Raw genomic sequence first — 288,358 nt, forward strand, 5'->3', positions numbered from 1 at the left:
TGACACAGAATGCCCTTTCAAGACAGGAAATGTTGGAGGAATAGCAGAAAATGTTTTATTAGCACTTGATTATTTGCAAGTGGTTCCTCATTAAATCCTCAAACTTGTCTGCTGCCCTCTGAAACTGGATCTCCGGCAGTCTTTTAGACAAAAGGCCAAGAAAGCAAATCTGTGCATGCTCAGAGCATTATTATAACTACAGAGCATTACAGGAGATTTGTGAATGGATCTTCCCAGCATTATTAAAGACTAGCAACAGATCCTGTTGTAAAAATGAGTACAGCAGTCTCTTCCAAAGTCCTGCAGCCATTGCTTAGGTGGTAGAAAGGCTGCACAGTGGGGGCATGGCTGCCCTGCACTTTGCCTCCCCACCGGCTCTGCAGGCAGGCCTCTGAGAGGCTGCAGAGCTGGTGGGGAGGCACAGCACAGCTCCGCAGTTGCCGCCAAGGTGGCAGGAAGGCCGCACATGGGGAGCTTCCCCACGCCTTGCCTCCCTGCTGGCTGCGCAGGCAGGCCTCTGAGGAGCTGCAGAGCTAGTGGGGAGGTGCAGTGGGGCTCCACAGCTGCTGCCAAAATGACGGGAAGGCCACACAGGGGAAACTCCCCTGCGCTGCGCCTCCCCACTGGCTCCATGGCCCCTCAGAGGCCTGCCTCCACCAACTCACATAGCAAGACCCTCAGTGCACCTGCGCCAGGATAAAAAGTGAGTTGTTGGCAACATGGCTCCGCTTTTATGTTTAAGAATAATTTCCAGTTTCGTGTAACTCCAATTCAAGTCATGGTTATGGATGGAGAGAGAGATGAGGTCACTCACAGAGGGTGCAATGGTTGAATTCTAGGGGCCTGAGTCATCTTGGGGCCTCGTAGAGCCATGCAAGTACTATTTATTTTGATATACTGTTTGGGTTTGATCTAAGTAGGGTGATGGGGACTAGAGGGGGAATCACAGTTTGTGTTTTATGGTGAATCTAGAGTGTCCTGGGTAGAGGAGGTTTTATCCTTCCCACCTGCATGATTTTGCCCATCAGAACTTCTGTCCTCGTAATGCTCTTAGCCCTGGAAGAGGCACAAGGCCAACACTTAGCTTTGAAGTGTTTTTTTCTCATTGCAAAGCTAACAGCAGTGCAGGGAGTGTAGATTCAATAGGCAAAACTGGGCAGGGGGGGGAGGGAGATTTAAGCCCCTCCCAACACCATTGTGATTTAAATCACATCCATATTCATAGCTGCTATTTTTTAAAACAAATGCCAGAAAGGTTCTGTCACACATCTTCTAGTATCTAATCTAGTATCTAAAAACCCTGTTTCCTCCAACCAGCCCCTGCCCCCTGCAATATTCACTCAACTTCAAGATACAGGAAATCTAACACTGCCAGCTATGACACAGATTCCTGAACACATTAAGCTGTCAAGGCAGGTTAACGACAAAAGTGAATTGACAGTATGAATCCATCTGAGAAGTATTATTCTACTCCTCACTTCTTTGAGCAGTGGAAGTATCAGGTATAGAGTTACGCTGGCTTCACTTTCCTTGGAGCATGAAAGCTCTGGAGATTTATAGCATCTTTGAATGCTTCATTTAACTCTCTCTCTCTCACACACACACACACACACATACACACACACACACACACACACCCTACCACAAATTTTGTTAGTCTTATAGGTCCTCCTGATCTCTTGTTCTTTTGTACTGCAAAAAATATTGAGTCATTCACAAAACTATATTCATTGGTTTTCGGGGCCACAAGGGTATGACTAGAAAAATCAAATAATACTTTGGAAAGTTATGGGAAGTTAAAACAATCTACATAAAAACTCTTGTATGAATATACGGCACAGGGCTATTCACACACTTTTTATTACACATTACGTCTAATGAACATTAATTAACTCGCAAGTCTAGTGGGCAGCATTGATGTTACAAGTTCAGCATACTGTTCTGGATAGGGTTGCCAGGTCCCTCTATCCTCCTGCCAGGAGATTTGGGACCAGGCACTTACCTTCCCAGGGCTGGTTCAACTTTTTGCGTGCACGCGCACTCTGGTGGCGACGTCACCACACTGTCTGCGTAGCAACATCACTTCTGTAAGTGATGTCGTTGTGCCGGCCATGCACGTGCTTCCGCGCTTCGCACAGAGCTGATTCTGATGGTTTGGGGCCCAAATCCACTCCAAAAAAGCACTGAAACAGAAGTTACAGAAGTTTTCTTTCAAGCTAGAACTTAATGTAAATTTAAGACCCTTCAACCACATATTTTCCCATTGTTCAAATAGTTTTTTATATCCAAAGATTTTTAGCCATTTTATCATACATTCTTTCACATGTTCTTCCTCTGTCTCCAATCTAAACTAAAGTTTGTACATTTTAGCAATAAAATGTTCAGCATTCGTGTACTTTTCAAATACTGTTGTAGATTGATCAAATCCATACATCTCCTTATCAACTTTAAACCTCTCTAATAGTTGTGCATAGAAAAACTATTGACAATGATATCCTTGTGTAATGAAATCTTCTCTTGGTTTCATTTTACATTCACCTTAAAAAAAGTCGACTACATCTCGATATGTTAACCACTTGCTTTTGGTTATCATTTCTTGTCTCAAAAAATCTTGTAACGAGATCCACAAAGGCATTTTTTAGCACAACCCAAGTTTATATTTATTCCATACTCTCAGAATGGCCGTTTTCACATGTGCCCCGGGAGATCATGCAAACTCACAGCATGAAGCATCTTCCTAGCAAGATCCCCTTTAATGGCCCAATGACGTCATAAAAAGCGCCATTAAACAGGATCATGCAGGGAAATTGCGCTAGGAAGACGCTTTTTTGCCATGAGTTTCACGCAATCTTCCAGGCGTGTGACCGTGTGAAAACGGCCAATGGCATATCTAATATAGTGATTTTTAAAATCAACATTAACTTTAACTTTATCATACCATAAGTAGGCATGCAATCCGAATGTTAGCTTGTGATCTTCCAACTCCAATATTCTTTTTTTTCTCAGTATTATCCATTCTTTCGACCATATCAGACAATAAGCAGCAAAATATATTTTCAAATCAACTCCGCCCCCCCCCACACACACGCACAAGTGCATTTTTCTACTATCTCTAGATGTGCCTGAGTTCTTCAGGGAGAAAACAGAGGCAAAAAAGTCATTAAGCCTGTCTGCTTTTTCTCTGTCCTGCATCAGAGTTTCTCCATCTACTCCCAACAGTGGTAAAAGAGGCAATTGGACCACTGTTGGGAGTAGATGGAGAAACTCTGATGCAGAGGGAATTGGGAGGGGTAGCAAACACCCAAGAAGATAGAATTAAAATTCAACAAGACCTGAATACTCTGGAGAAGTGGGCAGCTGTGAATAGGATGCAATTCAACAAAGACAAGTGCACAGTATTACATCTGGGCCACAAAAATGAGAAGCACAAATACTGGATGGGGGATACACTTCTGGGCAGTAGTATATGTGAAAGGGATCTTGGGGTAAGAGTGGACTGTAAACTGAATATGAGCAGTCAGTGTGATGCGGTGGCAAAAAAGGCTAATTCAATCCTGGATTGTATCAAAGGGGCCATAGCATCGAAATCGCAGGAGGTCATACCCCCTTTCTATACTGCCTTGGTCAGGCCACACCTGGAGTATTGTGTGCAGTTCTGGAGGCCTCACTTCAAAAAGGATGTGGACAAAATCGAGAGGGTGCAGAGGAGAGCGACGAGGATGATCAGGGGTCTGGAGACTGAGCCCTACGAGGAAAGGCTGAGGGCCTTGGGAATGTTTAGTTTGGAGAAGAGGAGGTTGAGGGGGGACATGATTGCTCTCTTTAAATATTTGAAAGGCTGTCATTTGGAGGAGGGCAAAGAGCTGTTCCAGTTGGCAGCAGAGGGTAGGACGCGAAGCAATGGGCTAAAACTACATGCACAAAGGTACCGACTGGATATTAGGAAAAACTTTTTCACCGTCAGAGTAGTTCAAAAGTGGAATCAGCTGCCTAGGGAGGTGGTGAGCTTCCCCTCACTGGCAGTTTTCAAGATGAGGCTGGATGAATACTTGTCAGAGATGCTTTAGGCTGATCCTGCACTGGGCAGGGGGTTGGACTAGATGGCCCCTTCCAACTCTATGATTCTATGATTCTAAGTAACCCCAAGCCACCTCTTTCTTTTGCATCTGGTAATATTTTATACTTTACACATGGTTTCATCCCTTGCCACACAAATTTTGATATATTCTTCTGCCATTGTTTAAATGGTAAACAAGGAAGGTGCAAGCACAAAAGTAGGCATAAGCAATGAATAAGTTACAAAGTATCAAATGTGTTCTATTGGAGTACCAACACTCTCAAGTATATCAAGAAACAACATTCAACAGTCTATTTTGATTTCTTTCCATGTCTTATCATAATTATTATGAAATAGCATACAGTTAATATCTGACAACGTAATTCCCAAATATTTTACTTTCTTTTCAACCTTAAAAGTTCTTTTTTCCCATCAAATTGGCTTGTTCTTGAAGTTGCATATTTTTCTTTAAATCTTTGTTTTCTGTTTGTTAATTTCAAAAAACCTGCTAGAGCTCAAAATTCTTGTAATTTTCACTTTAAAAAATCTACTTTTAATGGATCTCTAAAATTAAAGCTAAATCAACTGCAAATGCTCTCAATTTATAATTCTCTTTTTTGATCATTACACCCCCAATCTTTCCTTCTTGTTTTATATCTCTATTCAAAATTTCAAGAACCAAAATAAACCAGAGAGGGGACAAAGGGTATCTTTGTCTCATTCCTTTTTTAATTTAACATGGTTTTGTTAAATTACCATTAATTATTTTTGCTGACTTGTAAGGTATAAATCGATTTTACCCATTTTATAAGTTTTTTTCCAAAACTTATATTCTCTAAAACCTTAAACATAAAAGTCCAGTTCAAGTTGTCAAATGCTTTTTCTGCATCTAAAAAGTGATAAACAAAAGCTACAAACTGACCTCCAGACCTCTATTGAAATGCAGTATATGAAATCTGAATGATGAAATAGTGATTACAAAGATCTGAAAAGGATTAAAATTAGTTTATGATACCTTACTGTTGTGGGTGCTTTTAATAAAAAAGAGCACTTGCTCTTTTTGACCTCTAATTCAATCTGTGGTCATCCTATTGATATTCAACACATTTTCTTATGATTCCTCAAGAAAAAGTTCTACTGAAAAGTGTGCTTAACCAAATAACACATCTATGTAGGAAAAAAATTTGTTTGGGGATCTTATTTTGCATTTTAGTAGCTGTAGTGATGGCCACTATCAAAAGTGTTTGAATTGAAGAGGCTATTACGGACTGGCTCTAAATGGATGTATTGATAAGTTCCAGGAAGAAAGAGTGCCAGCAGAACATTTCAAATGCATATAAGCATCCAGGCTTTTTGCATTATGACTAAAAAAAATCCTCACTTACCCTTTTCTTCTGATCATTCTCTCTGTCTGGCTGTTACAAGTCAAACTAAATAGGAGAACTTTAGAAGTGCCTTATGTATAGATCCTCAAAAACATAATGTTTATAAATCCAGGCAATCAGCACTAGCATTTTCATCCTGGACAGAAATAGTGCCACTCCATGAGAACTGAGAAAGGCCGTATATTAGACAGTTGAAACATCTAACTTAGATAGGGACTTTGAGGAGGCGGCATGGCACCATGGAAGCATGCTCTGCAGTTGCCTAACAGCTAGATTCATTTTCAGGTCAAGTCCTGGTTTATAAAAATGGCCACCTGGATGATGAAAGAGGCTGCAGTACTACCCACAGACTTTGGGATGTGAACTGAAGGTGAGTGTTACTAGCTAAAGCTGATGGAGCTACCCCTACTACATCCAAGACAGATGAGAACATGAAATTAGGAAAATGGAGAATCTGCATCAAAGCATGCCCTGCTCTGGCACTCCAATAAGCTAAAAGTCTTTGGTCATCAGAGAAAATACTTTTTAACATCACTTTAAGATGAACCAGCAGAGGGAATTTGGGGTGGAGCCAAGCCGGGAAATACCTTTACAACACGCTGAAAGGAACAGCTACCAACCTTTTTAAAACGCCAAGCCTTTTTTACTTCAGGCTGTGAGTTCAGGTGGATCCTAGATTAGGCTTGTTTTTGAAAGACTCCCCTCCCCACTTTGTGCCTGCTAATTAGACACAGCTGTGGGCTCTCTTGCTTGGGAGTTGGCTTTGAGAAGCCTGATATTAGGAGCTGAAGCTAATTGTAATCAGCACCCCTTTTAGCATTATATGCTGGTAATTCTATCTAAAGATTAGAATTTTGATCAGTTTCTGGCAGGGCTTTTTTCTGGGAAAAGAGGTGGTGGAACTCAGTGGGTTGCCCTCAGAGAAAATGGTCACATGGCCAGTGGCCCCGCCCCCTGATCTCCAGACAGAGGGGAGTTTAGATTGCCCTATGCGCTGCTGCACATAGGGCAATCTCAACTCCCCTCTGTCTGGAGATCAGGGGGCGGGGCCACTGGCCATGTGACCATTTTCAAGAGGTTCCGGAACTCCGTTCCACTGTGTTCCTGCTTGGAAAAAAGCCTTGGTTTCTGGGGGTTGAAGAGGGCTGCTTCTTCCTTCTATTGGCAAGTGGGGGTGGACCTTTTGAAGGACAGAGGAACTCCTTGCCTGGCAAGAGATACCTGTTTTCTTTTTCTGTCTATCTCTCAGTTGGAAACTCTGGCCTGAACTAGCAATAATGGACTTTTGATGGAACTTTGGTGAGAGCTGTTAATTTGGAGTTGATTCAGTGGGTGCTAGAGAGGTAGTTTACAGTATTTTATTCAGTTAGGTTTTAGTTTCAGCAATAAAGCCTTGTTTGGGGCCTTGCAAGAATGTTTATTTTGGTTTTGATATTTTTTAAATAAATTATATTTATTCATTGTTTTTTTAATTAGGTGTGCACATACTTGTTATCTGAATTGGTCTCCTTGTGAGTAATAGAGAGTGGGGGAATTAGCAGCAAGGAAGATGGCTATGTGGGAGGCAGTACCTATGGGATCTTTTTCATCAATGTCTATGGGGTCCCTTCCAAAATAGCAAATGAGGCTAGTGCTTAAATTTCAAAGAACAATATTTTATTGAAAGAGGAAAATGCACACACGTACACAGGGTAAATAATAAAAATGGTTACACATACACAGAGTCCTAGAAAGCTAGTCAGAAGTTGGAATAGAATGAGGGAGGGGAACAAGTATATCTACCTATCCTGAAGAGTAGTCCAGTCCATAGGAGAAGAGAGTAGCTTCAAACATTCAGCATCCTTGGCCAAGAGAGCAAGAGGCTTAGGATAACCTCCAGGAAGCAGCACTTCAGATCCAATAAGTGTGCATGGAGAGAGAGAGGCTTAGGGAAGAGACCCTAAGGGAACTGCCTGGAAGCGTGCACCATTTGAATGGGGGCCAGGGCACTACTCTTATAGGGTAAAACATGCCCTGAGGTGGGCTAACCCACCTAGCCATTGGAACAAAGACTCCAACCATCATTTTCTGGGAGTAACAAAAGGTTTGATTACCTTGATTGCTAGCTGCCGGGGCGTGTGAAAGAGAATGCAAAATTTGTCCTGGCACTGCACAAAGGGGCAGTTTGTTAATGAAGTTCACGAGAGCTGAGTTGATTAATTTAGTTGGAGAACGTACCTTCCCAGGGATGAATTATAAATACTTATAATACCAATTGATTTCCTCCTCAATCATGGGCAGAAGGTCTCATCATGTAAGGAGGGAATGTGTTGTGTGCAGTGACTCTGTAAGACCTATGTTGCTCTGGATTCCTTTTGGAGCTGGGGAGATTGTAAACTAATCACCACTGGTCACTGCATTTTCATGTGGCCATTCCATTCATGCCTGGGTCTCCCGGGCAGGACTCAGCAACTGCTGGCTGGAATTTTCCCTGGCTGCAATCCAAACTGCCATTTTAATCCAGGGGCCTTGTGATTTTATATCACAGGTAGCTATGTTAAATGGCTATTAAAGATGTTGGAGGCCGGGCTGAATGCTTACGTACTCAGCATGGACATAAGGGCCAGTTGGCTTCTTATGATATGGACTAGACACCCCCCCCCCAGTACTCTTGGAGGTCTTGAGCTGGCTGGTTTCAGCAGTCAGGCTGGAGTGGGAGGCTTCTAGCTCTATATACAAGCATACACATACTCCAGCCCACCAGCCACGTATTGCAGCTTGCTACTTGCTAGAGAGGGAAGCAGGAAAAAAAGTCCTTTGTGGACTATCATACATGGCTGGTAGAAGAGTACAGCATGATTAATTTATGATAAACCAAAGTATGAAGTTAAGATAAGGTCTGATGGATGCAGTTCTTTGGGTCCTGTGCTGCCAAATTTTCATGGGAACCAGCTCCAGATGTATTGTTCCATGAACTACTTCTAGCTAATAAAATATTGTCAGTGTCTGGCTGCATTTGCCTCTCACAGCTCTAGCTTCCATTGTTTCTGTAAATTAAATGTTCCAGAGTGACTAAACCACATATCAGTGTTAGTATTCTGAAATACTAGTTGTGGGCACAATGTTTCAGACTACCTCAAATTGCAATACACAGAAAACCTGGCTGCCTTATTTGTGGTCCTGGGTGTTGGCAAAATAAAAGAAAGAAATCTGCTGCTGATGCCAACACTCAATCAATCACTTTCCCAGAAGCCCTTTTATTATGACTTTCCCTGCTGAACCCTTTTTATCAGCTGCACAGCTGCTATTTCACTTCCAGGAGACTGAAAGCAAATTATGCTCATTTGCCTTTGGAAGCTCTGGCTGTTACAAACCCACATGAAGCTAATGAAGGGATCCGGAAGAACTTGAACAGTCAAAATTGTAGAGCATGCCTGGATCACACCTCTGTTTGTAATGAAATTTGTATCAATAATCCTTGAATCAATACTTCTATTTCATGGGTAAAGAAAACTAAATAGAATTCAAAGACTGTATGACCACCAAGGAAACAAAATCACATAGCCCAGCAGTAGCACGCTCCACATCTGGCAATATCTTTGACAAAACCAAACGAACAATCAGGCTTTGATTTCTGCACTGACTTTCCAAAAAGCCTTCAGCACTGGCTTTTGACAAAGGAGAATAGATTACACTAATATAAATTCTTAAAGAGCTAGTTGGAACTCTGGGAACTGTGCTTTATTTTACACAGCTGCAAACTGAAACCATTATATGACTATAAAGGGAATGGGAAAGCATACAGAGGAGTAGGCCCCACCTCTCTGGAGAGCTACATTTGCATAAAAGTGATGGAAGTTTTTGGAGCTCGAAGAAATCAAAGGAATTGTTTGGCCTCTGGTGATTGCTGCTTGATTCTAGTTTAATTATTGGTTTCAGTGGTGTTTCAAAAGCTTATATTTAGTGCAGTGCTCTAGTGATATAAGCCAACATTTCCCAAAGGGAAAAGATTGGCTGTAGCCTAGTAAATAAACCATGAAATAATTCTCTTACACATCTGTCCCCTTTTCCCCATGTGCCAATGATCTTTCTGTTAGGCTGACACATTGTTTCAGAGTGTTGATGAAAGCATTCAAACGGAAGCATCCACTGCAAAACAGAATAGGACACCATTTAACCCTTTATGTGTTTATTCAAATTTCAGGGAGACTGAATCCAATTTTAGCATTTTTGTCCTAGTTAGATTTATAGTATTTCTAGAGATCCTGAAGGACATAATAGCCAGCCGAGGATATCAGCCTGCTCCATTTGGGGGGGGGGGGGTTGCCAGTCCTGCCAAAATCAGATAAACATTAGTTAATGGAATCAGTTAACTGGACCTTATTCTAATAAATGACTTGCAGCACAGGTTTTTCAAATCTCCTCAGAGACTAATGAAAATCTGCACAATTTCAAAATCTGAATCTAGTGCTAAGTCGTCACTCAGTTCATTTAAGATTATATGCAAAGGAAAACAGGGCTCCTGTACTTTTCATGGCTCAGTCCATGGGGGCAGTTCTCTCACATGAAGACGTGTAACGCTGCCGTGTATTGAACCAGGCCAACAAGCAGGAGGTCTCCAGGGGTTCCGGTGGAAGGCATTCACTCCACCAACCACCTGGTCCTTTCAACTGGAGGTGCCAGGAATTGAACCTGGGACCTCCTGCATGCCAAGGAGATACTTTACCACTGAGCCACAGCCTCTCATGCCAAAGTTGAAGGCTCTGGGAATTACTCCAGCTACCCCTCCCCCATGCACATTGAACTGCACACACACACATGCATCTCAGTGTCACTGAGAGATCTGAGAGATCTCGGTCTTTTGGTGCTACACCTCTGAAGATGCCAGCCACAGCTGCTGGCGAAACGTCAGGAACTACAATGCCAAGACCATGGCAATACAGCCCGGAAAACCCACAACAACCATCGTTCTCCGGCCGTGAAAGCCTTCGACAATAAGCTGTAGAAATAACAGCTTCTGTTAGCGGCTGGTAGGAAATATGTTTATCTCTGTAGAAGAAAATACACTTCAACTATGTTTTATTTTTTAAGAACTATCTTCTTGTGCATATTTTGTGTGTACTATATCTCTTCCACATTGTACATATAGCTTAATGTCTCCACCTCCCCCACCAAACCAATGCTAGGAAGCTCACTTCTTCAGTGGCTCACAAAAGCTCATACCCTAGCACAAATTTTGTTAGTCTTATAGGTGCTACAGGACTCTTGCCCTTTCTATTGAAAATTAGGGGTTAGACTGGTGGCACGTTGTGACTGCCCTTAACTGCCTATGAAACCCCAAACCTGTATAGAGTAGTATATGGTGGGTTGCAGTGTGAAAAGGGGGGTCATTCCTACCTTTGAAAGAACACACACTGTCTATAAAAAGATGTGCTAATATTTCTGTAAGAGGCATTAGTAGAGATTTATGGGCTAATGCAAAGAAAAACTAGAGTAACCATGGTGAGAACCAAAGCAGTAGAAAAGAATCAGTTTGCCCACTCAACGGACTACCAGTTTCAAATGAATTTCAAGTATTGCCAAAGTTGACTTATATAGAACACATTAAAATTGAATGAATTTCTTTTAGACAATTACAATATGGACATGGAATAATATAGCATTACTGTATCAAATACCAGACATCTGTTCCAAGCTGTAGTTGATTTATAAATATAAATACTCCAAGGAAATGTTCTGCCCTGGGCTGACATCTGTTTTAATAATACTCTGCAAATTCATCTATATTCCACAGCAGCAGATAAGATTTTAAAGGTCTTCTCCATTATGCCTTTCCATCTGGGCATATATCAAATGATAAAATAGCATACTGTGGCCATTTTACTTTAACGCAGTATCTATGGGGATTGTTCCTCCTTCAATAACACAAGAACTGCAGTTTGCTACTATTCATCTTTAACTAATTCAAAAACAACATCAGATATTCTTAAGTCTTTTTTAATGAAGTGCCTGTTACATGGGAGATTAATTCATCTCAACATACCCTTTAACCTTCAAAAGCATGGTGAGGGTGGGGTTGGATTGGTGCTATAGCATTGGAAAAGAGGTTTAACCATTTCCCCATTTTCTCAACAAAAATCTCCTCACCAAGCTACTATTAGTCCTGGTGGGGGAGCAGGTTCCCATATTGTGTTTCCCCTTCTTCCTCCCAGGGTTAGTAGCAGCAAGCGGACTGGCTATAACTCCCCACAGCTTCTTTTAAGTTTATTAAAAAAAACACTAAGAGATTTTATGATGGATCTCCCAAGTAATGTGTAGTTTGGCCAGGACAACTTTCCAATGCACTAACAGCTCATAGACAGGGACAATTCATGTGGAAGCATTCATTGGACACTACCAAAAAAAAGCAGTCCCAACAGCAGCCTCATAGTGAGGACAGTTTAGCAGACCATGCTACAATGTTTCTTCACAAATTAAAGCAATGAAAATGAAAATCCTAGTATAGTATAATTTCCTTAATTGTTTGAGCTAAATGGAAGAATTGAATTTTTTTTTTTTAAAAAAAACATTCTCTTGCCGTAAATGTACAATTCCAGGGATGTTGTGCTATGTTCATTTTCTGAATAGATAGTTAAGTTCTAAGAAATATCTGGGTAAAAATTCAATCCACGAGCAATGGCCTCCATGGCAGATTACAAATGCTTTTAAAACCTGAAGCAATTTAGAGACAAGAAAGAAAAGGGCTCAGATACAAAAAACGGGATTGAACTCATGAGAAAGAGTGTAGATTTTACCAGCCTTGGAGCAATCCCAAATGCTTATTTATCAACTGCCAAATTGTACAAGAACAATCTATCTATTTGACACAGGTATTGGCAACCTTGAAAGTTCTATACTGCAGCATCAAAGTTTCTAAGCTGTTGACCTGTGCAGTAAATCTTGGCATTACTGCTGCCATCTCTATACAAAAGTGTCAAAATGTTAGTCTTTTTTTAAACTTTCACCATGACTTGGACATAAGGCTCTACCTATTATTAACCTTTGTGTAGAAACGACATTCAATACACAGTGATAACCATCACCCAGAACTATTTATTTACTTTATACCCCCACCTTTCTCCCCAGTGGGGACCCAAAGCAGCTTACATCATTCTCTTTTCCTCCATTTTATTCTCACAACAATCCTGTGAGGTAGGTTAGGCTAAGAGTGTATGACTGACCAAGGTCATCCAGCACGCTTACAGGGGAGATTTGAACCTGGGTGTCTCAGATCCTAGACACTCTAGCTGCTATAGCACATTGGCTCTGAGCCAAAATAAATCATTGCAATTTCTATCAATTCAATAAACAGCCAATAAGCTATACAAATAGACAGGAACTTCTCAGCGGCAGGTTGTTTCTGCTAATACTTTCAAAACTCTTCAGTTTGACTTTGTATTCCTATCATGTTGTAAAATGGTGACGCCTTCCCCCACAAGAGGGGAGTGGGGAGTGGGGGAGGGCTCAGGCTGCTGCTGGGTGAAGCTTCCTACGAGAGAGACTTCGAATATAGAGAATGAAAGTATGCCAACAGGCCTTAATTAAGGTTATAAAACTGCATAGAAGGTGGTGAGACAAATTCAGGAAGCCAAGAAATTACACAGCACTGAAATTTATTGCCAGTAGACAGTTCTGAGCTAAATGGCCTCGTGGTTTAACACAGCATTATATTACTTTGAATATTGACTGAACAAACATAATCACCTGACAAGTAGGGGTATATACAAAAAACTACAAAAAATTGGTGTTATTTGGAATACCATATATATTTATTATTCCCAATATTCAGTTCCAAACATACCGGTATGCAACTTACAACCTAGTTTCTGTAAATAAATCTTTGGTTGTTCTGGTACATCGGTGTGTTGTCTGTCAGTCAAAATAGCTGTGGGAACAGGGTTTCTAATCACCGCACTATCAAGTGCCACCTTGTTAGCAACACAAATCAAAGCACTTTAAGGAACACAAAGCTACACATTACCATTCAGTTAATAGAAGCTTGTGCCCCCCCCCCTTTATAGATATTGTGGTGGCTAGGGTTTAAGCAGAAGGCAAGTAGAGGCCAGAAAGCAGAGAGAATAGGGCAGCATTCAATCCAGAGAGCCTTTTACTTTAGAGGCCTCCCCCCCCCACGAGCTTACCCTTCTTTTCCTTCTCCCCATCGTATCAGGGCTGTCCCTCAAAATCAGTGGCAACCCAACCCGTGCAGTCACAATATATGGAAAAAGTGGTGACAACTGGGCACGAAGCATCACAATGCTCTGACAGATTCAGTGCAAAGTCTCCTCCAGATACTTTACATCACCTAACTCCATGGTAAACCACAAGGGTGGTTTCCACTACAGGGGCAGAAGAGGTTGACAAGGAACAATTTTGTCAACAGCTTTCAAAGGTTAAAGCCAGCACCTTGAACTGTGCCTGATGCAAATTAGCAATTAGTGCACATAATCTGCAGAGTACTAGTACGCCATCCAATAACAGAGTAGCAGTACACCATCCAATAGTACACCCAAATGGAGACCTGCTTTCAGTTAGACGTTTCAGAGTTTTGTCTTGACAAAAGTAGATAATTTCGATGGTTGTTGTGGGTTTTCCGGGCTGTATTGCCGTGGTCTTGGCATTGTAGGGCCTGACGTTTCGCCAGCAGCTGTGGCTGGCATCTTCAGAGGTGTAGCACCAAAAGTCTTTTGGTGCTACACCTCTGAAGATGCCAGCCACAGCTGCTGGCGAAACATCAGGACCTACAATGCCAAGGCCACGGCAATACAGCCCGGAAAACCCACAACAACCATCATTCTCCAGCCGTGAAAGCCTTCGACAATACGTAGATAATTTCCTTTGGAATCTGCAAGTAGTAGATATTTGCAAAAACGCTATTCACAGGTTTCTGTCCTTTTATTTTTTAAGAGACATCCATGACAGCAGCGTCATTGTCTTTACTCAGCAGAGCTGCTAGTAAGTTGCACATTCAGTGTTACCACATCATGCACTGATACAGGCTCAAGGCTTACAGACCGCTACTGATACATAATCACCTACTTCTCATTTCCTTACCAGGTTTCTGTCCAAACATACTTTATTAATTTGTATTGCAAAGGCATGCTGACTTGTACTTGCTTCTTTTTAAAATCCTTCTTTTATAAGTGAGTGATCTCAACTGCACAAAAAAAATCATTTAAATGAACACGGATTTTGTATTATTCGCTACATAGAATCTAGGTCAATGCACAATACTGGAGCATGTGGAGTAGACCTTTTAAAATAGACCATGAAAAAGTCACACACCAAACTATAGACATCATGTAACTATCTACCGACTTGAAGTGATATTAAACCACAGGTGACATTGATTTCCATAGAGCCCTAGCTCTAGCCAGCTACTGTGAAAGTGTCCTCAGTTTCAATTAGGGTAGCTTGTTTTAATAGTGTCCAGTGTTTGCCTTTAAGACTCATTTGATGTGAAGATGTTAACATCACTACCAATCCCTTACCTTGATATTTTCATATGCCCTTAAGAGTAATCCTGCAAGAAAAATTATTTAAATTGTAGCTTTTCAAAATAAATCTGTGGAGAACAGGGAACAGTGAGACAATTGACGATATGGAATGATTATTCTTTATTGTTTTACATTTGAAGACAATAAATACATAAAGGCAGCACATATCAGCTATATTTAGAATATTTTCTTAATACAGAAAGATACCGGAAAGCAATCTGGTCTCTAGACACCATGCTTGACTCCAGGCAATAGTGGAAGAACTGTTGGGAAGAAAGCTACACGACAGCAGAACAGGTTGTGAGGACTGCAACCACATCATTTTCTCACTTGTATTTCAAGGTAGCTTCACAGTTACTGCAGTACATCCAGCGAAGGAGAGAGTTCAGCAAGTAGACGGAAAGGTTTAGCTCCGTGCCGTGGCAGTTTGAGGTTGTTCTGACTGTAGTTGCTTCCCAAGATATTCCCTGAAAGAGACCGGAGGAAGGAAAATAAGTGTCAAAGAATATTTCAGGAGATTTCAAAAACAAGCAGTCACATAAATCCTAGACTTGTTCCTCAAATGATAGGAAAAGGCATTCCCAGGTGGCAGCATGGGTTTGTAAAAAAGGAAACAGAATGTGGGAAAGAACCTGAGAGGCAGAAGAGAGTTAATAAATGGGCCTCTCTCCTTCCTTAACAAATGTAATGGTTAGTCACAACAAAGCAAACGTATTCAGAATTATTGAGCAAAGCTCTCTGCTCATGGCATCAAAATTTCCTGTATCCCTCTCCTCTCCTCTTCCACAGCACCCACTATGAAGCTGGGGATCCAAGATACACATGAACTTAACTGCGCATGATTTGGGAGCCTACAATAGGAGGGGGAAAGCAGCAAAAAACTGCCCTCTCCTTTGCAGCACAAACAGAAGAAAACTGATCCCCCAGCTGATGCATCTTAGATAAAGATTAAGTTCATGATACAAAATTAGCAAGGGAAACACAGGCCTAGGTAATGCTTCACAGTTCCCTGCGTTTTTGTACACTTGGAGATATTGTTTGAAAAACAGGTTGTATAACATGGCCAATAGTCATGATCTAGTTCAAGGTGGAATTATGGGAGGCCAATAAGAAATAAGAAAGAACTAATAGCTTCTAAATTTTACAACCCATACATTAAGGCTATTCAACCTCAATTGCCCATAGAAACTAGTGTTTGAATTATATAAAGCTGCATCCATTTAGGTAAAACAAAATGGTCTTGATTCCAGCCAGTCACCATGCAAAAGTCAAATGCATCTGTGCAAGAAGTCCACAATTAGCTGATCTTTTCTCTGTTCAAGTAGAAAGCTGCCACAGTGCATCCTACATTGTTTCCAAAGGTCTACTGATTCTCAGTAACTACTTTGTAAAGGGTGCAGCTAACTACAACAGGAAGAGATGGTGGGAAATAGACATTCTGAAAGTGGAGGTTGGTTCACAATCCCCAGAATTCATCCCAGCACATATAAGGGAACCCTCCTAATAAGAGAAAGCACTTTTATGGCTTATGGATGTCACTTGGAGAGAAAACATGTATTTTAAGTCCCCCTGATAGCAATAAAAAAGTTAAAAGTATTAGATTTTGGCTCAGTGATGCCCCAAGTTAATTTTTACTAGAGATGTTCAAAATGTTCCCTTTCTATTCAATAGCAAAATAATGTTAAGATGTTGGGCTAAAAACCATGAGATTGACTGAACCTTAATGAGACTCCATGTCACCAAAGTTTAAAGCACCATTTGCTTTAAAGAAAATCAGAGAACAAATTACTGTCCTCCACAAACAAATGCCACTTCAGTTATCAGGCACAATATGCTGAAATGCTAACTGAAAAAAACAAAAGAAAAATAAATTGAGAAGACATACAGATCAGGATTGCAAAGTGAAACCCTGGAGCCACCCAAGTACAAACTGCATATTTCAGCAGGGTAGATAACCATGTTCCATTAAGCTCACTAGTAGAGACATAAACAGAATACTAATACCTGACGTAAAATATATTTATGTAGCTCTGCATGATCGCAGTGCTATTTGTTAGCAGCAAAGCAGACATCTACAAGCTTGTTAATGTGCACCAATAGTGCAATCCTAAGCAGAGTTAAACCCTTCTAAGACCATTTAAGTCAATCAGCTTAGAAGGGTGCAGATCTGCTTAGAATGGCACTGTAAATTTCTTGATCACCAGGGATGCTCATTCATTACTTAATTGTTACTAAGACAGTTCTTTAATGACTTTTTAAAACCAGCTAAATGTATAGTTCTCTTTAAAAAGCATTTTCCTTTTCAGAGTTCAAAACAAAAGCTGTGCAAAGCCTGGCTGAATCAATATTTAACACCACCAGATGGGCTGCATTATATGAGGCAGAATCATATAATGTGACTCTGTCACATAAATATAAGTTAGGAAGGGAAAGGTGACTTGATGATGCTGCCAACCACCACAGAACCAAGGCAAGCCACTCTGGTGGGAGATTTATTGACCGAGGGTTAATCAGCACTCTGGGTCTCCGATGTCCAGATTTCCGTGATAAAACAGAATGAAATAGGCATCCACCAAGGAGGGCTTGAGAAGCAAAGTGTGAGATAAGATAACATAAAAAAACCCTAAAGGATTAGGAAGTTCTACTGAATAATAAAGGCTCACTGTATAAAATGCAATTTTTCAGGCCACCGTTCATTTTTCAGGAGAAAAATGTGCTGATGTGCAAGGAGCATGGACTGACAAGAGAAGCATGGCTACTGCAGACAAGCCCCAAAGATTGAAATATCCTACAGGGTCTGTAAGGGGAAAGGTTTGAAGCCACGGGTAGGATAGTTAGCTGCATTTCCCACCATTTATAGGTCTCACAAAGCCTAATTATACATGGAGGGAGTGCATGAAAGGAGTAGGCTACTAATGATTTTGTATTAAATGGAGAAACATTTCAGAATGCTCTGTCTGAACTACTATTGATTAAACTGCTAAAGATGAAAAGCCTAATACTCCATCATTAACCTGGAAGGTGTGCGTCATTCGCCTTATCCAAAAGCCGTGCTGCAGCCAATGTATTAAAATTCCTAGCTGCCAGTCTCAAAGAAAAATAGACACAAGCATATGATAAAAGGCAGAAAAAACATGTCCTCCTAGAATCAGGATGAAGAATATGCCTTAGGACTAGATGCAGCAGAGATATGTACTGATCTCATTATATTTTTTAAAAAATTACTGAACAAGTTCTCTCTAGACCAGAGTACAAAGCCTTGCAAGACATTGCCCTCCAGTTCTAATATATCGATTTACTTCTTATAAGCAAGTCAAACAATCCTACCGGCACATGAACAGAGCTTGTGCATGAATGAAGAGAAGGAAGGGAATGGGTTTTAAATTTTCCTGCCATCAAATATTTCATGAGAGTTTTAGACCAAATGCAAACTTTGTGGCAGCCTGCACTTTTCCCGTGTGCTATATTAGGTGCTCTGTGCAAACTCACACACTTCTTTCCCTACCTTAATGCATCACTGTTCTTACCCTAGAAAACACAAATCATTTAACAAGTCTCTTGCTTTATCTGCTGCATCACTGCAGCCTTTTAAAATGAAAATTCTATTCAGAGTTATTGAACTAACAAATGACTAAATAAGGGGCGGGGGGATGACAGCATTCATAACCCCATGCTCTTTTCCAAATAACTTTTGGGCTTCTGAATTAGAAACAAAGGTTTGTTTTATATTCTTCAAGGCCATTTATGGAGGGGAGGATGAGATGCTGTCAGACATGCCAAAGCTACCTAACACTCAAAGGGTTGGGAGCCCAATGGCTTTCTACACTGAGTCACACAGGTCTGTCTTGGAATACAAACTGCAGTACCGATGAAGTCTTCCTTTAGTTTGTTGTCTTTTAATCTACTTTTTTGAGAGGCAGAAGGATATTCTTTATCCTACACAATACGGTATGAGAAAAAAGTCATACCCAAATACATATTAACACTTGCAGACCCAAAATGCCAATAATCCCTTACAATGGGAGTCTACTAAACAGCTAGTATACACGTGATGTAGTGGTTAGAATTTTAAGATTAGGATCTGGGAGACCCAAGTTTGAATCCCTGCTCTTCCATGGATGTTCAATGGGTGGCTCTGGGCTGGTTACTATCACAGCTTAATCTACTTCTACCTCTATCTTGCTGTTTAAAGGATAAAATAAGAGGGCAGAAGGGTGCTATAAGATTCTCTGAGTCCCCATTGAGAAGTAAAGCAGGGTATAAATAAACAAATTTAAAATGGTACATGGAGAATTGGATAGGTTCACAGATATGCTGGACTAATTGAACTGCTACAAAATAAGTCATTTAGGGAAGTCATTCACCTGGGACTGGCTTTCTACATACCTACAGAACTTTATTGGGGGGAGGAGGATGTGAAAATGCCACTGGACCAGTTATCATGGGATGTACATTCCAGATGTTTCTGCAAAATGGAAGTTATTTTTTGCAAAACCCGCATTACAGCAGCAACACCTGATCAACCCATGCTTATTTCTAGTCTCGTTACCATCTGTAAAATGTGGATAATATAACATACCTTACTAAACATACGTAGCATTACACTGTTAACTGACTGCCATTAGCCAACCTATTTTCTATTGATTAATGGATATTAATCAATTTCTCCTTGGTTCAGATAAGACCTGCTTTTGTGTATTTATTTTGGCTTAGTATTGCAAGTGCAAGAATAAAGCCAGATAAATGAGGAAGAAATTTCTCCAGTTCATAATACTACAAAGGCAACCGGGTAGCAAGTGCATGATCAGAACAACAGAGGAAAATAAAAGTCTAAGACAAATGCATCAATCAGGCTCCATGCTTTGAAACAATAAATGAGCTCACTTTCAAGAACTGCAGCACATCAGTTTGAAAAGAATCTTGTCAGAGTACTCTGTGCTCCAAACAGCTGGAACTAAGGAATTTAAATACAAAATCAGAATAAAAGTACTTATTCCAGAGAACCAGCCATGGCAGTCTGCAGCCAAAGTACTTCTGTGCTATTATACTATTGGAGCAAAAATACCAACAATTTACTTTAATCATCTATCATTTGAGAAAACTGTCCTTTTGACTCCACCTGGAAACAGCTCAGAGGCATCACCAGGTGTGAGCTATGCAAATTCTCTGGTCAGGAAAACCAAATGGGAGAAGTCTCAGATCCCCCTGCTGTTAGTTACTTGGGTTCAACAATGAAGGAATTCGGCTGTTTGTTCTGCCATTAACTCATCCTAACCTAAGGGAGGAAAATGTGGCTCCATCACCTGAGAACTAACTGGAGAATTTTTTCCCCTCTCCATCCAATTCTTCCTTCTCCCCAGCTCATACAACTGACGTTTTCTGCCCTCCTGGAATATTCTCCTGCCTTCAAAAAGCAATGGATTAAAAGGTGCTGGCAGTGGCAGTTTGGAGGAGTGGGGAGGATGAGTTCACATCCTCCAGATCCCTCCTGGATTCTTTACATCACTCATGTTATATCAGGTAGAATCCTAAAGGTGCCAGTTTTTCTTTAAATGAAATATAGGTAACTGTTTAGGTCACATGCATGCCGATAGAAAATAAGATCCCAATGCTTATTTTGCACTCATTACCCCTGGGAAACCTCATACTATAATTAAGGAATATATTGGATATATTTAAAAAAATAATTATATATGGACAATTTAAAAGGAGCTCTTATTGGGCATCTTTTTCAACTGTTATGATTTATTTGTTTACAATTTCCTTCTGAGAACCATTTTGAATGGGCACTTGTGCCACATGGGAGAGAGATGGCTGGACAATTTTTACCAGTTCTCACTGTAGACTCTCAGCACTATTCTTGGGGAGTTATGTGGGGATCCAAGGGTCTTCAGCGAGTGAGAGAGCCAAGAAAAGTTCTATTCCTCTTGCTGCATTCTGCTTGTGCTACTCTGGATCCAAGCCAAAACATCAACCGATGGTAGTCAGATTTCTAGCATGCTTATGGAAACAATACTTATGTTATACTAATACACTGTCAAGACAATAATACATAGGATAGCCACAGCACTCCTGCTTATGATCTACTTCCAACATGATACACAGTAGTCTATTAAAAAGCAAAAAAGAGCAGTGAACATGACTCAGGTTTCCTAACTCTCAAAAGCCCTTGTTCCATAAAAGTGCATTGGAAATCAAATCACTTCAGCAGAGATGTAAAAAAAGAGTAGCACTAAGACAGTACCTAATATATGCTTGCTTGCCTAGCACAAGCAGCAATCGCTCCTATGTAAGAAAGTATCTCTTCCTAATCACTGCAATAACAACCCCTAAAAAGAATGAAATGCTGGTTGTTTGAGACTGAGAAAGGTGCAGCACTATGACAGCCGCATGAGCTGCCTATTCTGACCATTTAAAACTGGAAAATGCAGCTACAAAAGTGCTGCAGTACTCAGTTTAGTTCAGGCTCCATACAGCTGAAGTAATGAATTCTACTTCAGCGGCTTCTTCAGGCTCTAGAGGCTGCAAAACAGTGCCTACTTTTCTTATAATGGCAGCATGGAGTAACACTTCACAGGGTGTTTTTGTTGTGGGGATAATAATGACATACTTTGTAAACGGCTCTGAGTGGGCATTAGGTTGTCCTGAAGGGCAGTATATAAATCAAATGTTGTTATTATTATTATATTATAAGAAAGTGGAAGAAGCAGGGAAGGGAAATAGTGGGTAACAGCCTGGAAGATGAATGGACAAGGGGCACAAAAATTTGCTTGGAAATTTGCAAGGGTGCAGAACCTATATCTCCTAATTTTTAAAAAGAAAAATACTTTTAAGAGTTCTATAATCTATCATTCTATAATTTTACATGAAGACATTTTTCTGTTAAACATCTGATAAACGTCCACAGTATAGATGAATACAAAGATGTTATATTTTTATTCACTGAAAGTTTGCTGGCCATGTTATTGGATTTTGCCGTGAGCTATTCCAGCGGAAACACATCTAAAATCAACAAACGGGGGCATTCTAAGAGCCAAAGGAGGAGTGAGGGCAATCAAAATAAGTTTAAAGCCCAATTCAACACCATTCACTTAAATTTTAATTCTAAAAAGAAAAGAAAAACCATCAAGAGAGCCTGATAATTTTAGTCAGTAGCAACACTGCTGCCATTTGCTGAGCCTACTCTGAAAATTAAAGCCCATTACAGCTCCCAATTCAGTGGGGGAAGGTACAAAGCCATATTTTACTTCACAATGGCACACATCGTACTTAAGTACTGGCACTTTATGCATCACAAACAGTTCATGTTAGCAATGCAGACCCAGAACAGAGTCTTTACATACCAGTTGTGGACCATCAGCTTCTGCACAGCAAGCAAGGCATTATAGCGAACCTGCTGATCTTCATGATGCATATGGTTCATTACAAGCTGTTTTCCACCAAGCTGTTCAATCACTCTGTTAAAAAAGGGAGGTGGGGTGGAAAATTATGGAGAAAAGAAAGATAACACATTATTTCAGGGGTAACGTTTCCTTCTGTTTTGATTAACAGGCAGAAACCTCCACATCACTTGATTGTCCTCCAATCCCAGTATGAAGAACATGTGAATGTCTCATTGGTCCATTTAGTTTTTGAACTCTCTCCCTTAGGGGGCTGCATCTGGAATTTTGTGCCCAGGTTCACATAGCTTTGGTTCTGCTGGCCCAAGACCCACTGGCAGAGCATTCTTCCTTTTCTTGCTTTGATTATATGCTGGAAGCAACAAGCTATATTTAAGGAAGCCACCCAGGATGCATTTGAAAATCCTGCTCTTTTAAAACCATATCAGCCCAACTAGAAGCTCAAGAATGGCTTTTGACGCCAGGGCAAGGTGAATGTTTTTAAATATTATTATTATTTGTCTGGAAGCAATACTGAATATTCTCACTTTCACAGCAGGAACATTAAAAAGACATTCTTGCCAGAGGCTCCATCCAGCATTCTTGAAGGAAAATTAAATCCGGAGTATGCAAAATGAAATACTCCAAACTTATGGTACTAGTTCATACAAGATACCATATGGCATTCAATAGAGATAGAAGACAAGAGAGTTTCTTCCAGGAAGCAAGGAAGGAAATTGAAGTGCCTGATTCTTAATGCCATACTAGGGCTAGCCACAAAAAGTAGTGAGGTTAAACTTGCTTCAAGAGATTTGTTTTGCTTGGAGTTCAAGGGGGTTGCCAGAAGAATTTTACAATTTTAGCAGACAAATGATCAACTAACCGAGATGGTGAATTTGACCATAGGGAGCAGAAGAAGGGGGGAAAGGGCTTGGAGAGAGAAAGACACTGCTGTGCTCTGTTTAAAGGTAAAGGTAGTCCCCTGTGCAAGCACTGAGTCATTACTGACCCATGGGGGGACATCCCATCACGATGTTTTCTTACAAAGTTTTTATTTATCTTAATTATTACTATCTCTATTTTTTCTCTCTTTTTGGCTTTCTTTGCTGGCAGCTTATCTTTTTAGTCTTTTATTTTAACTGGGTTTTTAGACATGGAAGGGAAGGGAAGACAAAGGGACGTGCAGAGTGTTTTGCTATTTTACCTAACTATTGAGTATTTATTTTAACCTATCAGTTCCCTATTAGTCCCTGGAGTATAAGAGCTCATAAGCAGTAGTGAGCATTTATACCATCGGGATTTACACTCCTTGGGACTTTATCGTATTATGTAGATAAGGCTAATGCTGAATTTGCAGTTAATTGCTTCATCTCTTCAGCATTATGTCTGAGTGAGGAGGAATAGTTAGTAACTGAATGATTGATTGGTTTTGGTAGGAGGTTGCAGGGTTTGATGAGATGGTTCTACTACTGGTTCCTACTCTTTATATTTTATATAAATTAGTAAGAATGTAAATAAGCTTGGTACTGAATTGTGTGACTTGGGAAATTGGGAATGGAGAATTGTGACAAAGAAGTTATTTACTCCTCGTATGGCTATGAGATTTGTTTTTGATTCTTCCAAGGGATAGGTTTCATTAAATTAACAATTTTTAATTGCAGTTTGAACCTATGTGTTATAATAGACTGAACTGACGAGACTGATAGAGACCTCTTATATTTTATTATGAGTTGATACCATATTATGTTTCTACCTGCTGATATTATATTTTGATTCTTGATTTCCCCAGTATTCAATAATGATATTGACACAAATACTGATATTGTAAATTTGGGAAAGATTATTAGTAGGAACACAGAAAAACTAAAACGCACAAAAAAATCATTCAGGAAATTTAATTCTATTGGCCAGTCAGACTCTACTATTTGCTGACACCTAATTGGACGAACTTTCTTCCCAAATAAAATTTATGATCTATAACAGAGAGGATGGGATTCACAAGGGTGACTCAAAGAAGAATCTATTAACTGAGGGCAATGAGCTGGTAGACATATGTAAGGAACCTCAATTTTCCCACCTCTCTTTTTATCTCTAGGAGGATTTGATGGTTTCTGAGGTCATTAGCAAAAAAAATTGGAGCTTTTTGCTCAATTTACATTATAACTCAGTTGATCTGAAATTATTGATAAATTTCCAAATCCTCACGGTAATGATCACAATTTACTTCAATTTTATTCATCAAGATTTCCTCAGTGGATTATGTCACATTCTATTTGAATAGTTATGGAATATTTTGTGTTAGACCTACAAACAAACCAAGAGTCTGCCTCTGTTGCATCTGAAGAAGTCTGCTCAGCAGGAAAGCACCTCAAATACCAGATTTAGACTAAAGAAATTATCAAGAGGGGACAAAAGAATTAATTCCCCCCCCCCCACTGCCAAAATGTAAAATGGAACACAAGAGAAACAGATCAATTAATCTCTATGAGGGAAGATAAAATAAAGGGTTTTCCTGAAAGTCATCAGCAAGTATAGAACAAATTATTGACATCATTTAGACATCTTCCGTGGTCTGAGCAAGAACATCTTATTAACCGGCTACAGGGACTGAGTGACACCCTCGAGTGTAATACTGATCCATCCTTTCTGATGAGAAACAGCGCTACTGGCCACACTACTGGCACTTCTAGGAGGGGTTCTCTCATAATATTAAAGTTCCACCATTGACAATGCCAGTCAAAGGATTAAATATCAAACCTCTGACTGCGAGACCAGTAGATCTTTTAGATTCAGATATGCCACCCCAGGCATTATATCCCCTACTGACTGACAGGAGAGGGGAGACAAGGTTAGGCACTCAACTGGAACCAAATAAGATGAAGTTTGAGGAATGGGCGCAACCAAAAAATCACTCAGATAATATTACTGACTTATTCTTGCATCCAGAATGACTCAATACTACCTAAAAAAAGATTATTTTAAAATATTATCATGGAATGCGGCAGGATGGATTAACAAGAGCAAGGAGTTTCGATATAATATTATTACAAGAGACCTGGTAGACCTCTGAATTTTTTCTTTCAGGCTTTAGTGACTATTTCAAACAGGTGGTTAGAATTAATAAGATAGGTTGTCCATCTGCAGGCTTGGCTACAGCGATTTCTTCATTACAGCAGGTCAGAGTTGTCAAAATACTTTCTAAATCTATTTATGGTCCTTCTTTTGGAGTTTGCTGTACAGAAAATTGTTTTAGTTAATCTTTATCAGGACAATTTAAACAGGAATTGGCAGAAACTGGACTCACTAATACTACAACTAGTTCACCAGTATCCTGAAGCATCAATTATGATTGTAGGTGATTGTAATGCTCTACCAGGGACTATTTTAGACTAACCATAAAAGATGGGAATTCCTTTGGTACCCCTTGTGTGAGTGTGTATAGACACTTATCTACATGTTCTATTTGATATTAAAGGCCAATGACATGCTATTGCAAGTCTAAACTAACAGCAGCAGCATTCGATTTATATACTGCCCTTCAGGACAACTTAATGCCCACTCAGAGCAGTTTACGAAGTACATTATTATTATCCCCACAACAAAACACCTGATGAGGTGGGTGGGGCTGAGAGAGCGCCTAGAAGCTGTGACTGACCCAAGGTCACCCAGCCGACTTCACGTGGAGGAATGAGGAATCAAACCTGGTTCTCCAGAATAGAATCCCACGTTCTTAACCACTATGCCAAACTGGCTCTCACTCAGTAGCTCACTTTCCAAATAAGGTTTATATACCATGAAGCTGGAACTTCTCCCAAGTCTACATGTGTACTGACAAAGCTTGACTTTTTATCTACAAGTATAAAACAAGATAATATTCCTAAACCTAGTTCTTCAGCTAGTTAAAAGGTTTTCTACTACATCTTTGAGTTAATTTGCAAATATGCTGTTCAGCTGGTATTTCTGGACTTCTTGCTTCTATTTCTTTTCTGACTTTTCCATTGAACTCTGCAAAAAAGATTCTTTAAAAAGAAATCTGAATTAAATGTTATTCACATTTAGGCAACTGAACACCAACACAGCCTGCTACATATAGAAATTATCAGCTTGTTTTCTGCAACCTCAAAATGCAATTTTAATAGGTAATCTGAAAAGCTGTATCACACAATCATAACACAAATGTTCTCTGGGAAGAAGTCCTTTTAATAAACTAAGCAAGATCATCAATAGCATAGGACTATTTGCTTCTCCTTGTGTCTGCCTTCAATAAGGAAGAAACCTTGTAGTTGAAGACCAGGAGGCCTAAAGGACCCAAGTATATGTTTACAGAGACCATTAGCGGCTAGTCTCATTTCAACAAGGTACAAGAAAAGGTGACAAAGCTCAACCTGAGAAATAATGGATTATGTAGTCTGACAGAAACAGCATATTTGGATTGCTACATCTAAATGGAACAGCAGATTTGGAGAGGTTTGAGAGCAGCCAGAAAACATTTGAAGTGAGAGAATACTACAGTAAAATTCAAGCACTGACAAAGTGTCAACAACTTCAGGTGGAAGAAATAGTCCACCTGCTACAGAGGTCTAAATTATTCTTAACCAAACCTGCCCGCCCCGGCCCCCCCACAGGGATTTTTCCCTATCGGGAAGGCAGGAAACCCCTGAATTGAATGGGAGCATCCACATGACACTGTGCTCAGTTTCAGCATAACTCATAGGCCTCATGGGGTTCTCCCACTTCAATCAGTTCATTTTTTAAAAAAAATTTATTGGATGGGTTTACAAACAAACATAAAAATCGTTATCAATTTCTACCCCATTGCATTTTCCCCATCCTCCCCCCCCCCCTTTTTCTGGTGACTCCCAGCAGTTTTCCATAACCAACTTAAGCTAAAGAATATATCATATAAATTCTTAAAGTCTATAATATATATCTATGTTATACATACTAATCTAACATCTTTACTTATCTTAACTATCTACGCTTAATATACTACTTATCTTAATTAAAAGTATAAAAATTATATAAGTATATAGTAAGTACATATACTAACTAAAAAAAATACATATATATGTGTAATATACTATTCCTTAGATACCTATTATCTATATTATAGATCTAATCTTTCCATTACATCACTAAAATATCATATATACTCGCTATAACCTATTCAACCTTATTATTCAATCTTATACTTTTCCCTATGAATATACTAACTCTTACCCTTTTAATACTATAGTACTATAACTCTATACTAATCCAATAGGATACAGTAAAATATACCCCCTTTTGACCTTAAGTAAGTTTCTATCTCCCCTTTAATTTTCCAAAGACCACAATTTCCCCTTCATGTCCCACTTTTTCTCCACATATTTCTTGAATTTTTCCCAGCTTGATGTATAGTCCAATTCTTCTTGTTCTTTCAATTTTCTTGTTAACTTGTCCATTTCTGCCATATTCAGAACTTTCAGAATCCAATCTTCCATAGATGGTATCTCCTGAGTCTTCCACAACTGTGCATAATACATTCTGGCTGCCGTGATCATATAAAACACCATAACTCTGTCCATTTTATCAAGATCTTCTAGGTTCATGCATAATAACAGCAATTCTGGGGTTTTATTTATATTCCTTTGTAAAATATCCGACATAACTTTTACTATATCCCCCCAGAACTGCCTTGCCTTATCACAAGTCCACCACATATGATAGAATGAACCTTCATGCTGTTTACATTTCCAACATTTATCAGACATCTGACTATTACCATTGGCCAACTTCTTCGGTGTTAAATACCATCTATACATCATTTTATAAACATTTTCTCGCACCGAGGTACATGCTGAAATTTTAACTGTATTTTTCCATACCTTTTCCCAAGCTTCCATTGGAATTTCCCTATTACAATTTATTGCCCATTTAACCATCTGAACTTTAACGACCTCCTCCTCTGTAAACCATTTCAATAATATCTTATATATTTTAGAAATTATTTTCTTCCCCCCCTGAAGCAAACAATTCTCAATCTCAGAGTTTTGTAAACTTAAACCATTTTTCCCTTTGTCTTTCTCATACAGGTCTTTTATCTGCATATATTGAAACCATCCATATTGGAATGGCAATTCATCATTGCCTTTGAGCAAATAGTTGTTCTGCTTTATCTCAAGAATCGCTTTATATATCAACCAGTCTTCCCCTGCATATTCTGTTCTTGGGTTTACTACTTCTACAGGGATAATCCACATTGGTATAGTCTCTTCCATATATTTCTTGTATTTAGTCCATACAACAAACAAGCTTCTTCTTATATAATGATGTAGAAACATAGAATCTGCTTTTACTTTATCATACCATAGATATACATGCCATCCAAATAATTTATTGTATCCTTCCAATGCTAATAACTTCAAATGCTTCAGTGACAACCATTCCCTTAACCAGTCTAAACATACCGCATCATGGTATAGTTTAAAATTTGGTAATTGTAAACCTCCTCTTTCTTTTGCATCATAAAGTACTTTCGTTTTAACTCTGGGTTTCTTTCCGGCCCAAACAAAGTTTAACATCATTCTCTGCCACTTTTCAAATTGTTTACTATCCTTAACAACAGGTATTGTCATTTCAATACGTTTCAATCAGTTCAAAGGAAAACCTCCTTTGATTCAATTCCCAGAAGTATTGTGAGGTGGAGCTGGTACACTCAACTCAACTCAAACCAATATGGGAAGGAGGGAAGAGCTAAGCTAAAATAAGCTCAACCTTCAAAATGGTAGAGCTAAGCTACAAGTGACACCAGACACATTTTTTAATGTGCTGGGAATGCAATGTTACCTTGGAAATGTAGTTGAAAATAGCACTATGTCCCTAGCGTGGGGAGGTAGGGGAGGGAAGAGCGTAATATATAAATACACACATCTGTCAAGAAGTCAAATAAACCCAATCAGGCAAGCATGTGGTCTAACCATTAACTGTGATATGAGACTAAGGCTTCCATACCGTTTCCCTCGAGGATAGTGTCGGACATATTCTCCCACATCATGAGCAGCTACAGCCAGGACTTGGGGGTCATCCGATACCTCCAGAATCTTTGTCAGAATTCTACAGGAAGATTTTAAACAGATAGTAAGATGCCCATTCTCTAAAAAGTGCTAGTTTTTTAAAAACTCTCAAATCAGCACCAGTATAAGTAGCATAGAAGTGATCTATTTCAATGAGTATCTTTTTGGACTTTCTTACTGATCACTGACCAGCATTTTTTATTCATGAAACACATACAAAGCTAAAGTGCCCAAAAGACACAAAACCTGTAGTAAATAAACAGAAAAGAAGAAGAGAACGGCAAGCCTGTGTGGTAGATTGCTTAGAGAGTGAAATTAGAACTGGGGAATCAAAGACTACAAATCCTTACTCTGCCATGAAGCTCCCTAGATGATCCTGGGCCAGCCACACATATTCTCATCCTAACCACAGGGTAGTTGAGAAGCAAAATTGGGAAGAAAAAAACCCATGTAGGCTGCCCTGAACTTTTAGAAGCAAATGTAAAATGAAAACAAAACAAAATAGCAAAATGTAAGAGTTTTGCTGATGCCACTCCCAAGAGGACAATATGAACGCATCTAATAGGATGATGAACTTTGTTTCCAAAGAAATTCTTAATTCTGTTAGTAACCAAAGAATCTGTTTGTATACAACACAACGATACAAAACAAACCTATTGAATGTTATTTAAGCTCTTTAAATGAATCTAATACTCAGCTTTCCTAAACAGTCACATATTTTGAAACAGAAGCTAAGTAATTAGCAGTGATAACAAGTCACAGGACCTCAGTGTCAGCGTCATCAGTGTTCAGAACACAATAATGATTTTTTTTGGCTAGGCAGAGTTCAAAGCAGCTAAGTTTTACATGCAAAAATCCGGATACACTCAGGACCAGGGAAAGATAATTGCTTTGTTTGTCATATCTCTTTTCATCATATGTACCTGGATGGATATAGAGTTGGTCCTTTTCTTATTAAGCTAGTTCATGTTTGAACGAGGGCAAATCAACGTTATCTAGAATAAGTCATTTACTTCATTCTCAGCAAAGCCCTTTGATCTTTAAGGCAATTTATATATCTCCACAGTCACTTTATTTCAAAGCAGAGTTACTAATGCACCGATTAAAACATTATGGATAGCGGAATGAGTGTCTTCTTTTGAAAAGACAATATTTGACTTTCCGAGGAGATCTATTAAACTTCACTAAACACACAGGCTACATTCAAAAGTTTTGAGAGTGATATGGTTACTGATGAAAATCACATTTGCATGGAAGCTCCGTGCTAAGCCATTACCTTAGACAAATGTTGCTCAGAATTCAAGCATTCTTGAAAGACACAAAAATGCTAAACAGAGACTCTTCAATTGTTTCCAGCAGGTTCCTGAATGTACATATTCTTATATGCATTTCAAATTCTAGCATCACAAACTTTTGGTTTAAGTATGTAAGTATGATTCTTACATGACTTCTTCCGACTCATGCTCCAAAATGCTGTGGAGTGGCATAGACTGAGATTGACAGATCTTGGGGTTGTAGTGCATAGCTTGAAGGAAAATATCAACTCAGTGTGTGGCTCAGTGTTGGGTATTATTAAATAATATAACAGCCACTATTGTAATGCCCTCCTATAGAACTATGTTGCAACCCAGTTCTGGTCTTTCTACCCTCAAAGACATGGCAGAACTTTAAAAAGGGTGTGAGAGAGCAACCAAGTGGCTGGAGCACCTTCCTATGAGGGAAGGCTGAAAAGTATGAGACTTCGCTGTTTCAAAAAAGATGTCAAAGGGGAGACATGACAAGAGGTTTATAAAAATTATGCAAGGGATTAAGAAAGTAGATGGAGAGAAATTTCCTCCCTCTTCCATAATACAAGAAATGGGGCAGCGGGGAGGGTGGGGGGGATATAGTTGATGGGCAATAGATTCAGGAGGGACATAAAGAAATAATTATTTACTTAATGAGTAATTAACTGTTGAGTTCACTGCCAGCAGCCACGGTGAGCATAAATGGCTCTAAAATGAGGACAGACAGATTGATGGAGGATAGATCCATCAGTGTCTACTAGCAATAGTGACTAAAAGGAAAATCCAGATGCAAAGGCAGTAAAGCTCTAAATACTACTGCTAAGAGGTAACAGATTCTGTGCCTTGTTTGTCAGCTACTGAGAAACTGGATGCTGGAGTAGATGGGTCCCAGTCAGATCCGGCAGGGCTCTTACATTCTAGTAAGAAGTTCCATATGGAAGGGGGGAGATGGTGGAAATGCACAACACAAAGAAGTCACACTGGGAGTCAGTAAAGAACTTAGAGCAACTCTTGGTCTCATCATGAACCAATGTACAGGTCATCCAGGAAAAAAAGGAGTGAGTGAATTCAACATTTATGAATGAATGTAAATGAAATTGAGTTTTACACAGGATGGCTGTGATGGGTTATAACTAAATCTTTAGAACTAGATCCAGATATTCTGATGTCTGAAAAAACTACTTTGCTTAAGATAAATTTCTGGCAACCTGCATAGGATGTAGCTCCGCAGATTAAGACAAATTTGCAAGAGACTTGTCAGATTTAAAATTTTTGAATTTACGTCTTATTAAACATTGATGCATTAGTTACTCTGGTTTCATTTTTGCTCCTAACACACATGGGAAGAAGACTGGTGCTTCAAGAACATGCGGGAGCATTCAGCATAACTTGGAAGGAAGGACAATATGTCAGACAGGAATATTCTTTTGCTGCTTACATGGAGTATAAGGTAACAGAGCAGGTGCAGCTTATACATGGACTTGGGACAAAAGTTTCTCTTTGAGTTAGCAGAAGACCCCACCATTCGAAGAACAGAAACATCTGATCCAACCCCAGGATGTCTTATTGCACCATCAAGTAGCAACAGGCTAGGGCATTTTACATACAAAACTCAGACGCATGACAGCATGTGGTTTAAAGGAAAGCAATCAAGTGTTTCACTAGGCATGAATAAAGCCTTGGAGTCATTTTTTGGCTCTGAAAGTAAAACTGCAGGTCCTCTACCTAGTGATGTACCTGTTAGTACCCAACTGCACTTTTGTTATTATGAACAATACAGCCATTCCAAATGATTTTTTTTTAATTGGGCAAAAAAAAACCCCACAAAAGTTTTTGAAATCCAGAAGATCTTACTTCAACAGTTCATAGTTCTTTTCATTTAATCTTACAGCATTCTCTCGCCAGAATTTTTCAGATTTGTGCACAGGACTCCACTCTAGTCTTCCTGACTTTAGTTCTGAACTGTACTCATCAAATGAGCTGCAAGACAATGAGAACACAAAAGACAAAGAAATAAATCTGATGCTCATAAATTCAACAATAAAATATGTTAGGATGTGAAATATGTTAGGTGACCCAGAGTTCTAGAACTTTTTGCTCTGAGAGGATTGTTTTCCTCCATCTATACACTGTTCTACCAACGAAGAAAACCTGATCAACAGGGTTTCTAAGTGAATTTGATATGTCAGATGTGTTCGTTGACCTTGCCTGTCAACTGTCATCTGACTAACTGAACTCTTAATTATTATTGTGTGTCCGGGGCCGATAATGGAGCACAGGCCAGATTAAGCACCTTTGGGCAAGGACTCCCCCAACCCAAAGAATCTTGCCATGACAACAGCATCAGGGCCTGGGAGCTGCATTTACCCAATCTGGCAACCAGCAGCAGCATCAATGCCTCTAGGAGTGCTGGCAGCAGCAAAGAGGCATGGGAGGTGGCAAACAGCAAATTCTGGCTGACTCAGAGATGCAGCTAGGCCCGAAACGCTAGATGATAATGTCAGCAACAGGCATCCTGAGGCAGCTGACATCAACAGCCTCAGGATGGAGGCTGACAAGGCAGCCAGGCCCTCCAACAGTTTCTGCCCCACAATCAACATTAAGGACGAGACTGCCTTGAGGAGGTGGACACAAACCAGGTAGAGCCAGTACTGAAGGAGCAGAGGAAGGGCTGGTGCAAGGCAATCCTGCAGCCCTAGGCTAGTTGCTCAGCCTCACCATCAGGGCAGGATCATGGAGAGTGGGGTGGTTGGCATCACATGTGGGGTGTAAAAGGGAAGATAAATGAAGGCCCTACCAGGGCAGAGTGGAAACTTGTAGGTGACGCAATCCTGTCACTCTCCCTCTCCCACAGCTGAGGTTGAGGGGGCCCTCAAGCACAGATGCCACCATGGTGGGTAGCTGGGAGGCAGCCCCACATCGGGAGGAACCTCACATTGTAACTTTAACATTGGTACATTGGTTTAATGGTGTTACAATTGCTACATATTTGTTATATGCCATGTTGAAGTTTTTGAAAAGCAACTAAGAAATCTAATTTTAAAAAATGAATTTGCGTACAGATTGTTACAAGACACCACAGATAAATTTACCTGAGGTCCTGGACACTCTCTCCAAGTTTCTCCAGTAGAAACTTGATATCCTCACTTATATCTTCATCGTCATATTTCTGTTGCTCCAAGTTCTCCAGCTGCTTTAGAACTTTGCACTGGATCATGGCAAGGGCATGCTCTTGCCGGGTTTCTCTTTCAGTGGACTTCTCTAGAAGATTCTGGAAAGAAGACAATAAATTTCTTCATCAAAACCCTGACTACCATCATTGAAGAAGCCTTGTTAATTTCTCTGCATTAACACAATCAAAAGGATTATATATGTGAGTTTTTCCAACCACTACCTACTAGTGTATTTCAAAATGCTCTATCAAAAGATGATGTGCAAACAGATGGAAGGAGCTGAGACAGAGTGGTAGACTGCAATTCAAGAAGGGGAGACCACTCTTCAAGGCATTATCTGTAACACTGATATATATGTGTGTATGTATGTATGTATATTTTACAATTTCAGTGAATGAGCTCAAGAAGATATTAGGGCAATGGTACTCACTCCACAGGTCACAGACAGCCACATTAGCAGGTACTTCCATCCCTGGCTTGAGGCCTACACCTTGGGGAGGCCAGTTCTTCTGGTGGCGGCTGATTAAAAGTGGGAACCACTCATCAAGGACAAGCCTATTGGCCAAGGGCCTTGCTTGCTTTTCTGAAAGATGGGGTATGTGCCAAACTGGGGGACAGTGCTCAAAAGATCCACAAGTGGCATGCCAAAGAGCCACATGGGGCCCTGAACCATTCAGTCTCATTAGTATTGTCCAGATAAAAACCAGTTCTGTTGTTTGGCATCTGAATGAAATCATTTCAAAACACGAAAGCATGAAGGTACATTATAATGAATGACACTATAGGTTCACCCAGTCAGTATTGTCTATTCTGACTGACAGCAGCTCTCAACAGTCTCGAGAAATGTCCATTCCCACACCTGCTATCTGAGATCTTTTAACTGGAGGTGTTAGGAATTGAACTTGGGACTTTCTGAATACAAAACATATGTTCTACCACTGAGCTATAGCCCTTTTACAGCAAGAATGACTTTTTGTTTAAAGGCTTTCTAGTTTGCACCTGGAACTCACCCGAAATGCTGCAAGAATGATCCTGGTTACTTTCTCCTTCACAGATTCCTGAAGAATGTCTGACAGGACTGGGACAATATTATAACGTCGCAAATATTCACACATTTGAGGACTAAATGCCAATAGCCAGATACAGAAAATCATCTGATACTGAAGCTGGAAACCACATTTGTTGCTCAACACACCCATGATACTGGAGGGAGGAAAAAGGTCACATGAAAATATATCACTTTTTAGAAAAAAACACCCTTCATTTGTGACCTTGACCTTAAGGGTCCATGTTTCCAGCACACAAAGCCACTTACCACAAAAATCCCTGAAAAACTAAAATATCACAAAGGGTAATGCTATTCTTATTTCTAAGCCCATTTGGAAGCACTTCAGTCATAAGTACCAGTTTATTCAGCATTGAAATGTCCACATCCAGACTCAGTGCCCTTGTGAAAAAACTCCCTTATGATTCAGCAGACAGACTATAAACAGAGCCAAATGGTAGACTATCATTCAGTCCAGAATGTCATGGGAAGTTTTCGAGGACTGCAGCTGTTCCAAGAGCTTTGAAATTTCAACAAGTGCAAATTAAGTAAGTTGCCTCTATTTCAGGGCTTCATGTTATTGCGCACTCAACATATAGCAAGTGGGGAAACAGAAGTTCTGAAACAGGCAACAAACTTCTACATTGCGTTCCACATACAGATTTTATTAGATTTTATAGGAACAATAGATTTCCTATGTAAACTATAATTTATCTGCTGTGCAAACCTAAGCATTTACACAAAAGTAAGTAAATTGAAACGGACATACCCTCTAATTAGTGCACAAGTATGTAAGAATTTGTTCCTATGACTGCAACTGAAGTGGTAGGTGCACTACAAACAGTTCCTAAAATTATCATGGCTTCCAGTAATGGGATCTGTGAATTGTTTAGAAAGGCTATTGGAAATTCTGTTCAAGATGCCTAGTTCCTATACAGGCTATGAATATGGATCACTCTGATGCAAAAATAATACAAGCTCATTTGCCAGAATGGGTAAACCAGATCCTCAGTGGCAATAAAGGGGCAGAGTGGAAGTTTTAGGTGATACATGATTTGGGAAATCCCAGTCAGGCAATGGGGCATCCACTAATCTAAATAAAACACATAAATAAGCATCCCATAAGCTATCACTTTACTTCTGATGGAAAATCAGTCATCTGCCCCCAAAGTGACAAGCAAAAAATTGTCCCAAACACAGACTTGTGAAGTGGGTACGACAGAAAGCCTCTGATCTTAACAGGAAACATTTATTTTATCATATTTATATTCCGCCCTCCACGCAAGCAGGCTCAGGGCGGATTATTAGTGAGTTGGTTTGTGGGAGAACTAAAAAGTAAGCCCCACATTTTCATAGGTTGGACTCAGAACCAAGGAAAACTCTCCAGTCTTCAATCACAGAAAAAGAGGTGCACAGTGAGGTACCCCCTTGTCTATTCTTTGTCCTTTCCTGGAACTATGAGGGGATGAATGTCAGCAAGCTTATTCAGAGAGGGGCAGAGAGTGACCCATCCCTCAACCAAGGGAAATGGGAGGACATTCAGTAAAGTGCAAGTTAACTCTAGCTTGCTTGTTTTATGTTTGTTTTTCTCTAGTGAATCCTGCTATTTTAATTTAATTTATTTCATTTTTATTCCGCCCTCCCCACTTTCGCAGGCTCAGGGTGGATAACAAAATTACAAGTATCAAATACCATTAAAACTTTAAAACACTACATCTAATCGATTAAATTATAACTATACAAGCATATAAATGTATGCTTGTATGTATATTTTTTCTTCGTTGTAAAATATTTCCTAGCTATTTGTGCTTCCTGCTTAATTAGACCTTTAGGGGAAGAAAGCTTTTGGAAACTAAAATGTTTGAAGAGAGTAAGCTGGTTGTTAGGGAAGACTGAAATTATGACAACTATAGTACCCACAATTATCTGAGAAACTTGAGTTTTACATTGTTTTAGAATACACATGTAAACATGGTTCTGAAGCTGAACTCAACAGTCTGAAGCACCATCGATCAGAAAACAAGTGGTTCATATATCAGACATTTAACTCTATCTGGGCATCAAGTACTCACCAGTTCACTCCATCAGATTCTACCCATGCAAAACGGTATTCATTGACCCTCAGCATCAGCTGCAGACATCCAGCAACACACTGAACATATTGTGAACTCTAAATGAAAGATTGTAGAATACAGTAAGAAACCTTACCCTGCTACCCTGCTAAAAGAGAGAGAACAGTGTCTATGCCTCCCTCATGGTAATATAAAATGAGCCTATGATTGCTAGTGCCTGATGTTCTTCCCAAAGTTGGATCCAGCTGTTACTGCAAAAAGGATCCTCAGTCTTATTTACCAAATCATGCAACTGGGGCATTAACAAGCTTATTTATTAGTACTCTAGCCTTCAACAGCTGCAGCGATCTCAGTGCATCAGAATTAGCACAGACAAATGTATTTCAAAGGGTGGGATGCATCCTGAACACCTCAAAAAGCAGAGGGAGATCACTGCCACATCCAAGCTTGACTAATTTTACAGTATTTTTTCTGAGTGAGATTCTACTAGCTTTTAAACTGGAAACAAATTGAAGGTGGGCCCCTTCTGACAGCCAAAAAGGTTATGCCCAGAATTGTGGAGCCCGCTGGACAAAAGCCACAGGACAGGGGCTGCAGTGAGGAAGGAACTGGGTGAGATTGTGGGAAAGCTGGTAGGATCTAATCCTTTGATCTCTTCAGATTCCCCCTTTCCCAGGTCAGGCTGTTTTATAAAAAAATGATAAAAAACATACTACAGTTGATCAGTACGCTGGGCAACTTCTTGAAAGATAATTACTGGAGTAACAACATTTATTTGCAAAACATGTGTTGACTGAAATGTTAGTAAATGAAATGATAACAAATAAATTTAAGATACTATTGAAGGCAGTCTGGATCAGTCTCTCCTGCCCTTAAAGAAATAGCATAAAAACTAAAAAGTACAGCTATCAGGAATACTGCAGAAAAACATCGGTACTGCGTCCCGCATGACTAGCTTGCAAGTGTGAAACTCCAGCAAACACGGGAAGCAGAACAGGTACTGAAATGTTTTAAAATTCCAGTGCAAAAAGAGATGTCAGAGGGAAGACTAGATTGACTCCCTGCAGAAAGTTTTGCAACATTCTTGATTAATTAAGAAACACAAGCCAACAGCTTACAATCCTGCTTCCTTTTCCAAATTCAAGAAAAAAGAATACTAGAAGGATGCTCTGAATTATCCAATAATAATATTCATGAGCAATGAGCCCACCACCACCATTCCAAGAACATATTATGCTGCTTGTATTTGATTAAGTACTTTTACTTCTTGAAGACATCCAGTGACAACACTGAGTACTACAGCTTTAAGACAAATGACACATCTCTATCTGAAGGAGGCCTTAGCAGTTTTTAGGTTTTTACAACAGCTGATTCATATGCATTACAGTTAGCACGTACCTGGTAAATGACAACAATGCTAAAAGAGTAGTTTTTATGAAATGCAAGATTTGCACAAACGTAACTCTTACGTTCTTTGCAGAACATTTCCCCAAAATTAATTATAGGGATTAACTACAGAAATGTGTATGGATTTTTACTGTATTTTAATATGATGTTTTTATTGTGTTTTGTATTTTAATATGTTGTTATCCACCCTGAGCCCGCTCGCAGGGAGGGCGGAATAGAAATTTGAAAAAAAAAATTAAATAAATGGCTTTTTAAACATCAGTATTGTTTCTGCTATGCCCTTAAAGACAGAATAAGTGATCTGTGAAGCTCAGTGGTTTGTTCTCTAAAAGAAAGAATTAAGGTGCAAGAAAAACTTGTGCCTGGGCCAAAATCCTAAAAAAACCAAAACAAACAAACAAAAAAACCTGTTGCTCTCCATTTCATTCTCAGGTTCCTATGCAAACTGAAAAGGGAAGAAAAATATTCAGGCTATATCCCTAATCTATGGAAATGCATGCCAAATAAAATTAAGATTTTTCACAAAGAAAAAGCATTCTCCTGCTTTATTTTGTCTCCTGAAGTCCTTGAGGTACAGCAGCAAAAGGCTAGGTCCCAACATTGGCAGAGCCTCCACCCAGATCACCCGAGTCACCTTGAAAACAACTATGTGATTATTGCTCAGAAAGCTGGTCGCAAAGCTTTAAGAGACAGACATGTGGTTCACAGGAACCAAACCTCAGAGTAAAACTGGATTTGATTTGTGGAAAAGGTTATTTCAAATGCAAGAGCTCTGAATCTATACTTAAATATGGGTTTCTTAAGAGTATTCCTAGCATCAGTTTCCACTATTTGCAAAATGCCCACAAACATATTTCAAAAGAAACTTATCAAAATATATAAGATACTTACATCAGTTCCAGTTTCGTTAGCACTTCCGATACCACGTAGTTTCTAGCATATAAGGAAAAGGTTAGTTTCAGGTTGGGTAGCCGTGTTGGTCTGTAGTGGAAGAGCAAGATTAAAGTCTAGTAGCACCTTAGAGACCAACAAGTATCTGGTATCTAAAGACTCCATTTCTGCTTATACTTTGACTCCATTTTTGCTTACACTTTTGCTTATACTCTAGAAATATTGTTGGTCTCTAATGTCCTATTGCACTCAAATCTTGCTCAAGGAAAAGGTTAGAGTCTAAAGATTCTCAGTGAAGTACATTAGGAGATAATTCTGTATGTATACATGCATAGCCTAACAGACACACAAAAGATGGAGCATTTTTGCCTTTTCTCCCATCTATACTGACAGTAGCGCCACCTCAATACAGCTGAATTACACATCAGATGGTCTACATATTGCTTCCACATAGACTGACTTGGCATCGTGAGTGACTCCAAATGAGCCTGGATTTAGACTTGGTCTGCCAGGAGCAGAGCTCTAACCACACTCTCATAATGCATTATAAAGTGTTGGAAAATTTTCAGTAATTAAAGCTGTTACTGAGTATAAATCCTAGCAGTTGGTTATGTAGTACAAAAATACAATATCACTACAATATTGTCATCTACCTGTGAACTCAGTTGGGTTTTAATCCAATTGAAATAGTAATTTAAGTCACTGCCTTCCATCAGTTCTCTTCCCCAAGCTGCCAGTTTAGCAATAATTCTGGCTGCCTGAAAGAAAATGCAGAAAACAAGAACTTCAGACTCACACAACCACAGACATTGAGATAAAGAATCCTGATAGACATAAAGTCAAGGTTTGGTTTTTCAGATTTCTGAACCATAGGGTCTATGCATGAACCTGCATGGTCTAGGACAAAACCACGTGGCAAGCAGTCTCCAACTTCTCCCACTCAGTGTTCTGCACCGTCAGCAGAGAGGACAGAGAATTTTCTTGACACGTTCAACCATGACATGCTTTAAAGAATGCAACTAATAGTGAAATCCTACATAGAGTTACTCCAGTCTAAGCCCACTGAAATCAATAGGCTTAGGCAGGAGTTGCTCTGTTAAGGATTTCACTGTAAGTATCCTATCAGCCATGGCATCTCCTTTGCCAGTATAATCAAGAGTTGTTCACTTGTTTACATTATTTATAGTCTGCTCTCCTTAGAGAGACTCAAGACAGAGGGCATAAGAACTATTGTGTATTTCTGTTCCAAAGTTCTCAAACACCTCTCAACAACCTAAGTGCAACACTGTGAAAAAGAAGAGCAAAAGGGATAAGAATAAAAAAAGTGAAATGCTTTTACAGCTGGAAAGGGTCCAAATCATACAGTCAGGTCCTTCAAGAGGCTGTTCAACCAAGGTTACTCAAAAATTAATTGTTGGTTTAAAGCCAATGACTGTAAAAGTCTGTAAAGGCTTAGTTTGGGAAAAAATTATCACTCTCTTTTTCTATTAAAACTATCAAATGAGAATATAATGGTTTAACTCCAAACATCTCAAGCCAGACCAAACAACACTTCCAGAAGGGACTCAGGCTTAGACTTTAATCATTCTTCAGAGGCAGAGTTATAAATGGTGGGAAGCCATTAAAAAGGCTTCTCTTTCCTCAGAAACTATGTCTGAGGCTGTGTTATCATATGATTCTTTTAATATAACCCTTAGTTATATTCTCAAGGACTGACAAAACAAGCTTCACAGTTTTGCAGCACTGGCAGACCAGAGACTTCCTGCACTGCTTTAAAGCTCCACACGTATGAATCTTTCAGTAGCATAACCTTGAATGCTAAAAAATCATACTTTATAACATGTTATGCACTTGTATAGGAAGTTTAGGCCAAGAATATGGGGGGGGGGAATGGCAACACGCAATAGGACATGAGGTCAGAAAGAGTATGGAAATTTCTGATGTCGAGGTTTACCTTTTTCTATTAGCCTTAGTTTAAGAGAGAATACTACCAAAATGCTTCACTACTGTACTAGCACTGCTCTCCAGTTAGATTAGCAAGAATATATGGTGGCATTAGTAATTGCTGCTGGTCTTATATATGGATTTTATGCCCTGACCCGGAGAGCCAGGTGAGCCTGATCTCGTCAGATCTCAGAAGCTAAGAAGGGTTGGCCTTGGTTAGTAACTGGATGGGAGACCTCCAACAAAGACCAAGTCTGCAGAGGCAGGCAATGGCAAACCACCTCTCTTGGCATGAAAACCCCACCACGGGTCGCCAAAAGTCAACTCTGACTTGAGTGCACTCTCCACCACCACATGGATTTTATACACATGTGGTGGTAGTGTACCAGAGCAATAAAATATTTGAAAGTGGTAACTATAATGCTTTCAAAAGCAATTGAACATAATACAGAAAGTACATAAGACTTATTTTTGTTAAATTATATAACCACCATTCCAAAGAAGTTTTGTGTAATAAAATAGGGTTGCACTTACCTGTAACTGTTGTTCACTGAGGATCTTCTGTGCAGGCTCAGATAGGAACTGCACATACGCAGGCCAGCAATGGACGTTCTAAAGCTCCTAGAGATGCAAGATGCTTGCCTAGCCTTTTTGTGTGCTCCCCTGCCCCCGGGCACAGCTATAAAAGGCAGGGCGAGTAGCTCCCTCCCTCAGTTCTCTATGCAGAAGGAAGGTAAGAATAAGAGCTGACAGTGGGGAAGGAGGGAGGAATGTGTGCCTGGCACAGAAGACCACTCAATGAACAACAGTTACAAGTAAGTTCAACCCTGTTTTTATCATCATGTCTTGTGTGCATCCCACATGGGAGATTAGTGAGCTAATTTACCAAGGGGGAGGATGTGAAGGTCTTTAATGGAAAAGAGGCTTCATCAAGACCACCTTGCTAATAGCTGTGTCCCATCTGGAGTCCACGTCAATGGCATAACGTTTGATGAATGTAGATGGTGTTGACTAGGAGGCCACTTTGCACAAGTCAACTAGTGACAAATTTTCAGTTGACGAGGTGGACTGAGCCCTTGTGAAATGAGCCCTTATATGTAATGGGCATGGTTGCTTACACTGGTCTTAATGAGCCACACTATCCATTTTGAAATATTCTGTGCAGAGACTTTCTGGCCCTTTCGCTCCCTTTAAATGACACAAAGAGATTAGAAAAGGGCTGTCCTGTCTATATAGAAACAGCAGGCATATTTAACATCTAGAGTGTGCAAAAATCTCTCTGTGTCGTCCTGACGTATTGGAAAGAAGACATGTCGGACAATACCCTAGTTCATGAGAAAATCAACTCAGCTCAATAGAACCAGTGTCATTCACAGAAGCCAGGCACTTGGTCTAGCCAGTGGGGGAACAACACAGAATGGAACCAAGCAGTACCCAGCCACAAGCATAAAGGATTCCTTTGCTTCAGTTGGACTACGTTGCCACAGTGTCCCTTGCTTCAGTTTGGTTTGGTGGAATGGATGTGATTCTCTAACGTGATGTTGGTCTCCTTTGGTCCTGGGGGCATTCCATTCCCGTGCTTCAGTTTGGTTAGGCTGTCTCTGGAATGAGCTCAGTTTGCATTTGGGAGTGTGCCTTAGCCATGGCAGTCCTGCCCCAGTGTGTTCCTGCAGTGGAAGTCAGCTTTGACTTTTTCCCTATAGGAAACAATGAGGGGTTGGAGGCACCTTGGGGACTATAGAATTGGTCCTGAGGGTTCAATCTTCCTGAAACTGGGAGGTCCTTAGAGGACAGATAGGAGTAGGTCCCTTGAAAACCTGGTGGAGTTTGCCTGGAAAATGCAACTCCTGGCCTTCCCAGTTAGCCCCCAGATATTTTCCCTATAGGGAATAATGGAGAGTGGGTGGGGAGACCTTCTTTAGGGACCCATAAGATTGGCTCCCGGGGTCCAATATTCAGGAAACTTGGGGTGGCCTTTAGAGGACAGTTAGGAGTAGGTTCCCTCGAAATTTGGTGAAGTTTGGTTGAAAAATGACACCCCCACACCCCCACCCCCACCCCCACCAGATAGCTCCCAGAGTGATTTTCTCATAGGAAAAAATGGCTGAATATTATCAATTTTTTTCTGAAAATTCAGTAAAAATTGAGAATACTATTTTTTTTTAATTAGGAATACTTGGCTTTTACCAAAGCATCCAAAATTCAGTATTTTAATCCAAATTCCAAACCGAACTGCACAACCCTAGTCTGAATGGATTTGGGTAGAGAGGTGTGATACCGAGGATCTAACTGTGATCTTACTGTCTTTTATCTTCCTCAATACATCATCTGTAGTAGATGAGAACATGTCTGAGCCTTCAAAGGAAAGGTCTTCTTCTCTTATCCTATGGTGAGGGGTAGTGCTGTGGTTCTAAGCCATGCTATAGCAGAGGCTATAACTCTGGAAGAGCAATCACCAACATGCCCAGCTGTGCTGATTTGTTGTTTCAAAAACCTTAGGGCTTCTCCCTATGTCTTAGCTAGCTTTTGTTTGTCATCAGGGATTAGATTTAAGTATGGCTCTATCTTTTCCCATAAGAACAATTGGTAGTGGACCATAATAGCCTCATAATTCCCAATCCGAAAGGTTACTGCTACAAAGGCATACTTTTTTACCTGGTATGTTGAGCTTACTCCCTTCTTTATTAATCGAGTCTATTGGACCATACTTTTCTGTACACCTTTCTCTTGGAGGGACTCTGTAACAATGGAATTAGTTGATGGATTAATAGAAAGGAAACCTGACCCTTCTTGCTTGGTTTTATACATGTTATCCAGCTTTTTAGACAATGCTGGAGCCGAACCTGGTTTGGTCCGAGCATCTTTTGTCACAACAAGCATTTCCGGTATGATTGGAAACACTACAGGAAACACTGCCTCTGAGTGCAGCACCTTGAAGAACGGATCCGAGCAGGTTGGAGCAGAGCAGTTCACTTCAGTTTCCAAGGACCATCTGAACCAACTGTTGTATAGTCGAAGGTCTTCATCAGTAGAGTCCTCAGGAAGGAATTCTAGTGGGGATGGTTCCGATGCAACTGACATCGGAGTCATCATCCAACTGGGTGGAAGGGTTCAACACCAGTTCCAGTGGTGCATTATTTTCTGGAAGTGTATTGGGAACCAATAAAGATTTTGATTTTCGCTTTCGTTCCAAGTGGACAGGATATATGGATCTTCCTCGTGGAAGAAATAATGAGGAAATGGGTACATTCCCAGTGAACCTTCATACTCATAAGTATAATAATGATGGTAGTATGAACTATACAGTGAGTAATAGAACCGCTGGTGACTTCAGTAGTAAGCCAGTTCCAGTTGATGGTTATTGTCAGATGGACCGAAGAATCTCTACGGATCTTGGACGGACATATAAAAGATAGTGGTGGTGAGGAAACAGCTGTGGACAGTTCAATGAATTAAAGAATTTCCCCTTCAGAAAGAGATGGAACCATAGTGGGATGATGTCTCGGTGTCAGGGAAGGTGCTCTCAGAACCTTGGATGGACTCAGAGGATCTGAGATGGCTGAGTTAGACGATGATTTCTTCTCCTTGTGGCTGTTCAAAGTTGAAGGCTTGTCCACATGTTTGGGCTTAGGGTCTGCCTTCTTAGAAGGCAGTTCTGACTGGCATCTAAGTGGAAGTAACACTGATGCATCAGGGACCGACTGGTCCTTAACAGTGGAACCAGGAACTGAAGAGGCAGGCGGAACCAAGGAGGCCTGTCCTGGATGCTGCGGTTCTTTATCTGCGGCAGTGTGATCAGAGTCAATGCAGCCCTTCAGGCCCAACTCCCAAAGAGCTGCTTTCAGCCGCAACACCCTTTCATGGCGAGCTTTGGGCATAAATTGTTTGTGGACTGCACACCACAAGGGGTTGTATCCTTCTCTTAGACAGAAGAAGCATTTGTCATGCCCATCCAACTGGGCCAACTTCATCCCACAACGGGAACACTTCTTGAAGAGGACCTTCAGTGCTATGGAACCGAAGGTCCTGACTCGCACTCAACATGATGAATCCAAGAAGGAGAGAAAGAAGACGTACTTCTTCAGTGGTGGCAAAAGAAGAACTGAGGGAGGGAGCCACTCACCCTGCCTTTTATAGCTGCACCTGTGGAAAAAGTGCGTGAAAAGGCTAGACGAGCATCTCATGCCTCAATGAGCATTAGAACATCCATGGCTGGCCTGTGAATGTGCAGATCCCACTGGGGACTGCACAGAAGACACAACGATGAACACTGTATGCTGTAACAACTGCTACTTAACATTAGCCACACAGTGAAAGAGGAGTAAATACTAATGAGAAGAGCCTTCTTAGATAAGGTTAGAAATTTTTATTTACATGTAAAGCTTTTGACTCTTCAAAAAGGTGAGGGTATGGCTAAGATTGACTTGGTATAGCAGGAAGTTCTATTCCATGAAAGACTCAGCTTTTATTGCTTTTGTTAAATATAATAGTTCTGCATTGTATTATATTAATACTGAGCCTCCTCCAGCATGTGTGTATTTAAGTTTAGGAAGAGTATACGGACTTAAAGATTCTGATACAGATGCTTTTTTCTTTTCCATTTGTAGTTAACTTTCTCTTTGACTACTGTGTAAACAATTTGACTTGATGTGCTTTCTTATTTATATTCTGCCTGACTAACTGTGAATGCAATTACTTTGTTTTTCTTTGGAAAAGAAATTTGAAAAAAAAGAGTCTCCAGCCTCCTCTCACATTGACGGTGCTGATCAACTGAAAACTTACCATATGCACTGTGAAAAGATCTTGACGATTCAACATTGGCAGGAAGTAAGACCATGCAGTGTTCTTGCCTCGTTTTGCATAGTCAAAGAAAATACTAACACGTTGGTGATTTTCCTGTAAGAAGTATAAGACAAAGAAGTTTGTAGTTGTTGTTACTATACTATGTAGGACTGCCAAATACAGCAAAGGGCTTCACAACGATAAAGAAAATTGAGGAAAGCTGTATAAATAGAGGAATGCTTTCTGGATCTCATCAGTGAAGACAATATTCTTCTGTGCAATGGACTATGCTGCCAATTCATAGATAAACATGCTATTGAGTTACATTGATAGAAGAACTCAAATTAAATCAGAGATATGATTTGCCTGTTCTCCTCAGCATGGATTACTCCACTTCTGGAGTATTATGTCGCATCCTCACAGTTCAAGAAAAAGCGAGGAAAAAACCAAGTGGAGGGGGGAAAAGATCTGAGGTTTGGAGAAAATTACATATGATAAAAGACTAGAGGGGTTTGATTAACTTACTGGAAATTATACCAGGCAAGACTCGATAAAGGTTAATCCATATCAAGCTGTCTTATGAAAGATAATGCTTGGCTCCCCTTGTCAGTGATATGCAGCACCAAAACAATGGGTAGAACCTCCAGCTGATGAGAGGCATGAATGACTGGGCAAATGGCATGGAGCATTAGAATACATGCGTGGGACGTACAGGTATATTCAACCATGCCCATCCCATGACAGCACATGATACTTGCTGGGAAAGGTTACCACCTCCAATGCCCTAGTTGCAAGACTCCCAGAGGTATCTAACTGGATGCTAGCAAAACAGGATGATGGATTAAATGGACCTTGGTGTGATTCAGAAAGCTGTTTCCCACGTCCTAATTCATGGTAGGATTCCTGCTCTGGGCAAGAGACCCAAGAACTCAAATGAACCAAAATTTGCGTTGGTATTCTTGTCTAGAACAAACCCAAGATATTATGTAGTTATTTTGGTCTTAAGATTGGCCTTTAAGTGCTCTTATATCATCCCAGATTCTCCTGTTAATCACCATGATTTACGTCAAGAATTTAACAAGCACAATCCTAAGCATGTATACTCAGAAGTAGATGGTACTGAGTTCCATGGACCTCAGTAAGTTTGCTTAGGACTGCAGCCAATGTTATTTATGTGAAGAAACATGACAATACATGTACCATGTAGCTTACATCATAAACCGGGCTGCTAAATTCTGGACCAGGAAAAGTTTCTGAATAGTCTTTAAAGGCTGCCCCATATAAAGTATATTACAGTCATCAAAACTAAAGACGACAATAAGCATGGTACGATGGAAGGCAGGTCAAGGCAGTTGCTCTCATAAACTTGTACAACACTTTTAGAATTGGATTCCTGAGACAAATGGATACTTAGAAGATTATGGCTTAATTATTTGCATTCGACTATGATTACGTACTAGTGACCAAGCCCGTTAATTAAAAAAAAAAACGGGCTCTACAAACAGCTCCTGTGCTCCGCAGGGGGACGATTTTGGCCCATTTGGGGTTGAAATCAGGCCACTGTGGAGCACAGGATCACTGCCAGGGTGGCATGATGGACCCTGGACTGCTCCTGAGCTCCACAGTGGACTGATTTCGGCCCCAAACATGCCAAAATCAGGCCATTGTGGAGCATAGAAGCACTCCAGGGCCTGATGAGCCACCCCAGCCTGCTCAGGGCCACCACCATACCGGGCCTTCCCGCTGGAAGGGCTGCGCTGGCCTAGTGGGCCTCACTGCTGCCTCAGCAGCTGCATCAGCGCAAACCTCTGGAGTCCCTGAGTAGGCTGCCGCAGCAATGGAGAAGGCCAGCGCAGTGGTGCAGCCCTCCCTGCTGCCACACCGGGCCTTCGCAGGCCTCCGGAAGCCCCGAGGCAGCGGGAAGGCAAACCATGTTGCTGCCGACTCAATTCTTATCCCTGCAGAGTGCGCCTGTATGGGGATAAACAGTGAGTCAGCAGCAACATGGTTTGCCTTTTATGTCTTAGGACTATATTAAGACTATTATACTACTTTATATTACACATACTTAAGTTTAGTCTGTTCAGCAGGTTGTGACTTAAACATGTGAATAAATACACATCACTTTAAAAAAAATGAAAAAGGTTAACTAATTCATCTATTAACTATTCAAGCCACTCTCATTTGCAGCTGCCAGTTTAAACTTATTTCACCGAGCATACTGCTAGTACATTCTACAGATATTTTTGTACACAGTCCAATAGTAAAACGCAGATCTGCATACAACATACTGTGGAAGTAGAAACAAGCAGCTGTTGTCCAAAAAAGTTTATTCCACTGCTGCTATGCATCATTCAGAAACTTCAGAAGAGAAGGGAAAGAAGTTCCACACGAATCCCATTAAAATCAAATAAGGCTGCTTGCCAGGTAGCATCAAGCCTTTTAAAACAATATTAAGCAGAGAGCAAGTGAAAAGCCACCTACGTCAAAGTAAGACACCCACATATCAAGAGTTAAATGTTAAAAAGGTTAATTAACTTACCTGCAGCATATCATCAACCATAGTTAAGATGTACTGAACTGTCTGTTCCTTGGAAATATGAGTCATCAGGTTTATGAATGTTTTAGCACACTAGAAAAAACATTTCAAGAAATTAAAGTATTAGCAACTGTTTTCCTTCTCATTTTACCATATAATTTCAAAAATGCAGGTGGCATGGAAAACTCTTTTAAAAACCTCAGCTTGTTTGACTGCACTATGTATTTATTTACTGTGACTTATACCCCACTTTTCTATTGTAATACACCTGAGTAAGCTTACAAGCAAAATTATATAAACACTTCAAAGCATTAAAAATGTATAATCTCTAAAATAAAAACACACAATCTAAAGCAACAAGAAAACAGCAACAATATGCATTTCAAAACAGTAGCAGTAGGAAACCCCAGTAGTTCAAAATTCATTCCAGGAATTAGAATTTATGCAGAAAGGGTAACTCTAGCCATACTTCAGAGTTTTTCATGGTCCGGTGATAGCAGTGGAACACTGTCTCCCCCAGACCCCTGCTAGCTTCACATCCTGTTGTGAGTAGGTTTCTCAGCATGGAGCCATCATCTAAACTCAGGCCCTGGGAAGCTCATACAGAAAGATGTGATTCTTCAGTTATTGTGGACCCGTGTCATTCAAGTAATTACCTCAGTACAAGTATCGAATATATTGGGCATTTCCAAACAAGTGACTACTGCAGGCTCCATTAATTTGATTAGTTTTCCCAGTGGAATGTACACAGAGTAGTAATAATGGTTGCACAATTTATACATCAGTAGGAGGCGGGGGGGAGAGAAACAAAGAACATACTGTGTTGAATTCATGCCCTGCAGCCAAAAGATAACAGGTTTTACAGGACCAGATTCTGACTGGTGGAACAATGTGGACATTTTGTGAATGACACCATTTATATCTATTTTGATTTATAAAGGGGAAGCAGCTAGGAGACAATTCCCAAGGCAGCAAAACTAAACATGCTGAATTCCCAGGTTGCTTCTTAAATAAACTAATGTGAGAAATAAAGTCAGGGTCATTCCTAGCTCAACCTACAGTAAGTGTATTTAACATATAAGTGAGCTAGCATGGCTGTTTCTCCTCTGCTTTTCACAAGACTGGTTTCTAACAATGGACAGCGTAGTAGGAAGAGACAAGACAGCACATATTTGTGCAACAGGTAAGTGGAAGGAGTTTGTGGAAGTAGATTTTTTCTACCTTCCCACTACAGCCCCTCCCCTCCTTGAGGGTTGAGCAAAATTACCCTCTTTACTTTGGCCCAAACAGAGCAAGTCTCAAAGACAAGCTTGCTTCATTCCTGCAATGGGGTGACAGACATACATGCATGATTGTTTTATTAACTATGATTATTTTTACAGGGTAGCTAAGAGTTTTGGGGAAATCACAGTTGACATTTGAACATACTGTGTTCAGAATATCTTTTTGTCATGTCTTGCCTCTCTTTCAATCACCTTGAAAATTTGTTCACAGAAAGCAGTCTTGCATAGTATGCACAGTGGCAGCAGTTAGCAAGGCAGTTGGGAACTGTTGATTATGCATGCTAGTTTGTTATATCTCAGATCATTACGGGTGTCTCTTTTAAAATCAGCTCAGTTAGGCTGCACAGGCTGTTCTTACTACCTGCACATCTTGCAGGAGTTGTCCTGCTCTCCCTTCTCCCTTGCTTCCTAACCCTTTCATTTCCTTTCTTGTTTGTTTTATATATCCTGAAGATACATACCTCCATGGCTAAAAAGTTTTGGTCAATTTCATTTCATGGTTGTTGGGGGTTTTCCGGGCTGTATTGCCGTGGTCTTGGCATTGTAGTTCCTGACGTTTCGCCAGCAGTCAGGAACTACAATGCCAAGACCACGGCAATACAGCCCGGAAAACCCCCAACAACCATCGTTCTCCGGCCGTGAAAGCCTTCGACAATACAATTTCATTTCAGCTTCCTCAGACAGGAGCTGCACAGCTTCAAACTAATATTCTAGCTATGCAATCCTGTTCAGTGATTCCAGTCTAAACCATTGAAATCGCTTAGGCTGGAGTAAGTCTGCATAAGATAGCACTTTAAGAATTCTGACCCAGTGAATCAAAGATGAAACTGAAGGAGGCTTTCTTAGCCACACTTGGTCAGTGTCAAGAACCAGGCTTGCTTCTTGGCCAAACATATGCTAAGGTAAGCCTGCCTGGCTAGGCCCAAACGAGAATCCTGTGTAACTTGGTAAAACTCAGTGAACAGCAGTTCCGACCAGAGAGGTACACCTGGACATGTCTGCAGAACACAGGTGCATGTGAGATCATGCAAGCACTAAGGCTGAGCAGCCACAGTTTTCTCTCCTGCATTCCATCTCACTATCAGAGCCCAAGCTGGGAATAACTGCCCTGATATGTAATGTGACTCAGCTGCAGAGGGCCACATTAAGTAGTCTCGTAAGGTCCTGATAGATTCCTAGAGTCTGCCCATGTCTCTGGCAAATATGGGATAAAAATGAAGTTTTCAGTATGATTCTTTGTTTATGGACCAACAGACAGGTTGTTGGCCTTTGGCCACTGTGTTCTGTTTGGATCTTTGTTGGTAACTGTGGCTTACCCTTTGCAAGGCAACATCTTGTTTAGTGGGAACAGGATCCTGTCAGGTATGTTAGGTTTTTAGTTTAAGTAATCTATTGTTTCATTTAGCTGGTCTTGCACATTTTCTCTATATGTAATCTTCTAAACAACTCTTAATAAACATTTTTTTCTTTAATACTCTGTGCTGTTACTGGGTCTTGGGCTTCAATCTGATTCCACTACCTTGGCCCATTGGTCTGGGTACAGGTAACTGTTTTGCTGGTACTCAGCAGGCAAGTAGTTTACCTTGCAGGGCTGATTTCCAGGTAAGAACCCAGTACAGTTGAGTTGCCTTGGTCTCTGAGCTAAGGGTTAGCTAGAGGAAATGAGTGGCAGAGATCTTCCTTGGGGTGTAAAGATTTCTTGACCCCCAGAGCATGTTTGTTTTGATAACCACCATTTGGAACCTGGCCCAGGGGACATGGCATTGATAGTAAGACAGCTGTACGGGACAGAGCAAACCTCGTATCTGTCAGTCACTCTCTCACTGATGTAAATGGCTCATGTACTTAAAGAACTTGGTTCACTGCAGGTGTGAAGGGCAGGTGGCAATGGCAGACAGAGCAGGAAAGCAGTATCAGAATGTACGCATGCAATCAACTTTTATGCACCATCGCTAACTGCTCAGACACAAATGAAGAGTATTCAGCTCCGAAGAGCATTCAACTCAATATTCAACTTTGCTAATTGCAACTTGCAGACAATTTGTGAATCAAACCCTGTGGATAATGAAGCATTATCTTTACCCTGCTTTCATGCAAAAAATTGATGTCCAAAGCAGCTTATATAAGTTTAATACCAATGTTAATTAAAATATAATGAAACAGGTGCTTCAGAAAGGAGTCCCAGTGAGGCACAGGGAAGAGGTGCCCACCTGCTGTCTCTTCTCCCTCTGGCCTTGCTGATGGCAGTGGGGAGCTGGAAAAAAGGAGCTCTGAGCTGGAGCTCTACCCAAGTATGATGGAAGTGCACCTTGTTGCCTCTACTATATAAGCAGTCATTTCCAACAACCTAGTACAAAGCTAGAGTTAATTACATTTTTTGTATTTTTAAATAAATCATAATTATACAGATATTGGTGTTTACGCCAGTAGCCAACAATGCCTCTATGCCATGGTTCACTTGGCAGCTATGACCTGGCTCTGTGGTTAAACACTTCAATTCCAATGGGGCATATATCCTGTTCCCTGGATTTTACCCCTATTTCATGAAGAAGCACACACAAAAGTCTCTCTAAATGACTCTAACACATCACAAGACAGCTGCGACATATCATTAGAAGGACACATTTTTTTTGCAATCAGGATGCCAAAGACAAAACTTTAAAAATGCTGGACTTCTATAACAGGAATCTCCTTGCAAGGAATGTCAAATTACCTGGTGGCCTTCAGTTTGTAACAACTCTTGTTTCTCTTCTGGGCTTCTTTTCTTTTCAAACTTTTGAATAAACTCACAGTCATCGGCTGAAATCATCTGCCCCCTGGAAAAAAAATAAGCAGCTAAGAGAACTGCATTAAGTTTAAACAGTTAAGTTTAAACAACCAAGTACAGGCAAATTCAAAAGGAAGCAGAAAGCACAGCAGGAACATCTCTGTCTACCTGGACAGGCAACCCGTATGTGTAGACTCAGGGTAGACAGAAAAAAAGATTTTATTCAGATACAGATATCAGGAATTCCATAAATACTGAATATTCCTGATATTTTCTCAATTCAGATCTGGTTTATTTGGGAATTCCAACTGTATAGGGCCATTATTCCCTGTGGGGAAACTAGGAGGGGGCATTTTTCAAGTAAACTCCACAAAAATTGCAGGGAACCCAGACCTTCCTGTTCAGTAAAGATCCTTCAAATTTCAGGAAGAGAGGGAAAACTCACTCTGACCCTCCCCTGGGGTAAAAATGCCCAGAAATATTCCAGAAAGAAGAAAAAAGAGCTTGCAGAAGAAGCCAGTCAGCTTTAAAGCTGCTGGAGTACTGTTTCCAGATTGATGCTTATCTGGCATTAAATTATTTGATATTCCTGAATATACTGAGGATTATGGTTGTTGGGGGTTTTCCGGGCTGTATTGCCGTGGTCTTGGCATTGTAGTTCCTGACGTTTCGCCAGCAGCTGTGGCTGGCATCTTCAGAGGCGTAGCACCAAAAGACAGAGATCTCTCAGTTTTTTGACACTGAGAGATCTCTGTCTTTTGGTGCTACGCCTCTGAAGATGCCAGCCACAGCTGCTGGCGAAACGTCAGGAACTACAATGCCAAGACCACGGCAATACAGCCCGGAAAACCCCCAACAACCATCGTTCTCCGGCCGTGAAAGCCTTCGACAATACATCATACTGAGGATTCTCTAATGTTATTCGGTATACCTGCATAATGTTATTAAGGCATTATTTGGGTATATATTTAGTATACAAATACTGAATCGCACACCCCTAGAACAGCAGTAATTTGTTTACCACTCTGAGTGGGGCACTAATCTGTCTAGAAGAGCGTTATACAAGTGCAGTTATTCTTATAATTCTTATTCATAACAATTAAAATTTAAATAATTAAACAAGTTTTACACTTAACAAGAATTAAGCTTCCTCAAATCATAAGATCTGCTGATTAAGAACTTCCTCCTGAAGTATGGCAGGGTTTGGGGTTTTGTTTTTTAATTTGTAAACATTTGTTTTGATGTTAGTTAATGGATTTATTTCACTGCCTGGGTCTACTTCACCTGGGTGAATCAGATTTCCGCTTGTTTTCAAATTTCTGCAATCTATATCATAATGTATTGTTTACTGAATGTCCCTGTTGTTGACTGTATGAATTGCACTATGCAATCTGCCTTTCATGCCAAACAACCACTAAGCTGCACTAGAGGAAATACAATGAAATCAAATAAGATGTTCACATGGGCTCTCAAATATTTCAAGAGAGATACCTAAAAGCCTACCAAGATGAGCCAAGTCAAGCAAACCATACTACAGCAACCAAAAAACTGTAAGTGCTAGCCAACAGGGACCACCATCCTGAGCTATGTTCATTTGTCCAAGAAAGGAAAATGCTTTGCATATTTTCTTTGTAGACATAGGTCAGTTTGGATTTGTGGGTGCAGCTTATGGAACAGGGAGATGCTGTGCAGCAAATTCTGGACAGGGATCACAGCTTGGACTGGGAGAAGTACGGGACACCGCATGGCTGGGCCAAACAACATGCAGCTGGGAACACCTGATGCCAACCTTTGCTGCTGAATACCATAGCCATCCATATATTATATTCATTTGCTGACTTGGGTAAAAAGTCAAGCATCACTCCATGGTGCCAATCTGGATCAATGCCTGTAGTGCTTTCCAAATGTCCAGATCATTAGGTTGGAGCTGCTGTAGAGGGAACATTGCTCAGAGAAAATTCAGTGAAGACTCCAGACCTTTGGTTTTAGCCCATGATAGCAAAGCAATAGGGCAGCCAGACATTTCCCATGAAGAGAGCAGCCTCTACAGGTCAGAAGGCATGCACCTATCTGTAGAGAGCAAAGTCATGTTGGTTGACATGGGCAGAGAAGTTGCTGAGAAGCACCTAGCTGCACAGGAAGATTACAAATCCCCTGGGCCAAATGAGGTGTGCTGGAAAACACTTAAAGAACTTTCAGAAGAGCTTGCAGACTCTTAATCATCTTCCAGGCTTCTTGGAGGACAGGTGATGTGCCAGAAGACTGGAGAAGGGTAAATGTTATCCTGATTTAAAAGAAAGGGAAGAAGAACAATCCAGGGAGCTACAGGCCAGTCAGACCAACCTCTGTACCAGGGAAGATACTGGTGGAGATATTAAAGACATCAATCTGCAAGCATCTGCAGAGAACATGGTGATATGGGGAAGTCAGCATGGATTTATCCCCAGCAGGTCCTGCCAGACCAACCTCATCTCCTTCTATGACTGAGTGACAGGCTTACTAGATTGCAGGAATGCTGTTGATGTAGTTTATATGGAATTCAGTAAGGCTTTTGGCAAGGTTCCTCATGCTGTTTGGACAGGTAAACTGGAAGATTGTAGACTAGACTCTAGGGTGGTTAGATGGACAGAGAACTGGTTGGATAACAGCACCCAAAGAGTAATTGCCAACAGCATCTCGACTGATTGGAGGGAGGTGTCCAGTGGAGTGTCACAGGATTTATGGATTAATAAATCATTTAAAACATTTGAAGACAAGATGGCTCCCATGTTGTGAGAAACGGGTTACTAAAAAAACGGTTTCAAGACAGAAAAAGATTAAATCTGCCAATTTCACCACTGAAATCACTGATAGATGCCTATTATGATATCATTACAAGACATAAAATTGACTATGTTAATTATGAATATATGATAGACAAACAAGGAAAAATAAAAACATGGGAATAAATTCAAGCCCAAGGGAAAATATTCCATGGTTGATGTATTATCAAATAATGACTAAACTTAAAGAACAACTATCCAAAGAAGGAGGGCAATTAAGAAATAAAACAGTGTTTGAAAACTAATCTGTAGAGAGCCAAAGTGCCTGTTAGGAAAAATATATACAATTTTATTGTAATATGATGCAGAATTGCAACAGATCAAAAATTACATGATTAAATGGATGCAAAACTTTAGCAAAAATATTTCAATGAGTCAATGGAAAAAATTAAGGACTAAAGGATTCGGTTTCGTTTTCCCAGCCATGTCGGACGCTCCTCTCTGCAGGTCCGGGAGGAACCGTCTGAGCAGCCTGACCAGGCAGTTGACCCGCGAGGGTTAACTCCCAGGACTCCCAGTGAGGGAGGCAGGGTCCGGGGCACCGCGGGAAGAACCCCCTGGAAGCAATGCAGGGGGTAAATTGCCCGTTTGCTCCAACGGAGGCCGGCAGACTTGCGCAGCACTCCGTGTGCTGCCGGGCCATGGAGAACGGCAATAAGCAGATTTAAGGTGAAAACCTGTAAGTAAGCGAATCCCTTCTGATTTTCAAGCGTATGCGAAGGATTGGTGGGAGTTGAAGCTAAAAAGGTGCGGATTTCTTCCCCTGCACCGAGTTTTGGAACTTAGTTGGTGCCCCCCCCCCCAAGATGGCAACGAGAAAGCAGAGCCCAGCAATGAGTAAATCGGTGATGGTGATGTTACAGGGGAAGGGGGAAATTTTGAAGAGATGGTGAGACGAGCAGTTTTTGATGCTGTGCAGCCCTTTGTTGCGAAACTGAATGAAATGGGGCAAAAGGTTGATTCAGTGGAGAGCGAAGTGAAAGCCATTAAAGAAATAGCGACTGGAGCAGAGCAGTCTGCACACGAGAACGCAGTACTCATGAAAGCAACAAGTAAGGAAGAGAAGCTTTTGGAGAATCAAATAATAGGATTACAAGTGGACCATGCCCCAACGGTACTGCGTCTTCAAAATGTAAAAGAAAAGCAAAGTGAAAATTTAAAAGATTTGGTGTCTGGACTTTTGGCGCCATTCGCAAAGGCAACTAAAGAAGAGCTAAAAAGCGTTATTTTGGAAGTCCGGCGGACATCTTCAAAGTATGTAATGAAGCGTCAGCTGCCTCGCAAGATTATAATTGACTTTTCATCTAAGAAGATTCGGGACACCATCTTATATAATTCGTACAATGTGGACTTGGATTATTTGGGCAATAAGGTTAAAATATTGAAGGATGTTCCATTTTTGGTTCGTAAAAGAAGATTCAAGTATAAAGGACTTGCGGCTTTCTTGAGGAAATGTGATGTAAAATATAAATGGCTGTTTCCAGAAGGCGTCTGGTTCAGATATAAGGATCAAACCTACAAGATTACATCGGACGCGCAGCTGACAGACTTTTTGTTCAACCATCAGGAGTTTCAGCAAGAAGAAAGTTCGAAGTCTGAAGGGGAAAGTGGGGGGGAGGAAAGAGCGGGCGCAGCTGCTCCAGCTGCGCAGAGAGAACTGAGACTGAGACGCAAGGGGGGGGGGGGGGAGAAGTCCTGATCCTGAATATAGTCTGTATTGTATAAGATCTACCAACCTGATAGCATATTAGAAAGTTAACTTTTAAGAAAAATTGCAGCATGAAGGGAATACAAGACATGTAGTGTAGCGTTTGTTGTTTGTATGTTGTTTTTCCCTTTTCCCAGTCCTCCCCTCCCTTTTTTTTCCTCCCCATTATATTTTTGTAGTCTTTTGTAGTTTTTTATGTTAGACATTAAAAAATAAAAATAAAAATAAAAAATTAAGGACTAAAGAAATTAAATTTACAGACTGTCAAATGTTAAGATAAAATTGGTATAAAATGTTTTTAGATGCTATATTACTCCTAAGGATATTGCAAAAATCAGTAAGGATTATAGTGGAAAGTGTTGGAAATGTCAATGTATGAATGCAACTTTCTATCATATGTGGTGGACATCTAAGATGACAAGAAGGAACTTGTAAGCAATAAAACTTTGACCTGATTTTCCCGTCAAAAGTACCCATGTTGTTCTCTCTCCCTTTCAGGCTCCTCCCAATCCAAAGTCCAAACATAAGGACAAGATATAAATGTTAGGAAAGAAACGTAAGCCACCATGAAGCAACCCAGCTCTTCAGAACCCTGCCAGAGTTTGTGCCAGGGAAGCATGAGATAGCTAGCTCCTGGAACATCGTCTCCCACAACAGAAAATAAAAAGCAGGCCGATCAATGCACTGTGTATTCCCTAGAACACACAAGCTAGTATATAGCAGACAGAGGTATGTGAAAATGTAGGAAGTTTGAAAATAATAATGATATACAGATTAATACTGAGATCTTACTTTTCAAAGTTCCTTTTTCTGAATGTTTGTAGGATTAAAGAAAGTTCAACATATTTATACAGTAATTTCATACTGTATAAATATACTGTATAACACACACTTGTAGAATTCAGAGCGGCTTATCCAGACTCATCTAAGCTTAAGTTTTTGTGCAAATGGTGTTGGAAGCAAGTTACTGAAAAACAGGGGAAAATGTTTCAACAAATGAATAAGCGAGCAAGCGAAGTATGAAGCTGGAATGGGGTGAGCCTGATCAGTAGCCTGCATGCAGAAGTACCCCTGTTCTATCACTGGCACCTCCAGCCAAAGGATCTCAGGTTGAGAAAGACCTCTCTGCCTAGTCCTGAAAAGCTGCTTCCGATCAGAATAAATATTACTGACTGACTAGTATTTACTTGATATAAAACAGTTTGACTTTGATGAAAGAATAGACTGGATGTTCATTAAATCTGCAGACGATAATAAACTGGAAGGGGTAGCCAATACAGTAGAAGATAGAGTCAAGATTCAGGATGATCTTTACAAGCTGGAAAACTGTGCTAAAACTAACAAAGTGACAAAAGTCAGGTGGTAGCAAGTTGCTCAGTGGTTGCTAGAAGTCCTGGTCCCAATGAATCTTCCATCAAATACCCAAACAGCCCTGAAAAGGACTCTTTCACCTCTCCCTGTCTTTTACTAACAAAAATGAAACCTTAAAGCCTGGTGATATCCGTGCTGGCACCTAGCAACCGTCAAAATGGCAACTGAGAAGGCATTTTTTTAAAGCAGCAGGCACAGCTTCTCTTATGGGAGGTTAATGCCCACTGTTTTTGTTTTTTGTTTTTGTTTTAGATTTCAGATATTACTGCAAACCTTGGGCTATTTTCAGATATGTAGAAAAATCTGTCTTGTCTGTTCATGGCTCCAATGTCTGGATTTAAGAATCCACAGATTTGGCCATGCTGAGAATGAGATATATTAACAAGTGGGGAACCCACAAGGACTTGGGGGGAGGGATCTCAGTTTCCACTGTATCCCCTTTCTCATTACTTCTTCCCCCCCCCCCTCTTCCTGGCAGTTTGCATATCCACTCTCCTTTTGCTCCTCCTTTCTCTCTTTTCCAGCCACCAGCAGCCCACCTACTTAATATCTGGCCCCATCTTCAACTATATTTATTTATTTACTATATATATACCCTACTTTTCTCCCCAATAGGGACTCAAAGCAGCTTACACAGTTCCCCTGTCCTCCTTTTTATCTTCACAACAATCCTGTGAAGTTGGAAGTGTATGACCGGCCCAAAGTGAGCTTCCACGGCACAGTAGGGATTCAAACCCTGTGGCTCCCAGACTCTAGTCTGAAACTCTAACCACTACATCCCACTGGCTTTCATTGGGTGAATAGCAGCAAGCAGCCAGGCTTTCCAGAGGTTGTTGCAGGGCCTGGCCGCAATGTGTCCTCTCTCAAAAGCCAAGTAAGGCCTTGAAAAGGGCCCCTCCCTCCATCTTTCACTGCTGAAAGGCTTGAAGACTGGCAATACTGTTTTGGTTGCCTAGCAAACCCCACAACAGCCACTGCAGACAGCATTTGTTTCTTAAAGGTACAGGTGCTAGTTCTATCATTTTTGATGGTTTTAAACACACACACACACACACACACACACGAGTGTCCTTTTTTTAAAACATTTTTATGCAAACCTGGAGCTTTTCTCAGGTTTGTAGAAAGATCTGTCTTGTCTACTCATGGCTCCAGGAATTGGATTTAAGTATGCACAAATGGGGCCATGTTGAGAATTACCTATACTGACAGTACATGTTTACATAGTAACTAAGTCATAAATAATGCATTTTATGTTGTTTAAACAATAAAATAAATGTAAGCTTTACAAGAAAATAAGTATTGCATACATTTCAATTTCCACCAAAATGTCATTTTTTTCATGGACCAATTTTACATCTTTATCTGTAAGCCTATCACCCTGCAGTTCCAGCATCAAACAGAAGACAAGGAATCACCTCATTGTTTTGCCCAGTGGGATATGGAAGGATTGATGTTAGCAGCAAAATTCAGCAAATTTGCACAGTATCCCACTAACATGGGTGACAGCTTTCCTTCTAACTTCTTGGCAGGCCTGACTGACTACTCACTTTTCCATGATGGTTGCTCTGCTTCTTCCTTCTTCTCTGAGGAGGTTTTTTAAGCCTGTTCTGTTTAATCCTGCATCAGGACCTTGGCAATGCCATATTTATTTCCAACCAGGCCACAGTGATCCAGAAAGCCAAGAGCAGCACGGCACCCACCATAAACATTGCTGCTTCATTTGGTAAATGGCTACCACATATAATGTTGTCCCAGATGTCTCATGTAAAATAAAACTACTGGACATACTGCACACACACACACAAAACCCTGTAACAGTTTCATGATAAAAAACTGTGACCCATACTTTATAAGTTTTCATACTTTATACTTGGGATTACTTTTGGACTATCCAGAAGCTTCAGCTGACTCAAAAAGCATCAGCCAGGCTGCAGGCAAAAGCAAACTGCAGAGACCTATTTCACCAGTTCTACTGGCTGCCAGTTAAATTCTGAACCCAATTCAAAGGACTGGTTATTACCTATTAAGCCAGTCTGGGGCAGAATACCTTAAGAACCATCTCCTCCTGTATAAGCGTGTCCACCAGTTCTGCATGCCCCGACTGGCTGAGGAAAGGTAGGTAAGCACCAAAGACAAGGCCTTCTTTGTTATAGCACCAAGACTGTAGAACTCCATTCATACAAAGCCTCACCTGGGGCCCAATTTTCTGTCTTTTAGGTGTCAGGCAAAGATATTTTTATTCTTACAGGCTTGTGGCTCCACCCCAAACGCACACACAGTAATATATCTCTATTAATACATAACTACAACCATTTCAATTACACATGCACCACTGCACACATAGGGCTGGCTGTCTCCCCTCATCCCTGTTGATCCTTAGCTAGCCTTTGTGTATTTGAAGTGAGGGGAAGGGCTTCCCTCTTACCTTCTTGCTCTCTCCTCAGCATGAGTCACAGGAGCTTACAGAGTAAGACTGTCAAGATGCCCAGAGGAAGACCAGCTGGCTGTGGAGAAAGGGGAGTAAAACTGCCACCACTCCACTTTGGGCAGCCCGCTCTTTTCCTGAATGGCTGCCGTGGTATTAGTAGAAGTCACCCGCTTGCTTTCCTCCCAGCAGGCACCTGGGTGCTGGGATGAGAGTATAGAGAGCCAGTCTGGTGTAGTAGTTAAGAGTGGTGGGACTCTAATCCAGAGACTTGGGTTTGATTCCCCACTCCTCCACTTGAAGCCAGTAGGGCAACCTTGGGTCAGTCACAGCTCTTCCAGACCTCTCTCAGCCCTGCCCACCTCACAGGGTGATTGTTGTACAGATACTAATAACATACTTTGTAAACCACTCTGAGTGGGTGTTAAGTTGCTCTGAAAGGTGGTATATAAATCAAATGCTATATTATTGTATTATTGAAGCTGCAAAGAAGGGGTGCTGGCTGGAGAGGATGGGCCCTTGACTACCATTCCCCTGGAACAAGGCCTGCAGTTCAGAGATGCTTGCAGCATCCTTTATCCCCCATAGCAGTGGCTGTTTCAAGATGTAAACCAGTTTCCAATCAGAAGCCCTACCAGGCAATGGCCTTGCTCACTCTGGAACATGGGGTAGGTGTCACATTGGGAAACAGTGCTCAGAAGAGCCACAGGTGGCATGTCAAAGAATCACAAGTGGTCTTTGAGCCACTGAATGAATATCACTTTGAGCTACTGAATGAATATCTACACGATAGACCTGTTACAGGAAGATTTCTGTATTCATGCAATATATCAGTTCATTTTGAAAGGTTATCACATACATTTGGCATAACGAGGTGATGCTTCGCCGCTTCTGGGATCCACTTCAAGAATTCCTTAAAATTTTCATGTGACTTTTTAAGCCCATTGCAATTAGAATATTTGTCCCTGGGAACGAGGTTTTTGGTATCTTCCACTACTGAGTTGATTCCAAACTCTCTGAAAGAACAGGAAGTACCTAGCCACCTGTGACCATGATTCTCCTTAGAAGTGCTGAAGCTTTTGTAACTTCCTGCATAGAACTTGCAAGGATTTATGGTATGTGAAATCTCTAGAGCTCTGGGAAAAGTTTTTTTTCAATCAATCCTTCACCCTACATAATGCAATGACCAACAACACTCATTGGCAGGAATCATGTCATGACCTAGAATGTAGCAAGTATATAATTTAGATCAGGCCTGAGTGACAACATATTGTGCTGACAGTTTCAGGTAGGTAGCCATGTTTGCCTGTAGCAGAACAGCAGAATTGGGGTCCAGTGGCACCTTAGAGACCAACAAGATTTTCAGGGTATAAGCTTTCATCAGCCAGAGCTCCCTTTTTCAGATACCGTATCTCAAGAAGGGAGCTCTGACTTTCAAATGCTTATACCCTGAAAATCTTGTAGATCTCTAAGGTGCCACTGGACCCAAATTCTGCATATCGTGCTCTTAATCTTAGCTCTAAACAAAGTTTTTTAAAAACAAAAACTCCAAGATAACCTTTCATTCCATATTTCTTATCAGCACAGAGAGAAAGCTTTTTCAGAGTTAAATGAACCAGTCCCGCTCAGAAGTGGGAAAAAATTAAAAAATAATAATACTGTTGTCTAGGAATTGATGTGGTTATCTTTCCATCCACAGTAAGTCAGAGGCACAGAATTACAGCACTAGGACAGAAAGAAGCAGCCACTGATTACAGATGAAATACAGTTCTCAGAGCTGTTTATTTTTCAAGAACTCTTTCCCTAAGCAACACAGCACACAGCACCCAATGATTCAGTTTTCCTTTTGTTACACATTTCCTTACAGTAAGCATAGTTCCTCTTCTGTGCACACGGCATGGCAAGGGCTACTTTACTTCCCTGAAATGTTGCATTTTGTCAGAACTCATCTCATTGTTAGTCACTGTTGTTAGCAGCATTGCTCCCATTCTGTAATTCTAGGAAACAAGGGAGAGGCCTTGGAGGCCTGAACTTCTGGCCATCTAAACTATCTGAACTGGCTTTTTAATTTTATTTTCCTTGTCAATTAAAAACAGCTAGAGGAAATTTTTGGAAGGGCTATAAATAGATAAACTTTGGCTCTTGCAAGCTAGGGGAGATCCTCTGTGGAGTAAGTTACTGCTTATTGATTCTTTTGTTTACCTCTGGTGGACAACATACGCTTAGTGGCAAGGCAGGATTTTGCTCTGTAGCTCCTTAGACTCTGAAACAGAGTTTGATTCCTAGAATTCTATAACTGTCACAGAATAATCTCACAGGATTTTACAAATATAATTTTATTTCCACAATTCCTGTTAAAAGTGTTTTGCACTAACATTTATTCAAAATCACTGACTTCAAACACTCCATAGCTAAATGTGCTGCTTTATAAATTACTGATAAAATGTATATTTTCATTTTTCTGGAGAATAATAAAAACTAAGATCTTCTAAATGCAACTGAAGCATTTCCAAATTCTGGAAGGGAAAAAAGGATGATTAAAGTCCATGTGGAGTGATAGAAACCCTTTGGCGGGAATTTCCTACTAATAGAAAGGAAAACCACTATTGCTGTGTGATCGTTTAAAAAATTGTTCACACAACATCTGAAAGGGAAAGGTAGAAGGTTCCAATGGTCTCCCGTATATGGCTTTAATTGGAGAAGGCCGCTAAGGCATATAATGGAGGGAAAGTACATTGGGACTGGGAAGGAGAACTATGCCAGAGCCAAAAGGAAATCCTTAGAAGCGGGACTGCTTCTGTGAACCAATTATTGTGTACACCTATGCTATGTCCAAAGTTGGGCCTCAACCACTGTCTTGTTAATTGTCAGGTGCTGAAGTGTGGAAAGACCTGGGAATACTAAAATACTATGAACAGAAGAAAGAAAAGAATAGGAAGATTCTAACAGTGGTTGATAAACAAAAAATCTAGTTATCTAGGGTCTGCAAAATAGGTGTATTCTGATTGCATCAAGTCACCCTACTAAGGAACTTGTTCAGTGCACACACATAGTGCAATCTAACTTGTTTGCCCAGAATTAAGACTCACCAAGTTCAGTGACATTTACTTCTTATTCAGTATGCCGAAATAGCAATCATAATCTACTAAAATGACAGAATTACCAAACAAATTGGTACTTTGGATTCTGCCAGACTTTGAACAATTTTACTAACATTAAGTAAAATTTTCCAGTCTATACAAGTAAAACAAGTTACTTTTCTAAAAAGTTCCATATTGCCATAACAATCCATTTCCACTGACTCAGGATTTTTTCCAGTTCTCATATCGGTTAAAATCTGTAACAAGTCTCTCAGCCTACAGAAAAGCATCTCCTAACAATTTGATCAGTTCATTACTTACTGGAGATATGATTGCCAAATAACCTTGTTAGCTCGAACCTCAGCAGCTTTGGCAGCCACAATGTTGGTGGGGACAGCAGCATCCACAGCTCCACGGATGTCCATTTTGATCTTGAATCAGAGCCTGCAAATAAAAGAAAGGTAATCAATATCAGTTTTTTTAAACATTGGACACTGCTTCAGGCAGTTCACTTTCATTAAAATCCTAATTTGTTCCAGTGAAATCAACAAGCTTAGATAAATTTATGCAATTTGTGGTTCACACAGTTAAGCTCCAGAACTTCCCAACCTACCCAAAAGCAGCAACTTCCAGTAGGACTGGATGCAAAAATGTAAAAACCTGGGCATTTCTTTTTGAACATCACACCAAGTATCTCATTAACTGTATTCAAAATCCTACCATTATATGTAAAAGATTCAGCACAAAACACCAAAAGAGTGGGCCAAAGCAAGAGATGGAAAATTGCATCTCTCAGCCTTGAGTTGATCAAGCTCAATAGAAGCTCAGTTCAGAAGAAAATACCTTCAAACATATGTCTCTCAACACTTTCTCTTTATTTCAGTCCAGTAATGCATGGAGCAATATTCTCCATAATGCTATTCTGAGAACATCTCTCTCTCTCTCTCTCTCTCTCTCTCTCTGTGTCTGTGTGTGTGTGCGTGCGTGCGCTCACGTTAAAATCACTTCATAGAATCATAGAGTTGGAAGGGGCCATACAGACCATCTAGTCCAACCCCCTTCTCAGTGCAGGATCACCTTATTTAGGAAGGTGGTCCCAGTGGGAAAACTATTTAACAATTGTAGCTTTTCCACTGGTGAATGTTAGCAGAGTGATTAAAAACTTAAGTGCATTTATTGTTTTTATTTTATAATTTTATTTTGACTTTTTCATATAAGTAACTTAGAATAATTCATTTTAGAAAAACAACTAATAAGCAGTTATTACTGTGTAACGTGCCTTTAGTTTACTTCAGAGTAGCCATTGCTGTCCCACATGAAGCGCTGTTTGAAGAAAACTAAGTTCCTCTTTTCTTTTCCATTTGTATCAGACAAATTCTAGGCACATGACAACAGATCTTTAACTTCACACTTCAGAATGTGGATTAGTTGCCAAATAGTGTTGGAGCTGTTGCACAGAATTCAAACCCCCTTTGAGGAAAGGGTTTGCTGTGTATGTTGTTTCTGCGGCTCATACCGCAAATATAGTTCTGCTCAGGTACTACTGACGAGCTTCTACTTTCTATGGCCTTTGAACAAAGACTTCCCAATTTCAGGGGAAAAGGTTTTTTAAATTTAATCTGTCCTACACAGCAAGTAGTAGCAATTGGTTGTGCTTATTTACAAGGAAAACCAAAAACAAAGAACACAACTTACATACTGAAACCACTGACCTTGAGCATTTCTGCTTTCAGCTTCTTAAACATTACTTCTGGCCTATTCTGAATCTTTGATGCCAAAACAAGTTGTTTGTTTTTAAAACATCAAATCATGGTTGGGGCAGCAACTTCAGCCTTTTCTTCCTGTCCAAACCAGCAACTTCAGCCTTTTCTACCTGTCCAAACCAGCCCAAACTCCACCTCAACCATCCATCCACACACACAAACCAGCTGGATCCTTTACTTGCTCCCATTAATGTGATCCAATCATATCTGCCATTGAGGGACACAAGCACTCAACCCTCAAACAGCAGCAACAAGAACAGATTTCCCGTCAGCGAAAGACAGCTACGCGCCATTTAACATTCTGACAATGTACTTGAACAAGCTGACCAAGTTTATCCATATCTAACAAACTATTAGGGGTAATGAGATCTTAATTTTACAAAAAACAGCACGGCGTGGGCAAACCCAAACTAGAGAGTCAGATCCTTCCTACTATTTAATCAGATTGACCCAGTGGGGTGTTCTTACCTTGCACAGCAAAAAGCATCTTAGTTCACTTCCTTGAGATAGTTGTTACATTCAATACCTATTCTAACTTTAACAAAAAAAACCCCACTGCAGATTAATCAATTTATGGAAAGCAAGCTAAACAATAGCTGTTCCCCACGAGAAAGCACAAGGGTGATGCAAGTTGCCTGGTTTACTGTGGGGACAAGCAACAGGACAGCTACGTTTATCCTCCCTTGCTTGTGAGGCCTTCCCAGCCACTATCGGAGATAGGATACTGGATCAGATGCCCTGACCACGCCAGGTCATTCCCCTATGAGCGGACGGAATTCTGGGTCCTCTCCGGTTCTGCCATTCTGTGGCCCCACCAGTCTCCCCTCAAAATCGCCGCAGAGGACAAACGGGCACATCCACCCCCTTCTGTGACCCAGGCGCCTCCCTCTCGCTTCCCGGCGGCGACACAGGCCACTGAGGGGCTTGCCTTGTCTGCTTACCTCGCTGGCCCGCTCTCACCAGCAATGAGTGGGATCCGCAGCGGCAGGTGACCCAGCCTCAGGCGCTGCGGGTCGAAGCGGCGCCTCCGGATCACATGACACAGCGCGCAGCTGACTCGATGGTGCTACGGGGCCCGCAGCGGCTCAGATCGCCTCAGAAGGCGGAGGGAAAGTCGGGCGTGCGCGCGGTGCTAGCTAAGCCAGCCTTAGCAGATGAGGGATCTCCGTACACGTGCAGAGTGTAGTTCATTCCCTTGGTGCATCGTGTCGATTCGTTTATTTCCCAAACGCAATATTAAAGTTTGGGAAGGAAGACAGAGGAGATGGTGAATGCTGGCAAGTTATTTAAAAGAAATCAGCTACTGAGTATTGCACCAAGGATCCCGCCATCACTAACTGCACTTTCCCCCCTTGAAAATGCAACCGTTGGACAGAGTTGGGGGTACGGCAATTTTTTTTCTCCCCCCAAACAAAGTTTGCTCAAGTAGTTGTAGCCCTCTTGTATGATTCCCGTTTTCCCACGTTGCTGCTCCAGAAACAAGGAGGAAAGCCAACGAGGGTTCGTTGGTTTACTTTTTAAAGAAAATGAGACGGAACAACAATCCTAGGCACCTTTTTATTTCATCACGTTGTGTTGCCTAATTATCAGATTAAATGGAAAATGGGTACTGTAAAGCAATACACTGAAAACTTATAGAAATTATTCTTGCTGATAAAAGTTTTGGGGAAGTTGTAAAGAAAAAATGGTGTCTTTCCTTTTCTGTAACAAATATTAAAGACCTCTGTTTTAAATGTTCTGGAAACTACAGTTACTTCAGTCAGTCAACATTTATTTCAATACAAGATCAGCTCCAGAGAGTCAGGGAAAAGTAAAATAAAAAATAGGGAAGTTACATACAGTGTGACTAGTAAAGAACAGTGATTGTAAATTGTGAGGGAGACAGAAAGATGATACCTTCCCCTCAGACAAGGAAGTAAGGTTATTAAGGCTCAGTCAGCTGCTTGAGTATCCTGCCTGCCCAAAGGCAAAATTGAGCAACTTTATTCATTTTCTTGGAAAAATCTGCAAGAAGGAGGGAGACATAAAGTTGTTCAGATCTTCCTGGTAAAGTTGACAAGATTGGAGCTATATATTGAGATTGGATGTTGTTGTAGGATGTGCAGTGCAGCCTGTGCAGAGCTATTGAGGGAGTGGGACACAGTGGTATCTGCCTTCCAGGAGGGCTGAAGGTAGAACATTGAAGTGTGCAAGGGTAAAGATTCTCAGATATTTGGAGATCTTGAGGAATCTAAAATAATCTGGTTGAAAACATTTGGCATACACTGCAGTTACTTGCTTAATTGCTACCTGCTAACCTTTCAAATCCTTCGACCTAACTAAATTTTATTATTTTTCTTCTACAGTGTAATTCTCGTAAAAGACACAGAATGGAAGTCTTCTGAAAGTAAAGAATATGCAAAAGGTTAGGCTAATATAGAGTGCTCATATAATTCACATAATATACTTGACATTAAAAAAGAAATCAAACATGGGAAAGCTCATGTCCAGTTGCATACCAGACAGAATTTAAAGTCAGCACAAAATCAATTTAAGTCATTCCAAATTCAGTCTAGATTGTAAGAGCATTAGGAAAATGAAAAGATGGTGAGCTTTTCATAATCTAAACAGGTGATAGGGAGAAAGAAAATCACATACGCACCCGCCTACATGGGAGTGCTACCAAATTTTGGAATTGGGTTGGGGATTAACAAACACTCCACTTTGGAAATGGAATGCTTGTTATACACCACTGAAAATACTGGAATGTGTAGTTTTTAATTAAGTTGGGCTAGACAGTGCTCATAGGAAATAAAAACGATGTGTTCCAGTTTTCTTAATGATCAGAAATGAAAGCAGCAAGAACACCAACTAGGGGGAAAGTCTGTAACACCTCTAAGTTCTCTCTTAACAGCTAAGAGGTGAGCCAAGAGTCATGTTCCATCTTACCTGGTTGAGAAGCATCACTCATTATAGACAGTAAAACCGGATATCTCATTGGACTCATTGCAGCCGCTACAAGCACAGCAACAGGGATACAAAAGAGCTAGTCAAAGACTTGGATATTGTGTGCCCTCCATGTTTTCCTTAGCTGCTGTGCTACAAAGAGTGGAGCCAGGAATACCTGGACCTAGTCTATCCAAGATTTTGAGCATTCTCAGCAAAACATGATTGTGTTTCATCCATATCTACCTGGAAGGCTATCATTTTCCTTCATTTTTTGCTAACACTTTGTGCCAGTGCAAATTGGCCAACATCCAAAGCTGGAGTTACATTTCAGAGCTTTTGTTTCATCACTCAATACCACCAAAGTTCCTTGTCTTTTCAGCAGTAGTACCTCCTATGGCTATGCCTTAAATCTGCTAGAGAGTTGGAGGATTTGTTTTGTTCTACAGGAGTGGATATTTGCTTCCACTATGCTCTCCCCTCCAATATAAAATATACCCTGCAATGCCGCTTCTGAACTTCTCACTGCCTGGGGAAACAGAGAGTGCTCAGAAAGACCATCCTTTGTCTTTGCTGTGGGTTTAACTAGCCAGCAAAATACGAAGGACTCTAGCAGTCTGCATTTATGCTCTCATTCAAAAAGTAATGGATATACATTTTTACCATACAAACTTGAATATAAAAGGAATACGCCATGCTTGCAAATGACTCTACCACAGCTACAGCTCCTAACCTGGAGCTAAGAATTGGGACACAGTTACTGCACGGGTGAGGTGTTCCTTGGAGTACAGTCACTTCTGATTTAAACTAGTATTGTGCTTCTAGAAAGCCAAAGTCTTCCACCAAGAATTCAAAACTATTATGTTTTGCCATCAAATCACAGCTGATTTATGGTGACCTCCCCCCCCCCCGCCCCAGGGTTTTCAAGGCAAGAGATGTTCAGAGGAGATTTGCCAATGCCTGCCTCTGGCATAACAACCTGGACTTTGTTGGTGGTCTCCCAGCCAAGTTCTAATCAGGGATGACCCTGTTTTGTTTCCAAAATCTGATGTAGACCTGGCAAAAGGACTTGTCCACAGAAAATTCTTCTGAGTTAATATAAACTGGGTGGCAAGAATGGATTTGTTGAAATAGTATGCAGCCAGATAGCTGAAACAGCTACTGCTTGCTTATAGCCAACCTCCATGTTCCAAGGCAGTTTGCCTCTGAAGATCAGTTACTGGGAGAGCTACAACAGAGAAACTTTGGCCTCTATGCTGTTGCTTGTGGACCTTCTAGAGCATCTGGTTTCCAGTGACACAAACAGGATTGTCCGGTGATGCTAGCCTTCTGTCCACCTCCACCACCAGCCCTGCAGCAGCAGACATCATCTTCAGGCCCTGCAGCACAGCCTCTGGCAGTACCTCAGTTGCAGGAGCCTCTATAGGTCCCCAAGCCTCTCTCACCCTTAGGCCAGTTGCAGCCGACGCCCAGGCACAACTCTGGGAAACAGCCTGCAGCCACTCAGCAGACTCACCCTTCTGCAGTTGCCCAGATGGCTCCACCTCATCCAGGCCCACAGGAGATTGCCATCAGCACAGCCCAGACAGGCACAGGCCCCAAGATGCCAAGGGAGCCACTGGGGAGAGTTAAGAAGCAGCAGGGGCAAGCCAGGCAGAGAGCGGACCAAATGCCCCACCCTAGGCTGGGATGGAGTGGGAGGGGCCAGGAGACTGCAGAATCTACCCAGCCCTCCTATCAGATAGGGTGGGAGCAGGGTCAGTCAGGGAGACTTGGTGGTGATTGGGGGCAGAGCCAGGGAGGTGGGGCAAGGGGAGGCCTTTAAATTCAGGTTCCTGTGCTAGCTGAGGAGGATTTTGCAGGGAGAGACAGCTGGTGTGTGCTGCTGCTCCCAAGGCAGGAGAAGGAACAAGGTGGTACAACCCCCTTCCCTGCCCATCTGAGGTTGGAGGACATCTGCCTGGAGAGCTGCTAGGATGGCAGGCCATCAGGTGAGGGCACTAGTGAGGGAGGAGCCTCACGAAGCTCCTAGATTAAGGGCTACTCTGCTTCTTTTGCAAGTTCTCCATGGAGCCAACTCATGCTTTGCACAGACACACATCAGCTCCATGGATTGGTGTCTATAAAAAAAGAGAGTGCAAATGGGCTCAGAAAGCTGCCACCAGGACAGGGAATGCTCTTGCCTCTCTCTCAAGCTCCCCCCTCCCCCATGCAAACAATGCAGAAGGGAGACATTTCCCCATTTCTGCTGCTCCATGTGGAGGTATTGTGTTCACATGTGGCAGCAGAAAGAGGACAACCCCCCCCCTACCCGCCCATTTGCATTCTGTTTTTTATTGATGCCAATCCCCAGAGCTGATGTGTGTCTGTGCAGAGCACAGGTTGGCTCTGTGGAAAATTTGTAAAAGTAGTAACATGTAGAGTGACCATTAATGGTGATCTGATGCATGAGGACCCCTGTTTTCTTACAAGTGTTAAGGTACTGTTCAGCACATAGAAGTAATTTGTGCCCTGCCTGTAAAATTTATTTCCTGTATTAAATAGAATGGCAGGCACAGGGTCAGACACCAGCAAATGAGAAAGGAAGAGGGGTTGGGATGAGTTTGATGGCAGGAGAATCCAGATAAGATGGAAAGTGCTGCTAAGAAAGTGAGTATTGAGGAGAAAGTGGCAAAGAAGCAAATGACGGCCTAGCAGAAGAATTCTCTCAGGTCTAAACCTATTCAAATGCTGAGAGTTGCAGGATAGGGGCTCCCAGCTTTTTAAAATAAATGCAGTTATCAGGTATGTGGGGATTTGATTCTAATCAGGACCGCAGGAATAAGCTTTCTGCTCCATGTCGTTTTCCTGATCTGAGAACTGGGGAGCCAACATTGGGGAGGTTTTGAATGCATGGTTCCCCGAGAGAATGAATATTAGCTCCCGGGGGAAATGGCTCACAAGAGAAGAGCCTGAAACCTTGCTCTCTGTGGTCCTGAATTACCCATGGCCGTGCACCTCATAAGTGCATTTTTTTTTAAAGCTCAGTGCTCTGATCATAGAACTCCCAGCATCTCATATGCTTTATCCCTCACACAAGCTACTTATTATTCGGGGGGGGGGGGATCAAGTCTTCTAAAATTAGCTCACCCCATTGCAGGAGATTCCAGGCTTAACACCATGTGAGAAAGGTACATGTTTGTTCTGTAGCCAAATCCAAAGTGCTTCCAAGCCTCAGACTCCCTGAATACTTCTGCCTAAAACTCCAATATGCTGAAACTTTTGAGGCATCGTCCAAGAGGGCAAGTATCATATTGAAATTACAAGAAAATGAAAGACCATTTTGTTAATAATCAAAATTGCTAATTGCACAAAGCATGTTCACAAAATAACCATGGGAATGTGAACAAATGATGGAGTTAAAACTTTCAGCTGGAACGTCACATAAGCAGAATTGTTGGCCTTTGTAAAACAGCACTGGAATGTTGCATATGAATATAAGAGCCGTCTTATATTCAATATCTTATAAATGTAAGATCCCCTTTGTGGGAAACAAAAGAGGAACCATTGCCCCAATGTAATAGAATATGCACATGTATTAGTTAGTCTCAAAAGCTGATCTGAAAGTAATTGCACTCAACAAAATGTGAAATCTGTGAAATGTGAAATTCTCTACCGTAATTGGATTACAGCAAGTGTAGAACAGGGTGAAACCAAAGGGCAACAATTTGTCACAAATATAATTATGAAAGTATTGCTAGCAGTCTGAAGTGGCCATATTATTAACAGGATTTAATGAATGAATCAGTAACAACAATTTAGCCTCCAGTTTCACTCTGTATTCTTCAGCTCCCACCTTTATTTCAGGAGGCTGAATGAATGATGAATACATATAATCTAAATGGTGCTGTTTAACATAACCTGTTAATCAATTCTTATGAGAGAAACTGTGTTCTATTTAAGCAAAGATCAAAGGTCTATTAATAACCTACCTGAAGTCTCTGTGTGTCCATTGGTAATATGGAATTTTCATTTAGATTGGACGGATTAACTGAAGACCATCTGTTCAATTTCCTACTCTGATTGACAAATACCACCAGCCTAAGTTGGACTCATCAGTTCAGTGGTATGTGCCCAATGGAACTGTCGTCCTGCGCCTAATCTTTTCTGTACAAGGCAACATGTAAAACCAATTAACTGTATGCTGCTAATTTGCACTCTGTCTTATTGGAGACAGTTCCAAGGAGTTCAGGTATCCTCCTATGTGCTTCATCATAGATGCAAAATCAGAATGCACATTTTTTAAAAAAATAAAAACCTGTACCAACATATCAAGACATACAAGAGAGAACTAGCAAAAAATTAATATTGCGTGGACTGGAAAGGAATTGCTACTCAGTGAACGGATAATCCTGTTTGCCTTCCCAGCCATCAGCACTGCAGGAAAGATTTAACAAACTTCACTTGCCTTGATGCAAGAAGTTAATCTTATGCTGCTTTAATTTACTTCAGTATCTGAATTTTGGCCGTGTTTCTTAAAAAATGGGGTCATTTCCCCAAGAAAACTACATGTGGATTTGAATTCCAAAGCATGCCCTTCTGTGATCTGTTAAGGTGGGGGCAGTATTTATTTTCCTTTAGGAAACAGAGCTGTACTGTGAAAGAAGAAAATGAAGACACCTCAAAGAAAACTCAGCCATTTTTCAAGGTAAGGAAAAGTCCAGGATACACAAATAAGAAGAGGGATGGATTCAGGTATTATAGAATCATTCAGAAATCTCTAATCATTCATGCAGGGAGTGGGTGCAGAGCTCCAGAGTGATTTCTGTTGGCAAAGTAATAGCAATACAAGCCAAATTGAAGAACTGCTGTAAAATCACACTCTATGTCTAAATGTATTACTTGGTACTTTACAAACAATGCGTCTGCCTTCTTCAGTCGCTTAGGACTGTTTCATAAATACATTTTTTATGGGGGGGAATGTGTGCCTGATATTTGGTGATTGAATATTTTCTCTGATCTCAAATGGTCTTAGAAATACTTCTAAAATATTTTTTCAGGTAATCCCCAGGTAGGAAATGAAATGAGCTAATGTATCATAGTGGCTAAGGGACTATGAGCCAGCAAATACCTTACTGTTGCCACAGACTAATAAAATAGCTTTGGACAGGTCATCTACATACTGATCTACCTTACAGAGTTGCTAAGTGTTGTTACCAGGTGATTGATGGTGGTGACCTGCATCTCCCGGTAATCTCTAATAAGAATTTTACATGCAGAGTATGAAATTATTGATGGGAGACCATGGTTTACCTCATTCAGATGTCACAGAAAACTATGGTTTCCACAAACCAAGACACTGAGAGAATCAACCTGCCCAAAGGAGGGTGAAGGGAGCACAGGAATCCATTAGACTTTTACAGTGGCCACAGCCTTTACCTCATGAAATTTAAACACAGTAACTGGTCTAGAAACCGCTTCAGAAGGCCTGTAAGTTTTGAACATTTGTGTGGTTTGTGCCCTAATTGAACTGGAACACCTGCTAAGCTGGAACTGCTAAATGGTCAGGCAGTGAAAGCCTGATCACATGGTGTGTCATCATGAATTCATTCTACGCATTCAGGAAGTCTATGGCTGCATTTGATGGGAGTTTCCTTCAGACGTTCATCAGAACATCCATTGGATGTGCATAGAAGAGAGCCACAGGACCTACCACAGTGTCCCGTTTCAACCATTGGGCTGCACCTTTTCTTAAGACACTGCTGGCACTGTGCGAACACACTTGTATGTACATAGAATTCTTGATGTGATTGTGCCAGCTTGTGTGCACCCTTCATGATTGTGCGAAGGAGTTTACATCCCTATACTTGTGTGCACATAGGGGTTGCTGAAATTGTTTGGCTGAACATGTGGACATTGGAAAGTAGGGGAAGTATCTCATTCCCCTGTATGCTTTCAGTGAATATATGGATGAATGTCTGAACAGAGTGATAGTTCTGAACTTCATAGAGTCCCGGCCAACTGCTCATCATGCAGCGGCCAGTGACCTAGTTATCTGGATGGTTTCATCCATGCCTTGGACCATGATCACTGGCTTCCAGCCAAGAAAAGTTCCTGAGAATTTCAGTTTTTATTTTTAAACCACGTATCTCCAGCCTTCTTACGGAGAACAGCTTAAAAATTTAGAAGAAGTGTTGCTGAAGTGATATTGCTGGGGTTTCCAATTGCCAGAAGGCAGAACTAATGTTTCCCTAAGTTTATAAAAGCACTCCCTCCTTCACAGACTGCTCTGAAAGAAATCCCATCTTTTCTTCCCCTCTGCTAATATTTTCTAGGAAAAGGTACAACACATGAATGTTAATTTACTACTTTTGCATATTGTTTTGTTACATAGTTAGAGAAAAGCAGGTTACTAAGTACAGAATTTTTGTGCAACTTATTTACTTTCTTCTGGGCATTGCAAGCCAGTTTCAGCTCATGAATCCTGCATACGTGACTTTCATGAATCCGGCGGGGCCTTTGACTGCCTGTTGTCTTTCTACTTGGTTGCCTGGAGTTTAAGACCATGTCAAGACCTTGGATGTTTATTCTGAACATAGTTGCCTGAATCTGCTTTTGCTCCAACCTTTCATTTTTTTAATCCTCCTGATGTGATTTGTTTGTTTTCTGACACTGGCCTTACTCTGAGTTTATTGGTTTCTGGACTAATCCTCTCCAGCACTGAACCTTGGCCAGGTTCCTATGGGAAATTAATCCTTCCCCGGACTTGTATTTCTCCCTCTTAATACCCAGTTCATAGATATACCATAGCTGGATCCTTAGGCTTAAATCTATATATTTCTGGTCTTTTCATTAGGTAAAATTTATATAGTATCACCTGTGTGTCCACAAATCATTTTAATTACTAGGCAGCATTTAAAAACTGTTTAAAATATTCATCATGACACTCAGATTAGCCCTGTGAGCTGTTTATTTCTAGCTTCTTTTTTTTTTTTTTTTTTTTGCAAATGCCAGAAAGGTTGAAATAGGTCAGTTTAAGTGGTTCTGGCTGTATTGTTTAGTCTAATTCATCTTAAGTAGAGCTTATCGTCACAAGGGAGAATCCATGAAAGGTGAATTTTGAAAAGCTGGCAAGCAGACAAGCCGCTAATATTTGCTCCATTGAATATGAATAGGTAAGCTTGCTTTGTATTTGTTTTCTATTTATCATATAAGTCAGTGCATAATTCTGGGAATTCAGCTCAATAAGAACATTATGCCTGTTTTTAAGAGGCAAACTACACATGACTCTGGAACTTGGGTATGTAAAGCAGCCCTCAAAAGCAAATTTGGGACAGCCTGATTTGAAGTCTGTGTAATATCCCCCTTTGGCTGTGGGTTCCAGGTTAGAGTACTCAGGCGCTCATCCTCAGGTCTATTCAGCAGGGACAAGCTGGCTCAAAACATCAGCCTTTCAGTTGCAAGAAGACAACACCGACAACCAACAACTTCAGCTAACGCACAAAACTGGGAACTGAAAAAAGAACTCCACCAAGTAGGATGAAACTAAATCACACAGATATTAGGGGAGGAGCAGACTGTTCCATTACATACATACATACATACATACATACATACATACATACATACATACATACCACAGACAGCAACATTGTGATGTTTGGAGACCATGCCAGTAAAGACAAGGCATCCGTTTGATTTCTTTGTGTCACAGTTCACAAGGCCCCAGCCAGTAGTGTTCCTAGCCCCCTAGTCGGGCTGTCGGCTGATGGCCACCCCTACCTCCTATGTCCCTGCCCCCTCCCTGGTCTCCCACTGGTTGCCAGGCGTCCATCTTTGAAGAATCCCAAAGCCCTACCTCTCTGAGGAACATGCCTTGTCTGCCTTTCTAAAAGAAAAACAAACATAACCCCTGTTGACACTGAGGATATGAAGAATGGCTCTTCGCACAGTATTGTTTGCTAATTTAAAAGACACACACACACACACACACACCGCCATCACTGCTTGCATAGAAAAAAGGAAACTCGTGTACTGAACCAAGGAAAGAGATTTGCCTTGTTGGGTGTGGGGGTGCGTAATTTTCACTTCTGTTTTTAAGAGTGACCTACGAGGCAGAATAGCTCATTTATTAACATGGTAAAAAATACCCCAGGCAATGACACTCTGCAGGTGCCCTTCTGGTATCTCATGTTACTCATTTTTCAGTGAGGTTCTAGGTATGCTTTTAGAAAATGTATGATGGCTGTTTCCCCAAAGGTACAAAAGTGGGGAAACTTGTCTCATAAAACTGGAGTGGTCACTGAAAAAGACCGAGCTCAAACAAACACTTTTTACTAGCCTGAGTAATGGAACTGTTAATAATTATGCTGTGAGATAGCATTGCCAGGTCCATTCAGACCAGGCCAGCAGTGCTAAAGATGGGCATCAACACACTTGTTGTGGTAGCCAGGGGTGCCTTTCACCAACTTCCTTTTGTGAGCCAGTTGCAGTCTTTCCTGGGTGGGAGGGGGAGATCTTGCCACTGTGGTACATGCCCTGGAAGTATCTCTTAGTTAACTGCAATGTGGGGCTGCCTTTGAAGACTGCCCAGAAGCTACAGAATGCTGGGGCCAGAATGATGATTGGAGTGGGTCATTACTCCAGTCTTCTTCCCTCTATGCTGGCTCACAATTGGTTTCTGAGCCCTATACAAGGCACTGGTGTTGACCTGTAAAGGCCTATATAGTTTGGGACAAACATACCTTAAGGACCACCTTCTCAGATATGAACCTACCCATAGACTCTGGTCATCTTTGGAGGCTCTGCTTCAGGTGCCTCGATCATCTGAATGGATGTCAACCCAAGAAAGAGCCTTTTCAGTCATGGTGCCAAAACTCTGGAACTCTCTGCCAAAGGAGATTCATTTCTCTCTCTCTGTGTTGTTGTCTTCTGCTAGCAAGTGAAGACTTTTTAGTTTTTTTTGGCATACTCCAAGTAACTGTTATTGGCCATCTTCCCTGGTTTTGGTGTTATATATGTTTATATGTTGTTACTGAACTATACACACACACACTTTATTTTAAATGTTTTTAAAAGTTGAAATGTTTTGATGTTTGATATCTTGGGGAACCTATTTGGGCGGAAAGGTAGCATAGAAATGTTTTAAAATAAATAAGTCAATCATTGTAATGCACTCTATTGTGAGAGTGTCTTTGAAAAATGTTCAGAAACTTCAGTTGGTCAAGAATGTGGTAGCCAGGTTATTGTTGGGTTGCATACAGGAAATAAGTCATCCCTGTGTTGGAAGATCTACGCTGGCTGTCAATCTTTTTCTGGCAATGACACAAAGTGCTGGTTCTTAGCTTTAAGTCCCTAAATGGCTTGGTACAAGAATACTTGAAGTTCTGCCTCCCCCATATTGTCCAGTCTACCAGCTGAGATGCTATTTTCAAGGCTTGCTGTCTGTGCTCCCACCTTCAGAGGTGAGGCAAGGGTGACCAGAGACAGGGCTTTTTCGGTAGCAGCACTTTGCCTTTGAAATGCTGTCCACCCTGATTTTTGTTTGTTTCCTGATTTATTTTCCTTTAGGAACCAGGCCAAAACATTTCTCTTCGGATTCTAACTATGGGAGTTCCATCTTTTTTGTGTGTGTTATCAGTAACTCAGCTCAGTTCAAGGTACTGGCTATCACATATAAAGCTGTTCAGAGCTTTGGCCCAGCTTACCTATGGGACCGCCTCTCTCCCTATGTTCCTCCACAGTAACTTCGCTCATCTGAACAAAGCCTCCTGCAGATGCTACCCTGCACAGGGGCAAAATCAACAGCTGCCCGTACATGTGCTTTCTCTGTGGTCACAGCTACTTTATGGAACAGGCAACCAAAAAAGGTCAGGAAAGCCCCCACTCTCCTTGCTTTCCACAAATGATGCAAAACTTAATTATTCAAGAGGGCTTTCTTATTCAGATAGGAGGATATACTGTAAGGAAATGGTCTCAAAGAGATGCTTCACTAAGGATATAGGGACCACAGACTTCACCACTATGTGCTACTATTGCTATCTGTTGCTTAAAGTATGATCCTACTGGGTAGTTCTATGTTGTTTAATATGTCAGTCTTAGAATTGCTTGTGCTCTGTTTCAGCATTTCGTTAGCTCTGTATTGGATTTCTGCTGATGTTATGTCATTGCAAATTCACATTTATATACCCTAGTGCATTGTTTATTGAAATGTCCTTGAAACTGACTGTACTAATCTCACACTATGCAATCTGCCTTGAGTCTCAGTGAGAAAGGCCAACTATACATAAATAAATAGAAAAATAAGTAAATAGTCTGCTTCTAATCTGAGACTTGTTTAATCAATATCATTTTAGATTGCTCTGTTTGTTTTATGTACCTTGATTCTCAAGCATGTTTTTTTGGGGCTTGCCTTGTTTTTATTGAGTTTTTTACTGGTGTGATCTGTTTTTGTTGACTTGCTTTTATTGTCTGTGTTAGTTTTGTGTTATTGTTTTAGTCTGGTAAGGTGCATTTTCTAAATATATAAAAAAGCTTATTCTAGGAAAATTTCTAGGAAATTTCTAGGAAAATGTATTTGCCTCTCTTAGAATCCATTGGAAGGAAGAGATGGTGTAATTTGCTATTGGTAGAATTCAAAGATATCAATGATGATTTGGGGAATATTGGTTCTACGGTCCTGTAACTTTCTACCCTAGCTCAGAAGCAGAAGGACGCTTAACGCAGTGGTTCAGCACTGATGGCTGTACAACTGAGCACCTGCTTGAAAGGGTTTTTCTCAGCAGACAACTCCATGCAAGAAGGCTGCAAGGCAGCCTGGAAGAGCAGCGGCAGACTCCCATGTAGAATCTAATAACCCAGCAAGCAGATTAACAGTTGAGTCTCAAGGAACACTGCTGGCACGCGGGCACGTGACTGACTCACGAATTGATCTTCCTGCTGGGGAGCCTGCCGAGCTAATCCATTCCAAATCCCTGCAGGAGCTTTGATATCAACGAAGACAGATGTTTTTTGCCTCTTGCTCAGGGTCAAAGTGATAGGCTCAGGAAGCACAGCTGGCTAATTGGGCCCTTGAAATCATTAGCTATACTCTTTAATGCAGCGAGTTGACAGGAAACAAGTGTAACAGAAAAGGAAAAGGAAAAGCTTCATTAATGGTTTCCTTTAGGATATGTTCAAAATTCTTCATGCCCAATAAGCACAAAGTTTCATCTGTGCAGTTGCAACAGCTAGTTAGGTAAAAGTTCCACAGGCAGAACTAGTCAGTAGTTGGGAGCCTTTCTAGGCCAAAGTAGACATGATCCAGGATTTTGTGTGAGTAGGGTACCCTGGAGAAAAATGTCCTTACCCTTTAAAAAAAAGACTTAATCTGCAGAAAGGGACAGCTGAAGCTTCTCATGTCATGGAGGTAAATAATGGCACCTGGTAAACCTCATTAAGTCTTTGCTATTTTCTGCCAGTAATATGGAGGCATCTGTATTAGAGGTGGGCACAATCCAAAAAAAATTACCGATCAAGCTGATCGTGGATCGGTGCCGGCAACGATCCCGAACTAGAGATCCACACCGATCATCTCCCGTTTCCGATCCGTGGATCAGGGATCTGGAATCGTGGATTGGGGAGGCCAAAGCGGAGGGGCGCCCCACTGTTCCCAGCTATGCGGGAAGGTGGGTGGTGGTGGTGACCACCGGGCCTGGCGGGCACGGGGAGGCGGCGATGAGCCACCTCCCCTCAGGGGCGGGGGGTCTGGCTGCTCGACGGCGGCACCCCTCATCTGCCCGCCCGCCAGGCCAAAAAGGAGTATGCTGGCGAGAAATGAACGGTGGGTGAAGATGGTGGCTGCTGGGCCTGGCGGGCACGGGGAGACGGCGACGAGCCGCCTCCCCTCGGGGCGGGGGGTCTGGCCGCTTGTCTGTGTTTGGCCGTCAGAGCTGCCTCTCAGGGTTTGCAGGGATGAGATTGGAGTGCCCATGGCTACAGAACACCCCCTTCCCCCTCCCTCCCCTGGGTGTCTTCTCCCAACTGGTGAGTGCTTTGCTGCTCTGTGGGTGGAAGGAAGCCCTGCTGTTCAAGGCAAGTTGGGCTTCCATTCGGATTTCCAGGGCGACAGAAGGAGGGCAAACACAGCTCAGGCATTCCCCTGGCTCCGTTGCCAGGGGAATAGATTGCTGGCGCCTGTGTATCTGGCTTCCCAATCCGAGCCTGATCGCCCCGATCAAGCACCTCCCCGAACGCTGGATCGGTCACCGTGGACGACACCAGTCTGCCGGGTCCCGATCGCGCAATCGCCATTATCGTGGGTATTTTTCAATTGTAATGCCGATCGCCATTATCGTGGGTATTTTTTTATCGTAATGCCGATCGTGCCCATCTCTAATCTGTATATCTCAAATTGTTAATGTTCCTTCTGCCAATTTTTACTCTAGCTCCTTCTAAATCTAATCCCACTTTTCTTATGATATGCTCTGCATAGAGGTTGAACAGGTAAGGAGATAATATGCATCCTTGTCTGGCACCCTTGCCAATTGGAAACCATTCTGTTTTCCCATATTCTGTCCTAACAGTAGCTAATAGAAGTTTATCCAACAGGAGGCCTGGGTCCAGGAGTACTCCCAAGCTTCAAAGTGCTCCTTTCAGGGAGTGCAACCTCTTTCAGAACAGGAGATATCCCATTTCCCGGGTCAAGCCTTTTTCTCCCACTGGTAGCACCTCTGTTTTGTCAGCATTCAGTTTCAGTTTGTTAGCTGTCATCCATTCTAAAGCTGCCTCCAGGCAACTGTTCAGTTTCCACAGCCTTCCTGGAATCCGCTGGAAGAGTGAGATAGAGGTGAGTCCCATCCACATGTTACTGGCAACTCACCCCAAATCCCTTTGTGACCTCTCCCAGTGGCTTTACATAGATGTTGAAAAGCATGGGGGACAAGATGAAACTTTGCTGAACCCTGCAGATCAAAGACTAAGAGGCAGAGCCGCAATCCCCCAGCACCACACCTTTAAGGTAGGACTGAAAACACTGCAGAACGGTGCACCCAGTCCCAAAAGGCAGTTAGAAGGATACTATGATTGATGGTATCAAAAGCTGCCAAGAGGCCCAGGAGAATTAACAGTACAGGTCATCCACCAGGCACCCAAGGCCATTTCAGTAACATAGCCAGGTCTGAAACCACATTGAAATGGATCCAAACAATTTGCTTCATTCAAGAATCCCTGAAGTTACCCAGCCTCCACTCATTCAATCACCTTGCTCAATAATAGTGCATTTGAAGATGTATGGTAAGTCAGTTCTTCTGGATGCACCATTGCCCACTTCAAAGCTGGAGCAGTCACCCCCTCATAGACAGACATTTACTATCACCCAGACCCATTTACCAGGCTCCCTAGCAAATTTAAGCAGCAGGGAGGGCAGGGCAAAGGTTGTACAAGTCAGTGGCAGGTCTCAACATTTCCAAGAATCCTGTCTGCATCCTCAGACTGGACAAGCTGAACGGTATCCCACACCACTGGACAAATCAGCCCCCTGAGACCATCTGATCCTGTCACTACTAATGCAGAATGTACTTAACAACTTTTCAAACCATAAATGGAAATGATTGAAGGGATGCAGATTGGTACACAGTGCAAGCTTGAACAGAATTACATCCTTGCAAGCCCATTGGCTTCAATGGTCTTAGAAGGGTGTAGCTCTCTTCAGGATGCCATTGACAGTTCGCAAACAAGTGGAAACCCTGTTTCTGACTTGCTGAAACCTGTAGCTGACACCCCTTTGAAGCAATTATGTTAAAAGCTTTTTCTTTTGAGGGATGGGCTTTTTAATAACTCAAGACACTACTTTTCAATGGATTTTTAAGGAAGCTATGTCTCTCTCTAAGGACCAATGTTGTTTTAAAGGTCTACAACTGGAAATGCAGTTTTACTGCACTTTTTAAAATCAGTTTTGCAGGAGGAAAGGAAAGCTTTTGAGTTACACAGAATTCCTTTACATATAAAATGAATATCCAGCCAATTTCTGTCTCAACGTTTGTTTGCAGGAAATGAGGTCCTTTCACTTGTGTTTGAAGCAGAGATGATGTAGTCACACAGCATTCAGATGTGAAGAACGGTGATTCTATTCAGTTGAAATCAGTCAGATTTGGTTCTAAAGTAAATATGTTTACTATACAAGTGCTCAAAATGAGTGTCTTTATATAAGGTTTAAAGCAGTCCTTGCTTGAACGGGTTTTCGCAATGTGGATCTTAAACTCACATTGACCAGAATGATCATTTGCACTACAGATGGCAGACTTCTACTTTTTATTCTGCATTAAGAACTCTCTGAGGGCCACATAACATGAGAGAGACTCAAAGGCAAGTGCAGCCTCAAACAAAAAGGCTGCCTGTCATTCACCAAAACGATTTTATTTTAAGCCTGTAGCGACACCTGCTGGCAGGTTCTATTTAGTAATATGAAATTCCCGCCATTGCAAATTTAGATGTGCAATCAGAATTTTGATCTGAAGCAAAGATCTTGGTTACAGCATTTAATTTCAATATTCCCCCTGCATGAAACACTTCTGTAACAGAATAAGAGGTCTGGCAATGAACTTCAGGAATAATTGCTCTAGAACGCATAGCAGAAGCATACGTATATATATGGTGTTAACTGGACATTACAGGTGCTCTTTATTGCGATAATCATTAAAAAGATGGCCAGGGTCATGGTGCATGTCCTAGCACATATGCACATGCTCACTTAGAGGCATCCTTACTTTCTCCACTAGAGGATCAAGTTGGGGTGCAATGCTTAGGATTTAAGGGATGGCAAAATCTCACCTGCTTTTCAAAATGTACTGCTAATGAAATGTGCTGAGCTTGTATGCAGTGCACTGGAAAACAGGCATGAACCCCTGATTTAGCTGCCTGTGTTGGCATGTGAGTTGTTCCCTTAAATCAGTGTTTAACTTTTTGGCAAATGAGGGGACTATTTTCCCTTTACCAGAACAAGCCCCCCTGCCCCATCCCAACAGAGAGGCATCTGTGTAAATCGAGACATGAACCAGGAAGGAGCCCAAAGGGGTCCCTACTAAGAGGTTCTGTGTGTTGTTCCACCCCTTCTGGGACCTGTGGATGAATCTTGGGATGGAGAACTACTTGTACAGGTTCTGGTGGTGTGGATGGAACTCTCTGACAAACCAGTTTTGAAGGGGACGAAGCCTCAGCCTGGCGAATGGAACTATCAGAGTCAGAGAGGCCATAAAACCTATCAGTCTTTGAATTTGTTTTGCACTTTGGTGCCTGTATGAAAGGTTCTTGTTCAGAGTGAGGAGAAATTTCCCTATCCGTTCTGGGGTAGGGAAGGCAAGGGCTAGGGAGTCTTAAGACTGCACCCACAAATGTCACTTTTTGTTAGGGAACCAGGGATGACTTCTCCACATTGACCCTCAGGCCCAGCTGCTGGAGGATGGTAAGAACTAGATACATGTGCTGAGACAGGATTCTCTGGTGTGGCCCAGCAGAAGCTAATTTTTGAGATAGGGAAAAATAGCACACCCTTAATACTACTGCCATGATTTTCGTAAAGATATGAGGGGCAAAGGAGAGGCCGAAAGGAAGACACGTGTATTGGTAGTTCTTGGAGCCACATTGAAAGCAAAGGAACTTTCTGTAGTGAATGTTTATTGGAACATGAAAGTATGCATCTTTTAAATCGATAGTAACAAACCAAACTTGACTTTTTAACAGGGGGGAAACATCTTTTAACAACAGCATTCGCAACCCTTTGAAAACTATAAATTCATTTAGAGAATGGAGGTCTAAAATGGGGCAGGAACCCCCTGACTGCTTGTCCACAATAAAATACTGGGAAAAGACCCCATTGGTACAAATGGATGAAACCGGTCCTATGGCCTGTTTGTTCAGCATTGACTGCACTTCATCTAAGAGTAAGGCAGGAAAGAGTGGAGGGTTGGACAGAGGGGGAATGTTGGGTGGAGTTGTCTTGAACTCCAGGCAGTAGCCTTGGTTGACTATAGAGAACACCCAGGCCTCTTAGGTGATCTAGTCCCAAGCCTGTAGAGGAAGTGATTGGTTGACTGATACATCACAAGAGGATGTGGTGTCTAAAACCTTGCTTATTGGAACCGTCCTTTGATTTGGTTCACAAGTATCTCCTCTGAAGATGAACAGAGGCAGAAGAAGAAGGCTGTTGAGAACCTCCAGGCAATGTGTGCATCGGTTGGGGATGGAACCAATTGTATTTACTATTATAAATCACATATGAGCTTGGGGAAAATCTCTGTCTAAAAGGATTTGGGTAGAGTGGTGTGATACCCAATGACCTTGCTGTCACCTTAAGATCTTTAATCTTTTTGAGTGCCTTGTCTGTGGTGGATGAAAATAGATCTGTACCTTCAAGGGGAAGGTCTTCTACTCTCATTATAGGGTAAGGGACTAGTGCTGTGGTTCTGAGCCATGTGTACCTATGCATTACAGTTACAGGGGCCATAGCTCTTGAAGAGCAATTTCCAATGTCTGGCCATATTAATTTGTTGCTTGGAGAGCCTTAAAGCTTCTCCAAATGAAGGCATTTGTCGTGCCCATCCAATTGTACCATCTTCATCCCACAACAGAAATACTTCTGTTGGCCTTTGATGCCATGGATTTGAAGGCTCTGACCGGCATCTATAGTTATGGAACTGTGGAGAGAAGACACAGCTTTCTTCAGTGGCAGCGCAAGAAGGACTGAGGGAAGGAGCTGCTCACCCCGCCTCCTATAGCTGCACCTGGGGGGAAAGTACGCAAAAAGGCTAGGCAAGTGTCTTGCACCTCCAGGAGCTTTGGAATGTCTGCAGCTGGCCTGCGCATGTGAAGTTCCCATGTGTGCCTGTACAGAAGACACAACGATGAACAAAAACTATAGTCAAGTAGAAAGCTAAATAAGTAAGAAAGGAATAATAAGTAAGAAATACTATAAAATACTATATTATGCTTTGGCACATGAAAACTTGCGATCGATCTCTTTCTGAGTTGGTTACTACAAACAGAATGTAAAGCCAGCTCTTATCTGATTCAACGTCCCACCTCATATGCTTCAGGATTGGACTCTTCGCACAAATTATAATCTTAGTGACTATAGTTTGCAATTGATCAGAAAGCCCAGAAGCTCTGACCACCACCCTTTCCCCTAAGGAACACACCTTTATACCCTTATTGAAAAACACAGACAAGAGAGGAGACAGGTCAGGTCAGAAAGCTGTAAAACAAAACCAAAAAAATCATGAGCTTTTTGTTGTTATTACAGGCTATTTAGATAGGGAATTTATTTCATTTTCATAATTATTGTCAGGACTTTTTTTCTGGGAAAAGGGGGGGTGGAACTCAGTGGGTTGCCAGCACAGGGGGCAACTCCTGGCGGGAAGTGGTGCCCCAGTACCACATGTGCACATGCAAAGTGCATAGATGCTTCCGGGACCTTGCAATTATGTCACTTTGGGTCAGCTGGAACAAGGGAAGGGAGTTTTTAAAAGTTTAAATTGCCCTCTGTGAAAATGGTCACATGGCTGGTGGCCCCACCCCCTGACCTCCGTGGCGTGGAGGGTGATCTAAACTCTCCTCTGTCTGGAGATCAGGGGGCAGGGCCACCAGCCATGTGACCATTTTCAAGAGGTGCCGGAACTCCGTTCTAGCACGTTCCAGCTGAAAAAAAGCCCTGATTACTGTAGTTATGAAACACTTATTTTTATATGTATTGTAATTAATAATGAAATAAATGCACAAGTCTAGTTTGTGCATCAGCTGCATGTCCTCAAGAAGAAATATTTGGCCACAGTTATCCATGTTTTGATCATATCTAGATTGGATTACTGCAATAAACTCTATGGGAAAATGATTCAGAAGCTTCAGGCAGTACCAGTGCTAGTTACGGGATCACATTGCATTAGTTTTAAAAGACATTTATTGGTTGAATATTTGATTCAGTGTAACAATTCAAAGTGCTAGTTATGATCTTTAAGGTCCTACGTGGTTTGGGTACAGCATTTTAAAGTACTCCTGAAAGCTAAAGTCTTCATCAGAGTTCCTGCTCAAAGTGCCCCTCGATGAGACATAAGGTGGGCAGCTATTGAGACAGAGCTTTTTCAGTGGTAGGACCCCATTTTTAAATGTCCTCCACTGCTGTATACCTAATGTCGAATCTTTTTTCATGAGCCCTGCTAAGGCCTGGTTCATAAATGGGGGGGGGGCAGAAACCTAAGCTGGTAAAATGAACAAAAACACTGCAGACTGCAGGAGGAACATCACATTTTAGAAGCCTCCCCAATGTTCAAATTTCCTTGCAAAAAGAAAAACAGCACCATACAGAGAGGGGGCAAAAATTTCCTCTGTGCAGTACTAGTTGGATTTGTAGGATGTTTTGTATGCAAAGGAATATTTGAGTCTGTAATCAGTCACCTGCAAATCTGAAGTGATGCATTCCATTCTACCATGCCTCATTGTTTTTATCGTATTTTTATTTTGTTATTTATTTATTTACAAGATTTCTATGATGCCTCTTCAGAGTCCTGCTTGAGGTGTCTTACAATTAAAACAGTGTTATCAATATAAAAACAAGCCCTTTCTCCTCCATTTCAGCCAAAATTGGCTCCCAAGATGGATCTCATGGTTGAAAAAATTACTAGACAAATGGTAACACAGCTGCTCCTTGTGGAGAGGGGCTCTGGACTGAGCTCAATCCAATATGACGGAAGGGTGTCTGGCTGCTTCCTCCCTTCCCCATGCTGGAAGCTGAAGGGCAGAGGCTCTTGCTTGTGCTGGAACCCGATTCAATGAAGACTTAATGATATTAATAATAGTGACTTGAGTGGGCAAGTCACAATTTCACCCAGGGAGTTGTGAAAGAAAGGCATGAGCCAAATGTAATCATATAGGGGAGATGCAAATTCAGAACCATATAACCATGTAGTTTCAAGCGATATCCTCTGTTTATGGGGGATTGATACTTACTTTTACTTAAACATAACTCTTTATAATCGCCATAGTCCTGAGATCCTAAATGGCCACTTTCCTTCTTTGCATTTCATCACAATTTCTATAAAAAACAAGCAATATTCCTGGGGCGTCAAACCATCTAGATTTTCCTAGCTCTCCTTTTTTCAATGTGCCTCAAACCAAAATACTTTTGTAACGCAATTGTATGCACTCTTTCTTACGTGCTGAGTTCAGTGGAGCTTCTGAATTGGGTGGTCAGTTTGGTTTCTCCCTCAGTCTTTCCCATACTTGGAGAAATAAATCTGCTGCTAAGCAACTGCATACTGTCAGTAAGGCCACCAGCAGCTTCCTCAGCAGCTTCCAAATCTACAGCCAGCAGAACTTCGCAACACTACCAAGAACCTTGACAAACCTCATTAATCAATGTGCCTTTGCTATCCATTTTAATTTTCTTAAGACTGCAATCTTGCATGTGTTGACTCCACATCCTAGATAAGTTTGCTGCTGACTGCAACAGAATACAATTCCTTTGGAACTAGAGATGGTTATTTCACATGCTCCCTATTTAATTGACTTAAACCGTTTGGGTTGCAGCACCATTCAAACCATAGGGAGCTCAGGGAGAGGAGAAAACCACGCCCTTTTGTGATGCCCACTGTTATTTACTTCACTTTAAAAAAACCCTTTAATATCTGAATACTCAGAAGCTGAACAGATGCAATTTTCCCAATGCAAGGATGCAGTGGTGGAGAAGCTGCATCTTCTGGATTTCTCTTTGTTGGGCAGATGTTCAAAAGCTAGCAAGAAAAAATGTCCACTCTCCTTGAGTAGTGATCTCATTTAAATAGAACAGCCTGTAACCAGTTTGAGGCATGATGAATTAATAATAATAAAGTGCCATTGACTTATGGCAGTCGCTCAAGGGATTTTCAAGACAAGAATTGGTGGTTTGCCATTGCCTTCCTCTGCAGAGCAGCCCTGGTCAGCCTTGGTGGTCTCCCATCCATTGACCAGCATGAAATTAGAAAAAAAGTTCACTTCTTCTCATACACAATTGTCCTGCTATTAATAAGGCTGCAGATTTCCAACATTTATTACACTTCAGATTTTGTACAAATTCTTTTTTAGGCTGAAGTTTTGAGTGAGGTTATATTTGAGGTGAAATGAAACATGTCAACCTATCCATTTCCCAGGTGAGCTCAACTGTGATGTCAAGTAAAGTTTGATTGCCATTGGACATTTTCGAGACGTTTAAAATAACACATATTGGTTGGTAGCCATCAAACATCTGTATATAAAAGTTTTAAGCAGGGATAATGCAGAAGCCCTTCAGTGTTAGGTTTAAAGAAGAATTCAGCTGATTGGAAGAATAGACTTGTTCTCCTGACTTTCATTTTAGTGCTTCTTAAACAAAGAAGGGGGATTTATCTTCACTTTTTCAAGGATTTTGCCAGGAAATAGGAATTTGAACTTAAAAACAGGAAGACTATAGAGGGAAACTACACAAGACACCCTACACGTGAAGAACACGTGTCAGCTTCCCGCAAGTTTTCATGGGAAGTGTAGTGAGAAAGAATGGCCACTTGATGCAATTCTCTGCCAGGGAGAAGTGGGAGAGAATCCCTCCCACCACTTGATGGCACCCCAAGAAGCCAGCAGCCAGCCCCATGCATGCCTGCCTCGCCATGTGGCAGTGGTGCCCAGTGCTCCTTCCTCCTCCCACCCTAGCCAGGAGTGCTTACAGCAACCCCAGCCATCAGCTCCTGCTCAGGGACCGAGCAAACACTGCACATACTCCGCCACATCCCTAGGAGTGAGGGTTGGAGCATAGTATGCTCATCTCCCTCTGGCTCCTGCTGGTGCGCTCGGCTCCCTCTGTCCACTGCCAGCGTGCTCCCTCCTTGCAGAACACGGAGTGCAGTTAGGGGAGCAAGGGGAGTGTGCCAGCAGCAGAAATTAATGCATGAATAGTTCTTACAGATATAGCTTGATATCATCACATTTATTTATTTGTTTTTACTCTGCTGCAGGGACTCAAAATGGCTCATGCAGAGTCATTTCCAGCTATGTTTATGTCTTGTCCTTATCAATTAAACTAGCCTTTAGCTTGGGCCCCTTTTATGTTTCTGTGCTAATATCACCATAATTATTAATCTTAGCTTCTGCAAGGGAAAATATTTAGGAAGAAATTTCATGACCTTTTGATTCTTAAAGCTGATTGCATTCACATCATTGACCATCATTGATAAATTGAGTCCCATTTATGATTTGTCTTATGAACTCTCTCCTTTTCAAAGTTCTTATCTGTAAAAGAAATTTGGGGAATGGGAGGAATAAAATATATTCCTTTGAAGATCATGCCAAATATAGCTGAATATGATTTGTCAACTGAGTCTGCAATGAATTTCTCCAACAGCAGATGAGCAAAGTATCTCTTACACCAGGAAATCTTGCTGTTCATCACAGGTCCTTCCAAAATAACAGCAGAATTGGCCATGTGTCAAGACATCACCCTGTGGAATCAGTGCATTTTTCATTAAAATTTGAAAATAGAGACAGAGCTTCGAAGACATAGTGATATCAATTGCAAACCCTGTTATTAAACTTTGGATTGATAACATATTTCATTGGGCAATGTCTGCCCCTTCTGTGCATACACCACTGCATCAATTGGTGCTGCAATTTGAACGCATTCTGAATGCAATTTCAGTGCATCAGCAGCAGAGGTTTTCAGAGAATTCAGTCCTCCCAGTGCATATACATGGTCATATTGAGACTTCTTTTTCTAATGTGCATGACAGAGTACATGGGCCTCTACCATGCCCTAAAAATGGACAGAGAAGCCTCTGCATATTTTCACACTACCCAACCATACTGTTCCTGATTTTCAGGTAACTATTTCTCCCCCTGCTATGCTATTCTGCTTTCATGGGAGGAAGAGCCAGGTAGGCATTCTGGGCCCCACACTCAGTCCGTGTGTTACACAGCAAGCAGTTTGTCTGGAGCCCTGCTGTACTTAATTGTTGATCAGGCTGAGACGCTTCAGATCTCGAGCCGAGTCACTGAGCCTTTTGGTAATCTTTGTTTTGTGTTTCTCTTTCCTTCCACTCTTCCATACTCCTCTCCAGATCCCCCAGTTCCTCTCATACCGTCTGCCAACTTTCCCTCTTCTTTCCAAGCCATCCTTTCAGCCTTGCCCCCACCATCCTCTCCTTCTTCCTTCTTTTTCAGCTGTCCTCTTCTCTAACGTCTCGCCCTTCCAAAAAGGGACTCTGCTGTGGAGGGAAGCATCAGCTCTGGGTCCAGTCGACACCTGGCTAGGAGGGCTCTTGGTGGAGCTGGCCTTATGCAGCTGCATCTCCTTGGAGACACTAAGGTGCCCTAAATGTAAAGCAGCAGCAGCAGTCAGGAAACATGGGACTCTCCCCAAACGACCCAGTGATGTGAGTACCACTTCCTCAGACAAGCTGCTTTTGGGGGGAAATAGCAGCTGGTCATCCACATCTGATTATACTTTAGCAAGAATATTGGGTGTGGCAACTCATTTCTGAAAAGAAGGGTGCTTGAGAGCATAGGAAGAGTCCTGCTGGATCAGAGCCAAAGATCACAGCCTTGTGCCCCCTAGAATATCCAGGTAGAAGACAGGCAGGTAATGCCCCTCACCTGTCATACCAAGCACTTGGAATTCAGAGGTAGATATGGAAGTGCTACTGTTTTGTTTTCCACAAACAGACAGAGAGAGGCAGTTATGGTGCCTTCATGCTTACATCTGTATGTGATAGGTCCTTTTCATTTTTGTTAGATTTATTTGTTCTAGCTGACAGTGACTGAACCAAGGCAGGGATCTGAACAGGCTGGAGCCTAGCACTGAGAAGAGGCTCAGACTCAGCCAGGTGTTCTCCACCACGGGTAGAGAGCCACCATGAGCTAGGTAGCCTGGGATACTCAGCTCCAAAACTGGGGACTTTGCAGCTTTTGGGGGCTTTGCAGCTTAAGACTGGGAGGCAGATTTTGGAGCTGACTGAGCCTGGAAGGGGTTGGTGGTTATGGAGTGCAGGAGACAGGGGAGCCTGCAGCCGGAATCCTAAACCTCCTTGTCAAACCTCCTCGTCTGAGCCCGCTTGCGGGGAGGGCGGGCCAGAAATCGAATAAACAAACAAACCAAAGTCAGTAACTGGCCCGGGCAGCCTTTAGATCTGTTGAACCGTGGGACTGGCGGGCCGCTTCCGATGCAGGTGTGAGCAGGAAGAGCGCTTCGTCCACTGGGCTCCACCTGCGCTGGGCTGGGAGGGGGCGCTGGGGGCGGCGGCGGCGCTTCCTTCCCCGGCTCTGGGCTTTCTGCGCGCTCCAAACAGGAAGCGAGCCGTCATGACTCCCGCTGCTGCTTGTGAACGCCGCTGCCTGCTCGCTTGGTAACCGGGGAGTCCGGAGTCCGGCGCCTGCGAAGCGGGAGGAAATGACGCCAAGGTTATTTATCTCGGATTCATTCCCGTTTCGGGGGAACGGTAGTAAAAGCTGCTCGTCCGAAAACAGCCCGCGCCCGCGGGACTGGGCAGCAGGTTACGGCACTCTGGGGCCGCCTGGGCGAGAGGCTTGCTCGCCGCGCTCCGCAGACCCGTGTCCAGTACAGGAGTTGCCCGATGGAGGCCGTGCTTTGCCTAGAGTCACCACCAGCTCTGAGAGCGGACCTCTGTTTGCCCTCTGAGGGGAAGCTCTCCCGGTCAGTTCTGTGCTTCCCGCCACGCTGCGCTAGCGAAGGAAGAGGGCGCTCCGCGCGCCAGCCTACAGTCGTGGGAAAGCGAGCCTATAGACACGGTCCAAGCCTGAGGAAGGGGGCGGAGGACTTCGGGAGGCCCGCGGGAGCCCGGCCCGTCCCTCCGTGACCCTCCCCCCTTCCCCCCCCACGCGCTTGTTTCCCCCTCGCTTTCTCCTCCCGGGGGGCTCCGCAGAGGCAGGAGCCGCCCCTCGCCTCGCCTCTTCTCGCCCTGCCCCCCCCCCCCCCGCCCTCCTGCTTCCCCAGCCTGTTTGCGGCTCCAGATGTCGAGCGCCCGGCCGGCAGTGGCGCGCGCTGGTGCTCAGGCTTCTTTCCCGCCGGGAGTTGTCCGTGGTCCTGAAAGGGGGCCGCCGCCACGGCCTCCACGGCGCTTCGTTGCCCAGTCGCTCTCTTGCCTCCCCGGAGCCAGAGGCTGGGGGGCCCCGAGACAGACAGGGAGGAGGCCGAGCCGAACTCGCGGGGGAAGCTTCACCCACCCGAGCCGCCCAGCCCAGCCTGGGACGCATGCGCATGGCTGGCGAGCCGCCGTCTCCGACTGAGGAGCCCGCGGCTGCCAACGGATGTGAGCCGTGCAAAGATTGCCCCCCGGCGCCTGGGACCGAAGGGCAAACTGTAAGTACCCGTCAGCCCTGCCCGCTCTTCCTCTCTGCCGGCCGAAAGACGCCCGCTCTAGCGTCGCGCCAGCCGCCTCCCTCTCCGGGCAGCTGAGCGGAGTAAATGCATCGCGTGGCGGGCGGGGGCAGATGGCAGCTCCGGGAGATTGTCAGCCGGGACGAGCCGCGTGCCGTGGGGCTTTCGGGTTCTTCGGGGCCAGAAGCCTTAAAGGGGTGGCAGAAACGCAGGGCAGCTGGTCCTGATTCTGCAGCGAACCGTCGCGGGGGAGGGGGGGGGGAGAAGGTGTCAGCGGGACTTTCTAGGAGTAGAAGCGTGAACCGACTTGGCTTTCCTCTGTCGGGGTCCTAGGCTGGCACTCGAGCCGGCGCAGGGGCTTCGGTTGAGCTGGAAAGCGGCAGCGGGGGCGGAGGGAGTGCCAGGGCAGGACCTTGGCCACAGGCTTCCTGCGACCCCGCGCTCTGCCTTCTTGGGAAACCAGAAGCAGGGAGGGAAGAAGGTGACGGCCTCTAAGTTGGCTTCGGAAAAAGAAGAATGGAGGAGAGCGGTTGGAAGCCCGAGGAAGGGAGGTGACCGATAGACAGCAGGGCTGCCGGTGGAGAACGCAGCGGGGACCTCCGTCGCTTCCCTCGGCGTTCCCCACTCCCTCCAGCCCAAGTGCCTCGTGCTCTCCTGCGAAACGGACTCATCCAGTCCCGCTCCAGGGAGAGCTCTCCAGATAAGCCAGCAAAAATGCTGCTGGAAATCAGAGCAAGAATTAGCCGATCTCCCTGCCCACCCTCGGGGTGCCGAGATCCTCCGGTATTTGCGAGAGAAGCCAGCACGGTTGGGAATAAGGTCCGATTATAAAGTAGCCTTGTTCTTGTTCAGATTTTGGCATTTATTGAACCGGCTGTGGCTTGTGTTTGGCTCTCTTCGTACCCTCCGTATTGTCGTGCTCGCTTTCCTTCCGTAGCCGTTCCGGTCCTCGTGGGAATTTGGGGCGCCATGCAAGCGTCCCGCGCGCAGATTCTTATTGTGTAGAACACTACGTTCTAGTTTCATTTTCACGTGTTGTGTGAATGACATGCTCGTATAGTCTCGGTCCCCCTTTCCAAATTAATAAACAAAGGTAAACGACCACCGAATATTTAAGTACGGACCATGTTGGCCTCACTGTATATCTACCGATAGAGGGCGCCATTTAGAACTGACGGGAACGCGGGATCTCCTTTCAATTAGTTTATAGTATTCATAGAGGATTTTACCTGTAAACATACATAGGAACGCTCCCCTAGTGTCAATGAATAAACCACATCCATGGTCTATTCTGAACAAGAAACAGCATGCAGATGGCACAGGGACATACATATATGGAAACTTGATCCTCAAGAGCAGACGTTACCAAAGCTGCAAAAGAACTTTGGATCATGCCCACTATGGGCCCTGAGAACACCTCTTTACTACCCCCCCCCCCCAACAAATGAGTGCACCCCTAAGGGGAAAGTAAGGCTTTGTGACAGTGTTACGGCAGTAAGAAAAAACCCCAGGCCGCCTTCCATTTTGATGCTGCCTTATCAACAGAGAACCTAATTTGAAGGTCCAAAGAGTTACAGCTTCCCAGTCTACAAGCCTCCCTCCCTTACACACAGACACATGCCTAAATTTCAGTTGTTGCTTGAAAGTTACGGTGGCTGCTGGAACCCCCTAGCCTAGACATGAGGGAGATACTATCAAGAAGCAGCAGTGATTTTTTAAAAAACAATATTGAGCAGGTTTAAACTTTGTTTTAAAAAATCCCTGCTACTGATAGCTCTTCCTTATGGCAGCCCCCTAAGAAAAACATTCCAGCCCATTCTCAATTTTATTCCACTCTCTCACAGATCAGATCCCAAATATACTATTTGATTTTGACATAACTTTTCTTTTAACATGAATTGTTTCATTGCAAACTACAAGAAAACATTTCAAAGAAGGTAAGGATTTTCAGCGGAAGGAAGATGGCATGGCATCGCCCAATCTCATCAGAGTTCCATGCTTGGGTGTATGTGTGTGTGTGTGTGGGGGGGGAGACTGTGTAGAGGGCAGCAATGGCAAACAACCCCCTCTGCTTCCTTGAATGCCCTTTGCTGGGGTCGCTATAAGTTGGTTGCATTTTGACCACACATAACCTCTATGTCAGAATTTTCAAGTCTGATCTCCACATAAATTGAAAGTTAGTTTCCTTGTATTCATTTCCCCTTTTTCATCCTCCAGTTCCTATGCAAAGCTGTCTAATCTCTCTTTCGTGAATAAAGTTGACAACGGCAGTTACCACACAGTAGTTTCACTCCACTTTGGCTTCCTTACAGCAGCATCAAGAGCCGCCCAGGGAATCATCTTCATGTGGAAGCAGCCACTGAAAGGAAAGAAAATTAGTGACAGCTGCAAGAAGTAAAAGTTGAATTACTTTAAATGTACAAATTGAAATGGATGCAATTTAATCCAAAGGCAATTTCTTGTATATAATTTGTTCTTTTCGTTAGAAATATATATAAACTATAACACCATGGATATAATATAAAAAGCCGGATAACCTACCAGCAGTTTGTTTATTTTAAACATTTCTACACTCCCGTCCATGCAGAGTTGCCTGAGTGGCTTCCAATAGAAATTAAAATAATACCCCTTCCCAATCCCACAACAAGCTAGTAGGATAGAATCAAAACATTAGCACCATAAAAACCAGCTTAAATTTAAATGCAGGGGCAATATTTGTGTGTATAAAGTGCTGTCAAGTCTCAGCTGGCTTATGGTGACCCCAATTGAGGTTTTCAAGGCAAGAGACTAACAGAGGTGGTTTGCCATTGCCTGCCACTGCTGGCCCAGTACAAGATTACTTCATAATTTTAAATGCCAAATGAATTCTTAAAAAGCATGGTGTTTGGCTGCTAATGGAACAACTGGACTTCTCTTGGCAGGATGTGCTCATCATCAAAAAGGCATGTTGCTGGGAATGGATGTGCATTCAAATGCACACATTCACAGGAGAAATCACTCACTGGTGCCTTGTTTGCAGTCAAAACGGTTGAATTAGGAACTACTTACTGGCAGTGTACACTTCAGTTTGTTGTTGCTGTTGCTGCTCTTGTGTTCACCTAAAATGTAAAGCCTGTGATAGCAGACATATTATACAGCTTCATTCATCAGACATATGTTTTATTTATATATTTTAAATATTTTTATCCTGCCTTATCTCTTTAGATTCAAGAGAGCTAACAATACAGCAACAGGTTGCAAGGACATCAAACCAAAGTAAAATAAAAACAATGCACAACACACAGAGATTAAAAAGAGAGATTATTGACTGCTGCTTCTTACGGAGTGGGTACTTGGTACCAAACTTAAATTTGCTGTCATGTAATCGGTGGAATAGTCCTGTGTGAATAGGGTTATTTTAAATATCAACTGAAATACAAAAATGGTTGATTTCAGTGGGACTTTCATGTATTTAATTTTCTTGTGGCTGTACCCCCAGCATGATAAATTGATTGTTCACTAGAGCAAGTGTCAAATATAGTAAAATGGCCATAGTACACAACATCATTAATATGAAACAGGAAGACAGGACAAAATTTTAACCTAATGCTTTCACAAGAGAGAGCCCAGAACAGGAGTAAAAGAGCTGTGTGACTGCATTACATTTGGAGACAGAAGTCTTTGATTATATATTTATATGGGTAGAATATGGGATGGGTATCTCGACAAGTTCTGTCTGGCTACCCACTATAACTGAAAAAGCTGAAGAAGTGCTAATGTAACTATATATTTTGAAGTTGCGGCATTTTTCTGTTCTGTTACTTAGGAGATTGGGCTATCTTATAATTCATATCATGAATTTTGGGATAGCTGATCATGGCAAAAAAGTGGTACCTAGTGGATACAGAGAAGTCAGGTTGGCAGACTGGCTAGATGGCTGAAGTCCTGCCAATTAAGTTAGAGTATTTCTGTCAAATACCATTATGGATATAAGAGATTCCAGCTAATGATAGTGTACATTTTAATATTTTAAAAGATGGTTACATCTGAAACATAGTCATAAGTTAAGCACGTTCAAATCCTATAGATTTCAAAGGAGTTGAGCATGTTCCCAAATCACTGAGATTTAAAGAATTTAACTTTGGCTGGATTATATCCCTAATTTGCATCATTTTTATACCCTATCTGGAAAACATTATATACATCATTCTACTACTATTATTAATAGTGCAGTACACTTTCACACTCTCATTCCATCTAAACAGGATAGATTTATTTGTTTTAATTTTAATTAGCTATCTTTTTCATGTGGAAACTACTGATTTTACATATCTCAAATGAGGGCAGTTGGACTCTTCGAAGAAGTTTCCTTTTTAATGCCCGAGTCTTAAGAGTCTTCCTCTCAAGTTCTAAACTTACAGTTGACCAAATGTGAGAGCTCTGCAAAATAATTCTTTCTGCCTCGTAATACTTGCAGAAATGAAGAATAAAACAAATAACCTTTGATGTTATCTACACAAAGATTAGCAGAGAGTAGATCAGTACGCAGTACTAACCTCTTTGCAGAATTGCTTGTAACATCAGATTTGCTGTAGTAGGGTATAGGGTATAAAATTTGCTGTGGATATCACAGAAAATCTACACCAGCAGCTCCACTAGGTTTCGGAGAGTCACTTCTGCCTCTTTTCTTGCACATGTAGGTCTGGAAAGTAAGCAGGTTATACATTTCCCCATACAGCTATGGATGTGCCTGTAAAATTCTGATACAATTGTCAGGTTCTAAAACAGTAGCATGAGGTTCCTAACAATAACACTCAAAGGAAAAGGTGAATGAATCAGGGATTAATGCATTGCATGATGAATCACCCTGATGCAAACCAACATCCAGACCAATACAATGTCAGTTAGTTTGATTTGAGTCAGATCTCAACACTGAAGACAATACAATACAGCATGAGTCATTGTCTTATACAGTGCCACATGACTCCATCATCCAGTATGAGCTGTCAGAACTTCTTGGAGATATAAATCACCTCATACTACACAATCTGGCTTTTAGGAAGTCCATTCATACTAATGCTTGAGGTAGTAGGATGCTCACTAGATCCAGCTTTGAAGCGACTTGAGAGGCTCTAGCAGTTGCCTCCTGGATTCCACTGTCCCCTTATGTTGTGAAATGGCAAGATAAATATATTAACCTATTTAGTCTCCCCACCCCATTCTACTTTAAAAATCTGCAAAGCCATTGGAAGTAGGATATTTTATCCAAAGTCAATTATTGGCACAGAAGCCAATTTGACTGACAAGCAAAGGATTTTCTTGCGTTGTTTTTAGCTCCAGGTTGCATTTTAATTTTACACCATGACCTTGAAAACATTAAAATATGTATAGTGCCAGTGATATTCAAAGCCTGCAGGGTCACAGTGTCTACATTAGATAGCCTCACAAAGCAGCATACTTGGAACCAACGATTGTCCCCATATAAATCTCCTTCACTCTGTCAGATCATTTTGGTGTATATGCGGGCTTTAGATTATTAGTGAGAAGGGTTATGTACCGCTCCCTGTCACTGTGTGGGTGTGTGTTTCAGTTCTAAGCATTGCTTTTGAAATGTAAAGCAATGTTTTAATGTTCAGGGAGACTCCTTAGAGCCACTGCTCTTCTAAAAGAAAAACAAAACATATACGAGATCGACTGCCTAGTTTCTACTCATCGCTTAATTTTAAATGGTAAGATCTCCATACTTGAGTATCACTTAAAGGCTTTACTACCACAGACAATATTTTCAAATTGGTTGGCTGATCTACTACTTCGACAAAAATACTGCATAAAGTTTTTCATGTTGTAAATTGGTGCATGACTATGCATGGTTATCCATTGATTCAAAGCCTTACACAAATGCATTTAAGACTGGTTTTCACACAAGCCTTCTGAGAAACATTTTAAGTGGCATTGATGGATTGGGTGCCCTGTAGCATCAAGATCCATCCTTTATATTCTGAGGGTCTGTGCATAGTTTTGGGGGTGGGGGGATTCCATGCAGTAATCCTTTAGGTACCCTGCCTCTGCTGGGAACAGAAGGGGGAGCTGAATCCTGAACATTTAATAGTTCATTCTTTTTCACCCCCGTGTCCTAGATGTATTTAAGGAATTCCACCTGTTTGCATCTAACAAATAAGATGGACATTTTAATGGACCTTTTTTTTACTGAGGCAAAATTTAGAATGGAAGTCTGAAAATCAGGGAGCAGCTGAACAAGTAAAGAAGAGGATAAAATGAGCCTTCGTGTAAGAAGAATTAAAACTGTCATGCTTGGAGGTCAAACTGGATCACACTCTAAATCCATTCCAATCTTATGATTAAATGAATGAGAGCTACATGCACAGATCCTAATCCAGCAAAACCATTAAGCACATCCTTCATTTTAATCATCACGTAGTCTCAAATGGTGGCAATGCAATGCCACATTTTTTTTTGCTGATTTGTAGGGATAAGCATCTGGATATTATTAACCAACCATGGCAACTACAAGTTCCCCATTCTATAATATCATCATAAGTAATCCTGATTGGAAAATTAACAACATCTGGCAATACTGTAAAGGATTCAGATCTATTCAGAAACATTCAGATTTCAGTGCTATGCTGGCACTTGGCTATTCAGATTAGAATTCAGAAGAGTCAGAAAGAACGATTTTGCAGATAACAAACTTACAGGAACATTATTCAAGTTACACATGTAGATCTTGCCATCTAAGGTTACACTGAGAGGTCCCTGTCATTCCAAGCAGTGATGGTTTTCTGACATAGGGAGAAAGATGTATTTGAGTCTGTATAAGCAGCATAGGTCCTATTTGCTTGGTAGCAGCTGCCTTCTTTTACTGTGAATTGGTGGAGTATAAATATTTTAAAATAAAATCCTGTACTCTGTGGTGCAGTGCATGCTAGACAAACATTTTGCTTGAAGGTATATAAACTTGCAGATCTGTTTATGTGTGTGTGTAGGCAAATGCCCCTGCCAGACAGAGTCTATTTTATCATTTCAACAGATATGCAATAGACAGAGTCTATTTTATCATTTCAACAGATATGCAATCAGGTGAGGAAGACCACTAGACCCAGGTGGGAGGGTGGATAAAACAAGAGATAAGCAATTCCACTAGAGTAAATATCTCTTGACAGTAGCTGTATAAGGGACAATTGTGTGTGTGTGGGTAATCTTTTCCCAATATTCCCCCCTCCAGCTTCTGCTTCAGAAAAAAGGCATGCAGCCTTCTCAGCAGAGTTTTAGGAAAGCAGGGGTGGGTACTATTAAACAAAAGAGTGCCTGAGCAACAGGCTCTAACACAGGGGTGACCAAACTTGCTTAATGTAAGAGCCACACAGAATAAACGTCAGATGTTTGAGAGCCACAAGACATGATGCATTGAAGTGACTTCAGATGAAGAGGCAGGTTTGGGGGGAGTGTCCTGAAAGTGACAACACCGGAAGGGGTGAGGTTTTGGTGCAATATGCTGGAAGTGATATCATCAGAAGGGGTGGAGCTTGGGAAGAGCCATCACTTGACCTTTGACTTGGAAGTGAAATCACAAAAGTGATGTCACATTCTTGCTAGGCTTCACCTCCAAAGTCCCCAGGTAATTTTTGAGTCAGACCTGGCAACCCCAACATTTTTATTGAAAATATGAAAAAGATGGAAATAAAGGAAGGAAGGAAAAAAGGAAAGGGGGGGGAGACATGGAAAGAAAGAAGGAAAGGGAGGGAGGGAAAGACATGAAAAAGGAGGAAAGGGAAGGAAAGGAAAGGAAAGAGGGAAATAAACTAAAATAAAATGTACGGCCACAGTGATACTCAGAGACCACCAGGAGCCGCACAATATGTCTAGAAAAGCCACATGTGGCTCCTGAGCCACAGTTTGGCCACCCCTGCTCTAACACTTCCACACTTTATTTTGCTGTATTCCACTTCTTTCAGCATTTTTCACCCAGCCCGGCTCCCTTACAGTCAGTGCTGGGCTAGATCAGGAAAGCTTCCACTCCCCGGGCTTTCTGCAAACTATACAAAACCAAATGAGGACTTTTTAAAATAGGTCATATGGCTGTGCTGCAAGGCAATGGTTTGGGAAAGGGATATGGATTGCAGACTCTGCTACTGTATATTTTCTGTTGCTCTAAGTATGCTCCTACTGGTCCTTTCCGCATTATTTAATATGTTATGTCAAATTTCTTATGTTTTGTTTTAGCATTGTTTTCTGCTCTGTATTCAGATTTATGCTAGTTTTTTTCAAATGTCTGCAATTCCCCCCCCCAAAAATTATTGCATTATTTATTCAGTGTCCCAGCCATGGATTGCATTGATCTACACACCTTGAGTCTCAGTGAGACAGGCAAACTACAAATAACATATAAATAAATACATAAATTCACACATCAGAATGCTGGAAGAAAAAACATGGGAAAGGTTTAGTTTATCTTGCCCCAACCTCTGTTTTTGTTTTAAAATATACTTATCGACACTTTGCTTTTGACATGGACAGGGGGAGCTGTCTTAACCCTCCCCCTCCCATATATTCTTATATTTGTGCTAACTTGCATTTTACTTGCTCTGCAAATGAGAAATTTAATTCTCTATAAAATGAGAACATGTTCTCCTACCTGCCTGAAATTTGACCCCTTAGCTAAGCGGTCAAATCCTAAATGTATCAGCTTAAATCTCAACCATCAGATATCAGCCCAAATAAAAATCTCATGCTGAGACTTTACACATGTTGGGGCAGATCTTGAGATCTGTGGGCACAAGGATCCTAGATCTTGCATGTGTTCACCTCTGCCAAGAAGCTCTTTACAGCTTACTCTTGAGGTTGTGGGATCTTCAGAGGCTAATGCCTATGTGGGTTGGGAGGCTGCAGAAGGAAGAGAGCACAAAATCGCTTCCTTCTTCATCTTTCATGTGGAGCTTCCCCTTTCCCTTCCCTACTGCAGCCTCCCAACTCACATGAATCTGACCCTGGCACAGGACCCACGACTTCCCCTAGGTTGGAAAGGACTGGGTGGGGGGCGGGGGCGGAGATCCATGTTCACCAGTGCCTTCTGCTGAAAGATCACTGGATCTAACCTGTTGTGTTGTCCTCATACACATTCATGCTATATGCAGGTATTTGTGTGAATGCCTGAAAGGACATTCCACAGGTCAGTACCCCAAACAATTGGGGATCCATATTCTGCATATTGCTTTGCATGACATGGGCAGCTGTACAGTTGTGAGAGTGATCTTTACTCACATCTAGACATGTACAGTGAACATAGATTAAATGCATGCACAACGAATGACCAAAAAGGGCTATAGTCTCCAGCAAGCACTGGAGTCTAGTAGATACTGCCAGCAATGGCTGCTCACAACTAACAGGACAAAACCAAAGCCCTTGGGGGCGGGGGAGGATGCCATCATTCTTACTGAAGTGAGTTTATCCTTCTAGCCTGCTGTAGTTATAACTTGGGCATAATACATGCAGAAGACTTGCCTTTAAGCCATTTACATTTCTTAAGAGGTCACATCAAGAATTGGCAGACCTGTTCAGAAGTGATTCAGGAGTTGGTTTAAATGTTGCTTACAAACTGATGCAAGTGTCAGGATCGTCTGGCTCTAGAGTTTGACTGTGTGTGTAGGCTTCTAGTTTGAAGAGGAGAAGATGGGTAAACCTACCAATGCATCCACCCCAAAGCTGCTCCGCTGCATCATTCATTCTGGTTTCATTTGGATTTCTTCATCTCTTTGCTGCTCCACCTGTACTCTCTTCGTTTGTGCTTAGTTGTGTGTGCACACCTTTCACACAAAGATAAGTAAGGGACATATGGAGGAAGATGTGCACAGATTCAAGAGCAACTCTGGGCTGAATACAGACATTCATTCTGGCCTTAGAAGGTTGCGACACCTGCTTGCAATTAAATGTGGTGCAGAATGGCACATCTACTGATGAATAAGATGCGCTCATGGATGTTGCATACTCTGCTTTGCCATTTCAGAAAGGCAGAACTTAAAACTTGTGATTTCACTCAGGAAAGCTTGTCCATGCGGGGGGCAGGGGGGGTGTATTTCTTCTCACTCTGCAGCTGTTAAAAGCACAAAACCTTAGTTTTAAAAAGAGAAAATTTCATGCCAACAACAATAGCTAGGGAAGCATGTGAATTGTGATTCTCCATAACAAAAAAGGCGCTACATAATTAAAGCCAGCGCTTCCTCCTCCTTTCTCTTTCCCAATGTGTTCTCCTGGCCTGGCCCTTCAAGATCAAATTTGCTTAATTTCAGAACAAAAAGTAAGTCGGAATAATGCACAAGAAAACAATATGCCATCTGTTTTATTATAGCACTTGCTTGGCATGAGAGCCAAAGCAGCATTCAGTATAAAGACTGGGCCCAATCATCTTGTCAGCCCTTTTCAGCTTTGGCAGGCCTCATGTACACACCATTCAGAGATGGATCTCCAAACAAAAGGAAGCATCCATAACTAGGAAAAAGCCAACAGAGACATTCTGAGCTGCAATTCTTAACACAGTTTCTTTAGAAACTAACTTTTTGAAAAATCAGAAGGTGTCTGACGATGCAAATGCAACTTAAGCTAAGGAAAAGTACAGAGCATAAACTGAAACTGATCATATAGTCATTTCTTCTCCCCAGAGTATCTTGGGAATTATAGACATGAGAGGGGTTAGAGAGTGCTAAAATCATTTTTGGCACCTTCAGCAGGACCCATTTTCTATTATCACATTTTTAATTTTCTAATTTTTTTTACCCTATCAGCCTCAGAGTGTAGGAGAGTAGACATGACCCCCCCGCCCCCGCCCACTAGGGTTGCCAGGTCCAGGTTGGGAAATTCCTGGAGATTGGGGGGGGGGGTGGAGCCTGGAGATGGTGGGGTATGTGGAGGTGAGGGGCCTCAGAATAGTACGATGCCATAGAGCCCACCCTCCAAAGCAGCCATTTTCTCCAGGCGAACTGATCTCTTATCACCTGGAGATCAATTGTAATTCCGGGAGATCTCCAGCCACTACCTAGAGGCTGGCAACCCTACCCCCATTTAATTTTCACAACAGTCCTTTGAGAGTGTGACTGGCCTATCTCCAGACACCCAGTGAGCTTTATAGCTGAATATGAGGTTCCTAGATGTCTCCCCCCTCCCCTTCCAGGCACTCATCAGACCCAGAGAGGCTCAGGCAGGAAGAAGCATTGCAAACAGGTGCAGCAGTAGTTTTCAACTCTCCATTTCAATTCCAGTCTATTTATTTCCTTTATACCCTGCCTATTCCCCCAGTGGGGACCCACAGTGGTGTCCTTCATTGCCCTCGCCTCCATTTTAACCCCACAACAACTCGATGAGGTGGAGTGTGTTTCTGGCCCAAGGTCACCCTACATGGCAGGGTGGGGGTTCAAAAGTGGGTCTCCCAGGCCCTAGTTATGCAGTAATCTGTTTGAAGATTTCAGGAACAATAATATGATGTTTACTTGCAATGTAGCTATAAAATGAAGAGTAGCTATTTCACTTGATGAAAAAAAATATTTTTGAAAAAAAATAAATTGAATATTTCATTTTGTACACATAACAGACAGAGCAAGCAGCAGTTTCTACTCCACTGAAAAATCCCCAAAGTTCTTCCTATTTTTGATTTTTAAAAAGCTTATCTTACAAAGTACAAACAAAAGTGTAAAAAAGGGGGTGAAGGATGCATTAGCCTTATAAACTGAAAGTTTCAACAAATGTACCATGCCACATCTAGAACTGAGAAGACAGGGGGATATTCAGGAAGACATAATGCACTGAGATAAACATAATGCACTGGGATAAACATAATGCACTAGGATGAACTGGTGCCAGCATTGAACAACTGCACGATCAAAGTATTCATGTTGCAATAGTTTATTTAGATATGTATAACCTACTTCTCTTGCCAGTGGGGACCTAAAGCAACTTACGTTATTCTTCCCTTCTCCAATTCATCCCTATAACTACCCTGTTGGGCTGCGAGTGTCTGGCCCAAGGGTACCCAGTGAGCATCCATGGCAGAGCTGGGTTCTGCACTTGGGTCTCCCACATCTCAGATCAACACTTCAACTGCTACACTATGCCAGAAATCCATGTCATGCCATTTTAAGTGATCGATTTAAGTGCAAGTTCTACCACATCCTCCCTGATATTGCAAGGGATCCTGAGATATTCCAGCACAGTATAGTGGTTAGAGTGTTGAACTAGGAACCAAGAGAACCAGTTTCAGATCTTTACCCTGCCATGGAAGCTTGCTGGGTGACCTTGGGCCAGGCACACACATTCAGCCTAAGCTACCTCATAGGTTTGTTGTGGGGATAAAATGGGGGAGAGGAGAATGATACAAGCCAGATTGGGTCCCCATTGGGCAGAAAGGTGGGATAGAAAAAAAAAGTAAATAAATAAAATATAACAATTTTGGTATAATATTCAAAATATTGCTGTTCCCATGTGATCTCTTAGATGGCCTGCAAGGGGTGGTAACTCTGAACTTGTATGAAAATAAATCATAATTGTGTTGGGAAATGTCATATGAATCAGCACAAAGGACTGGGAGCCACGCTTTTTTAATAGGACTAGTCTGAAATGCAAGGGCCACATTTTCTGCTTGCAACAAAAAATTCTGCAAATAATTGCTTTATCCCCTTTTCCAGATGTCTGATTCAGCACACAGCCTCGGAAATGAAGGGAAGGTTTTTCTGCAGTTGCAAAATTCAGGATTTTTTGTTGTGAATGTCTCTGGAGTCACCGATATATCCCACAGAAATGTCCCTTTTGAGAAAAGTTATTCCTTATGTTGTCCTAGGTGACAAATTCATTTGTTCTGCCTCCTATGATTAGCTTTCCACTCCCTTTTTGCTTAAAACTCTGCATGGGAAGGAGGGAGCTGACAGCAGCAGGCTAATGGCTGCAGTGCTCAAAAAACTCTCTAGCAAGCAGGAAGTGCTTGCTGTTTGGTCCAAACATGCCCTGTCCACTTGCTTGGGGAGGAGGAGCATTGAGAAATGTGATAAATCATGAGCACCTTGGACATTTTTCATATTACCCCTGCTTTCAAGAGTCCTGTGGTAGAGCTTTATGAATATAAATAAACATAAAACACTTCATAAGGTAAGATCAGTGACAAATAGAGCCCTAGCCTTCCTCATCCAATTAGGAATGCAAATTAAGTGGTCAGCTGTTTGCTTGCTCAAAATTAGCTCCATCTAGAAAAGCTATTGAATGCCAAGATTGTGGATGAAGCTCAGCACATCTTATAGGAATCTGGAATCTTGCTTTCCCCCACAGACTGACTTCTTTCTAATTTTCTTTTTGCAGCCCATGGGATCAGAACGGATGGAGATGCGGAAACGGCAAACATCTGTGGCCCAGGAGACACCGAGCTCCGCACAGGAACAGCCTGGTGTAGGAAATCGAGGTTCCAATGCCTGCTGCTTCTGTTGGTGCTGCTGTTGCAGCTGCTCTTGGTATGCCTTCATGTCATCATCAGAGCTCCAGGGGGACACCACAACTAGTCACCATGGGAACATAAATATGTACTCTTTGGGCAACCAAGCAAGGCAGTTACAGTAGGAAGAGGCAGCCTTTGCATAGCTTTCCTTTGTAGATCTCAAGGTGAAAAAGAATAAGATATGAAAGGGAATTTAAATAGAACCAAGACGCAAATAGAAAAAGGAGCATTCAGACACCATGTCTCTCTCTGCTACAATGCACCCTTACAGCTTAGCCTATGCTTCAAGTGCCTTTATAAGTCTATTCATTTGGGGTAGCGTAGCAGCTGCTTTGCATGGAAAGTCCAGATTCAATCCCCAGCGTCTCCACTAAGATTTTTTGGGGAAGTAGAAAGACTTTGGGGGTTCCAAAGGAGTTGAAGATATTCTGCACCTGCCAGGTTAGAGTACTGGCTAGAGTACAGAGTTTGACTCTGTAAATAGCTCATAATTTCAGTAATGTGTGGAATACACCCTATAAGCAAGTATTTCAGCATTTCAAGCAAACATTAAGAGGTCCAAGTGACCAAGATAGTTTATAAGCTCATTCTGTGGTGGCTTCATCCATGGAAGGAGAGCCAGGGTTAACCAACCAGCCAGGCAAATACACAGAGGTGTTGGTTCCTCATGCAGAAACAGTAGCTTTGCCAACTTTCTGCACCTATTTTCTCTTGACAGTGGTTGACACAGCAGGCAAAGGGCCTAAGTGCATGCGTGTGCAACAGTACTCCCTTCCTCTTCCTGCCACCCCCGCCGGGTAGTTCAGGACCTGCCACTACCTAAGACTCAACCCTATCTTGTTTGGGGCTTGGGATATTGGGTGGGCTCTGTGTGAGAGACAGGAATGAGAATGTTCCTAGTTCACATCCCCCTCCCCATTTTTCTCCTATTTGTTATCCAACATGGCCTAGCCAGGAGATTGTAGCATATACATGGATGGAACGGTTAGAGGCACAGGTAAGGCACAGTCTGAGTTCTTAAAAGATAAAGAACTTTATTCACTACAACACGGCTTTACACTCTAGAGCACGGCACTAAGGGCTATTGCAGAGCTAAGAAAGAAAATAAAACTCTGGAGGCTAGTCTAAGCTTTGGAGACACAGACGTTACCTTGGCATCCCAAGGGGAGAGACAATGTGGTGTAGAGGCTAGAGTGACAGAGGAGGATTTGGGTGGTCCAAGTTCAATTCCCTGCTTTGCTTTGGAAGTTTGCTGGGTGACCTTGGGCCAGTCACACACACTCAGCCTAACCAACCTCACACAATGGAGAGAAGGATGAAAGCCATTGGGGAGAAAGGTGGGGTATAAATGAAGTAAAATATAAATAAATAAATAAATAAATAAATAAATAAATAAATAAATAAATAAATAAATAAATAAATAAATAAATAAATAGAAACCCCTCCTTGAGATGAACACAAGGCCGCTGGAACTTACAGAATAAGGAGGCAGATACCTCTCCCTGTCCAAGTAGCTGCATACTATTGATCAAGCCTCAAACCAGAAAAATTCTTCTTTTGCCCCAGTTGACTGAAAAGTTACTGTCTTACCTTAGCTGCAAACAGGCCTATCATACACATGTTTAAATCCTGAAGTTGTTGCAAATTCTTTCCAGCATACCATATGCATACTGAAGCAGCTGGACTTAAGACACCACTGTATCAGTCAGAGAGGAAATTGTTCATTTTCCAATGAGCTCCTGGTATAGCCAAAGTAACCTTTTCAGTGTGAGAGTATCACATTAGAAGAAATAAGAGCTTTGAAATACTGTTATGAAGCATGGGTTTTAAGATGCAGCTGGTTCCTCATGTTCATTTACCTCTCCTCTGACAAAAAGGAAAAACACACAATACATCCCCACATAATGGATACTTCATTTTCATAGTCTTTAGATCCAATATGAAATTCACAAGCTATTTTATCCCACTTTCTTTTTAGTGCTTCTTTTTAGATTCACAAGTATCATGAGACAAGAAAACAAGTGCTCAATTGGATGTTAAAATTGCTAGACATGCATGAGGCTTAAAATTACTGCTTCCGTTTAATAGCCTGGGCCCAGGCTTTGAGCAGAACAGTCGTTTGTTACCTCTAAATCACTTATTTCCTCAGAATAACTTTTCTACTAGTGAGAAATGTGAAACAAACTGCAATTTAATGCTCCATTTATAATCCCTATTTATAGAAAGCGTTTCCTCAAATAACCTGCATGATTTGCAAAGAAAAAAATTATGAATAAGAATAGAAATAGCATTGTAACTATAGAATTTTCAACATTCAAAGCTCTTTGAAATATTAACCATTTTAGGGAACTAGTGTGTGGGGGGGTGTCTCCAGCTGGGCTTTTGTTGGTTGAAGCCACAACTTCTGCCTTATCCTTCCATCTGCATTTTGGGTTGGAGGATGCTTTTCACTGTATAATTATAATGAATGGTTTTTCTTTGGGACTTCAAAATTAAGTGGGCACAGCTGCCATTTTGCAGAACATGACAAATACATTTTTAAAGGGGAGAAGGAACATGTATGCTTTGCATCACTTTGGATGGAATTTTGCTTAGTCCAGACAGTATAAATCTTGCAGCACAGATAAGGTCTACTCTACTGTAAAAGGGCAAGGTGTGTTGTCCATAGTCCAAATGTATAGACCTTATATATAGACCAAATGTATAGTTATTCAAGAGGGCTCCTGTGGCACAACAGGGGGCTTAGCAGGGGAAATCCAGGGGCAAATCCCTGCTATGAAACTCAACAGATGGCCTTGGGCAAGAAGTCACCAGTTCTCAGCCTATCCTCCCTTTATGATAGGAGCTACAACAGTAGCCTGAGCTTCCCAAATGAAGGACAGGAAAAAACACAATAAGCACACTGGGATTTAAATATAGGAGGGAAGTATCTGTACATTCATTGAGACTGCAGAAACAAAGCACACAGTTAAGTACTCTTGTCTTGAACTCTTATTGGCTTGACATGGTCACTCTGGTCCTGCACATCTCTTGTAGGATGAAAGACCTCCAATGTTGCAACCATTTTCTCTCCACATAAGCGCTTACTTGCCCATTTCATTGGTGCTAGCTAATACTTGGGAGAAAACTAAACATTAGAGTTTATGCTGCTGACATTTTACAGCTGAATTTGGCTAGTTTAAAATGATGTGAGGAGACAATGGGACCATGTGATTCCCCCCCCATGCCTTTTCAAGTGCTGAAACAGCTGTAAACCGTTTCAGGCATTTGAAAATGCATTATTGGGGGGGGGGAGATAAGAGTGCAAGATCCCACTGTGCTGTGAGCCCAATCAGGATCAGGCCCTTGTGGCATTTTTAAATAACTAAGTTCAGCTCTGAAATGCATTGGAATTCAAGGGTTGGACTCATAGCTACCATAATGTCTAGTTTGGCTGTTAGTATAAACATGGAGAGCTACCTAGTTCCCAGTAGAAAACAAAAACTCATTCATATAAAGGGTTCCATGTGCACCCCACTCTTCAATGAATAGGTTTCCAGGGCAACTCATAACGTATCAAAAACAAATCAATAAAACTTGTAAAATATTAATACAAAAGTTAGAATAAGGCATAAAGCATCTTAAAAAAGAACAAATTTAAGAGAGCATCAAAACAGTTTATTACAAGTGAGGGACCTGCAAGGACTTGAGGTGGGGAATCTTATTTTCCTCACTCCCACTATTTCCTCCCCCCTTTCCCTGAAAGCTGTAACAGCCTCTGCCTTTTTTCCGCTTCCTTCTCTTCTTCCCCCCACCAGCCAATCTACTTTTATTGCCACCCCTCCCCATCTCCGAACTTCTTTTCCTCCCCTGGCAAGATGCTGGCTGTCAGCATAGGCCAAGTCAAGTGGTGCTGGCTGCTGGGCCAGGCTGTTGTTCGGTGGGGAACCTACAAGGACTTGCGAGAGGCACCTCACTTTCTACTGTATCCCTCTTCCCACACTATTCCTCTTTCCCTCCTTCTGGCAATTCCCATGTCCTCAACTTTCCCTGCTTCCTTCTCTCCTTCCCACCTATCAACCAATGTACCTTTTATCTGCCCTCCATCTTCAGCTACATTTTTTATTTCATTTATACTCTGCTTTTCTTCACAATGAGGACCCAAAGCAGCTTACACTATTTATCTCTCCATTTTATTCTCACAAAACCCCTGTGATATATGATACGCTGAGATCCTAGTATGAAAAACTGTACCATAGTTGCTTTCATGGGGTGGCTGTTGAAGAGTAACAAGCAGTGGGCCTGGGTGAGTCATACAAGTCAGGTGCTAGAAGTTGCCCATTGGCTGTGGTCAAGCCTCAGTAAGTCCTTCCTCAGAGACCAAAACACAGCAGGAAAGGGCTTTGCGTCCCCCCACCCTTTTACTGACAGAAACCAAGCCCTGAAGGCTGTTGTAGTTGCCTAGCAATAACTACAGAGGGCATTTGTTTCTTAAAGCAACAGGTGCTTAAATTATTTGGGGGGGGGGTATAAACTCCCAGTGTTTTTTTTTTTTTAGATTTCAGATTTTTCTGCAAACCTATGTCTCTTTCAGGACATAGGTTTGCAGAAAAATCTGCAAATCATACCTTTGTAGAAAGGTATGATTTGTCTGTTTATGACGCCAATCTCCAGCTTTAAGTATCCACAGATTTGGCCACATCAAGAGTTAGATATATTGATGATTTCAATATGATCAGACTTGGTTTGTTACCTTGCAGTCTTACCGTTAGGAATCAAGATGAGAGAACAAGAGCAGCATCACATGAACTCAGAACAGATGCCATCCCAAATTGCGAAGAAAGGTAATAAACCAATACAGAGGGATTTTTTTAAAAAAAATAAAGCTTTAATATATTGGTTTAGCTCTAACAAATCACCTGCAGAAGGAAATTCTTGACACAGTTCTTCCTGCCTCATATTTTCCGCTAGCAACAGCTCCAATACCTCCAAAAAGCTTATGAGAGAGGGTGTGGGCAAAAGGTCATGCAGCCTGAAGGGCTGCAGTGAGGAATCATTCCTCCCTTACTCTTTCTGCACCAGAAGCTCCACTGGTAGGAGATTAAAGTGGTTCTCACAACCCGCTTGCCAAGCTGCATGTATTTCTGTGCACATGTATTCATCTGTGTCTAACCGCTCAACCTGTAAGCCTACCAAGTGATAATAATTGTATCACTTATCGGCAGGGAATTTCTGAACATGTATGGATGGTATGGCAAGAATCATCTTAAGTTGTTCCTTGGTGTTCCCTCAACATTGTCAGATTTTAACTTCATAATGCTAGCTATCTGCTTCTTTCTCCTACTCAAGCTCAACTCCTACTCTGGAAGATGTCAATGCCTGGGCCCAATCATTTGATAAATTAATGAGGACACCAGCTGGCAGAAATGCTTTCAGGGAGTTCCTCCGGACAGAATTCAGTGAAGAAAACATGCTTTTCTGGATGGCCTGTGAGGAACTAAAACAAGAATCCAACAAAAACCTAATTGAAGAGAAAGCAAGGCTAATATATGAAGACTATATTTCTATCCTTTCTCCAAAAGAGGTTTGTAACCCTCCTCAAAAGTGACTGAAATAAAATGTTGACCTAGTATATCACTAACAGAAACTTGAAAAAAAGATTATATAACCTACAAAGAGAAAATTTAGAGTAATGTGCTTTATAGTCCCACCCCCCAAGCAATAGTTCTGAGGACTTCATAGAAGAGGCAAAGTATCACTGGAGAATGAATATGGTATTTGATACTTAAGTGAAATTCAAAGCCTGATCTACACAGACAGAGGAAGAAAAACACTGAGGTGGTATCATTTCAGGCTGCAGGTGAGGGATCACACATTTCAAAGTTACCCCAAATTAATGACTGATCTCATTAGCAACCTTATTGCTATCAAAGTCCAGCCATATTATGTTTCAGTTCTTCCATTTTTTCCTAAACAACCTCCTTCATGTGAGTTTCATAAAGAACATCTCTGCTCTTCCACTTCTTGAAAAACTTGAGGTCCACTAAGCTACATGCAGATCCCCATCTCGTGTACTGTGATTTGCTAGGCACAAGACAACCTCCTGTTTGTGTATGCAAGTTGCCAGTAAAAACTGGAACCTGGAATCCAAAGTTTGCCCATGAGGTTTTGCTCATATTTGGGGTTGAGGAGCTCTCCCTTTTAGCAGAAACTCCTGTGCTCTCCAAAAGCCCATGTAAAGGTCAAAAAGTTCTTCAAAAAACCAACTATTGCCAAATGATAAAATCAACAACCTTCCCTGTTCATGTGCAGTACTTTGCAGCTGCTTTTCTGGTTCCCAGACAGAAGATATCTCTAGTTCCTGTGTGGCTACCTTAAAGTGCTCGTAGGCTACACTTGGTTTGGTTGATCACAGTCTATACAGGTCGGCTTTAAAACTATTCTGCCATATAGCCACAAAGAGGGAGTTTTTCCATTGTACTCTGAAAAAGCAATATATAGGTCAATGTATGGGTCATGGGAGAAACATATCATAATACATTTAGGTTTCTATGGTAGAGGCTCTGTATATAACCAGAACAGCCAAATGGGTCAACTAATGGAATGCAATCTGCCTATGTAGATGCATTCAGTTCCACCAATACTTTTGCAGTATGATAGAAACAGGTGTTATTGTATACTAACATTTTTTAAATTATTATTCACAGGTCAGCCTAGACTCCAGAGTAAGAGAAGTCATCAACCGCAATATGCTGGAGCCATCACAACATACTTTTGATGATGCTCAACTCCAGATTTACACTTTAATGCACAGAGACTCCTACCCACGGTTTATGAACTCTGCTGTTTATAAGGACTTAGTTCAGTCAATCTCTGAGAAGTCTACAGAAGCATAGAAATTAATGTATTTTACATACACATATACAGATAATACTCTGGACTATCATTCCCTACCACCGAATTTAGAATGGATGAGTTAATTACTTTAAAATAACTCAGACATATTGTCAGAAATGTTACAAATATGGAAGGTTTCCAGAGCCACTAGCTATTTGCAACTTCTTATCAAGGGTAAGAGAGACCTTGTGGTGGCGAATATGGAACACAAAGCAATGACATACACTTAAAACTTATTAAAACAGTTTTAAGATTAGTTAAAACTGTTCACAAAGAAAATAAGTTTGTTAGTGATGATGGAAGCTGTCTCCTCATCATTCAACATTCAAACCAAATGCTACACATCTACTGTGAGGATACATAACAGCTGGGATCAGGCTTACACCGTGCAGATATACCTTTAACTGGATTACTCCATATTTGAATCAGAAGAGAGTGCTCTGCATTTGAGTCAGAAAAAAACTTGGAAAAATGTCAGAACAAATGCATATAACTACAGCATGTTCAATGCTGTATTGGAATGTGTTCCTTAAACTAAACTTTATCCCCACTTCTGGTATCCATAACCAACTTTGGAGAATGAATCTTAGTGTTTACAGTCAATGGGAATTTGCATTCAACACAGAGTAAATCATACTCTTTCTTGGGACATGAGCTGAATGTTAAAAGTCAGCAAAGCAATGTAAGCAAGTTTTACAAATAAACAAATGAAAAACACTGGTTGGAACAGTATTGCCTGTAAAGTGTTACTTTATTACCAGAATGCATTTTAAAATTGCGCTGATATTTCTATACAAATTAAAATAACTTATTTTGATAAGGGTAGGGAGTTGGGAATTCTTTGCCTTCAATAAGGCACAACCTTCCCGCCTCTTCGCATTAGCTGTTTGCATTACACAACTTGAGTCGGAAATATTGTTCAAGGTTGGTGCTGCAGCTACCATTATTCTGTGCATGAAGATTTGAATAGCTTCATTTTAAGAGAGGAATTAAAATATTTCTCAACATATCAAATGTTTCTCAACAATATCAAATATTTCTCAACATATCAAATATTTCTCAACATATCAAGGCTGAGCACATTAACAGTAATATCCTAAGTAGAGTTATTCCAGTCTAAACCTATTAACTTCAATGGGCTTAGACTGGAGTAACTCTGCTTAGGATTTCACTGTAAGTACTGTCTTTTTTTCACTGAAGAACTATACAAAAGAGATGGAGGGATGACAGATACTTTTGACGAAGAATCTTTAGATGAAGAACCAAAAATCCTAGAAAGTGAAGTAAAAGCTGCACTCAAAGCAATTGGGAGAAACAAAGCACCTGGAGTAGATGGAATACCAATAGAGCTACTTCAAGCTACAGAAATTGAGTCCATCAGAACTTTAAAAAGAATCTGTCAAAAATATGGAAAACAAAACAATGGTCCATAGATTGGAAATGCTCAATCTACATTCCAATTCCCAGAAAAGAGGATGCCAAGGAATGCAGCAACTATCGGACTATTACTTTAATTTCCCATACAAGCAAAATGATGCTCAAAATTCTACAGCAAAGACTCTTACCATATATGGAACGAGAAATGCCAGATGTTCAAGATGAATTCAGAAAAAGAAGAGGCACTAGAGATCCCATTGCAAATTTACAATGGCTAATGGAACATACCAGGGAATTTCAGAAAAAAACCAGCCTGTGTTACAGCAGAAAGCTTTTTCTGCTGAAATGGGGGTGCCATTTCATCTGATAGTTTTGATGTGCAACCTGTACTGTGGACAAGAGGCTACTGTCAGGACAGAATATGGGGAAACAGAATGGTTTCCAGTTGGCAAGGCTGTCAGACACGGATGTGTATTATCTCTCTACCTGTTCAACCTCTATGCAGAGTATATTAATAAGGAAAGCTGGATTTTATCTAGAAGGTAGAGTCAAAATTGGTGAAAGGAACATGAACAGTTTGAGATATGCAGATGACACCATGTTACTGGCAGAAAATAGTGAAGACTTGAAATGGCTACAGATGAAGGTTAAAGGAGAAAGTGCCAAAGCAGGATTACATCTGAACATCAAGAAGGCAAAATTAATGAATATTGAGGAATTACACAGCTTTAAAGGTGACAATGAGGAAACTGAAATTGTTCAAGATTTTGTATTCCTTGGCTCAAATCATCAACCAACAGGGGGTCTGCAATGAAGAAATCAGAAGAAGATTGAGACTTGGAAGAGCAGCTGTGAGGGAGCTAGATAGGATCTTTAAAGATGGCATTGTCTTTCTGGGAATCAAGATCAAGATCATCCAAACCGTGGTTTTCCCCGTTACTATGTATGGATGTGAAAGTTGAACAGTGAGGGAAGCTGACAGGAAGAAAATTGATTCATTTGAAATGTGGCACTGGAGGAGAGTTTTGTGTATACCATGGACAGCCAAAAAGACAAATAAGTGAGTACTAGATCAAATCAAGCCTGAATTCTCTCTAGAAGCTAAAATGACAAAACTAAGCCTGTTGTACTTTGTTCATGAGAAGACAAGATTCTCTGGAAAAGTCCATAATGCTAGGAAAAGTGGAAGGCTGTAGGAAAAGAGGAAGGCCTAAAATGAGATGGCTTGACTCAATAAAGGAAGCCACATCCTCCATTTTGCAGGATCCAAGCATGTCTGTTAATGACAATGTTTTGGAGGTCTTTCATTCATAGGGTTGCCATAGGCCAGAGGCAACTTGACAGCACATAACACACTCTCTTTTAAGAGCAAATGGTAAATTTCCTAAAAAAACAGCCTAACTAAAAAAAAAATACCTGCATTGGTCTGTATCCAACCACATATTCCAAAGACCTGTTTGCGAGGGGGTTGCAATATTCAACAAGTCATTCCTCTCACTTTAGACCACCATGTTGCTGTTCCTGAAGTCCAATCACTTAAAAATTTTGGAACTGCATGGTTAGATACAGGTCACTGCAAAGACCCTTAATGGAGGACATTTTTAATCTACAAATTAACACATCATCCATTATTCCTTTCCAAGCAGTAGCTAAATTCTAACAAGATCAAAGATCTCAAGACTGTCTGGAAGGCAGACACACTAATATGGAAACCTTAGCCTCAGAAGGAGCTAAGGTTTCCCCTCCCTTAGAAGGGAAAGGTCAGGTGAAATCAGGGGTTGAAAATTTCTGAGGTAATTCAACATACATCTATCCCTGATGTAAAGTCAAGAACATGCACAGGCATTAGTTCTTATTTTCTTCACACATACTTAAAGGCTCCTGTTCTGAGGCTTGGCTTCCTTTGTATTTCCCCAAGCACTCTAGTATACTTTCTTTTAGTATTCTCTTTCTCTTCTGGAGTTAGGAATGCTGGTACCCACTTTCAAGTACCCCAGTCACCTTCTCTTCACACACCAGTGCTTTCCTTCAGTTGTTAACTGAATCTGAAGGTCTCCACAGGCAGTTTCCAAACATACCCAACCAGGGATCTCTTCATTTTAGACAGCTTCCTCCTTGTATTGTCGAAGGCTTTCACGGCCGGAGAACGATGGCTGTTGTGGGTTTTCCGGGCTGTATTGCCGTGGTCTTGGCATTGTAGTTCCTGACGTTTCGCCAGCAGCTGTGGCTGGCATCTTCAGAGGTGTAGCACCAAAAGACTTTTGGTGCTACACCTCTGAAGATGCCAGCCACAGCTGCTGGCGAAACGTCAGGAACTACAATGCCAAGACCACGGCAATACAGCCCGGAAAACCCACAACAGCCATAGCTTCCTCCTTGTTTGACTGGATAGGGTAAATCTCTTCTTAGAAGATCTCTCCCTTTTCTTTGGCCTGATTGGAAATCTGCAACCTACTTTCCAACCTTCCTTGCCAACTTTTCTCCATTCTCCTGACAGTGTTAACATTGGTCTCCTGTAGAACTCTGTTTCCCAACCCTTCACATTCCATTCCTCTCTGCTAGAACTGAAAAAAGACCCTCTTCTTTCAGATCCCTTTGAGTAGCCTGTCAGTCAGAGCTGTCTGATTCTGTGAGGGATTAACCCTTAATACTCCTGCAGCTGAGTGTACAGCACTTCTAGGCTAGAGGGCAACATGCTCCATGCATTCTTAAACACCCTTGTCTTTCACAAATTCCAGACAAAATCGACATTTAAGATCTCGTCTCAGATTAAGCCTTGTTTCTAAATTAATAGCATTACTTCAACAGATCCATAAAGCAAAGTGTCTTAAGTTGCAAGGGACAACCAGAAAGTCTAAAATAGATTCCAGGCTGGTAGCTACAAGTTGCTTTTCTTTTCTACCTTATTATTAATATTCCCATGTGGGAAGTACAAAACAAAAAACATTAACCAAGACTCATCCCCTCTGGGAAAAAATACATATACACACTAATTTAGTTGATTATTTAATGCATCACGCCAGAGATGTTTTCTTTTTTTTTTCCATGATAAACCATTAAAAAAAAATAATGAGCTCTGTCATCACACAGTAGCAAGGGAGATGACCTGGAACAAAGTGTATATATTGTCAGCAACATTACCTGTGACTAGAAGTTCCATCATCTTCCTTTAAAAATGATACCAATTATATCCTCTTGAACCAAACAAGAAAGATATATAAAGTCGAAGCATACCATTCTATTTCTGCAATTTGAGGCAAAATGCAACGTAGGGGAGTTGCAGTTGGTAGGTTATCTATGAACATTTATGATCACTATTCTGTAGAAGGGAATAATTGTGAGTAGCACTGTTAAGATTCTGGATTGGTTTAGGAAATAGTAAATGAATGATCATTCATAACTTTCAGTTAAAAAGTACTGTTGTTCAGTAACTGACAACTACTTCTAACCAAGTGAATATAGCTAAGATGTTTAAAATAATTGTTCAAGTAAAAAAGCAACTCCCCAACACTCAAGTTACTATAGAGTAAATCCCATTTGCTATGTTAGCATTAAACTTCAAGTGAGATTATGTTATCACCACAGTCATAACTAGAACCAAGAACAACATCCAAGAAGAGAAACATAATGCTAAGAGGAACCAAATATGCTTAAGGAACTCAGCTTATAGAGAATATTAATAGATAAAAGAGGGCATTTTCTTCCTAATGCAAAAGATTTAAGTAGGGCACAGTTAGCATGCCAGGTAAAACTGAACAATTCAAAGTTCCTGCTCCCAATATGGAGGATTCAGTGTCTTTCAAGTTCTTGTTTTAGGTTACTCCTTCAGTACAAATACATCAAGAGTAATTAAATCAACAGCTTTAAAGCCTGATTCTGTATACACAGTACTGTACATATATTAAAGGAATGCCAAACCATGGTTTAAGTTTCTTATTCCCTGTTTTTCATATCAGCATACTGAAGGATCTTTATGAAAATTCAATTACTGAGTTTGTCTTCATTCCATTACTATATTATACGGCACACACACAAAATAATTATTTGGATCAAAATTCAAATAGTGAAGGAACGAGTATGGATGAAAGCACAGGAATACAATTTGTTTGCTTTCTTGTTTTGATGAAACTGTTCATACTGCTGGAGATACATACTGTTTAAGTGGAATTGACAGAGGTAATAAATTAAAACAAAGAAAAAACACAAAACATGAAGGCTTTACAAAAATCATGAATACTTTACAAAGTACTTGATTATTAAGCTAGATATGAGATTCAATTTTTTTCAGAATAAGTAGCTTAGCAAGTATTTTAAACATTCCAGTTTTTGTCTGGATTCTTAAATATTAACACTACCTCCAGTCCAAATAGATAATTTAAATAAGCCCAGATTGCATATGCCCAGTGAGATGTTTGATTTTATTTTTTCATAGCAGTTTACCATGTCCCATTAAATTGCTTTTGGAACAAATTTTCAGAGAAGTGTTTTGCAATGTAGAACAGGGTGCTGTTGTTTAACTCTTCCTCTTTCCCCGCAGTTCATATGGATTTCAAAGAAGAACACAGTATGATACCAAACTCAGGATTCAACCCAGATACGCTTGTGCGAACTGGTGTTCAAGTTCTTTCTAAGTCAGAGATTCACTACACAATCTTAAGAAGTGCGTAATCTCAGCTTCCCAGCTGTATGCTAGGAAAAACCAGTTTCACTTCAGTGATAAAAGATTAACAATCAAAAGACTGCCAAATTATATGCAGCCATGTAAGAATTAAGTTATTCAACCTACTAATTTGAGCCCATTGCTGGGTTGCATTAATCTTGGAGATGGGTCTACATAATCCATTTGGGATAAGCAACTCATTGCAAGCTAACAGAAGCAGCTTTCAAGTGAAGAACACAAATCCTACTGTCAAGCATTTTAACAAGGTTGCTAATGTATTTGTTTCCTCTACATTGTGCAGGCAGATTTATATTTACCATCACAATAAGTCAAACCTACTATCATAGAATCAATGTACCTCAGATTAGAGGGGATAAAAGCTATCACTGCTTCAGGCTTGACATTTAGCAAGCAGCAGGGCACCCATTAGCAACTTGCAAACATTCTATTTCCCTGACATTATTAGAAGCATGCCCTTTATATACCAATAGATCCCACAGAATATTTGTATTATCCATGTATTCTCTCCATTAACCCATATTAAAATTGTATAGTCACTTCCAACTAGGGTGGCAAATGGATTCTAACCTCAAGTGCTTGGATTCAATACCCTTTAATTTTAGAATTCATCAGCAGAAGACAGAATATAGCTCACATCTACCTTAACACAAGAGCAAGAACATCACAAGGCACTATAAATTATATTACTGTAGCACAACAACCAAAAGCACTAGAAGAGAATTTAAAACAGTCCTTTTGGTTCTTTAAAATATTCTTTTCCCAACACTCCTACATGATCAAAACTGTAATTGGGGCTTGAGTTGTCCTAAAGTGGTCAATTATTATTCATGTGCTGAAACATGTTTCTTGAATCAAGCTCCAATCCCAAGAGTACTCGACTACAGAGACAGTGTACTGATTAAGTGTTGGATTAGGACCTGGAAGACCCAGGTTTGAGAATGCTACGGAAGCTTGACTGACCTTGAGCCAGTCACACACTTTCAGCCCAACCTACCACACCGGGTTGTGAGGATAAAATGGAAGAGAGGAAATGATATAAGCTGCTTTGGGTCCACACTGTGGAGGAAAACAGGGTTGTATCTACCTGTAACTGTTGTTCATTGAGGTCTTCTGTGCAGGCACACGTGGGACTATGTACGCACAGGCTTGCCAATCGGACTTTTTTGGTAGCTTATTAACCCCTAGAGGGTGCCCATCACTTCCCAGAGCGCAGGAACGGCTGTTTTCCCTGGGAAGAAAACAGGTAATATTATGTCCTGTGATGTGTGTGAACTTTGATGCCACTTCCAGTAAGAACTCAAACTTGGTCTCAGGACAACCTTTTCTGCATAAATTTTTAGAAAAGGTGGTTTATGCGCAAAGCTGCAAGTTCACGAACTCTCCTGGCAGAAGTTATTGCCATTAGTAAAGCCACTTTCATAGATAGTATTCTTAGGTGGCAAATGGCTAGGGGTTCAGATGGTTTATTAATTTAGCCAGCACTAGCTGTAATTACCATTGAGGTGCAAGACTTATGGACAATTATTCATTAAGCCTTTAATGAATAATTTTGAAGTGTAGTGAGAAAACACCGTCTTATTATCAATCGGGGTATGGAAAGCTGAAAGGCAGCCAGGTATACTTTCACCGAGGAGCTAGAAAGCCTATTTTTCTTCCATTCTAACAGAAACTTGAGGACCTGGACCTAAGGAAAATCAAACACATTAATATCTTTCCCTTTAGTCCAGTTTATGATTTTTCCCCATTTCAGCGTGTAAGATTGTCTTGTAGATAATCTTTTGGTATTTAGTATGACTTCTACCACTCCAGTAGAAAGGTGTCCTACAGATTCAGCAACCAGGCTGTCAGTTTGAGTTTGTCTGCATTGTGATGTTGGACCTCTTGCCATGTTATCAGATCCTATTTCCTGGGAAGTTGACGGAACATGTGGCTGGCCATCTGATATAGACGATGGAACCAGGGTTGCTTGGGCCAAAAGGAAGCCACTAGTATTGCTCTTGTACCTTCTCACTGCATCTTGCTTATTACTTTGGCTATCAGAGGGATGTGGGCGGGGGGTGGGTGGGGCAGAAGCTTAGAACAGGTGTCCTGACCAGCTTATCTGAAAGGCATCTCCTAGAGAGTTTGGTTCTCGGCCGCCTCTTGAACAAAATAGCAGAGCTCTCCAATTTGCTCTTGTGGCAAATAAGTCTATCTCTGGAAAACCCTGTTCTTGGAACACTGGTAGAATGGACCATTCGTATGTGTTTACACTGATCCTGCTTAGCCTGTCTGCGATAACGTTGATGCCAGGAGTGTGCAGCTTGTAAGTGCACTCTGTGCTCAACAGCTCAGTCCCACAGGGTTATTGCTTCTTGGCACAGGGACCTGGAAGCTGTTCCCCCTTGCTTGTTCAAATAAAACATTGCTGTGCAGTTGTCTGAGGGAACCTGCAAGTCTGCCTCCTACTACACCTGAGAAGGAAATTAACGCATAATGTATGGCAGTTCAAGTATATTAATATGGAAACCCCTTTCATTTTCTGCCCATGTCCCATGGGTAGTGAATTCCCCACAATGCACTCCCCAACCCATAGTGGAAGCATAGTGGAAGTGGTCACTTCAGTGTTAATTGATCTGAAGGGGACTCCCTTCATCAAATGAGTATCTATAAGCCACCAATTCAAGGATCTGAGTACCACTCTAGGGACATTAAATTTTCTTTCCTGAGAATCTGATTCATTACAATACACAGTGATAAACCACAATTGTAGTTCCCTCATACGCAGCCTCATCAAGGGAACTACGGCCATAGTGGATGCCACCAAACCCAATAAGGTTTGTATCTTCTGTGCTGATTGAAATTTGCACCTCATGAATGATTTAATCATACCCTTCAACTTTTGTAATCTTTCTCCAGGTAAGAAAGCCCTCTCCACTGAGGCATCGAGGACAGCACCTATAAATTGGATCCTTTTAGAAGGTAGTATTTTAGACTTTTAATAATTTTTTTAAAAGACCCAATTCTGAGCAGGTCCGTACTGTTAAATCCACCTGCCTTTGTAAGTCATCCTCAGATTGAGCTGAAATGAGCTAATTGTCTAGGTAAGGGTATGTAGAACAACCTTGTGTTCGCAAATGGGTGAAAACCAGGGGTGTGCACCTGGAAAATATTTGAGTTTCCCACTGCGTGTTTACTCAAAGCGTGAAAACAATTCAGAATAACCCAAATCTTGAAGTGGCAAGCTGCTTTGGGATTTGGATGTTTGAAATGCTTCAGTATGCTCTGTAAAGATTTGGCACACCCCAAAGCTCAAAGCCACCCTTTTCCTGCCATTTGCAAGTGGTATGGGAAGGGACTCATTCAAAGGCCTTACTGCTGGGCTTCACCTGATGCATCAGGTGAAGCAAGTGGCGGGGCATGTGAAACTGAGCCAATGGGAGGGGGAAGAGGGGAACCCTCCTCCCCCTCCCATCCAGGGAAAAAAGAAGTAGGGCATGAAGTTTGAAAGCAAGCAGCACTTTTCTAGCTGTTTGCATTACAAACAGCTAGAAAAGTGCTATGGGCGCGGCTGCTGCCGCTTTGCCCGAAGCTTCCCAAAGTGATAAAAATTGCTTTGGAAAGCTTTGATTTGATCATTCCGAATCGGGCCAGCAATGCTGGACCTGATTCAGGAATCCCGAATCTTTCCGAATCAGGCCCAATGGGGGGGGGGGGTTGTTCCCAAATTGGAATCCCGAATCCCACACCCCTAGTGATAACTACCGCCATACATTTAGTAAAAACCCTAGGAGCTGTGGACAAACCAAAGGGGAGAACCTGATGTTGATAGATATCCCCTCCTCTTGTGAATTTCAAATATATCCTATTTGAGATATGGAAGAGAGCATCCTTTAAATCTATCACTGCAAACCATGAATTAGGCAGTAGCAAGGTCAGCACTTTGTTTAATGTGGTTATTCTGAACTTGTGTACCTTAATGAATTTGTTGAGGTTTCTCAAATCCAGAATGGGTCTAGACCCTCCGTCTTTCTTTTGTACCAAAATCTAGAGTAGAAACCTTGTCATGGTTCATGTTATGGTAGCTCCTTTGTCAGTAAGAGCCTTTAGATCCGCCACCACCAACTCAGGTAGGTAAAAACTATCTGACTTGGTAGGAAAATTCAGACACGGTAAACAGTCAAATTCAACTTTATAACCATTTTACTGTATTCAGAACCAATACATCAGATGTGATTGAACATCAGACTGTGTAGAATGAATACAGCCTGTCACCAAACAAAAACCCTTGATTCTGTGCTAGTCAGAACTGCTTAGAGCTTTGAGTTTGCTCCTTGCTAGAGTGAGCCTGAGATCCTTGTCTGGATCTGTGTGTCTGCTTCCTTCTTGGGAAATTCCACTGGTTACTATGATAAGGGTGATTCTGAGGATAAGAGTAACTCTGGAATGGTGGGTACCAATAAGATCTGTTCTTGTAACATTGTTGTTGCCTGAACTGAGTTTTGCTCAGTTGTTGTTGGCCCGATGGTAAGATTCCATAGCAACATGCGGTCTTCCTATTTTTCCTCTTTTGTGACAAATATTCATTTTTTCCCCAGAAAACAGTGAATGACCCTCAAATGGAAGATCTTCTGCTGTGTTATGGGTTTCCAATGGTACTGCCATGGATCTCAATCATGCATGCCTTCTGAGTACAATGGCCGATGTCAGAGTTCTGGTTGAGGAATCCGCCACAGTCCTACCAGCACTGATTTGCTGTTTTGTCAATCTTAGTGCTTCCTATCGTATGACCTTGATTTTTCTTTTTTTTATTACATTAAAATACAGTAAAACATAATAAAAAATTATTAAAAACATATTATAATTTTAAACATCCAGGGTTTTCAAAAATGTAGGAAACTTTTGTACATAGTTCTAGGAGGGATTATATTGTTTTCTGAGAGATGCTGCAAAATTGGGTACCAGGTGGTATGAATTTTAGTGCTGTAGTCAGCATTGTTGTGTCATGCTGTCCGCTAACTTAGCCATCACAAAGTGATCCCAAACTTTTTAATACTACTGCTCTATGCCTTGATCAAGGGCTTCTCATCATCTGGTAATTGGTCATAGAGAGCTGCAGCCTTATTTCACAGAAATATTTGATAGGTGCCCATAATGGCGGCATAATTGACTATTTTGATGTTGAGTGCTGTCAATGAATCTTTCTTCGAATGACATCCAACTTTTCTCCTTCGTTGTTTGATGATGTAGAGTGTGGTCCCTGCCACTGTTTGGTTTGCATCTCCTTGGTAGCTAATGAAGAGGGAGGTGGGGGCCCAGAAAGGAAGGAGCAAGAGTCATCCTGGGTCTTATATAAGCCTTCAGCTCCTCCAGCCACTGGTGCATTGGAAGCTTGTTTCCTGCGGAGTTTTATCAAATTTATGAATCCTTCTATGATTGGGAACACTATATTGGAAGTGATTCTAGAATCAAGATGCTGCAAAATCTTGTCCTTGGGTTTCGGTTCCGAGGATGCAATATAAATTACAAGGGCTCTCGCCATCCTTAACAGTTGTTCAGAATATGAGCTGAAATCTTCAGTGGGAGAAGTCTCACCAGTGTCTTCCACTGCCTTGTCAGGGGATAGATCTGAAGGAACATTAGAACTGCCATCTTAACGGTAGCTATTGGGCTCAAGTTCTGGGAGCTGAAAAGCCATCACAGAACTGGAATGGAATGTTGGCACCTTGAAGGTCTAGCCTGTAGATTCCTGTTAGAAACCACTTATTCAGTGTGATAAGCTTCTCTCAGATCCACCCCATACTAAAGGGGCATTTCTTGATGGCACCATGGGGAGTATCTGTATGTTTGTCTCCCTTAGAATTTCTCCTTCCTCCTCCTCAGATTATATAGAAGGGGTCTTGGAACGGATTGATGGTGCGTGAGAGGGCTCTATGATCTCCACATTGGAGATAGGCCAGTATTTGTAGATCTTGGTCTTAGTAGCATCGGATCTGACCAGCATGTGGAATCGTTAGTCGCGGATGATTTGGTAGTCTTTGTAGTGGGGCTCGATACCACCAGGTCCTGATCCCACAAGGACTCCTTCAGTCGGGTAGCCCTCTCTGAATGAGTTTTTGGTGTAAAGCTTAGACAGGATTTGCAAGTCTGGGTATTGTGTCCTTTGCCCAGACAAAATGAAGAGAATGATAATCAGTTTTGGTCACCTTCATATTGCATTGAGTGCAACATTTGAATAGCGCCTTTTCAGCCATGATGTACTCACAATGTCCTCCTTGACCTATCCTTATTTGCAGAAGAGAACTTGCTAGAAAAGGACAACAAATGCTGATCTCTAGCAAGAACAGATGCTACAGTACCTCTCTTACCTGTGGCAAAAGAGGAACTAAGGGCAAAGGGCACTGTGTCTCCCAGAAGGCTGTTTTGGCAGGAAAACAGCTGCGCCTGCGCTCTTGGAGGTAATGGGTGCCCTCTAGGGGTTAAAAAGTTACAAAAAACCCCTCCAATTGGCAGGCCTGCACATGCACAGCCCTGATAATGAATAAATAGATACAAATAAAGACTTTCAAGTATTAACATTTCAGTTTGTTTATATTTCTACTCTGGTACTTAGATATTTGGGTTAGAGTCACAGAACTGGAAGGGATCCCAAGGGTCATCTAGTCCAACTCCCTATATAATGCAGGAAAATCACAGCTTTCTCCCCTCCCCCCCCTCCCCCAGTGATCCCTGCTCTATGCCCAGAGGAAGACAAAAAAACCTCCAGGATCCTCAGCCAATATGGCCTGGAGGAAAATTCCTTAACTACAAAGTAGAGATTGGCATTACCCCAGGCATGTAAGAAAGGGCCACAAGAGCCTAGCATGGTTCATCCCTTCATGCTCTCCCTCTCCCAACATTCATATTGACTCATAGAATCATCATAGCTGTCAGGTGGCCATTTAGCCTCTTCTGAAATACCTCTAAGGATGAAGAGCCCACTACCTCCCGAGGAAACTTGTTCGTCTGAGGAACTGCTCCATCAGGAAATTATTTCTAACGTTTAGCTGAAAACTCTTTTTCTTACATTTTAACCCGTTGTTTCTGGTCTGATCCTCTGGGGCAACAGAAAACAACTCTGGTCCATCCTCTGTGACAGCTCTTCAAATATCTGAAGAGGGCTATCATATCACCTTTCAGTCAGCTGCTATCCAGGCTAAGCATACCCAGTTTCTTCAACCTTTCCTCATAGGACTTGGTCTCCAGATCCCTCACTATCTTTGTAACCTTCCTGTCAACATCCTTCTTAAACTGTGGTGCCCAAAACTGAACACAGTACTCCATGTGAGGTTTAACCAGAGCAGAGTAAAGCAATCTTCTCTAGACATACCCTGACTGTTGTTATTCTTGGGTAGACTTTTTATTCTTACAGTTATCAGTCATCTTTCTGACTATTTCAAATTATATGGCAAGAATGTCTTCTTGTAGATCTTTTAAAATGGTGTTAATTCTATTTAAATATGCTTAGTTATAGCCCTGTTTTTTTCATTATTTAAAATGGAAAAAATTAGTTGCAAATGTAATTCTGCTTTTTCAGTAATTTTCATGTTTTAAAGATGGAATTTGAGAAAGATTCTAAGAAAACTTCACCAAAACAGATGGCGAACTGCCAAACTTTTATTTCTGACTGTGGTCTGATAGTCAGTGATCTACATGTAAAAAGTGGTAACAGTTCACAGGAACCAATACCTATATGAATGGAAAATATTAATTTTAAATCCCATAGGCAGTATGCCACTGAGCATCTTTGTTCATTTACGAAGTCTAAAATAATGATGGCAGAAATAGTATAAAGAAAACAAAGCTATGAGGTCAAACTAACCATGTAGGAATTTCTTCAGAACTAAGGACAAGGAAATAACATACAGGCTTTAGAGCTGCACAATAAATTGGACAGATCAATGCAAGTTACATAGTCAAACTTTTTAAGGTCTTGAAATAGAAGGATTGTGTTACAAAACGTCAGGTTTCATTATTAACATTCAAGGGCCAGTGCAGAAATAGTTTATATAACCAGACCACCCACACCAATTGCCATTTAGATATTACATTATACATAGTATAAAGCAAAACTATTTGCCCTAACACACCAAAATGGTTCAATAGGAATACGCTATTATGAACATTGTATAAGAAAACATTTCAGCTAGATATGCTGAGTGCAAAGACATTCAACCCTTTGTTCACAAAGTTAAAAAAGCAGTTACCCAAATGTCATTGATAAAATTTTAATGTAGACTTGCTTATAAAAATGAAAAAAAAAATTACACCATACAATTGAGCATCCTGGCTCTGCTGACTATTCACTACAGGGATGGCAGTGTCAAAAACAAAATCTAACTTTAAAGATGTCTGCTTAAAAGAAGACAGGGGGAGCCTTTTGCAGGAAACTAGATGCTTGACCTAGTTCTTAAAGCTAATTATAAAATCGTCTTTTCATACTGGTCCAGATGTCAACAATTTCTTCTTCTAGCAGAACTGTCAAAAGAAAAGAAATATTTATGAAATGTACATACAGCAGAGTTCTTCTAACTCTTTAATGATTGAAAGCAAATGAAAATATACTTCTTGTTACATCACGCTTCTTGTTACATCCATATCAGTTCTTGTTCAAGAGCCATGGTAAACATTTTTCTCATTATATTTTCATTATAAATTGAAAATATATGAAATAGATGGATTGCAAGATGATTTTTTTTAAAAATCCTACAAGTTGGACTAAAGTCTGCCTTTAAAGGTGATAGATAACAGTTTTACAGTTAATTTCAGATTTGGAAGCATCTAGAAAAATGTACTGAAGTAACGGCAGCAGTGTAAAAACCATGGTTTATTAGCTGTTTTAAAGACTTCCTATATAATATATACGAGTATGGTGTCATTTTTGAGGTCAAAGAACCTCAACCTAAACAGTCTCACAAATTACTTTGTCAACATGAATTAAGACAAGAACAAGCTTGGGGAATAGGAAGAACGAATGGCAATAGTTCTTATTTCTGTGTAGTACCAGCTTTAAATGACAGCTGCTCAGTCCCATAATTTATCTCACAAGATTCTGTGCCTCTCAATCAGATTTGGCTACCCATGGTCTATCCAGTCCAGCATCTTGTTACACAATGAGGCCAACAAGATGTAGCCAGAAGATCTATAAGCAGGACATGAAAATAAATGCCTCCCCTCTTTGTTGCCCTCTCCTAGCACTAAGGAGGTTCTATTTAGTCATCAAAGCTCATAACCACTGATGGACTTATCCTCTGTGAATCTGCCTAGCCTCCATTTAAAGTTTAAGTTAGAGGCCTGCACTACATTTTGTGGTGGTGAATTTCTTGTTAAATACTTTTCAGTCTGAGAACTGACCTAACAAGGGGGATCTTCCTGCCATTTCTCCCTTCTTCTCACACAGCAATAAAATCTCATCTTTGTGATAAGGAAACATAATTGGAGAGGGCTCAGTAAATACAAGAAAGGGACACTTGTTTGCTTAATGAGCTGTTAGTTATTCCACTACTCTCTTAAAGGTAAAGTTTAGTTGTGAGGGATGGGGGCAGGGGACAGGAGATGTGGTATCGAAGGTACTAGGTGTGGGAATGAGACAGACAGACAGACATACTGACCCCCCCTCCCCTCAGGGTTCTTGCTTGGCAAGGAAGTTCGCAAAATGCAATCTGTTAGGTTAAGTCTGGAGTGTGTGAGGAAAAAAAATCTATCATAGCTTCATTTAGTATAGACATGTAGAGGTATGCTTAGCAACAGCATAAACTAGCTCTTCTTTTACAAAAAAAGAATCAACAGATAATTTTCATAAGAGGTCTTAAGTTATTGCAATGTTTATAATTGTTGTATTGGAGTTAAATTTTGAGATAAATAATCTGAGAAATTGAACTGGAGGAATTAGAATTAAGATGAAGAACACTGCTATTCTAAACTAAATTTAAGATATCACAAATTATGAGCTAACCTGCTATTCATTTTTCTTCCTAAAAAGGCATCTCACTGTCACCAATCTTCATTCTCACACTGGTAAATATGGTTGGCCATGGATCAGAAAAACTGTTCTTTTTAATTAGCAAAAAAATCTATTTTAAACTTCTATTTCTTTATAACAATTAGATACTTGTTACCTTCCTGTAACTGGGCAAACTGACTTCTTCCTTCTCACAACAGTTACAAAGTATTCAGTTGCAGACCTGGGCACTTTTGACTGTTGCTCTTGTGATAATTGCTTACTTGCTTCTTCTTGAAACTTATGATCATATTCTAAGATGTCTATATTTATTTAAATTATTTAAAACATCTCTGTGCCCCTTTCTACCCAAAAGGGTCCCTAAGGTGATGAGCATTTAAAGCAGATGCCTGCAGGGAAAACAAGGGCATGCAGGTTAATGATGATTGAAGAAAGCAGAAGCTCTCTGGAAAGAACTGCATGCAGGAGGGTGCCTTGTATCTAATAAAGGTGCACGCCCTCTTGCTGCAGGACTGGGAAGTATGAAACTATAACAAAATCCCTGTGAAGTATTCAGAAAAGATGGCTGCTATCTGTACAACAGCACTCTTTGTAGAATTTTTGTAAGCATCCAACTATGATGAACATCTTGCTTAGTTAACTGCTTGGCATCTCAACTTTATTTCTTTTTATATCTAGCTGTAACAGATAACATATCAGAAGTTGTATTTCAAAAGAGGAAAGTTTCTACATACACTATTCCAGCCGGGGTGGGGGGAGGGGAGGCCTTCTTATTCACTTTGTTCCCTATCACCACCAAATGTTTATAGGTTCCAGTCCTCACCAGCTGTTTGGACACGGGTGAACCTCTGAACACGTGCAAAGTACTAACAAATGGCTGAGCAGTAGGCCACTGAGTAAGGACACCTTTTGACACAGCTTGTCCTTAATTAAAGAAATATCTCTACCATATACAGTAGAATATAAAATACAAAGAACACACAATATGTAAGAAGGTATGTCTCACTAGGCTGGAAGTTAAATAAGGAAAAAAAGTTATTAAGTCCAGCTACAGTACTTGAGAGTTACAAAAGCATCCCTTCAGGATGGGTGCACATATTGTTGTAGACTCCGGGAGCAGGGTCAAGCTTCCCCTATCTCGTCCCTTTCTCCATTGCAGATGAACCACATAGCACAAAAGGCTACAGTCCTTTTTAAACACTCTTGTGAGAGGGAGGGGATCCCCCTTTCTTCCTTGAGTTAGGACCAGACCTCCCAAGCTCCATAGCAGGCTGACCCCTAGGCACACCACCCAGGGAGAACTGGTTTTATGATTAATCAAAAGGCTAGAAAAAACATCAATTTCTCCACCACAGAGTGACAGTTACAGCAAACATCACAGGGTGACAGTTACAGCAAATGGCTATATCCAGGCCTCTTTATGGTTTCTCCTTCCTGAGAGATCAGCTTTCCCAGAGCCGTAGGTGAATTAAAGGCTAGCTTGATATCTAAAGGCCTGTCTGATATCAGGCCTTTCATTAGCATGACATACACTATAGATAAAATTAATTGCTTTTACCTTCCATCTGTTTCCACATTCATTACATACAACAAATGTTGTCATTGGTTCATCAGCACTTCGGGTTTGAACCTACAGAAAACAGGATAACAGCTGCTAACTTTCCACGAACATTTTATATTACTTGTCTACACAAAACCACCATCCCATTTACTACATGTAACATTTTAATGCAATATTAAAGTTTAAATGTTGATCCATGAGAAGTTCTATAAGATCATGGGCAGAGAAAGAAGCTTCGTGCTCTTCTTCTTTCTGCTCCTTCCCTCCCTTGCTTTCTCTTCTGTTTCCCTGTCTGCCCTCGATCTTACTTCTAGTCACTGATCTCCTCCTATGCTTTGGCACTGCCTGCTCTGTAGTCCCTTGACCCTTCCTTAAGGAGGGGTCATTTTTGGGTCTCCACTTTGGTTCTAACATGAGCTTAGGGCTAGAAAATGGAGCAAGTGTCCTGTTAAAGTTAAGCTAACAGCTGTGGCAGCGAACCATGCCAAAAACAAGGTAGTGAGGCGTTAAGCAGTAATGAAATGCAGACTTGCTCTTCCCTAAAGCCCACCTCAGCCTGATTAAATCAGAGGGCCATTCTCCCCAGACTTTGGAGCCTCCTCCCTGAATAATCTGACGCTAATGAATGACCCAGGTCTCCAAGAAAATGAGCAAATCATTTTGCAAATGAGAAAATGCCCCATCTAGTTCCTTCCCTTATCTTAGTGACTGTACAGGAAGTTTCCTGCTCTTTCCTTAATCTTGTTACTCACCAAGCCTTAGGTGTTTCTCCAAACCTCCTCTAGGAAGCATTTTTAACTTTTATGCAAACCAGGAAAACTTCCCTTTTCAATATCAGCTCCTTCTCCACTTTAAATTTGAGTGATTCTCTAGAACTAGGTTTTCTATAGCTTTAACAGCTCAACTGGCTGGATGAATTGCATCTAAGATGATATCGGTCTCTTGAAGAAAGTACTTTTAAAGATACCGTTTTAGAGTGAAACAATTCAGGAATCTTGGAGGCACAGTCCTAGCTATTTCTTTTGCCAGCACTGTACCCAAGCAGTGGTGCTTCCAAAGATGGCTTTTCAAGGGGGAGGGGGCAGACAGAAGAGGACTCTGAAAAGCCCCAGATTTTGGATCTTAGGATCCTGACCAATATCTATGGCTATGTGCTGTGAAGGCTGTGTTTTAAAGGACGTTAGGGTAGCGGTAGCATGATGAGAAGTTTGAACAATGTGGTCCCTACTCCAACCTCTTTCTGACAGATTGGCCTCAAGTGGCTTCTAAATGCAGTTATTTTGTATATTAGGGGGAAAAAACACTAACTTTTATTGACTTTTGTAGATAAGAGAATAAGGATGTTAAGCATAGAGGAAGAAACAATTTAAAAGTATCACACACATTTGCTAGGCTCAGTTATAATTAGGGGTGTGCACTTCAGGTTTCGGATTCGGGTAAAATACCTGAATCTGGCCCGATTTGGTAAGATTCGGTATTCTCAAATCAGGGCCAGCATGCTGGCCCCGTTTTGGGAATGCTGAAGCAGAGCAACCCAAAGCAATTCAGGTTGCTTCAGTTTACCGGGAGCACTTTGCAAACAGCCAGCAAACTTCTGCAAAATGCAAGCTTCCCGCTCTTTCTTAGCAGAGGGGAGGGGGAGAAGGAGTGAATGACTCACTGCAACCTCCTCCTTCCCCTTCCCATCTAGTAAAAATTGGTGGGAAGCTTGAAAGCAGAAGTTTTCTTGCTTTTTGCAAATTTGCAAACAGCAAGAAAAGTGCTGCTTGCAGAGATTCCTCCCAATTTCACAGGATGGGAGAGGGAAGAGGGATAAGTGACTAGACTAGGAGTACAACGGGGAGGAGGGAGGGGGATCAGAGAAGGGAGGGGGAGTTAGGAGTGTCCAATCCTGCAGCAGCATTCTCCTTCCAGCCAATGGGATTCTCTGGAAGGAGAGTGACTTTTTTAAAATGCTGCAGGAGGAGATTTAAATTGGAGGCTTGCCTTAGCAGGCTTCCATTCTTCCCTGGCCTGGAGAGAGATATTGAGAGTTGAGAATTCTGTTGGATTTTCTGACCTCTGTCTCTGTGTTTGCCTGGCTAGGACTTGGCTGGCCTTCTTCGGGATCTGGACTGTGACTGACTCACCACTGGACTTCAGGAGACTAGTAGGAGAGTCAAAGTGACTGACTCTCTGGGTTTTCTCTTTGGGGGGAGGGAGTTGCTTGCTTGTCTTGGTGGGTGGGGGGGGGTAAGGGAATTTTTTAAAAAGTTTTACTTTTAATCTTCAATTTTATGGAGGGGGTGTTTTTGCTGACGTGTGTGCGTGTGTGATGGCCTAGGCCTTTGCTTCAGTGACTGGCTGGGGTTGTGTTATAGTTCTGATTTTTCCCAGTTTTTTTCTTAGTTGTTGTTGGGGGTCTGGGTTTCCCCCCCAAGTTCTGGTAGTGGTGGGTCTGTTTTTTTCCCCAGTTGCTGTTGAGGGGGCAGTTTTAGAATTTGGTTTCTTTCCCTGGTTTTTCCCAGTTGCTGTTGGGGCGGGGGGTAGTTTTAGAATTGCCCTTGTGTTGTTTTCCCTGTTTTTTTCCAGTTGCTATGGGGGGGGGAGTTTTACAATTTGAGTTTCTTTCCCTGTTTTTTCCTAGTTGCTGTTGGGGGGGCAGTTTTAGATTTAGTTTCTTTACTTATTTTTTCCCAGTTGCTGTTGGGGGGGCAGTTTTAGAATTTGGGATTCTTTTCCTGTTTTTTCCAAGTTGCTGTTGGAGAGGGCAGTTTTAGAATTTGGGATTCCGTTTTTCCGTTGCTGTTGCGGGCGGGGGGGGGGGGGGTAGTTTTAGAATTTCGGTTTCTTTCTCTGTTTTACAGTTTGGGGTTGTTATTCATTGTTGTTTTGTTGGTTGGGGGTGGTGGTGTTTGTAGTTATAGCGGTGTTTGGGTGGTATACTTTGGGTTTCGCAGAGTCTAGAGTTCTTAGTTTTAAATAGTGTTTTGTAAGGTAGGCTAAGCCTTTGTCATTATTTGCCCTCTAAACTTAATTGTTAGGGAACATAGGGCCGTTTTCCACATTAAATAGGCTTTTGTAGGAAAGGAATTAGCGAGAATTAGGTTCTGAACAATTTTATATTCATATAAATAAGCTGCCCATTAGTACTCCCTTAACTAGGGTTGCCCTGACCACCTCGGGCACCCTTGGAGCCAGGCTGGGCACATTTTTTGTATTAGGCTTTCCTGTGTATTGGGGTTTAGGGCCAGCTTGATTCTTGAAGAAGAATTCAGCTGTTTGGTGATGTAGGTTTAGGTTGACAAAAATAAATAGGGCCGTGTATAAAGAGATTTCTGACCATCTACAGGAACAAAAACAAAGATCTAGAATAGGTAGATAGGTTTTGAAACTAAATCTTTTGGCTAGGTGCTTGGGGGGGGTGTTTTAAAAACTTAAGAGCTTGTAGTTAGTGTAGGTTCAAGGAGGGGAACAGAATGAGTGACAGGAAAGCTAAGAGAGGCCCCGGGAAATGCTAGGGCTAAGACTAGAGGGGTGGAGAGGAGGGGGAATGCTGCAGCTATCCCCCCATCTGAGCGGAGGAGGCCCTCCCCTGCACTATTGCTGTTCACCAGCCTGGCTTCTGGTGACAGCAAGAGGGTTCGCAAGGCCCTCATTCCAGCAGCTGCTGGAGGGCCACCCCCAATCCAGGTGTTTGAGGCAAGAGCTGGCACTGGGCAGGGGCCTGCTGCTGAGGCTCCCACTTCTCCAGCTGTTGAGACCGAGCAGCTGGAGGAGGGGCAGCATGAGGTGTCTCCTGCAGTGGACATGGGGCACGTGACTTTTCTGTCCTTCACGCTCACCCCAGGGACCTATAGGATGTTGGAGGAACTACAGGAGGAACCCCCCCTCTGGGCTGTCCTCCCCTGATTTTTCTGAGGCCAGCAGGAGGCCTCTCAAGGCTGTGCAGGAGGAGAGGGTGCTGAAGGAAGAGGAAGAGTGAGGTGGAAGAGCCTACATCTCTGCCCCTTCATCCTCATACATCTGTGACTCCCAGCCGAGACATGGTGAGTCTGCCCCGAGTACCTCACAGGAAGTGTCTCTTGGGGGGCCCATAAGCATATCCCCTGTGTGGTGTGGGTCCCCCATTACCTCTGATATCTGGGCACACTTCCAGAGAACAGAGGACCTCTGATTTGCCCAGTGCAAGCATTGTAGGCAACGGATCACTACCGGGAGGGATGTGAACCATCTCTCCACGTCTAGCATAAAGAACCATATGAAGAGGCAACACCAGGCAGTGCTTCTTGGGGGGGGGGAGTTCTAGTGGCACCACATGGATGCCAGCTAGCCAGAAGGAGGCAGGCTCCTCTGGTGCTCTCTCCCCATGGGTTCCTGTAGGGCAGGGATGCCAAGCATCTCTGACCGAGATGCTTGGTGCACAGGGAACTAGTGTGCCCAAAGGGGGGATCCAGGTGAGCAGGCACATCACGCACCATATTGTCAAGATGACTGCCTTTGATGGCCAGCCAATCTCCCTAGTGAATCACTTCGGCTTCCAGGAGCTGCTCCAGGATCTCGCTCCCTGGTACGTGATCTCTGCTTTCATGACGTTGAGCAGGACTGTGGTGCCCTCATTTTTCAGGGCTGCCAGGGACCACGAGAAGGCACCGTTGTCCCACGCTGCCGGGAGAACTGTGCGCTTCACGTCTGACATCTGGACCTGCTCTAGTGTGCAGCATGCATACCTGTCACTTACTGCTCACTGGAGGCAATCCAAGGACCTTCAGGGTGGGGGAGGGGTGCTCAGTGTTAGAGGCAAGGACGGATGTGAGACCACTGGGCCGGCTACTACAAGGCTTTGCCCCACGCTGAGGTTCTCAAACATCATGGCCACCTTGAGAAGAGAGCTGGAAGACTGGGTAGGCCAGGACAGCATCACCATGAGATGCATGGTGACGGATGGTGGCCAAAACATGAGGGCAGTGGCAGTGCTGGTGGGCCGGAAGCGCATTTACTGTGCGGCCCACAAACTTCACCTCACGGTGAAGTCTGCCCTTGGTTTGGGCTCCCCCAGGGAACCCCAGGACCCTGTAACTCATGAGCTCCAGCGTCTCTTGCAGAAATGTTGGAGACTCATGAGTCATGTCTCCGTTCTCTGGAAGTGTGAAGTCCACTCGAACTGCGCCAGAAGCAGGCCAGGGCAGGTGTGCCAGGGCATCGCCTGATCTCTGATGTTTGCACTCATAGCAACTCCACCTGTGCCATGCTGAAGCGCTTGGTAGAGCAGCAGGCTGCCCTTGAGGCATGGCTCTTGGAGAACGATGTTTGCAGGCAAGAGGGTGAGTTCAGCCGAGAGGACTGGCTCACCATCTCCCAGACAGTGGAGGTCCTGAAGCCCTTCAAGGACTTCACTGTGGCAGTCTCGTCTGACATGGCGACCCCGGGTCTGGTCATTCCTCTGGTGCACATGTTCCAGAGTTCAATGGCCTCCTTTGTGGACCCAGATGCACCACGTGCAGACTTGGTTTCAGGAGTGCGTGCGCTCATGAAAAAGCTGCAGCAGGGCATAGCTGCAAGGCTAAAGCCTCTCACAGAGAAGGAGTTGTACATGTTGGTGACCATGTGCGACCTGTGCATTAAGGGCACTTTCGCTGAATGGGATGGGAACCTCACAAACACCAGAGATTCCCTCTGTCTGCGGGTGAGGCGTAGGCAGGCCAAGAGGGGCTGCTTGTCATCAGAGGGGGCAGGCAAGGGACCCAGCCAGGCCCAGCCCTGTGGGTCCCTCTTGTGCCCCTTCTGAGCAGGCTCCCCCTGCAGCCACTGCCGGGAAGTCCATGAAGATGCTCCAGTGGGCTCTCGGACCCTTTGGGATCGTGAGTCATGTAAGAAAGAATTTGGCGGAGGCAATGGTCAGGGACTACCTTGCAGAGCCCTGTGAGTTGCTGTCCATGGATCTGCTGAGCTACTGGTCCAAGAAGGAGGTGGTCTGGCCAGACCTCTCCCTCGAGGCACAGCAGCTTCTCTCATGCCCTCTGACAAGCATGGAGAGTGAGCACGTCTTTTTTTATGTGGGCGACATTGTCAGCTCACATCGCACTCGCCTTCTCCCATGGAGAGTTGAGCAGTTGTTCTTCCTGAAGGTTAACATGCAGCTCTTTGATTTCTCAGGAGTGGATTTCCAGAGTGAATGTGAGCCCTCTTTGTGGCCTGCATCCTCTGCAAGTCTATGACCCCGTGACGGACAGGCCCTGTTTGAGTGACAGGTCCTGAATAGAATGTTGAGAGAGAGTGCCAGTGAAGAGCAGTTGAGACCATTTAGAATAGTTAGTTGGGAGTTTTGGCAGTTAAGGGAGACTCTGAAAAAGAGAGTGGAGGGCTAGCAACCAGAGAAGGCAGATGTGTTTAGAGAGTTCTCTGAGGAGGACTAGTTAATGAGGTATCTGGAACGTTTAACCATTTAAGGCTGTGCAGGAGGGAGATAAAATGTGCTTCAGTAAAGTTAATTTGTTCTGTTAACCATCTGAGTCCGGTTTGATGATTCCTGCCTATCTTATACGCCCTGAGGGGAACCAGCTCTCAGCCTGTCAGACTAAGTGGCAGAGTTTGAGGAGGTGCTGGTGCAACGAAGTGACATTCTAGTTCCAGTTTGTGTCTGTGAGAGCTGAGGAGGATTCCATTCTGTCCAGAGAGTGAACCCGCTTCCAGCCCGAGTTCTAGCCTCATGAGGAGAGGTCTACAACACACCTACTGAGCCGGAGTGTAAGTGGTCCCTATTTCTATTCCCTGTCAGAAGGGTCCCTCGACCAGTGAATACTTCACAAGTGGTGACAGGAGCTGTGAGATCCCAAATCAGAACCGTCCTAAGCTAGCAGAATCATTCACAAGGGGTGGCATCGAAGGGTGTCAGCCAGATAAGGCTGGGGGGATCCGTCACTCCCCCCCCACACACACACACAGAATGCAGCAGCAGTGGCCCAGTCCCTTTGGGCACAGATTTGTTCTGATAAATGTGAATAGAGGCCCCAGAAATGTTGACTGCCACTGGAATGGGAAGACAAGGAGAAAGAGGTCAGGTTAGGTAAACTCTAAACTGTAGAAGGACACAGAAACCCAGAGAAACAGCCCCAAACTAAGCTATGCATGTTGTTGTTGTTTACTGTTGTTAAATGTTTTAAAAATGCTGTTAGATTCTGTTAAATGTTTAATTCTTTTAAGTGTTGTTACATTCTGTTGTTGCTGTTAAATGTTATCATTGCTGTTAAATGTTGTTTTGAAGGGGTGGGTGGAGTGGGGAGGAATGGTATGGGCGGGTGCCAGCTGATGATGGAGGCTATGACACTGCCTCATAGGCAGTTTTCAGCTTGAACCTGGCATGGGGGGGAGGGGAATCCTTTGCAACTGAGTTCCGTGAATGCTGTTGTGTTGTGCTTGTGGCTTAGTACTGTCTGGTTCTGCTCTGTGATGTTTCCCCACTGGATGAACACAGAGCCTGGCTGCAGGAAATGACAACGGTTCTGCTGGACTAAGTTGCAAGAGTATCCCCCAGTTGAATTTGGTTTGGGTGGAATGGATGCTGTGATACTATGGTGAAAATCCAAGAAATCCATGAAATAAATCCAAGAAATACATTTTAAAGAAATTTTTGGGGGTGTGATTCTCTGATGTGATGTTAGGTTTTGGTTCAAACGGGACTGTTATGTTGTGATTTGAATGTGCCACTAATGCTGTTACATGCCCTCAGCCCACTTGTGAGGAGGGAGGGCAAGGAATCCAAGAAATACATTTTAAAAGATTTTTTGGTGTGTGATTCTCTGGTGTGATGTTAGGTTTTGGTTCAAACGGGACTGAATGTTGATTTGAATGTAATGTAATGTGATTTACTGCTGTAATGTAATGTAAATAAGGCTGTAATATGGGGAGGGAGGGCAAGAAATCCAAGAAATAAAATTTTAAATTTTTTTGTTGTGCGTGTGTGATTTTCTGGTGTGATGGTAGGGGTTGTTTTAGTCTAGGACTGTAAGCTGTGATTTAATAGTGATAATGTGAATTGTGATGTTTAATGCTGTTATTAAGAAATAAAAAATTTAAAAATTAATTTGTGTGTGTGTGTGATTCTCTGGTGCGAAGATAGGGAAGAATGGAGAGTGGCTGGCCGGCCAGCTCTGGGGGTGATGGAGCATTTTGGGGTGTATGTGTGTGTGTCTTTGTTTTTGCTTTGCTTTCCTAGGGATGAGCTTGCACCAAGGGTGCATGCCTGTTCTGTGTGGCACCTACCCTGTGCATAAGTGCCCCTGAGAACAAAGTCTAAAAAGTTAACTTCATAGGGAAGAATGGAGAGTGGCTGGCCAGCCAGCTCTGGTGGTGATGGAGGATTTTGGGGTCTTTGCTGCTGTTGGGGGGGGGTGGATTGTGAGTGGGACTGTGGCTGCGACCATTGGCTGCCACAAATCATGTGTTTCTGCTGTGTGGGAGTTTTCCCCATAGCAGAAATATGGGATGGGCAGGGAGCATAAAATAGCCCCCCAGAGAGCAATCTCCCTGAAACTAGGGGGTAGGGGGTGGGAGGAGAGGTAGGAACAGGTTCCCTGAAAATTGGGTGCATTTTGCTTGTAAAATGCCATCCCAAGCCACCTAGAAAGCTCCCTTGTTTTTCCCCATAGGGAGTAATGGAGAGTAGAGGAGGATGGAGGTATCTTCTTTGGGGGGCCATAACATGGCCCCCGAAGTCCAATCATTCTGAAACTTGGGGGGTTGTTAGAGGAGAGTTAGAAGGTCCCCACCAAGTTTGGTGTGATTTGGAAAGAAAATGGCCTCCCCCAGGCTCCTGGAAACCTGAGAGCATGGTCCCCATTGAAAATAACGGCCAAATAGTTTCTAATCATACCTGAAGCAACCTGAATCATGATTTCCGAATTGTGAATCAGAAAAACCAAATCTCCCTGGCACCTCACACCCCTAGTTATAATGTTTCAGTTGTCATTTCCGGGGTGCAGAGAACACCTATCAGTCAAGCTTTTAAAACTCTTGAAGTGAATCTTTGGCTTTTCTACAACCAAAACCACAGTATAATTGCAGAGCCCTTCCTAAAATTAAATTTCTTAGCCATAATTTAGGCCCTGAGTCCTATAAAGTCTCCTGAGAAAGGATCCCTCCACCCTCTGTCAAGGCTCAAACCCTATCTCCTAAACCATTCAACAGACGAGCCTTCTTTCCCTAAAAGCCAAGCTCTGATCTATGAAGCCTCCTGAAGCTGGACTCTCCAATCTTACTCTCTAGAGGTACAAACCCTAATGGACTCAAAATGACAATGTTAACACTTTTCTTCTAATTTCTCCCTCACAGTTGGCTCCTCCAGCATCCCAATTGGCTGTTAGTTGCTCTGAACACCCACCAAATAGGAATAAAGGGGATGGGAGATTAACAGAAAAGGTCAGTGGACCTTTGCTCCATTCATCTCAGGTACCTATCTAAGCCAAGGCCCCTTCCAGTTTTGCCTGAATCCTGCTCCCTCCAGCCTACTTAATGTCCTCCTATGTCTGCACTAATGGTCCAGGAAAGCGTCTATTAATATTCTATTTTAATATAAATGGCATACAGACAAAGAAACCTGTAGCTTAAGTGGAATCAAGAAATATAAAAGCCATTCAAGTATTTTTACAGCATCTTTTCAGAAGCACCATCAAAGGAAACACAGTATTTAAGACTGTGACTTGACATACCTGTGTGTAAGTGCAGTTCTTCTTTTTACATTTACCACATGTAAATAGATCAGTCTGTGTGCCTCCTGTTTTAGCCATCTGATGCTCTCTTATGGCTTCTTTTGTTAGATTTTTCCGCATCTCTTTTAGTTCATCACTTGCCATTTCCTGTGGTGCAAAGACACGGCCATATTGGCTTTAAGTATTTTCAAAATGCTTACAGCTTTCAAATACCAATTTATACAAAGTAAGAATATAAGCAGTTGAAGATACCTGCTACTCAACAGTTTCAGTATTCAGCACGTGAGCACAGAGCCAAATGAATGCAGCAGAGATGTCACATTAATTAGTAATGCTTACTAAATTAGGTTTTGTTCTATTGACCAAATTATTTCTTACTAGGATCATTTATTATTCCCCAGAGGCTTGTCAACAGAATATTTCCATATCACAAATCAAATTTGGGGAACAGGAAGAATGCATGGCAGCAATTCTTATTGCTGTTTGGTAGTACCAATATTAAGTGACAGCTGCTCAGCCCCTTAATTTATCTCACAAGGTTCTGTCTGTCTCTCAATCAGATTTTGCTACATTGCAACATCACTGAGAGCAAACAAAGCCAACTGAGAGGGAGGGTAATGCATTCTGGATGAGTTATATGGATTATCCCAGCCAATCAGATATCACTTAGTGATGGGACTGTTATTAAAGTGATCTACAGCTAGTATTTGGTTATATTCTGATGTCACTGAAAGGACACAAATTTTATTCAGAAAGCATTGTTTTTCACTGTGAATAGGTCAACCTTTTCACTGCCTTTCAATGCAATTATAAAAAAATTGTTTAAGAAGGGTAGAGCACTTTGATGCAGTCAAAAATGGTAACAGTGTTCACAAAATGCGACTCAACTTTATTTTAACTTTTTCTATATTTTTAAGACCATAAAAATTGCTGATTTTTAGAGAAACATATAAATAATATTACCTTGAGGTAACAAATATGTATAAAATGCCATTTTATATTAACCTATTGCAAAAAGATAAGCATACAATACTCTTATTTTATATTAGAGGCTGTGAACATTTTCTTACCCAATCCTTCTGAAATTTCATACAGTAAGGCTCAGATTTGAGTTCTGAGCTATCATTACTGCTGCAACCTGATTAGGTTTTAGTATATTACTAAAAATACTAATAAGTTATATTCATATCTTTGTTTTTAATGACGTTATAATATCATAGCCATAGAAAAAAATCAAGTATGTAATATACTTAAACAAATTACTTACCTCTGCAGTCATTTTTGCAAACCTGTCAGGAGGTATATTACCACATAAAACATTTTTCCTTAGATTAGGGTTCTTTGTATCTTTAAGATTTGCTATCCTGCTGCGCACTCTATTTTTGTATTTCATGTCAGTGTTTTTTAGCTCCTGAAATATAGGTACTTATGAGTTAAGGACAACAAAGTATGAATAGCTCACTATTGCTCTCTATTCTTTTACACACATTTGACCAAACAGAATATGTTTCACCAAGATGGACAAGGAAGAGTTTGCCACCAGTGGTGGTGGAGTGAGGAAAAATGGAATATTAGGGGGGGGGGAGAAACAGTTTAAATGACAATCAACTGGAGAGTTGGCTATGGAGTGGAATTTGAGGGGGAGGGGTTAAGAAATATCTTGATTTGGCTGGGAGTCCAGTAGGGACTATAGACAGGGTTTGGGTACTCAAAAACAGTAAAAAAGAAAAATGTGCCTACTGTGGTATTTGTAATTATAAGCCTCTCAAATATTGCAAACTGTAAATATGGACATACTTCAGACCCAGCTCACAGTTACTTGGTATGCTAACCAGTTACATAAACTTATTTTGTTTTATGTCTCCAGTGAACAAAATAAGCAGTAACAGACAAGGGTTAAAAGACAGATGAAGGATAAGCTGTCCTGGTCAACTACAAATTTGTCTTGCAAAGATGTGTCTACTCAAAGAATATACCTTCACCCCACAACTAAACATCCTGCCACTGGAGCAGGAAAGAGCGTGGATAGTGAAGCTAATACCCCAATTTGTTTTGAGGGATTTATTTATTAATCTCGATTTTTATTCCGCCCTCCCCGCGCAAGCAGGCCCAGGGCGGATTACATCAAATAAAAACATTTATAATAATTTACATCTTAAAAACAGTTAAAATCAACAAGCTGCACAAAAATACAAAAATAGAATATGTAGTTAAAATATACAGCAGCAATCAGCTAATTTGAGGGAGTCAATCTGCTACTTTAAAACTGGATGGTGACAGCTCTAATAGGGAGAGATCTGGTCTTCCCTTCTCCTCTATCCAGGCTGGTGGAGGCCTAGCCTACCCTCAACCATATACCTGGCGGAACATCTCTGTCTTACAGGCCCAGTGGAAGGATAGTAAATCCCGCCGGGCCCTGGTCTCACTAGACAGAGTTCCACTAGGTTGGAGCCAGGACCAAGAAAGCCCTGGCTCTGGTCAAGACCAGGCAGACCTTCCTGGGGCCAGGAATCATCAATTTTTGCTGATTTTTTTTGCCTTTTGCTGATTTTTAATAAACCTCTGCTGCCTGGATGACTATCACATGGGCAGGAAAGTTAGACTTTCCTAGTCCCACCCACATGACAGCCATTTTCAGTACTCCTGTGTCCATGGTTTCCTTTCGCCCCTTCTTCTTATTCATTGCTCTCGTGGCTACCAGATGGAAATGGAATGCTTTGTGAAACTTTGAAGTGGTTCAAGATTGCAGAGTCGCCCCCCACCCCCACCCCGAGGAAGCAGCTACTGCAAAACCTTTGAAGCTAGCCTTTGGTCATGTGGATTTACTACCACTGGGCGGATTTATTACTACTCTGTTTCAAGTGAGTGCTTTGAAATATACTTCTTTGAATAAGAAGCCCCTTTTCTGAACTGCTGTAAGAAACTCATTGGCACTTTGGTAACAATGACTATACTGTCCTATAGACTGGTGTACTGGGACATTTGGTCTTGTATTCGTTTCCAGATTTACTGGTTATGTAACTGTTTATTTAAGAATATGGATTCTGGTTGCCTTATATTTTTGACAAATTGGTACTAGTAACAATATCTGTGTGTTAACTCTAGAAAGGACTGACTCTGATATATGTAATTGGAATAATATTTTGTATATATGATTGCACCTTTGCACATTTACATTTTAGTAAATTGTTATATTTTTGAAATTTAAGAGGAGAGTTTTGTCATAAGCTTTTCAACAATAAAACAGCTTCTTCTAGCAGCAGAAAACATGTGTATTGATGAAAAGATCTTAACACAGTAGTTAGTAAAGCAGCAGGACATAACCCCATGTTCTTTAAGGCACAGCAAGTAGTGTACATACCAGTTTTAAAACAGCAATGGTAAGTTATACTAATATCCTACTAAACTTCTATATTAGTGTTTCCCAACCTGTGGGGCAGGACTAGAGATGGGCAAGAACTGAAAAAAACCCGAAATGGTTCGTCAAATTTCATGAACCTTGAACTTTCACGAACCTGCCCCCAGTTCATGAATCAGTTTGTTTGGTTCGTGAAAATGTCACATCCAGGTCAGAAAACCATCACTTCCGTGTCAGCAGGTCACCTCCGGGCCAGCAGAAGGTCTGCAGGAAGTTGCCTAGGAAACTGATTGATCGACACCAGGCTGTCTGCAGTGACGAACCAAAAAACGAACCAGCCTGTAGTTCATGGTGGTTCGTCAGAAATGGGATCTGATGAACCGCTGGTTCGTGAACCACGAACCAGCTTGGTTTATCATGAATTTTGGTTCGTGCTCATCTCTAGTCAGGACCCAAAAGTGAGTTGCAGGCCAGCCATCCCTAATTGCAGCTCCTGCCCTTTGTATCTTTCTCTTTCTCTTCTTCCTTGCCTGCTTCTCACATTCTCAGCTTGACCTTTGTGACAATAACGGGTGAAAGCTGACTGGCAACTAGTAACTTTACGTCCGTAGGTGGATGAAGGGGGGAAAAGGCTAGAGACTAGGTGAGAACTATTCTGTGCAAGGAAAAGTGAGAAGAGGAGAAAAACTGGGAATGTGTAAGTGAGGAATATGGATTTGAAGAAAGGGATTTTATATACCATTTCTGTGCCTTTCAGTATTATATATACCAGAATTATATATACCATTTCAGTATTATATGCCTTGCACCTTTTCTATGCTCAGGAGCCATTGTAGTATTTGTAATGCAACCTGCAATAATATGACACTTGAAATAAGAAGATCAAAGAAGAATGTATGTTAAAACATGTTAAAACTCTGTAAGAACTGACGGCTAAACAATATATTGCTTGTAGAGAGGCACCTGTAGAAATGTCACACAAATGCTTTTTGAAGAAACTGAGTAATGTAGCAAGCTAGGTCAGCCACCTGTGGCATTATCTCTCTCAAGGCTGCAAAAAGGGGAGTGCAGAAGTGGGGGAACATTCCTTTCTGTCCACGGACCTCAGTTATCTGAAGCCCCCCCCCCCAAGGCTGCCAAGATGAGACTTCACGGCGCCGTCGAAGGTAACATTAGCAAAAGGGAGGTGGGCAGGAGGAGGCAGGTGTCCTTCCAAGGGGAACAAGCACAAGGACAAGATAAGGAGCTGCAAATCTTGGAATTCCCCCAATTAAGTAGCTGACCTAAACTTGCTCTTCCAATCAAATTAACCCTAGACACCTGTGTCAAAGACTGCAAGCCAATAAGATAACAAATATTAGAATATTGTGATATTATTATAATTAACCTGAGGGTATAAATTGCTTTGCACTTCTATTGTAGCTTTGATGAGCTTTGGACACAAGGAGACCACCTACTCCTGTGTAAAAGGGCTCCTCCATTGTTTAAATTAAACAATCATATATTGCTTCATTCTACAGGACTCCGTGGTGTGTCTCTCTCTTATAGTGATTGGCGAGAGGGACACCTAAGGCACAAGTTTGTGCATAACATAAGCACAAGCTCTGTCTTGTAGCTGCTCCTTAGCTGCCCAGCCCCCTGCAGTGCCTCACTGCCCTCTCCTTCTGCTGCTGGAGATGTTTTGCACTGAGCCACTTATTACCCACCTCTTTGCCAACCTATGGCATCCTTCTGCATCTCCTCAACCTGGTCCCTCCCCCCCCCCCCAGTGACTTCTCAGCCTCTTGGGCCAGCCCTGGACAGGTCATGACACGAAGTAAATTTGGACTTGTGGGTCATCATACCAAAAATGTTGGGAACTACTGTCCTATATTATCTTCCTGCTTCCAAGGCAATTCAACCAACACAGTAAAAATACCACTTCAATATGCTGTTAATAATACTGACCTATCTGACATAACTATTTTAATGATTGTGAAGGGCTCTGCACACTTGAAATGCTAAATATTATTTGGGAAATAATTATAGTGGTGAAGTATAAAAGATAATAGCATTTCAAAAGGGAGCTAGAAATTAGCATCAGTCAATATTGTGATAAGCATCTTTGAGCACAAAAGGATATCTTCTTCAATTTGAGAACCTAGCTCCTCCTCATCAGCGCCAATTGCAATGTAATCATCTGAAATGGGAAATGGCAGCTGCATGACTATTAATGCATTAGAAAACAAAGAAGTTATACAAAACTTTTAGAACACCACAATGGTTGTGTTTAATAAATTACTATTTATAAGCAATATGAAAAAGTAGCACCTTTTTAAAAGACCTGAAATCTTATTCAACAGTATTTGAGAGTTGAGATTATCAGCTCTAAAAGATTAAATATTTGAGTTACAAGTCTCAATATACAGATCATAATCCACAGGAAATGCTTGCAGAGACAGGAACTAAGTATTCTAGCTAGAATCTTCTTGAGATCTATTATATTAAAATATTAAAGGAGGCTCATGTATACTTATTTCCTCATGTATACTTATTTCCTCTTAATGTTCAATATTACCAAAGAAGACTGTTAAGAAGGTTAAAAAAAAAACTTTCCAAAGCCATCTTAAATTAAAAGAAGTATATTAGATGCCCCCATTCAATAAGCAGAAGGACTATAAATTTTTCAAGATCTTGGCAGCACTTTCCCAATTATTCTAGCAGAATCATTGTCCCTAGTAATAAATGTTTGACACACAATCAAATGTTGGAACCCTGTAAGGATAGATGATTGCTAAAACGGAGATCCAGCATTTTTTAGTTCTATAACCATCACTCAATATTTCAAAATATGATTTAAATCTTGGTACAGAGAATGAACAGCTGTACAGATAAGAGTAAAATGGAGTAGGGGAAATGTTGAAAGCCACTTCACATCCCCATTGGAGAGAAAATGGGTATAAATATATTGAATAAACAAACAAGATTTTCGGTTAAGATCAAATTTTATGAAGCATGCATTTATTAATTTATATTCTACTTTTCTTGCCAGTGGGGATTCAAATGAAAGAGAGGGGTTCTGAACAATAAAACACAAAGAAGCAATTAAATTCGATCATGGTAATGCAAAACAGTATCTTATGAACATACCTCTTTATACATTTAATCTGCTGTTGGATAACAAAGATGACCATTTGATGTAGCATGTGCATGAGATGTTTGACAAGAGTTCAGTTTGGGTATGAATTAAAATTCATTATTTGTTTGAAATATTTGTTATTTAAATCAAAACACACATGAGAGACATTTACAGTACAATCCTAAACAGAATTACTTCAACCTAAGCCCATGGGCTTAGACTTCTTAGGACTGCACTGTTAGTTAGGACTGGAGTGAATGGTGTGTTACGTAGGAGACCAATACTGAAAGAGCAACTCAAAGGGATACCCACTCTCCTGATTATTTTGCTTTATATAGTGAATTGCTGATATTAGAAGGAGAAGCAAAGATAATATTAAGAGTGTTGTGTGTTAATTATGCTAACAAGATCTCACTGCACGCACAAGATCAACTGGCATCAATAACACATCCATCTATATCTTTGCCTGAATTTAAGGAATTATTAATCTGTGGTGTATCAAAGTACAAGGTTATTGAAAATAAAAAAGAGTGTCCCTTGTTGGCATTATCTTACTACATATTAACACAAAACAAGTGGCTATTTTTGTTCACCAAAATTTGTATTTATAAAAAATGGGACTTATGCAGAACTAAGGCTTCTAAGAGAGCCTTGTCACACAATCTCCACCTGTTCTGGGTCTTGTAAATCCCTTGGAAACTGGGTATCTGTGGCTGCCTTCTAGCAGCTGGATACATGACCCACGTCGAAAATCATCTTCCCATAGAGCAGCCAAATATGGTGACATAAGGAAACTTTTTAGTTCCTGTTGATGACATTCTGGAGAGATGTTTGTATATGCCTCTGTCTCAGAAGCGGTTTCTACCTGCAGCGGGTTATGTTGATTTCTCCAACATGATATCCTACTTAAACAGATGTTGCGCTTTGAAACAGTAACCATTCCCAGAATTCCTGCCAAAAAAACTAGTCATGCATGCTTCCTTATGGACTCTTGATATGGCGTAGCTCATTCTAAGGTATCACCTCCAATATGTCTATGCATTCCGCAGACAAATAAGAATTCACCATACTACAATGAAGAAATATACAACTATGCAGGTTAAGCAAACATTATGCCATTTTATGACAGCACACGTATTTCACCATTACAAAGACTTCTGGGTTGGTCTGCATGAACTTGCAAGTATGATAATTTTAAAGAATAGCAGCTCAGACAATCTTTTGCAAGTTAATGCTTCACTTTTTTTTTCAGAACCGCATTCAAAAATGTGAACGACTTGCCATACACCGCACTGATAGCTATGCTCTTTGAAAGCTGGCAAAAATAGTGCAGACTAGCACCCATCTATCATCTGCCATGCCACACTGAACACTTAGCAAGTAAGATTCATTTTCCAGTATCACCACTGTGGAGGCAGAAATGGAAGCACAATAGTGATTAGAAGGACAATGACACTTTAACACTTAAATGCAGGGCTTGTATTTAATTAGCACGGATCTTCAACCAAACATGGCTCCATTCAGGCAAGCAGATACTCTACCCTTGGTCTGTCGATAATTAGTTGCTTTCAAATAACAAAATGGTATATTACTCCTAAGGACTAAACTAATAAAGACTATAGTGGAAAGTGCTGGAAATGTCAATGTTGACATCACATGTGGTGGACATGCAAGAAGGTGAGAAGATATTGGATAAAATATGTGAAGAAATGCAAAAGTTATTAAAGTTCTGCTTCGTGATGGACCCCAAAATATGTTATTAATATTTTGCTAAGTAATATTACAAAAGAACACAGTGAACTTTTTAAATATATAGTGACGGCGGCGAGAGTAGTATATGCAACAAAATGGAAGGCTGAACTTTGTCCAGATGTGACTGAATAGATGAATAAATTGGTTTATGCATCAATGGCTAAATTAATCTTTTATACATAATAGGCCAATTTCAGAATTTCAGGACAAATGGAAAAGTTTTTTGGACTATGTGGCTGAAAGTAGGGGGATGGAAAGGAGAAATATTACGTAGTTTTAATATTCTGTTATATATTGTTTCTGATATTATGTATACTTTCTAATGTTACTTTCTGCTATATTATTATGTAGTTTTAATATTCTGTTACATATTCTGTTTTTGATATTATGTTTATTGTTTAATGTTACCATCTATATTCTGCTTTTGGTATTTTTTCAACAGTTCAATTCTATTTTCTGTTTTAATAACATACTTTTTAAAAAATTACAAAATTCATTAGTCAACATCTGGGAAGATCTCTGTGGTTAGTAGTGTGCAAGTCTCCATTGCCCAGAAGAGGTCCAAGTAGAATCTTCAATGGAATTGAAGGTGGAGTTTCTCAATCAAGGCTAAGTCAGCAGAGGGGATAGTTCAGTCTGCAGACAGGCCTCATTATTTAAGAGTACAGAGCTGCTCTGTGAAGGACAGGAAAGTGTTATTTTTCCATCTGAAGTGCTCTGCTATGGAAAACTTTTACAGAGTTCTCCATGAGGAGATTTAAAGCTACTTTACTTCAGCAGATCTTAGCACAATGAGAAATGTCCTGCACTCATACTTATCAATAATTGAAACTTCTTGTCCAATCTGAGCAACCACAAGTTAGTCATCTTTCTTGCATGATCATTCAGTGCAGTAGGAGCTAAAGAGGGATGGAACAAGTTGCCTTGGAGTATAACAATGACTACTATTAGCAGAGGGAAACATCTTAGAGGTAATGCTGTCTGCTGCTGGGTCAGCCATAGCACAGGAGGTACAGCATGGACTACATTGAGTATCCCTTATAAATATATTTCCTTTCTGACTCATATGACACAGGGGTGCAGTTGTGTACACAGGTAATGTTTATTCTGAGTGGTAACAGTTCTCTATAGTTTCAGATAGATGACTTTCGAGTCATGGGGTCTGATCACTTAAGCAGCAAGTTGATGCCAGAACTTACTGCATGCAAATGAATGGACAAAATTGTTGCTTCGTGGCATACCTACTGACATGTATGAGGCCATGTCATACTTGGTAAGTAATATTTACAGAAAGTTATAGATGTATCTAAATCCATAATATAAATAATGTACACCCACAGTTAAGTGGCTGAATATCCGCTGCATGTGTTAATGAGGGGTGGGGGAGAGGAGAAAAGAGTATGATGCTCCTATTACAGAATATGCATTGTTGTGGAATATCTGATCTTACAATGTGAGATACTTTCAACAGAGAAATGATAACATCATCAAAATAAGATATGCTGCAGCTTCTTACATGGAGAAATTCCTCTTATGCTATGCAATAGTTGTATGTAGTAAACACTCATGTTGTTATTCATATTTATGGTGAAAAACCAGTTTTACCATACAAAAAAGGATTTTATTTTACATAAATTTAATTCTTTGTTTGCTATTAGGTGGGTCTGCCCAGCAACAGAAAGGGAGAATTGTGGCTTCTTTGCTGCAACACTAGGTATACAATGTCAGTTTACTCTGTTGCAAAGACCCCTCTCTGTTATGAACCTAGAATTCTTAAGGTTTATCTAAACCTGGGCAAGAAATTACTGTTCTTGTTAACATAACCTCTTAGACAACAACCAAATAGAAGCAACCCTCAAGGGAATGAACATGGTACCAATTAAGAGGGCTCAAAGCAATGAAAAAATAGAAATGTATTTCAAGTCAAAACAATGTGAACAATTAAGGTGCAACTCTACCATAATATACTTTCAAATATACAGGAACAGCGACAGTCACAGTACACAGTTTGTAAGGACTACAATAAGACTATTATTAAGACACACCAGAAAGGAATGCATAATAAAATGAAACATAACAGAACCTACCTCCTGTTCGAAGAGCTGCTGCCAACATTTCTCTACATTTCATCCTTACAGAATCAGATGTACTTGGAGCCCGAGGAAAAGAAGAGATAAAAGTTTCTGAGGAAGCATTAGCTTCCTCTCTCTTGCTGCTTGAGTTGCTACTAGAACTGCTAAATAGGAAAAAAAGGTGTGTGTGATGCCTATTGCCCCGTTAATGGTGCTCAAGTTAAACTTCTGCTTTAGATTGGGTATTTCAGCTGCAAAACCAAAATGCCCGCGATGCCTTGAACAATATCTATTATTCTTCCACATTGCACATGGCAGAATTTCACATCAATGGAAACTAAATTTTTCACTGACAGAATGAAACTTTCCTGTACTCCACTGATCTCCATGAAATTCTCTGTCTGGAGAATAGGGCCCCTGAGGAACAACATGAGAAGGATTTGCAGCAGAAAGGGGGAATGGTGGAAACTACCAATTTATTCTGGATCTAATCCAATATCTAGAAAATCTTACTTTTCCAGCATCAGCCAATCTGTCCACTGTTAAGTAACAAATCAAACCAAAACACAGATCTGCCTTGGCTGAGGTATTTTAGGTGATGAAAAATCAGGGAAGCCACATAAACACAACTTATAGCTGAGCATTAAGCTCAAAACCAATGCGTGTAATTACTTTAAATTGTGATATGAAACAAAACCTGCATTAAACCTATTTCTAACATGAATTGTACAACTCTCACAGCCTATTATGACTACAGAATTAAAATATTAACTGAACAATTCTAAACTAAGAGGTAACAGACTATAGTTACATCAGTGATCAATTTGTACTATCCTTCTTTTAGAGCTTCCCAGTCTAAAGACACAGGTTTTCAGTCTTGCCAATGGAAATACTTCATTTATAATTTTTTTTCAACTATGGAAGTTCTAAAATTTATCCACCATATTACAATCCACCTTCCTCAATAAGACTCGAAGCAGATCACACAGTGTAAGTTGATATAATCAGTATATGAGACATCTGTTAAGCAATGTAGCCATGACTGACCCAAGGTCACCCAAGCTGGCTTCAAGTGGAGGAGTGGTGAATCAAACCCAGTTTTCTAGATTAGAGTCCTGCTGCTCTTAACCACTACACCAAACTGGCTTTCTAGAAAATAATGCAGTTACAACAGGATGGTATGTGCAGCAAACAGATAATATGTTCCACGCACAGTGGTATAGTCCACAGCCCCTTTGCCTTTAGAAAGCTCCCTCTTGAACCATTCTGTTATTGTACAGCCCAATTAATCTTGCAGATAACTGTTTCCCCCTCTTTATTACCTTAATTTCCAACAACTTGAAGTGATTGATTTAGCTCTTACATTATCAGCAGAAAAGATGAAATACCTTTCTTCTCTGGCTTCAGGGCTATTTTGTGATGAAGATGCTGTTTCCTTTTTCTTTTCTTCAGAATCTTTATCATTTGATGGTCCATCTGAAACATGCATTTACAAAATTTATGGATACACACTAACAGCTGCAAAATTTTGTACTTTTGGATATCTAAAATGTTTGAAGTACTAGACATTTTTTTCTCATAACATCTCTACAAAGTAGGTCATTATCATCATCATCCTGTTTCCTGAAAACAGGATAGCTAAAGCTGTGAAGCAGAATCTTGCCAAAGGCTATCTAATGAGTTATAGCTAAGATGACATTTGAACAGGAGAAATTTCAGCTCACGCTTTTTCAGTTGCTTCACATTATACAGCAGACATTCTGCTTCCCACTGAGTGTAAACTTGACAGGAAACTACAGCCAATATGGGCTTTTTGATGGGAAACATCTGCAGCATACAAGTCTCATTGCACTTCATATTTTGTGCACATTAAAATATTATGTAAAGTACCCCTTAGCCCCTATGATTTGACATGAAAAGATCTAACTTCTGTCTAAGCATTCCTATTTATCTGCTTTATTTATACCCCATTTTTCTCCCCATTGGGGACCCATAGGGGTGTACATAATTCTCTTCTCTTCCATTTTATCCTCAAAACGAACTTTTGAGGTAGACTGGGCTGAGGGTGCATGACTGGTTCAAGGTCACCCAGCAAGCATCCAGGGGGATTTTAACCTGGTTCTTCCAAATCTGTAGCAGAGTGGTTAAGTGGTTCGGCTGCGAATCAACATTCACAGAAGCAAGGTGGAACTTGGGGCCAATGGGGCAACACCACAGAACAGAACCAAGCACCCACATCATCACCCCCAAGCACAAGGAAATAGTAAGCAAAGACAGTTGTTTGACTTAGCATAATGGATCACTCTCTCAAGGATGGCCTCAGAAACTGAGGGAGGGGTAATTTTAAGAAATCCAAGTTCTCTTCTCTTGAATCTCTGCACTTTGCTCTGCAGCCTACACTGCCACTCTCAGTGGCTCAGAGATCCTCAAGACAGAGCAGATCCCCATCCACACCTATACATGCGTGCCTTAACATAAGCACAGTGTTTATAAATGTACAAATTGTATATACATATGCTGAATCATCTAGATTAGGAAAGCCATTTTCCCATTGACTGGGACAGAGACCACACACATGAGGTATACAGGTGCTGTGATCACACTAATGATGTAATACTAATGTAGTATAATATAAAATGTAATGAAAATTAAGTTTTAAAAAGATTGGTGAAAATTTACTTCTTGACCGGGTATGTTGAGCACTGGGGTTAGCAAGCACTGAAGTGGTGTTAACATGTAGCTTAAATACATGAGTTTTATCCAGCGCTTTATTGTATTTTACACAGTTTTTATTGTAAATTTCCATGAAAGCCTGAGTGCCTATCTGGGTGGAGTAGGTATTTTTAAAATTAAATAGGTTTCATATTGCTCTTCTTCCATCATTAATTTATTACAAACTGCCAAACATAAACTGTTAGGATTCTGGGAAACATTCTTGCTCAGGTCATCGCAAACCATATGCCCTGCTCATTACAGGCATTTTCAGTGACATCCTAAGCAGAATTTCTCCAGTCTAAGCTCACTGAAATCAACTGTTTGTCTCTTAGAACAGTGTTGTATGAGTAGAGAAGAACACTTCTTAGAGTTTATGTTGCTTGGCCCAAAGAGGAAGTATCTGTACTGCAGTCAAAAGGCAAATTAAAAATGAAGTATCAATGGTTACTGGTTCTCTAAGAAAGAAATAGATAACAGCTTCAAAGAAATAATTTGAGATTCAACTAAAGAAGGAAATTTTTTAAAAGTTGAGTGAAGCTATACCTAATAACTTCTTCCATGATTTAATAAGAGATTTTGCTAAAGATGTAACTTCTTCATCTGTGCTTTGCTTGCGTATTGCATTCACTGACATTCCAATTCTTGTAGACTGCAAAGACAGATATCAAAATGTATGAAATAGGTATTAACAGGTATAAAAAACAGCAGATGACAATACCAGAGAAATATTGCAGAGCACACAAAACTACATCCCTCTGAAGTTAGCAGACAGCAGCATAAAACTGCAATTAGATTTCCAGCACTTTTTGTTTAAAAGCACAGCTACACCAATCAAAACATGTTCATTCTTCTATGCAAAGAGCCAGTGTAGTGTAGGGATTAGAGTGTGAGACTAGGATCTGGGAGACCCGGGTTTGAATCCCCACTCTGCCATGGAATCTTGGACCAGTCACTCACATTCAGCCTAACCTACCTCACATACTTATGGCAAGGATAAAAGGGGAGAATATTGAAAGCCACCTTGGGTCTCCCAAGGGGAGAATATTGGGGAATAAGTAAATAAATTATGCATTCTCCCATGGGCATGAAGGCTCATATTAAGATTAGTGTTTGCAACACTGAGACCAAGAAATTCTACATCACACTTTGGTCTTGAGGCATTTGCCTTGGTTTGCTTTAAAAACCCCTTTAAAAAACTATACAGCTAATTACCAACCATGCCTTTAAGGGTACCAAGTGGTATGTTTTGCTCTTCTTTGAGAAAAAAAATGTTCATGGAAGAGAGGTGCTTGATTTAAGATTAATTTGATTTGTTATTATTTCAGTCTGAAGTTACTTTGGGAATGGACAGAAATACCAGTTACCAGTATTAATTTTGTACTGACTGCTGCTTTAGCCACATTTTAATAAATCTAGTGTTTCTAAGCAAATATTTTTAGCTATTGGGACTTGGGTTCAAACACTCATGAAATTTGACATTGCGATCAAAACAAATTTGTAACAAAATAAGTCGCCATTTTGCAATATATTTTGTGTAGCCTAGCAGACCTTTCAAAAGTTGGACTGTTTCAGTGGCTGCCCCCCGAGGCTATCCTCTGGATACTTTCCTTTTTAGCCTTTCAGAAAGCTTATTAAACCTGAATGTTATGCAGGATCTTCTGTTGCTAGATATGGAATTCTGAATACTATAAACTCTTATTATAGCTGTTAAAACTGTAATGTGGTAGACTGTAGAAGCTGTAAAGATGGAAAGTGTCTAGTTCTTTATTATGGTACACATTTTTAGTATTTTTATTTTTAAATTGCAGATATTGTTCTGTTTTTAATTTTTAACTACCCTGTTCCTATTGAAAGGGCAGGATATCATTATTATAAACATATATACATCTGGACCATTACTGACTCAATGACAAGCAAGTTGCAAATAATTTATCTCAATAATATGCAACTTCACGTTTTCATGATTGAATGTTACTCTTAGATCTGCTTATCTAATCTGATACTAGAGTACTTCTGGAAAGACATGACAACATACATTCATCATGGTGGCCCCAGTCCTATGGAATGGCCTGCCTGAGGAAGTCAGGAGAGCCCCCACTCTCCTAACCTTCCACAAATGATGCAAAAACTGAATTATTCAAAAGGATTTTTACACAGATAGGAGGGCTGTATTGTAGGGAGATGATCTCAAAGAGATGCTTCACTAATGAATTAGGGACCACAGACTTCACCACTATGTTGCCTTATGTACTATCTGTTGCTTTAAGTATGTGCTCCTATGTAGTACCTGTAACTTTAAGTATAACCTTACTGGGTAGTTCTGTGTTGTCTAATGTCAGTCCTAGAATTACTTATGCTCTGTTTCAGCATTTCTTCAACTCTGTATTGGATTTTTGATAATGTTATGTCTTAGTAAACTTGCATTTATTTATCCTATGGCACAGTTAATTGACTGTGCTAATCTCACACTATGTAATCTACTTTGAGTCTCAGTGAGAAAGGTGCACTATAAATGACATAAATAAATAAATAGACCTGACTACAAAGACTTTTAGAAATAGATTATCTTTTACTAAGTTATATTAAATGGATTGGTGTAAGCTTTAGAAGCAACCTTTCAGCTGAGTATTAAAACACAATCTACTACTGCCACCTACAGTATCTACAGTACAAAAATATTATATAAGGCATTCTTACAACTGAACAAGCTGGTCATAATTTGCATTTCCTACAAGAACTTCCCTTTCTTTTAACCCTAAAGACTGCAAGTCAGATGCAGATTGATTCAGTCTGCATCTAAATATCACCACTAAAGAAACTCTAGAATATATTTGGAACCTAATTACAGAAGGTATAATTCTTGTTATACATGAGGCTTGTAACCAATCACTTTTCTGAAAATCTTTGTTTGCATCCAAACTGGTTAGATCACGCCTCCTCTTGCTCCTGGCTATGCAAATTTTTCTGTATGCCTTCTAGGATTGTGCGCATGCTTACCACCATACATAAAATAGCCTAGCTTAGGATGGTTAATTCAACCTTTTATTATAACAATTTATATATGTGTGTATGTATATATTAAAACCAAGAACCTCAAAAACAAATAGCATCATAGCTACAACCTTACTGTAATATAACATAACTGCGACAATAGCAACACTGAAAATTGGGTGAAAGAATTGGATGCCTTTGCCCCACTGAAGAAAAGAAACTTTCAGGTAAGGGCTTTCCAATGTTTCGTTCTCCTTCTGTGGGGGAAGGCATCCAAACTGGTTATGTAACCAAGCACAGCTCGGGTGGGAAATACTTAGTTTACTGTTCCAGCATCTTTTGGAGCACTCTTCTCCCAAATGCAGCCTCTACAGAATTCTGCTAATCAATTCTATAGTACCTTACAAAGGTGTTAAAGGATGACCGAGTTGCCACTCTACACATCTCCTCTACAGGAGCCCTATTGGAAAAAGCAGCAGACGCAGCTGCCGCCCTGGTGGAATGAGCTGTCACAACCATGGGTGCCCTGATGCCTTGGACCTCATATGCCTTGTGAATGCACATTCTTATTCAGGAGGCTACAGTTGACTTTGAAACTTTTTTGCCTAAATTTTGTGTTCCGGGGATGACAAAAACAGAATCAGATTGTCTGATAGTGGCTGTTCTTTTTATATAAATATGAAGTGCCCTCCTGACATCTAATTTACGCCATAGCACCTCCTTAGGGTGCTTGGGCTTAGGGAAGAATGAAGATAGTATTAATTGCTGGTTTATGTGATAGGGGAAGAGTACCTTAGGAACAAAAGAAGGATCAGTTCTAAGTAGCACTGAATCCTTATGAAAGGTACAAAGCTCCTTCTGTATAGAAAGGGCCCCTAGCTTTGACACCCTCTTTGCTGCGGTAATGGCAACTAGGAAGGCAACTTTCCATGACACAATGTTAAGTTCTTCAGTAAGTAAAGGTTCAAAGGTGCCTTTGTGAGGGCCTGCAACACCGTGGACAGACTCCATGCTAGAAATCTGTGTTGCACAGGGGGTGCTAGTTGCATCGTCCCCTTTATGTAACGTCTGATTTGTTTATCAGAGGCTAAATTACCTAATTCCCTGTTGCTAAGCACAGCAGCAATGGCTGCTACTTGTCTCTTCAATGTATTGGGCCTCAGACCTTTTTCCAATCCGTATGTAGAAAGGAGATAATCTCCTGTCTAGATGGATTCCACGGGTCCTTATTTTGGCTAATAGACCAGGAACAGAAGGTTGCCCATGTATAGTTTTCCTGGTGGCCAGTCATCTGGCCTGGAAAATAATGTCTGTGATTTCTCTAGATAATCCTTCTAGTTCAAGGTCATTCCACTCAGTCTCCATGCCATCAATTTTATCCAGGATGGATCTGGATGATAGACTGATTCCTGGGACAGCAGGTCGTGCCTGATCGGAAGTCTCCATAGTCTCCTGATGGACATCTGAATCAGTTCAGAAAACCACATTCTCCTCAGCCAATACGGGGCCAGTAGAATGATGTCTGCTTTTTCCTGCCTTATCTATGCTAGTACTCTGGTGATGATCAGCAGTGGTGGAAAGACATAAAGTAGGCCTTTTGGCCAAGTCCTTTCGGCCTCTCGCTCGTCAAACCTGGACAGGAATCTTAGCACTTTTCTGTTCTTAGTAGTCGCAAATAAGTCCATCACTGGTGTTCCGTAACATTTGGTTATGTCCTGAAGCACTTGGTCATTCAGAGACCACTCTACCTGATCCACGTCTTGCTGACTCAACTAGTCGGCCTGTGTGTTTAATGTTCCCTGGATATGTTGAGCCCGAAGACCTTTTAGGTGTTTTTCTGCCCACCGGAAGATCTATACGGCTTCCTGGTGCAGAGGAAGGGCTCTTGTCACCCCTTGACTGTTTGTGTGTGCTTTGGCAGTAATATTGTCCGTCCTTACCAGCACAGACTTCCCTCTGATCCACTTCTAGAAGGCTAGCAACGCTAGTGTTATTGTTCTGAACGCCAGCTAATTGATGCTGTTCCTTCTCTCTATTTGGGACCATTTCCCTTGAACTACCTCGTCCAGGCAGTGGGCTCAACCTCTCAAGCTGGCATCCATCATGACTATGATCTGACTGTTCGGGCAAAGGAGAACTCCAAGACAGATTTAACAGAGATGTCCACCATATTAGAGAGCTCTTTAATGCCGTAGTCAGCGTAATGTTTTTGTGTCTCTTCTCCCTTATATCCCTTTGGTAAGGAATCAGAGTCCACTGCAGTGTTCTCGTGTGGAACTTGGCCCATGTCACTGTACTGTAGATATGAGAAGTCCCAAAAGTTGTGCCAGTGTCATTACATCTGCTTTATTTTGACGTAGTACGGTTGAAATTAGTTTTTTGATTTTTAATTGTCTTTCCAGTGGTAAGTCAACCCTCACTTCTAAAGTGTCTATCTTGGCTCCCAGGTGTATCAAACTTTGTGATGGAATCATCTGACTCTTTTGTGTGTTTATCAAAAACCCATGGTCTTAAAGAAGCTGCACTACTGTCTGAGTGCGTGAGCTGCACTTCTCCTTGTTTGGTGCCCTTAAAAGGATATCATCCAAATAGGGATAGATATGTATTCCCTGCTGCCTTAGGGCTGCCACTAAAGTAATCAGTACCTTCGTAAACACCCTTGGAGATGATGACAGTCGAAAGGGAGAGCCTTTTACTGATAATGCTGTTCCCTGAAGGCAAAATGAAAGTACTTTCTGGAACTTGGGGGTATGGGAATGTCTAGGTAGGCTTCTTTGAGGTCCAGGGACGTTAGGAAGTCTCCCTGTTGTATTGACTGCAAAATGGATTGCAGGGATTTCATTCTGAGTATCTGCTGTGACACCCAGAGATTAATGTCCTTTAAATTCAAAATAGCTCTTCAGTCCTCCGATTTCTTGGGGACTAAAAAGAGGATAGAATATGCCCCTTGGAAGCATTGTTGAAAGGGGACAGGCTCTATGGCTCCAATTTCCAGCAGGTGCTATATTGCCTCCTGCATCAAGTTTGCTTTAGCTGTATCCAGGGATACTGGTGACTGTATAAAGCAACATGGGGGAAGCGTCACAAATTGGATCTTGTAATCAACCTTCACAACGGATAAGATCCATCGATCTGCGGTGGTCTTTTCCCAATTGTTGGTGAAAAGCAAAAGTTGTCCCCCGATCCTGGAGTCATGCTGAAGGTTTTTTGTTTGGAGTACTCAAGTCCTGGTGTTTTGTGTTTGGGAAGCGCCTCTCTTGGAATCTGGACTGGTAAGTAAATTGCCTTCCAGGTCTTGATTCCCTGTTGTCTCTGGGCCTGATTGGTGTCCTGTAGGAACAAAAGGACTGAAAAGATTTTGATTTGTAGTCCTTCTCTTTATTAGACGAGGTAGATGGCATAGCCTTCTTCTTTCCCTTGGTTTCAACCAGAACTTTGTCAAGCGCTCTTTCTCTGAAGAGCACTTGACGACCAGAATATTTTTCAGTGGATAGGTTAGACTTAGATAGGGCATCTACCTTCCAGTGTTTCAGCCAGAGGTTCCTTCTTACAACAACATTTGCAGCCTGGGCTCTGGTATAAAATTGGATGCTGTCCTGTGATGCATCTGAAGCAAACTGGGAAGCTCTCTGGGAAGCTCTCTTTTTAGCGCAGACCTTTTTAGAGCCAGTGGATCTTGTTCAGGCTGTTGTAGTAAGTCATCCGTCCATATTACAATTGCATGGGTGAAATTGGACAGGACTGCTGAAGCTCTTATTGCTAATGAAGCCACCTCATGTGATTTTTTGAGGACAGATGGATTCTTTTTGTCCATTGGGTCCTTCAATACATTATCCCCATCTTTTGACAGAACTGTGCTCGAGTGCAGTGTAACCACAGGAGCACCCACTAAGGGGACTTTGAGATTCTCCATGGCCTCATCAGGCAAGGTATAAAACCTCTTTGCAATTGAATGCGGAGTAGGCCCATAGCCAGGAATAGACCACTCCGAATGTATAGCTTCATCAAAGTTCTCAGGGAAAGGACAGCTGGGTATCTTTTTGGTGGTTTTTTAAAACCTCTAGCATCCAGGGTGGGCGGGGGGTGGGTGGGTTCTGAAGAGTTTTCTTGGCTGGGAAAATTTAAAGTGGTAATCACCTTTTTAAGCAGCCTCTGAAAGTGCTCTGGCAGGAACAACCTGGCTGAATTGTCTTTTGTATCCGACTCCTCCCCTGATCACTCTCCCTCCTCTCTGTCTGATGTCATGGTAGCTGAAGGGTTAACGGGTTAACTGATACAGAATCCTCCATGCCAGAATCCTGTCTTGTGGGGAGAGAGCTCCCAATCTGAGTGCATCTGTGATGTTTTGCAGGCTGAGGAGGAGATGGGGATCTGGCTCTGTCTGATCTGCCCCTTAGCACTTTTGACTCTTTAAAACATTTTCATCTGGGTTGCACTCTCTTCTGAGTTGGTAAGACAGAAGAGTCTGAGGACTCCAGGGCTGTGGAGAGAGTGGGCTGCAAGCTCCGAGCCTTTTCCTAGATTCAGTGCATTCGCCCGCTAACAATCTGTCAACCCCTGCTCCCTCTTTCCTTCTCATTTCAGAGGAAAGGGGGTTGTTGGGGCCCACAACTTGTGGGGAGTTCATCCAGGCTGACTTCCAAGCCTGCATCATCCACTCCATGGCGGTCCAAGGAGAGCTGGGGAAAATGGCGCGCTCCCCATATTCATAGCTCCTGATGCAGCCGGCATCCCCAGAATGGCCATCTGAGCTTGCCAGAAGGGGAGGAAACTTGCTGGGGAAGCCCCAGTTCTGGGGTCTTGGTCCTCCAGGAGAGAACCGAGGGAGGCTTGAGTCATTATCTGAGGCATCAACTCACCTCCCACGGGGCTGTTAACGGTTGGTGTGAAGAAATTACAGCTCGGGGCAGCGACCTCCGTGTCACAAAGAAGCTGACCCTCCTCGCCTTTTCCATGCTGTTGTGCTGCTGGCGAGGGTAAGGCAGATTTGATCAACAGAGATCAGAGGCCTCTGAAACTCCTGATTGGTCAGCTTGTATGGCTGTGGAGCCAGTGTCCCTCATTTGCCCATCCCCTTTGCCCGAGGCCTCGGACGGGGAGGATTTTTCCTTCACACGATCTCTCTTCCCCATATACTGAGGGCCCTGGGTCTTTTGGGAGGGATTATTTTCCATTGTTGTCCCTTTGTATAATAGAATTTTTCCGTGTTTTATCACAAGATAATTAGAGCTAAGCTCTAGTGTCCTCCTGGAGCAGCAGGGCAATTCAAACTGGAGGCAAGCACGCACCCAATCCCAGAAGGCATGCACAAACATTTGCATAGCCCTGCCTGGAACGAGAGGAGGTGTGACCTAACCAGTTTGGATGCCTTCCCCCACTGAAGGAGAACAGAAAATACTATGATGGAGTATAGTACTGATCACATATGCTGTGCAGTTCATATATAGAATTTATAAATATGTTTGACATGCAAGGCCTAACTGAATCTTGCATATACATTTTTTCAGGTTTCGTGTAAAAATTACAATCTCAGTTTTTCATCAGTCTTGAACAAGCAGACCAAAATGATGTGATTTATTCTTCATCATTAGAATGAGCTATGAAAGGTTAACCTTATGCGAAACTAGCTCTCAACACATAGAACAATGCTACACCACTGATTCGACGATCCTAACACTGTATACTAACGAATCCCCACCAAGTCCAATATCCTTCAATGCTGCAATTACTACAACAAACACAAGGGAAAATGCAAGACAACCAAATTCTAAAGAAGATATTTCTCATTATAGTATGCACCAGCTTTTTTTCTAGAGCCATTCAAAGATATTTGTGCTATGAGCACTTTTTTTGCTAGGCACCTATTCTCTGCTTATGGAATAATGTGTTCTGCATTCCTAAACTGATCTGTAGGCAGCTACTGGACCAGTGCTGGTGCTATGGACAGGAGTTTGAGCAGATGGCCTTTGTGAACTGTTCACAAGTCCACACAACATGATTTTATCATGCATTGTCTGACTCTTCTGATTGTTTTGAAACAGTGTCTTCTTTCCCCAAAACTTATTGTTCTGGGAATTTTTTTAAAAAGCATAGCTTTTATCCATTGGTAAATGTATCTTCCAAGTCTACTCTTTTTTGGCTATTACTAAAAATCTTCCCTGATCAATCACAGACTTTAAAGTGTACAAAGAGAAAATGTCCACATTTGTGTACTCTTATTTTGTAAGGCTTGCCTTATGTCCGGGGTCTGGGTCCCAGCCCCCAGACTCGGTAGGAGGGAACAGCAGGTCAGCCGGGCTGATGGGCAAACAGAGGGGGCAGCCAGCAGACAGCAGGTCAACTGGTCAGCCAGCTGACAGCAGGTCAACTGGTCAGCCAGCTGACAGCAGGTCAACCGGTCTGACTGGCAGGCAGAGGGGGCAGCTGGGGGACAGCAGGTCAACCCCTCCCACAGGCAAATGGAGCCAGAACATGCCGGTGCCAGGGGCAAGGGGCAAAAGCCCAGGGCCTCAGGAGGCAGGGGGAGACAGAGAGAGGCCAGCGAGTCCCACTCCCCTAGGGAGGGAAAGGGGGCTAGGCAAGGCGGAAGGGGGCAAGGGCAGAGAGATTGGAAGCTCAGCAGTCACCCACCCAAAGACCTTACCTGAGGAGGAGAAGCAGCAGCAGCCCCAACAACCCAAAGCCACGCCCCAGCTAGAAAATAGTAGCCTGGCCCAGGAGTTGCCAAAAGCCAAGCCACTCCAGGTGGGGCTATTGGAGGCACTCTGCAGGAAGCCCTGGGCAACCAGCCAAGGAGCCACAGCTGGACCCACCTTCAGCCATCAGCTCAGCCAGGGAGGCCGGGCTGCTAGCCAGGGGACTGCAGCTGGACATGCCTTCAGCAATCAGCCAAGGCAGGGAGGCTGGGCAGCCAGAGAACAAGGCACAGCTGGTGCTGGTCAGTGGGGCCAGATCAGCTACCCCAGCTGCAACTGCTTGGTGCAGCCAAAGGCCAGGCTGGAAGAGGGGTGGGGCAGTAGGAGGAAGCCCTATAAAAGCTGGCTGGGAAGAGCCCTGTGGTGGTGGGTGTGAGTGAGGAGTGATGATGTGGAGTGAGAGCAGTAAGATGCAAGGATGGAGGCTTGGAGGAGAGTCCTGGAAGGAGAAGATGAAGGAGGGCGCAGAGGGTAAGCAGGCCAGGTTGAGCAGGCCAGCGAGTGGACTGAGAGGGAGTCTGGGTGAGGTATACCGCCCCTCCTTCCACAGAGCAGGGTCCTGCAGATTCCCTGGCCCCCCTGTGACGTCAGGAGCAGACCGCCCAGTGCCACGCCCAGCGGCAGCGACGGCAAGCCCTGACACCTTATTCTCCACTAGCCACTATTATGAGGCAGACTCACACAAATTTCAATCCTAAAATGTAACAATGCCCCCTTTCAGACATTTTTAGTTATCAGAATATCTTTACCTATATGTGTATCAATTTTTTAGCTAATCTCAATTATATGGGAGAAAGAGATTGTTAAAGCCTCTTATATTCGCAACAAAATTAGAAGTTACTATTATTTTCATCATTGCCACCACAATAACAAATATTTGTACAGCAACTTTTCTAATGAAAGGACAAAGCATATTCTAATGAAACAATATCTCTTTTCCTTTTTAAAGAAACAAATTAACTTATCAATGGATTTGGAATCTTGTTTCCCTAAACATACAAAACATATGTAAGAAATATTGCAGTACTAGAAAAACATACCTGTAGCAACTCCAGTGTCATAGGCATATTCTTCAATTCTTTGAGTAGATCTAGAGCCCCAGCCTGTAAAAACCATTGTAAAGAATTCAGAAGTAAAGTGGCACATTTTTGGTAGGGTGGCAAATGAGTCAAGAGAACTGAACTCTAGAATACACAAAGATCACATCCTAATAACTGAAGATTCAGAAACAGTCAAATGAAAATATAGAACCACAGCTGACAGTGCAGAGGGAATCCAACCCATTCTACTCTCTGGTATCTCTAATCCTGCTGGATAAAATATAATCTGCTGGCATGAGCCCTATAGGTCGATGCAAGAGAGGAAAAAGTGAATCTAGATAGAAAGATGAACAATTCACAGCCTAGGGCCTTTATGCTGACTGAACTGCATCTCCTAATATACTCACACATGCCACTTACATATTCCTCAGACTGCGTTCTCCTTGTGGTGACCTCTATTAGGATTGCCTGTTCAGTAACAGCTAGGTCACAGGCTTTCTTTAATCCAGTATAGACAACAGCCCCACACATTCACTGAACACATGAACACTCTGACACCACCCTCTGCAAAGTCATCTACGGGGTATGTACATGAGTGGTAAGTGGCTGCTTAAACTTTCCCGCTCTGTGAGCAACAACATTTGGAAACCAACATCATTGATCACAAGGAGGGGGTATACAGATGGCCATTTCCTCATTGTGGTCACACCCTGCAGACAATGTTTTTCCAGACCAAAGACTCACTGAGCCAAAAGCAAGACAGAGTTATAACCTTACCAGTGGCAAAGCTCAGACTATGGACCACAGACCAATAAGGCAATTGACTAGAAACAGATTGAGGACCAAGAGGTACGTCCTACTGAGAAACAAGTTAGGGTCAGAGCCACAGTGGAACTCATCATCCTGTTGCTCTTTTCAGCATATGTGTAAAGAAGAGCAGGAGCCATGGTACCTTTGCTCTCTCTGCATGCATACTGGCAGCAGGTTCTTTAAAAAGGCAGCTCTACAGGGGCTTATAACCTAGTACATGAGGGTTCTAAACTGTGGGTTGAAACAACACTGGCTTAGAATATAAAGAACAATTCCTCAAATGGAATATCAGAAGAGAAAGCTTTTTTCCCCCTTTTCCTCTTCTTCATTTACAGAGTAAATTAAAATATTATAAGAAACTCGACAGTGTTTCCGAAGACCATTTGGTTAAATATTGTCGCTTTAAGTATGTGCTGCCCCTATGTAAAATATTGTTGCTGGTACTACAAGGAAGGGAATCACTGCTTTGCTGTCCCCTATTCTGCAGTTATATTCTTTGCCTTCCTTAGAGGCTTTAAAGCTTTGGTACTCAAGCAAAATACATAACTGGCTCTTTTAAAATTACATCTTCCATGATATTGGTCTGGTTCGACAATCTAAATTCTCCCTATTATACCTTTGGATTAAGAAAAATAAGTTCTTCTCTCACTACTTAGCTGACCTTTCTCATGTAACATTAAGAAAAACTTTCACTAGTGCTTGTTTCCAAACTATGCCAACTGAGTATTTACAGGGCAGTTTTCAAAAAATACCAGTAGAACAACACCTCTGCCCATGTGGTCTTAACCAGGCTGGAGGATATTGTACACTATGTTTTACATTGTTCCTTCTATGGGTCTATCCGGAATAAACTACTGAACCAATTTCTTGTAAACTTTTCTGGTTCAGATGAGGAATGTATAATTTTTTTATTAGCTGATGAATCGTAGAATCATAAAGTTGGAAGGGGCCATACAGACCATCTAGTCCAACCCCTGCCCAGTGCAGGATCAGCCTAAAGCTTTTCCTCTATTTACTCTTAAAGTGGCTATTTTTACCTTTCTTTCAACAAACATAAGGAAGAAATTAGTTTTTCCTAATTCTGTAAGAATTTTAGCCAAACTGTAATTTTATGGGTTTTTTCTGCTTCCTTTTGCCGCTTCTATCTTTTTATCATCCTAGTTTTAAAATTTAAGCATTATTTTACCATATAAGTATGTAATTATTTTTTAACTTCTGATGGGGCATTTTGTTATATGGTGTATATGCTGGTATGTTACAGCCTATGGATGCTACAAAAGCAATAAACTCCATTTACGGAGAATCTGCAATGTTTTCGGATACAACGGACTAATGAAACGATACCTCTTATGAAGCATCACTGTGTGATCAGTCACATTGAATATTACAAGTGCATTACTGTATATAATTCTTAATACTTCTTGGACCACCTTTGCTCACTTCTCCCCTCTTGAACTGAGCCTACATTTTGTCATCAAATCCAACAGTAAATCTAAACTTCTTACTGTAAAGTGATCATATAGCATACTGTTATCATACAGCATACTGTTTCCTAGGAATGAATGTTAATAGATACATTAAATATAATAGATACATTTAAAAACACAAATAGAAGTATATCTATATGTCAAAAAAAATCACAGGCAAGAAGTCCCAACTATGCTGTGGCCCCAATTTTGAGATCAAGAACTGGTTGAAATAAGTTTAGCTTTTTGCCATCCTATAATCAATTTTACATATGATCTACTTTCCAAGTTTTCCTCAGCCACTCAAACACACTGGGTGCTTGTTCATCTTTTCACCTCTTTGTCAACCACCCTTACTGCTTAACAACAAAAAGATATAATTAATCAGCCTACAGATATATTAACTCCATGTAAATTACTTTTTGCTTTATCTTAAGATACAACCTGATTTTTAACCCTTACTATCTCATCAATTCATAATCACACTTTCTAACAACATACATTTCAGAAAATATACAACCAGTTTGAAGATAATCAAAGCCACTTAAGAAAAGTTGCATTCATAAGCAAAAGCAGAAAATAAATGACATTTCAAAATGCAGATTCTTCATAGAAGATTTTTTTTAAAAAACCCACATAATAATCTAAAGCATTGGTTTACTGCTTCTTGTTATATGCAATATTTATATAAAACTGACAACTCCTACAACAAAAAAATAACTCAAGAAGAGCTGGGGATATTTGTTCTCTTTGTCCGTCTGCAAAATAGCCCATTGTCAGGTGATACAAGAAGCAGAAAGGGCTCTACTGCTTTCAGTCATAAACTTGAAAGGAAGTAGTTTGTTGAGATGCAGCTGTATGATCTTGACATAGTACATTGTTTATTTGAAGAAAAATAAATTAACATAGTTTTGCAATACTGTTCAAATATTCTGTGCTAACACGTTTGTTACATAGGTGGTAATTCCCTGATCCTACATCCAAGTCTGCTCAATGCACTCAAAAGCGTATTACTGCAGAGTCAGATTATATATAGAAATGTTACTACTGCCACTGTGCCTTTCATTAAAGTTTCTCAAAATTAAGCACTTCCTACAGGTAAGGAAGTATCTTACTGCAAGGATTCTTACTGCAGAATCTGAATTTTAAACTCTCACCTAATCCCCAAGCATCAATTTAAAAACTGTCATATAAGTAAGTGCCAGTAATACCTTATTTGTCCCAAAAAAATTAACAGTGTAGCCCTGTACAGAGATATTGTAGCTCAGAGATACTCCAATTTACTTCAATGAGCTTAAAATGATGTAACTCTGCTAAGGACTGTACTATTAAAAGCCTAAATCAAACTACTTTGTTTTACATTACTTGTTAACTAAAATGAATGCAAAACTATAAACACTGTGCAATGCCTTAAAGAAATTAAATGAAGTTTAATACAAAAAGTAGCATACTATGAAAGATTTTTCTCTGCCTGAGAACAGGGAGAGCTGTTGTCAGTCAGAGTGGCAATACAGATCCATCAATGGACTAACAGTATAGGGTAGCTTCGTATGTTCAAACTCAGTAGGGTGAACAGGGTTCGTATGTTTAACTTGTCTAGAAATCAATCATACTGCAGTTCTATATACACTTGAAAGAAAGTTCTGTTAAGCTCACAGAGGATTCAGTCCTAAATAAACCTGCATAATTAACTCTCGCTTTGAGAAAACTTAAAAGACTATGGCACAAAACTCCTCTGGAACCAAATTCCACTGTCTGTGGATCTTACTTTTCGTAAACATGATTAAGACTCAGTTACTACAACAACTTTTACAGTTTTTCAGAAGTAGTATCCAATTCTGGTCCAGTTGACATGAAAACAGCCAATGCAACAAACTAGGCAATATTAGACTTCAATATGCTGCCTATTTCTAGGGAAAGTCTATCTACATTTTACAAGATTTAGAAATTATTCTGGTATATATTAATTTTGTCTTAAAATTTCCTTAAAAATCAACCACAGTTTAGGAATACTCCATGCTCAAAAACCTGAGGCCATGGTCTGACAGCAATGCTTGTAACCCATGTTAGTGTACAAGGAAAGGTGCTTGGTGATACCTCTTCCATTTACTAAAGCTGAAATTTGTATCTAGTAAGAGGAAAAACTACGGCTTACCTTTCTTCTCTAATCTTACTCAACTGCTCTTGATTTTTGAAAATCCACATGTGCAATATTACCTCTGCCAACTTGAACCTATTCATCACACAATAAGGTAATTTGTTACACTGTTTATACTAAAGAAAAAACATTTGATAGTTACTTGTAACTCAAGTACTTACAGGCTGAATTCTACAATATGTAGTTCACTTGAATATGTTTTCTTGACCAATAACTTTGTTAGGATACATTGGGCATGAGCCAGCAAAAACTTCCATGTGTAGAACAGCACTAGGACAAAGAGAGCTAGGATGCAAAAAGCTACTGTCTCGGGCCCAAAATGTTTAGGTTGTCACATAAGACCATACATTTCTAGCTCATTTCTATTCCTATCATATCTGTATGTTGTGCACTTAGACGTACTTACTTTCAGTGAAGCTGATGCTTTAACTGATGCTTTCAGTGAAGCATCAATTAAATCCTTACCAAGCAGCAAGTGTGTCCTGGAAGATTTATATGATTTCACATATATCTATCTGCCTATCTATCTATATATTAGTGTATAAAATTTCAAATTATATGTATGAACCAGAAGTATTATATAAATAATAAGGTCAAATAAAGCTGCTATTCCTAGCTGACCAATGTTGCATCATATTTAGAACAAGTTTCAAGAAAGTTTCTGCACTGGTTGCAGTCCCCAACTCATCTTATTAAGTAGCATGCAAGTACATTCAGATGCAAAATGGCTATGTTTAGAGTTATTATCATAAAGGTATCCTCTCCTGTGGCTCAGGTGATACTAATCAAGTATATGTTGGTAAGGGAGAAAACAAAATTTACAACTGAACTGCCATTCTGCAAAATTAAGCGCTGTTATGCTGGAAGAACAGGACTTTTGGATCCACTACTTGAGCATGAAACTGGCCAGACTTTGGCTACCATTTTCAGAAGACAGATTAGAGAATCTTTTAAACATTCTTTCAATTAATCTACTAAATCAACAGGCTTATATCATACACCCCTGTTACAATGAAAAGCACGAAGGCTTAGATCCCACTGAACATTTCCACTAACAGAAAGATTTCCATTGACAAAGCACAACTTCCTCATCTCCTGTAGCCCCACATGCCCCCCCCCAATGTTGCCTGGAACATGGAACCTCATGAACAATGTGGTCTTCCAGTAAGGCAGTGCTTTACAATGTGCTATTTTAATGACACAACTGATGAAGTTGCAAAGTACTGCCTTATCAGCAGAGGTGCACAGATGTGGAACACCCTTTCACTAGAGAAGCCTGCCATACTCATACTCATTGGCAATATGGTATAATCTTGGTAAACTAGCAATTATGCTTTGGTATGACATGCAACATATATTCTCAGAAAAGATGTCCAAATCTAATGGGAACTTAAGCCTCTTAAAGAAATTGAGTTTAAATACATGATCCAGTGACTATTCCCAAGGTTGCAAAATAAAAAGGCAAATTTATATTAGACATTTTTAGGAGGTGCTGTAGGGCCATTTATTTTCAAGTACTTTTAATGAAATTTAAGATGCAAGGGGGTTTATGATATTTTTTTAAATCCTAAAACACTGTGGAAAAGTGGGATATTAGTGTTCTGACAAACAGACACCACTTGTAAAATTGATGCGAACAATACTTCCTTCTTTCTCTGCCTTAATTACAAGTTTCTTCTAAAGCCAATTATTAGTCACGAAACAATACAGCCCAGACTAAGTAGAGTCAGCCATTGTCAATACTTGGATGGGAGATCACCAAGGAAGTCCGAGGCCATGGCAACCACCTCTGCTCCTCTCTTTGCCTTCAAAGCTCCAGGATTGGGTCGCCAGAAGCCGACTGCGACTTGATGGCACGCTTTACCTTTAAAGACTTTCAGTTATACTTGTTATAAAAAAGAAAAAAAGAGGGGGGGGGGAGTTTCCCAGAAAGACGCCGAGCGTGGTTGCACACACAGCCGTCATGCGCTCAGAAACTTGGCTGTTCGCCAGGTAAGTACCGCTGAAAGCGAGTGGGCCTGACGTCAGGGTGCTCGGCCCATTCATTACAGACGACGCTGGCGGAGGGGCCCACAGCTACAGCGCCCGCCCGCCCGCTCCCCCCCGGCCCCTTCTCCCGGGTGACAGTTGAGTCCTCACAAAACAAGCGCCGCGCGCGAACGGGGTCTCCCCTCCAAGAAAAAGGCGGGCGCCCAGCTGAGCCCGCTCATTGGCCGGCCGGCAGTTCAAGCCGAGCGCGCGAGGGGCCGCCGCCTCCCCCTTCCCTCACCGCGTTCTTTTTCTGCACCATCTTGTCCATTTTCTTAGCGATGCGTATGATCTCCTCCTCGGTGCTCATGGCGACTGAGGCGCCGACCTCAACACCAGGACAGGCAAAACAACCAAGCCTCTTGCCAGTCTCCGTGCCTCCGCCAACAGAAACTACGAAAGCTTTCGGAGTCAAGGGGAGACGAGAGACATCAACTCACTCGTCAGGCCGCTGCCTCAGCCGGCCTGACCCAGAAGCGACAGCGCGGCAGCGGTGGCGCCAGGCTGTGCTCGTCAGATCTCCGGGGAGAGGAACAAGGCCGGCTCAGGCCGGCCGAAAACATCGATTCGAGAGCAACGAAGAGGAAGAAGGCGGAGCTTCGACCTTGACGGCGCCCGCCCAGCGGAAATGGGAGAGTTTTGTTCGCGCCCGAGACAAAGGAGGCGTCGCCGCGACATCGGTAGCTACGTGAGAAGGCAGACACTCTCCCTGGAGCCGCTCGGGACTGCAGGTTGAGGAAAGAGCCTGCGCCCCTGCGAGTGGATAGGAGGGCAGGTGGTCCCTTCTGCGAAAGGGGTTCTGAGGAGTCAGAGCCCGCCCAGGGGTTTCCAGTCCCTAGGCGGGCTCAGGCGCGTTGGGGTGTGGCTAAGAGTCGACATGGGGCGCATGGGGGTGAACTGAGTTTTTACCCCGGCTAGGTTAAAAGGCAGGCTTATTCTTGTTTCATCTGCGCGTGGCCCGCCATCAGGTGGCCTCTGCATTTTAAACTACCGTCGGAATTCTCCTTAGTCTTTTTAAATGTTGGTTAGACTAGTGCCTTAGAATATGTCTGAAGCTGTCTTATACTGTTAGATCATTGGTTTATAAGAGTCCATGTTTTCTACGCTGCCTGTTCAGTGGCTCTCCGGCGTGCCGTGCAGAGGTATTTCGCATCAACTATTACCCGTTTCTTTAACTAGGAATGCTAGGAAATTGAGTCTGAAATTTTCAGCCAACGTAGGAGATGCTCTTCCGCTGGGCCTGGGTTCCAGTTGTTTGTGCAAGTGCAGCTTTATTACGAGGGTTACAGCTATCAGAGGTGTAGCATCTTGATATAACCTCATTCAAACAGTTGTGATAGCAAGGATCTTAGTGAAGGAACATGTTCTAGTTTATATAGTGACTGCAACTTCACCAGTTTCAGTTTTTGTTGAAAACTCAGTATTCAGTTTGTCATATCTTCTGGTGCAGAGTAGCACATTCAGCTGCCTGGGTCAGCTAAAGTTGACTGGTTCTCATTTACAGTTCCCCATAGGAATCAGGAAGGAACGATTTTTTTCCTGCCCAGTCTCATATGAAGTGGTGGGTCTGTAATGATAATTTGTGGTAACTTCATTTTAAGTCATACTGGTCTCTTCTGACAACCAGTCGTGTAATGTTAATGATCTGAGAGAAGTACAGTCAAAATTAGTAGCAAACACAGTGACTGTGAGCTAGAAGCTCTTAGCTGGTATTTTTGGGATTAATGATAGCCTGGAATAAGTCCCCACCTCTCTTCTGCAACACAAGGTAAAATGTTTACAGCAGCATCTTATATCAGTGCCATGGAGATACTCCATAGGGCTCTTGGGTCCTTTGAAAAATAAAGATGAGCCCTCTCACACCCATCCAATAATGCAAAAAGATAACACTCCCAGGGATGCTATGGAAGGAATCTGCTTCCCCCTTCAAAAGACAGGAACTTGTAGATATGCTGCTAAATGCAACCTCTTAGCTTCCAGAGCACACTCAGTGATTACCAGAATCCTATAGCTCAGCCTAATGAAAATTAATTAGCTTGAGGGCTCCAAGGAGTACAGTACTGCTTCAGTCACCAGTGAATCCCTGTATAAAACTGAGTTGGTTTTCACTTTATTTTCCAGTGCAAACAATTTCATCCTAGCCTGGTCACACACTACATCTATAGATGATAATAGGTAAGCAGAGTTTATAATTGATTGCTAAAATGCAGGCTTTGTGGGATACTGATCTTTTTCTGTGAAGACCTTCCCATTCTTCAACTTCCTGCTAGCTGAGATTTATCAAGGTAATTCCTTGGCTTCAAAGATCCTTACTGTAAAGAGAAGAGATTAATTACAACTTGGCTTGGACCTTTTGAGTTATGGCCCTATAGAATTAGCTACTGTTTAAGATTTGATCATGTACAGACATTAGGCATTTTACTTATTTTTAAAGCATGGCTAATGTGATTCTCACTACTGTTTTGAAGATGTCTCCATGAGGCATACCATGTACTTTGCCAGCATACAGCAGATACTAATGAGGGCAGGAGGGTCTGAAATATTTTTTTTATCAAATTGCATTGCTGAAGTTTGAAAGCCATTGCTGCAGAGTACTAAAATGTATGGGAAGTTATTTGGGCATCCTAAGGCAGTGAGGTAACACCATGGACGGCACAAAGCTGCAAGTCACCTGACATAGGAAGCATAGCTAGTTTACTGTTTGTACCATTCTTCCTCATTCCTCAAGTGTTTACAATAAACAAAGTATGGCTTCTCCCAGTTCCCCATCAGGGAAGCAGACCGAAAGAAATGAAGATAGGAAACACACGCCAACCATGAAGTATACTGTAATGAGAAATAACCAAAGGATCAGAACCATGGAGAAATCCTTTCCAAGGCTGAGTGATCTCAGCAAGCAAGTGGAAGAGATGGCCTTTTGCTCCCATCCAGTTGTACAACTGCAATATTTCACAATCATCCTTTTTAGTCCTTACTGCATAAATCAATATGCAGTTCCAACATTCAAAAGGTGGAGATGGTCTTTATACCATGCTACTTGCCTCACAGTTTAGACAAGGATTTTATTTTTGTGACAGAAACCTAGCTGTAACCAATATTCAAAACTTTATGTAGTTTTGGCAAAATAGAAGAGTCCAGTAGCACCTTTAAGACTAACCAACTTTACTGTAGCATAAGCTTTCGAGAACCACAGTTCGCTTCGTCAGATGCATGGAAGGTAAGAAGAAACTAGCCAGATATATATATAGGTGGTGAGGGGAGGGGGGAGTAAATGCTAATCAGTTTGCAAATCAGTAGTTTTGGCAGAGAACCAGGTCAGAATTACCTCTGCAAAGAATGTGAGCACTCTGGAGCCTTAGAAATCGAAATCTCATAACTGTACATACAGCAGGTAAGGGTAGACATTGTTTCTGAAAGCGGTATAATTTTTTTCCAAGAGTTACCCATCATAAAGTAGCAGTGTAGTTGGTGGAGTCTGCCACAACATGCAGCATTTTAGAGTACATCTGCAGTGCCTGAGTAGGGAAACCTTTCCTTGGTTTTCCCAAAGTACACCTCCCTCCACTAAGTGTAACTTGCCTTGCAAAGGAAATTCCTATGAGATCATTTGAAGCTACTAAATTTGGAGGAATCTCTTCAATCCTACACGCTGCACATATAAGATCAGCTGGCTTGCACAGTTTGTAAGCAACCAAGCTGAAAGCATGTAATCCACTGTTTAGAAGGAAGATAAGTCACCTATTTTTGCTTTTAAAATGAGATTCTTAAGCCATAGTAGTTAAGCACGTGGTAGGCACAATACATGACTGGCACGCATCATTTAGCTTGATGGTTCTAAAATCGCACGGGCCTGGCATGCAAAGGAACATGTCAGTAGCAAGAGAATAATAATAACCGATTTATATACCGCCTTTCAGGATGACTTAACACCCACTCATAGAGGTTTACAAAGTATGCCGTTGTAATCCCCACAACAAAACACCCTGTGAGGTGGGTGGGGCTGAGAGAGCTAAGAGCTGTGACTGACCCAAGGTCACCCAGCTGGCTTCAAGTGGAAGAGTGAGGAATCAAACTTGGTTCTCCAGATTAGTCCTGCGTTCTTAACCACTATACCAAATTTCACAGTGGGTTCATTGTATTCACTTGCAGTATGTAATTTGTCTTGGATCTCAGAAAGGTGAACTATAAACAGTAATAATAGTAACATATCTTAAAGAAATCCTTACCATTTGCTAATAGTGTGCTAGCAATGTTCTACCACGTAAGATCGTTACTGCAAAATATCATACTCAAAAATATACTTGCAATATTCCCCCTGTCCCTTTTAACCATGTTTTAGGGATATGCTTAAAGAACTGGCTTGTATTAAACTCAGACAGATTGTTCACAATTTATTTCACAGTAACAGAAGGATTTACAATTGAACTACAAGAAAGCCATTTCAATAACAGACTTGCTACCATAAACTATAAGGTAACATCTTGATTTTTATATTAACTATGTGTATTTCTACACCTGAGGATAAAGGAAAGCCAAATTAAAGATGTTTATAAAATACCCCAGCCTACACATATGGCTTTGTCAACATCCTATTACAATACATTCTTAAAACTATATTCATTTTATTTTCAGTAGCACCTATTTATAAAAAGATGCATTTTATAGTTTAATGAAGTACAACACACTTCATTGAGGCAAACAAATCTAAAATGCAAGTTAGAGTACTGTACTCCTTCTGCAATTCACTGCATTGACATTATACAATACTGAAGAAAAAGCTAAAGGTTACATCCTCTCAGGGATAAAACTCCCCGGAACACCAGTAGTTTTGCCTATGCAGCTATAGCATTTGGGCTATGATAGAACTGTCTTACCAATTTGGCAGTTAACCACCCAAATAAAGTTAATACTGGATATCATATTTTGATTTTTCAACATCTTTGAAATTTTAGGCAAAATATTAGAAGACATCAACATCTGTTGTGGGGGAAACTACTACTGTTTTAGTAGTTTCATATTCATGTTGATAAAAGCCATAACTTTCTGTAAAGCACATCATCTATTTGCATGACTGATTTAAGAATCGCTAGTGATCTAGTAAGTGAATATTCCCAAAATACTTTTAGTACACCAACCAGTCAATAAAGCAAGGTTTGGAAGGCTTTCACATATTCCCCCATGACTGAATAAGTAATATCAATTGCCTTCTTCCACTGGAAACCAATACTTACATAGAATAGTCATTCACCACTAAACGGTACAAGCACTGAGGAAAGTCACATTGGTTCCATATTCAAGTGTATGCCAACTCTTGCAGATATCCAAACACTGAAATACTGGAAAAGGCTTTGATTACAAAAACAGTTACCCCATCCCATGTGATACTTAGGAAGGCAGCATGTTGACTAGTAGATCAAACCTGTGACTGCTTCATTGTGGGTGCATGCAGCAATTTAAAAAATTATATTTAGGAGATCAGAAACTTGAGAACAGGAACCAATTGCTTCTGCTGATGTATCAAAGTGGCCTCAAGTTGGGAGACTACATAAACTCTAGCAAAATTCAAGGAATGTGATTCACAAAGCAGGGCAAAAGTAGGCAGAAGTGCCATTTTTCAGGCAGGATTAAGTTCTGGGAAGCACCTCAGCACCAAGTGTTACTAATTAAAGATTTGATATGATTGATTGTATGTCTTAAGCAAAGGGAAATTAAAACATATGTATCAACAAAACAGGCAATAGAAAACCCCCATAAACAATAACTGCAACATCAGTAAGGTAATTAGATATGTAACAGCAATGAAATGCTAAGGCAATTGCAAAACAGGACCCTGGTGCTGGCCTAGGAAGCAGGATGTTCTCCCTCTGCCACACACATATCCAAAATCCATACAGCCAAATCTGCAATACTGTTTTCAGTATCTTATTACCAGAAGAATTTTGAAGCACACTTTATATAAGTTACTAAGGGAAGGGGTAACACAGAAAGCATCTTCTGAATTATTTGCATATATTAAGGTGGCATATATTTTGGCAAGTTACAAGAGAGAATATTTCTTTGTCAGACATTTGCTAATAGTTGTTGTTTGGGACTAAGGGTGAGCAAAATACGAAAGGTTTTAAGCAAATTGCTTGTTCACTGCTAGTTCATAAAATACATTTTCAGTAAGTCAAATATCAGCTAAAAATTTTACAAGGATTTTTGAGGACTGAAGTGTTACAACACGGTAAATACTCAGATGGGCTTAGATCCTTTGGTAAATCTCTTTTTATCTCTACTGATGGAAAGCATTCCATCAACAGAACAAGGCTTCCATGACTCCCCCTTCCATTGAGACCCCAAATGATCCTGTGCTTCTGGTAACAGCATGAGGAGGGTGATGGAGGTCTGCGGGGGCGGGGGGGGGACAATAAAAGTTCTCCCACCATCTTGTTAGAGGAAATTTTCTCCAGGATCCAACTCATCATAAAGACTTTCAACATACTGAATCCCCACCCCCACCCCGATTTATCACAAGAAATACTGTAATTCATCTTAAGGGCAGTTGCATTCTTCTCTCCAGATATTAGATACTGCTAGGCTCACAGTAGAGATAAGTAAAGACAGGAAGTCTTCTGTTGCACATGCAATAATATTGATTAAATTTAACCCTCATTAAGAATAATTCTACTACTGCATGCTTATTGGTTTTACATACTGCATGTATGATATATGAATGTCAATTTAACAAGCAGTAATAAAATAGGTGTTGAACATACCAAATTGTTCTCACCTGAACCATTCATTAAAACCAGAGGTCTTCCACATTATGAAGGGACAATTTTAAATTTGGAGCAATCAAGCATGGAAAAGTATACTTAATTATATTCCATTTCCCTTGCCTTATATCTACACCATGGCAAATGAAGTCTGGAAAGAGCATCATTCCTCATAAAGTTATGCTATCTAGTCATTACTGTTGGTACATTTAATAGATTTAACACTGTAGGCACAGAAATGCTTCAGGACTGGCTGCATGAAAAGTAACAATCTAGTACAGATGATGCTGGTGCATTTAAAGAGAAGGCCTCTCAAGAAGCTTCATTCAGTCAACTGAAGGTAGATGCTTATCAATAAACTGCTTCGCATCCATCATTTCCTATTCAAAAATAAAAAACAATGAATAGTGAAGTTGCAGGAGTAAGTACTAGAAAACAGAGTATGTAGTTTGGCAATTTGCATGGCAATGTAATTTTTAATTTGGAGAACTTTATCCATTTAACTACCCCCTCCCAAGTCTACAAAAATCAAGAAGTTTTTCACACAGCCTATGCTCACAAATGCAGACCTCCTCCAGTGGTTTGGGGGGGCAGTTTTAAATTTCTAAAAGGCATGCAAGTAGTCTTGTGGGATTAGCAAGAGGAGGAACTTCCCCTTCAGTAGCCAGAATGTTTTTGTCTGGCTAACAAGAGCTGATCTTCATCCTAAGGGTATGAGGCCATATGCTTTTTAAGAGTTCCCCTCCCACCCTTGCTTTTTTTTTTTTGTTCAAGACAGGAAAACAGAAGCTTAGTAAACTAAAGCCCCATAAGCTGGGGGAGGATGAGGCCTGCTCCAACAGAGGTGACCTTTCTTCTATGCTAAGCTTGAACACACACACACATGGGAGAAGAACAGTAGCCAACACCAAGATTTTCCCCATTCTGCCGGGGAGAAACATATTGATGTTACTTGGTCAATCACCTGACTTCTTTGCTCGGCCTGCAAGTTGACTTCTTAAGTTGGCTGTCCTGTTTACACAGAAAAAACAGGTCTAGACAAAATGGTCCATTCTAGCAAGGGCCAAAGCCACTCACTGATTATTGCCAAAGTTCTCCTCCAGATGCTATGGAATGCCTCTGGTTGATGCCCCAGTGACAGCTCTTCACTTTAAGCCAGTTATTCTATCAGAATTGGATGGTTTCCTTGTTATAAAAGGATAGCGTTGACTCTGACAAAGACCTTTGCTTAGAACATCTATGGCCAAAACATGGTATCCTAGAGCAATCTCCAGGCTAACAATCTATCCTCAGGAGATAAGGTCCAAAGGCATGGAGATCTCATTATCAGTTAACTCTTGCAGATTTCTTCTTAAAAATGATCCAGTGTTCAGCTAGACCCATGGCCTCAAATGTAACAGCACCAGGGTTCTCAGGCCTACATGGCTTTCAAAGACTCAAAATGCTTTGGTGGGCGTCCAGTTTTTAAACTGGTGAGCAACAAGAGCATCAGCTGAGAAACAGGACAAAAGAAAGATAGAAATGTACACTATGCAGGATACCTTTTTATTGCAAAGGCATTTTGACCATGAAATTTGTGTCAAGAGAGGAGTTAAATGACAATATCTTTTGTCCACTGACCAGCGTCCCAACTACTCAGTTGAAGGAAAAGAAAGGAGAAACGTATCGTGGAGAATTCATATCAGAATCTTTGCCCTTTTCAACCTACTTTCCACTGGTTTCTGCGTATACATACAGCATGCCACCCAATATATTATACTGATTGCACCACAAAAACATACCTCCACAATAATACCCAAGAACATTCAGATGTTCTGCTACTTAAGTAAGAAAATTACATTCAGGGTAGTTGCAAAATCATTACCTCAATACATGAGCTATGCATCATGCCTGCATAAGTCTTGAAAGTTACATTGGCAGGATTTATCATGGTCTTTAGCCTCTCAGAAGTAAGAGATCCAAACATCAGTGGAACCAAAGGATCACAGTCACCATGGCACTGGAGAATGGGAATATCTTTGTTGACACAATTAATGGAGCCCTAACAAAAAGTTACAAAATGTTAGTATATTATAGAAGTGAAGCAAGATTGTGCATGTAATTAGAATGGCAAGTATATTTTGCAATAAAAAAATCAAGGAAATATCCATAAGTTTCAGCATATTTACTGCACTAGTAGTCAACTCCAGAAAAAGTAGCACATTTTACATCAAAGATTCATAGGAGCACTGTGTAAAGTATGGTTAACACTGATAGTGGATTAATGAACATATGTGGCCAGGTACAAAATGAATTGCCAAAGTTACACATAAAAAAAAAAGATTTTAACTTCAAAACTGGTTAACAAGGAACAATATGTCAGTTCCTTAATTATCCTGATAGAGTCTGCCCTCTTAATAATTTTTATCATTTCATTCACTTTACTTCCAAGGACCTCAGGACAACATAAAAGTCCGCCTTCATTTTATTCTCACAATAACTATGAGGTATGCTAAACTGAAAGAGGGAGAGAGTCTGCCCAAGATCACCTAGACAGCTTGGCAGCTGAGTGAGGATTCAACCCCAATTTCCCCATCCAAGTCCAAAATCCTACTGACTATGTCATAATGGCTCTCTTCAAAGCTTAGTAGGAATATTTATTTAAACTATATATATTTCACATTTCTAACCAAAAAAAAAAAGTCTTGAGGAAGCAATAGAGTAGGAGAGAGTCTAGAATCAAGGAAGTAACCTTTTTCTGTATTTATGAACACACTAGAATTTGATGATCTTTCTAAAATCTTTACTTGTGCATTTCATTAACAGTAGAAGTCTATGATTTAAATGGAAAACTATTCCAGCTGATCTACTCTACATGTCTAGCCACACCTCACTGCACTGAATCTCTGGATGACACAAACAAGGCAAGAGTTTAAGAAATATTGATGTTACATTTTAGAAGGCTTTCATCCAAGAAGTCCTTAAAAGACTTTACAAAAACAAATTAAAACCTTAAAACAAACAATGTGGTCCACAATACCCTTATATGCTGAAACAAGGACTCCCTAATTACACTTAATTGACTTTTATGATGCTGTGTGAAAGATCCTAAAGACAAACTCAAATGCTATTTTAATAGATAATTCTTGCTTAGAGTAACTCATGAATTCATGAAATGCTGCTTATCTGTTTCTACACTCACCCTTTAAAATGGTGAATGGCATGGATAAAGGAACCAATGGGAGGTTCTTTAAATCACTATAAAGTGTCCTTCAGCTACCAAGTTTTTTGATCACTGATGCATACTAAATATTTTAGTAACATGAAAACAATATTTAAGTGTAACTTTGAGGTTTACGAAAGGTTCAGTGCCAAGCACACTACCTGTGGAAATGTGGTCCGCAGTGGAAGCCAGCAGCTGAGTGCTAAGACGCCTGCTAGTTTCTGTTGCGTTGTGAGAGCTGTGTACAGTGCTAGAGCACCTCCCTAGTGAAAACAAAACATACACCAAAGTGTTAAACATTTACTCATTCAAACTGCTGTTATTTCCATTAAGCTTCTTTAGAAACTTCAAACACTTATACAAATACAACATTTCATACATTGTTCTCTTTAAATTAATTGTTTGCAAAAGCAAAGCAGCATTTTTTTTACCTATCTCTTCAAGGGTAAACCTTATTTGGGTCACTGTTAAACCTTTCTTACTTTGTAATCAGTGAAGCCCCATGTGTTGACTAACACAGCTGGTACCCTCTGGCCCTTCTGCCATAAGATCCTGCTCATTCCCTTCCACATGGTATACCTTTTGAGGCTACCACATTAATAGCACAACCATATTTACAGTGCAATCTTAAAATTACACCCTTCTAAACCCACTGAAATGAATGGGCTTAGACTGGAGTAACTTTGCTCAGGATTGCACTGTTAGTATTGTAAATGCTAACATGCCATGCTGTTGGGAGAATAGAAAGGAATGAAAAGTCAATTTTAGTTTGAATACCAAGATGCCTGTGAAGCTATTCTATTGCAAAACTTAATAATATGAACCCTCCATTATTTTATTTATGTTACATTCAAGGAGGCTTAAAGCCTCCTTAATGTAGGAAGTCTCAGTTGACAGAGTTTACTGTGTATAAACTTGATGCGTATAATCATTTCTTTAAACATCTCCCTTGATGACAACTTGAAACTCAAGACAATGCTTCATCCCCATGTCAAACAATGACTAGCTGTGAACCTATTGATGGTTCTATGTACTTGTACCAAGTACAAATATTGAAAGTGTAAAGAACTCCTCTCCATAGATTTTGCAACTCCCTTATTAGAGAGCTTTACCAAAGTCAGACATTTCCAATAAATTATAGAACTTTCATTTTGAATAACACTGAACTACCAGCACCAAGTACATACTGGGCTTATTTTTAGAATATTTTCTTGGTTTTAAAATAGTTGCTCATGCTGAACCTTGAGGAAAATATAAGATACAGATTTAAATAGGTGTGGGACAGAAAATGTCACTGAACACTTGCCTTTTGAAATGGATGGATTAAGTTACTACTTCCAAATAGGAGGGCTTCAACAGAAATAGAACTAAATAGAAGTAAGGAGTTATTTTTACCTGAGAAAATCCTCCCAGGATTATTCGGTGTGAGGGAATTCCATTTTTTACCTCTTGCTCTACAAGTGATTTCACTGCAAAGGAAGCCTAGTGATTAATGATAAAATAGTAGTGTCCCAGTGACCTGAAGAAAGAACGCACTCAGCTAAAAAGGTAGGAATGAACCACTAGATTCTTCCTCCCAGCTCACTGCCTTAAGTTTGAGAGAGACAGCAGCTGATGAGTCATTTAATACTACTGTTATCCCAATGCTTTGGGGGATTTTTTACCTACCTCTCATGTTCGCTCTTGCCCCCAATACTGCCTGTCCAGCCTGCCCTCCACCCAAAACATCTTTCCCCTTCTTCAGCCACTACCTGAACCTAAATACTCATAATACACACACATGCCCAGTCATCCCTGGTGCTTAAAGTAATGTTAAATTTCTAGACCAGAATCTCATTCCAAAATCCTAGAACTCCTCCATTTTTTCTAAGAATCTCCACCACAGGTTCCAGTTTTTTTAAAAAATGTTGGAACCTGAATTACAAATCAAGGATCTTTCTGAAAGAGGGATCTTGGAGTAATACACAAGTATTACAAGTACAGTTAAGATGGGTAAAATGCATTATAGAGATCTAAACATTGTATGTCAGAAAATACAGTATGTCTGAAATTTAAAGGAAAGTAGAGAAAGGAAAAAACTGTACTGTGAACTGGTGAAATTAGAACAGAGGCAGCATAGGGAACTTTGAGTAACGATGACAAGTAGCAGTGCTCCAGCTACAATGCTGCACACTGACACTGTGCTAAAACTCGTACCATTCAGAGTACTGCCATTTGGCTCTGGAAGCAGAATAGGGAAGTGCACAGTTAGCCTTAGTATAGGACTATTAGAGATTCAAATGTCTGTAAAAATCACAATCCCCTATTATACAAGTATATTATCATTATTTAGAGACATTTGGTTTTCCAAATAGTGATTCAGGTCATTTCACTCAAACAACAGGCATATGCAAATTCAGATCATTAAGCAATATTGATCAAAGTCCATCCTTCATAGAGATCAGATCAGTATATCTTCTATAGAAAATTCTAAATATATAGAACAGAGTCAGTTTTTCAACACTTCTTTGTTCTATAACATTAATCACATTTAGTAGGACACACATGAAACTGCCTTATACTGAATGAGGCCCTTGGTCCACCAAGGTCAATACTGTCTACTCAGACTGGCAGCAGTGCTCCAGAGTCTTCACAAGAAGTCTTTCAGATCACCTACTGTCTGATCTTTTAACTGGTAACAGAAACTGGAGAGTCCTGACAGAAGGCATGATCTACAGTGCCTTCCTGGCCAGCTATATGGTTGCATTAAATTGCATTGGACTGAGTTATTCTGTTTATGGATTCATGTATTTAGCTATATAGCTGTGGTTATGGACTATTTGTTATACCAGCACTGAGCACTTTGGGGTCTTGTCACAAAGACTGTATGGATTAATATAACTTTGCATTGTGAATGGATTTTGAATATTGTACGAATTGCATGTAATCTGGCGTATTATAATTGTATTGAATAATTGTATTGAATATATGAGTGTTCACTTTTGAAGTGGGTGTCGTTGGCTGGTCCTGAATTCTTTCGTTAACCTGATCTTTTAACTGGACATGCTAGGGACTGAACCTGGGATTTTCTGCATGCCAAGGAGAGGCTTTACCATAGAGTCATAGCATGTCCCCAGATTAATGCAAGTCATAGTTAACTTTACAGAATTCAAAAACTGCAATTCCAAATAAAGATGAACACTGGAGAATTCTCAAAAATTATCTACACTTCTCTCCATTATTTAAATGCAAGAAAGTTACTGAACATACCATTTTCTGCTGCTTGTTTGATACCAGCTTCATCTTCCTGTGCATCTGGAGAGAGTCCAATAATATCGAACCTTAAGAAAAACAATTAAGCTATATTACCCAAGTGTCTACATGCCAGCACCATTCAGCCTAGATATTAAATAAGGCATACAGGTGCAGTCCTGTACCAATGAGAGACTGAGAATAGTCTATGAAATGCATATCTTTAACAATCTTGGTAGTTGGCTCTTGGTAGTTGGTGATTCGATCCTTAGGCAGGTAGACAGCTGGGTGGCAAACCCGCGTACTGACCGTATGGTGACTTGCCTGCCTGGTGTGAAGGTAGCGGACATCACGCGGCTTCTAGATAGGTTGGTAGACAGTGCTGGGGAGGAGCCAGTGGTCATGGTACATGTTGGTACCAACGATGTGGGGAAGCAAGCGTGAGGTCCTGGAGGAAAAATTTAGGCTGCTAGGCAGGAAACTCAAGGCCAGGACCTCCTAGTTAGCCTTCTCAGAAGAGCTACCTGTTCCATGCACAGGGCCAGAGAGACAGGCTCAGATTGGGAGTCTCAATGTGTGGATGAAACAATAGTGTGGGGAGGAAGGGTTCAAGTTTGTGAGGCACCGGGATGCTTTTTGGAACAAGCAGGAGCTGTACAAAAGAGAAGCCCCGAGAAGGAACAAGGCTGCTGGTGCTTAAAATCAAAAAGTGGCAAAGCAGTTTTTAAACTGAATCTTAGGGGAATGCCGACAGGAGATGAAATGTCTTTGGTTCAGGATGGTTCATCTCAAAGAGATGAAGGGTTAGCTGTTACTTTTCTACAGGGAAATGGATTAGAGTTGTCCACTGAGACGGTGACAAACAATATGGACTGCCTGACAAGGTCTCGAGGCAGCAGGAGGAAGGCTGCAGGCCAAACGTGCCTGGGAAATTATAGATGTTTATATACGAATGCTAGAAGTGCCCGAGGTAAAATCGGGGAGTTGGAATGCTTAGTGTTGGGAGAAAACATAGACATTGTGGGCATTACAGAAACTTCGTGGGATGAGGGAAACCAGTGGGATATGGCAATTCCTGGATATAAATTATATTGTAAGGATAGGAAGGGAAGGGTTGGAGGTGGGGTGGCTTTGTATGTCAGAGAAGGTATACAGTCCAGTAAGACTGAGAAGGTAAGAGAATTAGATTCGCTTCTGGAAATGCTATGGATTAAAATAATGGGCGCAAAAGGAAACTTAACTCTAGGAGTTTGTTATCGGCCACCAGATCAAAAGATAGAGGATGATTATAACATGATGAAAGAAATAAGGATAGCGGCTAGACAAAATAATTGTGTAGTAATAGGTGATTTCAATTACTAACACACTGATTGGGTCAATGTGTGTTCAAATCGGGAGAAAGAGACTGAGTTTCTAGACACTCTCAATGACTGTGCTATGGAGCAGATGGTTGCAGAACCTACCAGGGGAGAGCTGATCCTGGACTTGGTCCTAAGTAATGCCCAAGATCTGGTGAGAGATGTAAAAGTGGTTGCACCGCTTGGGAACAGTGACCAAAATGTTATTGAATTCCACATTTGCATAAATAAGGAGTTGCCCAAAAAGACCAACACAACCATTTTTAACTTTAATAGGGGTAACTTCTCTGAGATGAGGGGGCATGTGAAGAAGAAACTGAAAGGAAAGGTCAAAAGGGTCAAAACCCTTGGGGAAGCTTGGAGACTATTTAAAACTACAATCCTAGAAGCTCAGATAAAATATATACCACAGGTTGGGAAAGGCACAAATAGGTATTTAAAAAGGCCTGCATGGTTAACAAACAAAGGAAGCTATAAAAGGTAAGAAAGTTTCCTTTAAAAGGAGGAAAGCTAGTCGGAGTGAGGTATATAAAAGGGAACAGGCTGTGGCAAAGAAAATGCAAGTCTGTGATCAGGCAGGCAAAAAGGGACTATGAGGAACACATTGCAAAAAACATAAAGACCAACAATAAAATATATTAGAATATATATATAAGAAATATATTAGAAGCAAGAAACCTGCCAGGGAGGCAGTGGGGCCCCTGGATGATCAAGGGGTAAAAGGATTACTGAAGGATGATAGGGAAATGGCCGAGAAGCTAAATGCATTTTTTGCCTCGTGTCTTCACTGTAGAAGATGAGAGGTGTTTGTCCACTCCAGAACTGCTGATTTTGGAAGGAGTATTGAAATACCTGAGTCAGATTGAGGTGACGAGAGAGGAGGTCCTACGACTGGTAGACAACTAACTAATCACCGGCCTGGATGGCATACATCCAAGAGTTATGAAAGAACTCAAATGTGAACTTGTGGATCTCCTGACAAAGATATGTAACCTTTCATTAACATCTGCCTCCATTCCTGAGGACTGGAAGATAGCTAATGTCACCCCCATCTTTAAAAAGGGTTCCAGAGGAGATCTGGGAAATTACAGGCCAGTCAGTCTAACGTCAGTACCAGGTAAGATGGTGAAAACCATTATTAAAGAAAGAATTAGTAGGCACATTGATGAACAAAAGCTATAGAGGAAGACTCAGCATGGGTTCTGTAAGGGAAGATCTTGTCTCACAAACCTGTTAGAGTTCTTTGAGGGAGTGAACAAACATGTGGACAAGGGGGAACCAATAGATGTTGTCTACATGGACTTCCAGAAAGCTTTTGATAAAGTTCCTCATCAAAGGATGCTAAGTAAGCTCAATAGTCATGGGGTAAAAGGACAAGTCCTCTCATGGATCAAAAAGTGGCTAATGAATAGGAAACAGAGTGAGTATAAATGGGCAATATTCACAGTGGAGGGTGGTAAGCAGTGGGGTACCGCAGGGCTCAGTATTGGGTCTGGTGCTTTTTAACCTGTTCATTAATGATTTGGAGTTGGGAGTAAGCTGTGAAGTGGCTAAGTTTGCGGATGACACTAAATTGTTCAGGGTGGTGAGAACCAGGGTGGATTGTGAGGCACTCCAAAGGGATCTGTCGAGGCTGGGCGAGTGGGCATCAAAGTGGCAAATGAGGTTCAACATGGCCAAGTGCAAAGTAATGCACATTGGGGCCAACCCCCCCAAATATAAATACATAATGATGGGGTCCAAACTGGCGGAGACTGACCAAGAGAGAGATCTTGGAGTCATGGTGGATAACTCACTGAAAATGTCGATACAGTGTGTGACGGCAATTAAAAAGGCCAATGTTATGCTGGGGATTATTAGGAAGGGAATTGAAAACAAATCAGCTAGTATCATAATGCCCCTGTATAAATCAATGGTACAACCTCATTTGGAATACTGTGTACAATTCTGGTCACCACACCTCAAAAAAGATATAGCACTGGAAAAAGTGCAGAAAAGGGCAACTAGAATGATTAAAGGGATGGAACACTTCTCCTATGATGAAAGGGTAAAGCGCTTGGGGCTCTTTAGCTTGGAGAAACGATGACTGAGGGGTGACATGATAGAGACAAGATTATGCATGGGATAAAGAAGGTAGAGAAAGACGTATTTTTCTCCCTTTCTCACAATACAAGAACTCATGGGCACTCAATGAAATTGTTGAGCAGTCGGGTCAGAATGGATAAAAGGAAGTACTTCTTCACACAAAGGGTGATTAACACATGGAATTCACTGCCTCAGGAGGTGGTGGCAGCTTTAAGCATAGACAGCTTCAAGAGGGGATTGGATAAACATATGGAGCAGAGGTCCATCAGTGGTTATTAGCCACAAGGTATAGATGGAACTCTCTGTCTAGGGCAGTGATGCTCTGTATACTTGGTGTTTGGGGGAGGCAATCAGTGGGAGGGCTTCTAGTGTCCCTTCTCCACTGGCAGACCTCCTGAGGACACCTGGTTTTTGGACACTGTGTGACACAGAGTGTTGGACTGGATGGGCCATTGGCCTGATCCAACATGGCTTCTCTTATGTTCTTATGTTCCCACTTCTCATAAAATAAGTAAAGTTTTTCCTAGCATAAAGAGTAAGTGATGGGGAAACCATTACCAGCTTAATTTATTCATGTTAATAGTTTAAAAAGAATGAGAATACTCCCAGCAAAAGTTGACAAGCCTAGAAGGGAAGTGATCTTTGGAAGACAAAGGACCATAGGTCAACAAAATGAGGAACAACATTGGCAAAACCCAAACCTCAGGATTGTCTTCTCTTTAAGAGATGCAAGAGATGCTGAACAGTAAAATCAACTACAGAAGATAGAATTCAAAGCAAAACCTATTTATTTAAACATTTATACCATCTTTCCTTTTTTGGCTGAAGGCAGATAAAAAAATCAAGTTTAAAACAATGTATCATAAGTGCCTATATAACCACTCCTGCTCTATTGTCTGCAGCTACACCCCATCAAAAGCTCTTGCAAATAAAACTACCTCAAAGCACCTGCTAAACATTTCCAGAGACAGTGTCCCCCAAAACACAGATGGTTCCTTATGGTGGAAGTTCTGACTGAAAAAAGGACACAGGCTGTGGTGAATGCTAGGAGAGTCACCTTAAGCAGGGGATCAACTCTTAGATGGCAGACTGAAAACTCCACATGGCACATATAGGAAGAAATAATTCTTTAGATATATGGGTCCTACCTATACTGTGAAGGGCTTTAAAGGTCAATGTCAGCTGAACTGAACTCTGAAACAAACTGCCAGCCAATGTAGCTGCCTTAAAACAAGTAACACGTGCTCCCAAAGGCCCTAACAATAACCACTCTGTCATATTCTGACATTTCTGATACTTGCAGTATCTTCCAGGGCAAGTTCAGCATAGAACTCATTACTGTAAACCAACTGTAAGGTTAACAAAAGCATGGATTAAGATGCTCAGGTCTGCTGAGTCTAAGAAGGGAGAGAGTTAGTAAACTAATGCAGCTTCTTAAAAAAAGAAAGAAAAGAAAACCACTCTTGGCCACTCCACCAATTTGCTTTTTAGACTGGGTCCATGGGCACCTCTAGTTTTTCAATCTGTTTAGCAAACGGCAACTCCACTCCATCCATCGAGTGGATTCAGTCTCTCCAAAGCATCAGACTTCCCCAACCAGCATTACTCCTGCCTTGAGTCAGCTTAGCCACTTGACCTGTCTGGAGTCAGCTTAGCCACTTGACCATGGCCTCAAAGCAATGGTTTAGAGGAAACAGTCACATTTGGAGGCTTATATAATGAAATATAAAGCCGGGTGTTATCTGAATATTGGCATCCATCGCCAAAGTTCCAGGTGATCTTATTCAACTGAGGAGCATGCTGACAGAATGGAACTCAGCCATTCTAAGGATAAATCCCAGCCCATTGATTCTGCTCCTCTACTTTGTGCCCAGTTAGACAGGAAAGACCAAAACTACAGAAGACCTGCTTCTCCTATATCAGCTCCAAATTCCAAGTGATGAATAAGGATGGGGTGGTCAACTGTATCAAAGACCTCAATAAATCTAACAGTATAAACATGATGGCTGTCACTTGTCCAGCTTTAAATGATCATCCAAATCAGTCTTGCTTCCAAACCCAAGCCTGAATGCAGACTGAAATGCGTCAAGGGCAGCTGTGTAGCCCAGGACACCCTGAAACAGTTCTGTCACCACATGCTCTATCACCTTCTCCCCAAGGCAGAGGCCGGCCTACAATCTTTCTCTTTATGTCCTACAGTTCACGGAAAGAAAATTTTTGTATTAAGCGCTATAAGAAATTAAGTCACGTTAGCAGGTTAGTAGGAGTTCCAATATCTATAGTATACATATATTTCTACATTTTTGCCAAGCACGTTCACTTTTTTTCTTCCCTATCTCTGCCACCACTCCCTTCAATATAAAATGTTTGTCAGGAGATTTCACCCTCATTCTTTCTGTGAACATGACAGTGTTGCAAATTACTGATTATAAAATCCCATTTATTTCAGACTCTATTCATGTAGACTTAAAAACATAAGAGTACAGAAAAACCACATTATCGTTTTCTCAGACTACCAACATAGACTAGAATATGCATGTAGATGAGACCCTAAGCCTTACGTTTTAATAGTATCTTAGAATAGTGCCATTCTAAGCAGAGTTCTAAGCCAACTGACTTCAAATGGTCTTAGAAGGTTGTGTCTGGTTAGGATGGCACTAAAACAACATTTCAAAATGACTATCAATGCCAGTAAATAAGCAAGGGAATAAAAGCATATGCACAAAGCCCACAGCTAGTGAACATGAATAGAGCATACTATAAGTAAATTTGGATCCAAAATCCAGTTCAGCTGTAGTCACACTTGTTTTTTAATATCTTTCGCAGAGCTGTAAAAAAAGGTCAAAGCTATTTCCTGCTTGGGACAGGCTAGAATGTAAGGCTAACTACACAATCCTAAATAGAGTAATACCATGTAAGTCCACTGAAGTTAATGGATTTAGAAGGATATAACTCTGCTTAGAATTGCACTGGAACAGTGCTTCATAAAGTTATTACTTACCAAGATGGCATGGTCATGTTCATGTTTAGTGAAACTGGCATAACTGGCCTGGAAATTTGGGGGAGAAAAAACAGCTTTTTAAAAAGAGAGTATGACAGAATATTTGAAATTATTTTGCTAAGTGCCAGGTTAGTTTTAAAAACCAGTATAAACAATAAATGAAATGGGATTAGTATCATCACTGACTCTATATTAGACCACAATTCTTGTATCAGAAACACCTCCTTTGAAAAGGAAGTGAGACAATATAAACGATTCCCTTCTTCCTAATGCCCAATAATTTGTATGTGTTTTAATCTGTCCAAAAAACTGCCCCTCCCAACAGCTTTCTAAATTAGGCATGGACAATAGCAGGTACTAGGTTACCGTTACAACCTGAAGTTTGTTCATGGCACCTAGAACTGGGAGGCCCTCATCTTTATACAGTTTAAAAGGAGGAGGGAAAGGGGAAGTCAGCCCTTAAAATGAATGCCCTGCAAAACTTCGAGCTAATTTGTTGCTAGGATACAAGCTCTGGTTCAAACACAGCTCAATGCCTTCTTGCTCTCCTAGCCTCACAGTAACAGTACCGCCACCACACCATAGAAGGAGGAAGACTTTTGCCTTTGTTGGGAACTTGTGTTCTCTCTGGTGCAGCTGGAGGAAAGCTAAAGGCAGGCAGACAGCTGTGCTTGGTGGAGTGGACAGACTTTCCCCCTAAAAGGTGGGAGAGGAGACAGAGAAACCAGCCTGGAGAGGAAGCAACAGTTTTTCAATCTACAAGCTAACTTTCAATGGTGCTGAAATCATCCACAACACAAATAATAGAGTAGATTGTTAGTAGTTTTATATTCAGTACTAACTATGCAGAATTATGAACTAGATTTACTGAATCACTGAAGGGAGGAAGGCTCCTATTGAAAATCTATTCACCATCACTCCCAATTCCATGCACAAGATGAAGAGTAATTCTTGGGTATTTTTCCTTTACTTCTGTTCCAATTACATAGCAGTCTGGTGATAGCAGTTGGCCTTCCCTACAACATTAGCTTAAAAAAAAGAAGCTTGAGTTTGCAAAAGCTTATTCTGCAATATATGCATTTTAGATACCACAGTATTATTTTTTTGTTGACAAAACTCAACATGGCTATCTCACTGGAACCCATTAGTTTAGGCCCAGTGCATCATGCTTTACAGAGCACAGGAAGGCAAGGCCCTACCCCAAGAAGATTACTAAAATTTGAGATGAGGAGGATGACAAAGAGAGGGGAGAGAAGATGAAGGTGGAGCAAAACTGGGGAAGAATGGGGAACTAAGAGGTGTGAAAGGTTTCAAAAGGGTTTTTTTTCTGGGCTATGCCTCTTCAGGAAAACACCCTCACATGCATAACATATTGGGCCGACTGCAGTAAAGGACATTTTTCTCCAGGCTAGTTGGTAACCTTATTCATAACTTACAGGCAACCTTAAACTTGCTTAATACGACAAAGGAAATGTTGTATTTGATATGGATGTGTCTGGACTCCCTAACTTTTGGGCTGGCTTTTCTAGGTCCAAAGAAAATTTATCAAGACCTGTTTAAACCAATGCAATCTGAACCTCGTGTACTGCTCCATCTGTGTTCATTAAATGGAGTACCATTTGCTTTCTTACTTTACTTCCATAGTGCGATAAGACATACAACAAGCCTGTTCTTCCTCTGTACCATAAATGGGACAAAGTACTTCTAGCCAAGACTTGGATTTTTCTCTTTTCTTCTGTTCCTCAAATATTTTGCCTGACTTTGATTGCCTCAGGAGGATGAAAGTATGACAACTGTTAACTTAATATTTATCATGAAGATTCTGTGTTTGGGACCGCATCTTTCTCCCTTTATTAAAATAACACCCCCTAAATTGTAGTTCTCCCAATTTCTAGTCCTCCTGGCACCCTAAACCAAAACTTGGAAATCGGGTCCAAAATCTCAAACCATATATACCTATAAGATGCATATTCAAAGAAATTTATAAAAGGTATTCAATACATAAAGTCATAAACTGAGTAAATTACTATATTTTTCACTTGTGCTTAAAATCATGTTTCTTTGACCTATACAATGATTCAAGCACAAGTGCTTTAGGCTGCAACCCAGCTCAGTTCACTATTCACTGTAGCTCTCCTAACACACTGTTCCCTATAACCCAAATGATTTTTTTCTCCAAGTTTAAGGATTTCCATAGGATAAAATGAAATTATGTTACCTAGGTTCCCTGCTCAGTTGATTTTAGAATTACCCATGGATCAGAAAAGGCTTAGAGTGTGTTTTTATGTTTGGGGCCTGTGGCCTCAAAACCAAGGAATAAAGCTGTCCCACTTTAAAAAAAAATATGTATACCTCATGAATAGTTTTTGCAGAACCACATAAATTGACGGATGTCACCTCCCTAGATCTACTTGGGACTCTATCCCTTGATCCACAAAGCATTCCCTCCAGGTCCCCCCAGTTAAACAAAAGCATTTATTTCAAGAGCTGGCTAACTGGTGTCCTCACCGCTCAGAAACTAACTGCTGCAGATACTAAGCAGAAGGAATGGTTGGGCTCTGCCTTCTATCTTCTTACTATATAATTGAGTAAGCATGTTTCAGACAACTCACTTTATAACCTGGTGCACCACCAGAGGGCGCTGCCACAGCCCAGGTGACTCACCATATTGCTCCAGAAAACATGCCATGGTGGGAAGCCCAGGCAGGGAACAGGAGCAGAGCAGATGGCAATGCTTTCTATGCGCCTTAACCCGGATGGTATTAGGTGCGGAGCAGGTGTCAATGCCAATCCTGGTATTAGGATTGGAACAGGTGGCAATGTTCACCACCACCTTAACCCAGCTGGTATTAGGAGCAGGTGGCAATGCCCACCCCCTTCAGGCAGCTGGTATTAGGAGTGGAGCAGGTGGCAATGCCCGCCTCCCCGCCTTAACCCAGCTGGCATTAGGAGCAGAGCAGGTGGCAATGCCCACTCTTCCTTCAGCCAGCTGGTATTAGGATTGGAACAGGTGGCAATGTCCACCACCACCTTAACCCAGCTGATATTAGGAGCGGAGCAGGTGCCAATGCCCCCCCTTCATGCAGCTGAGATCATGAGCAGAGTAGGTAGATATGTCCACTCTCCACCTTAACCCACCCAGTATTAGGAGCGGAGCAGGTGGCAATGCCCATCTCCTGCCTTAACACAGCTGGTAATAGGAGCAGAGCAGGTGGCAATGCCCACCCCCACCTTAACCCAGCTGGTATTAGGAGTGGAGCAGGTAGCAATGCCCACCCCCCTTCAGCCAGCTGGTGTTAGGAGTGATGCAGGTGGCAATTCCTGCCCCCTCCTTAACCCAGCTGGTCTTAGGAGTGGAGAAGGTGGCAATGCCCATCCCCATCTTAACACAGTAGATATTAGGAGTGTAACAGATGGCAATGCCCACCCCTACCTTAACTAAGGTGGTATTAGGAGTGGAGAAGGTGGCAATGCCCGCCCCCCTTCAGTGAGCTGGAATCAGGAGCAGAGCAGGTGGCAATGTCCACCCCAGGTCTTAATCCAGCTGGTATTAGGAGCGGAGGAGATGGCAATGCCCACACTCACCTTAACCCAGCTGGTATTAGGAGTGGAGCAGGTGGCAATGTCTTCCCCCCTTAAGCCAGCTGGGATCAGGAGTGGAGCAGGTGGCAATGCATACACACCCACCTTAACTCAACTGGTATTAGGAGCGCAGCAGGTGGCAATGCCCACTGCCCACCTTAACCCAGCTGGTATTAGAAGCGAAGCAGGTGGCAATGCCCACCCCCTCCTTATCACAACTAGCATTAGGAGTGGAGCAAGTGGCAATGCCCACCCCTGATGTAATCCAGCTGGTATTACGAGCAGAGCAGGTGGTAATGCCCACCCCCTTCACCCAACTGGGATCAGGAGCAGAGCAGGTGGCTATGTCCACTCTCTGCCTTAATCCAGCTGGTATTAAGAGGTAAGCAGGTGGTAATGCACATCCCCCTTCACCCAGCTGGGATCAGGAGCAGAGCAGATGGCAATGAATGCCCCCTTCACCCAGCTGGGATCAGGAGTGGAGCAGGTGCCAATGCCTGCCCAGTGCCTTCACCTGGGTGGTTCAGGCACAGAGCAGGAATTAATTCCCTTCTCCCAGCCGGGACACGAAATGGAGCAGGTGGAAATGCCCGCCCCCTTCAACCTACTGGAATAAGGCACTGAGCAGGCGGCAATGCCCACCCTATCTTCACCCTGTCGGAATCAGGAGCCAAGCAGGCAGCAATCTCTGCCCCCCTTCAACCTGCAGAAGCAGAGAAGGTGGCAATGCCCGCACCCCCTTCACCCAGTTAGGATCAGGAGCAGAGCACATAGCAAAGCCTACCACCTGCCTTCACCTGTCGAGATCAGACGAGGCACAGAAGGTAGTGCTCGCTCCTCCCTTCACCCAGCAAGGAACAGGTGGCAATGCCCACCCCCCCCTTCACCCAGCTGGGATCAGGCTTGGAGCAGGTAGCAATGCCTGCCCCCCTTCATCTAGCTGTAATTAGGTGCAGAGCAGAAGGCAATGCCCATTTTCCCTTCACCCGGCTGGAATCAGGAGTGGAGCAGGTGGCAATGCCTGCCACCCTTTACCTGGCCTGTATCAGATGTGCAGCATGTAGCAAAGCCCACTACCCCTTCATGTTGCTGAGATCAGGTGTGGAGCGGGTGGCAATGCCCACCCCACTCCTTCACCTGCCGGGATCAGTGATGGAGGAGGAGGGAGTGCCTGCCTGCCCGCACAACGGGCTTTGTTTCTAGTGCTAATATAAAGCAGTACATTGGTAAATGGGAACTAAAGAGATGCTTCTAGCTGTATTGCAGACTAAATGCATTCAAGCATAAAGCTACCAGGTGCCTGTGCCTCATCCTGGGTTCAGATAGCATAACACTGCTCTTTTCATAATCCAGCCAAGACCCATGTCTCAGAGTTCTTGTAGAATACTGAAGTACAGACTACTGTGGTGTATTTTCTGTTGCCCAAATAGGTTTCTGTAGCTCTAAGTGAATGCGTACTCTAATGGTTACTTGGCACACTTTGAGAAATGGCATTTTGTGGTAAATCTACATCAGCCTGGAAGTTCTCTGAACTTCCCTGAAATGATAGACATACTTAACTATAGATGTTAACACTTAACTTTAGAGCCAAGATTCTGCAACGCACAGAATTCCATGTTTACATTAAAAAATCCAACATCTTCTTAGCAAAACTCTATCTAGTCTTGGATAGAGTGATTTGGGTTTGCTGGAGATTTCAAAATCAGAAAACCATCTGATGCCTTAAACAGAGCATGAGCTGATTTAACCTGCTTATCTTGTATTTAGTAAACAAAATTTTAAAGTACCTCATGTTAATCTTAGGTTCCTCTACAGACAAACACTTGACTAGGAAAGAACTATAGTTTAAATTAAAGCTATCAAATAGGTTTTCAATGTGATATTCAAATAAATCCAAAGCTTTATGTAGATTGTTTTTACTGGAATAATACTTGTTAACATTTAAACACAATATAGCGCTTACATCACCTACACTGCTAATTTTTTTTTAAAAAATCACTGAAAACTGTTGACATTAATTTTAGCACACCCAAAGAACTGTACATGATGCTCTGTAGGCATGTTTACTATTTCAATATAATGTAACTCTTTTCACAGAGGCCAGTGGGGCACCTCGTCATTTGCATCATGTACAAGTTCCATATCAGATTGGTGATTATATCCTTTCCACATGTGATGAGAGAACATTAGCCCTGGTTTTGACTTGACCCACAGAGCCAATCAGGTGAATATACAGATTTTTTAAAAAATGGATTTATTTGTTGTTTTATCCTTCCATCTCCTGGGTTAACCAATTAATAAAATATTCAAATACTGCCTCACACAATTCTTGGATAATCAATTGAAAAATATTACAACTTTGAAACTGCCAAGCTTGCCTAATACTGTATTAGCAATGGCCATTCATTGTTATTAATTTTATGTAACTTTAAAAATGGACCACTTTGGAAAAAATGAAAGATTAACCAAAAAGATTAACATACTTACGCATGTGGACAAATATACTTTATGTGCTGGCTTCTGACACCTGCAAATGCTTCTGCCCACCCATGCCTATTGGAACACACAGAACAAAGTTTTTATTACAATTTTTTACAACTCTACCAATCACTAAAAGAAAGTTTTTAATGTTCAATGCTTTCACAAAAATCCAAGGGCAGCACAAACAGAGTAGGACCATTAGTAATCTCAAAGATAGTTTAAAGGAGCTGGATAATTAGATTCAACAAATCTGTTACTAATCCTACTGTCAAACAGTAGATTGCTCCAAAGATCTAAGATAAATGTTTTAGTAAAAGAGCAGAATAATGGTCTTAGAATGAATACTTTTGTATCCTGTGCCAATTACTACATTTTCAGTTGGTTAGATAGCGTGCCATGACATGGAGGGAGGGGACAGTATTTTTTGTCTCCTCCCTCCCACTTTGCTTTCCATTATGTTTTGGGAGGATCTTTGATCCCGTAAAAATGTAAGTCTGGTAGCTCAGTAAGATTCAGCAAGGTACAGAGGGAAGATAAAAGTTCTCTTCGAGCTTTACTTGTGGCTACATGGCTTCATGTAACAAGTTTTCAATCACAAATACTGTATTTTCCTTTTGTCTGTCAAGTTAAAAAAGATAAGTATGAAATGAGAATCAGAGTTAGTGCTGGCTGACAGGATGGAAACAAACACTGCGAAAGTAAAACGGCCTTCTTGGTCATAACACTAAAATTAGGGATTCTCCCTAGAGATGTTCATCACCCTTTTATTATTGTCTTCTACCAGCGGGTAATTTTTTACCTTCTAATGTTCCTTCACTGACACGTCCTCTTGTTTACGTATGCTGTTTTATTTTTATATATTTATATATGTGTTTTTAGCTTTGTTCTAATGTTTATTGTTCAGTAAATTGGATGGAAAGAAAGCTTTAAAATGGTTTAAATACATAACAAAGTAATGAATGCACAGAAGTTCACACAGAAGCTCTGTATCATTTGATATGATAACTGGCAGACAGCTGCACTGAAGGAAAGTACCAGGGTGGATTTGATTTAAATCAAACTGATTTAAATCACGATTTAAATCACTAGTCATTAAGGCTTGATTTAAATCATAGTTTTCTACATAAAGACTAATTCTTGCTGGTATAACTTTAATATGCAAGTAGATGCCTGCCTTACCGATAGGTAAAGGAACTTCATTAAAGTATTCCCAAACTGGGTCTCTTTTACGGCCTGCTGCCATTATAGGTTTTTTCCTCCAAGGAAAGAATGTGATAAACCTCAGGTCATACACACAAAAGATCCAAAGACTTGTGCAGTATTGTGCTCAAAAAGTTTCACTTTCATTTTGTACTGCTTGCCCCTCCTTCCTCACACTTAGTTTCTTCTTGTGCAGATCTATTCCACTCCAAACAATCAGAAAAGATTGTTTCTATTCACTGAACTTCTTGAAACTTAGCACTGGAGGGGTTGATTCTGTCTTCATAGGTTCGTAGAACAATAGGATTAAGGTCTTTTTCTCAACTCTGTTCATGTTATAACATTTTTGCTGTGAAGAAGAGGCATGTGATCTCTGCTGAGCTGACACAAATTCAGTTTTGAGAACTGCAAAACCAAGCATCTGTGATAATATCTTGTAGGTAGAGAAACTGCCCAATAATCTTACAAAAACCTCTGGAAGAGCATGACATTGTGAATGGATTAATGGAATTTATTTACCAAAAAAATTAAACATATACAGCCTTATTCTACATAATTAAAAACTAATCTTTATTTCATGATGAAATAACCTTTGGATGGTAATATATTTTCCTCAAAAAGCATTTTATTTAAAAAAAATCTGATTTAAATCCAAAAAATCTGATTTAAATCCAAAAAATCCGATTTTTTTTATTTTTTTTAAAAAATAATTGATTTTTATCCACCCTGGAAAGTACATATCATACCTTCACATATCAAGGTAATGAAAGCTAGCAAAAGTAACAGAAACTACCCTTACACTAATCAGAACCACATGTGAACATTTATGAGAAAATGTCTTGCTGAACAACCCCCATCCATTCTAAATCAACTGAGTCTTAAAGCCTCATGATGCAATGAATGGAGTAAGGTATGATAAGAATGTGACAAACACACAGCTGCTTAAGGAGTGAAGTAGATTAATTCACCTTCTCCCCTATGAAACTGCCTTGTGCCAGCTTGGTCCCTTGATACTATTTGTGGATGCTATATAGCCATCTAAGGTTCAAAACTGTAAGCTGACATGGAGCTGCTAAGAAGTCAGGCCGCAGGAAAGAAAAATCTGGGAAGAGGGAGAAGGGAGATGAAAAGCTCAAGTAAAGAGGAGCTATAGTTTAATAGCCACAAAATGCCCTGGATGTAGAAGATTCCAAAATATTCTCTGACGTATGCAATAAAAAGTTTCTTAAATAGAAGGTTGGGAAAACCTACACAACTCTCACTGAACCATTGCCAGTCAGAGTATAGGGATATATGGACAATTGTTCTGACTTGATATAAGGATATTTTTTTGGCCTTCTATCTGAATGTAACAGAAATTATTTAGCACAAGCAATATTTTGATTTTGGTAACTGAAACTATACCAAACCAGTTATAAAAATAACCTCTCCTTACAGAAATTATTAGAAAGCTTGGGTGTAAAGATTTTAAGAATATCTTCATATCTTTTTTAAAAAATAGTTACACAGGCTGCTGGTACACACGTACTTTTAATGCAAATTAAGCCAAACTGTCAATACTGATTCCTTCTTATAGCCAACCCCATAAGTTAACTTAAAAGTCTACAGGATGAACTAAGAATACTTGACATGAAAAAATATACAGCACTGCTGAGCTCCAAACAAAACTAGATCCCTGCAGTTTTTTCTCATAATTCATCAACAGCAAGATGCATCTCAAGGGCTGATATCATGTATTAAAATGTGTTTCTTACCCTGTATCTCCTAATCCATGGAGAAATATGACCTAAAAGTCAACAGTAGATTAATTAGAATGTTTCTTTTAAAAATTATACTAATGACTGCACTAACATCACAAACTCATGGAGGGTAACCAAATAGGTTGGAACAAAAGAAAAATAATTTAAGAATAGATTAAAAACACTGGTGTATAATTAAATTCATCAACTAAAAATACATGTTAGATTTAAAAATATCCACGATACGGTTCAACATATAAGTACTAAAACCTTGTATGCATACATAGTAAAATCCCTCATATATATGTATATTAGTAAATCTCCATATGTACAGAACCAAAAACCAGACATGTTTCTGCCCAAGGGCATTCCTCAGTGGTATATAAATCTCATAAACAGCACTCCATCAATATAATCAATCTAAAATGAATGGCCCAGCACAAAATAGACACTGAGAAGTAATACAAAACAGTGTGGAGTGAATTCATTGAAATATTCCCATAGAGTAGCCTGAAATGCAATAAAGGCAGTGCATCCAGATAGGAGTTAATCCTTGTCCATAAATCTCTTATACAAAGATTCAAGATGTTGTCTTGCCTTCCATTTTCATTTTCCTTATCACAAACTCTCTCCACATGTAAACATAAAACAACATAGCTAAACTAAAGATCCATGTCTACAAAAGGAAACTCTTGCAATCAAATGTAAAGATCCCAGTCCAAGCTGAAGGGTTCTCTCACAAGTATAACAACTCAACCATAGCTCTACTACTACATCAAAAGTCAGACAATTCTTTGCATTACTGTACTACACTGGAGAACTTACAGCTTCTTCACATGTATTTGGGAAGAGTATAGAAGGTTGACTGACAATTATATTCTTTACAAGCCTGTTAACAGTCCTTTTAAAAAGGATTCCATGAATCACATTTTAACACGCTAATAATTTCTTGCATAATATTAGTTTCTGGTTACATCCATTTATACTCTGAAGGTTTTTATAGGGTTATTATTGATTGATTGTTTTTTATTTATTAATACTGTCCGTTCATTTAGCCACACTGGAATATTCAACACTTCTAAAGTTTTCCCTTTTTTCTCTTTAGTTTCCTTTATTTTTACTTTCACCAAATGTAGCCAGGATGTAAACACCATTCAAAACTATTTCTGAATCACAACTGCTCTGAGCATTATCTGCAAGCACTGTGTAGATTACGCTCAATTACCACATTGTATCACCTCCTGTAAAAAATAAGCACCAGCAGTGTTGTTGCGTGTCCATGACAGAAGAGTAGCTAAGACGACAACCCTATGCACCCTTACCTGGAAGCAAATTGCATTAAACTACAACTTGTTTCCAAGGAAACATGCAAAGGATTGTGCTTCACATCTTAAAAATAAGACTACATTAGATAGATGGGGTGGGGGCAACTAATGCAGCAAACTAGCACATAAACAGAGGAAATGTCAAGCAACCTTCATATTACAGCAACCGTGCAGGGTTGGGAACAAGCAGGAAACTTCCTAGTAGGCAACAAAGCCAAGAAATTAAATGGGGCATATATATGGGGAAAATGGTTTTATTACTATTAACGCCACTGCTTAAATGACGAGTACAGTCTTCCAGGGCCTACAGCGATACCAATCTATTAAGTAATTTGCATTGCTTAAATCGATACAGAAAATGATTATGAAATACTGATGATTAATAGAACTATATTCATAGCATTTATTCAACATTAAGGCACTTTCATTAACTCTAATTAAATCTCACTGAGCATAACAGAGCCAAATAAGCATGCTTAGGACTATGTAAACCAATGAATTCCTGATTCAGTTTATTTGGGACATTCCTGCATGGTAACTGACACTAAAATAACTCTTAGCTGTTCACTCCTTTAGTTATTTTGATACAAGTGCTCATGTTCAGACACTTATGAAGGAAGAAGCTAAGGTGACAGTTTGTTGCAACAAGCTCTGTTTATATAAAAATATATATGAACATTTTCTGGTTTCTCAGGTCTTTTCCAATCATTTCTTTAACACTGGTGACATTGTTATGGTGAACACAAAGAATTTGGCACCAAGACAGTCAAAGTATTTGGCACACACAAAAAAGTTTTTTTGGTCTTTTCTATAATAATCTGCAGAGAGGAAACGACCATACACATGCACATACTGTAATAAAAAAGCCAGTGAAACTAATAAAAATCTACAATAGCCGAGGAATCCATTCGTTCCCGCTTCTTCAACATTTTACCCTACAGTGGATTAGATCCGAATCTCGCTTGGAAGGGTAGTTTTTGCCGAGTCCCCAGCTTATACTCTCCCCACAAGTCCCGTGCCTTTCCGTGACCCTGAGCACTGCGTCCCGAGGGGCACAGAGAGGTGAGGCGGCGGTGGAAGGGTGGGGGAGGAGGTCTTAAAGCGATTTTACTTGAAACAACCAAAGAGCAAGCCACTGCTGACACGACCAAAGAGCAAGCAAACGCTGCCCTCGCCACTAACCCAACTGTGTCCATGTTCTCGTTCACGTGTACTTTCAAGCCGCGTGGCGTCTGGAGAAGCAAAGACTGCCCGGTTTTTGACAAAATACATTTTGGCACCAGACGGACCCTCTCCTCCCAAACCGCTTCTAGCCTATCCGAGGCGTTAGCCATTCCTCTGGCTAGGAGGCCAAACGTGAGGTACCGGGAGCCCAGCCTCCACTCTGCCGGCACTGTGGAAAGAGGATGGCAACGAGGCCGAGACACTCAGCGCGTTCCTTCGTGCGCCTTCGCCCCTATAAAGCGCTTGCCGAGTTTAGCGCTGTGCGAAAATAATGCAGCAGAGACCGAAAGAGGGGCTGAGTGAAAAGGCGGGATTCTGCCGGGGGGGGCATCACCGCCCACGAGGGGCGACCGAAGATGCCGCGCCAGGGCGCCCCGGCCAGGCCGTCCAGTCACATCGAGGCAGCGGCGGCAGGAGACGCGCGCTTCCCTCCCCCGGCCAGCCTCCCAGAGCGAGGCTCGTCTCCCCGCCGCCCCACCTCGGCCAGCTTTCCTTTCTCCTCCTCCGACGGACGAGAGCCCTGGGGTGTTCGCCGAGCCTCCACTTACCGCGGCGGTGGCCTTCTTGGCGGCCGGGACGATGGCGGGCAGCGGCGCGGACATGTTATTACCGCACATACACTGGACTCTCCGCGGCGGCCAGTAAGAAAGTGGCGGGGGAGGGAGGAGAAACGAGCGCAGCGGGGAACGGATTGGAGGAACGGTAAGAAGGGGGGGGGGAAGCGGGGAGGCCGCAGCTGAGACTGCCCCGCCCTACGCGACCTGCGCAAACTCAACCCAAGAAGGCCCGTTAAAAGTGGCGCTGGAGGCTGACGAGAGGGCGAGCGCATCCCGTTATTATCCCACCGGTTGGACGCGGCGTTGACGTACGGCTGCTGGAGCGGCCGCTGTGAAGCTTCTGAGGAACCCTCGAGATGGAAGCCTTTTGTCCGCACGACGAGACTCCCGTGTTATGTCGGTCACCAGCCTTTGTTTCCCCTCGTCAGAAGCCACAGCTGGCGAGATGCTGATCTTGAAGCGATTTAAATCGGCGGTCCCCCTTCTCTCCTCACCAGGAAAAGTAATTCGTGTAACTTTAAATGGGTCTGAGAAAGGTGACCTTTTTTGCAGTTGTTAGTACATACGCTGTGTTGCATATATAAATGTAGTCTATAGTTACTGCCCCCGCCCTGTCGCACATTCGTGGATGAGAACGTTACAACAATGCTCTAATAACCCCCTCATGTTGCAGTTACACATATAGATTCTGATTTACTTTTCAAAATGGGGCTGCGATTGTCCGATTGTCGCTTACAAATACTTCCCACCCAAGGCTTTGAGAGCTGTCGCCAACTTCTCTATTGGCGAAATGTAACGATAGATACATGGCCCCAGTCCGTACCCCCGTAGTCTCGTTTCACCAATATGCAAATGGACAATAGAAGGAATGATATATAACATGGTCTACGCATGTCACTGACAACGTCAGCGCAATTCAATGGATTTACATCGGTAGGTTTCGACTGGGATTTAAACTGCAGGATCTTTTGTATGCTGCGTGTTTTCAGTATGTCTCTTGTGTTGAGGGTTTACATCGCAATCCGATGCAGAGTTACGGTAATTAATGGGTTTGCAGTGCAATCCTAAAAGCACTTTCTTAGGACTAAGCCAGTGGAATTTACTTCTGAGCAGACCTGTTTAGGAGTGTTCCCTTTCAGAGAGCGGTAACGCCCCACAGACAGGATCGCACTGTAAATCATCTCACAGTCATGCTGCAAACACAGTGAGGCAAAAGAGAATATATAAAACATCACTGGAATATCAACTCGCTCCTGCAAACCCAGCGTTCATTTGAAGGCAGACTCGGCCTAAACCCTATTCGCTTGCATGCAGACACGATGAAAAGCCCAAATGTCTTTGGTCTTTCTGGCGCCTTAAAAAAACTTTTAACTTTCTAAAATTCTAGCATAAGCTCTCGCGTACTAGAGCTCTCTCAGAGCGCCACAAGCCTCCTAGTTGTTCCCTCAGCAACAGGCTTGGTAGTTACCCAAAAGTCACTTTACGGGAAGAAAGTCGCGTCCTATAACAACGGATTGACTTCCGAGTAGGTCACGTCAGGGTCACTCCTTAACAAGGCAGCCACTCGACTCTATGGTTGCAGCTGGTTTGGCCTGCTGCGCCTGCGCGCTGTTTCTCCTTGCTCCTGAGCGGCCTGTGCTCTTAGCCGTTGCTTTCTGTTCCGGCGGCTTCGCTAGCGATGGCGGCGGCGTCTGGTTTAGGCGGCAGCAGCAGAAGCAAGGCCTTAGAGCTACTGCGCACCTTGCCCAGGGTCAGCCTCGGCAACCTGCGGCCTAATGATGGTGCCAGGCATCGGGTGAGTTGGTAAAAGGTCTGCCCCTCTTCTGACTGCTCTACTGCCCCTTGGTAGCCCGGCGCCGCCTTTGCCAGTTTCTCTTCCTCACCCGCTTCCCCAGACCTTTCTGTTGATGACCAGCTTCTCTTTCGGAGAAGGCGTCTGTTCCTTAAATCTGCCCACGCGCTGTTAAGAGTTTTTCCTGTCATGCAGCTATTGAAGATGTAAAAGAAAAGGTAGCAAGCTCAAGTCTTATTTTGTAGCAACAGGGATCTAGTGACCGTCTCTCCTTTTAATTCGTGAATTGTTCGAAAGCCTTCAAGGATGCCCCTACTTTTCTAATATTTTTGGTAATTGCATTTGTGCTTGTATATGCGCTGTTGGTTCTTTTATCCAGCCGCAGCAATACAAAGAATCCTGTGGCATTTTAACAGCCGATCAGTTTGTTGTGCAAGTTGTTCTAATAAACAACTCTTCTTTCTGTGATGGGTGATGTCAGAAGTGGGGGGGGGGATGTTGGTATGTGTAGACAGAAACACACATAGGTGTACTTTATGGGTTGGAGTACTTTCTGGGTCAGGAGAGACCTGCCCTATGCTCTGTTTTACGTTTTCCTCCTGTTCTCCCTGATTATTATACTCAGTGTTCAAATGTCTGTGGGGTCTAAGAGTGTCTGTACCCTTGCCCCTATCAGAGAAAAAGATTTGTCTGAATGTTACCATACACTGCTTTTCACGTGCTACTAAAGTCACTTATTCTGTTGCATAGGAGTCTATGTTACACAAGTTCCAATAGAACATCATTATGAGGGGTAATCGAAGGCATATTGGGTAAGACCATATTGCAAGTAAGAGAGATACTTTGTTCTCTTAACATTTTCAGACCAATATGAAACGTTTTACTGAATAAATAGGATCCTGTCTAAATGCTGCTGATTTGCCCATTTTAGTGGGCAGGTAGGCAGGTTAGTCAGGCATTCACTGGACATCCTGAGGAAGAAAATAATCTTTTGTAACAAACAGATGTAAAATTACTGCTTTTTAGGAAAAGAGACGGGGACGTGGACGTTATGGAGGTAGAAAAAGTGGCAGAGGTCACAAAGGACAAAGGCAAAGAGGAACCCGACCTCGATTAGGCTTTGAAGGAGGCCAAACTCCCTTTTATCTGGTTATTCCAAAATATGGCTACAATGAAGGACACAGGTAAATTTGTTGGTGATTAGGCTGGGTGAAATAACTTTTGCTGATTGCATTTTTTGTAGCCCAAATTAATCTCTTACATGCTTAAATACTTTTTCTCCTTTTGATCTATTGCCACATTGCCAACTTTAAATTCAGTAGGGAGCTTATTTAAAAGTGTGTACTTTACTATAGCAGTTCACCACTACAGATACGTGGATTCATTTGTAAGTGTATGTTTTAATGTACATACATGCAGTTATTTTTAAAAACATGCTTAAAAGAGAATACTGTGTAAAAACACTCATCTGTGAAGAGGTAGGAAGAGGGGAAGGGAAAGCTTGTGAGTTCTGCCCTGTCCTTGCCCTGGTCTGAACTTGCAGGATGGGAACAAACATCTGTCTTCCATAAATTTTTTTTCAGTTGCTCAGTACTGGAAGAAAAGGAACCACTATATCCCTCTTTGCTTCAAATACAGTCTGGTCAGATTGTTCCAATGTTCCCTAAGCCTAAACCAGGCTGTACTGCGTACAAGTATGCATACAAGTACCATTTTCTTCAGTAACAAGACACTGGAAGATACAATTTGGCATTCTTGCTTACAAAAGATAGAGATACAGCTCAGACTTGTGCTACTGAAATGGAAGGGAACTGAGAATACTGTCAACTAGAGGAAAAGGCTAGATACGTGGTCTGTTGAAAGGAAGGGGCAAGGTGCGAAAGCTCCATGCTTTGAATGTATGAATGTTTGCACATACATGCACAATGTCCATGATCCATATTGCTCCACAAAAAACAGTGTCTTTGTGGAGAAGGATAGTTGTCTTTTTTTGTTCCAAACAATGTGTCTTTCACATGCTTCAAACTAGTTCCTTGATTAGTTTTTTTATCCTACTTAATTACACTTTCTGTTTATCTGAACTACATGAGGGATACCCAGGAACTCTGATTTCTCTCATCATTTATGTTTAATAGCCTAATCCATTCTAGTCCCTTGCACAGAGAACCACACCTGAAAGATTTGTGATGAGATTTGTGCTAAGCTTCTCTTTGCCCCCAAGCTTCTGTTTTTCTTGCTCACCTTATGTAATTTTCGAAATAAAAATGTGGAATATTTTTTTCTTCTTCTTAGCATTTGAAAAAGTGAGCTCTGACTTATGAAAACTTATGCTGGAATAATTGTTGTCGATCTTTAAGATGGCACTGGATGGCTGTTTTATTTCATCACTAAGAACCACATTCCATGTACTTAATTAAGTGAGGGAAATAAAGTACATAAGCTAAAACTTCTTTTTTGTAGAATCAGGCATTGTGGGCATAAAGCAGGTGATATATTTCATAACCAGTTTGTACCTTGCTGTTCTTTTTGTCTTTGGATTTGTAACATATTTGAGACCAACAAATTTTAAAGGAAAATACCTTGGAACAGTTATAGAAGAATAGAAAATGATGTGGTGAGTTAGATCCTATGCAATACCAACAGAAAGTGCTGGCAGAGGTCAATCTGTCCCCCTCTCCCCTTCATCCAGCTGCCGCCTCTGTTGGGGCAATGAGAAACTGCAACAGAGGGATCTACGTTAGGAAGGGGAAAGTGTGGGAAATTATCCTTCTCTGCTCTTTCCGCTGGCAGAGCCTGTTGCACCTACGGAAATGCCACTAGACAAAACAGCAAAGAGGGACAATTTCACACGCTTTTCCCACTTTTTTGTAGCTGCCTGTGTTGCTTTGCTTTTGATTCCTGTGGCTCCCCTAAGTTCTGACACTTCCTTTCTGGTGTGCGAAGGCTGCTCTGGGATGAGGAGAGATGGGAAAAAGAACTCTCTTCTTCCCAGTTCCTTATGCTGATAATACATAGGAGCCAACCAAGTATTATTCTTGGCTTTGGGAATAGTTAAGTGGTGGAATTCAGTATGCTCGGTTTTCAGCTGTGCAGCTAGGTCCTAAATCTATTTACTGTGGAAGTGAGACTCATTTCAGTGGAACAATTTCCTGGTCATAATAGTAGTTTCGGCATATAGTCTAGTAGGAGATCTATTGCACAGCTCCATTAAATTGGCATTCTGAAATCTATTTTCTCTTCTTTAATTTTTTTCCCAGCCTCAGGCGCCAGTATCATCCCCTCAGTCTCAAAAGGCTGCAGTACCTGATTGACTTAGGTAGAGTTGATCCCACACAACCATTAGATTTGACACAGCTCGTTAATGCTAGAGGTGTAACAATACAGCCACTCAAAAGAGATTATGGTGTACAACTGGTGGAAGAGGTAAGTTTGGAATATATGATATTCCATGCTGCTTGGTTTTGAAAATGCAGATACATGATTTAGTTCTGAGAGATTCAGAATCGTCATCATTTTAAAAGTGCAATTTATTTGATATTTATGAAGCATACGTTAACAATGAGTCCACTAGAGGGCTCTAGATCCAGAGGAATTAGCCGTGTTAGCCTGTAGTCGCAAAATAGTAGAGCCCAGTAGCACCTTTAAGACTAACCAACTTTATTGTAGCATAAGCTTTCGAGAGCCACAGCTTTCTTTGTCAGATGCATCTGACAAAGAAAACTAGTTCTCGAAAGCTTATGCTACAATAAAGTTGGTTAGTTTTAAAGGTGCTACTGGACTCTTTACTATATAGAGGGCTCTATGTACCAATTCAAATTTGGGAGTGTTCCGTTCTGTATAATCACCAGCTGAGTAAGATAGAACTAAAACATAAAAAGTAACCATAAACTTAAGTGTGCAGAAGAAAATAAAAATAGACAGATAAAATTTTTAATTGTATTACAATTGTGAATTTTTGAAATTTTTGATACATGTGTCAGGTTTTATTCACAGATTTCAAGTAGTACATAGATTCTAAAAAGAATGTAATAAAATGGGTTCATAAGATCCAGTTGTTCAGAGAATGATTCTAATCCTAACATCTATTCTTAATGAAAGGAAATAGTGTATCCTGTCAATATGGCAAGGTGGTATGAGTGTTTAACAGAAATGTAACATTTCTGGAAATGTTAAAGCCATGGCGGGGGGCGGGACGGGACGGGGAATGCCACACTTTCATTGGAAGTCCAGGTCACAGCCATTGCCCGATCTGCATTTACACACTTTCGGCTGATTGCACAACATAAAATGTGTCATTTATAGCTTAGTTAGCATAAAATTGTACCATTTGGCCTATTTATGGAATTTAAAGGTACAAATTTCTTTATTTCCTATAAGAGAAATAACAAGAAAATGCATTGCTTGAGAAAGAGTTGCAAACTGTTGCACCCTATGCTACCATTGTACATGTATCTTTAATTTCTGCTATCTTGGCGGGAAGGGGAGGAAGGTACAAAGCAAATTTTGTAGCAAACAAAGGAAAGGAAATTATTTGGATAGAAGCTCTCATAGAATAACAATACATAGTACCGCCATCATGTTTGCATTATCTTTATGAAAACACTGAACTCAGTAATAATGTATTATCATTAACTATATTTTAGTTTATTAATTGTTGCCAAAATTACTACATTAATCAAAAATCTTGAAAATACTGTGTCTACAGTAGTTTTTTTCCAGTGCTCCTCAAAATTTACTGATTTTTTTCCATTGAAAAAATGAAAAAAAGTCCTCAAACTTTTTCATGCTATCCATTTTTGTGTGAAAAACTTTGCTTGAAGAAGCAGTTTATTCCTTCTAAAAGAGAAACTGTTTTATAGGAACTCCTTTTTTAAAAAAAAGGTCTTCGGGAAAAATAGGTTTTCCCCCATGAACTTTTATGTTCTTTTTTCCCAGGGCCATCTCATCTCTAGTGTTTAAAAGTCGACAGGCAAATTTAAAAGTATTTTAATCTTTTCTAGATGTTATTAGTGAAGATCTGTTGTGATTATGCCCATAAAAGAATGTAGGAGTCTGCAAGTGTGCATGCCTGGCTTTGCCCAAAGCGAGCTCATGCTGAGCTGTAGCTGAGCTGAGCTGAGCTGTGCTGCTATTTAAGCAAGTAGATGTGCTGTTTGGGTGCCTCTGAAGTTCCATGTGATATCAGAGATACCCCTGAGTTGGACAAGGGCAGGGTTGGTGACTAGTCTGGCAAGCTTTGTGAACTGCTGCTATTGGGGAAAAAACCTTTCAGATTTTTCAGTGGAACTGAGTTTCAGCCACTGCTTGCTGCTCAACTTCTGTATGTAAATTGCCATTATTAGACGTTTCTATATCTGGGTTGTGCCTTTAATTGGTAGTATATTTTTCCCATTTCTGTCTTAAACAATGGGATATGTATTGCTCTTTTTGATGAATGGCAATGATATTGTTTATATACCTTTGGAAAATGCCTCTAATAAACGTATCACTGTGGAATGTAATAACTAAATAAGAAGCATCTCTGTAGATATTCATGTTTCATACCTTGTACTATTCATGTGACTTTGTAGGGTGCTGATAACTTTGCAGCAAAAATAAATATTGAAGTACAGATGGCGTCTGAGTTAGCCATTGCTGCAGTTGAAAAAAATGGTGGTGTTATTACTACGGCCTTCTATGACCCAAGGAGTTTAGGTAAGAATTTTCTCTCCCTGAACTTAGATTTATAGCACATCCTTTTCATTAGTGTGTAAAGTCAGTCTTTTGAAGGGTTTTTTTACATAGACAACTAGGCACATTATATTATTATATATTATATTCAACTAATCCTTGGGAGCAGGACATATGTTCTCATATTTTTAGTTTTCATTTTTTTATTATTATGCAACAGGCATAATTACTGAAAATCCACTAGATATTGGGCATGATATTTGTACCCCTAAATCTTGCATGTGTGGAAACGTGTTGCCCGATTGCGATAATTAATGGGAGAGCATACGTAGTAATTTCTTAAAGCCAGGGTGGGCAGATTTTAGACTTGAGGTATCTGCTTTTCTTTTTTGCTGGAGCTCTAGGGTCTGCCAGGTGCAAGATGGTTCCCTTGGGCCTCCCAGAGGGCAGCATCAGTCACTGTTACCTGTGCACCGTATAAGCCCATCATGGTATTTACATGTGCAAGTTCAAATTCACATCTGTGTTACAACAACAAACTCTAAAAATGCTATAAAACTGCTATACTACTAAACATAGGCAGCAAAATTTCACCTACATTTTATAGATGAGGAATATTGAGAGAGATGTTATTATCACTTATTTCAATTTTTCCAATAACAATTTATGCCAGAATTCTTATTTATGTCTTAAGTAGAGGTGAATAGCTGCAATACTGCCAACTAGAGTGGTGGCCATCACAGTAGGAGCCAGCCAGTCCTTGCAGGGAAGGGAATTTCCTACAAAAGAAAACAGGGAAGAAAGGCTAGGCATGCCCTGATCGTTTAAACAAAGGAGCACTGGGCTATAAGGCTTCTGTGGTTCCTTTGAGAAGACCTTTAGGAGATCTATCATGACGTAACCTGGAATCTACCTTTTGCCCAACTCTGACTAAAGGTATGTCTGGACCAGCTCATTTAGGAATTTAAATATCAAAACATAGAATCAATTTTGGCCAGAAACAATCTGGTAACCAGTGTAGGCCACACTGAATGAATTGAAATTATCAAGGCAAGTAAGACAGTGGATAGCTGGTGTATTTGCCAAACATACATCCTTGGCCACTACCTGGAAATCCAGGAGCAAAAGTGAAGGAGTTCTATCAAGTTATGAATCTGTTCCATAAGGAGGCAGAACAAGCTTGTCTACAATCTCCATATCAACTGGCCCACCTCCTGTCAACAACTATGCCTTTTTGGATTTAGCTTCAGTTTATTTCCCCTCATCCATTCCATTTCCAGCTTCAGGCATTATGTCCAGTTTTCTTCTTCAAAAAGACTCATTGACTTCATATACTCTAATTGCTGTTGATAAATGCCAAGCAAATACACAATTCTGTCATAATAAAAAAAATAAGAGTTGCAAATGTAATGGGCCTAAATGAGTTAAGCATCTTTCCCCCCAAGCTTATTGTAAATACTGATCTTTTAGATTTAGCCACAGCATTTCTAATACTAGTGGTAGCATATTGTTGTAAAAACATTTTTCATGGTTCATCTTCCATATATTTTCATCAGAAATATGGGATGGATCCTGCTCAGATCATATCCACTCCACTGAACAAACAGTCTGGTAACCAGTGTAAGTCACATTGGATGAACTGAAAAGTTATCAGGGCATGCAAGACAGTCTACAGCTGTTGGTTTGTTTCTCATAATATTTATGCTCCACCTTTCTTTCTGGCTCAAGTTTGAAGCCTTCCTCCAATATGAAGAACCCTTCTTCAAATTAAAAATACTCTTGTATTGAAGGAGAAAGGCATCTTAGGCTGGAAAAAGGCTACTAAAGGGGATGGTTAGATCCACTTCACGGTAGCTGTTTTTTTCACTTGACCTTCAGAGAGATGGGATTTCTGATGCACAGTAACTAATTCTATATCTCCCTTGTTTTGGGTTTGTTTTTTGTTTTTTTTGTGAACAGGTGTTCTTTGTAAGCCGGTGCTATTTTTTCTGCGAGGCCAGCCTATTCCAAAGCGTATGCTTCCTCCTGAAGATCTTGTCCGTTACTATACAGATCCTATGAATCGTGGGTACTTGGCAAATCCATCAAAGATTCCAAAAGCCAGGCTGGAACTTGCCAAGAAATATGGCTATGTCTTACCAGATATTACAAAAGATGAACTCTTCCAAATGCTGAGCACACGCAAGGACCCTAGACAGATTTTCTTTGGCCTTGCTCCAGGCTGGGTAGTAAACATGTCAGAAAAGAAAATTCTGAAACCAACAGATGAGAAGTTACTAAAATACTACAGCTCATGAATGCTTAAATTGGGAGGAAATGCTGGGGTTTACAGAAATCCTCAGAGTATTAAATAATTGGAAATTGTATCTCCCCTCTGTTTTCTAATTAGTCAATACAAATAAAATGGTAAAACACCAGCTATAATGGTTCTTTTTTAGTTGTCTGTATAAATAGTAGCCTTACCACTTCCATATGTGAGATGCATTTATCAGATGCATTTATCAGTGTGTCTTAGTCTCAAAGTCTCAAAGTTCAGGCTTTTCAAGTAGTGTTGGTATATCTGCAATTTTTTCCTATTTTCTAACTTTGTAATGTTCCAGAGTCAAAAGGTCAGAATTCAGGAAAGTGTGTGGAAGTTTATGAAATGCAGTTAAGTATGACTTCTTCCATCTACCACATTACTTACAAAGTACATCTTTCTTCATGCAAGTGAATCCTCACCATAAAGGGCCACTTCACACTTCAGTGTTTTCTTATTGATTTGATATTCTGTTCTCGGTTTGTGTGTGTCTGTATGTGCGTGTGCGTGCCAAGAAGTCACAGTCAACTTATGGTAATGCTGTAAGGTTTTCAAAGCAAGAGATGTTCAGAGGTGGTTTGTAATTGCCTGCTTCTGTATATCAGTCTTGGCGTTCCTTGGTGGTCCCCCTTCCAAATACTAACCAGGGTAGACTCTGCTCAGCTTCCGAAATCAGAGGAAATTGGGCTATGTGGACCATCCAGGTGAGGAGATAAGAAGAATGTGCTGTAAAGTTACCACTGACTCATGACAACCCCAACCACACAGTGTTCAAGGCAAGCAATAAGCAGAGATGGTTTGCTATTGGCTTCCTCTGAATAGCAGTCTCATTCTTCTGTGCTCGTGTTCTCCCATCCAAGTTCTGTGGCTGACCCTGCTTAGCTTTCAAGCCCTGAGGAGCTCCTGCGAAGCTGGGCTACAGCTCCATAATTCTTAGTTACAGATATTAAATATGCAATAAAAGAGCATGGTTAGTTATGTCTGTTGGGTATGTGTTATTTTCAAAGTACTCTGAAGTGAAAACTGAAAAAGATCACTCCGCCACTTGAATACTTTAAAGGGGCATATACCAAATAATAAATGTACCTCCCATTTTTAACTAATACAATATTTGTATATTTTGTATGGTACCTGTAGCTGTTAAGAGACAACTCTCAAGTGGCTTGCCTTGGACGATCTCTGTTCATCCCTCCCTCATTTCTATCATAAATTTTATCTACATGTTTTCAGTGTTTTATCAGAAACTGGGACAGTTTCTTGGCTTCCTTGGTTGATAAGATCTGTATTAACAAATAAGTATATTCACTCGCTATATCCTGTTTTTGTGAGAGTCAGGGCAACCAATGAATAACATTGACAGAGTAAAACTTGGTGATATGTTGATGTAAGCTGCCTTGAGTCTAGGAAGGATGGTAGGAAGTTTGTTCAAAGCATTATTCCATCCTAAAAATGCCATTGTATTTAGATTTTCTGCTAAAGCTCTGTCCAGATTAACTGAAATGTTGCAGTTAAAAAGCTGGCATTTCAAGGCAGAACACAAATATGTATCTGTAAGTAACTTATAGTGCATTGATGGCAGCTTCATAGCTGGATTATACACACAGAAAACCTAAGAAAAATCCTGCTAGATCAAACCAAAGTCCCAGTAGTGTAGCATTCTGGTTCTCTCATGGGTTGATCAGATGTTTCTGTGAAGCCCACAAACAGGACATGAAGGCAATTCTCCTTTTCTGCTGGTGTCTCCAGAAACTGGTAAGTGACTTGCCATGGTCCTAACATGCAGCTTTTAAAACCTGCCAACCAATACATTCCTTTAAGGCAATGCATTTAACTATAACTTCTTGTTAAAGCATATATTATGTAATTGTTTTGTTTCAGAGAGTCATGTTCTGTATCCTGATGATTATTGGGCTAATTGGAGATACTTGTTTACTACCTTAATTTGTGGTATGTGGTAGAGGAGGAGATTTTATTGCTTTCCCTTATTTGTGCTATAGTGTTTTTTTAATGAATCAATTCACAATTGTATTCTCGATATGGAGACATACAACAGGAAAGCCACTTAACTGGAAGCAGAAGAGGAAATTAGTCATCTTAATGAAGAGAAGACAAAAGTGTTTTATATTTGTATATTCTAGTAGAAGACTTTATATTTCCATTCGGTTCTTTTTCTTTAATAGGATGAATAACTTGTTTTCACTGTTTGTTTGTACCTACGATGTCCTTAAAAGCAGAATAGCATACTTTGGTTAATGTTGCATTCTACATAAATCTCAGGTGAAAGGGAAACTCGGACAAAATGATAACTGGGAAGGAATGAAAACAGGAAACAGATGTCAAGTGACGTGCACTGATTCAATGGCCCTTATTCATCAATCACCATCTTACTCACAAGGCAGCTGTATCCTGACAGCAATAGTATAATAGTATCAATATGTCAGAGCCAAAACAGCCACGTTCCACAGTATCCGGTCATTTTATTTTATAAAGGTAATTCTATGATTGGTTCCGATCAGAGGGCATAATAATGTCTATGCCTTGCTTTTCTAAAAATGCAATCTTTCCGCCTCTCCCATTTTTTTACACTTTCCAGTATCAATAGCAGTTACTGTTTTATTTATGGTTAAAGTTTGCCAAGGGTAGAAAGGATTTCCTACTCATAACATTATCTCAAACAAAACCTCAAGATGCAGAATAGAGAAGGTACAAGGAAGTTATCAGCAGAGTCCCTCTGGCTTCCTAAAAGAGCTGTTTTAGTGGACAGGAGTGTGAACGTGCTTAAAGCTGTGGGGTATTTTAAGCCTGTTCAGAAATATGAAAAGTAATTCATTCCTTTTAAACTGAAGCCTAAATAGCAAATACCCACCTGAAAAGGGGGGTAAAATTATTTCAGAAAAGTGGAAAAAGTAATAAAACACTGTCTTCAGTCTACAACTTCATATTCTGTGTATTAATCAGTCCTAAAGAGGTCAATTGCCTTTTGTTTTTTTGTGCCACTCCTGTATATTTTTAAAACATTTTCAACTCCAGGCACTTTGCAAATGGGAAACGGAACATTAACATACAGGGTGCAAGTTACAAAATTCCATTTTATACTTTATGTTTTTGTTGCTTTTCTGTTCCTTTATTGCCAAATGGAAATACTTCATACAGATGTTCTTGTTAACTGCAGCCATGTTCCGTACAACTCTCAATTTCAATTGCATAGGTGAGGAAGGAGATTAAATTTATTAATTAAAATATATCCTATCTTTCCTACCATCACTCATGGCTCAAAAAGCCATGTTAGCCAAGCACTGTTCAAAATTATAAAAAAACAGAAATAAAAAGAAAACAACCCTCCCAATACACAATTCTCTATAATGCCTACAGCCAAAGCAGTAGTAGGAAAAACTCATTTATCCTTTTAAACAGAAAGGTTTTACAACGCCTCCCAAACTGTATGTGGTGGTTTCATGATACTCGAATGCAGGAGCCTTCCAACCTCTTCCCCTGCAAAGGGGCTGATGTTACAGCTGAAAAAGACCAAGTTGCAGCCGATCGAATGACAGAAGCTACAGCCAGCAGAGCGCCTTACCTGTTGGGGGAGCACGCCTTTAAAATAAGTGTGGAAACAAGCCTGTCTTTTCAAAGCAATGCTTTAACCACTAAAACAAAGGGTTTTATCAAAATGGCTGTTCTCTTCCACAGGCAATTTCTTACAGGCTAACAGCCCTCTGACTAAGGAGAAGTCAGAAATTTATTCCAGGTGTTAAGTGGAAACCATCTGTCTCAGCTAATAATCACTCAATGTTAAGACCTTATTTAAAATCAATCTAATCAGTCTTGAAATTATGAAATAAATGAATCACCATGATACAAAGAACACTTCTATATGGCAAAATAACCAGAAACAGATAAGCATACGTATCATCCCTTATCCTATCTATCTTAAATTTAAAGATAAAATACAATTTTAAGAATCTCACCAAGGTGCTTTCAGAAAGGTTAGCCTCATGCACTCTTAAGTCTGAGATATTCATGGGTATTTTGAGTAGGGCTATCATATATCGACCTTGGTTAGTAGTTGGATAGAAGACTTCCAACAAAGACCAGAGTTGCAGAGGCAGGCAATGGCAAACCACCTCTGCTAGTTTCTTGCCATGAAGCCCCCACCAGAGGTTGCCATAGGTTTCATGTAACTGAGCATATATAAGATGAAATGAAATCCTGCCATAACTTGAGGACAGGATTTCATTTCATCTTATATCTGCTCAGTTACATGAAACCTTAATGATCATATCAAAATTTTCCAGTTAATGCTGATAGTATTATGAGCACTTTCCTGAGCTTTGCAGGAAATTTCCCAAAATAATATATATACCAAAACCACTTGCTTTTTAGGCTAAGTTATTCAAATATTTGATTCTTGGCATCCATCCAACTTTTGAGAGTTACCTTTTCTAAGGATGAAACAGCAAAAACTTAGCTGAGCAAGTAACTTGTACATGTTTTCTAAATATAAAACTAAAATCCCCAGGCCTGCTTCTTTGTTCAATCAATACCTGTAAGACTAAGGTCTGTACCACAGAGACAGGTCCTTCTACTATATGCACCCAAAGTGGTTTGGGGCTATCTGACCCCCACATCAGATACAATTTTTGTTGTTGTTCTGGCAATGAAACCTATTTGTTCCCCTGCTTACTAAATCATTTGGAAAGAACGACAAGTAAAGATGCCATGATTGACAAGCCTGTTACTATGCAAGCTATACTGGCTTTGTCCCACCCGATTCTCATTTTATGAGATAAATACATCTACTAGAATCCATTTCTTCTAGTTTATATGAAGTTCCTGTGGCTTTCCTTGTAACTGGAAGAACAAAAAGGCAAGGCAAATGAAGCCGATAATACTCAGTTGAATCAAAACATCAATATGTCTCCTAAATATAGACTTTACTTTTGAGCCATTTACTGTGCGACTATGAGAGGAAGCATTTAATAATCCTGCCTCTGACGCTCTCTTAAACATGGCCTCTCCACCTAGCAGTGAATGTGCTGTTTCTGTCTCCTATTGTCCATTCTTTTATGAGAAACTGTTTCTTCTAGGAGGCCCCTGAATACAACTTTGCAATCTGCTCATCTGAATTGCATTGACCCCTCCAAATGTTATCAGTATACATACATTTCAATCAGTGCATATGCAGGATTTCTGTATAGAAACTATGTTCTGGGATTCCTATTTCATGTGATGTATAAATGTTATAAAATACCTTGTAGGTGTTTGGATATTCCTCAACACTGAAAAGGCATGCTAATAAACACTGTTTTAAATTGATAAAAGAAATCATGAACCCAAAAAATGGAGGAGGAGCAAACAATGTGGTAAGTCGCTTTGGGTCCCCATTGGTGAGATCAGGGTGTAAATATGTAAATTAACAAAGAATGCATATGAAAGACCAGTTGTGTCAAATAACTGTCTGTACTGAAGAAAAATGGAGTTTTCTGGAACTCTAATTTCAGTCAACATTGTTTTGTTTGTTTTGTTAAAACATTATTACAACTCTGCTATTATTATCATTCCTTTTCATTGACTGACTGGACCTTCCTTTCTTCTGCAATAGCCATTAGCAGATAGCAAATTGACAAGTTTCTTGGACAAAAGGTCTGCTGCAGCTGCTTCTGGACAAGAGCCTTGGAAAATCAAACTAGAGCCAGTTTGGTGTGGTGGTTAAAAGTGACAGGACTCTAATCTAGAGAACTGGGTTTGATTCCCCACTCCTCCGCTTGAAGCCAGCTGGGTGTCCTTGCAGCTCCAATCACCTCACAGGGTGATTGTCATGAGCAGAGCCGGATTTAGATGATGAGAGGCCCTAGGCTACTCCACTTGTGAGGCCCCTCCAGGGTGGATTTGATTTAAATCAAACTGATTTAAATCACGATTTAAATCACTAGTCATTAAGGCTTGATTTAAATCATAGTTTTCTACATAAAGACTAATTCTTGCTGGTATAACTTTAATATGCAAGTAGATGCCTGCCTTACCGATAGGTAAAGGAACTTCATTAAAGTATTCCCAAACTGGGTCTCTTTTACGGCCTGCTGCCATTATAGGTTTTTTCCTCCAAGGAAAGAATGTGATAAACCTCAGGTCATACACACAAAAGATCCAAAGACTCGTGCAGTATTGTGCTCAAAAAGTTTCACTTTCATTTTGTACTGCTTGCCCCTCCTTCCTCACACTTAGTTTCTTCTTGTGCAGATCTATTCCACTCCAAACAATCAAAAAAGATTGTTTCTGTTCACTGAACTTCTTGAAACTTAGCACTGGAGGGGTTGATTCTGTCTTCATAGGTTCGTAGAACAATAGGATTAAGGTCTTTTTCTCAACTCTGTTCATGTTATAACATTTTTGCTGTGAAGAAGAGGCATGTGATCTCTGCTGAGCTGACACAAATTCAGTTTTGAGAACTGCAAAACCAAGCGTCTGTGATAATATCTTGTAGGCAGAGAAACTGCCCAATAATCTTACAAAAACCTCTGGAAGAGCATGACATTGTGAATGGATTAATGGAATTTATTTACCAAAAAAATTAAACATATACAGCCTTATTCTACATAATTAAAAACTAATCTTTATTTCATGATGGAATAACCTTTGGATGGTAATATATTTTCCTCAAAAAGCATTTTATTTAAAAAAATCCAATTTAAATAAAAAAAATCCAATTTAAATAAAAAAAATCTGATTTTTTTGATTTTTTTAAAAAAATCATTGATTTTTATCCACCCTGGGTCCCTCCCAATCCCCCACCCTCACGACTAGAAGAAAATGGAAGAGTGTTATAAACAAAATTGAGTGAAGCCAAGGATGATGACGGGTATTTAAAAATCTGCAATTCACAATTTCTCCTCTAAAAGACGCAAGATGTTGTTATTAAATGCCATAGTGATTGTAAAAAAAATGCATAAATGTTAAAATTAACACTGAAAAACCATTGCAATAACTGAACTTTGTAAACCTTTTGTGGAATAAGCATTAATTTTTAGGAAAATGAAGTTCTAATGTTATTCTTAAAAAAAAAACCCTTGAGTTTACAAATTATATTGCCTGGGAAGTGTAAATAATATGATCATGATTACGTGACAGTGTGGCAGTTTTAGAATCAACTTTATGTTGTCACTAAACAGTCAGTTTTAAAATACATATTAAGAAGTAAACTACAACCATCAATTACAGTAAGATTAAAAATATTTTTTTCTAGCCTTCCTCATAGCAAAATCATCCAAAATTTCATCAAAATTTGTTTGTCTAAGTTTGTCACTTTCAATGTACAGAATGCTCAGTGCGGACAACCTCTCTTGAGACATTGTGGCCCTTAATACATTTTTAATTCTTTTGAGTCTTGAAAAACTCCTCTCCCCCGCACAGTTAGTGACCATAAAGCTAAGAAACAGCCGCAAGATTGCTTCCACATTACGAAAGGCCATCTGAATTTTTTCCTTGTATATCATTTGATAAATGTCTGTATGAGACAGAGAGTGTTCTTCTGTAAGCCTATGGCTTTGTCTCACGTACAGGTGAAAGTGCAGAAGTTCATCAATAAGTTTCAGGTCAATATCTTCTGGGTATGCTTCCATCAACAGTTCAACACCTTGCTGAATTTCTTGCTTAGATGCTGTCAGATTAGCAAGAATGGAAAACAATAGTGCAACATCACTGTACACAGTACTTCTTCTCTTTAAACTGGCTTCAAGTGTATCTAATATAGGAATAAAGGGTTTTATCCTAAACTTATCTCTTGAAGAAAGTGCATCTAAGGTATCAGGTGCACTTCTGTCATTTCTTTGCCGTTCCCTTATTCTTTGTCTCCTTGTTTTGTAGTTAACATTTGGCAAGGTGGCTTTTGCTTGTTTCTCAAGCTTATCAAAATCTTCTCTAATTTTCCTTAAAAAATCCAGAAGTGAACTGTACAAACTTGCATAAGAACTCAATAACAGGTCTGATTTCTGAAGGGCTTTGCTGACCTTGTGAAAATGACCTAGCACACGGGTCCAAAAATGCAGCATAAACACAAATTCCAGTTCTTCCATTTTCTGCAAAAGATTGTTAGCTTGAAGCCTGGTCTCCCCCTTCCCATTAATGTCAGAGTACAAATGACTGAGGGCATCAGTGATAGCACTGTAACTTTCCAAAACAGCTTCTGTGGCTTCAACGTGTGCGTCCCACCTAGTGTCTGACAAATATTTAGGCACATTAGACTGAGGCGGCAAAACTGATTTTAGAACTATTGTCGAAGGCTTTCACGGCTGGAGAACGATGGTTGTTGTGGGTTTTCCAGGCTGTATTGCCATGGTCTTGGCATTGTAGTTCCTGACATTTCGCCAGCAGCTGTGACTGGCATCTTCAGAGGTGTAGCACTGAAAGACAGGGATCTCTCAGTGTCAAACTGTGGAGGAGATGTTTGCAGGTGATTTATATCAGTTCTCTGAAACTCAATCCACAGGACATACTTGTCAGTTTTGATGTTGTATCCCTGTTTACTAAGGTTCCAGTAAGAGACACTATTGCACTTATTAATCAGATTTTTCCAGAGGATGTAAGAGCCTTATTCCACCATTGTCTGACAACCAGTTACTTCCAATGGGATAACGAATTCTATGAACAGATGGATGGGGTGGTCATGGGGAGCCCTCTCAGCCCAGTTATAGCAAAATTCTACATGGAACATTTTGAAAAAACAACTCTAGAATCAGCACCCCACAAACCTAGTGTCTGGTTCCGGTTTGTGGATGATACATTTATCATTTGGAGCCATGGTGAAGAAAAATTGATGGAGTTTTTGAACCACCTCAACAACATCCACCTGAACATAAAATTCATAATGGAGAAAGAAACCGAGGGTAAACTTCCATTTCTAGATACCTTGGTCATCCGCAAAGCAAACTTTCAGTTAGGTCACAAGGTCTACAGGAAACCAACTCACACAGATTGGTACTTACACAAAAACTCCAATCACCACCCTTGACAGAAAAGAGGCATAATGAAAACATTAGTAGACTGTGCAAGACGGATATGTGAGCCGCACTTTCTCAATGAGGAAATTAATCATCTAAACCATGCACTTCAGGCAAATGGCTACTCCAGAAATGAAATCAGAAGAGCAATTAAACCCAGGATAAATCAAACAACTAAGGAAAAACAGTCTCCCACAGGAAAAGTGTTTTTGCCATATATCAAAGGAATCATGGATCAGATGGGAAAGCTTATGAAAAAGCACAACCTACAAGCAGTATTCCGACCCACCAGAAAAATACAACAGATGCTATGATCAGCAAAAGACAGTAGAGACCCTCTCACCTCTGCAGGAGTATACTGCATACCCTGCAGCTGTGGACGAGTTTACATTGGGACCACAAAGCGTAGCATCCAGACAAGAATAAAAGAACATGAAAGACACTGCAGACTTGGACAACCTGAAAAATCAGCAGTGGCTGAACATAGCCTAACTTAAACAGGACAAAGTATCTTATTCCAGGACACCAAAATACTGGACAACACTTCTAACTACTTTGTCAGATTGCACAGGGAAGCCATTGAAATTCACAAGTATAAGCAAAACTTCAACAGGAAAGAAGAGACTTTAAGAATGAGTAGAGCATGGTTTCCAGTTCTTAAAAACACCAGGCTAACAAAAGACTCTACAATCCACAATAGCCCTGCAGAGAAGATTCGCATATCAAGCCCCAATCCATATGCAAAAGAACCTCCTCAGGATACAGTGAAGCATTAGCACTCCATTAGCATTCCACACCCTGGGAAACCCTTACAGGATGACACAACCCAACCCACCTTTCTGAGTAGATATAAATCACTTGCAAACATCTCCTCCACATTGTCGAAGGCTTTCACGGCCGGAGAACGATGGTTGTTGTGGGTTTTCCGGGCTGTATTGCCGTGGTCTTGGCATTGTAGTTCCTGACGTTTCGCCAGCAGCTGTGGCTGGCATCTTCAGAGGTGCCACAGCTGCCAACACCTCTGAAGATGCCAGCCACAGCTGCTGGCGAAACGTCAGGAACTACAATGCCAAGACCACAGCAATACAGCCCGGAAAACCCACAACAACCATCTCCTCCACAGTTTGACACTGAGAGATCCCTGTCTTTCGGTGCTACACCTCTGAAGATGCCAGTCACAGCTGCTGGGGAAACGTCAGGAACTACAATGCCAGGACCATGGCAATACAGCCCAGAAAACCCACAACAACCATGATTTTAGAACTGCCCATCTCTTTGTGGAGGATGAAAAGAAGATATAAATTTCATTGATAATGCCAAAACAGTTTACTGCATCAAGGCAGCAATCCACAGCTGAACGGCCCACCAGATTTAAAGAGTGACCTGCACATGGAATAAATTTTGCAAATTGTTTTTTTTTCAATGATTTTTTGCTGCATACTGTTGTACTTACCAGCCATGTTGGCAGCGTTGTCATAAGACTGCCCTCGGTATTTTCTAATGCCAATTTCAAGCTCAGTAGTGAAATAGTTGAACAATAAATAAGCCATGCTTTCTCCTGAGTGGTCTTTCAGCTCAAGGAAAGTTAAAAATCTCTCAGTTGGCGAACCATCTTCAGGTGATACATATCTGATAATTAAAGTCAACTGATCAGTATGTGAAATGTCAGGAGTGGAATCTACTGAAAAGCTGAAATATCCAGCCTCTCTCACATCTGCCAGAATTGCATCCTTAACTTTTTTTGCCATGAGTTGAATAATTTCCTCACATATAGTTTTTGACAAAGAGGGATTTCCTAATCCAGAATGTCCATACCGATTGATATGAGCAAGTAAAAATGGATCAGATTTTGCCACTAGTTCTAAAAGACCAAGATAATTGCCATTATTTGGACATCCAAAGAGTTCATTGTCTCCTCTGAATGGTAAGCCTCGTTCTACAAGAGTGCATATTACAGCAATAATTCTCTCCATGACATGCCGCCAGTACTGCTGTTCTGCTTTTATTTGTTCCTCTAGCTTGGAAGTTAACGTTTGCCCTCACTTCCTTGTTAGGTAGGCCAACATGGCATTCCTATGCTTCTCTGAGTTTTCATGAGTTTGGATAAGATGGGGGGTTTGCCAGTCATCAAACCCTTCAGTAGCTAAAGCTGTGGAAGAAGATGCAAGGTTTGGAAAGAGTTTACAAACAAAGCAATAAATCTGGCCTTTTGAGGGAGAATATACAAGCCACTCTCGGCTATATGTTTCCCCATTTGCTTTTGTTGAATAAAAAAGAGCTTTTGTGCAAAACCTGGACTGCTTTTTGTACACTTGCTTGGAATTTGAAAATGGTCCACAATGATGCAGAACTTGAGAGGGACCCCTCTCTACCTAATAGGATACTTCCTCATGTGATAATTCTGACCACAAACCAACATCTGTTACATTAGATCTATGTTTGGTATTATCTTTATCTGCATCTGGAACACCTTGGACTTGGCCTATCTTACCAGGTGTGAACTGCAAAATCTATTTACATTATTTTCTTGCGGCTCTTTAGCCTCTCCCTGTCCAGTAAGTGATTCTTGAATTAGTTCTATATTTTCAGTTTGAGACAGCATCATGGCTGCTTCCTCATAATCAGCTTGCTGTTCCACATCCTGCTTCGCTGTTTCTCTTTCAGGGAGGTTTTTGTCTGGTTGCATGCTAGTAGTTGGCTGAGGCTGGATAGCTTCATTGCTGGCTCTTGTTGCTTCAATGAGTGGTTGATGCACGAAAGCAGTGATTGGTCTTAACTTCATTACCATAGCATTTTCAAGTCTCTGTCTCTTGCACTTGCTAGCACCACTTTGAAATCTTTTACACATGCTCAGATTAGAATCTAAAAATTAAAATTAATCTTCAACTGGATAAACACATGGATCAGAGGTCCATCAGTGGCTATTGGCACAAGGCAGGGCTCATTTGGAGCCGGAACGCACAGGAACGGCGTTCTGGTAGATCTGAAAAGAGGTCATGTGGGTTTTGGGCCCCGCACACGTGATTTCTTTTCCTCCAAGTGCAAGGCGAGTGGGGCTGGGCTCCAAAGGAACACAAGCTGCTTGGATTCATTCTGCTTTGCTCCTTTACTTTCATTTGTGACGGGGTGGGGAGAGAGAAAATGAGTGAATGAGTGCAAGGAGAATGGGGCTGGGCTTCAAAGGAACAGTAAGCTGCTTGGATTCATTCTGCTCTGCTCCTTTACTTTCATTTGTGATGGGTGGGGAGAGAGAGAGAAAATGAGTGAATGATTGCAAGGCGAGTGGTGCTGAGCTCCAAAGGAACGCAAGCTGCTTGGAATTCATGCTGCTTTATTTTCATTTGTGACTTGTAAGAGAGAGTGAGTGCATGGGTGCAAGCAGGGCTGGCTCTCCAGAGGAGGGTAAGCTGCTTTGAGTTAATTCTGCTTTAAGAAAATACCTGGAGATTTTTGCAAAAAGGGGCCTGAGGGGTGGATGTTGCCTTATGACACACTTCCAATGATGTCAGGGGGTGTGGCATATGCTAATGAGTTATGCTAATGAATTCCTGCAGTTCTTTTTCTAGGAAATGACCCCTGGCACAAGGTATAGATGGTTGCTGCTGAAGGTTTACAGAATTCAGTTTGGCACCTGCACATTTTGGTGCTTTTTCCCTCCCAGGCCCCTTCTTAAGGCACTGGTAGTGGGCAGAGTGAGGGAGACTCCGTGGTCAGAGCACGAGACTGGGGTTTTAAACAAAGAACAAAGATTTTATTGACTATTTACAAGTAACAGGATTTTAAACACAAAAAGGCACTTTAAATCAAACACAGAAAGGAAAACACTACCGGGCACAAATAAAATAAGACAAAACGCAGTTCCTCTGTCCCTGAACAGATCCCTATACTTATTTTCCCTTGGGATAAGGTTCAGTTACCAACCTGCAGCCTGGCCTCCTGCCTTCTACAAGTAGTTCTGGATCCCTCCGAGGATCCCTTCCCACTCCTGCCTTCCCTGATCCCCAATGCCTCTCTCTGCCTGTGGACAATCTGCAGCAAGAGTTTCCTGGCCTCTCTGAGGGTTGCAGGATGACTCCCCACTCCCAGGCTGGCTGGAGCATTTATATGTTCTGACTCCACCCCCTGGCTTTCCCACACTTTTTGGCCATAGAGGCACCTGGGATTTGTAGGCCTACCCTGAAGTTTTGCCCAACTTCCCAGGGTGGGTGGCCATTTTAACTTAACTAAACAACCTAAACTAAAGCAAACACAAGATGGAGTCTATTCTGTCACATCCAACAAGCCAACCCTATAGCACAACATCATTTTCCATTCTAAACATTTTCAAAAGTTTATAAACTCCCAAAATTGCCAAAAGGATTCAAAATAATTTTCTCCTATACTCATGCATTTAGGAGGCTTGAAAATGATGCAAAAACATAGGTTAATAATTAGCTATAATTTCTCATCTAATAATTCCAGCAGCAGCAAACATCAGGCTTCCGTCCAATAATCAATACTAGCCATTTAAAAGAGCCAACTGCCAAAAAATGTTATATAAAATAAATATGTAAAACTTTGATTAGATTCTGCAATGGCTTTAGAACAATTTATCTACTATTAACGTATGAAGCAGTATTGTTTGGATTTATTGGCATGACAATTGACACCATCAATATTTCTTTTCATAGCCAGGAAGTTCTGAGAAAGGGGTTGCAAGTGCATGCTGCAGGCAGGGCTCTGTGAAGTGTGAAAGACAGACTTCCCTGCCTGGGTGAGGCAGGCCAGTGCCAGTCACATGTGCTTGCCTTGCTCTGTTCAAGCCAAGGAGGAGGGAAGGAATGGAAGTAGGGCTGCCAGACCCCTGGTGGGGGTGGGGGATTCCCCACCCCCACCCTGCCACCCCCACCCCTCCCAACCTGGCCAGCGGGGGGGCGCACACCTTCCATGCATGCCCCCCTGCGGGGCTGCACGCCCCCGCGCACAGCAACTGCCAGGATCAGGCCTGTTTTGGCCTGGATTGGGACCCCTGTGGAGCGTGGGAGCGTTCCTGCGCTGCTCAGGGGCCCACAACGGGCCCAATCTGCGCCAAAACGGGCCCGATCTGCACCAAAATGGGTGCGGATTGGGCCTGTTTTGGTGCAGATTGGGCCCATTGTGAGCCCCTGCGCAGCGCAGGAACGCTCCCACGCTCCACAGGGGCCTAAAACGGGCCCAATCTACACCAAAACGGACCTGATCCGTACCAAAATGGGTGCGGATCGGGCCTGTTTTGGTGCGGATTGGGCCCGTTGTGAGCCCCTCAGGAACGCTCCTGCGCTCCATAGGGGCCTAAAACGGGCCCAATCTGCGCCAAAATTGACCCGATCCGTGCCAAAATGGATGTGGATCAGGCCCGTTTGGGCGTGGATCGGGCCCATTTGGGCGCGGATCGGGCCCGTTGTGGGCCCCTGCGGAGCTCAGGAACACTCCTGTGCTCCACAGGGGCCCACAATGGGTCCAATCCACACCCAAACAGGCTGCATGGTGACGTCACTTCCCAGCAGTGACGTCATCACGCTTACATGAGCGCGAGTGTGCACGCTCTGTGTGCACGCACCCCCCCTCCAGGTAAGAGCCAGGTCTCAATCTCCCGCTGGGAGATTGAGGGGGCCTGGCAACCCTAAATGGAAGGAACTTGGGAGAGCTTGCTTGCCTGATCTATCTGCCCCAGCCGGCCCCCCACTTGCACTCTCCCACTGATTAAAGCGCAGCACGTACCACTACTGACCTGACCCTTGAGCTGGGGAAGGCTGTGTAGCTGGTTGTTGACTCTGGGCTGTTGGCTCTGGAGTCCTGGAGTCTGTACTCTGAATAGTGGGACCAGGGACCTAGAAGGGGCAGGGCTTGTCAGTCCAACCCCTGTACAGTCTCATCAGGGCTGGCCTTAAGGCAATTGAAGCAATTTGGCCAAATTGGGCCCTGAGGGCCACTCCTAAGGGGGCCCCTGCACCAGGGCAATCTAGATGGATTTTATTTATATCTCTAAGATTCTGCAGACTTTGGCTGTGAACTGCCCCCCCCCCAAATTTCAAGTTGGGCCCCAGAGTTTCAAATTGGGCCCCACTTGCTGGACCTGAGTCTCATAGTTGCTGGGCCCAAGTTGCTGGCCCCTGCCCTCGCATGAAGTCTTGGGTATGCAATTTTGGGAGAGGGGAGACTGCCCGCTTGGAGGGGGCTGGGCTGTGGAGGCCCCCTAGATTTAGAGGCCCTAGGCTTCAGCCTACTTAGCCTATACATAAATCCGGCACTAGTCATGAGGATAATAACACACTTTGTAAACAACTCTGAGTAGATGTTAAGCTGTCCTGAAGGGTGGTATATAAATAAAATGTTGTTATTATAAACTATAGTAATTTGCATTATTTAGAATATTCAAAGTCATCGTCACAACAACTCTACATTGCAGTTCCATTGCTACAGTTTATTGGGCCACTTTCTGTTTAAATTGCAGAAAGCAAATATGGAGTCAAACAACTTATCTTCAGGCACCCAGAACAAAACTGACACATTCTGTATTTCTGAAAGCCAGTGTGCTTCTAACAGGCTAAAATCTAGTCTGACGGCCATGATCTGCTTTCTGTTCTGAGGGTCTAGAACAGCCAGGAAGATTGATCTGTTTTGTTTGTGCACCTTTAGACAAATGGAGTTTCATTCTCTTGATGTGTTTACACATCATTCACTACCTGTGTTAAACATTACTGCTTGTTTATGACTTTCAAATGTGATTCTGAATACAAAATTGAGCATACTTTGCGTGGGCGCTAGGGATTCTTGTTCTGCATGTTTGTGCATAAGATAGCCATGAGTACAAACACTTTTACAATACAAAGGTTCAACATTTGCTAAATTTTCTGTGAAAACATTTTAAAGCTAGGTGTTGGAGCAATATATTTGCCGGGAACACTGCCATCTTTGCAAGTCAAAACTTCATAAAATAAGAGTAATCAAGTTGAACACCAGGGGGAGCTATTCCTCCTTTTTAAAAAAGTCATGATTTCATTTGTGTACTATCTGCAGATACTTAAAATTTAAAAATTAATTTTGTCACTGTTTAAGAATGTATTTATTACAGGTTGCTGGTTTAATTAAGGGCAACATGGTGTACTGGTTAGAATGTTGGGCTAGGATCTGGGAGACCCAAGTTTGAATCCACACTCTACCTTGGAGGCTTGCTGGGTGACCTTTAGGCCAGTCCACACCTTACCTCACAGGGTTGTTGTAAGGATAAAAATAAAGGGGAGTGATGTTAGAAGAAACTCTGGGTCCCCACTGGGGAGAAAAAGGGGGTGCAAATAAAATAAATTAGGTAGAGATCAAGAATTTTGGGGAAGGGGAGTGAGGAAAGCGATGGAGATTCCGGCAACAACAACAATAATAAATGGAAATCTTATTGTTTTGAATTTTTCTTCTTCATAATAAGATTGTTCATTCTTGAAGATATTTGAACAGTCAAAAACAGCCCTTTCTCGTGAAGTATTTATCTAATCTGCAAGACTGGAGTTCCGTGGCACCTTAAAGACCAACAGGATTTTCCTGGGTAGAAATTTTCATCAAGCTCGCTTCATCAGACAAAGGGCACTTGACTCTCAAAGCTCATACCCTGGAATATCTCATTGGTCCTTAAGATGCTACTAGACTCTAATTTTGCTATTCTAGGGCAAACCATCATGGCTACCCAATGGAAATTATCTAATTGTATTTGCCTGCTAGCAAATAAATACAATCGTCTTGGTGCTTAGATGTTTTACAAAGCCAGAGTTTATCAGTGGAAGCCAAAATATAGCAGAAAAAAAATCACATAGGAAATAATTGGGGGAATCTGAATACCGCAACTTGCAGCTGAAGGCCTTAATAATCATAATCTTGAAAATTTTCACTGAGGAAGCATGTATTAAACTCAGGGCTACAAGCTTTAATAGGTTTAGCTGGTTGATTAAGTTATGAGAGTTTTAATCACATGCCTATTCAGGTTTGAGACTCCACATCCAGCAAACTCAGACAAAAGTTGAGTTAATCTAAATTAATTCTATTTTAACTCAACAGAATTGAGTTAATCAGAATTGAGTTAATCTGAATTACAGTACATCCCAGCACAGTTTGAAGACATTCCTTCTAAGTATCCATGCCAGTCTTTGCTACTATAATATAATTTATATTTAAGAAAACAGATAGTGTTCCTTCAATACCCTTAAATGCACTTATTCTGAAAACATACATACTTATTTAAATTAGATCGGTTTATCAATTGATAGATTAAATATTTGGCTTTTCATCAAGAACATTTGTAAGATGAGAAGCTCAGGGCACCATCTTACTTTTGTACCTAACAACACCCTGTCAAGCAAGGCCACAAAAGTGAACTTTGTGACTGAGTGGGAATTTACTTTAGATGTGCTTAGATCAATACTCTAACCATTGCACCATCCTCACTCCCAGCACTGGAGGGTGAGGCTCTTCCTCCATTGGGCAGCTTCTTGCACCAGAGTAATGCTCTGCTATGGACAGAATGGAGTTGTAGGATCCAGCCCATTATTTCTGCGCTCCAAATTGCTCCCCATAAAAAAGCCTTTTATTTTCTTTTTATATAGGAATTTTGCTACAGTCTCTTGCACACAATATTTAGTTAGGCCATATGTGTCTCTTAAATAATTGTGAAAACTATGATGTTCAGTCAGTTTAAAGGGTAAACATATGAAGGGCCATGCTGATGACTTTTTGGTATCTTGCAAGATTTTCTTTCTATAAGTCCTAGCATTTTGCTTTATGTCATCTTCAGGTGTGAGAAAGAGTTATTATTTATGGATACGTCAGATGGTGGCAGATTTGTTAAAAAGCTGACAATTTAGTTTTGCTTTCACATTCAGCGCATATAGGGTTGTGAAGGTTTGCTAGTTATGTAAAATGGCCAGTGATTAAGAATGGTTTAGGTTGTGAAGGAGACCCCATCTCTTACAGCGTTTGGCTACATGCATTTTCTTGGGCAATCTAAGTATAATATTCTGCTCTCTGTTTATGGCAGAATAGATTATAAGGTCTATGGTTGGTTATAGCTGTACAATGTTAACATGGATGCTAAAGATGAATCCAAATATCTCTCAGTCTCTCAAAGGTTAGAGGAAAGTTTCAAAATCTGCTGAGCAGGGTGTTAGGACATGTGTTCCTGCTTTTAACCTGCCTGCATTTGTGCTACAAGAGGATCTAAACTCCGTCAATGGATCCTGAGTATTTGTCAATCTTGGAAGCAGATTATTAATGTGCTGCATAAAATATTGTACATTTCTAATACCATTGGTATAATTCTTTCTGAAATAAAATCACCTCAACATAATTCATTTCTCGTTTATGTTAAGAACATATGAACTAGTAGAGAATGTCCTAATTGTTAAGTGAGGATGATGACAATTGATTATTGTGGGTTTTTTAAAGTGTCCTGTTAGATGTAGAAAAAACACCAGGCTTCACAAGCAAGTCTTCTTTCACTTCTTTTTTTCCTTCTTTTCTGTTTTGCTGTTGTATTCTAGACTGGAGATTTTAATTTCTATTGTATTCTGATGACCTCAAAGCTATAGAAATAGAATATTTGAATCCAACAGAGGCATACATAAAAGCTACATCTTCTCTCCCATACCCAACTTCTGCCAGTCCAGTATAATTCCTAGAAAAGACTGGTTTCTAATTAGTTTGTGGCATTGTGGAATACTGTGTGGATCAAGGAATGGATCTGTCACAAAGCACTACTTGCTAACTTTTGTGTTCCACCCCCTTGTTGGGAACTATCCATGGGTAGCTTTGGAAAAATCTGGCCCAATTAGCTACTAATCTGACAGACAGTGGGATTAAAGCACTTTTTCATATAGCAGTAGGTTTCAAGTTTTTTAGGTAAAGGAAACTCTATATCAACACCTGCTGAGCAATCCCTGTTTAATCTACTTGACAGACTCTGAGTTGAAGGGGGTTCTCGGCCATATTCTAGGGGACATATTCAGTTTAAAGTGTGGCCTAGAAGAACAAACCCAACATAGTGGATTGCAAGCAGGAAATTGAAACTGATGGGCTGTCTTTCAAGGAAGCTCCTCTGCCATTACTGCTCTTGTCTTTTTCGAAACTTCTAACATTGTCCGGATAGCCTCAGTATTCTCTATATGAATACCTTTGTACAGAGTTTTGCTTATTAAACTTCTGAAGGGACTGTTTATAATATATAGAATTATGTCAGTGAAACAAGGAATCACCTTTTCAAACCAATTAAATACCTGTTTTTAATAAACATGGTAAAGGTATTGTAGCTACTTCCAGCAGAGCCACACTATGGTTTGGATCTACTGGGATATTTCCATGGATGAACAATTTCTGCCCAGGGAGAATAACTTTCTCACCACTCCCTTCCTGATGAAACCCCAAATACCCCCCCCTCCAATTCTGATCATTGGGTCCCTCTGTTTCCTGAAGCAGCACCGAGGGACCTTTTCAATTACTCCAGTCTAAGCCCATTTGCTAAAAGTTACCGTCCTAACATAATAATCCTTCTCTGTGAAAAGAACACATCCCCTGCTACGTGTAGGTTCATTCATAAGTATCTGGATTGCTCCCTTCTGAAGATCTGATTTTGCTGATGGACTTAGACTGGAGTAACTCTGCTTAGGACTTCATTGTTCATGTTGCAGTGGGAGGGGAGAGGTGGGAAAGCTGGGTGCCATGGAAAGACATCCTCCCATTGGAAGAAATATTCTGGTGGATCAAAGCCAATATTTTTCTCAATTTGGAAAGTAATTGTAATCACATGCACAGAGAGCAAGAGTTCTAAAAATCCTGTTTAATGCATTTGTGTTAGCCACTGACACCAGCTTAGGTATAAAGCAGATAAACAGAGCTTTTGAAGTGACACACACTTCTACACAGTGACTTTTCCTTCCCAAAGCAATCGGTGCCCAGATGACAGGCTGCTTTTTTCTGTCAAATGTGTGTAGGAAATCTACGCAGCAACAGTGAGAATGTTTACTGTAGAAGGAGAACTTTTGCCCTGTGAAGTCGCCTCCTACGACTCACCAGTAGATTTCTGATATTCTATCACAGGAAATTCCTGGTGGCCCACAAAGGCAGTTCCCTGAGTGCAGCTGCTGGTAAGAAAAGTGCTGCTCTGAAATCCCCACCATGGCGGCTCTGTGTTCACGGTGGCAGAAAGCACCTGTGCCTTGCAAAATCCAAAGTGTGTCTTTTCTCAGACAATGTTAAAGGGAACTATAGAAGGGACAAAGGTCAAGTGAGTCTTTATTGTGCCGAACTTCATTGAAAACAAAAAAAGAAATGTATTAGAGGATGTGCTTTGTCTCCTACAAGGTACTCTGGGATTATATTTAGGCTTCATGTTTGAAGAATCTGGTAACTTAACCACATAATCACTGTTCTTGGTGCTAGGTAGGAAGTTGTAAGTCAATGGCACCAGAGTAGGAAAACGGAGGTGATGACAGAACAGTTTATAAGAAGATTGTTCTTAATAATCAATGCAGTACGTTTTATTTAATAATCTTTTTTTCCTATATACTGTGAGTTGGGATACAATAATGATTCTAATTCTGAATAAAATGAACTAAGGAACTGGCTTGTGCCTGAGGCCAAACAAAGAGTACAAGGTGGAGCAGTGATTGAAATTAGTTTTCTCAGGGCCAAGTCTATAAACCTTTCAAAAGTATTCCAAAACCAATGGGCTGAAGAGATGTCTTGTGGGATTCAACAACCTATTACGGTATTTATTATTAGCTATATCTCATAAGGGATATACTGGTGTCCCTTCTCAGGAGCCTGGCCAGCTTTCCTTCCCCTCTTCTTGGGAAGAACAAACAGCAGTCTGCAATGGTGAGTATACTTGGGGGTATTTGCTCTGAATGCAAAAAGGTGCTGGTTCAGTCCCTTGAGAGACTTAAAGGATCTCAAGTAGCAGATGGGGTAGGGCTACCCTGGAGAGCTACAGCTAGTCAAAATATCCTACGCCAAGCTAAAAGGACCAGTCTTCAGATAGATGGATTCAGAATAACAAAGTATATCTTTGTTTGTAAGGTAACAAGAGAGAAGAACAGGGAACAGAGATAATTATCTCTACCTGAGCTTTATCAGCTCTTCATCTCTTTAGATTGCCCCAATCCAAAATTTTCCTTCTCCCTTTATGTACATGGAGAATTCCTTCACTTTGTAAGCCAAGATTATTACCAAGGATGGCTTCCAGATAAGGTGCCTCATCTGACTGCCTCCAAAGGTTTTCCAGTTGCTCTACAAGAAGTTCTACAGCTGCCAAGTGGGATGGGCACAGTTATGCTCTGCTGCTCTTCTCCTCCCTTTCCCATGTCTAGGATGGTAGCGATGTCTTGCTTCATGTGTCACGTGACCCAGCCAATTGAAACTTGAATCTGAACTTTATTGCGCCTCTTCAGTTCAAAAGATACCCAGCTTGGTTCCTTGTTGGCTTGGCTTTTTAAATTTTATTTTACACTCAGAGATAGCATATTGCCATCACATATGAACATTACTAACCAGCCAATAATTATTATAACATTTCTTAGAAGCTGCCCTGATTAGTTAGGATTCAGTTTCCTGCAGTTATATCCAAATGGAAGAATCTGTTTGCACATCAGGATGTTCTGAATCAAAATTAGAGAAGGAGGCTGGGCCCTTGCATCCAGGCAATAATTTCATAACATCTGGCACTGAGGGGGACATCAGCTGTTGAGAAAGCCCAGGGCTCATTTATGCCTCTATGGGCCTCTGGCAGGGCAAGATCATGCTAGCTGTCCAGCAGCAACCAAAGACGGTCTAGCTGGGGTTGTTTCTCCTCTGTTACAAGTATTTAAAGCCTAGGCATGCCCAGAAAGGCAAACCCTTGGTCACAAGCCAAAGAGGTATTGGCCTGAGGCATGTAGACTGAAGTGGGGAAGAAGATTTGCTACCGGGGGAGGGAGGAAGACCTATATTTGGAAACTTCCACCCGCCATTGTTTCTTTGTTTTTATTGAATTTTTATTGTCTATTTTGTACTGTAAGCCATTTTGGATCCCCAGGCAGAAAAGCAGCATATAAATAGATCATGTTGCACTGTAAGGAATCACCCTCAGGATCACAGGAATGGGCTCAAGTGGAAGCTACTACCAGAAGCTGAAGTGGTCTCCTTGTAGCATTGGGTCCTTGAGTTACGTCCATTCGTAAGGATCATTGTATGCAAGTTCTACCAGGACCAAGTAAAGGTTCCGGGAAGGATCACAAAGGCAGGAACAAAAGCCCTCACTAGCAGCCTGGGCACTCTGTGCTAATGCAGTATCTTTCTCTTTGGAGCCCCTTGTACTACCTTTCAACTGTAATAACAGTTCTCCTGGGTGAATAGCTCCCCTGCTGGTTCAGTAGTACAGCTGCTTGAGAAGCTTGCCTTCCTGTGAATCTAGTCCTTGTTGAGCAGCTCCTTGAATGCATCAAGGAAACTTACTGCCTAAATGGGCAGGTAGAGGACTCTTCATTGTCTTTCCTTGGATAAGTATTCCCTGCCAGTGTCAAAGACATGCTGTTTTTTAACCTTAACTGTCTAATTTATTTGAATAACATTGCTTTGTTGTACAGGTTGATAATCTGAGTCTAAGCACACGTTTCTTGCTTCCATAACTGTGATGTACATGTAATGATTTTTGGCACTGAAGAGATTTGAGAAGGCTGCATGGAGTTCTGTGTGCATATCATAGCCCCAGTGGATTGATATTTGAAGATCAATCTTACTTATTTCAGTGGTATTACTATTTACTATCAAGTATACGTATCTGGTGTCATTATTATTCCACTGCCATTCTGCATCACTGGGTTCTGTCCAACTCAGAAATTAGTAAGTAATATGAAGGCACCCTTGTATAGTTCTCATATTCAATTAAAAGTGTTTTTAATTCAACACAGAAACCTTTTAAAAAAACCCTTGAAGAGGATACAAATGAAGACTCAAGATTATGTGCTATAGAGCTCTATGCTCTAATTTGTTGTGCTATCAAAGAAAAGTGAAAATAGGGTTTATTTTCAGCAAAGTGTCATGTGGCACCTTAAAGATGAACTGATTTATTATGGCATAAGTTTTCACAGCCCAGAACACCTGAAGGAGACTCAAGATTTATTGTTGTTCCAGATTAGTATTCTTGAATATTTTAATCAGAGAAAACTTTCAGGGTTGTTTAAAAAAAACAACAACCCTGTCCAACACAATGCCATACAATTCACAGCATACAAATTTCCCTAGGCACATTATATAATACCTCTAACAAACTGGGGGAAAGTTCACATTGTTAAAAGCTATATAGCAACTGAAGAGGAAAATGACTTATCTTTAAAAATGCTATAAAGTTATTTTTTGCTGGGGAAATCTTTTCCTGGATGGGAGATGGAAGGATTTGGAAGTCTGATGTCTTTCAAGAGAGGAACTGACTTTGCTTTCATATACTTGATTTTCGTTGTCTACTTTCTTCAAGGAACATGGGACAGGCCTCCTGATTCTCCATCCACCAAACATGTTATCCTCATAAAAGGTTAGTTAAGCTGTGCTTCATGGTTATCCATGGCCTCATGGCAGGCTTGAACCTGGCTCCCCCTGTCATAGTCTGACACTTTTAACCACTATACCTCACTGAGTTCAATGTATATTTGTGTAGTGGACAATGACAAAAATCCTCAGCTGTGACCTTATAAGTACCAGTAACTTCATTTAGGCAGAAATTCCTGCATAGATAGCACATCAGTGTATGGATTTGCATGAATACTACATGTGTACATTGTGTAATTGTATGCATATTTCTTTTGTTAGTGAAAGATGATGTGAGAGAGAAGTGCTATGCCATATAGATTCCATTTGGAAGTCAGAAACTGGTGTCAGAAACTGCTATCCTATATTCAGTAGGGTTGCCAGACTCCAGGTGGTGGCTGGAGATCCCCCGTATTTACAACTGATCTCCAGGTGAAAGAGATCAGTTCCCCTGGAGAAAACAGCTGCTTTGGGGTGTGGGCTCTATGGCGTCATACCATTCTGAGGCCTTTCCCCTCCCCAAAACCTTCAGGCTCCACCCCCCAAATCTCCAGGAATTTCCCAACCTGAACCTGGCAACCCTATCTATTCAGTGAAATAGACCTTGACAAGTGGGGGACCTGCAAGGACGTGTGGGGAGGTATCTCATTTGCCCCTCCCCTACTCCTGCCTTAAAAATTTCCATAGCTTTTCTCATCTCTCCCTCCTTCCATCCCCCTGACAGCTTCTCTTTAGGAAAACACTATGTAGCCCTGGCCGCTGGGCCAGCCCTAGTTGTGCAGTGCGGAACCCACAAGGACTGGCAAAGGGCACCTTCCTTTCTTCTGTATCTCCCTCCCCACATTATTTCCTCTTTCCCTACTTCTGAGAACTTCCATATCCTCACCTTTTCCTGCTTCTTTCTATCCTTCCCACCATTTATCTTTCCCATTTATTATTTATTTACTGCCTTTTATTGACAGAAAACAAGACCTGAAAGCTGGCGATAGTCTTGTGGTTGCCTAGCAACCTCCTCAATGACTGCCGAGAGGGCATTTGTTTCTTAAAGCTACAAGTATTGCTTTTATTTTGGGTTTTTTAAACCCCCCAAAGTGTGTGTGTGTGTATTCAATTTCAGATTTTTCTGCAAACCTAGGATTTTTTTCAGATTTGTAGAAAGATGCTTTATCTGTTCATAACTCCTGTCTCTGGATTTAAGTATCCACAGATTCGGTCACATTAAGAATTACCTGTATAGATAATCCATTAAGCCTCTTTCTGTTCTGTGATTATAAATGCAGTTTGTATAAAATAAAGAACAATTCAAAATCAGAATACTTTTTCCACATCTCATTATTATAGTTAATGAGATGGAGGAGGGGGGAAGGGTTATAATAAAAATATGTCCACAGGCGTCTCTTTTGGCACTTTGTCAGGTTTTTCTGGTGACTACACAGCTCTGTCCATTGGCAACAATTCATGGAAATTAATAAACATTTATTGGGAAAGGTCACTAGCAAATCAAGACAATTAAACGCCCAACTTCAAGGATACCACACAGAAACAAGCTCCTGGTGCTTGTCATAGCATATGGATTTATAGTCGATTTATTGAACAAAGGTAGTCATTGTGATTTAGTTTAGAGGTTGTCTATGAATTCCTAAGTTTTTAAGATTTGGTGCAGTGTACTTTGAACAGTTATAGCAAAGGCTAAAGGAAATAGCTGGAATGAAAATATATCCACTGGACTATACTGTGACTGTCATAGGTCTGGTCAGATCCTAAAGTACTTTCAGAAACTCCATGATGACCTCACATTTATATTTCTACAGCAATTAGTACACGGAAAATGATAGACAGCTCTAAGTGAACGTATTACCTTGTACACTGGTGCATTCATTAAAAATAAAGTCTTGCAATGAGTTCAGACTAACAGCTTGATATAAACCAGCAGTTTGTTCCCAAATAGGGTTTACCTAGTTGGTGGCTGTAGGAGAAAACAGTAGCACAAAAGTCTAAGCAGGAGCTGATCAGGATTAACTAATAAGTATAGTTCCTGGGCCTACCTTTCTCCAACTATTCTGTAGTAAATTATGAGAGGTGTTTGACATAAGTGATACCATCTTTCCTAATACACTTCGCATTATCTTCACAAAGTTTCTAGGAAGCACTGGTTCATTGTTTTGGTACCAAGTTTCCTTTGCATTGCCCTGTTGATTCTGCAAGTGGTGATCTCAGATCACTATACATTTTGTAAACATGCAGAATTATCTTTGAGAAGTCGTGGGAAAAGCCCTAAGAGGCTAGGGTGCTTATTAACTACAAGGGAAGCCCTTCCCCTACACTCATGGAGGTAAGAAGGCAGCATATTCAAAGTTGGGGGCTGCTGATTTTTTAAAAAATTAGAAACCAACTATAAGTACTAATCCTCTCCCCCAGGCAGTATGATGGTGAAAAGTATTTCAAAAGCTCCAGAAGGGTGAGAGTTTATTCTCTGCTCAGACACCTATTGTGGTTCTCTGCAGGAAGGATGAAGCCTATCTGGGATGTAACTAAGAGGATAGGCATGCTGAAAATGCCTATGTGACTGAACATTACCCAAAGCATATTTGCTATGAAGAAATTGAAAAACAGGTCTGTATTTTTTTCATTAGGATAGCATTGATGAAAACATTCTTACAGAGGGTGCTCAAATCCTGTTAGCCTAACCCAAATCACATTGTGTATGTATACACCAGCACCCACACATATGTGCATTGTAGCATTCAGTTTAAAGAAAAGTTATATCTACTGCAAATGCTCCTCTCCAAAAGCCATGGGAGTTGTGTGTTAAGTCACAGTTTGTGCTCTGTGGAAGCAATACAGGTGTACAGATTCACTTACATCTGAGGCTCACTTACAGCTTATAACCAAAGCTCCCATACTTTGGCTTGGTCCTTCAGCCCCAGGTCCCTTTCTCTGCATGTTGGGAACAATTCTGAAGACTGTGTGGTCTACCTAGTTCATATGCTTGAATGTACCTGATATAAACAGAGCTGATGATAGATACGGAGTGCAGAGAGGAAGGCACAACTGGGACAGGGAGGCCCTGGGCAAATGACTGTATTTCATATAATGTAGCGTCATTATGGGCAGAGTGTTAGGCTAGGACTAGAGAGACCTGTGATTACTTAATCATGATGCAAAATGGGCTGGCCACTCTCTCTCCACCTAATCACATTCACAGAATTGTTGTCAAAGAAAAATAAAGGTAAAAGTAGGGTTGCCAGCCTCCAGGGAGTGGCTGGAGATCTCCCAGAATTAAAACTGGTCTCCAGGCCACAGAGATCAGTTCACCTGGAGAAAATGGCTACTTTGGGGGTGGACTCTACGGAATTATGCCATGCCAAGGTCCTTTCCCTCCCCAAACCCCACTTTCTCAAGGTTTCTCCAGGTCTCACCCCCCAGATCTCCAGGAATTTCCCAACTTAGAGCTGGCAACCCTAGGTAAAAGCCATGTCTGCTACCCTCAGATTTTTGAAAAGGCAGCATTAAAATGTAACAGATGGGATCTGTGAGTGCCAATAGGATGTACATCCATTATTTTCCAGTCAGCATTTCATGTCGTAATATTCAACAAGGAACTAATTTCTTATTAAACCTTTATGTAGCACCAGTTTCTGTGTTGTCCTCCATGTGTGGGCACTGAACCAACTGGGGGCACAATAGTGTCTTGTTTGTGGGTCAACTTTATTAAGGCCGACACTTTGGAACTGGTCACACATGGAAAGGGAGAGAAACAGATAAAGAGCAAACTGTGAGTTGATTGAAAGTGAAGCACTTGGGGGGAACGCAAGCTCTCCCTCTCCCCCTCCTTCTTTCTCAGGAGATGGGTAATGGATCTGCTGCCCTGGAAGAGTGCCTTCACCTATGCTCTACTTGTCAATAAAGCAAATATTACAAAAATGCCACAAATGTTCAGTGCTCTGTCTTTCAAAGGAAACCAAACCTAGTAGCACTGCCCCTGGAATTCCTCACCACAGTGTTTCAACAGGTAAGGCACGTAGAATGACATTCTGATCTAAGAGGGAATCACATACTCTGCTCTGATTAGGAACAGCAAACAATACAAACAACCCTTTATTACCACTATATTGATTACCAAAAAAAAAGGATAAATAAAGCAGAGAACTATTAGAAATTTTCATACATTCTTGTACTGAGCTATTTTAAGGGTATGGCTTACGGAATTCTCCACAAGTCTACATATTGATAATTAACCTAAGGAACGCAGAAAGTTAGGATAAAGTTTCTCTGCTGCTCAAGATTTATGAATCAAAGAACTAAGAGAATAAAAGGAAAAGGAAAGGATAGGATATAAGGCATACATTAGTCTGTTAGGTTTGCAAACTTTTATTTTTCTGCCTGGCGATTTTTATAACATCAGTCATTGTTACAAAAAGAGTTAAACCCACTGTTTCAATAATATTCCTTCTGCTTTAATTTTTTAGTTATAAAATGAACTGCTACAGAAAGACTGTGAATGCAGAAATTTTTACCTGAGAATGAAGAATGAAGAGAGAGGATCGATCTTGGCTTATCTGGATCAGATACCAGAGCCCAGTTGACTAGGGCTTCTTTCAGATGATTGCCTAGATCCAGAAAAATAACTGAACATTTCGACTACGTTTTTTTGCTTTGTGAGTCAGGATCTTCACAGCACGATTCCATCCTGGTATTATGCCATTGGATGAGGATAGGATTGCTATTTTGCCTTGTGGAGCTAAATGTTGTAATAACATAGAGTTAATTTATACTGGCGTATCATCCAGTTGATTCACTGGGCTGTTTCCCCCATTGTTAACTTCTGTTAACTTCTCTTCTATACTACAGGTTAAAAAACACTTGGATGTCGTTGTTGCTAAAGTCTTTCTTCAACACAAATGTCTTGAAGGAGCAGAAAAAAGTTGGTACATGTAAAATACAAACTTGATTGGTAAGCAGGAGACAAAAACAGATGTTAAGATAATTGCTTGGGGAGGAGATACAAGGGGGGAGATACAGACACAGGCACAATTAGCCCTTGGACTCACTGGGCCCTTTAAAACCACCTACAGCCTGTTCAACCATCTTAGAAAGGCAGAGAAAAATAGCTATTTCCCTTAGTGTTGCCATCTCCAGATTGAGAAATTCCTGGAGATCTGGGGGTACAGCCTGGGGAGGGCAGGTTTTGTGGAGAGGAGGGACTTCAGCAAAGTATAATGCCATAGAGTCCACCCTCCAAAGCAGCCATTTTCTCCTGATGAATTGATCTCTGTCATCTGGAGATCAATTGAAATTCCAGAAGAACTCCAGGTTCCACCTGGAGGCTGGTAACCCTAATTCCTTTAGGAATCTGGGGAACTGTCTAGTATTATGCATTCTGGGCAACTATGTGGGTCACTTTATGAATCCTTCCAGCAAAGCTTTTGGAAGTTTATGGGCAGGCACTAGCAACTTTAAGAGGGCACAGTGAATGCCAAAGCCCCCTTCCTTGCACATACTGTTTAGAACTTTCATTGGTTTCTAAGTGCATTAACTCTAGAGAGATGTCCATGTTACTTTATTGTAGCAACAATTAACAGGAGTCTTTTTGTGGTATATATTCTTAAGAGAGAAAGGGAGATAATATTTTAAATGCTGATTATTGTTAGTTCAGATATCCCCATCAAACCACCCATTCCATGCAGCTGACCGCAACATTAGGAAGGCACCCGAACGCAGACTGTTGCAGATGTATTGTGGACAGTTGCCCCTTCACCCTAACTCCTCACTAGGGGCCTACAAGATTCATGATTCCTTGTCTCTCCCCAGTTCAAGTTCACAGTGATAAATCTTGCTTTTAAGGCCTTTTACAAAGGTGGGTGTGGTGTGCTGATAGCATTCATGATTAAGTGTTTTCCTGTGTCAAATATAGCCTGTAATATACTACAAACAGGCCCTTGATTTTTTATACAAACTGATCTGGCTGCTATCAGGTTCTGTGATATTTTATACTAATACTTAAAATAAATCTCGAAACAGGAAAGAAAGTACAGAATTATTGTTTTAAGCTAACTGAGAAAGCTTATCTTCAAAGTGGCAGGGTTTCCATTGTATTTCAGAAACTGCTTGCTGCACTGGTTATAGGGGCTAGGTAGCTTGTCAGAGATTGGAAATTCCCGACATATATTCCATCTACTGCAGTAGTGTCCCTTAATGCAGATTTCAAGAAATCCTTAATTTAAACTGATTTTTAAAATTATTTATCCAGGCTGCCAGACAGAATTCGCCGCCATCACAGCCACTGCTGCAGCACTCAGCATGCCCCTGACACTCATCGCTGGCACTGCTGTGGCTAACACCAACCCGGAGAAGGTGTAAGAGAGGCAGGAAGGCAGATATGCATGGCCCTTGCCTGTGGCCCCAGATCTCTCTGCCTCTGCCGCCAGGGCCAGGTTTGTCAGCAAGGGAGCTGTTGAAACAGCCCCAAGAAGGCATGGGGACCAGCAGCCAAGGAGGAGTCAGGCCGGAAAGAGCGGCACAGGCACAGATCAGATCAGCAGCATCCTGGGTGGTAAAGCCTGGTGGAGTGAAGGTCTGGGGAAAGCAGGAACAGGCAAGCTTCTAGGCTCAGCCAACTGGGGCAGGGGAGAGAGCAGCTGGAGGAGGAGCAGAGGGAGACGGGAAGGAGCAGCCAAACAGAGGGAGGAAGAGGAGAAGGCAATTCCCCCACCGCCCCATAAGCCAGGCTGCTAGATGTGTCAGGGACAACAGGACAGGGATTTGCAGGTAGAGAGGAAAAGTGGGGCTTAGCATTGCCAGGGGCCAATGGTAGTGGGCAGACTCCTGGCAATTTGCATCTCTGCCTGCTGCTTGCTGGTAATCAACAGGAGAGAGGAAGGGAGGCCACCTAGAGCTCTCTTGTCACCAGCAGTCAGCCTAGGCAAATGGCTGTGCGAACGCTCCTGCACCCCACTTGATGATGTCTCTTCTGGTTAGACTGGTAAAAAATTCTGTTAGGAATTCCTGTTAAGAATTCCTCAAACCGCTATGTTCTGGTTACACAGGGAGCGACATCATCATGCAGGGCACATTCATGAGGACAGGAACAGTAAGTACCCATGCTCCTTTTTCACCCCCTGACCTCTCAAAAGTTGGCAGGGTTATACCAAGTAGCTCCCTTCTCTTTCCATTCTGAGGCCTGGGAAGACTCGTCCAAGGAACCCAGTGACACGGCTCAGGGCAGGCTAGTGGAGTAGGGCTGACAACTGGCATGAGAGTTGGGGCGTCATCATGAGTGTGATGATATCACTTCTGAGGAAAACCTAGAAGGGATGGTGGTAGCGGTAGGAAGCACCAAAAATTGTGGTTTTACTATCGCATTTCTGGAAGGTAAGGTAAAGGTAGTCCCCTGTGCAAGCACCGAGTCATTACTGACCCATGGGAGGATGTCGCATCACGACATTTTCTTGGCAGCCTTTTATTATGGGGTGGTTTGCCATTGCCTTCCCCAGTCATCTACACTTTATCCCCAGGAAACTGGGTACTCATTTTACTGACCTTGGAAGAATGGAAGGCTGAGTCTACCTTGAGCCGGCTACCTGAACCTGGCTTCCACGAACTCATCTTGTGAGGGTTGCAGTACTGCAGCTTACCACTCTATGGTAAAACTAGAGAGTTTCTGGTGATTCCCAGAGCTACCCCCATAGTTTCTGGGCTTTCCCCAGAAGTGATGTCACCATGCATCAGGTGTTGCTGAGTCCCTCCCTCCACCACTTGGAGTGGCAGCAGGCAATGGGTGGTTGGGGCAGCCCTGGGAGCTGGAGAGGAGGGTCCCTCACATAAATCTTATTTTTGCCAGAATCAGTGAGGAGTTGGGGTTATTGCTTAAACTGAAAACAGGATTTGCAGCTAACAGCTTGTAAGTTTGTATGAGCTAGTAAACTGTTTACTCCCCATAGAAAAGACATTCAAAATGCTATTGTTGTGTAGCAGCTGTTATTAAAAACACAAGACCACTTCTGAAAATAGTCAAGTACCCACCCTTTGCATAGATACATAAAGTTTAATATAATGTAACCTATGTCCTGAAATCATTACATTGTCATATCAAACAATGGAAAAGTTCAGCCGCCAGAAGCTCCAGTTAATGGATCTCATGTAACAGACCATCTGAGAAGACAAGAGACCTGCTGCTTGTCAGAGCAGAAAATACTGACGTCAATGGACTGATGTGGTAGAATGCAGCTATTGAGAGGCAAACAGGTTCCCAGAGAGAGAGGGAAAGAGAATTAGTACTGCCAACTCCCCCTTGGGAAACTCCTGGAAATTTAGGGGTAGCTCCTGGGGACTGCAGAGTTTAGGGAGGCAGGAAGCCTAACAGGAATGGGATAGAGTCTGCTCTCTGAACCTGCCATTTCATCCAAGGAAAATGATCTCTGTTGTTTGGATATCAGCTGTAGGCACCATCTTGAGATTGGTAACTATAGAATTAGTACATTTTATTGGAGTCAAGGTAACCAGAAATTATGCTTGAGCCTTGAGTGACAATGATGCACATGGTACTGATGTATGGCCTCCTTGCACCAAAAATATGGTCCCAAGAATTTCACACATTATAAAAGCCATGCTCCTCTTGAGCATTAATATCTGAAAAGTGAGAGAGTAAAGTGGCTTAGTTCTGCCTCATAGTGACATGACATGAGCAACCAATGAGCAGAGGGAATGTAAGGCCATCAAAATTTGACTTGAGGAAAGACATCTTTTTAAAAAAAATAGAGGGAGAGATAGGACACCGTCTTGTGTAAATAGTATTAGTAGATTATAGAGTTATCATCAAAAGAGTAAATTTAAACTAGTGTGGCTCCAGAGATCAGGATGAGATGTGAGAGACTAACCTATTCATGTCTGAAGAAGGGAGCTCTGACTCTCAAAAGCTTACACCCTGAAAATCTTGTCTCTGTGACGCCACTGGACTCAAATCCTGCTGACCTATTCATATTATTTACCTAGGCACAGTCTCAAAAGATGATACAAAAAAGAAGAGGTAAAGTTGTCCAAGTCTTTTGTGAAGAGTTTTCTAAATATCTTCAGCACCACACTTCTCCCTCTGTAGATGTTGTCCTTAATTGTTATCTTAGGCAAAGATGTGTGTAATCAAATCTTTGTTAATCACAACAGTCCTGAGCAGTAGGTAAATAACCAAGACAAATAATGAGAGAAATCAAGGTATGAATCTAATGGAAGCTAACATCTGGGCATAAAAGCAAGAGACAGATGACTGAGCCAACAGAATCCACGTCTGCCCACATGAAGGTGGCTGTTTTGTAAATTAACCTTAGTGGACAACTGCCATGATTATTCTGGCATGCTGTGCCTTACACTCCTAGCCTCATTAGCTAGGACAATTCCAATTTGTAGGGTGGATTTTGACAGCCACTTCATTATGCTGGGCTTCAGCTAAAGGAGGATATGAGAAAAATAATTGCTTTGTGCTTTTAACAGTGTCTGTGTATTAGCAAACCCATAGGCATCAAAGCCTTATTTGTCTTCTCCAGCTGGGTCACACAAGTTGGGAAGAGGTTCTCTCTTCAGCTCATCAGCATTTGTGCAGTCACACAGCCAACCAGACAGTGAATCTGATTGAAAACTTGAAGGCAAGTTCCAGTAAGTCCTTCGCCAATTATTTCTAGTCCCTGTTAATTACCTGGCTGGTTAGTAAGCTGCCAGCAGGAGATGGGAAGAGTTGACAATGCAATCCTAACCAGAGTTGTATCCTTCTAAACCCTGCAAATCCCACCAATTTAGAAGGCTGCAGCTTTGATTAGGATTGCACTGCCAGTGTCCCAGAGGCAGCAAGTGGTGGAGCCAAAATCTGCAGTGCCGGTACAATGCTTCATCAGGTTTTAGGCGTCCACCCTAGGATTCTCCACCCTTAGACAACCTGGTGGGGTGACTACAACAGCAAATCCTCTGCCGTGATTCACACATTACCTGAAACAATACTCCAGCACAACTCTAGATTAGAAAATGGTAATTACACTGATAAATAGTTTACTAAGAAATAGTTTGAAGTTTTTTTTTCAAAGGCATTGTTTGCAATCAGGCCAGTATCATTTCCATTGTCTGCTTGTGTACTGTGGCTGATAATGACGCGGACTCCAGGAAAATGACCCTCTCCTCAAAGCATCTGAGTTTTGAAATGTTTATCATGAAGCCCTAGAGTCACATGCAACTTGTTAGACTGCAATAAAACTTAAATCTTGTTAAAACATTGCTGATTAGGTTGGAGCTTAAAAACAAGCACTTTGCTTTTATAGGGGATTTAGGCCAAAGCCTTTACTCACCAGGAATTTTGCCATAGCTTCTGGCTTCAACAGGAACAGATCTTCATACTGGTTTCCCAGCTTTTGATCACTGAATAGCAAGAGAGAAAAATACTGAAAACTGAAAAATATAAATGTCTTTGCGAGAACAGTAGCTTGTGATCAATTCTGTGGAGTTTAGCCATGTGCATGGAATCAGAGCATAATTAAGGAGCGTGTTCACGTTTCCTCTGAAGAGAAATGGCAACATTCAGCTAAAAGCCAAATCAATTAGTGCAGCAGTACAGAAAGTTGCCCTGTTTAAATATGGAAGGAAATCAAAGCCAAAATCCTTAAACTGACTAAACACAGAACAGCTTTTCACAGAAAATGGTGAAATAGATATTGATACAAGAAACAGAAAAGGAATTTGATGCAAACTATTTGCATCTGAACCTTCCTGCCTGTATCATTCTGTTCTGTCAGGATGAATTCACGCAAACAATTTCTCTCACCACAAGATAATATGTATACATATAAATAATGGACACATACATGCATTTGTGATGACTTGTGTAGAATTTGGTCTGGTTCAGGGGATAAGGAAAAGGCAGAGATGCAGCTACAAATGAATTAATTTACCAGTAATTGTCAAATAACTTGTTATTAAATGCTGACCAAGGATAGAGTGCTATTGATCAGGATCATTTTCAAAGACTAACTTTTAAAGTTAATCATACATTGAACATGAGTCAGTAGTGTGATGTGGTAGCTAAAAAGGCAAATGTGATTTTGGGCTGCATCAGCAGAAGTATAGTGTCCAGATCATGCCAAGTGAGGGTACCACTTTACTTTGCTCTGGTTAGACCTCACTTGAAGTACTGTGTTCAGTTTGGGAAGACCAAGTCCTGTGAAGAAAGGTTGAAGAAGTTGGATATGTTTTGCCTGGAGAGGAGGCAACTGAGAAATGATATGATAGCCATCTTCAAGTATTTAAAGGGCCTTCACACAGAGAATGGAGTGGAGTTGTTTTCTGTTACCCCAGAGGCTCAGACCAGAACCAATGAGTTAAAATTAAATAACAAGAGTTTTCAGCTAAACATTAGGAAGAACTTCCTGACAGAGTGGTTCCTCAGTGGAACAAGCTTCCTCAGGAAGTGGTAGGCTCTTTGGAGGTTTTAAAGAAGAGGCTGAACAGCCACCTGACAGCAATGCTGATTATGTGATGCAGTATGAACTTAAGCCGATCTGGAGAGAGAGAGCAGGAAGGGATGAGCCAGTGCTCGGCTCTCATGGCCCTTTCTTACGTGCCCAGGCTAATGCCAATTGCCACTTTTGGGTCAGGAAGGAATTTTCCTCCAGGCCAGACTGGCTAGGAATCCCAGAGGTTTTTTGCCTTCCTCTGAACACTAAACAGGGGTTAATGAGGGAGTGGGGCGGGGAGGTAACTGTGAATTTCCTACACTGTGCAGGGGGTTGGACTAGATGACCCTTGTGGTACCTTCCAGCACTATGTTTCTGTGATTAACATTGGGGGACTATGGACCAGTTCCTACCAATTTCCATAAGATCAAACTTGGACAACTTGTCCACAATTTTACTTATTTATTTTCATTTTAATTTTGCAACATTTGTAACCCGCCCTCCTGAAGAGGCTCAGAGCATCTGAATGCACTCACCAGCCATATATTGCAGGCCACCAAAGGCTTCAAAACCATCCTTGTTTTGCTATTTTGTCTGAGACTGAAAGAACAAGGGAATGTCAAATACTTGGCAGGCCGCAACATATTGCCATTGGGTTACATTCAGACCGATAGATCAAAAATTATAGCGCTTCAAAAATTTAATACTAATAATTCAAACATATGTTATGGGCAACTTCCTAGGACACTGTGGTTATTTATAAGAGTCATCACGTAGACTGAAATGCAGAAAAAGAAGGAACGTTCTAAAAGTATAAAGTGCTATCATTTACATAGAAAATCAAAGAAGCCATACTCACCTTTGTAAAACAGCCCTTTCTCCTTCACAATGTTCCTGCAGTGGCAGGCTACCTTTTTGTTGAAAGAGTAGTATAAATGGTCTGTTCCCAGACATTCCATAAAGAACAAACTTAATTAGTGATGGATTGGTTGGTTACAATAAAGTATCAAATCTGAAAAAGAACTTTTTGCAACATCATCATCTCAGATGGACTGGGAAAAAAACAATTTGAAGGGGAAGACAGCCGTTGCATGTATGTCTAGAACAACTTGAAGAAAACACTAAGATTTCCCATAAACTGAAGAAAATTGCGAGGAAAGAGAAAACTTTTGGATTCATTTGTATTGAAACAGTTTCATAAAACTGTAATTTACACTAAACAATTATCTGCATTTTATTGGTTTATAAAAATCTTACAATTTTACTGTGAAAAATAGATTCTTCCTAGGTGTCTCCTGGTCCCGTTCCTTTTAATGGCATGAGCTGAATCTAGTTAACTGTGATTATAACAGATGATAATGAAGATCTGTATCCTGCCCATCCACTTAGCAACATTGTTTAAAGGCCTCTTTTAGCCTAAGGACCCTTCCTTCAAGTTTAGTGGTTCTTTCTCCAATGAAAGTGAACATGGTATAGTGGTTAAAGTGTCAGATTAGGATCTGGGAGTCCCAAGTTTGAATTCTTCCATGCTTGTTGGGCACTTTGTGCCAGCCATAGCTAACCTACGTCACAGTGTTGTTGTTTTAAGAATACAATGGAGGAGAGGAAAGGAGAATGATGATGTTGTACACTATTTTGGGTCCCCATTGTGCAAAAAAGTTGGGTATAAATATTTAAATCAATAAATGGCTGAACTAGTACAGTCACATGCAGGTTTAATTACCTCAGTGAGCAATAGGTCTGTTCCTTTAAAAGGGAATTTTCCTTATTTTCTAACACCATAGGTTCAGATCATACTGAATATAACTCTGTACCCCTTATTTTGAGAATCAGGTCAGGCAAATTTAGCAGGACTTATAAAATTACCTATTTTGGTAGTTATCGCACAGCTTCAGCTCTGTCAGTAAGAAGCCCCCACCAAAGAAAACACTTATTAATAGTTTACTATACTAGGCCTGCTCTGTTTTTTATCCCATGCCATTTGTATCCCATTAGGTACAAATTTTCTGGGGATCAAAAGCCCACTGCAATTCTTCCTCTGGGAAGTACCTCTCACCTTTTCAGCAGTACATGAAACAAGCCGATCACTCCAGTCCTGAAGCACAATCTCAGTCCTTTTGTTATGGGTCCTTCAGATTCCACACATTTTTAGTTAAGTAGCATTTTCTCATGTTAGAATTGGTCAAGTAAAACACACTGGGGTCATTTCCCCGAATGCCTTTCTTTGTGCAGTCTTTTTAAGCAGCCCGTTGCTGTGTTCAACAAACTGTACAATTAAGCAAAGGTCCTTTGTTGCAGTTTAAAATGACATCTTGTTCTCAGAAATGGAGCATCTTATACGGATGTTCATCAATCATCGTAGCCAAAGTTAAAGTCTCCTGTCAGGTTTCATAGACACTTATCTATCCAAGTAAAATGGATAACTCCAAAAGTAGCAGTTGAGATGGGTAAGATCTTCGCAGAAGAGATTCATACTCTTTGGAATTAAATGGAGCTGAATAAGAAAAGCCAGAGGTGGGAGTTGTTGTCTTCTCTTGAGTTTCAACCTTGAGCTGACTTTCTAATGGAGCCTCATTATCCAAGTCTGCCAGCAGATGAACACCCAAATATAATTGTAGAAGGAATATCCTAGTCTGTGTAGCACAAGAGGACACTGAAAATGTGAAGGGGGTCTGAAACACGGGTATTTAATGCACCGATCTCTGTTGCCATAACAATGAGCCATTGTTGGGCATAGGATCTGCTAAACAATGAGTCCTTGATAGGACATAATACCTATTCAGCTTTGCACACTTGCCTTTAAAAACATCCTCAGTTCAAATTTACCTTTGTTGCACACAATGCCACAAAGTGATAGACTGCTGAACTCATTCTTCTATTTTATTTAGGTTCTCAGAAGAGCTTACCTGTCCTTTGCTTTAAAATGTAATCTCATCAAGCTCCAAAATCAATGATATCAATAATTTACAATTCTTCACTATTGGTCAGATTGCACTGTTAAAAACACTACTGTCTAATAGGTAAAGAGGTGCAAATAATTATGTGGTATGTAGACATGATACATGCTGTCTAGTGGTTCTTAAAATTGAAAGGTTCAGATGGCATTTGCTCCGAGCAATAATTTTAAATCCGAATTCTAATGTCATCACTAGGCCTGCTTCAACAGTACAAAATGAATCTCAACATACTAGATTACTATGATACATATTTCCTTCCTGGTTTCCCATTTCCACAACAACAAGCACAACATCAGAACTGGAATGCCTTTTCTTTGGACCACAGTTCCATAGAATTAAATCATTAACATTAATTTCACTCGCCTTTTACATTAAAAAAAACATGATGGTAAGGATGAGCTAACCAGTCTTGTAAGTAATCTCCCCCCCCCCAAACCTTTCCAAATTCTGTGGTCTGTAAATATGTTTTAAATTTACAAAGCAAGAATACTATCCCAGGCTCTTTTAATAGGGCACAATTAATCTGTGTCAAGTGATTCTGAGTAATTTGCTTATGGAGACACGATGTGTTTTGCTGTGTCTGATGGAACCATCTAGTCTAGCAATGCCTGCAAATATGCCAGCAACCCACAGGTGCCTGGGGATGCACCAGAAACTAGTCAGTGGCCATCCCTTAAACTATGCACTCTCTTCTGCCCCCGTGCCATCTTAGAAGCAGACAGAAGCTTAGAAACAAACAGAAGTTTAAAACCAAATCACAGATGACAGCTTGTGGAACACATAATGCAAGTGACAGTATGTAGACACACTTCAGAGTGGTTGCAGATGTCCATCTTTCCCAAACACTTTATGTACATTTCACCAGATTATCTCAGTCAGTAACCCTGTTCACAAATTACTGTGAAAGCATGTACATCCTGCTCGCATGTGCATACATCTGTTTGTAAGGAAGACCCCATGTGCATTCATTTTACAAAGGAAACTGGGGGGACCAGAGCCTGGATAAATGTATGCTTTTGATCACACATCCAGCTGTACATGCACTGAAGATAATATGAGAACTACTTAAAGCATATGTATAAAATTTTTAATATAAAGAAAAATCAAATGTACACAAATTCGACTGTATCTTGTGAGCAGGGCTAGAGTGTGGTACAGTGTTTAGAATCTGGGTTCAAACAGTGGAGGAGCTAATAATATATACTGCACTGAACTCCTTGAGGGAATGATGGATTTTTTTTTTTAAACAAAATAAATTAAATGCCAAAACTCTCCTCACCTGTTGTTGAGATTGTAGATCATGTAAACTACCACAAGGTGAGAAATTTTTATCTTGGGATGGTTTGGTCATAGGCTTTTAGCTCTTGCAAAAATTTACAATATTATATTTAGGGGATAAATTATACTTTTAATGTTATATTTTATAGTCACATACATGGAATATTTGAAAATACCTAATAGGTCATTTCATATAGAAATAGAAATAGAAAGCTGGTGTGGTGTAATGGTTAGCATGTTGGAAGTCTCAGGTTTGAATCCCCACTCTGCCATGGAAGCTTGATGGGTGACCTTGGGCCAGTCACACACACACAGCCTACCTCACAGGAAAGTTGTGATGATATCATGGAAAGAAGGATGATGTAAAGCCATTTTAAGTCCTCACTGAGGAGAAAAGCAGGGTATAAATATATAAATAAATAGAAATGACCTTTTATTGCAGCAGCAAATTTGAAAAACTAGCAACAGAGCCCCTTGTGTAAACAAATACAACGGGCTCTAGAAAATGGATTTGGCGGGCCCCCTCCTGGCAGCAAGTGGCCTCCCAAGCCGCGCCTCTTGGCCAGGCCCTGCCATCTCCCCTGTGGGGCTGCCTCACCCTCCCAAGGCCCTGCAGCAGCTGCGGAGGCAGCGGGAGGCCGCTTCTGCCAAGTTTGGTGTGGAAAGTGGCCTTGAGCAGTTCCTCTGCTAGGGGAAGAGGCGTGCGGAAGTGCTGTGCTTTCCCTCTCCCCTCTCTCTGCCCCAACCCGCTTGGCATTGAGTGGCTGCTCCTGGCAGGGTCAGCAGCCTGAGGATGGGCCTTATGATCTCATCTAGCTTTTCTTCCCCAGTGCTGTTAATATTCAGATAGACAGAACGAAGCACAACTACATGCAAATCATGTTAGGAGCCCTTTATTCCAATGTAGAGCCCAGGCCAGCCCGGCTTCTTCTTGTTCTTCTTTTTAACTTCCTTTCCCTGTCTCTGATTCATTAGTTTAAAGCAGGCTGTTAAAGGCCGCGGTTGCATAACACTTCCCATTGTGTATCCTGGCCAAACAAAATAGATGCGCAGCACCTTGCACATTTTCTGACTGTGCGTTCAGAGGGGGAAATAGCGAGGGTTGTTACTGGGCAGGGGAGAGACAGGGAGAGAAGTGGAAGTGCTAAGATGAGGAGCACACCCTCACTCACCGAGGCTTCCCTCTGCTCTCTTCCCCCTTTGGCTGGCTCCCTCCCTCCTCCCCATTTCCCTTCCTCCCCATTTCCCCTCTATTGTCCTGATGATTGGCAGGGCTGACAGTGATGGATGAGCAGGGCACTGCCATGGCAATGCAACAATGACACCCAGCAGGCCAATAGAAAAGTGAAACAAAATGCTTCACGCTGCACTCACTATGGATTCAGGGGAAATATAATGAGGCCGTGGTCATTAGGGCGATGGCGGTCAAGTCCCTGAATCTGCTTGGCATGGCAGCGGCAGTGCTGCTCCACGCCTCTGTATGCCTGCCTGTGTTTGTGTGTGTGCATCTGAGTGAGTGCAAAGTGCTGGGGGGTGGGTGTGAGTGTGCGCGCATGACCGTGGGTTTGGATGAGGATGTGAATGTGCATGGGGTGCATGAGCCTGTCCCTCCCCCTCTGCTCTCTCTTCTACGGTTTTCCCTCCAGCTCCACCCCCTTTTGCTTCATCTCCTGCCTGGCTCGCTGGATGCCCTGAGCACACATCCTGCCCATCTCTTGCCAGCCCCCACCTTCCGCCAGGTGTTCCGATCCCCTCTACAGCTTTATTTCTTCCTGCCAAACTTCCCCAGCGACCCACACTACTACCATTGCTCACAGCTCCTGGTCAGCAGTGGCGACAGCTCTGGAGCTAGAGGAGGCAGCGGCAGCAGCAGGAGCCTTGGGAGGGCCACTGCGTCACATTGCGCCATACCTCCCTGCCACCTCCATGGACACTCAGAGGCCTGGTGCAGGCTGCAGGAAGGCCCAATGCACCAAGCTGCGCAGATGACTCACATTTTATCCTGATGCAGGTGCACTGGCTGGCCAACGGGCTGTAGCAGCGGGGCCTTGGCGGGGGGCATGCCTGCACAGCCCTCCCAAGACCAAGGAGGTGGCAGAGAGTCCCCCTGCTGTGACCCTCTCACTGCTAGTGCAGCACCCCACACTGGAGTATGGTGTTGCACAGGGCCTTCTTGCCACCTCTGCAACGCAGTGTAATGTGCCTCTCCACCACCACTGTGGTGGCAAGGCCACTCACCAGGCTGCCGTGCTGCGCCGCCTCTGCAGCCCCTCAGGAGCCTGGGGGAGGTGGCAGGGAGGCCTGGCACTGCCAGATCAGGGCCCTGCAGCAGCCGCAACCAGCAACCAGCAACTGACTTCTTATCCTGGCGGAGGCGCACTCACAGACCCCTTAGCGTGCCTGCACCAGGATAAATAGTGAGTCATCAGCAACATGGTTAGCCTTTTATATATAGTAGATAGAGCTGCCAAGCTGATAAGCATCAACTCTGCATCTTTTACAGTGTTTGTGTGTATCTGCCCTCTTGTTTATATAAATTAATTTGTATATTGGCACTGAGATGGGAATGTTAAGGAAGAGTCTGCCCATAAGTTGATTCATGGTGCAACCAAAGACCTCAGGTGTTAGAGAAACACAAAGTTGTGACAAAGAAGAGCACATTAAAGTGGAAAATGGGTAAAGTCTGGAAGATGGTTTTGAAGGAGTGAATCCTAGTTAGAATTCTATAGTTTTTCCCAGCTGTAGGTCTGCAGGTGTTAGTTTGGGCAAACATGGCACAGCAGGGGAGATGTTGTATGCATTGTGTGTCAGCAGATATGTAGGTGGGTTCTGCAATGTTATGTTGGCATTCTTGTCATTGCTGTGTATTGATCAGGGTCTTTTGTGCTAAAAAGGGGAGCATCCTAGGTGGGGTTCTGCAGTGATGGAGTTGCAAGTGAGTTTGAGGGAGCAGCTATCACTGTAGCTATTCTGACCTCCATTTTAACTGTTGTTTTTGCTTTGCTGTGGTCAGGGAGAAGGGGGAGGCATAGGATCCTGACCGTGTTATACAGTAGAAGCCCTGGCACAGCAATGATCGGATTTTCCCTGATGACTGGCCAGCCTGTCAGTCTGCCACATTTCTAGCATCCTGAAAGGAACCACATGCTGGAAAGAGACAAAATTATAGCTACTTTGTTGTTTCGCTTCTAAAAAAAAGTAAAAATTTCACTAGCTTAAAACTGTCTCACCATCTGCTTTGGCTATCTCTGTTTTTTTAGAAAATAGCTTTTACAGTTCAAGGTTAAAAGGTAACTTCTATTTATTTATTTTGCTCCTTAGATTTAGACTTGCTATCTACTGAAGCCTCTTTGTGTTAAATATCCCATACCTTATTTGTCCCTTGAGCATATTGTATGCCAAAGGATCTTTCCTAATAAGAGATCGTTTCTGGATTAAGGAAACATCTTGTTAAATGTGTTTTGTCAGAAAAACATATCTTGGATCTTTGATTGGTTTTACTATAAAGATAATCATAATTACAATATGAAACATCAAATACCCCAAATTCACCTGAACATCACTGCCCAACCCCCAATTCCAATTTGATTACCTAACTGTGAACATTGAGTTGCCATATTTTTTCAGGGATATTTACGCAGTGACATTTTGAAATGACGTCAATTCTTTTCCTGCCTGACCTAGAAGACTGCTGTGATTCAGGGCTGGTGCTAAACCTTAAAAGATTAAATCGAGGACAGCAGTTTAATTGCTTTAACAGTTACTTTAAAGGATTTCCCAAGCAAGAGCACTGACACAAATTGTAACTCAGGGGATTTCATTCATTCCTAAACTGAATGATGTAAGTCTTGAGAGATCTCAGGGTTTTGTTTTAAAATGCTCTTTTACTTAAGAACAGATTTCGGATTTTTTTTAAAAAAACCTAATCAGGAATGTATGGAGTTTTAAACATATTCATAGGACTCCATTTGTTACAAAATTCCTTCAAATATATATTTTCCTCCACATCCTTGAGGAGGAAATAGCAAGCAACCTGTGCATAAATCATCATGTATGACAATGGTACAGTGTGTAGAAGCTGAGAAAAACAACATGTACAGAAGAAAAACTGTCAGCCTGGTTTCTTTATTTCTCATTGTTACATTTGTATCCTAGCTTCCTGGGAGAAAGGGGCTAAAGCATTCACTAGGCAATATTAACAAAAGTATGGGCAAGGGGAGCGGAGAAGGAAGGAAGTGTTAATGTATTTTTCAAGTGTTATAAGCTGCTTTGAGGACTTCATATTTGAAAAGCAAGATATAAATATTATAGATAAATAAATACCACTAAATAAATGATAATAAAATCTAGTTGGAAGAAAATCTCACTGCTTTGAAGGGAAGTTTTTTCCAAGTCAGGAGCTTATGACCACAATCTTTATAAATTCATTTTACTTATGTATTTACTTCATTTATACTCCATATTTATCCCCAATGAGGGCCCAAAGCAGCTTATATCCTTTGCCTTCGCTGCATTTTATCCTTGCAACAATCCTATAAGGCACGTTAAACTGAGAGTATATGACTTACCCAAGGTAACCCAGTAAGGGCGGCAGAGAAGCAACTGCAGAATTTCCTGAAGGAGGCCTCAGCCCTAGACCCCTTCCAGTCTGGTTTCCGCCCGGGACATGGGGTCGAGACATTGTTGGTCGCCCTTACAGACGATCTCCGCAGACATCTGGATCAGGGTGGATCAGCACTGCTGATTTTGCTGGATCTGTCAGCAGCGTTTGATACGGTCGATCATGAGCTTTTGACCCACCGCCTTGCCGATGTGGGGATTCAGGGGACAGCACTGCAGTGGCTGGTCTCCTTTCTCCATGATCGGGGACAGAGGGTGGCGCTCGGGGAGAGGGTGTCATCTTGTAGGCCACTGGTTTGTGGTGTGCCACAGGGAGCGATACTCTCTCCATTATTATTTAATATCTATATGCGCCCCCTCGCCCAGCTGGTGCGGAGTTTCGGGCTTGGGTGTCACCAATATGCGGATGACACCCAGCTTTATCTGTTGTTGGACGGGCAGCCTGGATCGGCCCCTGATGCCCTGGAGCGTGCTTTTGAGGCTGTGGCTGGTTGGTTGAGACAAAGTCGGCTGAAATTGAATCCCACGAAGACGGAGGTCCTGTATGTGGGTCGTGGGGAGATGGCTTTGGGACCCCAGCTTCCTACACTTGATGGGGCAGCACTTACACTGGCCCCGAGGGTTGGGAGCCTGGGGGTGATTCTGGATTCCTCCTTGAAGATGGAGGACCAGATCACTGCAGTTGCCAGGTCTTCCTTTTATTATCTTCGGCAGGCCAGGCAGCTTGCCCCTTATTTGTCTCCCCGTGACATGACTACAGTGGTCCAAGCAATGGTCACCTCTAGGTTGGATTACTGTAACGCGCTCTACGCTGGGCTTCCCATGGGCCTGATCCGGCGGTTACAGCTGGTACAGAATGCAGCAGCGCGGGTCATTGCTGGAGCACCGGTGTGGGAGCATATTACACCAGTGCTACGCCAGCTGCATTGGCTGCCAGTGGAGTACCGAATCAGGTTCAAGGTTTTGGTGTTAACCTACAAAGCCCTACGCGGACTGGGACCGACGTATCTGAGGGACCGTCTCTCACCATATGAGCCCCGGAGGACTCTCCGCTCTGGCGGAAAACATCTTTTAAGTGTCCCTGGCCCTAGGGAGGCCCGCCTGGCGTCGACCAGGGCCAGGGCCTTTTCAGTCCTGGCCCCGACCTGGTGGAATGCTCTGTCTTGCGAGACAAGGGCCCGGCAAGATTTGCTTGCATTTCGCCGGGCCTGTAAGACAGAGCTATTCCACCAGGCATATGGCTAACGCCGGGCAGTGCCCGCCCCCCCCCCCGTGAAGGGGGGGTTAAACCATCACCCCTATGCAAACACAGAGGCATGTATGAACCACTGGGCAGCATGAATTGTTATATTTAATGTTTTTAAATGTTTTTAAATGTATTATTTAATGTTTTTAAATGTTTTTAAACGTGTTTGTATTGTTATCCGCCCTGAGCCTGCGAAAGCGGGGAGGGCGGAATATAAATATAATAAATTAAATTAAATTAAATTAAATTAAGGGATTCCAAGATTGTAGTTTCACACTCTAACACAGGATCCCTAACCTTTTTGAGCCTGCAGACACATTTGGAATTCTGACACAATGAGATGGGCACAGCAACAATGTGGCTGCCACAGGAGATGGAGCTGCTGCAGGAGATGGAACCAGTGACAAAGTGGCTGCTACAGTTGACCTTCAGTCACACAGTGAAGATCCTTGTGCTGTGGAAGCAGTTTCTGCCAAAGCAATGTTTTAAAAAATCTGCCCAACCAATCAATACTCCAATGGCCAATGAGAAGCCATGCTTTTCAGAAGCCCCACCTGGCTCCATCACTTTCTACAAACAATTGGTGTGCACCAGAAAGGTGTTGGTGGGCACAATTGTGCCAATGGGCACCACATTGTGGACCCATGCTCTAACCACAACACTGCACTGGCTTTTCTTCCAGTTTACCTATTAGACATCTACTTACACTGCAATAGCCAGTGACCTTGCAGTCAAGTAAAACAACATTGTCTGCCCTCATCCCTGGCACTATGTTTTCAGATACCTCTTTACTTAACATAATTAACTTTGGATATTAGTAAAGATCGAGAAGGGATTTCTGTGCTTCCCATTACCAGCTATGCAATGGTAAAGATATGAACATAAAGCTTGTTTGCTTGCAATCACAAAAATCATAATTATTTGTGTTTGCATTAAAGTAATTGTGTGAAATGTTATTTTGAGTTGTAAAGGACCTGTGAAGTCTACAGTATTTCCAAACAGAACAAGATGTGGTTACAGGATCTATTAGTATGGTTGCACGTTCAAAACTCATTCAGTTTACTAAAAACATACACATACTAGTTGCCCAATGAAATATATCAGCTGCAGCTACAGTGATACTTGCAATTATTTGAGTCCCTGCTGCTTAAGATCAGTGCAGATTGCCAGGCAATCCTTTCACTAACACTTACATTTGATCAACTACTATTTATGTCATCCTTATTTATTTATTTATTTATTTATTTATTTATTTATTTATTTATTTATTTATTTATTTATTTATTTATTTATATTGTCTGCCTTTCTCACTGAGATCCAAGGCAGATTACAACAATGCAAGTGGCAATACAATAGAATTGACAGCTAGGACATTCACTGAGCAAACAATAGTGAACAGTTAGGACATGCAGGGAAACAGGTACAATAGGGAATGGTAGCAGATTTTTTAAAAAAACAAGTGTAAACAAGTATAAATGGAAGCACTGAAATAAAATCTATCTGAAACAAGGTATGAATAATTTCTATGGCATGTTTAGCAGTGTGAAAACTCACTAGTAGGCAAGCACATATCAACATCTGCAGATAGTACCCAATAGCTAAGCATTCACTCCTTGTCTCTACCAAGGCATCTCTCCGAGCTGTTTCTTCTGACATAGTTCTGTAATCTGAGTAGAAAAGCCCTCCTGAATAATTCAGTTTTGCATAGTTTGAAGAAAGCCAGGAGAGTTGCAGTTTTGGATGTTGCTAAAGAAACTTTTTAAGGCAAATTTGTAACATGCTTGGATGGGTATCTATATAATATATTTTAATGTTTCCAATTTTATTATTTAATTGTTCTATTTTGACAAATCATGTTTTTATGTTATTTTACAAACAGATCCCCTGACGAAGCCTAAAGCAAAACACATAGGGACCTAAAAATTTCAATAAACCCTTTCACCGGGTTCCTCTTCTTTTTCTCTGCATCCCAAAACCATGAGCAGAAGCAACAGATACTGCTATTCCCCAAACACTGGTGCCAAAACTTTCAAATAAGATTTTAGACAGCTATAATAGGTAAGCTCTATATTGGTTCTCCTGCTTCCACTTGTACTAGAGGTTGCATAAGCACAAACAGATTTCATTCCATACTTCTAGCATAATTTGCCAGCACAGAGTATAAAACAATTTTCTGTGTGCAGATGATACCTTTCAAATGTGGAAAAGCATAGGGGCACCTGACAGCCAACAACCAAGTCAGATCATTGGTCCACTTTGGAATGCCAAGCGTTCTTCAGGCTCTCAGGCAGACAAAGATATTTTCCAATATTTGCTAGGTTAACAGCACGATCCTGAGAACAGACTTCTCCCCAGACTTCAGTAGGATTCTCAGTTTAGGATTGCCTAGAAGATAAGATCCTTGAGTAGAGAACTTGAACCGATGACCTTCAGCATGCAGAACACATGTGTGCAGACTCCAAGATCCAATCCAATGCTTTTCAACAGAGTAATTTCACTCAGTTAACTGCCAATCGACAAGTAAAATAATAATAGCTGGAGTACAATCAAGTGATGTACGTGCATGTGTGAACTAGCAGTGAGTCTTAGCGCAGCTGCTCGTTTATTCCAGGCCAATAAAAAGAAGATATTTTAAACCTCAAAACATCAGAAGGATCTATTCAAACAGACCCTTATCCTTTCACTGTTCCCTTCATAGAAGTAACAAATAATGATTGCAATGAAAGCTCTCTGAAGTTAGTGGAAAGACTCCTGTTAACATCAAAGGGCTTGGGATGCAGTCTTGAAAGAACACTTAAAAAAACAACTCTAAAAGTTCAGAATGCTAAACCTATTTACCTTTGATAAGACCAACAAGAAATGCAAACAGAATACATTTACTTAGGGTGATAGCTAGAGTTTGATGATTTATGGCAAGCTATAGAGTACAACACGTTCTAGATCCCACTGCATCTTAACAAGATATCAGATGCCTCCTGGTGACAGTGATTTACCTGTGTGAAGAGCATTGGCTACATCTCTTTGATTTAGCAGCATAACTTGGCTTGAACAGTTAGGGGAAGGCTGAAACGGGATTTCAAAAAAGGCATGTCTTATGCGGGGGTGGGGGTGGGGAAATGGTTTGGAGCCACCATGATGCAGGCTCTCATGGCATTTTATAAATGGTGAAATTCTTCTCTAAAATGCCACTAGTAACCTCAAGTTGGACTTGTAGCTGCTGTAACATCTAGTGTGGCCAGATTAGACTCTCTGCTCACCATGGAATCTTGCTGGGTGACCATGCTCAGCCTAGCCTAGCTCACAAGGTTGTTGTGAGGATAAAATGCAGAAGAGGGGAAAAATATAAGCCACTTTAGGTCCCTATTGGAGAGAAAGACAGTGTATAAATAAAGTAAAATCAATAATCTTGTGTGGCCAATGCTGATTTAAGCTGATGCACAATAAATCTTCAAGTAGTATGCCTTGAGGGCTTCTAAAAGCCACACTCTGCTGAAGACAGGATACTGGGTTTTCTTATCCACAAGACAATAATCAACATTATTTGTTTGTATCTGAAAAAACTTGTTAACATCAAAGCCAGACTAATTTTTTTTCTATTCTTTACCTAAGTCTCAAACGGGAATAATTTTAAGTCAGCAGAATTTTTTGAAAGTAAATGGTTAATAGCCATTAAATTGATAAATAGATATTTGTACCTTCATTTCTCTACACAAGCCAAAACGTAAATGTATACATACATCCATACTAACATGAGGTATTCAGAAAGAGAAATTGTAAGAAACTGAAATCAGGAAGAAATTGATAGTTGGCTCCTCGCAAAATGTTCATATCTTCACAGCTATTGTGTGTTTTATCTAATTTTTATAGCTATCTGATCAGGCTTGTTTATTTCATAGCTGAATTATTGCTGAAGTCTAAGAGGGCACTGCTGGAAACAATGGAGTGTTAGTAATGTTAGGAATTCATTTCCACAAACTCCAGCTCTGTTTGGTATGCCTTGGCCTTGGCACTTTCTAGAATAGCTTAACATGGTTTCTGGTCACATAAAGCAGTGTGGAATGAATGTAGATTAGAATGCTGAATCTCAGTGCCCCATCTTATTGATGGAAAAGATTCTTTTTTTGCTTTGCACAAATAAAAATGATCCTAGCAAAAGTGAAGCGGGAAAAAAGAGAACATTCAAGCTCATAAAAACAGCTCAAGCTATGCAATGGACTAATCCTAGACTCCCACTGTGCTAGCGGCTACTAATAATAACTGTGCTTATATCCCACTTTTCTAAACAGATTGGTACCCCACTCAGAGCAGTGAACAAAGTCAGTATCATTATTATCCTCACAATACAGCTAGGGAGCTAGAGCAGAGAGGAGTGTCTTGCCCAAGGACACATGCTGAGCTCATAGCAGTAAAGGGATTAGAACCAGCAGAGTCCTGGTTCGCAACCCAACCACTCAACCACTATGCTACAGCAACTCTGTGGCCACATCCTGTCACTGTGACCCTATGCTCTTCCAGAAACAAAGAAGAAAGGTAAACAGTATCATAGATGGGATAATATCACAACAACAACATCCATTCCCACAGTATCACTTTCTGGAACACACCAACCAATACTACCAACAACACCTCCACATTAGACATGCCAGGAAAGAATCAATCATGAAGATACATTTTATACACCATAGCAATATATCAGTTGCCAATTATTTTAAAATGTCCACAGGTGGCGCTGGTATGGGGATGGGGAACAGAGGCTGCAGGAGGCCAAGGCAAGGAAAATGCAGGTGAAACTGCAGTGTGGATGTTCTGTTGCTTGAAAGCTACCTTGTGAAGAAGCCCTGATGACTTGCTAAAAGTGTCTCCTGAGTTTGTAGAAATGCTGTCTTCTAATGTGTTGGCAGTGGGGGAGGAATGTGGACCGAGGCGCTCCATTGTTTGGAATGCAAGTTTTTAACTTACTCTGCCTCTTGTTTTTGCTTTGTTACATTACACTGCAGCTGTGGAACTTCCTTAGGGTAAGTCCAGAATAGCAGCCAGGTTCCATTCAACTCTACCACACTCCAACTCTGCCAGCATAAGAAAACCCTGGCACCATATTCTGCCAGTACAAGTTCACTACACTATCAAAACATTTTGTTCTGTCAGGGTCAGGGATTTAGTAATGATTCTATCTGAGCCCAGCAAGTGTAATGTGAAGATAGGATCACACTGTTAAGACTTTCTTTAAACTGGATCTGAGAACTTGGTGAGGTCGGCTTGAGCCTTTGGCAACCAAGGCCATTCCCACCTCTGCATAGAGAGAGCAGCTCTTGCACACGTGAGGTATGAGTTTAATAATTCTTCCTGTTCTTTGCAAACAACCCTGAAAGCACAGTACAAGTAAATTGTTCTAATTACGCATATCCAAGAACAAAATGTGCTCCTCTGTACTTGTCATTAGAAAGTCTTCAGTAACAGCTTAAATGTCAGCCAGATCAGCATTTTCTGCACATTCTACAAAAGAAGCCAAAACTTTCCCATGGAATGGACCTTGGTTACTATGTCTTGCTTTCCGCATCCAACAATGGATCCGGGCAGCCTCCTATTAGACATTATCAAGTATCACTTTCTAGACCATCAGTGCAGGAGGGATCTAACATCTAGAGCATCCAGAAGGCGCCACTGAAGGAAAATACAATTTTAAGTGGCAACCTACCTTAAAATTTCTCTCTCAGGGCACACGTATTTACTTATTTTATACCCACGTTTGTTTATTTATTTACTAGCTTGATGCCTGTATTTTGCTATGGTATTTAACTACTTTAATTCCAGTTATAATACTTATGGGTATGCAACATTTTTCGGCTTGTGGGGTTGGTTTTAGTTGATTTTGTATTATAATGGCGTCGTACCCGAGCATTACAAAGGTGTCTGTATAAAGCGAAGTGTGTTGATGCTGAAAACTGATGAAATGAATTTCAAAATGGAACATTTATTGAAGAGTTTTTAAAAGGAAAAGATTGTAGTGCAATAAATAATGTGAAAAATACGTACAACTTTTTTTTTCTCCACTGAAGGACCTCTTTGTAGACCTCATGGGTGGTTTCCCCCTCAGGTGCTAGGATCACCAGGCTGCTGGGTGAGCTCATTCTGGAGCAGGCCATGTGGAACTGCTCATGTGAGAAGCAGTCCTCCCTCAAGTCAATTTTTTCCACCTTCAGTGTCTGCCTCAAGGACTTGTTAATCGTCATAGCAAAGCAGGCCTTGAGGGGGAACTGCAGCCTCTTGAATTTGAAGGGTTTCTCTGATGGTATGAGTGGTATGCGTAGTTTGAACACTGATCCCCCCTCCCAAAGCACTGCTGGTGAACAATGTGGCCTTGATGATGTTCCTGCGGAGGCTTTCACTCACAGTCTGGTGCCATTGCAGAGTTTGGATGGATTGAGGTTCTGGAGCAGCATCACTGGAGCCCCACTTTGAGGAAAAGCTTGTGAGCTGGGAAGCCAGGAGGGTTGAGCATGTTGAGGAACTCCATGGAGTAATGGATTGCATCATCCATTTGCTCCACTGAGTCCATAGATCTGTACTCCATTTCTGCCCCTTCGAAGGAGTTAAGTTGTGTTTCATTAATGATGGCAGCCTTATCATTCTTGGGGGTCAGAATGACACACTTGCACAGTCAGTCCATGGATGTCTCCATGATAGTGGCGATATCAGGGTATATCTTGGCTGTTAGGTCTGCTAGGGTCGTCACTACTGTGCCCAGGCCTGCAGGGATGGTCACCTTTCCCTTGGACTCGGGACTTGCTGGTACTTGGCCACTGCTGCTCAGTGCACCACAGGAGTATGATGTGCATAATTCTTTGCTGCATCTCTAAGTTGCTTCCTCCTTTTAGCATCAGTATATCTTGTACAATGTCTGCCAGGAGGCTTCTTGGGGGCAGTAAGAGGTGATGGCTACAAGAGGTGTGAGGTGGAGTTGGACTGAGGGAGGGGTGGTGTGGTGGGCACTTCAGCAGGTTCATGTGAGAGGTTCGCTTTGAAATGGCTCCTAGAAAGGTTGTTTACCATCTCCCCATGAACATTTAAAAACTCAGTTGCCATACTGACTTTTATATAAAATCCCTTTTCAGAAATCTTGTACTGTCTTTCTTCAACTGTCTGTAGTTTCCTTTACCTGATTTTTACCTCAGAACACAGAGTTCCACAGCTGACCCATCAGGGAGGGGGAGGGGGAGGGGGAGGGTGCAAGCAGGCTGGAGCCTGCGAGCCACACAGGAAAGCCAGGCCCCACAGGGAAATTGGCAACCCTAGAGGGGAAGCCTGGGAGGTGTATTTTTTCCTCAGGACACATTCAATGATTCCCAATAGCAACTGTATACTCTTTAGAATGTTGAGAGATGGCCAATCAGGTCGCCAATCAGGAAAGAGTGGCAGTTGGCGGCGGGTGGGGCGGGGCGGGGAGGAGCACCCTGCCAGCCACACAGGGAAGCTGTATCCCTATGGGAAAACACATTTGACCCCCTTTTACCTCCTAGGGGGCGAATTTGTTAAAATCCCTTCCTAATGAGCCCCTACTTCACAAAAGGAATGTCCTCCCCAAATTTCATGCTTCTAGGTCCAGGGGTTTGGGCTGGGCGTTGATGAGTCAGTCTCAGGACACTTGTCTTTATATATATATAGATTTACAGACTTTATATGCCAACTTTCTGCCCTCATAAGAGCCGCCAAGGCAGCTTTTCTCTCCAGTGGCGACCCAAAGTGATTTACAACATTGTTTCCCCCCTCGTACAACAACTTCGTCAAGTAGCTTAGGCTGAGAGAGAGTGACTTATCCAAGGTCACCAACAGAGCTTTCATGGCACAGAAGGGATTTGAGCTCAGGTCTATGAGATCCTAGTCCTTCTTCCAAGGAGATCAGACTGGTATAAATGCATCTTCCCAACCCTTTTTGTTTGTTTGTTTTGCTTGTATACAAGTTGGTTCCATGGTTCTTTAGTCTCTAGATCAGTGATACTCAGTGGCTCAGGAGTAGACATGGGCACGAACCCGCCCAAAATTAACGAACCTGTGGTTCGTGGTTCGGTGCCGCTGCCGAACCCAAAGTTGCGAACCGCAATGAACTTTTCCCGCTGATGAACCGGTTCAAGGTTCGTGGGGTTCAGAACAGCCCCCATTGGACTTAGAGAGCCCATATTCACAGGGAGTGTTTAGCAGGCTCTCCTCCAGCCAGCAACCAAGTTTGGTCAAGATTGCAATAGGGATTTTGGAGTTATACCTTCTCCAATCCGAGGCCCCCAGGAAACTCCCAATCGATACAATTAGAGCCACCAGTTGACATTGGCCCAGTATACAAGGGGTGTACTCGAAGGCAGGCTGCCTCCCCTCTAGAGGGTGGGGGGTCTGGCCACTTGCCAGCAGCATCCCCCGTGTGCCTGCATGCCAGGCCTCAGAGGAGCGCGCTCTTATTCCTGATGCAGGCAGGAGGGTGGGTGATGACGGCGGCCGCTGAGCCTGGTGGGCACAGGGAGGCGGTGGCATGCTACCTCCCCTCAGGGGGTGGGGGGTCTGGCCACTCACCAGTACCCCCCATGTGCTCACCCAGCAGGCCTCAGAGGAGCGCACATTTATTCCTGGTGCAGGCCAGAAGTAGGTGCTGTTGGCAGCTGCCGGGCCAGGCGGGCACAGGGAGGCGGGGGGTCTTGGAAGTGGGAAGATCCCACAGCAACCATGGGGCCTCATTTGAGGGTCCGACTGAGGAATAATCTGGTGGCAGCCAACATCACCCATCTTCCTGCCTTGGCAGAAAGGATGGGAGGGAGAGGAGATGTCATGTGGAGGGGAAGTGGGAAGATCCCCCAGCAACTGCGGGGCCTCATCCGAGGGTCCCATTGAGGGACATCCACCCTGAAAGAGCGCGCAGACTGCTGTGGCAGAGGCTTGTCCGCTTCCCCTGTGTCACAGTGGAGGCTGTCACGAACAACACTCACCTTCCTGCCTTCATGGAAAGGACGTGACTGGTCGTGGCATTATTCACCCCTGCCCCTGCCGTGCTGTACAATTTTATGTGCAATAGCAGCAGAGCTGCCCCTCATGGCCAAAACCACCACTGGCAGACATCACCCACCTTTCTGCCTTCGCGGAAAGGATGTGACTGGTCATGGGACCCATTCCCCCCATGTACAGAGAGGACAGTAGGTGCACATGGATAGGGGTGCACTGAGCTGCACAACTATACATGCAACAGCTCCTGAGCTGCCCCTCATGGCCAAAACCACCACTGGCAGACATCAACCACCTTCCTGCCTTCGGGGAAAGGACATGACTGGTCGTGGGACCCATTCCCCCCATGCACAGAGAGGACAGCAGGTGCACACGGACAGGCTTCCATTCAGGTTTCTGGGCAACAAAGGAGTGCAGACAGAGTTCAGGCATTCCCCCGGCTCTGTTTCCAAGGGAATTGATTGATGGTGCCTGACTGGCTTCATGAACCACGGAAGAATGCAATGAACCGGGCCTTTAACAAACGCTGGTTCATTGGCCATGGACACTCACGAACTGCCGGATCGCAAACGGATGATCGGGCAGTTCATGGGTTTTTTACGTTCGTAATGCAGTTCGTGCCCATGTCTACATGTCTACTCAGGAGTCACCTGTGGCTCTTTGACATGCCACTTGTGGCTTTTGGGGAATTTTGCCACATGTGCCATCCACTCCAGGTTTTAGGATAGTGGGCAAGGCTATTCTCCCATGGTGCTTGTGGTTGCCAGATAGTTCCCACCAAGAAACCACCACCTGTAAGGGGACTGCAGTCCAGATAAGGAGCAAGCTGCAAGCCTCATGCCAAGGATGGAAGCAATGGGCCCATTCTTTTGGGATGGCAGACCTCCCAGCATCCCATTTTGTTGCCTACCAGCACTTGGGATGTTGATGGGAGGAAATGGGGGGGAAGGCCTAGTGGGCTGATGTTGCACCAGTGTGTCTGTGTCACTTTTGGTAAAAATCATAGAGTGTTTGCAAAATGTTTGCAAAAATCATAGAGTGTTTGCAGAAATGACACAGCATCTGCTGTGTCATTTCTGCTTTTTACTGAAAGTGACATATGCACACTGGCACAAAACTTGTACACCAGGTCTTATCCCACATTTCCTCTGGGTAGTTGTTGGCTACAGCAACCTGGCTACATTCTCTCCAAAATCTTTTCCCAGTCTCTGCACTGTCATCCCAGCAGCTGGGGCAGCTGTCAAGAGGAGAACAACAGGCCACAGAGTAGAGAGAGTCAACCACCACTACCACCATGGTGGTTACCAAGGAAAAGAGCAACTTGATCACAGTGAGAAGTTGGTGGTTTTACATCCCTTTCTTCATTACCAGCTTGGTCTCCTCTCCTCCAGGAACCTTGGCAATTTCACTATCTCACCTGAACTGATGTTCTTAGTGCAGAGGAGAGAGCAAGAAGGCCAGCAGGAAAGCCCTTCACCTCACTACAGGTACACAAGGATCTAGCTAAGGTTTAGCTATGGGGGGAAGAGACAACCCTATATTCAAAGAGGTACTCCAGTCATTTTAAAAAAGATTATAGTTATATATTTAATATTAATAATCACATCTCCAAACTGGAGCCAGTTTGGTGTAGTGGTTAAGAGCAGCAGGACTCTAATCTGGAGAACCAGGTTTGATTCCCCACTCATCCACCTGAAGCCAGCTGAGTGACCTTGGGTCAGTCACAGCTTCTAGGAGCTCTCTCAGCCCCACCCACCTCACAGGGGGATTATTGTTGTGGGGATAATAATAACATACTTTATAAACTGCTCTGAGTGGGTGTTAAGTTGTCCCAAAGGGCGGTATATAAATTGAATGTTATTATTATTATCTTATATTAATGTATGTGCGTGTTTGGAGTGATGTACAGGACACACAGCAGAGATGTGTCTCTTCAGTTGGTGGCAATCATGAAAATACCCCAACTTGGATAGCCCAGGTAACCTCATCTCATCAAATCTCAGTTGCTAAACAGGATTAGCCCTGGTCAGTATTTGGATGGAAAACCACAAAGGAAGGCCAGGTTTGCTATGCAGAGGCAGACAATGGCAAACCACTGCTGAAAGTCTGTTGCAAACCGCACGTGGTTGTCATAAGTCAGCTGTGACTTGACAGAACAACAGAAAAAAATGTGAACGTAGCTCTCTGCAAGCTGCCAAGCGAGTAACACAGCTATAAATGTATTTCACCTTCTTTTCATGGGAACTCTGGCAAGTTTTAAAATTCTTGCTCCTGTGTATGTATGGGGGTGGGAGGAGTTCTACTGTTTAATCCAATCATTTCACCTGGATCTAGAATTACCAGGTCTCCACTAGAAACCCCCACTTCCCACCACCACTCTCTTATCTGGCAGGAGAAATTAATTTTAAAGATTGCTATCAGCAAAAATTGCCAGAAATTCCTAGAGCAGCATGATATCATACTGCCCCACCACCAACACCCTCAAGTCCTCCCCCCTCCATCTCCTTCCAGGTACCATGCATTGGCTGGTAGCAACCCTACTTTGATCTGAAAAGACGTTAAGGGAAATTTTTGCAGAATTAGTACACATTGATCCAGTAAGAGAGACTAGGTTTGAGCCTATGATTTCTGCTCTGCTAATGGGGGATTCTTCTTCTGGTCCAAGGACCCTTTGGCAGAACATGCCTCTTCTGCTGGTGGAAGGCCTTTAGGATAAACCCACTATGTTTCTGTCTTCCAAATTTAGATGAACCTTGCACTCAGTGATGAAAGCTTTTATTCTTTTTTTGTATATGACTCCAAATATACCATCAATATAATACATTTTTATCCCACCCTTCCTTGGGGTGGCATGTTTGGTTCTCCCTTCCCCATTTTGTTTTCATAACACTTCTATGAGGTATGTTAGACTGAGAGCACATAATTATCCCAAGGACAGCCAGTGAGCTTCCTGGTAGTGTGAGGATTTGAACTCTGATTGCCCAAGTCTGAGCTCCACGTGTTAGCCAATAAATGACTCCAGCTTTCCTTTCCAGTGTTGTAGTTTTGTTGTCCTGCTTATATGTCCAACCAGTTTTTGTGAGCAAGGATGGATTCTTCAGTCTATGAGAACAAATACCATGGATCTTTCTCATGTTCTCCTTCCCCAAGCAGTTCCTTCTGATCCTAGGAAAGTTAATTCTGGAGCCACAGAGTTCAGGAGGGACCAGCTCCATCGAGCAGGAGAAAGGACGGTGAATTTGCCCCTTTCCACTTCTGCTGTACAGTCCTCCAACCTGCATAGCTGTGAGTTGATGTGGGCCCCAGGAGGACTCCAGGAATAATTTCCTCAAGATTGAAAATGAATGCCGAGGAGAGGAGAATGTGGGGCTAATCTACAAAATCAGCACCTCCGGCTGGTAGATTGCTATTTGCTATTTTTTGTCCTTTCATTTACTAGCTTCTTCCTATCACAAAATGGTGGGCAAATTACTTGTACGCTATTGTGGATAAGCTTTCTGGATCAAAGAATTTTACATTAGCATTAATAAAGCTATTGTTTTTGCATATTTTTGAATATATTTTAGCCTGGGGGCCTCAAATATTCTTTCTTTAGATACGTGCGCTTAAGTTTTGTATACAATGTGCAAAGATTTGGCAATAACTAATTTATCTGCTCTTTTTCAAAAAAGTATTATAAAAACAGCTTTGTTATAAGTTACTTTCTTGCATGCAAACTCATCCCATACTCAAAGCATCCTATTGGAGTTTGTTAGCATAGGTTCTGGGTGGTAGATTATCCACTGGTCTTTCTAGAATAAAGGTATTATGCCAGTTATTAGTCTGATGTTTACAGCAAGTAGCATGCAGAATCACATGCTAAATATCTAGCAGCTTGTGTTTCATGTTTGACAGAGAACTTGACAATATATAGCATGTACAGAACAATGATATTTCAGCCTATCGGAGTAACTGTGGTAACAATGCACTTCCCGGCATTGATGTAAGTGGTGTGAGATATTGGGCATATTCCAGGATTGTATTTGTTGTCTTTATACAACCATAAAACTAATTCATGCATTGTTTTAGCTTGATGGGAAGTTATGGTTAAAGAAAGAGTGAAGCCATAGGGGGAAAAAATAGAACCTTGAGATATAAAGAATGTTTTAACGTTTTGTAGAAAGCCAGGCACTTGTACTAAGATCATTCTTACTTTTATGGGCACAGTTATTACTTACAATGTACTAAAGCCTTTCTAGGATACACAGACATCAAGCAATCTTCAGATGAGCAAGTTTATACACTGTCTAGTTTAAACAAATAGGAAAATGTCCTGCTCCTTTTAAAGAGGCTTAATGTATGGAAATAGGCAGCTGAAGCTGTTCATGGCATAGAGGTAAACAACAGCATCAGGAAAATAACATCCTATTAAATTTCTATTAAAAGAGACTTTTTTTCTCCAGGTAATTGGCAAATCTAGTTGTACTTCATTACAGAATGCTTTTCTGCTACTTTTACTGCTACTTTTTTTCTTCTCAGCATCTTTCCATGAACACCTAGAATATACTCCACAACGGAACACCACCTTCACAATGGAAGACATGCTATGGAAATGGAAGAAATGATTAGGATTCAAACCATCTTCTCTCATAGTTCATGACACCAGACACTCAGAAAGACTGTGCAATCCTTAGATGACTTTCCTGGGAGTAAGGTCCATTGAATAAACTTGAGCAGGATTTTGAGTAGACCTGCTGAGGATTGTTCTCCAATTTTACATGATTATCTAGACACACAGACTATAACTTAAAATGTTCTTATGTGTAAGCCAAGCTTAAACCCACCTTTGTCTGTTTTCATGGTCTGTGTTTTTATGCTGGGCTGGGTTTTTAACGCTGGATTTTAACTGATATCTTTTAATTTTGTTTTTATTGTTTTTATTTTGTAAACCAATTTGGGAAGATTCTTGAAGAGGTAGCATAAAACTTTTCTAAATAAATAAATACAATTTCTCTTCTCAACCACCCCCACAATTTCCCATGCCTTAGCTCCAAATGTTGTTCTCTGTGCAATTCCATTTCTAGACAAAAGTATTTCAGCTCACAGCCATATCACAGATCTACTTTTTCCTCTTCTGTGAGGTCATCATCATAACATAGACTTGGGAGAACTCTGAGCCTGGTACCAGTAAGAAACCCAAGCAAAAGAGTTAAAATTGTTACTGAAAGGCAGCATATTTCAGAACTATTATAAGGGCCATTTCATTCATTACATGGGAAGAGACCCAAGTTTGCCACAGAGGGGATGTTCAACAGGGAGTTGCAGATTATCCTGGCTGTCTAACAGGAGTGACATATGTTTGTAAACGCCTGGTTGTCACATTTACAATACTTTTGGGGGGGGGGTGAATACTAAAAAATTCTTGATGTATACAAAAAAACAATGTGCAAAGAGGCACGATACTTCTCAATTTGAACTTGTCAGTTGGTGCTGGTTTGCATTTGTTGGTGTTTTAAAACCTGCTTATTTGGATGTTTAATGGTACTTAAATAGAATCTTTTAGAGTTTTCAGGATGGGACCTGAACATTCAGGAGTATTCCTGGCCTCTGGGTGTGTTTTCACTACATCCAGTTAGTAGAAAAAGAACAACAAAAAGCTGGCCAAGCCCTCAGAATGCAGGTTTCTGAAAGAATAGAGAAAAATAGCCAATTGTGTGATATTGTCGTCAGGGCTCCCTTGGGAGAAGGATAGTTTGGAAGGAGGGGGGAGAGGCTGACTCAGATTCTGATCTCTGTCTCTTGTTCCTTGCTGGCTGCAGCTGGGCCTCACCCACTTCTTGCCTTGAAACTGTCAGCAAGCCAGTGGCAAGCATCGCAGCTAAGAAATTGCTGATGACATGAGAGAGGTATTCTTTCCAGATTGGCCTTCCTGCCTTGTGGCAAGAAAAATAAATAAAAGCTGTACCCCAACAAACATAACAGGAAAAATAACAACACTTGCATGGGGCCAAAGTCAGATCTGGACTTTTCTGGCCTCTCTACCACCTTCCAATTGTTCACTCTTTCTCTCAGGCAACTAATAACAAAGCTCAAGACAATGCATCCACCTGGACTGAATCAAGACAGAGACTTCCTGTCTCATTATCAATGCTAATTTCTCCACACCCACTGCCCCTCTGCATACCCCACCTATTCAATCACTCCTGCCCATCAGTCTCTTGGACTTCAAGTGGTTGCTTACATAGTTGCCAGCCAACCAGCAATCAATCTGTATAGACTAAGTTTGTATGGATTTTGTGCTCAGAGTATCCACATGTTCATGATCCACCATGTGAAGGCAGGTTTCAGTTCATCCAACCATGTGATCCTAGCAGAGTTGCAGACACACTGGCATCCCCACAAGCTTCCCTTCCAGCTAAATATGTGGACCCCAAGAAGGGTCTAAGATCTGGCTGAGATGTTTCTTTCAGCCACTTTCTTCATTCATGCAAAAACTCAATCAACGTAGCATCGAGCCAGAACTTCATGGATCTGAACTACAGTACCTTACTTGGTCTCCAAAACAGATATTTCAGAGGTTATAAGCTGCCACAGTTGAGAGCTGTGCGCCCTCCCTACATGCTTTGTTAACCTCATGAGCTTTTATGAGTAAAGAAAGCTGCCCAGTATTATACTCTACTGTCTTTTGCTCACAACTGAGCTCTGTGTAAGCAAGCAGAGGATTCCAGGTGAGTTCCATTCTTCCTTGTGAGGTGAGTTCTTCTGGCATCACAGTACAATGTTGCAACAAGATGATGCTGTGCCATCACAAATCTACTCTTTTGCATGACTTTTGCTCTGCTGATTTATGGGGTTTATGATGATCCTATACCCACCTCTGGGCAGAACTCAAACGTTATTGCTAATATTACTTTAAACAAATAAAAAAGTACAGCATTTACAGTGGAAGAAAATGTTAATAGAGGAGTGGTGAAAATGAGAGATCCTGGTTAACACTGGGCTTTTGCATGTTGGAGTAAAGTAGCTACCCTTTTGTGTATCCTGTCCTTGTGTTGAGACAATTGGCTTTAAATCTCAGCAGCATTTACGGCTCTTAATGCCTCTCATTAACAGAAATAATAGCAAACAACTTCTGTATAAAAATTATTTTATTTATTAAAACACTTTCCCCAACTTTCTTACTATTTAGGGCTTGCAAATAGCTACTCAAAGTTAGCTAAAAAGACATAGAAGTTGAAAGTAGTTCCAAGTTTTAAAATCACTGGGAATTAGTAAAGAGACTATCAGTTGTTGTTTTTCTGGCTTTCATCTTCTTAATTTATCTGCTGTATGATGTTGATTCTGCTGAAACTATCCTTTGGCTGTTCCTGATATACCGCTGTGAAATAAATTCCAAGCCTAAACCAATTATCCAAGCCTTTGTTTCCTGTTCCAAACTTTTGTGTGTTGCTGATCTGTGATGCTGTCACCTTCCATATATGATAGAGTTGAATCAAGGAATCTTTAAGAATAATTGAATGCTCCTTTGTTGCACTGTTTATATAAAATGAACTGAACATCAGTGGTACTAAAAGCGCGTTGATTTGCTACCATGTGAACAGCAGGATTTGAGTTCAGTGGCACCGCAGAGACCAACACGATTTTCAGGATAGAAGCTTTCGAGAATCAAAGTGGCCTTCTTCAGTTACCAACTTGTTGCCATGTGTTGGTGTGGCACACTAAACAAGTAAATGTCTCTGTGTTTCTCTGGATTAGATCTATAATTTGCATCATTAGATTCTCCTCTGAATGTCTTGCAGTTCATGGCTGCTTTATCCTACTGTTTATTTACTTAGTTATTTATACTTCTTACGGGTTGCTAACAGATCTGGAGGAAAATGTCCTGTTCTTTTAATGCAGGCTTAATGCATGGGGATGGGCAGCTAAACACTCACAACATGGAGGTAAATATCATCTGTTAAATAGACTTCTGCCTTGACATGGATGACCCAGGATAGCTTGTGCTTGTCAGTTCTGGGAAGCTAAGCAGGGTTGGCCCTAGTTAGTGCTTGGATGAGAGACCACCAAGGAGGTACAGGGTTACTAGGCAGAGGGAGGCAATGGCAAACCACCTATGAATGTCTCTTGCCTTGAAAACCCTGTGGAGTTGCCATAAATCACCTGTGACTTGATGGCACTTCCCACCATCAAATAGGATCCTACTGAGCCTCAGTTGCAGGGGCAGGACATTTTTTCTCCTGACAGTTGGTAACCACATGCCTCCCTAGTCAGGAGGAGCCATGCCTTGTATCTGGGCTTTAGTTCATGAAAATGGGCTTTAGTCCATGTAAGCTTATGCTAGAATAAAAATTGGTTTGCTTTAAGGTGCCACCAGATTCCTTTTTATTAGGACACTCCAAATCATTCTGCCATTGAGAAAACCTCCTTCAAAAGTTCGATAATGCAATCTAAGAGAAATGCTCAACAGTTTGGAATGAAATGGGCAGAACCCACTCATGGTTTTACATGGTATTAAAATGCCAGCAGTGGGATCTAAAGGTTAAAGTTGAACCTGTTGATTTTCTACTTGTCAGGCAGCTTTTGAAGGTGCACCATCTTTATTAGGAAAAGGGAACTTTTAGACAAACAAATTACAGAATTTATTTAATTGCACTGCCTGCACAGTAGCAAGATTATCATGGTTGTAATTTAGTTCCAATTATTTTAAGTGGCACATGCAACTGCATGCATTTATTTCCTTTTTACTGTCCTTTCTGTATGAATGCATACTGATCCTCCCCTGCTATTCTCACATCTCCTCTGTGAGGCAGGCTGGGTAGAGAATAGTGATTGGTCCATAATCACTGAGTGAGATTTGGGGCTGGGCGAGAGCTTGAACCATCTGAAAAGATGGAAGTCTTTGGAAATGTGGTTGTAATGTACTCTAAAACCAAATGCACAATGAAACGTGCTGAGACATTTATCAGGCAAGATACAGAAGGGAGTGAACAGAGACAGGTGAAGAAAGAAAGCAAATCCCAAATTTCTCGAGTGAGTGAATCACACACACACACACACACACACACACACAGAGAGAGAGAGAGAGAGAGAGAGAGAGAGAGAGAGAGAGAGAGAGAGAGAGAGCGCATGCAGTGGTTTCACAGGCTTATGTTACACAATCAATACAAAGTAAAGTTAATAATGGAAGCAACTATTGCAGCATTTTGACTTTCTTGGTTGATTGCCATGGCTTGTTGACCCTGGCTAAGTTACAGCATCATCTTTCACACTGGTCAAGTGTTCCATAATTTATCTAGTACGTTTGATTCAAATGTGTTTTTCCTGTACAGCAGCTAAGTGCCTCTTCTCTTTCTACATTTTATATTATTGCATCAAGATAACTAGTTTTTATGTACAAAATCTTCATTTTTTTCTCTCTCTCATGATTTTGAGATCACATTTAAATGGGCTTCATAGAAACAAGTAAGACTTGCATGTCCATACTAAAGAAATGTCCAGTTATCCTAGCATAATCCTTTGCCAGTGTGCACACAGGTACATTCATCTTCCAAGAAGTTCAGGAGAACTAGTTCTCCTTCCAAGTATTTTGTCTTCACAGTAACCCTCTTTGGTAGGTTAGGCTTAAAGAAGGTGACTGACACAAGGTCAGGTCTCCCCAGTCCAGGGGAAGATCTAAACATAATGCTGGGGGTTCCATGACTAGAACTACCAGGCTTAGGCCCCAAAGTGGTGAACATCATGAGTACTGGCATCTCTTTTTTTCCCCTAGAAAAAAAAGCACTGACTATTTCAGCCATGAAAACAGTGTGTGGGGGGGGGGGGGTGGGGGTGGGGGGGGGGTAAGGCTTAAGACTCCTCTCCACATGCCAGAGTCCTGATCAGAATCCTGCTCCCATGATATTTGAAGAAAAGCATCTGCTTGGAACTTCATGTGCAGATCAATTTCACATGTAATTGAGCCCCTCATCTGACACTTGTACCATTATATTACACCAGTTCTCACTCCAGTGCTCCCTACCCAATAATTGCTCACCATAGTAACTGGATTGTAAAGGATGTGCTGTACATGCACAGCTGGATCAAGACCATTATCAGGAGGAAAACCAGATAATGAGAGGCAAGTATGCTGTATGAGAGAGAGAACTGCACAGGATAGATTTGGAAAGGCTCTATTATTGACACTGCAAATAGCTGATTTTGGACTGTTCTGGTCACCTCATAAGATGAGTGCACCTGGAAACGAATTCTTTTCTAACATAGCTATAATGATATAAAGACAGGACAGCATCTCTTCAAATGAGCTGGTGCTTTGTTCTCCCATCAGTGTTTGAGCACATTTGAATCTGATACACTTTGGAGCGGCAGAAAGCCTTGGTTTGCTAGCTGCTTTACAAACAAAAGAGGCGAGTTTTGGCACCTGATAGTGCTGCTTTAATTGGGTTTGATAAGTCCAGCCTGAAACAATCCACGTCTCTCTTAGAAAGCCAAACTTGCATTACCTCTAATAAGGTGGCATTGTGTGGCTAATGCACATAGAAGCGGGGGGGGCGGGGGACGGGGACGGGACTTCTCATAGGGGATTAGCTTTTCTTTCATCTTTTGTGCTTTTCCCCAAAAAACAGGTGTTATGCAAAACAATTAAACTGAGCTTTGAAGTGCTTCTCTCTAAATCTAAGCTGACTTTATCTTTCACTCAAAGTAAAAGCAAGAGTTGAAAATCATAATTTTTTGCTTTTTCAAACAAAGAACTGTTTCAAAAGGTAACATTTTTTTAAAGAAAAAGTTTAACAAATAAAATTCAGTTGCACTTTTTAGCATTCATGCCACTGTTATCTGTCATTCAGTAGCTGTCATTCAAGGTGTTTTGTGGACAGCACTGCCAGTCTTCTTAATCCTCAGCCAAATGCAGCAACTTTATCCCAGTTTTATCCCTATGTATTACATATAAAAAAATGCCTACAACTTTTAATGAAAATATTACAACACATGAAATGTATGAAAGCTGTCTGTGTGGTCTAGCAATATCCAGGGGTCATTTTGTAGAAAAAGATCTGGAGGCTCATTAGCATAACTCATTAGCATATGCCATGCCCCTTGACATCACTGGAAGTGTGTCATTAGCATAACTGATTTGCATATGCCACACCCCCTGACATCACCTATCCTGCCTGTTTTGGACCTAATCCTGGGCATTCAGGGCTGAAATTGGGCCCAAAATGGCAAAAAGGGGCTGAAAATGGCTGAAAAGGGGCCCAAAAATGGTCAGGATCAGGCCGCTGCTGAGTGGGAGAGGTATCCACCACCCATCAGAGGCCTGATCCGGGACATTTCAGCCCCAATCCAGACTGAAACAGGCTCAAAATGGCTGAGAGTCAGGTGGGTGGAGCCACCTGTCATGTGACCTCTTTGGGGAACTACCGGAACTGCATTCCTGCGTGTTCCCCCTCAAAATGAGCCCTGGCAATATCTATTTTCATTTGAAATAGCAAGTTACAAGTCTTTATGTAACACTAACAGATTGCTTGCAGCATGAATTTCCGTGGGCCAAAGCCCAATTTTCTCATTGGGCGTTGGGGAAAAATATAACAGTATAATTTGGAGGACATGCTGGAAACTCCTTACACAAGAGAGTACTTTGCACATAGAGCCAAGGTGGGGAATAAATGTTGTTACGACATATTGCTAACACTATTTTACTCATCCTTATGGACATTTACCTGTACCCTTCACTCCTCCAACTGGGGACTTAAGGACAATGCACCTAACACAAGGGAGTAGGTAAGGGAGAGAGATCCCTGTTACAGACTTTAAACACACACACACCTTCACTGGTTGAACAATCCCTCCTCCTCCAACAGTTGTTAACAGTGGCCTCCATTCAGGGGACATTAGGTAACGGAGGTGGCTTGGAGATGTACAGCTATAACATCATTGTGATGCTGTGTTGATGTAGCCACACATATAAGTGGGGGTAACAGGGGATCACAGCCATTACTAACTGCTACTGCGGCTGACTGCACACTCTGGCCGTTTCCACACGGCTCCCCGCTCTTCGTAACAACCCGGAAGATCGCGAAAAAAATGCGGAAGATTGTGCAAATCTCGCACAAGAAAACGCGATCTTCCGCGTTTTTTTCACAATATTCCGGGTTGTTACGAGCAGCGGGGAGCCGTGTGGAAACGGCCTCTGTCTTGACACATCTTGCCTTGCACATTCAGGGCCCCAGGCAGCAACCCAAGCAAAAATGCAGGTGGAGTTCCATTGTAGTACTCCACGAGGGATGGATAAGTATCAGCCCACTGAGTACAACAGATCCCCAAAGATGAATCCCAACATGTGGGAGTCTCCAAAGGGACAGGAAGGGGACAGGTATGGGAACCTGAAGAACACCTTGGCAATATCTTTTCCCAAGCTGCAGCTTATTGTGTATGATCCCATATGCTCTCCCTTGTTAATGTGGAACATGACTCTCTACTGTCCTTGCATCTCTCTTGACTCTTTGCAGGCAGCCATGTAAAACCAACAGAGAGCAGGCTAGATCCTATTTAACAGTCTGCTTGAGTCTCCAAAAAACCCAGCAGCTGCCGAGACCAGTGTACATCTAGGTGTTCTGCTTGTGATTATCAGCGCTCTCATTCTAGACAGCTGTTTTACCAACCATGTTGTACTTGTTATGGACATGCAGTAATAGGGACAGTTCTACTTGTGATTTTGCTATCTGTCAATGCCTCTTGTGAAGGCACAGAAGACTTACTCAACAAAGAGAGTTGGCAACCTCATTCATCTGACTTTTATTCAGAACTGCATTCCTGAACCTGTTCAATAAATGTATAAATTGACAGTGTTTCTGTTTTAATAGAATCTGGGAGACAGAGATCACTCCTCTGCTCATTACTAAGCTCAGCTGACTTTTGCATGAGACCTGCACTAGAAGGGAGATGGAAGGATTCTCCAATGTATGCACACTTGTACTCTGCTATGAGGCAAGGCTAAATTCCTTCAGGTTCATCATCTGTCTGATCTCTGCTGGTGTGGGATAAACCATGCTGGATACAGAAAGGGACATACATTGTTGAATATTGCATGACTGTTGTACCATAGCAACATTTGTAGTTGGATTGTCTTGTCCATACATAGCTGTAGTACAGTGATAGCATACTATATAATTATATATTGATATAACCTGAGACAGGAGATGAAGGAGACAGATTGCTAGGATAATTTGCAGAGGGCAGCAGTAATATATATCTAATAGTCAACCTGACCCCAACTGCAGGTCAACCTGGCCCCAATCTGAAGATCAGGGACAGGTGGCAAGGAGGTTTTTCTGCAAACTTCAGGTACCCCCAGGTTTTCAGAAAAATCTATACACTTATCCAAAGTGGAGGGGGGGGGGTTTATCTCCCCCAAAGGAATGTCTCCACTTCCACCAGCTCCTGCACTGCCAGGCTCTACCTGGTAACCCTAAATAGAGGAAATTAATGAGGGCCTGTAGGAGAGAATAGCATGGTATAGCCTATTAGCCCAATCTCATCAGATCTCTAAAGCTAAGTAGCGTCAGTACTTGGATGGACTTGGACTACCAAGGAAGGCTCTGCAGAGGAAAGCAATGGCAAACCTTCTCTGCTTTTCATGTGCCTTGAAAGCCCCTTGCTAGGGCCACCGTAGGTGGTTGCGACTTGATAGCACATACGTTCATAAAGATTTATGATCTCCTTGCCATACAATGGTCTTCTCTGTGTAAGCCCACTACAACAAGCTTGCAAAGTGCAATATAAATAAATCTGCTATCACAATGTTAATTTGATGGCATAGTTGATTTTTTAGTATTCCTGCCAGTCTTGCTTTTACTTTGGGTCTTCAAACTGAGATGACTTCATTTTCCACTTAAATGCAGCCATCCATGGAATGGCTCATACGTAGTCACTGTTTAACAGCACTTGGCAATCTTGTACAACAGTTTAAAGCACATAATGAAAAATAACTTATTCAATTGTTAGTAGAAGGGTAATTTTAAAGAGACAGAGTGTAATTGAATGAAACGTAAAAGGCAGCTAGCATGCAAAACTAACAATCCTGCACTTCTGAAAGTTGCTGTGGAATCCTTGTATCATTAGTCCGAAGGAATCAGGATCTATCTTAGGAAATATTTGATTTAGACCTGCTATCCTGCACACAGCAAGCTGAAATGGACCAAAGGAAAACTGTAAAATCAGCATTGTCCTTTGCTAAGTTTTTATGCAGTAGTTAGGGAATTACTTTTTTCAAAATTCACTATTTTAAATATTGAGATATATTTAGATATTTAGATAAATTTGTTTTATTTATTTTACAAAATTTATATCTTGCCTTTCTGCCCTCACAAGGGCTAACAAATTAAAATAAACATAATAAAATCACATTTTAAAACTATTCAAATCAACAAAAATCATTAAAATAATCAAAACTAAAACTAAAATACATTCTAGACCTAAAAACAATTTAAAATATTGGGCAGGAAGGAGGGATTGCTTACTCATACAAACACAAGAACATAATAATAATAAGAGCCCTGCTGGATCAGACCAGAGGTTCATCTAGTCTATCCTACTGTCCCGTACACTGGCCAGCCAGTTACCCTAGATGGCCAACAACAGGGCATAGAAAATAAGGCATTCTCTTGATGTTGCCTCCGGTATTCAGTTTTACTGCTTCTGAATGTGGAGATTCCTTTTAATCACTAGCCAATTGTAAACCTATCACCCATGACACAGTCTAATCCCCTTTTTAAAAACTTGGGTATCGCATCGCACCTATCTAGGAATCTCTGGAAAGTTTATGGTAAAACCGTACAGTTATTGATGATTCTTAGAGAGGACTGACATAACTTCCCTGGAAATAATGTCACACTCGATGTATTGTGGAAGGCTTTCACGGCCGGAGAACGATGGTTGTTGTGGGTTTTCCGGGCTGTATTGCCGTGGTCTTGGCATTGTAGTTCCTGACGTTTCTCCAGAAGCTGTGGCTGGCATCTTCAGAGGTGCTACACCTCTGAAGATGCCAGCCACAGCTGCTGGCGAAACGTCAGGAACTACAATGCCAAGACCACGGCAATACAGCCCGGAAAACCCACAACAACCATAATGTCACACTGTTATGGTGTTTTATCCCAATGTGAGGGGGAACAAAGTTTCTTTATTCCAAAGCAACTCAATAACCAGTAACTACAAGCCTGTACTGAGATTATTATTCTGTCTAATAATCTTCTAATAGGTAATCAGCCCTTAGACTTAAGAGAGGTCAGAAGTTTATTTATTCCAGGTGTCAAGTGAAAACTTTATCTTCCAGCCCCAAATCACTCTATGATAAAAACCTTTATTTACAAGCAGTCTAATCACTCTTGAAATTATTAAAGAGGAATAACCATGGCTTTTTTTAGGGGGGAACGTGGTGCAACGGAGTTCCGGCACCTCTTGAAAATACTCGGCAATAGTGCTTGAAAATAATATTATTTCAAAGACACCCGAGTGTTTCTTCCTCATTTCCCTCTTGAGAGTTCCGCCACCTCTTTTCCTAGAAAACCCTGAGAATAACAATGATCCTCAAAACACTAGAGTATGTCAATGAAATTAGAAATTAAAAACATGAATGTCATCTCTTATCCTATCTATTTTAAATTTAAAGAAGAAATAACAGTTTCTAAGGTTCTTACCATAGCATTTTCAGAGAAGAAAAGAGTCTCAGTGCTCTCAGAGGTTTTAGAGTGTTGCTATCATATATAGATGCAATTACATGAATTCTACATGACTTTATTAAGACATCTAAGTTATTTCATCTGAAGGCATGATATAAGATACCTTTGAGCACTGAATTACTTTCCTAAGGAATACTTGTTTCAAGCTATGCTGTGCTTGTTCTGCACTTTCTAAGATCTAGTCTGGATGTAAAGCCATTTATTCATAATTTATGTTTACTCTGGTTTTTCACTGTGTGTGTTTTTTTCTTGGTATTTTGGCTTTTCTGATTGCCTTCAGTTAATGGGTTACCTACTTCCCACCTTTTTGCAGATTAATTAGTGATTTGGGTTAACCTTGCCTTTTTCATTGTTTAGATTTAGATAGTTTGGCTCCCTTTCCTATGTAATGCAGCTGGTGGGCCTGGTGGGTATCTCACTAGACAGACACTCTGGAAGGACTACTTTTTCATGCAGTTACTAAATTTGATAAAGAAAATGAAAACCAGCAGCCATTTTGTACCTTTTTGCACTATGCAGAGAGGCTGGCTGGGGGCACCTTATTCAAGGAGCTGTAAAATTAGACCTCCTTGTCCAGTTCATTTGAAACCTGGGGAGCCTTTAGAAGAGAAGATAGACTAGATTCACTGCTATTTTGATGCTATTTGGTGAGAAAACATCAGCTCAGGATAATCTGCCCTTTTCCAATCATTGAAAACAATGGGCAGACATCTGATCCAAGCTTGATGAAAATGGAAATGGAACCCAACAAATCTTTATGATATGACAACAACATTTCTGAGAATTAACATCTATATACTTTCCCTTTGTTAAATTATGATACTGAATTAAAACATTTTTTCCCAGTACATAGCCCTAGTCCCCCTAACCCCCAACCTGTCGTCGACCAGCCTGGCAAAGCCAAGAGATGCAGAGGACTCTTCTGAGGAAGAGGCAGCTGTCATACCTGACCCAGATCCACAGCCAGTGAAAGAGGCACTGCAGGAGGAAGCAGTCTCTGAAGGGACCTGACCCATAGCTAGGTCCCTCAGCTTCCCAGCCCTGGCCCAGCAACAAAGAGACAGGCACTGATGCAGCACAGGTGGGTATGCAGTATGAAGCTTAAAAGCAGCAGAGAAGGGAGTGGCTGTGTGGAAGCAACATGTCTGTTTACTAATGACCTTGCTGTTTGTGGTTGAAACTGATTCCCTCATCTCTGACCTTGGCCTATTATTATGGACTTGATTCTGGAATACCCCCTTTAGGCTGAGAGCAGAACTACAAGTGACAAAAGGCACAGATTGGACACTTGTCAGCTTCCCTCAAGTTTTGATGGGAAATGTAGGCAGCTTGGCGGAATGTTGGACAAGTGACAGTTGAAAAGTCCATTGGACAGCAGTCAGAGAGCCAAGCTGAGACCAGGATTTCTACACTTCCCATCAAAACTTGAGGGAAGCTGACAAGTGTCCAATCTGTGCCTTTTGTCACTTGTAGTTCTGCTCTCAGAGCTGTGTGTTGTCTAACCTGTGCCTGAAACTTGGAACCATGATTTGTCCTGCTCTAATGACTTGGGAAGTTCCCCCTGCCTGCTGCCTGTGTGAGTCAGTAACCGGGGACACAACCACATTTATACCATGATCCTATCACGTGTCAAGTTACAGCTGACTTATGGCTGTAAGTGCTGTCAAATTCCAGTTGACCTATGACATTTCTTAAGAGACATTCAGAGGTGGTTTGTCATTGCTTGCCTCTACACAGTGATCGTGGGCTTCCTTGGTGGTCTCCTGTCCAAGTGCTAATCAGGGCTGACCCTATGGTGCTTCCAAGATCCAACAAAATCAGGATAGCCTGGGCCTCCAGGGCAGCTTAACCTACATACAATCTTATAAGTCATGAAAGAAAAAGTTTCTATTTTAATTCTGAAATTAGATTGTCTACATTTCTGAAGTTATATCACGGCCCAAACTGGAGCTCTTCACATGTCCTCCCCAACCTATGTCCCTTTTTGTCTTTTAGTTTATTTATTTTCTTTATATTTTACCATAACATCTAGCCTGAAAAAGAGTCCTACATCACTTGCTGATTATTTTATATTTGGTTGGTCCTAAAGAGCAAGAGTCCAGAGCACCTGCAAGACTAACAAAATTTCCACTGCTACAGACAGACTAACACGGCTACCCATCTTGGTTGGTCCTAAGAAATTATCCTGTTTTGAATAATGTTAATATTTTGATTATTTTACTTTAATACACCAGTGCAGCTGCAAACATTGTATAAATAGATCAATTCACTTTAAAAGTGTATTTTTCTAGCCTTTTGTATTGCAAATCATGAATTATTTCTTGCTTCTTCAGACTCAATAAACAAAATATCTAGGTGATATAACAATTTTTGCCCATTGTAGAATGCCTATAGCTTGCTTGCTGAGATTTCTTTTTGCTTCCATAACAGTCACTGGCAGTGTGAAGAATAATCCACAAGTATAAAACAGCATAACCGTTTAGTTTAAAACCAACTAAAAAAATAAAAAACAGCAATTTCTAAAAGATAGTGGCAGCAGCACACATATTGCAAGACCCCGCAATAACAATAAACCATGGGACCGGGTGGCTAAGTGCTAGATGTTAGCAAACTGGATTGGGCAGTACCTCCCTCTGCCCTATGACAGGAGGCTGGCTTCATGGCCCACCCACCTCAACCACCATATGTCTGGTTGAGCAACATAGGGTTGCCAGCTTCCAGTTGGTAGTGGGCAACCTGTCACTGCTACACCCAATTGCTCACCATCAATCAATGCAGCAGTCAGAGGGAAAAACGGTATAGCTGTTGCCATAGCATTATTTCTGGTCAAAACCCCAGAAGCACTATCATACCACGATGCTCTAGAATTCCACTTTACTACAGAGATTTGTGGGATTGCTACAGTGTTGTAGGGATGGGTGTGATGTTGCTTCTAGGGTTTTGCCTGGAAAGGGTGTCACACATGTGTCTGTGATGCTGTTTTCCAGTGTTCTGCCCCTGGGAGTGTCAACAGTGAGCTTGCAATGCTGGCAATGCACATGCCACAGATAATTAGCTGCAGAGATTCCCCCTCCTCATCTCTTTTAAGAAGATATGGGGCATTTCTTTCTTATGGGAAGTGTGATAGTTGAGAAGGAATGCAGGAAAATTATTCTCACCAACATGTTTTGGCAATGGCTTTGCTAGCTTCTACATTTCTTCAGAGGACAGAAGACCAGATAGAACCGTGTTTTCAATGGATAAAGTCTGTTATGTTTTCAGATCACAAGTCTGTATCTTTGAAAAAGCATGAATCAGAGAGTGTAGCTCTTTTTTCTCCTGCCTTTTGTAAATCTTTTTCCAAATATGGTGCTGCTAATAGTGATATTTCCTGACTATATTTTGACACAGCACTAGATTAGGAATGATGCATCTGGCAGCTTTTCTTCACCGTCAATTGCCATGGATACAGTCACTGTACTAGGGTTGCGAGCCACCAGCTGGCAACCAGCTTGAGAGGGAGGGAGCAAGGACAAGGGGAAATGAACTGGTGAATACCTGAAAGCGGCATCATGTCACCAACATGACACCAAGGTGATACTCTATGATTCCAGCAAAGCTCTATGGTAAAAAAACACTTCCAGTTATTTGCCAGAAGTAATGTTTCACTGTATGTGCAGTGCCACTTTTAAACATATTTTTTAGTCAAAGACAGAGGCTGGCAAGTCTCCCAGTCAAGTGGGAGACTTGGTCTCCCTATTCTGCCCCCAAATTGTTTTCATCTTGTGCCTACTCATCTATTTCCCTAGTCGGTGTGTTGCCTGAGCCAGATTGCAGACTGTTTTGAAAAGAAGAAGATTAATTAGTAAACAGTAGCTTCTTTTAGTTTCCTTTGCTGAATCTCCTTATGGTGCCTGGTCTGCATTTATAGCCTGATATGGTGATAAGATTGGTATTTGTGTGTGAATAGTGGTAGTCACATATATTTTGAGCTTGTAAATCTACCTGTAGACTGCATTGGTTCCTACACTCCCTGGAATCAATGACATAGGTTATTATAGTACTTTAACCCTCCCACCAGGTGTCCCTCCTCCGAGCCAATGCACAAGGAATTCTGGGACTGGTAGTTATTGACACAGCATGGTAGATAAAGAAGCACATAGTTCTCTGTCACTTGTATACAAGTTTACTCTAAGTGCACAAATACTTGCTCTCGGTTTGACAGAGAGACCTGGGTTGGGCCAGCAATTCCTTGTTTAGGTCAGGATATTGCTTACACTGATTTTTATTGGCTCTCATAAGATTTGGGCCTCTCATAAATTACAAGTAGGCTTAACAGGTGCTTGCCTATGGTGGGCAAATTCCTGGTGATTCCTGCCTCTGCAGTTGATTACCAGTTGATTGGTGGAGGAGGTAGGCCTGGGAGAAGTGCCCACATGGGACGAGGCAGGTAATGAAATTAGGGTTGCTGTTCGCTTGGTGGGGGGTGGGGGATCCCCCGCTCCCAACCTCCTCCTCCCTCCACCACTCACCTGGCTGGTGGGGAAAAGGCATGGGAACAGGCCTCCTTGGATACACTCCCTGTATAGCACAATGACATCACTCCCAGGAGGGAAGTCATCATGCAGGGCTTGAGAGTGCTCCTGGGCTTTGTGCGGGCTAATTTGGCCCATTTTGGGGCCCAAATTGGCCCAGTACAAAGTCCAGAAACAAAGCCTGTGCAATGACATCAGTCCTGGAAGTGACATTGCTGCACTGGGGAGTGCACGCACACTTTGTGCATGCACAAAGACATCAAAAGGTAAGTGCTGCCCCCCCCCCCACCAGGAGAGTAAGGGAGCCTGGCAACCATAGGTGAAATGGATGAGCGTGGACCCATGACACCTACCAATGACATTATTTCTGGTGAGATCCTGGAAACACTGGTGTTGTTCCAGGGCTGATTCTTTAAATATCAGCCCAAAATATAGCGTTTGGGACTGATTTTTAAAGAATCAGCCCAGGTATACTGCTGTCACATGTATGCTCATGTGCATGCATGGAATAAGTACCTGTACTCTACTCCTGCCAGTTGCCAGTGGCAATCTTGGAAGCCTTGTTATAAGTCATAAAGACGTGGGAGTGAGTTTATTTACATACCCTCTACAATTTAATCCCATTTCTTCCCTCATACATATGCTGTTGCTTCTGGGCCCTCTGGATATCTGTTCCCTGACCCCCTGATCTTTGGTTTCTACCCACACTTTAGCCCTGTCTACTGTTGTGTTTATGCTTTGACGGTTTCAGTTTTGGCCCAGTTTATCTCCTTAACAAGTTGCAGTTCTGTGCACAGTTATGTGCACAGAAGATTAGAGCTCTTCAATATGTCCCTAGTTTTGTGCAGTCTTCATGAGTAATTTCACCCATTTCAGGACACTCCTCAAATATTTTCTACCCATAGATGACTGTTGTCTTTTTACTTCTGGCTGGTACTTTGAGACTCACTGGCATTCCTATCTAGTGGACATACAATTCTCTTGCTTTGGAGCCCCCAACTTCCCAATTTCTGATCTTGCCTCTGGGCCTGGTTTCCATTTATTTTGATCTCATTGAAGGACAGCTTCTATGTGGGCTCCCAATCATAGAAATAAGCAATTCTTTTAAATTCAATGAACACATCAATATATCAATCCTATTTGCTCTCATTAGGCAGAGAGTAGTGCTCCGATCTGCCCGAGGTGAAGGACTCCATGATTTCCGATCTTTATCAGCCAAGCCTTTTAAAATCCACATACATTACACATTGAAGTTTAAATACAAGTGCTGTCTTTCTACTGGTTATTTTTAGAAGATAAATCCAAAGAAGATTTATGGTTCTCCGGCCATGAAAGCCTTCGACAATAAATCCAAAGAAGATTTGTTTCACTATTTCCAACAGAATTTGAGTGGTAAGAATTTGCATGGCCACACTATATTGAAGTCTTGGGTTAAGAGCACCACTCACCAAATGGGATAGAGGGGATGACCTTAATTCATGCAATTAGTACTGCTTCATGTTATAGATGAGGGTTGGAAGGTACCTGTTTCAATGGTATTTATGGGTCAGATATTATACTAAAGGAGTGAAGAGCAATCTGATTGTGTGAATTGACCTCCTGAAATAAAGGAACCAGCCTTCTTTCTTCAGGATGGAACTTGAATTATTTCCATCTACTATATATAATAGGCTAACCATGTTGCTGACGACTCACTTTTTATCCTGGTGCAGACGCACAGA

General features: G+C 41.6%; 5 protein-coding genes across 10 annotated transcripts; 2 read left to right on the forward strand and 3 right to left on the reverse strand.

The window, feature by feature from the left end:
* Window positions 1–15,053: 15,053 nt before the first annotated feature.
* Window positions 15,054–66,779, reverse strand: ATP6V1H (ATPase H+ transporting V1 subunit H). Its single transcript, XM_054985686.1, has 14 exons — window positions 66,691–66,779; window positions 64,308–64,430; window positions 52,527–52,629; window positions 48,534–48,623; window positions 45,992–46,105; window positions 39,919–40,023; window positions 39,266–39,307; window positions 36,968–37,065; window positions 34,861–35,053; window positions 33,770–33,948; window positions 32,532–32,657; window positions 29,330–29,431; window positions 22,301–22,414; window positions 15,054–15,424 (listed from the first exon to the last, which is right to left on the reverse strand). Exons 2-14 carry the CDS (start codon window positions 64,409–64,411, stop codon window positions 15,364–15,366), a joined length of 1,431 nt encoding a protein of 476 aa, XP_054841661.1. The 5' UTR covers window positions 64,412–64,430; window positions 66,691–66,779; the 3' UTR covers window positions 15,054–15,363.
* Window positions 66,780–73,244: 6,465 nt separating this feature from the next.
* On the forward strand, window positions 73,245–113,357 carry RGS20 (regulator of G protein signaling 20). 2 transcript variants are annotated; one of them, XM_054985434.1, is made up of 6 exons: window positions 73,245–73,361; window positions 90,742–91,056; window positions 106,350–106,498; window positions 111,222–111,305; window positions 111,811–112,045; window positions 113,169–113,357. In XM_054985434.1, the coding sequence occupies exons 1-6, from the start codon at window positions 73,245–73,247 to the stop codon at window positions 113,355–113,357; spliced, it is 1,089 nt and encodes a 362-aa protein (XP_054841409.1). The 2 variants fall into 2 exon arrangements, with proteins under 2 accessions (XP_054841409.1, XP_054841410.1); XM_054985435.1 differs by lacking the exons at window positions 73,245–73,361; window positions 90,742–91,056 and adding an exon at window positions 92,898–92,999.
* A 13,684-nt stretch (window positions 113,358–127,041) lies between these two features.
* TCEA1 (transcription elongation factor A1) lies at window positions 127,042–171,411 on the reverse strand. Of its 2 annotated transcripts, none has more exons than XM_054985749.1 (10): window positions 171,286–171,411; window positions 164,384–164,446; window positions 154,201–154,306; window positions 152,331–152,418; window positions 150,958–151,106; window positions 146,123–146,179; window positions 141,910–142,064; window positions 140,643–140,789; window positions 130,954–131,025; window positions 127,042–127,912 (listed from the first exon to the last, which is right to left on the reverse strand). In XM_054985749.1, exons 2-10 carry the CDS (start codon window positions 164,408–164,410, stop codon window positions 127,904–127,906), a joined length of 810 nt encoding a protein of 269 aa, XP_054841724.1. In that variant the 5' UTR covers window positions 164,411–164,446; window positions 171,286–171,411; the 3' UTR covers window positions 127,042–127,903. The 2 variants fall into 2 exon arrangements, with proteins under 2 accessions (XP_054841724.1, XP_054841723.1); XM_054985748.1 differs by having other exon boundaries at window positions 171,087–171,411.
* Window positions 171,412–175,223: 3,812 nt separating this feature from the next.
* On the reverse strand, window positions 175,224–202,725 carry LYPLA1 (lysophospholipase 1). Of its 2 annotated transcripts, XM_054984633.1 has the most exons (9): window positions 202,580–202,725; window positions 199,498–199,529; window positions 196,550–196,615; window positions 190,481–190,528; window positions 184,055–184,125; window positions 182,201–182,274; window positions 180,967–181,068; window positions 179,468–179,644; window positions 175,224–177,983 (listed from the first exon to the last, which is right to left on the reverse strand). In XM_054984633.1, the coding sequence occupies exons 1-9, from the start codon at window positions 202,646–202,648 to the stop codon at window positions 177,930–177,932; spliced, it is 693 nt and encodes a 230-aa protein (XP_054840608.1). In that variant the 5' UTR covers window positions 202,649–202,725; the 3' UTR covers window positions 175,224–177,929. The 2 variants fall into 2 exon arrangements, with proteins under 2 accessions (XP_054840608.1, XP_054840609.1); XM_054984634.1 differs by lacking the exons at window positions 199,498–199,529; window positions 202,580–202,725 and having other exon boundaries at window positions 196,546–196,615.
* A 166-nt stretch (window positions 202,726–202,891) lies between these two features.
* On the forward strand, window positions 202,892–212,467 carry MRPL15 (mitochondrial ribosomal protein L15). 3 transcript variants are annotated; one of them, XM_054984630.1, is made up of 5 exons: window positions 202,892–203,090; window positions 205,407–205,564; window positions 207,638–207,803; window positions 209,951–210,074; window positions 212,010–212,467. In XM_054984630.1, exons 1-5 carry the CDS (start codon window positions 202,983–202,985, stop codon window positions 212,345–212,347), a joined length of 894 nt encoding a protein of 297 aa, XP_054840605.1. In that variant the 5' UTR covers window positions 202,892–202,982; the 3' UTR covers window positions 212,348–212,467. The 3 variants fall into 3 exon arrangements, with proteins under 3 accessions (XP_054840605.1, XP_054840606.1, XP_054840604.1); XM_054984631.1 differs by having other exon boundaries at window positions 203,044–203,124; XM_054984629.1 differs by lacking the exon at window positions 202,892–203,090 and adding an exon at window positions 204,180–204,383.
* Window positions 212,468–288,358: the final 75,891 nt, after the last annotated feature.

Source organism: Eublepharis macularius, chromosome 7, assembly GCF_028583425.1.
Source record: "Eublepharis macularius isolate TG4126 chromosome 7, MPM_Emac_v1.0, whole genome shotgun sequence".
Taxonomy (NCBI): Eukaryota; Metazoa; Chordata; class Lepidosauria; order Squamata; family Eublepharidae; genus Eublepharis; species Eublepharis macularius.

Bases quoted from the DNA above. Each gene is read 5' to 3' on its own strand.
- ATP6V1H (XM_054985686.1), bottom strand. From the start codon at position 64,411: ATGGACATCCGTGGAGCTGTGGATGCTGCTGTCCCCACCAACATTGTG. The intron at 35,054-36,967 runs GTGAGTACTTGA...TCCTCCCTCCAG, and splicing joins GAATCTGATGGAGTGAACTG to TATCATGGGTGTGTTGAGCA. The intron at 29,432-32,531 runs GTAAGATCTTCT...ATCTTCCTGTAG, and splicing joins AAGAACTATGAACTGTTGAA to AATTCTGACAAAGATTCTGG.
- TCEA1 (XM_054985748.1), bottom strand. From the start codon at position 171,155: ATGAGCACCGAGGAGGAGATCATACGCATCGCTAAGAAAATGGACAAG. The intron at 146,180-150,957 runs GTAGGTTCTGTT...TTCCCATTTCAG, and splicing joins AGCAGCTCTTCGAACAGGAG to ATGATTACATTGCAATTGGC. The intron at 142,065-146,122 runs ATATCCTTTTGT...ACTCATAAGTAC, and splicing joins AGGTTCTCAAATTGAAGAAG to CTATATTTCAGGAGCTAAAA.
- LYPLA1 (XM_054984633.1), bottom strand. From the start codon at position 202,648: ATGTGCGGTAATAACATGTCCGCGCCGCTGCCCGCCATCGTCCCGGCC. The intron at 184,126-190,480 runs GTAAGTAATAAC...GTTTTTCTTAAG, and splicing joins AACATGACCATGCCATCTTG to GTTCGATATTATTGGACTCT. The intron at 181,069-182,200 runs GTAAAAATAACT...TGTTTTCACTAG, and splicing joins TCCTGGGAGGATTTTCTCAG to GGAGGTGCTCTAGCACTGTA.
- MRPL15 (XM_054984629.1), top strand. From the start codon at position 204,267: ATGGCGGCGGCGTCTGGTTTAGGCGGCAGCAGCAGAAGCAAGGCCTTA. The intron at 205,565-207,637 runs GTAAATTTGTTG...TTTTTTTCCCAG, and splicing joins GGCTACAATGAAGGACACAG to CCTCAGGCGCCAGTATCATC. The intron at 207,804-209,950 runs GTAAGTTTGGAA...GTGACTTTGTAG, and splicing joins GTGTACAACTGGTGGAAGAG to GGTGCTGATAACTTTGCAGC.
- RGS20 (XM_054985434.1), top strand. From the start codon at position 73,245: ATGCCCTTCTGTGATCTGTTAAGGTGGGGGCAGTATTTATTTTCCTTT. The intron at 73,362-90,741 runs GTAAGGAAAAGT...ACTCCTCTCCAG, and splicing joins AAACTCAGCCATTTTTCAAG to ATCCCCCAGTTCCTCTCATA. The intron at 106,499-111,221 runs GTATGCCTTCAT...GTTACCTTGCAG, and splicing joins TGCTGTTGCAGCTGCTCTTG to TCTTACCGTTAGGAATCAAG.